The sequence below is a fragment of the Sorex fumeus genome, unplaced genomic scaffold, assembly GCF_029834395.1.
Source record: "Sorex fumeus unplaced genomic scaffold, SorFum_2.1 ptg000055l, whole genome shotgun sequence".
Classification (NCBI taxonomy): domain Eukaryota; kingdom Metazoa; phylum Chordata; class Mammalia; order Eulipotyphla; family Soricidae; genus Sorex; species Sorex fumeus.
The window spans coordinates 2974089-3262446 of record NW_026606112.1 but is presented as its reverse complement, the minus strand read 5'-3'; the positions used below and the strand labels follow the sequence as shown (position 1 = coordinate 3262446).

General features: G+C 46.9%; 2 protein-coding genes, 1 non-coding gene and 1 pseudogene across 4 annotated transcripts; 2 read left to right on the top strand and 2 right to left on the bottom strand.

The window, feature by feature from the left end:
* The first annotated feature begins 30733 nt into the window (after positions 1-30733).
* On the top strand, positions 30734-40035 carry CHRNA9 (cholinergic receptor nicotinic alpha 9 subunit). Its single transcript, XM_056125613.1, has 5 exons — positions 30734-30797; positions 31280-31425; positions 32991-33145; positions 34084-34616; positions 39494-40035. Exons 1-5 carry the CDS (start codon positions 30734-30736, stop codon positions 40033-40035), a joined length of 1440 nt encoding a protein of 479 aa, XP_055981588.1.
* Positions 40036-50067: 10032 nt separating this feature from the next.
* Positions 50068-50174, top strand: LOC130034046 (U6 spliceosomal RNA). Its single transcript, XR_008794047.1, has one exon. It is a non-coding gene; the product is annotated as a U6 spliceosomal RNA (small nuclear RNA).
* A 47466-nt stretch (positions 50175-97640) lies between these two features.
* On the bottom strand, positions 97641-270593 carry RBM47 (RNA binding motif protein 47). Of its 2 annotated transcripts, none has more exons than XM_056125528.1 (8): positions 270558-270593; positions 270208-270359; positions 192705-192796; positions 131858-131976; positions 108893-110082; positions 107415-107621; positions 104178-104386; positions 97641-100476 (listed from the first exon to the last, which is right to left on the bottom strand). In XM_056125528.1, the coding sequence occupies exons 5-8, from the start codon at positions 110049-110051 to the stop codon at positions 100240-100242; spliced, it is 1812 nt and encodes a 603-aa protein (XP_055981503.1). In that variant the 5' UTR covers positions 110052-110082; positions 131858-131976; positions 192705-192796; positions 270208-270359; positions 270558-270593; the 3' UTR covers positions 97641-100239. The 2 variants fall into 2 exon arrangements, with proteins under 2 accessions (XP_055981503.1, XP_055981504.1); XM_056125529.1 differs by having other exon boundaries at positions 107415-107618.
* LOC130034061 (uncharacterized) lies at positions 170934-171087 on the bottom strand (annotated as a pseudogene).
* Positions 270594-288358: the final 17765 nt, after the last annotated feature.

Genomic DNA, 288358 nt, shown 5'->3' with positions numbered 1-288358 from the left:
TCTCTCTCTCCCAACTCTCTAAAAAGTGAATTTTCTGAACCCCATCCCCAAATGGAGAAGAGCTGAACAGATGCTTCTCCAAAGAAGACTTACCGACAGCCAGCAGGCACAAGGAAACAGGCTCAGCATCACTGATGAGGAGGGAAATGCCATCAAAATGCCAATGAGATGGCATCTCCCACTGTGAGTATGAACTGCATCCAAAGGCCCAGAGAGAAGTGCTGGTGAGAGTGTGGATGGGAAAAGAACCTCATTCACTATTGGTGGGATGTGCATCAGTCTCGATGGAAAACTGTGTAAACACACAAAAAAGGACCGGCTAAGCGGCCTATCTCGCCCGCTGCCCGCATTCAGTAGTCTCAGGCCGTTTCCCCACTCCACGGAGGTCGATGGCAATGCTCAGGCGAAGGAAGGAAACGAGGGCTAAGCTGGTTGGTTTTAGCAGCAGTTTATTACATGCAAGAAATGTATATCATGGAGGCCTCAGGAGTCCTCAAGCACATGCACCCTGAGAGAGCACCCCAGAGAGCCCCGAAAATCCCCTTATATACATCATGGTACCTCTAAGGGTCAATATAGTGATGTCATCAAAAGGAGTTACAGAAAGAACATTGAGGTAGCAAAATATACATAGTTTCTCTACATCCACATTGTTTCTTTACATCCACATTGTTTCTTTACATCCGCAGGCCAGTAATCTTGGCCTCACCTTTTACAAACTACTTGGATTAACACATCAAAGACCAGTCTGCTAGAGCTTGGAGCCTACATCTCAAAGATCAGCCTGCCTGGAGCCAGGTATCTACATCCCCAAGATCAGGCCTGGCTTAGCATCTGAGATCTGCTTACCTAAGACCAGCTAGGTTCCTGTGAGATAAGGGAAACTGCCTCAATATACTGAAATCATTTACTGAAGGCAGTTTGAAGGGGAGAAAGGTTCTGTCTCATCCAAGTTAGTCAGGACACATAGGAAAACTGCTTCTAGGACACATCAACCCACCCTAGAACAGATTTCCCTGGATGTGTTTCTCCTCTCCTTGTCCGACCAACATATAAGCATACATAAAATAAATCATTTTTTATGTACACAGTAAGAAATACTTTGAGCTTATAGAATTGCTCTCCTAGGGCCATCTCGATCTCAGACTACAGTGCTCAGGCCAGATAGCTTTCCTATTCTTAGCAGCAGGGTCCTAGTCTCGTCGTTACTTTTGGATCATGACAGCATTTGCCTATGATCAAACTCTTAACTTATAGTTAAGGATCGTGGCACCTTGGCCTGGCCCATCGCGATGCCAGGGTAGCACATAACTTACCGGCTTGCCCTGGTTCCATCCAGTCCCACGTCGGGACCCTGCTTTTGGGGTGCTAGGAAGTGAGGGCAACTGCGGCTTAAGTTGAGAAAGCAGATGCCCGGGAGTGAATAATATTCAAAGCCAATTAAATCCTAAGTTATAAAGCATAATACTAATTGTCTTCCTGTATCTATACAAAAAGGCCATTGTATTAGAGTAAGGTAAAGGTAAAGGCCCTCCCGTTGATCGTCGATTTGCTCGAGCGGGCCCAGTAACATCTCCATTGGAGACTTTGTTGTTACTGTATCTGGCATATCGAATACTCTCAGTAGCTTGCCGGGCTCTCCGAGAGGGGTGGAGGAATCAAACTCGGGTCGATCATGTTGGCCGCTTGTAAGACGAACGCCCTACCGCTGTGCTATCACTCCAGCCATTGTATTAGAGTAAACTATTCAAAAGAAATAAGGAGAGGAGAAAGGCAATATTAACTTAGAGTACAGCTTCAGTGTCTAAGAAGGATGAGACCTTACAAATTGGTTGGGGAAGAGAGCACAAAGAAGTAGTTACAGACAAAGAAATAGAAATGACTCGGGAGCACTGTGATGGGTGCAACCTGATAAACCTAAGCTCCGTGTACTCCAACAGAAAACAAGAGGAGCCTTCTCAAATAATTCAGACCCTCCTGTGAATCTATCCGAAGAACACAAAAACACTACTTCTAAATTATGTGGCTTATCTATATTCATGATTTGTTGTGATACTATTTATGAAGGGCTGGAACGATAGCACAGCGGGTAGGGCATTTGCCTTGCATGCAGCTGATCGGGATTCGATTCCTCTGCCTCTCTCTCGGAGAGCCCAGCAACCTACCGAGAGTATCTTGCCTGCACAGCAAACCCTGGCAAGCTACCCGTGAGGTATTGATATGCCAAAACAGTAACAAGTCTCACAATGGAGACATTACTGGTGCCCGCTCAAGTGAATCGATGAACAATGGGAGGACAGTACTACAGTGCTGCTATTTATGACAGATGAGATTAGGAAATAACCCAAGTGCTCAAAGATGGATGAGTGAGAAAGATGTGTTGTGTACACATGGTGAAATGCTGCTCAGCTGTGGGGAAGATAAAATTTCGGTCTTTGCTACACCATGTATGGAATTAGAGGGGCCACATGAAGCAAAATAAATCAAAAGGAGAAAAACAACACTCATGATCTCACTATACATGATAGAAAAAAAAAAGCCAAGCAAGAGATAAAAAGTGTCCCACGAAAATAAACTTTTAGATTCTTACAACAGCAAGGTGCCAAGAGTGGGGAGAAGATTAGGAGAGGTTCCGAAGACAGCACTCGGAGGGCCATTGGCATTTTAATAGTGAGTGTGGGGAAGTCACCATTGTACCTGTAAAAACATAAAGATGATATCCCTGTAAAATATTGTAATCTCAATAACAGATATTTTTATTAAGAAATTAAGTTTCTAGTGGAGTTCATGCCCAATTCAATCAGCTAATCAGTGGCTGAATAAATAGCAGTACTCCTACAGTAAAAAAAAAAAAAAGAAAGAAATTAAGTTTCCAGGGGCTGGAGTGATAGTACAGCAGGTAGGGTGTTTGCCTTGTACGCAGCTGACCTGGGTTTGATTCCCAGCATCCCTTATGGTCCCCCGAGCACCACCAGGAGTAATTCCTGAGTGCATGATCCAGGAGTAACCCCTGTGCAACACCGGGTGTGACCCAAAAAGCAAAAAGAGAAAAAAAGAAAAGAAAAGAAATTAAGTTTCTGGGTCAGAGAGAAAGCACAAAGGGCTAAGTGCGGGCATGATGTGCATGGAGGAACCCAGGTTTAACCCCTCACACCACATGGTCCCCTGAGCATGGTTCAGGTGTGACCCTAGCACAGTGACAGGAGTGGTATAAAAATTGTTTTAAAAATAGTAGCAGTAGAGGGGCCTGAGAGATGGTATAGCAGGTGCACTTACGTTGCATACCTCTGACCTGGATTCAATTCCTCGCACCCTATAAAACCCCCTGGGCACTGCCAGGAGTGATCTCTTTCACTGGGTCTTTGAGGGACACAATGCAGTGTTCCCCCCAACCTCCACCTCACCCCATACCGGAGGCTAGGGGAGTGATCTCTTTCACTGGGTCTTTGAGGGACACAATGCAGTGTTCTCCCCAACCTCCACCTCACCCCATACCGGAGGCTAGGAGTAGGGTAGGGCAGGTAGCTAGATGATTCGTGGCACTGTAGATGTTCTTGTTATTTTTGGGGGGATCTTTGTGTCATACACATAAGTAGCACACCAAACCTGTCATTTAACAGATCTCATTCTTCAGGGCAAGGTTAAATTAAGATGCAATCCCATCTCAAATCTATGTTAGTAAAATGTTAAACATGTCAAAAAAAAAAAACTTGGTCAGAAGTGGGCTGGAGCGATAATACAGTGGGTAGGGTGTTTGCCTTGCATGTGGCGGACCCCGGGTTCAATTCCCAGCATCCCATATGGTTTCCTGAACACTACCAAGAGTAATTCCTGAGTACAGAGCCAGACGTAACCCCTGTGCATCACTGGGTGTGACCCAAAAAGCAAAAAGAAATAAACAAACAAACAAACAAATCCTTGTTCAAAAGTGAGAGGGAATGACTACCGTCAGAGGATCCCAAACGTGTCTGCTAGCTGCTGGCCCAGCACCCGAAGCCCAGGGTGCATAAGTTTGGAGGTTGGAGGGGGAGATGGGGCAGTGGGTTACACTGGGGACCTGTCGTTAGTCCCTGACCAGGAACTACTGGAATTTCTTCTGCTGCTGCCCAGTGTGGTCAGGGCTGTCCAGAGCCTTGAATAAGCCTTGCTGCTTAGCACCTTCCCCTCCTCAACTGGCCCCTCTTCTACCCTTTGGCTTACTGCCCTTTCACCCTACTGTCCCAGTGACCTAGGTCTGACCTCCCCCAAATATCACTTCCTCCTCCAGCCCTGCTACAACAAGGCCCCTTGCTCAAGCTTCTTACAAATCAGTAAGAGGATGTTTGATTCGCAGGACTGATCAACCAATGACCTTAGCTTTCCCAGGGGACATCTCCTTTAATGGTTTAAACACCACCTAAAGATCTGGAGAAATAGTACAGTGGGGAGGGCTGTTTGCCTTATACATGATCCACCTGGGTGAGATCTGAAGCATCCCATATGGTCCTCCTACCCCACCAGGAATGATTCCCGAATGAGGAGTAAGCCTTGAGCATTGCTGGATGTGGTCCCCAAACAAAACCAAACAAAATCCACCTGCAGTGCAATTAATTAGTAGGAAGCAGAGGGCCTATATATGGGGCCTGAGGTTCTTCCCCTGACCCCTGGTTTTCTCTTAGGAACCAAACATTCTCTTTGAAGTAGACATCTAGGTCCAGGGTTATGAACTCCTCATATTCTCTGGAAATTGTGCAAGAAACATTCAAAAAACTTTCACAGTTGGTGTTAGAGTTGGTGTCATTTTACTTGAGATTGAAAACCCAAGCTAACAGTAGTTAAGAAGAAAATTAACATGGATTCATCTCCTGTGTAAACAGAGGTGATCAATGCCTAGTGTGGTAGCTTTCTGATCACTGTCACTAAGTTCTTTCTATTTTGTTCAGCTCTTTTTTTTTTTCTTTTTGGGTCACACTCGGCAATGCACAGGGGTTACTCCTGGCTCTTCACTCAGGAATTACTCCTGGCGGTGCTCAGAGGACTATATGGGATGGTAGGAATCGAACCTGAGTTGACCTCATGCAAGGCAAACGCCCAACCCGCTGTGCTATCGCTCCAGCCCCTATTTTGTTCAGCTATTAACGCAGGACTTCTACCTCATGACCTGAATTGGCTGCTCTAGCTCCAGACCTTGTGTTAGCATTTCAGATGCTGGTCAGGAAGCCATGAACAGAGAAATGTACCTTCTAGCCATTTACATCACTGACATGTTTCTTTATCTCTAGCTGTCAAGATGTAAGTTGACTGGAAGATATACTAGGGAATATGATATTGTCTCCCCAAGTGGATGCATGCTCTCTGAATATTTCCTTTTTTATTACTGAAGGAAGGAGGAATTGATTTTTGAGATTAAATGCTTCTCCTCCATCAGTTATTGCTGGGGTTCTGAGAATGGTTCAGACCCAGGCAGGAGAGGAATCCAGAACTCAAAGTTCTCACATTACTGTTCTGTTGTGCCAACATCAGTAGTTCAATGCCTAATGATTTCCACCCTCAATCTGGGCCTTAAGGCTCCAAATTTGGACCTGCTGTCGCCAGTGTCTCTCCTTGAGAGAAAAAGTAAACATTGCAGTCTCTCTTTTTCTCTAAGCTGATGATAGTCTTCAGGGTTTCTTCCTGACCCGTTGTTATTACTTTATAGTAACAGGTACTGGGCGTTAGAGAAAAACAGTCTGAAGATGAATGTTTTCCTTATCCTCTGTAGTATCAGCATTAAGTGCTGCCAGTAATTAAAAGCAAGCAGCAAGTAACCCGTTACTGGCCCCCATTTATCCTTTGATTTATCCCTGTTCTCCTTTAGAGGAAGGACTTCTAGGAGGAACTGGCTAGAAATAAATTTGCTGCATAGCTGCCCGCTTCATTTGTGCACTGAACTCCGGAGGGCTGAAGCCAGCGCCCAGAAACCTCACGGTTGTCAAGTCTGTGCACATCCGCAAACTGTGGCTGCAATCATCAGTCCTTGCAAACCACTGTGACAAGAAGTGTCTGCAGCCAGCTGATGAAGAGGGCAAGTGTGTGCCTCCTCCTTTCTAATCTCAAGGAAACAAGGACCCACGATGCGCCTGGATTAGCCACAAACCAGTCAGGAGTGCTTTTAGAGTTTTCTGTGGCGAGGACTGAAAACTTTTTTACAACACCTGCTCACTCTGGCCAGAGTGGAGAAACCTAAGCTGCCATCACTCAGTGACCTCCAAAGAGCCCACAAGCGTGAACTCCTGGGCTTCCCCTGAGGCTCAGCTGCAGGCAAGGAGGTCAGGCCAGCTTGTGGACTGGGAAGCAGGGTGAGGACCAAGGATCTCTACAGGACACAGGGTTGAGCTGTGTGGTCACAGGAAGAGGACAAAATGGCAAAGATGGAAATGATCACCCTGGATAGGAACTGTGTGCTGAAAGTAGGTGAAGGAACAAGCATGATAACCTCTCAGTATCTCTGTTGCAGACCATAGAGCCCAGAAGAGGAGAGAGGGAGGGACGGAGAGAAGGAAAGTGCCTGCCATAGAGCCATAGAAGAGGCTGGGGCATGCGGGGGGAGGGGGGGGTGCAGTGGCAGGAGGGAAACTGGGGTCATTGGTGGTGGTAAATGGACACTGGTGGAGGGATGGGGGTTGGATCATTGTATGACTGAAACCTGATCACGGACAACTTTGTAAATGTGTATCTCATGGTGGGTGACTCAATTAAAAAATATAAGTAGTGATAGCACAGTGGGTAGGGTGTTTGCCGTGCACGTGGCCAACCCAGGTTCGATTCCCAGCATCCCATATGATCCCCTGAGCACCACCAGGAGTGGTTCCTGAGTGCAAAGCCAGGAGTAACCCCTGTGTATCGCCGGGTGTGACCCAAAAAGAAAATTAAATAAATAAAATAAATATTAGGATACACACACACACAAAAGGACACAAAATAGGACACACACACACACACACACACACACACACACACACTCAGTACCACCGTCAGGCAGCAGCAAAACACCACGTTGGCCTGTCCCAGGTGAGAAATGGCTCTTATTTCCAAGAAGCCTTGGCTGGAGTTTTGCATAGGGGCTTGGCCTTGGCTCTAGCACTTTCTAGAGCCTGGTCTTCCTGACGCTGAGGCGCCACCCCGGACCCAAGACAGACAGCACTGGCACTGCTGGTCTCCTACTCACATGGACCCCAAGTCTGGGGAGTTGCCCCAAATCTTGGGTGCTGCGGCTGACAGGCTGATGCCTCAGTTCTCTCAGTTCTGTGTGTGTGTGTGTGTGTGTGTGTGTGTGTGTGTGTGTGTGTGTGTGTGTGTGCGCTCTCACAGCGGTCCGCTCAAGCGCAAGTCCCTCTGTACTGCCTCGCTCAGACCTGCAGGGACCAGAGCTCTTTGTTATCGACCGTTTGGTAGCTCCTGTGCTTCGCCCTCTCTGTGCCAAGGCCTGACTAGAATGTTCTAATCGCACACAGTTGCTATCAGGCCAGTTTGCAGGGGGGAAGGTAATGAACAGTGTTGGGGTCTCATGTCCAGTTCACGGCACAGGCATGACCTTTGTCCGGTACCATCTGGCTCCAGAGCCCATGCTTGTCGGGCTAGAGAGATAGAACAGTGGGTAGGGCGCTTGCCTTGCATATGACCAACCTGGGTTCAACCCCCAGCATCATATATGGTTTCCTGAGCTCCACCAGGAGTGATTCCTGAGCATTGAGCCAAGAGTAAGCCCTGAGCACAGCTGGGTGTGGGTCCCTTTCTTTGCCCACTCCAAGTCTTTCTATGGGCTGGACTGAGAGATAATACATTGGTTTAAGTGCTCGCCTGACACATAGTTGACCTGAGTTCAATCTCTGAGCTCAGAGCTAGGAGTAAGCCCTGAGCACTGCTGGATGTGGCCCCCAAACCTAACTAAATCAAAACAACTTAAAAAAAAAAAGAACAAACAGAAAGTAAAAAGCAATTGGTAAAACAGTACATAGTGGCAAATAAATGAAGATGGTGCATGTGGTTCTGTAGTCTCTAAAGTTTTGGTTCTAAAGTTTTGTTGGCAGTGGTTACCTCTAGGAAGTGGTACTAGATGAAAGAGAGGGGGATGGGACCTGAGAGAGGACAGATTCTGTCCCCAGAGCCTCAGGGTCCCCAAGAACACAGAGCATCCAGCTAGGAGGGAGCCCTGAGTACCACAGGGGGTGGCACAAAAACAAACAACAAAAACAAAAAGAGAGCGAGACACGGAAATTTTAAAACGAACATGTCTTAGTTTGGTTTTTTGTTTTTGTTTTGCTTTTTGGGTCATACCTGGCAATGCTCGGGGGTTACTCCTGGCTCTTCACTCAGAAATTACTCCTGGGGGTGCTTGGGGGACCATATGGGATGCTGGGGATTGAACCCGGGTCAACCATGTGCAAGGCAAACGCCCTACCGGCTGGACTATCACTCCAAGCCTTGGTTATTTTTTAATGGCTTAAAATGTTTAGTAATTGAATTGCCTTTTGTGATTTAATCCATAGAATGTAAAGATATCATAAATATTTTATATAAGATAATTGTGACAGCTTTTATTATAATGGTGTAAAACTGGAAATAACCTAAATGTCATTAAGAGAAAACCTAGTGAATGAAGGAAAATAGACAGTAATAGAATGCAGTCCACACACAAATATACAAACCAAATTTCTGAAAAGTTTAACCAGATGTAGACAAAATGATAAGAAGAAAAATTCAGATTTAGAGAAAATGAATCTTTCACAGCAAAGATGTGAAAATTGCTAGAAAATGAAAGAAAGAAAACATCTTTAATGGCAACTGGATTGCTCCTGGCAGTGAAATTTGGGGAGGTTTTCCTGTTCCCTTTTCTTTTTTTTTCTTTTATCTTATTTTGTTTTGTTTTTGTTTTTGGGCCACACCCGGCAATGTTCAAGGATTACTCCTAGCTCTGCAATCAGGGGCATGAGATGCAAGGCAACTGCCCTACCCACTGTACTATCTCTCCGGCCCCTGGGCCCTTCCATTTTTTTATATTCTTTCCCATTTTTTTCTGCAATTAACATTGCATTATCTTGCAAGGTGAAAGAAAAAGAAAGTAAAATACTGAGAAACCCATGACATACATTCCTGACATGAGTCAGGAGCTGAATTTTCATGTGTAAATTAGTTTCGGAAACACACAAGTGGTTTCCAGGCAACCTGCTTGGGAAATCATGTTCATTTCCATTGTTGAGGGAGAGTGCATTGAGCACCTCTGAGAAAATGTGAGAGATGTTTCCTTGTCAAAGCAGCCTCCTGCGTAGGAAAATCAAATGCCACCCAGTTCTGGGCACTAGGCTACTGCAACCTCAGGGACCCCAACTCTTCTTTCTTTTTTTATTTGAAAAGGAGTGAATGGTTTTAACAAAGACCACAGTAGGTAGGTAGGCAGGCAGGCAGGTAGATATTCTAGTATTTGCACAGGGTGAGGGAATGAGGGCTGTGTGTAAGGAATAGGCAAAGGGTTCAAGAACCCAAATCCAGAACTCCTGCTTGATGGCTAGAGATTCTGTGCTGTTCATCCAGACTTTCAGCTCTGCAAAATGGATTGCCACACAAGATGAGAAAAGATTGTCCCCTCATCCTGGGAGTCATTCATTCCCATTATGGACCATTATGGACAACCCTGGGGGAGCAAAGGACTTTTAATCAGGAGGAAACAGCAAGGGGGCGGAGGCAGTAGCTAAGACGCCCTAGGTAGAGAGGGTAGAGAAGGGGCTAGGTGAAGAATGCTTTTTTTTTTTTTTAAAGGTGGTAAAGTGTTATGCATGAAACCCCATCAGTGACAGCACTGCAAGCCACGGTGCCAAAATTTTCTTAAAAATTGCCTGTCGTCGAGGCAGGCTGGTGGGTGGGAGGGGAACACGGCATTGGTGGAGGAAAGTGGGCACTGGTGTTGGAACGTTCCATGCCCGAAACCCAGTCGTGAGTAACTTTGCAATCCACAGCGATTGCACAAAAAAAGAAAAAGAAAAAAGAAGCATGCTTTTCATCCCCAAGGGAGCCGTGTTCTTCCCTCAGACTTGGCAGCAGGCGCAGAAGGCACTGTTCTCCGACCACGATGCGGGGCTGGATGCCCTTGACTCCCTCGTATTGGAGAGAGAACAAGACGCACTTCCTGAGACGTGGAGTCCCGCTCATCTCGGGCTGCTGGGCCCCCTAGTGGCTGTCTTGTGCAACGGGAGACAATAAGTCACCAGGTAAGCACTGGGCCTCTGGGGTCAGGGCAGTCCTGGTCTGGGGGACCCCCAGATCTCACCAAGCTCAATGGAGAGACTGACAACCAGCATCCTGACCTCGAGAGCGCCCAGAACCATCTCCTAAGTCGCAGGACAAGGAAGGAAAGAATCCTCCACCGCCTACATTCTCTGTCTCCACATTTCTGAACCCACATCTCGCACTGCCCTCTTCCTGCTGACATGACCGACCCCTGGCCGTAAAGGAAAAGCGGGATTCCTAGTTTCTGACCCCTCCTCATGTGGTGTTGACGCAGGAGTGATGATGGCAGATCTCCGTTCATCCAGGACTCCCAGGTACTTCAATAGTTTTAAGAATGAAAATACTGAGTAATAAAGATGCTCAGACTCAGAATTGGAAAGTAGAAAAGTTTATTGAAAAGTAGAAGAGAAAGGAAAATGAGCTCCCCAAGTGGGGAATAACTTAGTATAGGACTAAGTTAACTATGTCTGTGTGTGTGTGTGTGTGTGTGTGTGTGTGTGTTAATTGAATCACCGTGAGCATTATAAAGCTGTTCATGATTGTGTCTCAGTCATACAATGTTCTAACACCGCTTGGTGGGGGGTTTTTATAGGAAAACTGGGTCTCCTGTGTTGCAGAGGATACAGAGAAGTTAAAGATAAGGGGCTTCCCCATCAACCTTTAAAATGAAAATTAAGCTATTTGCATTTTACAGAAGGATGCAACCGTCTGGATCTCACAAGTCCTTGTCTGGCCTTAGGTATTTCCCATTATCTTAGCCTCCTAAGCTGGGGAAGTTTTATGTTGAACAATCATTAGCTCCTTGTTTATCAGAAAAAGACCATAAGTTTGGAGGAAGTTAAATTTTGGTAGGTGTGGGTGTAGCCAAAAACAGGCCTACTAGCAGCAGCTGGCAGGGGAAACTGAGGCTTCCTCTTTCATTAGCTGTTTGAAAGGGGGCCTCCCAAGCAGCGTGGGGGAGCCCGTGAATACCCCAGTCATGCTCAGTCAACTGGGCCAGATGGGTTGACGCTCAGGCCACCAGAAGGCGGTTAGTTGTTCAGGCTGGGTGGTGCTGGGGGTCTCCCCCTCCACTTCTCCAACTGCCTGAGATTTTCGAATAAATGCCACTATAAGAAATTTATAGTCCAGCTTTTATTTAAAGGGCAGCTCAGATAGAGAAGGGAGCACCAAATAAAGGGTGTTGGGAGGATCCTCCTAGGATGGGAGAAGCATGCTGAAAGTAGACTATGGACCGAACATGACTGCCACTCAACGCCTCTTTTGCAAACCACAACAGTCAAAAGGAGAGAGAGAACAAAAGGGAATGCCCTGCCACGAAGGCAGGGTGGGATGGGGGGGATTGGGGGTGGGAGGGATACTGGGATCCGTGGTGATAGAAAATGGGCACTGGTGGAGGGATGGGTATTTGATCATTGTATAATTGAAACCCAAGCGCAAAAATTTGTAAGTCTACAACTGTACCTCATGGTGTTTCACTAATAAAAACTGAAAAAAAAAAAGAAAGAAATTTAAATTCCAAACTCTGAAAGCTCTGCTGGCTTCTCTCTGCCGGGACCCCTCTCACCTGTCCTGATCCTTGCTGGCTCAGACATGGAGCGGGGGGCGGGGAAGGCCAGTCTGGCCTGTGTTCTGTGAGCCAAGTTCACTATGGTCTACTCATCACCTGTAACACATCTCTTTGTGCTGCTTAAGGCTTGGGTCACTTCTTCAAGTTTTCCTAAGAAGTTTGGGCATTTTCCTCCAAAGGATGCAGAAGAGCCTCCAAGGAAGAAGCAATTCCTGAGCTCTGACTCTGGGCTGCGTAGGGGGTTAATATATGTGGTATGTGGTTGCAGTGAATTTAGTAGGGTAGGGAGGGGGGTGCTGGAATTTATCACCTGCAGCCTCTTTATCCTAGGAAACTAGCAAATGTTTGCTTTTTTAAGATCTGAAAACATTTATTTTTGTAGAAAACATCTAAGGCGGTTGTGTTTTCCCTGAGGGGAAGGGGCTGGACACCCAATGTAACCCTGGCTCTCTTTGTCTCAGCACTTAGACCCTAGAGCCCATCTTTGTTTGGCGGTTACACCCTGGATTTGGGTTCAAGGTGGGATCTAAATTCATTTAACTCCTTTGGTTCTGACTGGAATCTGTAGGCCTTTAGGTACAATCCAGCATCTCCCCCTTTCAAGGGCATCTTCGTGGGGCAGAGAGGAAGTTGAGCGATTAAGGTGTTTATTGGTCTTGCACATAGCCATCCTGGGCTCAATCCAAGGCACCACATGTGGTCCCCTCTACCCCACCAGGACCAATCCCTGAGCACAGAGTCAGGAGTAAGCCCTGAGCCCTGCCAGGTGTGGCCCCAAATCCTCCAAATATATATAGAGTTAGATAGATAGATATTATTGAAATGGTACTGCATTATTATGTAAGTTTCAAGTATGCACCACAGATATGAATCAGCATCTATATATACCAACCAAAAAGAATAAGTGTATAATTTTTTAGTTTTAGAATGTAAATTCTAGAAGTAGAATCTTTTTTCTCCTTTTTAATTGCAATAACATTTATGACAATTTCCATATTATTATAACTTATCATAGTTTAAGTTCACGGGGTTACAATCATGTTCAAATTTATAGTATTGATATACAAAGTTACTTCCCACACCTGCCACCAAAGTACCATCAAATGAATATTCATTTTTGGTTTGGGGGCCACACCCGGAGCTGCTCAGGGGTTATTCCAAGCTCTATGCTCAAGGATCACTCCTGGCAGTGCTCAGGAAATTGAACCTGGGTCAGCCAATGCAAGGTAAATGCCCTACCGTCTGTACTGATGTAGGCAGGATAGGGAAGGACCCCTCCCAAGGCAATGACAACAGCCATCCTTGCAGAAAACAGGAAAAAACAGGAACTAAGACCCTTACGTATCTACAGCAACAGACCCAGAGAATCTCCTGCAGAAACAAAAGATCAGGAAAGGAATTTCAAAGAAGACCATCACCAACCCAACCCCCTTGGTAACCTGCTTAGCAAGGGACTTTTACCTAGGTAGAAGCCCCACATGGGGGCAGGTTGGAGAAACCCTATAAAGGTCACCTGGAACAAAGGAAGCACGTGCATATGCTGCCTGAGCCCATGTGCTGCTTCTGCCTACGTGGCTGAGCACATGCGATGCCTGAGCACATGTGGCACCTGCATCTCCCCTCTTGAGATGTGTACTTTCATGCTTTCAAGTCTAATGCTGGGATGTGCATAGGGGCTCTCCCTACCCTTGGAGAAGCCTGGTTCTCTCTTGAGCACGTTACTTTCCACTCTCCCACTTTCTCTCCCTCCTTCCCTTCAAAACCTCCAAATAAAAACTGGAATTTCACTGCCTGTCTACTCCTGAAATTCCTTTTTGCTAGGCAAGACAAAAACCCAGTAACCTTGGGTCCTGGGTGGCAGAGGCACTTAACATGAGCCACCCATGGGGCCCACTGACATCAGTACTATCACTCCGGCTGCAAAATGAGTCTTCAAGGAGGAGTTCAGTTCATGGTTGGAAAAGGTGGGATGAGAATTTGGCACGGAGGGAGGGGGGCGATGTCTGTGGAGCAACAGAGAGGCATGAGTGGGGAAGCAAATCGATCACTTCATGAGAAGTGGGGTGGGGGTGGGATGATGGAAATGCAGCTGACAATGCAGAGGGTCTGTGTGCATGGGCAAGTGTGGCCCCATGCTGGGTGTGGCAGGCAGAAGGGGCAGAAGCTGGGAGATGTTAAATGTGAAGAGTGAAAACTATGTGAAGGCTGGCCTAGAGCAGGGAGAGACGGAGCTGCAGACCACAACCATGCAATAATGCCGGCTGCATGTCCGTGTTGGTGTCAGGGCATATGGGGTGTGGGGAGGCCACTGAGGAAATCTGGTGCCATGGGGGTTTTGAGGGAATCCAGTTCAACCACCAGGGTGCCCATGCGAGATGCCAAGGGCAGCTTCATTCACCCAAATCAGGGTTGCCTAGGGGAGAGAGTGGGGGGCAGTGAGGGAACGTTTGTTCCTGTGTTAACCAGTGGGGCACCCACGCAGAACTGCGTCTGAGCTCAGGATGACACTGTGTTTTCTGGGGGAGTTCTGGGTCAGACTTCTTCTGTAGACATCTCATACCATTGTCTGAGTAGCTAATTAATGACTGCCAGAGCCCTGGGAAAACAAAGCCAGGTGGCAATGTAAATGTGGATGCTCTTACAGTAATGGACTGATAACTACACAAAAGCTCCAGTTGCAAGACACTTAGACACTCACCCCCCACCCGCAGCTATAAACAGTCAGTGGAGGTTTTTCAATTGCCTGGTGAAGAGAAATGTAGCTGTGGAAATGAGGAAGAGGGGCAGAGAGAATGCAGATGGTGCCTGCTGGCTAAGTGGGGAAAGGGGGTTATGGGCTGGTGGGAGAGACTCGAGTGTTCTGGTTTTCAACACTAACTCTCCTGCTGATTCCTTCATCATCTATCCCAGGTTAATGTTTGCTGCTGCTTTTAGAGCTATAATCTCAGTTGTTATTTTGGGGAGCATGGGGTCCATATGGTGGTGCTCAGAGTTGACTCCAGATGGTGCTCAGGGGACCAAGAGATGCTGCGGAACAAACTCCAGCTTCCCGCATGCAAAGCACAAGCTGCAGCCCTCTGAGACGTCTCTCCAGCCCAAAGCCCCGGTATCAAAGCTCTGTATGTGTATCAACTCACCCAATCCTCAGAACAACTGCATGGTACGTACTTTGTCATCTCCTTTGGTGCTGAGTAGACTCAGAGAGGTTAAGCGACTTTACTCGAAGCCACTCAGCTTAACTGTGGCAGTTCTAAGATTTGAATTCATTCTGGGCCTCAACCCCTTTTAGATGCAGTCAGCATCTATGCTATGCTTCCTCTTCATGTTGAAAATTGGAAATACCACTCTGCGAAGCCATTATATTCTTGTTCATGCTTGATTTTTTAAAGGGTAATGGTCATTGTTGATATTAAGGTCTAAATTACAGGTGATGCTGGGCTGGAGCGACAGGAGAGCAGGTAGTGTTCACTTTCATGCAGCCGCCTGGGTTTGGATCCCTAGCATCCCATATGGTTCTCCAAGCATGATAGGAGTAATTCTGGAGTTCAGAGCCGTAAGTAACCCCTAAGCATTGCCAGTGTGACTCCTTTCCCCCTGCCCCCCACCCCCACCCCACCAATAAGTATATGTGTATCTCATCCTCTCATGATTGATCTTAAGAAAGCAGTGCTTGGGGCTGGAGTGATAGCACAGTGGGTAGGGCGTTTGTCTCACACGCAGCCGACCCAAATTCGATTCCCAGTATCCCATATAGTCCCCTGAGTACAGTCAGGTGTAATTCCTGAGTGCAGAGCCAGGAGTAACCCCTGTGCATTGCCAGGTGGACTCCAAAAGAAAAAATAAAAGAAAGAAAAAAGCAAAAAAAGAAAGCAGTGCTTGGGGGCTGGAGCAATAGCACAGCAGGTAGGGTGTTTACCTTGCATGCTGCCGACCCAGGTTCGATTCTCAGCATCTCATATGGTCCCCGGAGCATCGCCAGGAGTAATTCCTGAGTGCAGAGCCAGGAATAAAACCTGTGCATCACCTGGTATGACCCAAAAAGCAAAAAGAAAGCAAGTAGTGCTTGAAAGATTTGTCCCCAATCTTCTCTTGGGGCAAACTCGGTGGTGAGGGTGATGTCTATTATATTTGTCAATGTGTTAGTTTGTTGTATTGTTTCAGCTTCTGTTTGCAGACTGGAGCAGACTACCTGAGCCATGTTAGAGGTCACTGTTTAAGAAATTCAGCATTATATTCATTCATTAATTATAGGTAAAAGGTAAAGGTAAAGGCCCTCCCGTTGATCGTCGATTTGCTCGAGCGGGCCCAGTAACGTCTCCATTGGACTTTGTTGTTACTGTGTCTGGCATATCGAATACTCTCGGTAGCTTGCCGGGCTCTCCGAGAGGGGCGGAGGAATCGAACTCGGGTCGGCCATATTGGCCGCTTGTAAGGAGAACACCCTACCGCTGTGCTATCGCTCCAGTCCTCATTAATTATATTAATTATAATTCAGCATTATATTAATAATGGCCTCAGACCCACAAGTTCCTCATCCCAGCTCCACCACTTGGACTCGTTACATCAAAAAATCATCAACTCTGCCTTCTCATTGAGAATAATACCATAAAATTTTCTTGGCTGAAAGGGTGACAGTAACAGGCCTTCAGCATCCAGGGTAAGAGCACCTTGGAGCACACAAGCACATCAGTCGACATGCAGAGACTGGGAGAAGTACATGGTAGGTAAAGGGATCATAAAGTCTCGCAGAAAATGTGCAGATTTGGTCCACTGAAAGACAGCCAGCGAGACTGCCTCAGAGTCATTAAGCAATTAGCACCATTTCAATGTGCGACAGTCAGCCCTGCTCTCGAATACAGTATGTACATAACTCATAAAGCAATACTTAGGGCCTGAAGAAAACATTTCCCCCAAACATTTAAGCGTTGCTCACAAGCCGAAATTAAGCTCCTCTATCCATTTAACTATAATCATAACACGAACATATTCATTTTTCCTTAAATATATCAAGCTGGTAAATCACATGCATAATCCAAGGAATACAGAAATCATTATGTAAAGTTGATTTTAAAGCTGCCAATCATAGACTTAAGGCTCTTTGTCCGTCATCTCCATTGTTATCCATATTTTAACTTATACCTTCCTGGGATTCCTATTTTCATATCCATGTAAGGTTATAATAATCACACAGATCCCTCTAAAATTTATAAGAAGAGTGGCAGAGCCTAACATCCTGCGACTGACTGTCCATGGGGATATGGAGTTCTCAATTTGGACACAAAATTAGTCTTCATATCGGCCCGTTTTAAGCATCATCAAGTTTCCGGGCAGGATGTAGTTCTGTGAGAGAGCACTCTCCTTGCCTGTGTGAGGTCCAGTTTTGAACTCCCAGTGCTACTTGGTCCCTGAGTATTTATTACTGGGAGTGACTGCTGAGCACCAAGTGGGGACTTGTTTCTGAGGACGACCAGGTGTGGGGGCCTCCAAATTAGAATTAAAACTAGAATTAAACCACTTTTTTTCTTTTTTGGGTCACACCCGATGATGGTCAGGGGTTACTCCTGGCTCATGCACTCAGGAATTACTCCTGGTGGTGCTTGGAGGACCATATGGGATGCTGAGAATCGAACCAGGATCAACTGTGTGCAAGGCAAACACCCTACCCACTGTGCTATCACTCCAGGCCCCTAGAATTAAACAAAATTTAATACCAAAATAATAAAGTCTCATTTGTGACATCACAGAATTTTTAAGTGGGTGGGGTGTTTGCCTTGCACGTGGCCGACCTGGGTTTGGTTCCTCCGCCCCTCTCAGAGATCCTGGCAAGCTATGGAGAGTATTCTGTCCGCATGGTAAAGCCTGGCAAGGTCCCCGTGGAGTATCCGATATGCCAAAAACAGTAACAAGTCTCACAATGAAGACGTTATTGGTGCTCACTCAAGCAAACTGATGAACAAAGGAAGGACCATGCTACTGTGCTACAGTGCTTTCGTATTCAAACTTTAAGTTTGGACACCAGAGCATGTATTTAAAATCTTTTTTTCATCGCCATTTTCTACTTTTTCTCCTCAAAAGAAGCCTGTGTGCATTTCAAACACATTTCTCTGTCTCTGTCTTTCTCTTTTTCTTTCTTCCCACACAACTCTCGAAATTTCTCTCAATAGAAAGAGTTTTGCTTCACTATTCAGGGTGAGAGAGACAATACCGGGGTTAAGGTGCTTGCCTTGCATGCAGTTCAAATTTCCAACCCCATCCCTGAGTCCCTGAGCATTACAAGGAGTGACCCCTGAGCACAGAGCCAGGCACAAGTCTTAAGCACTGCTGGGTATGGCCCCAATATGACTCCCTTCCACCCAACCCCCAATCTGTATTCCCCAGCTCAATTTCCAATCTTTCTAATACAGTCACGTGTTCTGTTGGTGTAACAGGCAACTCAGGTATGCTTTATGAAAACCACATTCTAATTACAGAGTCCTTTAGGACCTTGCTGCTCAAAGTGTGGTGGGTACTAGTAGCCCCCAGATCGCATGGGTCACCAAATCTAAGTCTCACTTCAGGCATGTCGACTCAAACTTGATTTGAAACAAGACTTCTCTCCATCCCATGATTTTCTTTCCTTTCAGAGTTTGAGAAGCACTAATGGAAATAAGAAATTCACCTACTTAGGCATGAGGGACCCAGCGTGCCAATGTTCAGGACCCACAATTAGTTTGCAATCTTGGAATCTACTCTTTCCTAACATTTGCGTTTTTATTTTAACTAAGATTTTTAAAAGGTAAAAGGTAAAGGTAAAGGCCCTTCCGTTGTTCATCGATTTGCTCGAGTGGGCCCAGTAACATCTCCATTGGAGATTTTGTTGTTACTGTGTTTGGCATATCGAATATATCACGGGTGGCTTTCCAGGCTCTGCCGTGCGGGCGAGATACTCTCGGTAGCTTGCCGGGCTCTCCGAGAGGGGCGGAGGAATCGAACTCGGGTCGGCCATGTTGGCTGCGTGCAAGGCAAACGCCCTACCACTTTTGCTTTTTTGGGTCACACCAGGCGATGCTCAGGGGTTACTCCTGGCTGTGCACTCAGTATTACTCCTGGTGGTGCTTGGGGGACCATATGGGATGCTGGGAATTGAACCCAGGTGGGCTGCTTGCAAGGCAAACGCCCTACCTGCTATGCTATCTATCACTTCAGCCCCTTAACTAAGATTGTTGACTACATTGGCCAAGAGAAGAGTACCTGGGGTAGAATGTGCAAATATGGAAGGAAAAGTTGAAGGAGGAAGAATAGCCCCAAAGGTGAAAAGAATTCAAGAGCTGGATCTCCATGGAGCAATGACCGCTCAAGGGCGTCCAGGCTGTCAGGTTCTCTCCACTGAGGGACCAAGAAATGAGCACTTCACACTGTTTCTGTGGTGAGAACTTGGGGGAATTTGAAAAAGAAGCAAGAAAGAATAGCTTCGAGAAGCACCGTCACCGAGGTTTCTCACAAGCACCATTTCCCCAGAGCTTGGAGGAAGGACCTCCGGTCTCTGCGGATGTTGAATGAAGGACTGATTTGGAGAACATACCCAGAAAAAAATGAAGGTTGGAGAAGATAGTTTATTTCCGAATGTTTTCCTTCTGAGGGGCTGGAGCGATAGCACAGCGGTAGGGCGTTTGCCTTGCATGCAGCCACCATGGCCGACCCGAGTTCGATTCCTCCGCCCCTCTGGAGAGCCCGGCAAGCTACCGAGTATTCCATATGCCAGACACAGTAACAACAAAGTCTCCAATGGAGACGTTACTGGGCCCGCTCGAGCAAATCGACGAACAACGGGAGGGCCTTTTACCTTTTACCTTTCCTTCTGAGGGCAGGAGGGGGCAGTGGCATGAAAGAAAAGGTTGACGACAACGCTAAGTAAACTCACCTATAAAGAATGGTGTGGTTTTCCTACCCTTTGTTTTCTGGACCATTCATTGTTTTTTATGCATTTCTTAAAAAAAAAAAAGGGACTTCTGGTCTAAATTTTTCTGCCTTAAAGGATTGAGGAAGTAAGTTTGCTTCTCTGAGAACTTCCTGGAATTCTCTGGGTCTTGCAGGATAATTTTTCTGTTGGAGGTTCGTCTGAGTAAGAGGTGAGGAGAGAATAAGAAGGGACAGGCAATGACGCATACTGCATCGGACAAAAGGGCACCGGTAATCTCTTCCAATACTTAGAATTGTTAATGTTGGCCGATCCCACTCATTTCGCTACTGGCCAGAAATTCTAGATGAATGGACAATCTCTGTAGGTTGGATCTCTGAGGCTGTTCCAGTTCAGGCTGCTTTTTGTGCCGTCTTTTGAGAGCTGTTTATAAGCGCTGGATTTCACTTGTGACGTCATCGCCAGCTTCCTGTGCAGAGACCGAAAGGGAGTTACAGAGACACCTGGTGGCTAGTCAAGCAAAGTGCCTGACTTTGGGAGAAGAGGAAGGTTAAAGCGCCTCGAAAACTTGGTGTTTTGTTCAGGTTGGAAACATTGTTCTTTCTTTTCAGAGGCGGGAGCAACATCCTTTTAAAAGCAGGGTTTGGGTTTTATGATATTGTTCTTATTGTCTCAATATGACAAGCAGTGACAGCAGAGCCAGGACACCTTGAAAAAGGTGCCAAAATTCTTCGTGACAGATATAGATCGATTTGCTCAAGCGGGCCCAGTAACGTCTCCATTGTGAGACTTCTTGTTACTGTGTTTGGCATATTGAATATAGTATTTAAATTTTTTATTGACTTTTCCAAGGGACCAAACCCAAGTCCTCACACATTTTGAGGCATGCAGTCACCCACTGAACCACGTCCCTGGCCTCAATACATTTGGGGAAGGAGAGGAGGGGGAAGTTTAAGCCACATCCTGGGTGCTCAAGAGTTATTGCTGTCTTGGAGCTTGGGAGTGACTCCTGGTAGTCTCAGGGGACCATATATATATATATATATAATGCCAGGAGTTTGAACTGGGGTCTGGGGGATGCAAGGCAAATGCCTCTGTCCCTATATAGCTCTCTGACTCCCATTAAAAAAATTTTTAACACAAAATGAATGCAAAAAATCATTAGATTGGCCCTTACTGATTTTTTCCTGATCACTCTATTTGCCAGTTCTTAAACTTTTGTTGGAAGAAATAATATAAAGTAAATTTGTTATGTGCCGCCAAGGGGGCAGGTTGGGATTGGAAGGGAAATGGGATTTTGATGGAGGGAAGGTCACACTGATAGAGCTAGAACATTAAATGCTTGAAACAACTGTATAATGAACAACTTTTTCAATCATGAGATAGGGGCCAGAGAGATAGTCCAGTGTTAGGGGCCCAGATAACAAAAACAACATCGTTAGAAACAAAATTACCAAAACCCTAAATATAGAATCTGTAGAGGTGATTCTTTTTTTTTCCTTTTCTTTTCAGGTCACCTGGCGATGTTCAGGGGTTACTCCTGGTTTTATACTCATAAATTATCCCCAGCAGTGCTTGAGGGGCCATATGGGATCCCAGGGATTGAACCTGGGTCAGCCCCATGCAAGGCAAGCTCCCTCCCCACTGTACTACAGCTCCGGTCCCCTATAGGGTTGCTTCTTAGCTCAGGCTTTAGAGATCCTGAAGAACGATGGTGTGCTTGGCCCTGGTCAGGCGCCCACGGCCTCATTGCCTGCTTAGTCTTTCAGTGACTTTCTCCTTCATTTCTGGATCAATGGGCACGTAGAGAGGAAGAAGCAGAGAAAAGCACATGTAACTGGGACCTGGAGAAAGCATTGGAAATTAAATCTTCTCACGGGCCTGAGATGTGTCACAGAGAGCAGTGGGAGGAGGCTTTGCTTTGCCTCTTTTTCATGGGTGCCTGGGTTTGAACCCAGGGCTTCCCCCATCAGAAGGAGATAATTTACTATTTTCTGCTCTGACCTGTTGATTGAGTTCTCTCCTGGGCTGGGGCCACAGATGGGGATAGTATAAAGAGGATGCAGGACCACAGTATATCCCTGGCCCGCATCTGTGTGAGATGGGAGTCACCAGGCACCCCCAGATCATCTGGGAAGGGCATGAGTTTGCTTTGTTCCCCGCCATCTCCCCATTTCCTCATTCCCCTTCCTAAGAATGCACCTGGAACCAGTGGGCAACTGTGGATGAGAAAAGGGGTGAGGGGCTTTCTTCTTGGCTGTCTGGCATGTCATCAAGCTGTAATGGAAAGAGGAAGTAGTTAGGGTGGGGGGGTAGAAGGGACTAAGAACTCAAAGGAAAATTTCTGAAAAACCCCAAGAAGTCAGTAGACTACAAGCCTACAAAAGACGTGCAGGAAGGGGGTACAAGGTGGGAGTGGGTAGGAGCGGGGAGTAAGGAGCCTCACAGCTGGTGAAGAAAGACCCGAAAGACCCCAGCAATAGGGGGACTTGAGATGCATTTGCCCCCTGGGTCAGGCTGCCTTGCTTTCAGGTGTGCCCTCAAAGGGTTCACGGAGGAGAAAGCAAAACAAAGCAAAGTACAGACACCAGAACTAGCTGCAGACCCCACCCCACCCTCCCCACCCCGCCTGCCTAATTGGATCCCCTGGGTCAGGAGAACCTGACCTAGAAAATAGCCTCACACAAGGCACCTGCTCAACTTACTGCCGGCACTCGGCCCCTCTTTAAAAAAAAAAAAATTATTAGTGAAACACCATGAGATACAGTTGTGGACATTACAAGTTTTTGTGCTTGGGTTTCAGTTATACAATGATCGAGTACCCATCCCTCCACCAATGCCCATTTTCCACCCCCAATGATCCCAGTATCCCTCCCACCCCTCCCGCCTCTGTGGCAGGGCATTCCGTTTTGTTCTCTCTCTCCTATTGGTTGCTGAGGTTTGCAAAAGAGGCATTGAGTGGCAATCATGTTTGGTCTATAGTCAACTTTCAGCATTCGGCCCCTCTCTTGTGACAGAATTGGGTATCTTATTTTCTTTCTTTTTGTTTCCTCCATGCCAGGGTTACAGCCCAGAGCCTCACACAGGCAAAGTAAGAAGACCAGCTCTGCCGTGGGCTTCCCTCCTAGGCCCCTGTTCTGAGTCTCTTTTGATGATGGACCATTTTGTTTATTTGGGGGCCACACCCGGTGACTCTCAGAAATTAGTCCTGGCAATGCTCAGGGGACCTAAGTGGTAGGGATTGAACCCAGGTAGGCTGGCAAATGTCCTACCAGCTGTTCTATTGCTGGCTGGAGCTTTGACCGGCTACTGGAACCTGCATGGGCCAGCAAAAGGCATCACACCCATTGTGACGGAGAGCCCTCATTGAGCTTAATGTTTCTGAGTCCATCCTCCTGTAATCAATCCCTGCAATCACCTTCTCATGTTTCACAGGTGAGGAAACTTGCAATCCAGAGAAATGATTGCCTGAGCTCTCTTAATGACTATGGGGAAGTCCTCAGACCTGAATCCGGGTCATAGAACCCCTCTTAGGTCCTTCAGTTCCTTTGGTTGCATTAGGTTGTTAGGTGGGCAGAGACCCCAGAGAGAAAGGAAAGACAGGAGTGTGCAAAAAGTGAGGGAGGAGAGTTCACGATGGCAAGACGGGGTGAGCTTAGGTGAGTCCGGGTAGCCTCCATCACTGAGCTGAGACTGTACGAGAGCTGAGCAGGGAACTTGGGAACACTCCTAGCCCCTACCTGGGCTCATGAGCTACATGGAGCAAGGCCAGAGAGACAGCACAGCAGGAAAGGCACTTGCCTTACATGTGGCTGACCCACCTTTGATCACTGGCACCTCATATGGTTCCCTGAGCCCTACCAGGAGTGACCCTTGAGTGCAAACAGGAATTAAGCCCCAAGCACCAAACAGTTATGGCTTCCAAACCCGACATCATCATCATAAAAAATAATCAAGAGCTGCATGGAGCAAGACAGATCACTGGCCTCATCAGGACCCATTGGATGCAGCCTCCTAGCGACATGAGCCCTGAAGGAGGTGGCTGCTTCCCCAACCAGCAATGCTGCCTGCCTCTTCTGGGGAAACTTCTACTTCTTTCCTTGTGCACTTGGTCTGTACTTTTGAATTTTTCTACAATAGACATATATTGCTTATGTAATAAAATTAGCTTTTAAAATATGAAGATTGTTCAGAATGTCTCTCTCTAACACCTTCATAAACTGTGGCAATAGACCAGGGCCTCAAGATTGGTCTCTCGGTTAGGATTTGGTTCCAGGCAGCCCTGAAAAGGCTGGAATTCTTTATGGGGATGAGGACTGACTTCCTCTCAAAGGGCAGATGTTGGAAAAGTTGAATTCTCTAGACATTCTTTCAATTGTACCACACCCCTACACTGTGTTGTGGTTTAGATCAGTTCTGATGGTGCTCAGGGATTACTCCCTGCACAGTGCTTTGTGGGTTGTTCTTGATGCTTAATGTTTGGGGGAGAATGTTGTGCTTAACTAAAGAGGTGAGAGACATGGACAAAGAAAACTACAAGACACAACTTCAAGGAATAGAAGAGGACATGTGGAAATAGAGATGCATCCCTGCTCATATATTGGAAGAATAAACATCGTCAAAATGGCAGTACTACGGGCCTGGAGTGATAGCACAGTGGGTAGGGCATTTGCCTTGCACATGGCCGACTCGGGTTCAATTCCCAGCATCCCATATGGTCCCCCAAGCACTGCCAGGAGTAATTCCTGAATGCAGAGCCAGGAGTAGTAACCCCCTGTGCATAACTGGGTGTGACCCAAAAATTTTAAAAAAAAGGCAGTACTCTGTAGGATAATATTGGTTTGTCCTTTTTCCCTGACTGCAGGGACCTTAGGTTTATTGGGTTACACCCATCACAGTGCTCCCAAGGCACTCTCATTCCTCTATGTTTATTTTTAACCTTTTCTCTTGCTCTGCTTGCCTAACCGGTTAATCACATATTCCCAAATCAGACCCGTGACTTGTAAGGTCAAATCCTTCTAAGGATTCTGGATTTTGTATTTGTAAGTGAAATACTGCTTTTCTCTTTCCCTTATGTCCTTTGTATAGTTTACTTTAGCGCAATGTCCTTTTTGTATAGACACAGGAAGACAGTTATGCTATGGTTTTGACTCCGAATAATATTTACTCTAGGGCATCTGTCATATTTATTCAACTTAAGCCTCAGTTGCCCTTAGTTCCTAGCACCCCAAAAGCAGGTTTCCTCCTTCATTTGTCTGTTGGCAGCAGCTGTAGGCCAGAAGTGGCTTCTGGCCACTGAATGCATGTGGCAGGGGAGAGCCCACACCGTTCATTCATATTTTAAACACACAGTACTCCCCAAAGCATTGTACAAATTCAATGCAGTCCCTACAAGGATACCCATGACATTTTTCCAAAGAGGTAGACAAGACGCTCCTGAAATGAAGGGACTGGATGGACCCAGGACAAGCTGTGAGCTACCCTGACATCAAAACGGGACAGGTCAAGCACAATAATACTTAGCTATAAGTTAAGAGCATGCTCATGGATAAATTCTGTCATGATCTAAAGAGAAACAACTGGATAAGAACCCTGCTAGGGTTAGGAAGGACTATGTGGCTTGAGCACTGTAGTCTGGGGTCTATAGCAAGATGTCTCCAGGAGAGCCACCCTATCTGATAAATATATCTCTTACTGTGTCCATACAAAATGACTAGGAAAATTATTAAGAAGTAAATAAATCTAAGATGATTGTTTATGGACTAAGGGAAGAAGTATGTCCTTAGATAAAAGCATCTGCTTGAGAGGATCTCCTCACAGGAGGAGATCTTTGTCCTAGAAGAGCTTCCCTGGAAGGAAGGGCTTTCATATGTTGATTGTGCTACCTCAGCTAGATGTAGTTGCTACCCCAATGCTTGGAAGTTTGGGTTCTAGAAGATGGCTATGAGATGGATTTTGGAGAGAAGAGCATGGGGGACAGGAGGAATACGGGAGTGGGTGAGACCGGAAGGAGACAGAGGGAGACAAGATTGGAATAAACTGCAACTGATCACCAACCAGCCTGGTGGCCCTGTTCCTTTCTTCATCTGTTGGTGGCAGCTACAGGCCAGAAGTGGCTCATGGCCACCGAACGCATGTGGTGGGAAAGTGCCCATACCACTCATTCATTTTTTAAACACACAGTACTCCCCAAAGCATTGTACAAATTCAGTGCAGTCCCTATAAGGACACCCATGACATTTTCCCAAAGAAATAGACAAGATGCTCCTGAAATTCACAGGGAACAATAAACCCCCACACATAGCTAAAGCAGCCCTTGGGGAAAGAAAGATGGGAGGCATCACTTTTCCCAACTTCAAATTACAAAGCTATAGGCCCTCCCTCCCCCATTTTTAACTTTTTTTATTGAATCACTGTGAGATAGACCCTTACAAAGTTGTTCATGATTAGACTTCAGTCCAACAGTATTCAAACACCCAACCCTTCATCAGTGTGTATTTCCCAGGACCAGTGTCCCCAGGTTCCCTCCTATCACTCCCCCCACCATACACATACACCTGCCTCTATGGCAGGTGTTTTTCTTTTCTTCTTCTCTCCCTCCTTCCCTCTCCCTCTCTCCCTCTCTCCACCCCCCCCCCCCCCGCTCCTTTTGGGCATTGTAGTTTGCAACACTGATACTGAAAGATTATCAAGAATATCCCTTTACCAACTTTATTATTATTTTTGTTTGTTTGTTTTTGGATCACACCCGCATTGCACAGGGGTTATTCTTGGCTCATGCACTCAGGAATTACTCCTGGTGGTGCTCAGGGGACCATATGGGATGCTGGGAATTGAACCTGGGTCAGCCGCATGCAAGGCAAATGCCCTACCCTCTGTCCTATTGCTCTAGCCCTTCCCTTTACCTACTTTCAACATTCAGATTTTGTCCAGCATGATCATTCCCTGCTATTATTGTCATACTGGTTTCTTCTCTATCTTACCTACCTTCAGTCCCATACACACTTGTGGTTAGTTCCAACCACTGACCCGTCTCCTAGCCCCTGTTTTTCCTGGCAATGGATATTAGTCTTCTACTAAATATATCTTTTATATACCACAAATGAGTGCAATCATTCTATATCTGTTCCTCTCCTTCTGACTCATTTCACTCAGCATGATACTCTCCAGGTCCAACTATTTATAGGCAAATTTCATGACTTTATTTTCCCAAACAGCTGCATTATATTCCATTGTGTAGATGTTATCGGCTCTTTTTAATTTGGTCTGAGTGTATGAGTAAACTCTTCCTGGTGATGTGATCACACAGACCATGGTGAGCCACTGTTTAGAATTTTTACTCATGAGCTGGGGAGAGACAGTGACTGGTATGAAGACCATAAACTCTGAAACATCAACAGCTTAGTCCTCTGTTAACCTGAATTAATATGCTCACAGATATGAGCAATCCTGATTTCTTGGGACCTTCTGGAAATGGGGCATCCAAATTAGCAACTGGTTAAGGACCACATTGAGGCTCACAGTTTAGATAATCCATCTCAGGCACATTGCCAGTGCATCAGCCATACTGAACCACATTCAATGACGAATTCCATCTCTCTCTCTCTCTCTCTCTCTCTCTCTCTCTCTCTCTCTCTCTCTCTCTCTCTCCCTCATATGAAACATTTTCATTCTTAATTAGGATTTGCGAGATTTCACAATTACAATGCATAGCTACTTCTAGCTGCAATTTTTTTATATTATAAATCAGTCCCTAAGTTAGTAACTGCCTAAAAAAAAAAATCTGCATTGTTCCTATAAAGGCCGTTAGGATAAGTACTTTTTTTGTTGCCGATTTGGATCCACTCAGAGCAGTGCTTAGGGGTGCAGTGTTTATGTAAGAAGTCCCAGCATTGCTGGGGAACCCTCTGGTGCGGGGGATCAGGTTGAGGTTGGCTATATGGATAAACTAGCCTCTGTACCACCTCTCTGTCCTTAGGATAATTTAAAAAAACCTTTATTGAATATCTGTGCGACATTCAATACAAAGCTGTTCATGGTTAGGTTTCAGCCATACAATGATCCAACACCCATTCCTCCACCAGTGTACGTTTCCCAGCACCAATGTCCCTCCCTTGTTTCCCTCCCACAATCCCCTCTTCCCCTCACCCCCACTTCCAGAGTGCTTCTATGGCAGGCCGTTTTCTTCTTTCTCTCTCTCCTTTTGTGCATTATGGTTTTCAATATAGATACTAAGAGGTCATCATGTTTGTTGAGGTCATTCAATATTTTACCTAGGATAAATTCTTAAGCACACAAAAGTTGCTTTGTACAGACCACAGTTTCCAGGCACATTATTATCTATAACAATGTTGCTCTGTGGGAAAAAAAAAAACACTTGGTAGTTAGTTGTTTTTAGAATAAATCTGAGAGGAATTTGCATCTTGTTCATTAGCATCTTGCCCTAAAAGATGCTAAAGACAAAATTCTCTCCAAAAATGTTGGTTTAATTTATTCAGTGTTCACCTTGATAAGTTAGCCTCTTCTGTAACCCACCCCCCAAATTGTGGCCAAATGAATGAGCTAAGAGTGTCCCAACCAAGCACAGAGATCAGCACATTTCTCTGGAGACTGGAGAGATGGCCCAATGCACTGAGCATGTGCTCTGCATGGGGGGGACTGGGTTTCAAGCCTGAGTACTGCAGGCAGTGACCCTGGTGCACTTTGCTGGATTGGATTGGAGCAGGTGCGGGTTCTGCCTCCAGTGGTGTTTTTCTTGTGGGGGTGGGGGGAGAGAAGGAGAGAAGAGAGAGACAGAGACAGAGACAAAGACAGAGAGAGAGAGACAAAGAGAGAGAAACAGAGAGAGAGAGAGACAGAGACAGAGACAGTGAGAGACAGAGACAGAGACAGTGAGAGACAGAGAAAGAGACAGAGAAAGAGAAAGAGAGAGAGAGAGAGAAAGAGAGAGAGAGATTTCCTTTTTTTTTGAGAGAGAGAGATTTTCAATTGAATTTTAAAATTACCTTGAGTTCCGCAGAGCCCTGAGTGCTTGGTTCATTAAGAAGGCCCAAGCGTGGGCTGCAGGAACTGTGTCATTGGATGGGTGAGTCAGCCCAGGAGCGCCAGGAAAATAATGTCTCCATAATCAACACCGAGGCAGAGTGATTAGCAAGCACACGGAGCTGTGCTGGGGTGTCTGTTCCACTTGAAGGCTTTATTCCAGACAAGGGACTGATGACTCATCAGCGGGCTGTAACCTGATGCAATCCAGCTCTCTATTTCCTTGATCTGGTCCCAGGCAATGGAAAGCTCTCGGTTTGCTTTTCCAAGGTGTTTTCCTCCAGCGAGAGGAGGCACAGAAGATGCTCCTTGAAAATTGACATTCTTTTGTGGAATAAAATTTGATTCCCAAGGAGAAATGACTGTGAGATTCTGTATACTGTACGCCATTCTCCAAGGGCAAAGAGACATTAACCATAATGAATGTTCTTTTTCTGATTGGAACAGCCAGCCCCTCGGCCTTTTCTAAAAGCCATGAAAATCTGGTAAATACAAAAATCTTGGATCTGCAAAGCAGTGCAGAGACAAACAAACAAAAAACACCAAACAATAACAAAAAAAAAAAAACCCAACAACCAACATAACCTTTACGTAGGAATGCACTGTATACGCGGGGCTGCTGCATACAGTGTTCCAGTAACACCTGGGGAGAGGGATTTGGAGTTCCAGAAGCATCCAGTGGTAGAGAAAGAAGAGTGGTAGAAAAGTGGTAGGTAGCTGGGGTTTGGGTGACCAGTCAAACTCAGGTTTTCAATTCCTAATCCAGTTCAGTGTAATTGTTTCTGAGGGGAGCAAATCAATGTCTTCCCCATCCAGCATGTCTCCCCCCTCCCCACCCCAATACCCACGGCTAGCTTATACAGGCCACTTGACTTCCAATGGAGCAATGGGCAGGTGTGATGGGAAGCAGAAGACAGGGCTGGGGCTCAGACTGAGCCAAATCACAGAACACTTCATTTTTCCCTCTTCAAACATTCCTCCAAGGGCCCTTCCAGAATAGTTTTCTCTTTTGCGTCTCTTAATTCTTGAACTCAGGCTGAAATAACTGGCCTAGAAAGGTGTGGAAAGCGCCCATTCTGCAGGCCGGAGACACAGGACAGCAGGTAAGGTGTTTGCCCCGCACACAGCTGACCTCAGTTGGAATCCCTAACATCATATATGGTCCCCTGAGCAATGTCAGGAGAGCACTCATGAGCACAGAGCCAGGAATAGCCCTTGAGCACTGCCAGGTATGGCCTCCAAACCAAAGCAAATAATTTTTTTTGCTCTTTGGGTCACATCCAGCTGTGCACAGGGGTTACTACTCCTGGCTCTGCATTCAGGAATTACTCCTGGCGGTGCTCGGGGGACCATATGGGATGCTGGGAATTGAACCCGGGTTGGCCACGTGCAAGGTAAATGCCCTACCAGTTATGTTATCACTCTAGTTCCTAGCATAGCATTTTTTTTTAAGATAAGGAGTCACACAGGAGAGCCTGGTGAACTACCGTGGTGTATTCAATATGCCAAAAACAGTAACAATAAGTCTCACAATGGAGATGTTACTGGTGCCTGCTCAAGCAAATCAATGAACAACAGGAGGGCAGTACTACAAGGAGTCACCCATTCTGTCTGGAAAAATCTTGGGGGATACTGAACTCCTGTTTCTTTTTCCCTGCAAATTTCATCTGGATCCTCCCATTAAGGGTGGGGGGGGACCCTCACTTGGGACAGCTCCTGCAGACCCACAATGCTGGCCTGACCCTCTGGGTTCCAGTCATCTCAGTGGCTGGAGCTGTCCCAATAGCTCCAATTACCACAGGGAGGGAGGGCTGGCCTGATCTTGGGACCTTGGGCCCACAGGTCCCTGCAAGCCTCAGCTTACCATCTGCTGAGGCGGGAGCCTGGACAGAGCGATTGCTGCAGCCAGGTCCTCCCTGTTCGGAGAGGGACGTGGATGATCCTGCTTTTCAGCCTGGAGTTTATAAAAGCTCACATCAAACATGCACCGGCCCCAGTCCCACATCTCCTTCTACTGGATTTTCTTTGCTGCATGCAGGCTGAGAGGTGAGAGATAGGTGGTTGGGGGATCATTTCAGCTCATTGGTCAGGTGGGAGGTGGCGTGGGCCAGGAAAACAAACACCAAGTTGTCTAAATGCAAGGAAGACCTCTGTGCTTTAAAGCTACTTGTTCTAGCCTGGGTAGAAAGCATTTAAAAACTACTCTTGCGCTGGAGAGACAGTACCGTGGGCAAGGTGCTTGCTTTGTATGTGGCTAACCCTACTTCAATCTCCCTTATCGCGTATGGTCCCCTGAGCACCACTAGGAATGATTCCTGAGCACAAAGCCAGTAGTAAACCCTGAGCTCTGCTAGGTGTGACCCAGAAAACTAAACTATACCAAAATTAACTAAAGTTCAGCCAAACGGAACGAAACTAGGCATAGCTAAGCAGAGTTAAGTTCAACTAAGCTAAACCTTCCTCCATGCTGGGACTGTCTAGTATATACATGGCACTGAATGCTGATCCCTGCTTCTCTTTTTGAGCAGCCGTAGAGACAGCAGATGGAAAATATGCTCAGAAGTTGTTTAATGACCTTTTTGAAGATTACTCCAATGCCCTCCGTCCTGTAGAAGATACAGATAAAGTCTTGAATGTCACCCTACAGATCACTCTTTCTCAGATTAAGGATATGGTGAGTAATACACAGTTGCCACTGGGGGTCGCTTAGAATGAAAACAGCAGTGATTTCTAAGGAAATAGCTCTTATTTTTTTCCTTTTTAAAATAAGTTTACACCTCAACATGGACATACTATTCATCAGACCAGCCCCCAAAGGCCTCTCTGCTCATTTCTCCCACCCCACTTTGTCTCAAGTAGTCGTCAGCATCTTCACCAAGTCTACGGTTGGGCTTTCTTCTTTCTTGCCAGTTTGCTCACTTCAGTAATTCATAGCCCAGAGACGAGTGAAACCGTCTAGCAATTGTCTTTCACTTCTAAAGGAAGTATCTGTAGGGGAATTTGAGAGTGAGTGAGAACAGAGAGCTCTGACTGCGAGCTGGAAGGAGAAAGAACACTGGTGAAGGCTACTGCAAAATTAATTTCATGAGCTGTTACCCAACCCTGCCCATCACCTATCACCACAGATCAGCTGAGCCAAGGTGGTGTTACCTGTTGCTTGATTCCATTGCTAGGGAAAGTTCTGAATAGAGCAAACACCAGAGACAGAGAGCAGAGAGTTGAGTCAGGGGCCCGGAGAGGGGCTGATGAGGGACTATAGATCGACTCTAGGGAGCTGACATGAGTGATCTGATATGAGAAGAGGAAGGATCCACAACAGTGAGGCTGCGGGGCTGGGAAGACAGCCCTCGGGGTGGAGCACCTACCTGGCGTGGGGACACCCAGGGTATGATCCTGGGCATGGCAGGAGCCCCCCGAGCACTGCCAAGGTGGTCCTAGCAGCTCCCAGCACAGCCGGGCCTGAGAAGCACCAGTTTGAGCATACCCAAGTAGAGAGGCCCCAGAAGCTCTCTGAGCACTGTTTGGGGACCCCTAGAAATAAAGACCTTGTGAACACATTGTCATTTACTGACTTGTACATTTAATTTTAAATTTGGTGAGTTTTGAAAGCCAGGAAGGTTGTCAGGTCGCATCTTAGTGTTTAAATGTATTAGGAAATGACATTCTCATTGTAAATATTTTCTGACTTTCTCAGTCAAGTGTAAGGTTAGTCGATGAATTTTCAGAGAAATGTGGGCAACTGTTCTGTGTGAAGAGCATATTTAAATATTTACCTACTTTATATTCTGAAGACTAAATCTAGCAGAAAAATATGGGATCTTGGTGGCAAGTCAAAGGAACTCATCCCTAGACAAGCACTCACTTATCAGAAATAGATGAATTCAGGGGCTGGAATGATAGTGCAGTGGGTAAAGCTCTTGTCTTACCTGCGACCAACGTGGGTTCAATCTCCAGCATCCTTTGTGGTCCCCAAGCCTGCCAGGAGTGATTCCTGAGCACAAAGCCAGGAGTCGGCCCGGACACTGCTGGGTGTTGACCCAATACAAAAAACAAAACAAAACAAAAAACTCAGAAAAAAATAAAAAGAAAGAAAGAAAGAAAGAAAGAAAGAAAGAAAGAAAGAAAGAAAGAAAGATGAATCAGTTCAAATACCTGTTGGGCGGGAACACATCCTAGGGGTGGAGGCCACTCAGTCAGAGTCTGTGGGACTGTCACCTCCCATCTGGGCTCATTGTACAGGATGAGAGAAACCAAATTCTGACCGCCTACTTGTGGATCCGCCAAATCTGGCATGATGCCTACCTCACGTGGGATCGAGAGCAGTATGATGGACTGGACTCCATCAGGATCCCCAGCGACCTGGTGTGGAGGCCGGACATCGTCCTGTACAACAAGTAAGTGCCTGGGCACTGACGGCTCTTGAGAAAAAACTCCTGACTGAGCAGAATTTAAACATAATGAAGAACCAGGGTCATAGAACAGGGTTTACGGCCTGACTTGGCTTCTATCCCTGCCACGACATGGTCTCCTGATCATCACTGGTTGTGGCAGAGAGGCCTGGCTATCCTTCACACCATAGGGCCTCATAAGCCCCCAGCTTCAGGCCCCTCAGTTGAGCTGCAAGCCCAGCTGATGAGGAGTCCTGGGGAGGGGCCCCTGGGCCTCCTAAGCATCTTGTGGATGGTCCCATCTTGGACACAAACACACAAAAAAAGCCCATAGTGAAGGGGAATGTGTGAGATGAGGAGCCTGAAGGAGAGGAACTGCCCTTGTTTGTCAGCTCTGCAATACTCTCTCGAACAGTCACAGGCCTCCAAAGGGCCGTGCTGCCTTGCCCCTCAGAAAGCTGTGTCTTAGTGGGTTTCCTCAGGCTATGGGGACCAAGACCCCCGACTGAAGGGCTGAACTGAGAGACACGGGCTGTCCCACAACACTGGGGCTGGGAGTGCAGGTGGGAGGTGGGCTGTGGCCAGGCTGGGGCCTCTGAGGCCTGTGAGTGAGGGCCTGGGCCTCAGCCTGATCTCACTGTGGTCTGTTTGTGTCCACATTTGCCCTTTACTGAGATGCCAGTCCAGTTGGATTCAGGTGCAACCTGCTCCAATGTGACCTCTCGTCATAGGGATGTCACCAGTGTTCTGGGTGGATGATGAGATGCCTCAGTTTCCAGGTATAATCCGCCAAGAGCGGAGAATCTCACTCACCTATGAGCGAGGGCACAGTGGGGGTGGGTGACTGCCCAGGGCGAGGATGCCAATGAAGCTGCTGTCATCTTCCTCCCATGCCCCCTACCACACACACACACACACACACACACACACACACACACACACAGGGCCGACGACGAGTCATCAGAGCCCATGAACACCAATGTGGTCCTGCGGTACGATGGGCTGATCACCTGGGACGCCCCGGCCATCACCAAGAGTTCCTGTGTGGTGGATGTCACCTACTTCCCCTTCGACAACCAGCGGTGCAACCTGACCTTCGGCTCCTGGACCTACAATGGCAACCAGGTGGACATCTTCAACGGGCTGGACAGCGGGGACTTGTCGGACTTTGTGGAAGATGTGGAGTGGGAGGTGCACGGCATGCCTGCCGTGAAGAACGTCATCTCCTACGGCTGCTGTTCCGAGCCCTACCCCGACGTGACCTTCACCCTCCTGCTGAAGAGGAGGTCCGCCTTCTACATTGTCAACCTGCTCATCCCCTGCGTTCTCATCTCGTTCCTGGCTCCCTTGAGCTTCTACCTCCCGGCAGCCTCTGGGGAGAAGGTGTCCCTGGGAGTGACGATACTCTTGGCCATGACTGTGTTTCAGCTGATGGTAGCAGAGATCATGCCAGCCTCGGAAAATGTCCCCCTCATAGGTGAGTGCCCATGTCTCCCACACATAAGCCTTGCTTGGCGGTCACTGGAGAGGCTGGAGGGTCTGTGCCTTCAAATGCACAGATAGGGTCTGTTTCGAATGCACACTGGTGGGGTTGAAAGTCCTTAATAACACCATGAGCACAATTTTTAATAGCACCATTTTAAACCCTTAATAGGAAGATTCTCACCCTTCACTGGGTATAACAGGTGTAGTGTAGATTGTAAACAGGGTTTAGCAGAGGTTGAAGCCTGCACTCTCTCCCCCCCCCTCCCCTGCTCTCTTGCTCTCTCCGGTACTCTCTCCCACACCTGGTCCTGCTCAGGGTTTAATCTTGGGTCTCCTCCATGCAGAGCATGTGCCCCAGTCCCTGGAGCCATCTCTCCCAGCCCAGTCTTAGGGATTTGGGTAGTGTGTCTTTTTTTTCCATGATGATGTTGAAATGTCTCTTTTTTTATGAAACAAGCATACATCCAAAGAAAACTTTGAGACTGTCACATTTTGCTCTTTATGGTACTTTTGAATGTGCTTCCTACCTTTCAGAACTGTATTTATGTATTTGGCCTTAAATATTTGGTAGAGTCTTCTGGTCCAGAGATTTTGGTACTTAAAGAAAAATTCCTCAGATAGAGAAGGGAGCACCAAATAAAGGGTGTTGGGAGGATCCTCCCAGTATGGGAGAAGCATGCTGAAAGTAGACTATAGACCGAACATGATTGCTACTCAATGCCTCTTTTGCAAAGCACAGCACCCAAAAGGAGAGAGAGAACAAAAGGGAATGCCCTGCCACAGAGGTGGGGTGGGATGGGGAGGATGGAGGGGTGGAAGGGATACTGGGACCAGTGGTGTTGGAGAATGGGCACTGGTGGAGGGTTGGGTACTTGATCATTGTATAACTGAAACCCAAGCACAAAAATTTGTAAGTCTACAACTATACCTCATGGTGTTTCACTAATAAAAATGAAAAAAAAAAAAAAGAAAAATCCTTTGGGACTGAAGAGATGGTAAAGTCTAAAATGGGATTAAGATACTTGCCTTGCCTGTGGGTTAGTCTTGATTTGATCCCTACCATCCCATGGCTCCCTAACATGGCTGGGTATGGCCCAAACCATCATGCCACACCCCCAATGAAAAGGGGGAAAAAATCCTTCCCTTTAAAAAAATAGAGGTTTATTGGAAAGAAAGACAAGAGAAAGAAGAGAAAGAAACTCCTCAGTCAGGGAGAAACGGTATAGGATTAAGCTCCTTTTTTTTCTCCCCCGTTACCCAGAACTTTTTGTTTTCTTTTTGGGTTGCACACGGCAACCCAAAAGGGGTTCCTCCTAGCTCTGCACTCTGGAATTACTCCTGGTGGTGCTCAGGGGACCATATGGGATGCCAAGGATCGAACTAAGGTCAGCTGCATGCAAGGGAAATACCCTAGCCACTGCACTATTGCTCTGGCTCCTACCCAGAATATTTAACAAATAACAAATGGATCATGAACATCATCAAGTAGATCATCTTCATCTGATAATTATGGAAATGTTCTCTGTTACTCCATTAATATAGTAAATTAGGTTTTCTGATGTTGAACCTCTTTATATTCTTGGACCAAATTTATCTTTATTATTTCAAATTATCATTTAAGGTACCATTGGTACAGTTAGTAAATAATTATTATAGGAATCACGGTATCACGGTCCTCCTGTTGTTCATCGATTTGCTCGAGCGGGCCCAGTAACGTCTCCATCATGGGACATGTTGTTACTGTGTTTGGCATATCGAATACGTCACAGGTAGCTTGCCAGGCTCTGCTGTGCGGGCGAGACACTCTCGGTAGCTTGCCAAGTCTCCAAGAGGGGCGGAGGAATCGAACTCGGGCCGGCCATGTTGGCCGCTTGTAAGGCAAACACCCTACCGCTGTGCTATCGCTCCAGCCCAGAATTATTATAGGACATTCTAAAACATATCTATAAAATAATTGGCTTTAATATTTTCTTTCTTGTTATTTTTGGAATCAAGATTACATATTGTTTCATCAAATAAAGTGGGACATTGTTCTTATTTTTCTTTTTGCAACAACTTGCATTTAGATCTATTCCTTAAAAATTTTGGTAAACTCACCTATAAAATCTTTCCCTTAGAGGGGCTGGAGCAATAGCACAGTGGGTAGAGCATTTGCCTTGCACACGGCCAACACGGGTTCGATTCCCAGCATCCCATATGGTCTCCCGAGCACTGCCAGGAGTAATGCCTGAGTCCATGAGCCAGGAGTAACCCCTGTGCATAGCTGGGTGTGACCCAAAAAGGAAAAAAATATCTTTTCCTTAGAGCTTTAGGTGGGGGTAGGTTGGAAAAGGAATTTGATTGGTTCTCATTTCTTTTGAAATATTTTTTCTTCTTATACAAATTCTGATATCTTACATGTGCCTAGAAATTTTATTTGTCAAATGAATTATTAGAGGTTACTTATAATAGTATTTTGCTGTCTTCTGAGTTTGTGTTCTATTGTTTCTTCCATTGTACCCCTCTCTCTCTCTCTCTCTCTCTCTCCATTCCATTAGTGATTGCATCAAAGGGCTCTATTGAATTTCTTACCCTTTTATTTTTCTATTTTTTAAAAATTTTTATTTTATTTTATTATTGTAAAATCTTATCACACCGAAGGTTGTGTGTTCACAGGCTCACTGGATGGCACTGTCTCACCGCGTGCATTCGGTGCTCTTGAGCCGCTGTGTGTGGCTTGGATCGGAACAGCTGTTGGCCAAGGGCAGACAGAAGAAGAAACGAGGGCCAGGCCGGTCTATATCAATAGTAGTTTATTCCAGTCCTCTTCACTTCTGTCGTTCTCTGCCTCCTTCTCTCCTGGGCCCCAATCTTGGAACCTCTCTCCTTCTGGCTCTGACTCTGGATCTCTGGAGCCCGAGCTCTCTCGCTTCTGACTCCCCTCTCCGAGCTTACGTCTTAGTTTATATAGCAGTCACATAAGGCGGTGACATAAAGGTGGGTTGAATACTGACGAATCAACAAAGAGAGGTAAGACCACTCCTCCAGGAGATTAACTCAAGGATAAAATCTCATCACCAGAGATTACTTCAGATTACTAGGAGATCCGCTCAAGGGTGGGATCCCAACAAGGGTGTGTTCTTCCCTCAGTTAGTAATCTACTTAAATAGTTGTAATAAATCTACTTCTAATATTTCTAGCAATGTCATTCTGTATGAGCACAGTAAGAGATATAAATTTAGTTTGGTTCTTCCTGAGAACATCTCACTATACATTCCACAGTCCTCAGGCCAGGTTAATCTTCCTAGCTCCAGCAGGGTCCTAGTCTCTTCGTTACTTACTTTTGGATCATGACAGCATTTGTCCATGATCATGCCCTCAACTTATAGTTGAGTATCATGGCTCTTTGGCCTGGTCCATTTCAATGCCAGGGTAGCTCACTGCTTGCCCTGGGTCCATTCAGTCCCTCGTCGGGACCCTGCTTTTGGGGTGCTAGGAACTAAGGGCAACTGAGTCAAGAAATCAGATGCCCAGGAGTAAATATTATTCAGAGTCAATCAACTCCCAAGTTACAAAGCATAATATTAACTGTCTTCCTGTGTCCACACAGAAAGGACATTGCTTACAATACAAGTTCAGTGTCCTTAGATGGGTGTGACTTGACAAACTTAAGCTACCTGAGGAAGGACAAAAGAGTGTTATCCTACTTATTATTATTATTATTATTATTGCTCTTTGGATCACACCCGGGTTATTCCTGGATCTGCACTCAGGAATCACTCCTGGTGGTGCTCAGGGAACCATATGGGATGCTGGGAATTGAACCCGGGTTGGCTGCATACAAGGTAAATGCCCTCCCTGCTGTGCTATCGCTCCAGCCTCTTCTTACCCTTTTAAAAGCAGCTGGTTTGGCTTTTTCCATTCGCTTGTTTATGTTTTTGTTTTTTACACCCTATCATTTCTTAAATTTCTACCCTTATCATCATTGTTTCCTTTCTTAATCATCCTTCTCAGAGATTTGCATGAGAGATCATTCTTTTATGCCCATTTTACACAGAAGGGGAGGAGTTTTAGCTAGATTCAAAAACTTTTTTTTTTTTGCCACATTTGTCAGTGCTCAGGACTTACTTCTGGCTCTTCACACAGGGATCACTTCTAGCGTGCTTGATGAACTATATGGGGTGCTATGGATCAAACCGAGGTCAGCTGCATGCAAGACACATGCCATACCTGCTGTACTATAACTCTGGCCGTGGACTATAAAACTTGTCCCCTAATGCTATAATACAATGTTAGTTCCATTTTAAATGATTTAGTCTAAAGGAAAAGACAAAAAAAATTAAGATAAATAAAGTCACAAGCTATAATACAATGTTACTTCCATTTTAAATGATTTAGTCTAAAGGAAAAAACAAAAAAAATTAAGATAAATAAAGTCACAAGCTATAATACAATGTTACTTCCATTTTAAATGATTTAGTCTAAAGGAAAAAACAAAAAAAAATTAAGATAAATAAAGTCACAAGACTACTGAGTGACAGAGCTGAAGTAAAAAATTTGGAAGTGTGATTCAAAAGTCTACCTATATTAGGTCAGTAAGGCAATTTGTTTTCATGCAGCTGACCTCAGTTTGATTCCTGGTACTGCATATACCCTGATCAGTGCCAGGAGAGATTCCTGAGCACAGAGCCAGGAGTCATTCTTGAGCACTGTCGGGGGTAGCCCTCAAACAATCAAAGGTCTATACTGGCCACCATCAGTGTAGACAGCTTCCTTAGCAGCATATGGTTTCTTTGAGTTGTTAATTTGTTTTGGTGTCAAACCTAAGAATAGGTTTTTCTGTTTGTTTGTATTTTGCTAACTTGTTTGTTGTTCATACTTTCGTTCCAGGCAAATACTACATAGCTACAATGGCCTTAATCACAGCATCCACTGCCTTGACCATTATGGTGATGAATATCCACTTCTGTGGGGCTGAGGCCCGACCAGTGCCCCCCTGGGCTCGGGTGGTCATCCTAAAGTACATGGCCAGGATCCTCTTTGTCTACGACGTGGGGGAGAGCTGCCTTAGCACCTGGCACAGTCCGAAACAGCATCGTCCCCGGAGGCTGGAGGGCCACTTCCCAGAGTCTCATCTGAAAGTCCCCAGGAACCAAGACCTTTCGAGAAAGAAGGAAATGAATAGACTCTTCAAGAAAGACTTGAGGTGCCCACAGGAGAAGTCTCAGGACACGGAGAGTCACTGTGCACGCTACCGAGTATTGACAAGGAACATCGGCTACATTGCCAAGTGTCTCAAAGACCATCGGGCCACTAATTCCAAGGGGAGTGAGTGGAAGAAGGTTGCAAAAGTTATAGATCGATTCTTCATGTGGATTTTTTTCATTATGGTGTTTGTGATGACTCTTTTGATCATAGCAAGAGCAGATTAGGGCCAGAGTACAGGCATGGCTCTTACCTTGCGTGTACAGACCCTGGTTTCATCCTTGGCACCTCATATATCTGAGCACATCAGGAGTGATACCTAAGCACAGAGTCAGGAAAAAACCCTGAGTATCAACAGGTGTGGCCCAAACCTCCTCCCTCTCTCAAAAGCAGCAGATTAATGGGTATTCAGTATTTGGGGATAAATCAATAAAAATTCCCTGTGATTTATTTTAATGCTTTTTCAAGTGATATTTGTTTACATGCACACATATGTGAATACATACACGTACACACGTTATATATATTAAATATAATATGATCATGCCCTTGACTTTTTGTTTTTTAAAAAATTTATTTTCCCCTTACACCTTACATAAACACTATGGTTTACAAAGTTGTTCATGACGATTTGTTACAGACCCACCACCATTGCACCTTCCCACCACCATTATCTTCGATTTTTCCAACCACCCCTTAAGCCTGCCCCCAAAGCAGGTCCTCAGTAATTTATTTTATATTGCTCGATATGCCAAACACAGTAACAACAAGTCTCACAATGAGACATTACTGGGCCCGCTCGAGCAACTGGATGAACAATGGGAGGACAGTGCTACAGTGCAGTGCTTGTTATAATTTACTAAAAGAATGATAAAAAAAAAAACGTTTCCTCAAAAGAAAGCCATTCATTCAGAAGATCATCAGAGATTACCTTGAGAAGCTGTATGCCATGAAGCAAGACAACCTAGAAGAAATGGATTAATTCCTGGATTCCTAGAACCTCCCAAGAAGATTTGGAATACCTGACTAGACCTATCACTGTCAAAGAAATTGAAATGGCAATCAGAAGTTTTCCCAGAAACAAAAGTCCAGGTCCAGATAGATGGATTCACTAGTGAATTCTTCCAAACCTCTAAAGAGGACCTATTGTCAGTTCTTTTCAAGCTTTTTCAGGAAATCGAAGAAGCAGAAACACTTCCAAATAGTTTCAGATATATGAGGTATATATCACCCTGATACTAAAAGCAGAGAGAGATACCGCAAAAAAAAAAAAAGAAAATTAAAAGGCAATATCCTAGATGAACATAGATGCAAAGATCTTCAACAAAATATTAGCAAATAGAATCCAACTTCTCATCAAAAGGATCATACATCATGGCCAAGTGGGATTCATCCCGGGGATGAAAGATGGTTTAACATTCGCAACTCAATCAACAGGCCCTTTCGTTGAACCGCTGCCCAGGTTGGCCAAGAATCACTGCGAGAGCTTCTGAACTTCCTGAGTATTGCTCACCAGGCATCACCGCCACCACCACCACCACCATAAAAACAAAAACAAAATACAAACAAGCAACAGAAGTAGAGAGAATGTAAGATTGATGTAAGAAAGCGAAGATAGGATTTGGTTTGAATAGATAGCTTTTTGTTCTTTACTCCTGTATTTACATAATAACAACGAAACATTTATAGCGCACCAACTCTATGTCAAATGCTGTCAGTCCTAAAGGAAATAATATGATTTTGACCCTCCAATTGTTCACATGTTTCTTACTACTCAGTGGATGAGATAGCCAAGAAAATATAGAAATATAACTTAGGGTAAAAAGTGCTGTCATAGAGACATGGGTGACATGTCCTGGGAATAATGATGATGGCTCAGAGGGAAAGCTTTGCAGGGGTGTTTTAGCTGTGCCAGGTAGGATGTGTAGGACTATGCTAGAAAATATGTAGGGTGAGAATTAGAAGAAAATCAGGAAATAATAGGAAAACAGAAGTTCTCCTTGGTCTACTCATGAAAGGGATTGATAAGAATTTGAGAAAATGTACCCTGGAAACTATTTTATCTTCTTCATTTTACTTCTACATGTTATAGCTGCATTTGGCTACAAATAACAGAAACCTCAATGGACCATGACTTAAGCAGCTAGGGGTTGTTCATCGCCCATAAAAGTAAATCCAGAGCTACAAAGTCCAGGGTACCTGCACCCCCTGACTCTCATCGATTCTTCAACATTAACCTAACAACCTCAGATTTCATACCTCCAGGCCACAGAAAGGCTGGTATGACTGTAGGCTTCTCACTCACATTTCAAGTGAAGAAGAAGGAAAGGACAAATGGCCCAAAGGATACACTAGCCCATTCTTTCTCTTTAATAAATGGGTGTCAGAGAGAGAGAGAGAGAGAGAGAGAGAGAGAGAGAGAGAGAGAGAGAGAGGAAAAAGAGAGAAAGAGAAAGAGAAAGAGAAAGAGAAAGAGAGAAAAAAAAAGCTCCTGCCATAGAGGCAGGCTTGGGGGTAGGGTTGATGGGAGGGAAACTGGGACACAGGTGCTGGGAAATAAACACTAGTGGAGGGGTGGGTGTTGGAACACTGTATGACTGAAACCTGATCATGAACAGCTTTGTAAGGGTCTATATCACAGTGATTCAATAATAAAATCTTAAAAAAATTAAAAATTAAAAAAATAGGTCTCTTGGAGACTGAAGACTTAATATAAGTAAGGATTTTGCTGTGCATGAGGCTGGCCCCAGTTCAATCTATGATACTATATATGGTCTCCTGAGTACTATCAGGAGTGATCTCTGAGCACAGAGCCAGGAGAAAGCCTTGAATAAGCCAGGTGAGACCCTAAAGCAACAAGAATTGTCACTGTCACTGTCCTCCCGTTGTTTATCAGTTTTCTCGAGCGGGCCCAGTAACGTCTCCATCGTGAAACTTTGTTGTTACTGTGTTTGGCATATCGAATACGTTGCGGGGAGCTTGCCAGGCTCTGCCCTGCGGGCGAGATACTCTCGGTAGCTTGCCAGGCTCTCCGAGAGGGGTGGAGGAATCGAACTTGGGTCGGCCATGTTGGCTGCGTGCAAGGCAAACACCTTACCTGCTAAAGCAACAAGAATTAATGAATTAAATTAAAAAGTGGTGTCTAGAAGCATTCTGATGATTTCTTACAGCTCTATGACTAGAAATAAATTGCTTGGTTTGTTCTCTTGCAGGAATATTGGAAGGTGAATATTTTCACCTTCCCAAAGAAAATCAGTGTTATCTCTCTCAGGAAGGGACAGAAGTTATTGCATATGGAGCTCTGCTCAGTGATACAACCATACATTGGAAAAAGTAGAACAGAAAGGATGACCATCATCAGATCAAACTATAAGTTCATCGTGATTCCCTTCCATTCTTACTGTTTCATTTCTTTTATGTAAATATCATTATACATTTACTATTTTAAAATGATTTTTCTCTCTATCTTGGAGCACAGGGGCCTCCCAAGTAGTTCTTAGGAGGTCCTTGGGAGCCCCACCTAAGATTCTCTGCTGACCAAGCCACAGTTCAGCACAAAGGCCCAAGGATGAGGTGCTGCTCAAGCCCTATGTGCTGGTGAGAGCCAGGGCCCCTATTGGTGCTGGGGCCCTCTAGGGCTGGACCTAGTGGTGGTCAGGGGACCATGTTTACCTGACACGCCCTGCCATGGGGGCTGAACTACCACATGGCGTTGCTCTCTCTATATATTTTTTATTTTTATTTTTTTACTTTTTGGGTCATACCCAGTGATGCACAGGGGTTATTCCTGGCTCATGCACTCAGAAATTACTCCTGGTGGTGCTCGGGGGACCATATGGGATGCTGGGAATCGAACACGGGTTGCCTGTGTGCAAGGCAAATGCTGTACCCACTGTGCTATTGCTCCAGCCCCTGCTCTATATTATTAAATGGCTATATAGACTTGAAATAGATCTCCTATGACTCACTCAATTGTTCCCTTCACCTCCTCTGTCTCTTCCATCTCCTTCTTCTCATTCATCTCCTCCTTCTCCTTCTCCACTTCCTTCTCTTCCTCCTCCACTTCCTTCTCATGTTCCTCCTCCTTTTTTCCTCTTTTTTCTCCATCTCCTTTTTTCCTATGGGGAACCATATTAATATTAATATTATTAATATGGTTAATATTAATAATATTAATATTATTTGGCTGGGATAGGCTTATCTATGGTCAGATTGAGAAATTCCTATTTAGCCATGCTAAAGAGACTCAACTTTGTCCCAACTACTTTGGGGAACCAACTCAGTAGTTGCTCAGGGCTTGTTCCTGGCTCTGCTCTCAGACATCACTCCTGGCAGGACTTAGGAAAGTTGTTCCCTTCTTACTGGATGCAGTTATGTCCATTCTTAAGTACCTGTGGTGGGAGGAAAATGCTTCCCTTAGGAGGTTCACACCCTAATTCCCTGATCTAAGATTGTTTTAGGCAGGAGTTAAAGTGATTAATCCACAGATCTTGAGATGGGGAGTTTATTTTGGATAACAAGAATTGTTCAGGTGTCATCTTAATGAGCCCTTTAAGAGAAAGAGGCGGGTCGAAGGAAGAACAAAGAGAGGAGAGAGCAGCAGGAGGACTCAGGCTAACCTGAAGATGACAGAAGCTTCCCTGAGTCACCAAGATGGGCAAAACAGACTCTCCAGAGCTTCCAAAAGCAACACAACCCAATTGCAGCCTTGATTCCAGGTCTCAGAGACCCAGTTTTGACATCTGACTTCCAGAGGTCAAAGAAAATTATTCTGCATTGTTTCAAGGCTCTGAATTTACTGTAATTTGTAACAGTAATTAAAAAAATATATAAGACCCCATGAGCTACTCTGTTTTTTTTTTTTAACTTTTTCTGTATTTAATATTATTTGGCTGGGATAAGCTTATCTATGGTCAGATTGAGAAATTCCTATTTAGCCATGCTAAAGAGACTCAACTTTGTTCCAACCACTTTGGGGAACCACAAAATTATTTTAAGCCAGGGAGTGTTCATGCCTGATTTGTGTTCTGGAATCAGACCGTGGTTCCAGTGAGACGTTTGAAAAGAAAACTGAGAAGAGGTTGAGGAGGTCCCCTTGGAATGGGTTTCGATTAGTTTTTTTCAGGGAAGTGATAACAAGGGATGACCCAAGATGGCAGGAAAAAGAAAACGAAAAATACATCTAAGTACTTAGGATCTATGTTGCCCATGAGAGATATGATTGCCTTGAAGAAGGAATAAGGAGGCTTATGTGAAGTGGGAAGGAGAGAGTCAGGAGCTTCAAAAAGGGGCATCTACTTCCTGTTCCATCAATCTCAGTCAACTGAGGAATATGGGGCAGGTGAAAGTCTGAGATGAGTCCCTGCACAATACAGGCCTCACGTCTCACTAACCCCACAAGGCTGTCAGCAAATTACACCTGGATTCCACTTGCTCTTCCAAACGTGGGAAATGATCCCTGCCACCCTATTTCCTGGGAGCTGTGGGACCCAGGCTGGAGGGAGGAATTGTTCTTTGAGGGAAAGGAAAGTCAATGCCGAACCTTATCTGTAGCTTTCCCTCACAGAAAAAAAGTTCAGGAGACAATTAGTGGAGTAAAATAAGTCTATTAGGGAAAAAGGAGAAGGAGAGAGAGGGAGAATGAGAGCAAGAGAGAGACAGAGTAACAGAGAGAGAGAGAGAAAGAGAGAGAGATCTGAGTTTTATAATCAGACAATTGAGGTAAAGTTAAGGATCAGGCTTTGGAGGAAACAATTTGGGATGTCTTGACTTGGACATGCTTATAGAATATCCTAGTAGAATAATCTACTAAGAAGCTGAACAGGCATCTGGAATATTGGGGAAAGTGAAAGCTAAAAAAAAAAAAGATTCTATATTGCAAGTCATTGTTAACATCTTTTAATCAAGAGATTTCAGGTGCTAAGACATGGTGGTACTAACCCTGAGAGATTCAAATGAAGAAAAAGTACCTTCCCTGGCTTTTTCCACTCTGGAGAAGCCTGTGTTCTCTCTTGAACACACACACACACACACACACACACACACACACACACACACACACACACACACACAGAGGCACACACATTGTACACACACCTTTCTAACACATCTCTCAGAAAATTTCTTTCAAGAAAACCAGAAAAAAAAAACATAAAACAAACCCACATTTTTTGCCAGAATTCTCAAAGCTTATTATCAACATGCATCATTAAGGCACTAGCCCTTTTCTTACCCATCTGTCATTTCTCCATTCACATGCTGGCTTCCCTGCACACTGAAATCCTCTCCAGGCCCTGGGCCCAGAAGCTCTGCTATTATTCTCCTTTTATCCTTGTGATAAGGATATTCTCTTTCTGACCTTTGTGCATAATACAGAGCCTCAGAAGGAGTCATGAGCCATTAAATAATTGTTGAATGGATGAGTGCATGAAAGAAAGGCTGAAAGAGCCTCTGACAAAGTGCTGTAGAAACAGACTAAGAAGGAAACCCTGATCCTGCACAAAAATCATTTCAGAAGGACTAAAGACTGAGATGTAAAAATAAGCACCAACAAAAGCTTTATAGGAAAATTCTAGAATAAAATGCTTCTCCTTAATAAAATGTTTGTGGGCAATATTTTGTTGCACTCCCCACACCACCACTCCCTTGCCCCTTGAGCAAGCAGTGCTCAGGGCCAGAGGATGGGAGTGCTTCTCTTGGACCACCCAGGCTGGCGGTTCAATGTAATGACGCTAGGACGTGGTGCTATTTGGGCTTTGTGGCATTGGGGAGCACCTGGGCCACCACAGGAGTGCTTGGGGACCTCCAGGGCTGCACCTGGCAGTGCTCAGGGGACAAAATAGTATCAGGGATAGAACCAAAGTTGGCTACATGAAAGGCATGTGCCTTACCTCTTGTGCTATCTCTCCAGCCACTTTCAAACATTCTAAAATTGCTGAAAGAGATCAAGACTGCTATGAAGAAGTACAGGCTCTGTGGAGAAGTACGAGGGGATTAGATCAAGTGTCCAGCCTGCTGAGAAGTGGCTTTTATGCCGAGATCTGAAGGTGAAAAGGAGTCAGCAGCCGTTAAGAGTTGGGGAACGTGCCTTGGTCACAGGCAGAAAGAAGGTGAGAATTCAGGCTCAAGAATAGAAAGGGACGTATGGGTCTTTGACAAAGAGAAAGGAGGCCACAAGGCTGGTGATCAAATCAGTGACCTGCAAGAGAGGAGGCCGGTGAGGGTGGCAGGGCTGAGGCTGAGCTGAAATGAGAGTTTAATGAGACACAGAGTTCAGAGGAGAGCCTCGGTGCGTGCTGAGGTACGCCTGGATTTGCTGAGGCACTGACCTTTGCTCTTTCCCCCACCTTAGCCTCTGTGTCTCCTTATTCACCAGCTCCTTACGCAGATCAGATCGACATTTTCCAACACAGCCCTGGGCCAACCTGGCAAGTAGATCATTTTGGTGAAACTGGAAGCACAGGTTCTGAATGTCTTGAGCAATCATGTGGAGGCCACTTGTAATGTCATCGCAAAGGGCTCCCTGCTTATCCTTCCTTCCTCACACCTCAGCATGGAGCTTGTCCATACTGCCAAGCCTCTCTAGCCCTTCACAAACAAACCCCACCACAAACCCTCCTTTGTCTTGTCTGGTTCTGCTCTCTGCTCTTTTCTCGGGTGAGTTTCCTCCTCACATCATGCTGAGTTCCAGGAGGATGTGCTTAAATTTGGAGAACTAAGGAAGGTTCATAAAGAGCCATTGACAAAGGCCTAGGCAGGGTGCAGAAAAGCAAAAGACATGCCAGAGAGTCCCAGAATTAACAAAACAGAGTTTTCACCATTCTGGCCTGACAGGAGGCAGGAGGATATGGTTACTTGTACCCAGCTAGTGCAAGTTCAAAGCTGCAGCCCCCAGAAGAGAGAATTGATTAAATATATCCCCTTATTTACCCTGACTCTTCACTCCAGGGCTCACCATTGACCAAACTCAGTGGAATCACAGAGTGGCAAGGGGAAGCTGAAGATCTGGAGATTTCTAGAAAGGGAGCCATCTGACATATTCCGTTCCTCTATGTTCATAACTAATTTGGTGCACAGGGCCTACTATGTTCAATCCCGGACATCACATATAGTCTCCTGAGCCCCCACTAGGAGTGCTCCCTGAGTACCACTAGATATGGCACAAAACCAAAAAAGCAAAGCAAAACCAACACCCCCTTCCTTCCCTGCCAACTCGACTTGTCACCCAATTCAACTGACACAACCTGAGTTCAGTCGCCCTGTGGTGATTGGTAGACCCACTGGCTGTGTTGAGCTCTCTCTGCTGCCTTCTGCCTAACCAATTACTTCCTTCCTGGGGAACCTCTTCTCTTTTAGCTTCTATTTCTGGTTATTTCCACTTTCTGGGTCTTGAATAGCCTTTTTCAGCACCCCTGTTTGGCTTCAACTCCTCTTCTGGTAAAGATCTTCCAAAATTCCTCTTCTCCCAGTGATTTTTAAAATTATTTTTATGCCTGCAAATATCCCAATGATTCTTTTTTTGTTTTGTTTTGTTTTAGAGTTCACAGGTGGCCGTGCTCAGGGGTTACTCCTGGCACTGTGCTCAGGGATCACTCCTGGTAGGCTATGAGGACAATATGAGGTGCTGGGGATCAACTTTTGCACAGGTCAGACCTATGCAAAGCAAGTGCTCTACCCCACTGTATACTGCACCCTGCCCCACCCCCACACAATGATTTTAGAACCACTAAGTTCCAAACCCAGGATAATGATCTTCAGGTCAACTAAGTATTGCCACTTGAATTTCTCACAGACCTCCAAATTCAACATCTTCTGAGAACCGAGATGTAGCTCAGTGGAGAAACACTTTCCTTGCATGTGTTAGGCCCTAGGTTCAATTCCAGAACTGCAAAATTACCCTCTAAACAATAAAAAGCATGATTTAAGGTAGCAACCTAATATGTCCAAATTAAGCTCATTTTATCAACATTATCATTCAAGTCAACTTCTCCTGTGTTGTTTAGGGGTACCTCCACCAAGTCTACATCACAGTCTAGAAATTGTGGCCTCATTCTGGATTCTTAACTATCCTAACATGAAATTGATCATTGATTTTGTCAATTCTGTCTGCTAATGGTTCTCAAATCTCTCTTTATGCTCTGGCAGTTGCCTGATTTTAGGTCCTGATCATCTTTGCCAGGACAACTGCAGTACTAAGAAGTACCTCCTTAAGCCTCCTGGCCCCGATTTCTTCCCCTTCAATTCCACTTTCTTCGTTACTGCCCAAGTAATCTTGTGACTCCTTCACCTACAACTTTTAAATGGCCAGCGACATACCTGCAAATTGGATCAAGTCCAGCTTCCTTAATGCGATACAGCTGAGATGAAAAAACCTGGGTATTTGCGTTTTCTTCTGCTGTGCTACTAAGAGGTGTTCTTTTGTTCAGCCTGGGACTGAAACTTATCTTCTTGGCACAGAAAGTAATTGCTTGACTCTCTCTTGTCAGAGAAGAAATGAGACTTTTTCTGCTGTGAGTTTGATACTCCTGGAAGCAATCAAAGACTTCATCGTGCCCCGTGAGCTTTGGTGTTTGATGCCTTACAAAGGAGCATAGCTGATTCCTTTCCTTCCCTGACCCTGAAGGTGAGGCTGAAATGCACCTGGATCTCATCTAAGACCAGGAATCTTATTTATTTATTTTGTTGGCCATACCAGGCAGTACTCAAAGTCTACTCTTTGCTCTGTGATCAGAGTTGCTCCAGGTGGTGTCATGGACTTTCCGCATGCAAAACACTTGCTTTATAAAGCCCATCGAGTTCACTCTCTGGTTCCAACACCATGAATCTTAACACTAATATGGAAGAAATAACGCCAGTCAAGAAAATTACAGAAGCCTGAGGGAAACTTGTCTGAGAGGCACTGCATTGATGGTAGAATATAAGTGTAACAGGGTGTGACTGCCAAAACAAAAACAAAATAAAAAACATGATAAATGATTGATCTAGAACGGCATCAGTTAAAATGGGGGATTTCTCTAAAGTTTGGTGGAGAAAAGAAAATATCGGCGTTATGATCACTATTTTGTACAATGAACAATGGTAGCGTATATCCACATATCAATTTGATTCCTTCTTGAGCTCGGACAAAAAGAAATATCAGAATATTAATAAGGGTTATTGGAGATGTTTATGCTGATTTGTGCAGTTGAAAGGGGAGGAGAAAGAGGTGCCAAAGACAAAAAGGGAAGGGAACAAGGCCAGTTCAGTTGCATGGAAAGAAAATATTTTATGCTCACAGTCCCTATGCTAAAATTGGAACGATACAGAGAAGATTAGCATAGCCCCTGCAGAAGATGAGACACAAATTTGTGAAGCATTCCATATTTTAAAAAATAGAAAAGAAAAAAAATGATTTAAAGAATTTTTAAAACTCACACTTTTTTTCTAAGTTTCTCCTACACTCCCAGTTGGGTAATTACTCCCTTCTTTATATCACCTCTATCATGAGTTCAGATTAAGTGTTTATTCTTGTGTCTGTGACTCAGTGGTAGCATAGCCTTTTACACATGTAAGGTCCTGGGTTTCATGCGTGGTGACACACGCACACACAGATGCATGCACCCACACACTCCCACACAACACACACCCACAGCTTTGTCCTCTCTTACACTGTGGGTACCTGATGATAGTGTAGTGATGAATTGTTCATCATTACAACTCATTACCAAGCTGACTGCTGTGTTTGTGCCCAGAGCTGCCATAAATAGGCTCCACATACCAACTGATGTTAGGCTACTGAAATGTGCTGCCTCCTAGTTCTAGAGGTATAAGAGCAAACCAGTGTCAGTTTGTCCATGTTTTCTTCTTCCAGCTTCTGGGGGCATTCACCATCCTTGCATTCCTGGACTTGCAGCTGCAGGCATCCATGTTCAGTCCTATCTGCATGTGGCCTGGTCTGCTTCCCCTACTTCCTGTTTCTGTGTCTCTAAATTTCTCTCTTCTCATAAGGTTGTCAGTCACTGGTTTGGGGTACAGCCTAATCCTCTATGATCTCATCTTAATGCTTTTACATCAGAAAAGACCCAACTTCAAGCACAGAGGCTAGGATTTTCATGTATCTTTTGGAGGAACACAAATTGACCTCCATAACAGGCAAGGAGTGATATTTAAAAAAAATTTTTTTTTCAGGCTTCGGGGAGATTTTGCAGGGATTAGGTTTCATACCGCCTTTCCTGGGACTCACCCCAGTTTGATGCCCCCTGAGTATGTCTGGGTATAGCTCCAGAGTCTGCCACTGCCAGGGTTGCTGGCACTGTAAGGCTGAGTAGCACAGCCTCCTTAGGCCTAGCACTGAACCACTGGCCTGGTTGGCTGGAGAGGGTGGGTATTTCTCTGGGAATGGTCCTTGGGATCCCCTGAGTACAGACTGGAGATTTCTCCCCCAATTAAAAAATGTAATTGAAGTCATAGAACCTTCCTATTAAGGGGGGAAATTCATAAACCAGGCAATAAAGTTTTAGTAATCTAAGGGGAAAAGTAATAAAAGTAAATGGACACTGATTTGTAGCTAATAACTCAGGTTAATTGTTGGGAATGAAGTAATAGTGATAAAATAATAAATATAGGTGAAGTAGGGAAAGGTATAGGATTATCAGAGATGTAATAAATATCTTTCCTTGTATATGTTTCCTTATCCAGTTCCCAGAGCTCTATATAGTAAAATTTTTACTTTATTTTGTAAATTAGAAATAAAGTACTTGGACTTGCTCTTCAAGTCCATGAACACATATCTCACTTGTTTATCTCGATGCTTCTTGACTGGCTTGCCTATTTCCACTCTAGAGAAGACTCTATTCTTTCTCGAACATGTACTTCTCTCTCTCTCTCTCTCTCTCTCTCTCTCTCTCTCTCTCTCTCTCTCTCTCTCTCTGTCCCTTCATATATTTCTAAGTAAGTTTCAACAAAGCCTCCTTTGCTTTACAAAATAAATAAAAGATTTGACATGTATTGAACATACAAAGAAGGGTCCTGGGAGATGGCCCAAAGGATGGAATGTGTGAGGGAGCTTCAAAATTGTGCAAGGAATAGGATTATCTGAGACTGGAATGCATACCCTCAAATCAGGGGTAAGAAACTACAAGGTATCCAGTAGAATACAGATGCATCATTGGCTCATCATGGCCTTCGCTTGCATTCATTGAGCTATGAGAGACAGCACTAGTTAACTCTTGGCTGCTGGCTAGGCATTAAGAGCTCATTGTGAAAAAGCTTTGTAGGAGGCTTTAAAGAAATAATACCGAGAGACGCTAGTCAAGATGCAGGGACAAGAAACAATTCAGAAACCTAAACTGTATGGCAATCTGGTTGGTTACTTTGGGAGGAACTGCACCGTGTGTGGCAACGCTATGTGGCAATGTTGTGTGGCAATGCTGTGTGTGGCAAGCTAGATGTGAGCTCCCCATTTTGCCTATAGGTTTCCTTTGCCCTATTTCTGGCCTGAAGTCTGTGGCTTGATCCTGCTGATTTCTATCACAAACAGTCTAATAACTACACAAGCAGATTCCCAGGTTATAGAGTCCATCTATAAATCCAAAGGCAGTGAATTATTTGTTTCAATATCTTAAAGATATAAAGTGGGGCTCTCCCCCAAATCCTAAAAATGCTAAGCAATATCCAATCAAAACTGATGCTATGGTCCCTGTCTCTTTTTCTTTTTTTCTTTTTCTCTTTCTTTCTTTCTTTCTTTTTCTCTTTCTTTCTTTCTTTCTTTCTTTTTCTCTTTCTTTCTTTCTTTCTTTCCTTCTTTCTTTCCCTCTTTCTCTTTCTCCCTCACTCACTCCTTCTTCCCTTCCTTCCTTCCTTCCTTCCTTCCTTCCTTCCTTCCTTCTCTTTCTCTGTCTCTTTCTCTCTGTCTCTTTCTCTCTGTCTCTTTTTCTTTCTTTCTTTCTTTCTTTCTTTCTTTCTTTCTTTCTTTCTTTCTTTCTTTCTTTCTTTCTTTCTTTCTTTCCGTGGTGGGGAGGCACACTCAGTAATACTTAGGGATTACTCCTGGCGGTGTCAGGATCATTCCTGGCGATGCTCAGAGGACCATATGAGATATTAGGGATCAAACCTGGGTCAGCTATGTGCAGGGCAAGTGCCTTTTCATTGTACTGTCTCTCTGGTCCCAGGTCCCTGTTTCTTAACAAACTCAGTAATACACAATAGTATTAGCAATTACATGATGGCAAGAGGTTCGATGTAGCCCACAGATGCACCTATAACCCAGAAAGTCTACCTGTTAGGTAGGGATTTGTCTATTGAGACACATCAGATACTTTGAATCTTAATGACCAGGTAATGGTGGGAAGTTAATTTATAAGGTTATCTGAGACTTCATGTGTCACTTCATTATAGAACATATAGTAATTGAGAGTGTCACATCAGATAACTAGGTCAAGGTCCAGAGCCAGCAGAGATATGGATGACAGCCAGATGTCCTTTGTCCCTAGGAGTGGACTCTGCACATTCTGATTCCTGCCCCATCTTGGGCGAGTATTAGAGGGCTAACACTAAAGAACTCTGGGTTTTCTACCATTCTCAAACACATATTTGAGCAACAAAGACAGGAGTAAGCATGAGTGGAGGCATGGAATTGATTCCTGGTGGGCTCTACAACCAGAATGTCCCTGATCATTGCAGCTAGGGGAATGGAACTTTGTGGGCAAACACAACAGAAATGGAGCAGCTGTCTGTGAGCACCACAACCAGGTATGTGTTCCACCCCAATCACTGCAAGAACAAAGGGATGGGAAGGCAGGAAAATAAAATTAGAAGAAAACTCTATCTACTTCTGTCATGGATCAAAATCAAGATGACTCAGCAGTTTTTCATCTCCATCTTATTGGCCAGTACTTGGTCACATTCTTCTCTCTGGACCAGTTGTTGACAGCACTGAGTTCCCAGGAGGGAAGCTGGCTTGGGTCCACTCAAACCTCACTATACCACTGTATCTGAACCACAGCAGGACTGTGGGGAAAGGTCGACTTTGGTTGGGTGACCAATGGTGTGGAAAGCCACAGCAGTATTGGCAAACAGTTAGGAAAAAGGACCACCAGTTAATCCAGATAACTATATTCCACTCTTTATGGGATAGAGAAATATAAATTTGTTCCTAATATGTTGCCAGATTAGACATAAACCTTGAATAAGCAGCAAAATAACGTTGCGAGTAGCCCAGTTACAGACCCCACTGTCTCTGTAGCTTCATGGTAATAACAAGTTAATTCTCACAGTAAGAAGAAGCCTGAAATTGGAACCTTTACTGTTTTTCACGGTACGGGTCTGCTTTGATAAATTGTAAAAGGACTTAGAAAGAAAAGAGGAACGTAGTAAAAGAAGGAAAGAGGGAGCAGAGAGATAAAACAGCGGATAAGGCAAGGTACTGGCCTTACACGCGGCCAGCCGGCTTCAATCCCAACATTGCCTATAGATAGAAACCATCCTGTCCTTGGATTTACCCAGCCTTTTGTCTTGTTGTCTTGTTGACTCAAATCCCTGGCTTGAAGAGGGGAAACCCTTTTCAGGGATGTTTTTCTTTTCTCTTTTATTTTCTTCTCCTGTCTTGGTTTTTGGACCACACATACTTGTACTTAGGGCTTAACACTAGATCTGCATTCAGGAATCACCCCTGGCAGTGCTCAGGGGGTCATATGTGGTGCCTGGGATGGAACCTGGGTCAACTGTGTGCAAGGTAGGCACTTTACCTGCTGTACCATCTCTCCACCCTGAGTATTGCTGTTGTTGCACAAAAGATGCTGGTGACATGGTGCTTTCTGTCCTGGTTAGCAGCAGTGGCTTTCAGTCCGTCTTCCCTAATCCTCAGCATAGCATACTTAGGAGTGTATTAGAAATGTCACTGGGTAGAGGTCTGGGGGTGTAGCTCAGTGATAGCATTCTTGCCCTGCATGTCCTGAGTTCAATCCCCAGCACTACAAAAACAAACAAAAATACTTATTCTAGGATTGGAGAGATAGTACAACAAGCTGAGCACATACTTTCCACACAGGAACTCTAGGTTTGATCCCCAATGCCACATGGTCCCCTGAGGTACCCTGAAAACATCCCCAAGCACAGAGCCAGGAACAGTTCCCTGAGCACTACCAGGATTTTTGTGGCCCCCAAACAACACAACCAGGGTTTGTGTGGTCCAATCTCTTGCATCCCCCCAAAAAAATAGTTACTGAATCTGAACTTAGGGTTAGCACTCCCCTCTAAGTATGGAGCAATTCTGGGATTCTGCTCTAGACTTGTATTTGAGAAGCACTGTGAAGGCCACACAGACAGCACAGTCTGTCCAGGTTAGAAACCAACTTAACTTCTTACAGTCAATGTGATCTCAAATTACACAAGGTTCTCTGTGCCTCAGTTTCTTGTGCTGCAAAATGAACAAAATACTTAAGCAAGCTCATCAAGCAGCTGTAAGGATGGAATGAGTTGGCACACATAAAGGGCTTAAAATAGACCCAACCCACAGGAAGTGTTTAAGAAACAACAGTTGCTATAATTAATTATTAATAGTTCTTCTGTGAGCATTTCCAGGTTAACAATCATGGCAGGGAGCAGGGAAGGTGGTGGAATGAGCTTTGGCATCCCTAAACCTTCCCACTGTTCCATAACTTCTGCTGCACTCACTCTCACCCAAAAAAGTGTGAGGAAACTTCAGTATGGTAGGAACACACACACACACACACACATACACACACACACACACACACACAAATTATATCTTTGCCAAGAAATCACTGTCTTATGTTGAGGCATTCTATGAGAAGATGGAATCCTGTGAACTCACGGGGTTTAAACTAAGTTGAACTGGTTCTTGTGAATTCAATTTTATTTTTCACATTTATTATTTTTTTAATTTAAGAAGAATCTGAGTGTATGATGGTATGAGATGTAGGCCAGTGCTGGAATAGATCATCAGCAACCACAAGGCCTGTGCAGGGGACGTGGCCTGGGATGGCACTATAAAAAATAATGAAATAAAATAAACCCACTTGATCATTTGCTGACCTTTCTGATATTACAAGGGCAAATCCTCTTATGGGTATTGATCAGAAAATTCCTTACAATCACTCCTGCAGGAAAACGGATGTGTTTTCCATCACCAGTGAGTCTGCTTTGGATGAACGAGCATTTTAGGGTTTGCTGGATGCAGTGCAGGAGCGAGTACCTGGGAAACAGGCTTACAGAAACACCCGCTCTGAGGCTAAGCTTGCATCAGACTTAGTGTTGAGCCTTTGAGATTAACTTTATTTTAGAAAATCAGACAAAGGCTTCTCACAATCTAAAAAATATGTATTGGCAGGGATGGAGCGATAGCACAGAGGATAGGGCATTTGCCTTGCACGTGACTGACCCGGTTTTGATTCCCAGCATCCCATGTGGTCCCCCAAGCACCGCCAGGAGTAATTTCTGAGTGAAGAGCCGGGAGTAACCCTTGTGCATTGCTGGGTGTGACCCCAAAAGCAAAAATAATAATAATAATAATAATAAAATAAAAATTTAAATTAAAAAATTAAAAATATGTATTGGCGCCGGAGCAGTAGTACACTGGGCAGGGCACTTTCCTTGCATGTGCGAGACCCAGGTTCAGTCCCTGATACCCCATATGATCTCTAAGGCACCATCAGGAGTGATTCCTGAGCACAGCACCAGGAGAAAGCCCCAAGCACTGCTGGGCATGGTCCTCAAACAATCAAACTACTATTTGGGTCAAAGAATAAAAAATTTTGCTCAAAAGCAGTCATGATATTGTTTTATGTGTAGGCATAAAGGACCTTCCTTTTAAGAGCCAGAAGACCCAGAGGACCCTTCTGGGGACTCTCCACCAATTAGGCCAGCAATTCCATGGAGATTCCTGTGATAATGGGGATCACCAGGGCTACCCTAGCACTGCTCAGGGGCCTCCAAGGGTACCTGGTGACCCCACACAGTGCCAGGGATCAAACCTGGGTCAGCTGTATACACACAAAGCATATGCCTTAACCCCTTTACTCTGGCCCCTTTGTAAATTTTGTTTCTCCTCATTAGTTCCAAGTTTTATCTATTATTTTTTAAAATGTTTTAAAGACCACATTGGGTGGTGCTTAGGGACTATTTCCAGTGAGTTGCTCTGGGGGTCACTAAAGTTTCTCAAGTCTTGCTCCTGGCAGTGCTCAGGGACCACACTGGGGATTGAACCCAGGGCTTCAATGTGCGAAGCATGTGCCCAGCCCTTTGAGCCTTCTGTCATACCCATTTATTTTCATTGTTTTTGAGAGTTTAGGTACATTCACATTATTATACAGTCATTATCACCATCTATCTCTAGAGCTTTTGTCCCCAACCAGAATGGAAACTCTAAACATTTTAAGTACAAATCTCGAGTCCTTATCTCACCCTGCCCTACCCCCCAAACTCCCATCCTACTTTTCATCTCTGTGAATCTGATTCCTCTAGATACCTCATCTAAGTGGATTAATTCAGTATTTGTTCTGCAACATTCCCATTGCAGTTGGCTGGTCTTGGAGAAAGAGGCTTCTCTACACCAATTCCAAAGGAATTGGTGACTTCTGACAAAAGGATGATGAAACTGAAACTCAAAAATGTTTAATGAAAGTAATAAAATGTATACACTGAGTAAGAAAAAAGATAGTATTCAAAGAATTTAGGACAAGAATGTCACTGAACTGTAATGCCCTGGTCTTTCATATGTGAGGCTCCATTCTGGGAAGGAAGGAAGGAAGGAAGGAAGGAAGGAAGGAAGGAAGGAAGGAAGGAAGGAAGGAAGGAAGGGAGGGAGGGAGGGAGGGAGGGAGGGAGGGAGGGAGGGAGGGAGGAAGAGAAGAAAGAGAGGAAAGAGAGGAAGGGAGGGAGGGAGGAGAACACTTAACTGGCCTGACACCAACAATCAATAGCTAACACTCAGAACTGATGTTGGGAGAAAGTGGCCAATTAGGACAGATGGGAAAAGGGTGAGAGTAGAGTTGGTGATGGTGTATACATTTTAACCAATCAGAAGGGACAACCAACTGTAAACTCCCAGAGCAGCCCCACCACTAAGAGCATACTGTTCGGCAAGAGGAGGATACAAGGGGACTATTGTTTGTTTGGAGGCCACACCAACATCTACTCCTGGCATGGTGCTGGGGATGGGGGCGTCACTCGTGTTGGTGCTCAGGGATATCTCCCCTATCGCCTCAGCTATCTCCTCTGAACTATTGCTTTCATGACAGGGAAAGGTCTGGCCCCAGGCCTCCACTCATGAATACACACCCTACAGAGCAGTCTGGAAGCCAACACCCAGTCCTCTTCTTCAGCTCAGCAAACGTCACTTTTCCCAAGCCATCGTCCAATCTAGCTCTGACTCTGGGTATGGCAGGCGCTGAAAGGAGAGGGCAGATGGTGCGTGCACAGGGGCATAGAGGTCATGTTTGGGGTTCACTCCTGCCTGAAAAGAAGTTAGGGAAGGCAAGAGTAGCCCCTGAGGCAGCCTGGAGATGCTGTTCACAGTGAGGGCTGGACATGTCCTGTCCCCAAGACTTGAAAAATCTTTGGAAGGGAGACTGGTTTCCTACCAATATTAAAAATATGATTTCAAAATATTACTGATATCTATTGTTGAGTTTTAAAGGAGTAGGTGGGTGGTCTTGTTGGGAACTCTGGACATGGGTACATGAAAAGTCCATGAGAGAGTGCAAGCAGGCAGGCAGGCAGGCAGGAGGGAAGGAAGGAAGGAAGGAAGGGAGGGAGGGAGGAAGGGAGGGAGGGAGGAAGGGATGATGATGTTGTTGATGATGTTGCCTAGAGCTCCAGGCTCATCATTTTCAGGTTAAGTGACCTAAATCAAACTTTTTTCCGTAAGTATCCTAAATCTATAAAATGAACATTAATAATTGAATACACAGTTGCTAAGGTCAGGGACTGCAGTGTTGAAACAATGCCAAACACTGCTGAGGACAAAGCGTTCCTTCCCCCAAGATCTCACATGCACAAGTGCGCACACACACACACACACACACACTGTACACACTCACATACACACCACACATAATACAAGCAACACACATACACACTCACACACACAATGCTGCACAGAAAAGTCCAACGTGGGAACACTTGGGTATTTCCTTCTAATCTTCCATATGTGGAAGCAAAAACAGGACTAAGTCTTAGGACTGGGAACGGTCCAGTTTGAGGACTCTGAGACATATCCAGAGCCACAGCAGCTGGGGCACTTCCTTTGCTATGAAGCTGACCTGGGTTCAATTCCCAAAATCCTGAGTATTGCCAGGAGTGATTCCTGAGTGCAGAGCCAGCAGTTTAAACCCTAAACATCACCAGGTGTGGCCCCAAAACAAACAAATAAACAAACAAAACACCCCAATCCCCCCTAAAAAAAAAGCCCTCATCCTTGAGGACTCAGAGATAATACAGTTAGACCACTAACCCCACCTAGGTTCCCTCTTCAGCACCCCATGCCATCCCCAATAACACAGGGTATAACCCAGAGGCCATCAGCTCCACTGGTGACCTGAGTTGTTGAACTGCTGACCCAATGTACCAGGCCTCTGTGCACTGCTGGGAGCCCCACACCCCCCAATATACCTCTTGCTTGGTATCCTTAGTGGATTATGTCTTGGCTGAAAATAACCTCTTTAGACTCATAGACCAAGAAGAAGCCAATATAGTTGAACCAACATTTTGTGAAGGAGAGTCCTCCCTCCCTCCTTTCCTCCCTCCCTCCCTTCCTCCCTTCCTTCCTTTCTTCCTTCCTTCCTTGCTTCCTTCCTTCTTCCCTCCCTTCCTCCCTTCCTTCCTTCCTTCCTTCTTCCCTCCACTCCTCCCTTTCTTCCTCCCTTCTTCCCTCCCCTCCTCCCTCCCTCCCTCCCTCCCTCCCTCCCTCCCTCCCTCCCTTCCTTCCTCCCTTCCTTCCTCCCTTCCTTCCTTGCTTCCTCCCCTCCTCCCTCCCTCCCTCCCTTCCTTCCTTCCTTCCTTCCTTCCTTCCTTCCTTCCTTCCTTCCTTCTCCCTTCCTTCCTTCCCTTCCTCCCCCCTCCCTCCCTCCCTCCCTCCCTTCCTTCCTTCCTTCCTTCCTTCCTTCCTTCCTTCCTTCCTCCCTTCCTTCCTTCCCTTCCTCCCCCTCCCTCCCTCCCTTCCTTCCTTCCTTCCTTCCTTCCTTCCTTCCTTCCTTTCTTCCTTCCTTCCTTCCTTCTTCCCACCCTCCCTCCCTTCCTCCCCCTCCCTCCCTCCCTTCCTTCCTTCCTTCCTTCCTTCCTTCCTTCCTTCCTTCCTTCCTTCTTCCCTCCCTCCCTCCCTCCCTTCCTTCCTTCCTTCCTTCCTTCCTTCCTTCCTTCCTTCCTTCCTTCCTTCTTCCCTCCCTCCCTCCCTCCCTCCCTTCCTTCCTTCCTTCCTTCCTTCCTTCTTCCCTCCCTCCCTTCCTCCTCCCTCCCTCCCTCCCTCCCTCTCTTCCTTCCTTCCTTCCTTCCTTCCTTCCTTCCTTCCTTCCTTCCTCCCTCCCTCCCTCCCTCCCTCCCTCCCTTCCTTCCTTCCTTCTTCCCTCCCTCCCTTCCTTCCTTCCTTCCTTCCTTCCTTCCTTCCTTCCTTCCTTCCTTCCTCCCTCCCTCCCTTCCTTCCTTCCTTCCTTCCTTCCTTCCTTCCTTCCTTCCTTCCTTCCTTCCTTCCTTCTTCCCTCCCTCCCTTCCTCCTCCCTCCCTCCCTCCCTCCCTCCCTCCCTCCCTTCCTTCCTTCCTTCCTTCCTCCCTCCCTCCCTCCCTCCCTCCCTCCCTCTTCCTCTAGTCATGACTATTTATTAAGTGTCTCCCCAACCTGCCATGCTGAGCTCTCTTATAGGCACTAAGAATATAATTGTGAACAAAACAGAAAAGAAGTCTGCCTTGATGAAGCTTCTGGTGGGGACAAGGAGCTTCTGTCTGGTGGGGCTTTGTAAGGAAGAGCAATGAACAGGGTGGGGGAGATAAAGCAGATGTGTGGGCACCTCTGGGGTCACTAGGAAAAGTGTCTGAATAATGAGCTGCTGGGACAGTGTCCGGGGAGTCCTGGGGAGCAGAGAGAGGCCCAGGCAGAGGGACCCAGGAGCATGGAAACCCCAAAGAGCAGTGTGCTTGGCTGCATGAGGAGCTGGTCATGGTGGCCCCACAGGCCCTGTGGAGAGGGAGAGGCATCGCCTTGTTACCGAGAGAAGTGGGAAGTCCCAGCAGGTGGGACCCCGAGTAGAGTAAACAGTGACATTCTGACAGGAGTGGTTTGCAACTTCAGCTACATGGTGACTCTCAGAAGAAACTTCATAAAAATCCAATGCCCGAGTCCCACACCCTCTAGATATGCTGAATTAATGGCATCAGGATTTTTCAAACTTCCCCAGGTGATTTTAGTGTGAAGCCAAGATGGAGAGCCACTGATTTGGAATGTTTACTTTGGCTGTTGTTTAGAAAGCAGAGAAGCGTGGGCATTCAAGCACACTGCAGTGCCAGCATTATCGGGGACAGGACGGCCTCACTCTGGGGCCAAAGTGAGCTGAGTAAGATGGCGAGGGATGGATGAATGAGGGAAGGAACTGGAGGGTGTGCCCTCAGCTGAGGTTCTGCCTCAGTCACTGGAGTTTTATTTTAATCACCAGAGACCAAGATCCTTTCCCTAATCAGCAATAAAGGAGACTTAAAAAGATAAAATACTGGGACTGGAGTGATAGCACAGTGGGTGGGGCATTTGCCTTGCATGCGACCGACCCAGGTTCGATCTCCAGCATCCCATATGATCCCCCGAGCACTGGCAGGAGTAATTCCTGAGTGCAGAGCCAGGAGTGATCCCTGTGCATCACCAGGTGTGACCCAAAAAGAAAAAAAAAACACTATTCTAGGGCAGGAGACATAGCCCAGTGGGTAAGGCACTTACCTTCATGGGTAACCCTTGGGGCCTGTCCTGTTGAGACTTTCCAGTTCTGCTGTGGTAAATAGTAAATAATTTTAGAGATGTTGGATGACTTTACTTCCTTTCACAGGTAAAAGGAGCAGGTGGAGAAGAAAAAAACTTTTCTTTCTTTTTTTTTTTTTTTTTTTTTTGTACTACACCCAGCAGTGCTCAGGGGTTACCTTAGACTCTGTGCTTAGAGATTTAGCATTTTTAGCACAGTGATAATGCTCAACTTTATTTATTTATTTATTTATTTTGCTTTTTGGGTCACACCCAGCGATGCACAGGAGTTACTCCTGGATCATGCACTCAGGAATTACTCCTGGCGGTGCTCGGGGGACCATATGGGATGCTGGGAATCGAACCTAGGTCAGCTGCGTGCAAGGCAAATGCCCTACCAGCTGTGCTATTGCTCCAGCCCCAATAATGCTCAACTTTTAACAACATGTTAGTGATATCTTAAAGAAGGCCTTAATGGCCCCTGCCAAAATAGAACAATCTTCACACTGATTCCTCTGTGGATACCTTTTTTGTAGCATTTTCAGTGGTTTTTCATAACAAAACAATACAAAATAAATTATTTCTGTTCCACTTTGGGACAGGGCTTGGGGCTTAGGGTGAAAACATCCCAAATATGGTGGTGGGGAGGTGTAATGGTGGTGGGATTGGTGTTTGAATATTAAATATAATCAAATATTATGAACTACCTTATAAAATAAAAAAATAATTTAAAAAAACACAGTAATAGAAACCGACTTGGAGGAATGTTGCAGAAGCTTAGAACACCTGAAGGTAAGCATATTGTCACAAATTCAAATCACAGGTGTCCCACCTGTGCCGAGCATGGCCCTGTAGCTGTGTTGCCAGTGCTCGCTAGCTCTGAAAGTGATTTCCAGTGGCACTATAGCTAGTTGTGTGTGAGCACCATAAAAAGCAGAGCAGCTGTTGGTGAGCCCTGCTGCTAAGTAGTTGTGTCAGTGCTGTGCATGACTGGGAAACCCACGGGAACCCCAGCAAGCACCACCATTACTGAGCACCTCAGCTCCAACGGTGTGATATGCAGCGAAGCAAGTGTGTGAGCACCACCAGGAGAGGGGACAGAGGGGGTGAGCACCACAACCTGATATGTGACACCCAGCAAACACCACCGCTAAAAGTGTGTGTGGATCACAGCTTTGTCCTAAGCACCGGGTTTTTCTGCCATGAAATCCCTGGGAATGCTTGAGCAAGCGGAGTCTGGAGAAATGCAGTGTGTTTGCCCCTTTCTGGGCCGTACCCATCTTCCAGGCACCAGTCACTCCATACTCCTTACCTGCAGCTGGCCGCCGTGCAGACTGGCCGGAGCCTGTGCATTTGGTCAATGTCTCACCTCTCAATCCAAGTCCACCCTTCATGACACAGCTTTGTGAATCGAGAGCCAGATAGTTCCTGTAATCACCACCTTCCTGGCCAGCTGGCAGTCAGTTAGGTAAGGGCAAGTACTCTATCTCACTCAGTCCAAGAGCACAGCAGCCCCAGTGGGCAAGTTGCAGCCACCTCCTCACGACTTACTGTCTCTACTGTGCTACTGTGACTTGTTTAGTTTTCCTTTTCTTTCTTTTTTTTTTTTTTTTGGAGGGGGAGGTTATATAGCTGGTGGTGCTTGGGGGCTATTTCCACTAATATGAGAGACCAAATCTAGGGCTCCTGTATGCTAAGCATGGGCTTTAGCTCTATGAGAGCCTCTTCCAGCCCCCCAAATCGTGAATTTTCTTTTTTATTCTTTTTTCTTTTTTTTTCTTTCTTTTTTTTTTTTTAGTCACACTTTGCGATGCTCAGGGTTTACTCCTGGCTCTGCACTCAGGAATCACTCCTAGCAGTGCTTGGGGGACCATATGGGATGTTGGGGATCAAACCTGTGTCATCTGTATGTAAGGCCTTACCCAGTATACTATCGCTATGGTACTGTGACTTTTTTTTTAAATGAGTCTAATACATTGATTTTTTCTGACATGAGATGGTAAGCATTGACTAGAACAGAAGTTTTTTAATGAATGAATTCTTTTTATAATTTCTGAAAGAAAAATCAGCATTGTTATTTGTGTTGTGAGTAGTGGACTTTTTTTTTTAAGGGTTTGGAGATCGTAGAAGAGAACTCGCATGGCTCTGAGGGTTGGGGAGATAGGACAGTGGGTAGGGCACGTAACTTGCCTTGCACATGGTCAACCCAGGTTTGATACCTGGTACCCCATTTGGCCCCTGAGCCCTGCCAGGAGTGATGCTTGAATGCAGGGCCAGGAGTAAGTCCTCAGCACAGAAGATGTGGCCAGAAAACAAACCAAAAATTTAAAAATTAAGGAGGAGAGAAAAAGAAATATCTTCCTAGTAAAATTAGGGAGAAATTTAAAAAGGACTCTCAAGCATCACGGAATTTCAATGACTCTTTTATACCCTTTTGTTTGGTTTTGTTTGGTTTCAAATGAGTTGGTTTCATTCCAGATGGTTCAGAATACCAGGTAGATCAAACACTTGAGAATTTGGCAGGACTCTGGACTAGATTTACTGACCTCACAGCTATAGTCAAAATGGCGGAGTGAGAACTAAAAGAGGATGAGCAACCTTAAGAATTTTGTTCTCTAATAAAAGCTTATTTTTAAATGTACAACATGTTCTAAAACACTTCATTCTCGCTACTGTTGGCAACAAAGGTTTTGTAGGAATCCAGATGTTCAACCAGGAACAGAATTAAAGATCGTCACTGCCTCAGGTACAAGGAACAGATTCTTTTTTTTTTTTTTTTTGGCCAGATTATTCTTTCCCTTCCCCAATTTTATTTTATTAAAGCACCATGAATTACAAAGCTGTTCATAGTTGGGATTTTAACATACACTGTTCCATCACTGACCCTGCCACCAGTGTCAACGTCCCTGCCCCCATGTCCCCAGGTTCCCTCTCCTTCCCCCCACCCCAGTCCCAGCCTGGCGTCTTAACAGTCACCCTTTTAATTGGATTACTAAAGTTTGGGTCTCATGATTTCAGTGTTGTTGACTTTGTGGTTTGGATATTGAGCTCTTTCATTCCTTAACATCACCGATGTACCTGAGTCTTGACCCATGTCCCTGCTCTCATCTGTCTCATCTATCTCTTCTCCCCCTTCCCTTCCCTCTGAGATTATTCTTAGTTCCACCAGTGGCCCTGGGACCATTCCGGCAGCATTGGCTTTTAGCTCCTCTCCTCCTCCTCCTGTTTCCTCCTGTTTCTGCCTCATCTTCCTCATCCATCTCCTAGGCCTGCTTCTTGGCCTGCTTCAGGGCTGTTATCTTGTCATTTCTGAGGCCTGGCATAGCACCTGCTGTTCCTTGCACAGGAAGCAGAGCCTATGCACATCCCTTTATTGGGGTGGGGGGGAGAGGTGACACAACCCTCCATGATACTCAGGGCTTACTTCTGGCTCTGTACTCAGGAATCACTCCTGGTGAGCTTGGCAGGGACCATGTGGGGTGCTGGGGATCGAACCCTAGTCAATTGTGTGCAAGGCAAAAGCCCTACCCCCTGTACTATCTCTGCAGCCTCATCTTGTCATGCTTTCTTTTCTTTTCTTTTCTTTTTTTTGTTTTAATTTTTATTAGTGAGACACCATGAGGTACAGTTGTAGACTTACAAATTTTTGTGCTTGGGTTTCAATTATACAATGATCAAATACCCATCCCTCCACCAGTGCCCATTTCCCACCACCAAGGATCCCAGTATCCCTCCCACCCCCCCATCCCCCATCCCACCCTGCCTCTGTGGCAGGGTATTCCCTTTTGTTCTCCCTCTCCTTTTGGGTGTTGTGGTTTGCAAAAGAGGCATTGAGTGGCAATCATTTGTGGTCTATAGTCTACTTTCAGCATGCTTATCCCATCCTGGTTGCCATGCTTTTGACATAGAATTTCTCACTTGTTGCGTTTGTATTGGGCCTGAGTGTCCTGCCATATCAGCAGTCTTCCCCCCCCCCCCTTTCTCTAGTTCCCCTGTCAGCCCCAATCTTTTAAGCTGCTGGGTGTGTTTGCAGCCTCCGACAATGGACAGCTGCTTTCAGAGGTAGTTTCTGAGAAACAGGTTTCCTACGTCCTTCACTGTGAGTTTCAGAGAAAAGGCGTGGGGCACGGGAGGGACTTGAGTGTTTGGTGGCCGAAAGTCATTCCCCTGGCAGGTCAATGACGACACACAGATGAAGGACCGAGAAACGAAGAAACAGGGACTGGGTCCCAAGCTGGTTGGTAGTCAGTTTATTTCTCTCTCCTCCCCAACATAGTCTGATCTCTCCCTTACAGCAAAATCGTAGTTGTAGTTTTGGTCACAGTCCCAGTCACCATAGTTCCATCATCCTCATGCTCATCCTCCTTACCTTCCTAGTCCTCGTCTAGTCCTCTTTCTAGTCTTCCTCTAGTCCTCAAAGTCCTCTACCTCTCTTTCCCCTTATAGCATAGTTATATAGAAATCATGAAGAGTGGGGGTATACCTAAGTGGGATTGAACATTGTCATAACAACAAGCAGATGTAAAGCCCCTCCTTCAGGGGAGGTTCTAGGGGATTAACTCAAGGACAGAATCTCATCTGATGGTTCAACACTCCATATTATTGGGAGATCCACTCAAGGGTGGGATTCCATTCAGGGTGTATTGCTGTCTCCTTTCCTCAGCTAGTAATCCATTTAAACAATCATAGTAAATTTACTTCTTATAATATTTCTAGTCATTTTGTATGAACACAATAAGAGACAGATTAATCTTACAGGTTGGCTCTTCTTGGGGACATCTCAGACTTTAATCCTCAGGCCAGGTTAGTCTTTCCTAAACCCAGCAGGGTCCTTATTCAGTTATTTCTTTTTGAGTCATGACAGAGTTTGTTCCATGACCATGCTCTTAACTTATTATACAACTTATTATACTTATGGTGCTTATCTTGTCCCCTTTCAATGCCAGGGGAGCTTGCCCTGGGTCCATCCAGTCCCTTCGTTGGGATCCTGCTTTTGGAGCGCTAGGAACTAAGGGCAACTGAGGCTTAAATCAAGTAAATATGAATGGATGCCCAGGAGTAAATATTATTTTGGAGTCAAGTAACTCCCATGTTACAAAGGCATAGCATCAACTGTCTTCCTAGGTCTATACAAAAAGGACATTGCTAAATAAACCATGCAAATGACATAAAGGAAAGAGAAAAGCAATATAAGATTATTGGTGCTTGATAGAATTGGGTGTGCCTCAGGGACACTGTTGTGGGGGTAACTCAACAAACCTAAGCTCCCTGCAGGAGGAGCAAGGACAACCCAATGTTATCCAACACTTCACTCCATCTCTGTCCAGGCTCCTTCAGACTAGAAGCAAATGCTACTTTTTATTGCACTGGCCACTTCTGATTATTTTAGGGTCTCTTTCTTCTCCCTCTTTGAGGTGAATTGTCTTCCTAGTTAACAACAGTTTACATGAAAGTTTTTCTTTTCAGATAACTGGTGGAACTTTGTTCTTATTACTGGAGACACATCTGAGATATTTCTCCACTGACTGTCAACAATTACCAATGATGGGTTACTGGGTGGCATAATAGGAATGCCTTTCTCATGAGTGCTGTCTCCTGACCACGACTGTAGACTCATTTCCAGATGAAGTTTCTAGAGGTAATGTGATCAGAAGACATAAAAGAGGTGGGTAGAAATAAGATGTTTCTATTTTATGAATATTTTTGGGCCTTTACCTGTCCCATGTTTCTAAGGCTAGAGACATAGTGCAGTGGGTAAGACACTTGTCATACATGCAGCCAACCTGGGCTTGATCCCTAGCACCCAGGTACTGCCAGAAGTGATATCTGAACACAGAGCCAGGAATAAACATTGACACCACTCGGTGTGCCCTCCTATCAAACAAACAAAAAATAGTGGTTAAATACTCAACTTGGGATGCTACAAAGAGCTCTACTTTAGTCTTTGTATATGCGCTGTGCTCATGTATATGCATACATCAGTCTAAAAAAATGATCATAAATATAACAGAAATTAAATCTGAAGTAATCTATAATAGGGAGAGGGCAAGAACAGAAGTATTATAAAAAATAAAATAAAAACTTGAAAGAACACCAGGGACTGAGTCCAAGATTTTGGTTCAAATTTCAAATCTACAGCTCACTACCAGTTGACCAGGGGGAAAATTCCTCTCTCTTGGCTTCAGTCTCATTAATAAGGTGCTGCTGAATATAAATCACAGCTGCTAGAACCCATTGCCCAGTTCCTGGCCAACAGTAAATGACCAGAAAGTGTGAGCTAGAAGAGCATTGCCATAGCTAATCCTACAAGGACCAGGACTTTGGGAAACTAATAAGGTTCCTAAACATTGTAACTCCCCACTTGCTTGGATATTTTTTCCTCTCTTCCTCTTTCTCTGTCCTGAGTTATTAGAGAGCAAATGTTTAAGGGAGTAAGGGCTTCCATTTGTCTTTGGAAAATTCCGAAAGAGGGGATAGAGCAGATGGGAGAAGTTGGAGAGAGGACATGGAAACAGGTAGAGTTCCCAGAGCTTGTGACAAAAAAAAATTCTCTAACCTGGATTTCACAAATGTAAATGGAACTGAGAAGAAGGCTGAGAGAGCTGGAGCACACAGCTTGTGTGGTTGAGGCCCAGAGTTCAATCCCTAGCATTCTCAGGCCACAGCAGCAGCTTATCACGCATCCACTCATCAAAACTCTTGGACAGGGTGGATCCCAAGCTTCCGTGCATTGATCAGAGACTCCAAAACTTGATATTTAAAATAAAATCAGAGAACATTGGGAAGGCATCCATGTGGTCCATGTTCACCACAAATGTATCACTTCTTCAAAGTACGGAGAGAGGGGGGCACCGGAACACTCCAGAGTGCTTCCAAGACCCAGAGCTGTCCTCTCTGTTCCCATAGGAAGCACTTCTCGCCCTCTCCCTTCATCAGTGCTTTCACTGTATGTAGGACTAAGGCCTGGTGCAGACTGTATAATCTACACCAGAACTTTATCCCGGATGTCTTTTTTCAAAGGAACCAAAGTCCTTTACCCATGACATTTCAATGCCCAACTGAACCCAACATCTTCCAAGCACTGTGTCCCTTGGCTACTGACCCTGGGCCGGTTCCTGAGCCTCCAACCTGAGCCATGCCTGGCTCAGTGCTTAGAGGCTGTGTGAAGCTGGAAAGCAAATCCAGGTGCCTGCAGGCAGAGCTGAGCTCCAGCCCTTTGGGCCGTCTCCCTGGGCCCTGGGCCTCCAAGTTGAACTTGGGTCTGATCCCTTTGAAAAGCAGCAGTGCTAGGACTGTCAGGCCCAATCTCCCCCACTGCGAATTATCAGTGATTTGAACAAATCTAACAGTTGATTTGCAAGTATTTCCCCAGTCCAGGTTCCACAGTGAATCTTTTTTATTGGACCATACCGGATTTTGTTCGAGGCTTACTCCTGGCGCTGAGGTCAGAGCTCGCTCCTGGCAGGGGTCAGGAGATCATTTAAGGTGCTGGGGATGGAATCCAAGTCAGCTGTGTGCAAGGTGAGTGCCCTCCCCACTGCATCATCATCTCCGCCCTTTATTCTCTTTATTTCTAATTTTTTAAAATTTATTTTCTAATTTGCTCTTACATCTTCTGCCTTGGTAAGAGTCAGACTAAGATGATCTTTAGTTTTCTAAGAAATGCCTTGATTTCTCAGGTAGCTGCGGAGGGAGGTACCTGCATCTGCCAGGTCCCTGCTATTGACTGCCAGCCAACCATGGTGAAGGCACCTCTGTTACCAATCACGGACACTATCTTTCATTGGTTTTGGTGTCCGCCTCCAGCATCACTCTTTCTCTGACTTTGTGGGGTTCAGATGGCTGGGTGGCGATGTCTGATTGACCACCTGGACAAGAAGGACAAAGATTTCTGCCTTTCCATGTGTGTACCTTGCACAAGGCTGACTAGCGATCAGAAAAGATAGTACTATTCTGCTCACTTTGCAGGTTAAGTCTTGAGACACCAGTGACAGGAAGAATGCCCTGACTCTCGAGGCCAAAGAGGTAGTACAGGGTGTAAGGCATTTGCTTCACACGCAACCAGTCGTGGTTCAAAACCTGACACTTCCTATGGTCCCCCACCCCTGGCACCACCACCAGGGGTCACTCTGAGCATGGAGCCACAAATAACCCCTGAGCACCTCTGGGTGTGACCCCAAGCTTCCCCGCCCCCCCCACCCCCGCCCTCCAAGAAAAAAGAACGCTCTTTAACTCGAATGAGGGGAGTCCTCTAAATTGGTTGCAATAAAACCTCAGCACCCGAAAGGAGAGAGAGAGAACAAAAGGGAATGCCCTGCCACATAGGCAGGATGGGATGGGGAGATGGGGGTGGGTGGGAAGGATCATTGGTGGTGGAGAATGGGCACTGATGGAGGGATGGGTACTGGATCATTGTATAACTGAAACCCAAGCACAAAAACTTGTAAGTCCACAATTGTACCTCATGGTGTTTCACTAATGACAATTAAAATAAATAAATAAATAAATAAATAAAGCATTAACTTCTATGGAGAAGTTAAAAAAAATAAAGATTCAGGTCAGTCTTGAAAAAAAAATAAATTGGTTGCAATAGGGGCCAATGAGGATGTAGATAGGAGGCAACAGAGATAGAGGCTGGAAAGGAGACTGTCCAGCAGCATGCAGGAAGTGGGGACCCTGTTGCCCAGGGCATGCTTTGGAGCCAGCCCTCTGGCTGTCCCTCCCGCAGCCTGTGTCCTGTCCTGCTTCAGCACCTTAGCAGGTGCATTTGCTCTCTTTTGGACCTGGAGTCCTGCCATCCACTGCTCAGCTCCAGCCTCTTGTTGTTCTAACTTGGGGCCTGCGTCCCCAGGGCCTTTCCTGGCAGCACTTTCTGGACTCAAGTTTCCTCTCCCGGAGCTGCAGGTTGCCCGAGAGCCAATCGTATGTCTTGGCACTTGGAAGGAAATGCGCCTACCCCACCCTCCCCCACCCCCACGCCATAGCTTGTCCCTGGGAGGGCCTTCTCTTTAATATGGTCTATGCTAGGCTAAACCCAGGGGACCTGGATTTGTTAACCAGGGCCCTGGGGGAAGTCATCTGCCAAATCTGAGGAGTGCCTCGGTTTCCTGATCTGGAGAACCAGGGGGTACTGAATCCAAATATTTCTTGAACCTCTGAACTGTACAGACAGTGTTCTAATTTGAGTATTTCTTTCTCAATTCTTCTACTTTTTTTGGTTTTGGGGCCACACCGTGTGGTGCTCTAGGCTTACTCTTGGCTCTGCGCTCAGAGGTCACTCTTGGCAGGGTCTAGGGGACCATATGTGGTGCCAGGAATCATGGCCTAGCTCAGCTGCAGCCTGGCAAGTGCCCTACCCACAGTACTATCACTCCAGCCTTCTCAACTCTTCCTGAGTTTGTTCATTCTCTTCTGCTTCCTTTTTCTTTCCCCCCCTTTTTTTTTGCATCACACCCTGCAATGCACAGGGGTTACTCCTGACTCATGCACCCAGAAATTACTCCTGGCGGTGCTAAGGGGAGACCATATGGGATGCTGGAAATTGAACCCGGGTCGGCCACGTGCAAGGCGAACGCCCTACCCACCACGGTGCTATTGCTCCAGGTCCTCTCTTTCCCTTTTCTTACTTTTGTTTATTTGTGCCACACACAACAGTGCTAGGGACCAAACCTTCCCAGGATCAAATCTCAGGCCTCTTGAGTGCAGTGCAAGATGTAGCCCCTTGGACTCTTTCTCTTCTCTGTCTTTCTGCCCCCACTCACATTTGTTCATTTTTAACACACCCAATTTGAAGTCATGATTAAAAAAAAAAAAAAGACAAAGTTCTGTTCTTTGTTCCAGTTGGATTCTTCCCACTCAGAGCAAGGAGGTTTCCTCTGATCACTCAGCCTGAGCATTCGGATTTTTGGGAAGTCAAGTGAGAATCACCAAGGGGTCGAGCTGAGTATCTGAACCTCTCCCTCCGGTGTGGGATCAAATATCCTTATTTTCTCGGGGAAAACCCTGTGTTTGCTCTGTCCCTTTTTTGGAACCCAATTTGATATTTTTGACTACAGGGTTGTACCCAGGGTTTTGTGAGTTGCCCCTGGCCTGGCCTGAGTCTTAAGTATATCCTTACCCTGGCCTTATACAGAAACGTGTGAAAGGGAAACTACACAAAAACAGTTGTCCTTCCTGGACCAGTTCAGAGCTTCCTTTAAGTAAAGGCATTATCTAATTTTGGCTGCCATTTCTGATCGCTCGCTCCGGATAGAACACTTACTCAGATCTGTTAGCTCACATCACGCTCTCCATAAAGGCAGGATGTAGGCACCAGTACCCACTTTCTGCAGACAAGGAAGAATTGGAGAAGTTCAGGGACCACTTAACTGTCTGTAGCCCCCTCTGAGGTCACAAAACAGACCTGTCAGTGGCTTTAGGGGATTCCTTCCCCCAAACTGCCCTCAGAACCCCAGTCTCCAGAGTTAGTCCTGTGTGCATTAGACCTGTTTTACTCCCAGGAGACTGAGTCTTCCAAGATTGCAGAACTTCTGTCGCCTTGCTTGAAGAGAAATCAGGTGTCTCAGGAGGAACCAGACCTCCTTGGCCCTGGATGTTACCACTGCCAAAGGTGGAATCATGCTGGGTCTGGTGCTACTGACCAGAGAAAAGATGGTTCACAGGAACTCTGGGTCTTCTAGGTATAGAGGCACCAGTGTGGAGACCCAGAGTGACAGCCAAGGCCAGGCAGTTAGTTTTCAGGACAGTGACGCTTTCTTTTTCTTTTTCTTTTTTTTTTAAGTTTTTATTAGTGAACTCAGGTCAGCCAACTGGGCTGGAGCGATAGCACAGCGGTAGGGCGTTTGCCTTGCACACAGCCAACATGGCTGACCGGAGTTCGATTCCTCCGCCCTCTCGGAGAGCCCGGCAAGCTACCGAGAGTATCTCGCCCGCACAGCAGAGCCTGGCAAGCTCCCCGTGACGTACTCGATATGCCAAACACAGTAACAATAAAGTCTCCAATGGAGACGTTACTGGGCCCGCTCGAGCAAATCGATGATCAACGGGAGGGCCTTTACCTTTACCTTTATTAGTGAAACAGTAAAAGGTACAGTTGTAGACTTACAAGCTTTTGTGCTTGGGTTTCAGTTATACAATGATCTAGTACCCATCCCTCCACCAGTGCCCATTCTCCAACACCAATGATCCTAGTAGCCCTCCCATCCCCACACCCCATCCCCCACCCACCCTGCATCTGTGGCAGGGCATTCCCTTTTGCTCACTCTTTCCTTCAGGGTCTTGTAGTTTGCAAGAGAGGTATTGAGTGGCCATTGTGTTCGAACTATAGTCTACTTTCATCATGCATCTCCCATCCCGAGCGGATCCTCCAAACACCCTTTACTTGGTGTTCCTTTCTCTGTCTGAGCTGCTTTTCCCCCAGCATGTGCTGCCAGCTTCCAAGCTGTGGAGCAAACCTCCTGGTACTTATCTCAACTGTTTTTGGGTGTTAGTCCCCCATTCTGTTACTTTATATTCCACAGATGAGTGCAATCTTTCTATGTCGAACAGTGACCCTTTCTGACTGCAGCTTCTGCTCGTGGCCACGTACTCAGGCTCTCTTGAATGGCACAGAATGGTTTATTTCTCTCTCTTTTTTTTAAATTAATTTTTTTATTGTAGTTTAGATTCACCTGGTTACAGAAATGTTAGCATTCATGGTTTTGATGTATGTAATTAGCGCACCTTTCCCACACCACAGTGCCCAAGACCCTCCTCCCTCCATCACCTCTAGTCCCTTCTTCTTCCCCACACCTCGCATCCACGGCCTCAGTTTTATGATCCAAGGCTGAGGGTTTGTCATGTTTGATTCTGGCTGTTCCCTTGTTCTGTCTCTCTCTTTAGCACGAATGAATGAGGTCATCCGTATTTATTCTTTTCCCTCTGACTTATTCACTTAACATGATGGCTTCTAGTTCCATCCAGGTTGCAGAAAACGGCAGGATTTCATCTATTCTGTGGTTGTGCAATAGCCCATTGTGTATGTACACAGCTGTTTCTTTGTTCATTCTTCTGTTGCTGGCCCTTTGAGTTGTTTCCATATCCTGGCCACTATACTGAACACTGTGATGAATATAGGTGTGCTTGTATCTTTCTGAGTTTAATGTTATTGTAGAACAGTTTCCATTTTGATTCTAAACCAATTTCTCTTGTTCTGTATCACTGTCATCCTGTTGATCTTTGATTTACTCGAGCGGGGCACCAGTAACATCTCTATTCTTCCCAGCCCAGAGATTTTGCAGCCTCTTCTTACTCATCTTCTCCCAATGATTGGAGGCTCTCTAAGGGTCAGGGGAATGAGAGCTATTCTCGTTACCATACTTGGCATAACGAATACGCCACAGGGAGCTTGTCAGGCTCTGCTCGTGTAGGCGGGATACTCTCGGTAGCTTGCCGGGCTGTCTGAGAGGCATAAATGGGTCAGAAGTGTCTTATAATGTGTTGGTGGCCGGTCAGGAAAGTGGGCTGGAGCGTGGCAGTGGTTGGGCAGTGGAGATCGGCTGCCAGGGCTGGGTCCCTTGGGGTGGGAGGGCTCTCACCCACCCCACAGCCTGGCGTGGAGTCCAGTGGCATGGTTCTGGGGGCCTCCTTAAAAACTCCCATCTGGGAGGAGCATTCGTGAGTTCTGGAGGGTGGCCGATGAGGAGATTATCTGGTGCCGGCAGGATGTGGCTTTTGGGTGTGATCCTTGAGTCACCAGAGACAGGGTGAAGCAGGCAGAGGATCTCTGTTCCGGGTCCTGTGAGTCCAGAGTCCAAGGTCACAAAGTTCCACATCATCTGGGTTCCGGGGGACTTCATTCATGAGTGAAGCTCAGCATGAGCATCCAGAAAGTGGCCTGGAGTGTGGCGGTGGTTGGACAGTGGGGGTCAGCTGCCGGGGCTGGGTCCCTTGGAGTGGGGAGGGCTCTCACCCGCCCCATAGCCTGGTGTGGAGTCCGGTGTTCTACCCCATCAAAATAAGTGATAATTAGTAGTTTTCTTTAAAATATTAATTTCCTTCCTTCCTTTTCTCTTCTTTTTTCTTCCCTCCTTATCCCCAGAATTGCTTCCTCCCTCATCCCCCGCAATAAGTTTAACAGATGTGATAACAGAATCACCCACCAAAAAATACACAAAGGGACCATGATGTGGCTCAGCAGTAGAGCATTTGCCTGTATATATATGAGGACCTTGTTCATTCCTGGCATGGGGAAAAACAAACAAAAACAACCTATGCACGAAGGATGACTCAGTGGCTACATGTGCCTGCTGGACCAGAGAGACTGGACAGGCCTTGCATGAAGTTTTATCTTATATACTGTATATGGATTCCCCAAGTATATCACTAGGTGTGATCCCTGAGTGAAGAGCCAGGAGGAAACCTTGGACACTGCCTGGGGTGGCATTCCCTCCCCCAAAGATGCCTGCCTGCCTTGTGAGTTTGAGACTATTAGTTCTATCCCCAGACCCACCCACGTGAGCCTTTGGCTCTGCTGCCTGGGACCCTGCCCACCATAGTGTGTCTCTTCCCTCTGCTGCCAGGGGTGTGTGAGCCCCAAAACTTAGGCTGTGCCAGCACGGTGAGTGGGAAGGAGACACCAGAGGGCATGTTGACCAGGTGTGTAAGCACTGCAGTCAAATGTGTGTGTGTGTGTGTGTGTGTGTGTGTGTGTGTGTGTGGTGGGGTGGGGGAGCGACATACACACATTCATTGCAACAAGAAGAACAGGGAAGAGAAGGGGGTGGAGAAGTACTGAAATAATTGCCATTGTAAAGGGAGTCTTAACAGGAAGTAATTGCCATTGTAAAGGGAGTCTTAACAAGGACAATGGATGGGCTTTTCTTTTTTGGCTTGCTCCCTACTGGCTCAATAAACCCTTTCCTCTGGAGAAAGGGGAAGGAGGGTTTAGAAATGGCTCCTAACAAATTCAGAGAGAGTGTTAGTATTCAGTTTCTGACACTTAAAATAGATTTTCACAGCAAGACAATATAACTTGAATGCCAGGTCTGGGATGAAAGAAAGGATTTTTCTAAGTAACTGGCACTCCCAGTTGGCACTCTCTCACGGGACATGGAAGGCAGCTGTACTTATGATTAAGTTTAGCAAGAGTGTGTGGGCTCAAGGAAGGAACAGTAAACTGGAGAAAGTGTTGGAGGGTGCTGCTCTTCTTGTCCCAGCTTCTGTGGAATGAGAAGGCCAAAAAACACGTGGGGAACTGTGTTGTTTGCTTGATTTATTTTTGGATTTGGGACCACACCTGGTAGTGTTTAGGGCTTACTCCAGGCTCTGTGCTCAGGGATTATTCCTAATGGTGCTCTGGGAACCAAATATGGTGCCAGGGATCAAACCATTGTCAGCCATGTGTAAAGCAAGTGCCTAAACCCCTGTTCTGTCGGCCCAGAGTGTGGCTATATTTGGAAATAGACCCTGAATGATTGGTTTGAGGCTCTTAGTGTTCCTAGAACGAACAGACGTCATTGGGCTACACTAGCACACAACAGGGACGAATGAAGACGTTACTGGCACCTGCTTGAGCAAATTGATGATTAACAGGAAGTCAAGTGATCAAGTGATCAAGGGCCTTTAAAGGAACAATCATGATAAGTGAGTTATCAGAGAGGGCCCTAATCCTCCTGACAAATGTTCTTACAGAAATAGAAATTTGGACTCACCCAGGCACTTGGGGGACATAGGGAGGCAGTGCAAAGAGAAATAGGGAGGACTTAGTGGGAAGGTGGCCGACCGCTCCCAAAGGAAGAAGAGGGGCTGGAAAGATAGTACAGCAGGTGGGGTGCTTGCCTTGCACGTGATTGACCCAGGTTTGATTCCCAGCCTCCCATAGGGTCCCACGTGCACCACCAAGTGTAATTCCTAGGTGCAAAGCCAGGGTTACCGCTGGGTGTAGCCTCCAAAAACAAAACAAAACAAAACAAAACCAACTAGAGGAAGAAGAGGTCTAGGGAGGAACCAAACTGGGCAGTACTTTGACCTAGAACAGGGGCATAAACCCTGTTGATTCAACTACCCTATCTGGGAATTTCGTGGCAGTGAACTTGGCAAAGGAATATAGTTTTCATTCTCCTAGTTTTCATTCTCGTAGCAGTTATAGGGTGGAGTAGCCACTGGTTAGAGAGATCCTGCCTGGAGGTGTCAAGGGTCGTCTAGGCAGCTGACAGTCCTGCACTGAAGACCTGTGGCTTAGATTGCCATTATTAGCATGAAAGGATGGCCATGGTGCCAGGGGGGTGAGCAGGTGACATTCAATGGGAATACCCAATGTCCACGGCTCCTGAGGCAGCCCCCTCCTGAGTCCCAGGTAAGAGGGAAAACAAGATGGGCCTGGAGTGATAGTGCAGCAGGTAGGGCACTTGCCTTGCACATAGCAGACCCAGGTTCAATCCCAGTCATCCCGCACTGTCCCTGGAACCCTCCAGAATTGACTCCTGAGCACAGAGCCTGGAGTAATCCCTGAGCACTGCTAGGTGTGGCCCCAACCCTCACCCCCACCCCCCAGAAAAGAAGAGCAAGCGACAAGCAGAGGCAAGTCAAGGTTCTGGCAGGGAGGGAGACTCCTATCCACTTTGGACTCTCTTTGTTGGGGGCACACCTGGGGTTGTTCAAGGGCCACTCTCAAGGTGATGGGGCACCCTTTGGAGGTGCCAGGGATGGACCCCAGGCCCCCAGAGATGGCAGCCCACCTCCAGCCAGGCTTCTGCAGCAGAAGGTTCTTCCATCCTCAACAGGGAGCTATGGAATTGGTCCCACAAAAAAGAAACTGGTTTTGTTTTGTTTTTGGTGGTGCTTGGGGGTCACTCCCGGTCCTGTGTTTGGGGTTACTCCCAGTGGTGCTGAGGGGACTATGCAGTGCTGGGGATAACGTCCAGGCCTCCCGCCTGCAAAGCAGGAGCTCAGCCTGTGGAGTTCTCTCTCCTCCCCGATACTTTCAAAAACACTGAAATGTCATCTTGAATGGCAATCCCATTCAGGGTGTGTGTGGGGGAAACCTCAGGAAGTTTGTCTTTCAGCAGAAAACTTCCAGCTGGGGGTGGTGACAAACCCTGTGACTTGTCATTCCAAGGCCTGGAGTCTCCCGGGCACGCTCAGCGAGCAATACTTCCTACCAGCTGGAAACCAGCTCCTCAGCTGACAGTGGGAAACTTTTCATGGAAATTAGGGGTGCCCAGGTCAGGCGTGCAGAACATGGATGGTAGACAATGTGCCATAATCATAGATTTTTCTTTTTCTTTCTTAAATTTTTTTCTAGTTCTTATTTGGCATGGGGGGTGGGGGTGCACACCAAGTAGTATTGAGAGGCCATTCCTGGCTCCGGCTCGGGGGTCATTAAACCTGGCAGCAGGCGAGGCAAGTGCCCTACCTACTGTACTAGCTCTCTGACCCATCTCTTTCATTTCTCTCCCTCCGTCCCTCCCTCCACCTCTCCCCCTCCCTCCCTTTTTTCCTTTCTCTTTTTCCTTTCTTTGTCCCTCCTTCCCCTCCTCTCCCTCCCTCCCTTCCATCCTCCCGCCCTCTTTCTTTCTTTGTTTCTTTGTTTCTTTCTTTCTTTGTATCTCTCTCTCTCTATATTTTTTTTTTTTGTTTTTTGGATCACACCTGGCGATGCACAGGGGTTACTCCTGACTCATGCACTCAGGAATTACCCCTGGCAGTGCTCAGGGGACCATATGGGATGCTGGGAATTAAATCCGGGTCAGCCACATGCAAGGCAAATGACCTAACGCTGTGCTATCGCTCTAGCCCTCTACTTTATTTTTTCTTTCTTTTTTTCTTTCTTTCTTTCTTTCTTTCTTTCTTTCTTTTTCTTTCTTTGCTTTCTTTCTTTCTTTGATTTCTTTCTCTCTCTCATTCTCTCTTTCTTTCATTTTCTGTCTCTTTCTTTCCTCCTTTCCTTCTTTCTTTCTTCCCTTCTTTACTTTCTTTCTGTGACTACGATATTCTGGGACTAAGGCAGCTCAAAGCCCTTAGCCTGGTGCCCTGGGTGGGATCCAGGTCTGAGAGAAAGCATCCCTTTCCTCTGCTCTGTGTCCGAGGCCCTGGTGGAATAAAACTGCTTTTCAGGTTCCAAGAGAGCACGACGAGGCAGCTTCCTGAGATGGGGTGTCACACCCACCAAATCACCAGCCTCAGGCCAGCCTGTTTTAGCTTTTTCTGACCCTAGAGAGTTTTTCTGATGGGAACTTTCTGAAGTTCTTTTCCAGGGAAGAAGAGCAGGAGCAGTGCTGCAAAATGGTGGGCAACTGAACTTTATGAGCAGTCTGTTGGGAGTATACGGGGAGTCAGGGAAACTTGGTCAGGGAACCCGCGGGCAGCACAGACTGAGTTCTTGATTTTAAACCAGACTTTGCCTTCCTGCCTGCCAAACTCTCTCGGAGGCTCAGCTCATGCAAAGTGCAGAGAATAAGAGAAGCTTATTTGTATCCACGTCCCCATGCAAATGCTCCCTCCGACTGGCTCTTGGGAGTTCCCACTTGCACCCTGCAGACTTTGGAGAGCACGAATGCAAACGAACGCTCTGCTTCACGCCTGGCAGATTCATGGGAGGCTAGGATGCTTCTCCACACCTCTGACACATCAAATTCTGCCCTGATCTCTTAATTTTCACAACAACCTAGATACTATTGTCTCATTTAGTGGATAAAGACATTCAGATTCAGTGACTCACTCAAGTCCTCCTAGGAGGTAAGTCTGCGAGGGGTGCCGACATAATCCCCCATATGCTTCCACTCCAGCCAGGATGGGTAGGTCTCCCCATTTTCTCCCCCTCTTTCATTTGGGGTTTGAGGACCACACTCAGGGGTGCTCAGGGGGCTATGCCTGGCTCTGTGCTCAGGAAGACCATATGCAGTGCTGAGGACAGAGCAGGCTTGGCACAAAGCTGTTGTTGCCTGACCTCCTGCAAGAACAATCCAGTACTCAGTCTAAGTGCCCATACCCGGGACTTCACATATTCGAAGAAAGTGCCCTTCCATGGAGTCGAGTCCTGGCAGCCTGAGGTCAGGTGTCTCTGACCCAGCCTGCCACTGGCTTCTGCTAACTCAGGAGAGCACATTTTTTGATTTTCAGGACTTTCCTTTAGGGGCAGGCACAGCTAGTGATACCCACAAGCTGTTTTCGGTGCCATGCCCGAGGGAGCTTCTGATACACTCAGGAGTTTTTCACAAACCCAATTTTTAGGGAGTTTTGAGCTAATTGCTAAACAAACCATTATTAAAAATGGAATTCTATTGAGGTCATTGCACTGGACTCTCAGGCGTTGAATGTGGGAGGCCCAGATTCAATCCCTGGTCCTGTAGGACATCCTGAGCACTGCCAGGGGCAAACCCTGAGCACTGAAATGGGGGTAGCCCTAAAACCAAATTTAAAAAAAATTAAGCATATAAACTTATAATGAAATAAATGATCTAATGACAAAGATTCAGGACCAGGATGTAGCACGGTGGTATCTGCCTTGCACACGAGAGGCCCTAGTTTTGATCCCTGGCATATCAAAATAAAAGAACGATATGGTAAAAACATTCAAAACTTCCCACTCTTCTCTAAGAGGATCTTTACACCTCTTCTCTCTGGAGTCCAGAACACCACCACGAGATTCCCGACTCTGCCTTGAGTGAGAACAACTGGTTTTCCTCTTTGTTTTCTTTCACAGGGGCTATGCCCTCTCTAAGGTGCTCAGGCCTGATGCCAGTTATCGAGGGTCACTCGGCTCACACCTGGTGGTGCTGTGGTCCATGAGGTACTAGGGATCAAACTTTGGGTCTTGCACATGCAAGGCATGTGTTCTGCTCTGCTGCTTGGGCTATCTCCCTGGTTCTGAGTAGACAAAACCCTCCCTCTTCCTATCTTATTTTTTTTGGGGGGGGGGCTTTTGGCTTTTGGTTTGGATCCACGCCTGGAGGGTTCTGCACTTCTAGCTGCTGTGCACGCACATATGTGTTCATCCTTCAGTTGTGATGCTGAAACACAAATGTCTATGTGCCCTGGAGATCACAGCAGCTACACAACTTGGTCTGTACACCAGATCTGACTGGGTGCCTGTGGGCTGGCGAAGCGAGAATTCAAGACCTCATCCCTGTCAGGCATTTAGACTTTTAGCCTCTGAGCCAGCACTCCAGACCCTGCACCTTGGATTCTTTATTGTTGTTTGTTCATTTGGGGGCCACACCTAGCAGTGCTCAGGAGTTACTCCTGGATCTGCATTCAGGAATTACTTCTGGTGGTGCATGGGGGACTATATGGGATGGTGGGGATCTAACCTGGGTTGGCTGTAGGCCAGGCAAATACCGTCCCTGCTGTACTATGACGCCAACCTTAAAGGACATGTCAGAATGAAGACAAAATAGATGGTGGACCTAAATGTAAGCACACAACCAGAAAACACTTAGGAAAAAAAATCAGGAAAAGTCCTCATGACCTTGGATTTAGGAATGGTTTCTTAGATCAAACAGCCAAAGCACAAGTGGTAAAAAGGGAAAAAAAATCAATTAGACTTCATCAACATTTAAAACTTTTGTCATCTAAGGAAATATCAAGGTGAAGAAGAGAATATTTTCAAATTATGTGTCTGATATGGGTATATATCCAGAATTCATATATATATATATATGAATACCGAGAGTATCATGACAGCACATATGCCTGAATAAGAATACCTGTGAAGTTTATGTTTTCAGGCTACCTTGAATATCCCACCCACACGGCAGAGCCTGGCAAGCTATCTGTGGTATATTTGATATGCCAAATCCAGTAAAAAAAAATGGATTTCATTCCTCTGACCCTGAATATGGCAGAGATGAGAAGGATGTGGAAGGAGAGGCTGATAAATCTCAAAGCTGAACTAGGCTGCCAAAACGAAGAAAGACAAAAATGATTGTCTGTACTTTCAATGCATGTACGCTGGCATCTGATGCATCCAACAAGGACCTGATGGTACAAGTGCGAAAGATCAAGTACGACATCATTGGTCTGACTGAAACGAGAAGGCATCAATCACATCACGCCGTTTTTGACACAGGAGAAGAACTGTTCCTTGGAACATGTGACAAAAGAGGCATCGGTGGTGTTGGTGTCGGTATCCTTGTCAACACGAACTTAGCCATGAGCATTGATACATTCAAATGCTTAACAACTCGAATCGGACGATTACACTTGAATAGTGTGGCTCACTGCCGGCAGTTTCTATCTTTGTTGTCTATGCACCAACATCCAATTATGGTGAAGGAGAAATTGAGAAGTTCTACATGGAACTGGAGAAGTTCTATGAAGAAGACCACACCTTCTACAAGATCATTGTCAGTGATTTTTAATGCCAAGATAGGACGAAGAAGATCAGCCGATGAACTCCACATCGGGACCCATGGCCTAGAATGGAATGAACAGGGTAACAGACTGTCTGAGTTCATCATGTCAACCAAGATCATCCATGGTAACTCACAGTTCCAAAAGGCCGAATCTAAATGTTGAACATGGGAGTCTCCCGGTGGACGGTTCCACAATGAAATAGACCACATCATATTCAACTGGCGGTTTTGCCTGACCGATGTTGCTGTTGTCCCAAAATTCCAAATGGGATCGGACCACCGTCTCCTTCGTGCAAAATTCTACTTCACAGAGCGGGGAGAAAAGAATGCAAAGTTTAAGAAGAGAACTCCCAGAACGACCACCAACTGGGAGCTCTTTGGCTCTATTGTGGCAACATGGGAAGATGCCCTCACTGACAACATTGACGAGGAACATGATCAAAAATGATTCAGCACCTCCATGATTGTGCGAGGAATGCCAAGAGAGAGATAACCGGAAAAAAAAAAGAACCAAAAAAAAAAAAAACGCCTTTGAACACTCTTGAACTTATTCGCCAATGTGGCTTGGTGCATGCCTCAGGCAATCACAAGCAAATGTCCGAGCTGGCAAAACAGTGCAGAGAAGCGATCAAGGATGACCTCAAAGACAGAAGAGCAGCAGTGCTGGTAGATGCGGCAGAAACCGGGAAAAGCATTCGTAATGCCCGCCTGTCCTTCACCAACTACAAGACCAAGATGACTGCCCTCCGACATCCTGATGGATCTATCACATCTTCCAGAAAGGCAATGGAGAAGATTATTCATGACTTCTATTCAGATCTCTTTAATAGCCACGTCCACTTGCCCACATACTAAATTCCGCAGGATGGGTATGTCGTTCCCAATGTTCTCCCTTCTGAAATCCAATACGCCATATCATCGGTAAAGAAACAAAGAACACCTGGCCCAGACAAGGTTAGACCTGAACACCTGAAGAACTTACCGTCAGTACTCATCAATACACTGGCTCGGCTCTTCACATGCTACCTGTCTGAATGCAAGGTTCCATCCCAATGGAAAACCAGCAGGACTGTACTACTATGCAAGAAGGGAGACATCCACGACATTGGCATGGCAACTATCGCCCAATCTGCCTATTGTCTGTCATCTATAAGCTGTTCACTCGAGTCATCCTGAATAGGATTGGCAGAACACTAGATGAAGGACAACCATGCGAGCAAGCCAGGTTCTGAAAAGGATTCAGCACCATCGAACATATCCACATGATAACCAAGGTCATTGAGGTTTCTCAGGAGTTCAAGATGCCACTTTGTCTAACGTTTATTGATTTAAAGAAGGCCTTTGATTCTGTTAAGATGGAAGCGGTCATCGAAGCCCTAGCCAATCAGGGCGTTCAAACTCAATACATCAGGATCCTCTGTGAGCTGTTTTACGGATTCACTACCAGGATCTCACCATTCTACAGGGAGGTGATCATTGACGTCAAGAGAGGGATGTGGCAGGGTGATACCATTTCACCAAAACTCTTCAGTGCCACCCTCGAGAATGTCATGTGGCGACTGGAATGAGAAGGAATGGGAGTGAAGGTAGATGGTCGGCAACTACACCACCTCCACTTTGCTGATGACATTGTTCTAATAACACCAAACATCAGCCAAGCGGCACAAATGCTAACCGACTTCGACCGTGAGTGTGGAAAGGTTGGATTACAACTGAATCTCACAAAGACAATGTTCATGAGAAACAGTCTTGTTCGTGATGTTCCATTCACTCTCAACGGAACGACCATCTCCGAATGCAACAGTTATATATACCTAGGTCGAGAAATCAACATGATGAATGACCTGGCACCTGAGTTACGCAGGAGGAAGAGAGTGGCTTGGAATGCCTTCAAGAGCATTGAAGAAATAACTAAGAGGACAAAGAACCTCCAGCTCCGAGCACATCTCTTTGACTCCACTGTTCTTCCTGCATTAACATATGCCTCAGAGACCTGGGCCCTACGAAAACAGGATGAGAACGTTATTTGGGTCTCTCAAAGAGGAATCGAAAGAGCTATGCTTGGAGTATCATGCTTCACTCAAATGAGAGCTAGAATCCGGAGTTCCAATCTCTATCAATGCTCAAGAATCAGGGACGCTGTCTCATTTGCCAAGGCATCAAAAATCAGATGGGCTGGACACGTAATGAGGTTTAGAGACGACCGCTGGACTAGAGCCATTACTGACTGGATTCCACGGGGCATAAAAAGATCACGTGGACGCCCACCTACCAGGTGGTCAGACTTCTTCATCAAGACCCTGAATGATCAGTTTGAGGCTCTTCATGTTCCTAGAACGAGCAGATGCTATTGGGCTATGCTAGCACGCAAAGGGATAAATGGAGACGTTACTGGCACCGGCTCGAGCAAATCGATGAGTAACGGGGTATCAAGTGATCAAGTGATATATTCTGGACACACACACACACACACACACACACACACATTCCCAACGGGGGTGTGGGGGGGGAAGGACAGCCCAATTGAATGGGTAAAGTGCTTTGTTATTTGTTCGTTTGGATTTTTTTTGGGGGGGTCACACCTAGTGGTGTGACCCCCAGGCTTAACCTTGGTTCTGTGCTCAGGTATCACTACTGGTGCTTCTCAGAGTATCACCAGGGGTCGATCTCAGCTGCATGCTTTAGTCCTATGCAGTCTCTCCAGCCTCCTGGGCAAGTACTTTGAACAGATATTTCCATAAAGGTACAGAAGGGACTAACAACAATAACAACAAAAATACAAGACTCTCAGGGGGCCCAAGAGATAGCTTAATGGACAAGAGTGCATGCTTTGCATGTGGGAAACTGGAGTTTAGTCCCCACAACACACCATTTGCCAAGCACTGCCATGAGTAACCCCTGAGCACAAGCACAGCCAGGTGTGATCTCAAAAAAACAAAAGTAAACCAAAATCAAAACCAAAAACAACCCAAACAAACAACCCAAAGTTTCTTTCTTCTTTACTTGTTATGGAAGAGAAAACCAAAGTGAAAACTGAGACACATTCTATACTTACTAGGATGGCTGTGGGCGTTTGAAAGACAAAAACGAGAAACAAGTCGTGGCAAGGATGTGGGGACTTGGAAGCTCACACGGCGCTGGAGCAATGTGAAGGAATGCAGCTGCCGGGCAGAGCAGCCTGCTGGGTTCTCAGCATTCAACGGCGACTCCCCATAGTACCCAGCTACTGCACTTCTAGGTAGCTGTGTACTCATAAGAGGAGAAAATAGGTGTTCAAACAAAAGCTTGTATATAAGAATATTCATAGTAGCATTATTAGTGATTGCTCAAAAGTCAACACAACTATCAAAAGCTGAACAGATAAAAATAATATGTCACATGCTTAATTAAGGTGGAGAGTATTTAATATAGAAAGAAATAAAGTTCTCATACATAAAGCAAAACACTAAACTATTCTAAATGAAAGAATCCACTCATAAACCACTATGATATATGACTTCACTTATATGAAATGTCTAGAATAAATTCTAGACAAAAAAAAATCCATACAAAAATCAGATTCATACTGTACGATCACTCCAGCCCCCAAGTTAGGCTGAGTTACCCCATCCAGACACAGCCAAGGCCAGCCGGGGAGAGTTCAGGAGAGGGAAAGTCATCTTTTCTTATAGTCCTCTCCAGAGGGAGAAGGAAGTGATCATCCAAGAATCCCCTGGAGTGTGGAAGGAGGTTTAGGGCGAGTGTGCATGCTTGGCCCTCAGGAGTCCTGGATTCTGTGTCCGGTGTACCAGGGGCCATTTCTAAGCACTGGGAAGACTCCTGAGCACTGCTGGGAACACCCCCACCACCCAGCAACACAGGTGGGGCCCAAGAAAGAAACAAATACCATGATCAATCTTGGGGCCGGAGTGATGTCACAGTGGGGAGGGCATTTACCTTGCACATGGCCATCCTGGGTTCATTCCTGGCACCCCATATGGTCCCCTGAGCACTACCAGGAGTAATTCCCGAGTGTAGAGCCAGGAGTAATTCCCGGGTGTGGCATATATATATATATATATATATATATATAGTGCTGCCAGCAGGTCAATCTGTACCTGTGAGGCAAGTGCATCAGCAGCCTGATGGCATCGTCAGACTTTCAGATACCGCTAAATTGCTGCTGTGCCTTTGGCCAGACCCCAAAAACTTGGGGCAAAGTTTACTAAGAAAGTAAACAGCCAAAAGTTAGGTATGTGGGAGACACACCCACAAACCACCTCTGGCTCAGCTATATAATTGGAGGCATGGCCTCTCTGGTTCCTAATCAAACTGCTTAACGGCCATCACCCCGGAGACTCAGAAACAAATCTCAGAACCCAGCGGCTTTTGGCAGAAATGTGCCTGGTCTCTGCAGTAGGTTACTGGCGCTGGGCCACTCCAAGTGGGAATAGGTTTCGTGCCTTGGCCTGTTCCTCCTCATGGCCCGGTGACCGCCATCCTCCAGAGGCCACCGGACAGTCAGGTTTGGGCCTGCAGTGATGAGACACGTGGGGCCTCACCAGATGGGGGTGGAACCAGCCCTTTCCTCCCCATCCCAACGAGACCCTGAGTCGCTGCTTACAAATGACCTCTCCGGCTCCTGATCAAGCTGATTAACGGCCATGATTCCAGAGACTCAGAAACAAATCTCGAAACCCAGCGGCTTTTGGCAGAAATGCACCTGGACCGCATACAAGGTGGCCGCCGTGCCAGAGCTTATTGGAAAGCCAGGTATGAGCCAGCAATGACGGGGCAACTGCAGTCTCATGGGAAGGGGGGCAGTACCGGCTCGTCCTTCACGCCCTATTGAGGTCACGAGTTGCCCCCACGAGTGGCTCTCCAGCACAGCCATAACACCAGATGCACAGAAACCAATCTCGTAATTATCTGGCTCTTTGCAGAAATCCAAAATTGCGTGGCTGCGATAGCGAACAGCTCGACATTATGCTTCTCCTAACCAGCTATAGAAAACAAAGTATTTCACAATGCCTTGGAATTCTAAACAATAATGGTGCATCTTTTGTCGAAATAATGAATGTAATCAATGTAGAGAAGAATTAAGGAGAAATCATCTGTCTCACAGGCATTGGGAAGTTGGTAGGGGGCGTATATTGGGGTTCTTGGTGGTGAAAAATGAGTACTGGTGAAGGGAGAGGTGTTTGACCATTGTACGAACGAGACTTAAACCTGAAGGCTTTGTAACCTTTCCCATAGTCATTCAATAAATAAATATAAGAAGATAAATAAATAAATAAATTAAAATTATGGAAAAAATATATATATACCAAAAAAAACCCCAACCCTAACACATTTATCAATGTGAAATTATCATTCCAGGAGTGAAAAGCAGCAAAGGGCAGAGGGCCTGGAGTGCTGTCCAGAGAGCTCCCTACAGGCAAGAAAGAACACCAGGAGCCGGGATGACGCTTTCCTCCATCACAGTACAGCCAGGGCTATGCGGTTACTTTGTTGGATGTAAATCTGTGCCTTTCTATTCCTGGAGAGCCGGAATAAGAGCCATGCTGGGCTGCAGCTAAAGGCACAGCAAGGTCTCCTGGCATGCACTCGTTTGAGTTAAACATTTTCTTTCCAGTAAATGTTTAATCATTTAAAGTTCACGTCCCTCACAGAGCTCTCTCTCCCTCCACCTCCTCCAACATACCTCTGTGTGCAGAGAGCCCACGTGACTTCGCGGCAGTAGTGGGGAATTTTCTGCAGTGTCATGGTTGCTGTTGGTGTCTCTGCTCATTATTGGGGGTCTGCTGTTGTGAAATGAGTTATTTATTGTGTTTTTCAATTTTTTCTAGGGGGATGGGTGGGTGTTAGATCACATATGGCAGTGTTCAGGACTTACTTCTGATTCTGTGCTCAAGGATCATTCCTGGTGGTCCTGAGGGACCATATGTGGTGCTGGGAATTGAACTGTGGTCTGCTACATACAAGGCAAGAGCCTGACCCCTGTGCTATCGCTCTGGCCCCCATGAACAGGTCTGCTCTGGTGTCTGGGTGTTTGGTTCTGGTGCTAATCAATGTGACAGATGTAGCTGAGCTGGATTCCCTTTTTAAATTATTTTGGCTTTTTGGGTCACACCAAGCAATACTCAGGGGTTCCTCTTGGTTTTGCACTGAGGGATAATTCCTGGCAGTGCTCAGGGGATTATATGGGATGCCAGGGATCCAACCCAGGTCAGCCACTTGTGAGGAAAATGTTCTACCTGCTGGACTATTGCTCCAGTCCTTGGATTTCTTTGATCTTAGACATGGAGTTGAGAGTCATCCGGTAGTGGCAGACCTACTGACCCTGGAAGTCTCGGGTCCCTGACTGGTGTCTGTGGTGACCTTGATGTGCCTGTTTCTTTCCCTGCTGGGGGTGGAGCACAGCATTGAGGGGGAGGGGGGCAGGCAGTAGATATGTGGTGAGCTTGTGCAAAAAACCTTGGGGCTGGACCCACAGTACAGTTTGTTGAACCAGAGTTCAATCTCTGGCATCCCAATATAGTCCCCTGAGCCTGCCAGGAGTGATTCATGAATGCAGAGCCAGGAGAAACCCTGAACACTCTAAGTGTGGATCCAAACCAAAAGATTCTGAAGGAACCCAAGCCAGAAGCACTACCCTGGGCATTCCCATCCAGTCTCCCGCTTTTAGTATCAGACATCTCTGCAGCATGTTGAGGAGAGCCGAGTCCTGCCGCCATGGTCCAGGATGCTCCACTGACACATCTAGAATTCCCAGTGGATTCAGCTGGGACACAGCCAGGTCACCCCAAACACCCATCAGGGACCCAAGACTACCAAGGTCAGTAGCTCTGCCACCACCGGTTGTCCAGTGGGGAGGGCATTTGCCTTGCACATGACTGACCTGGGTTTGATCCCCGGTCATCTCATATAGTCCCCCTGAGCACCACCAGGAATAATTCCTGAGTCCAGAGCCAGGAGTAACTCCTGAGCATCGCTCGGTGAGACCCAAAAAGCCAATATTCCCAGTGGATTTGAGATGATCTATTTCCTCTGCACTCAACCATTATTGTATTTTGTTTGGGCGCCATACCAGGTGGTGTTCTGGGACTATTCCTGACTGTGCTTAGCAGTGGCCCCTGGAAGAGCTCAGGGGACCATCTGAAGGGCCATCTATGGTGCCAGGGATCCAACCTGGGTCAGTATGCAGGATTAACTGGGTAAGCATCTTACCTCCTGTGCTACCTCTCCAGTCCCCTATTTTATTTTACTGATTCTGGGGCTCACACTACACCAGGGCCACTTCTGGCAGGCTCAGGCAGTTGTATGTGGTGCTGGAGATTCAGCCTGGGTTGGCTTCATGCAAGGTAAGGGTCTCACCTGCTGTCCTCTCTCTCTAGCTCCTGATTCTCTGTTTGAAAAACCTGTGCTCACCCTCATCTTTGTGACGCTGAATCTGGACTTTTGAAACTGACATCCCGTTCTTTCTCTTCTTATGTTTTGTCTCTTCTCCCTCCCTGTGGGGTAGGTATATTGTTTTACTTGTATCCCAACTTTGCAGTGCGTGTGTGTGTGTGTATGTGTGTGTGTGTGTGCGCGCGCGTGTGTGTGCGCATGCGCGCGCGTTTGGGTGCATATGATATTTCAGCTACCTAACACTTTGGTGAGACAAAGTGAGGCTCATCACTTGGACTTAATAGTAGCTGATGCCCGTGTGCTCTCGGCCAAACAGTCATAACAGTGCTCCAGGGTGGAAACTGATAATATTAGGGGCCTTGGGCTTGTCTGTGTGTAGAGTTACTTGTGTATATCTAAGCCACTGGACCCAACACGGCTCTGAGCAGAGGACCTAAACTATAAAACTTACACGTAAAGGGGTTAGAGCTACAATACAATGGACAAGGCACTTGTATTGATCCCTTGTGCATAGCCAGGAGTACCCCCTGATCATCATCGGCTATAGCCCACATAAAAAACAAGAAAAAATTACACTTAAAAATGTGTCAAGTTCCTAAGGACAGTTAAAATAAGGGTCAGGAGGACTGCCCCATGGCTTAATAGTCAATATCATGCGTTGGGGGAAAAGGTAGCTGGGATGGAGAGAGGAACACTAAATAAATGATGGTTGTAGGGATCTCTTGGGATAGTAGATGCATGTTGAAAGTAGACTATGGAACAAACATGATGGCTTGTTACCTGTATTGCAAACCATAACACCCAAAAGGACAGAGAGAGTAAAAGGGAAAGAGGGATTGTGCCTGTCGCTGAGGCAGGGTATGAGAAGGGGTGGGAGTTGGGGGAGGGATACTGGGAACACTGGGGGTGGAGAATGGGTACTGGTGGAGGGATGGGTCCTGAAGATTGTTTGACTGAAACACAATCATGAAAGTCTGTCTGTAAATGTATCTCATGATGATTAATTTAAATATATATGTGTGTATATATATATATACATATACATATATATGTATGTATGTATACAATTGGGAACATTGCCTGAAATCCTATTGTCAACAACTTTGTAAATCATGAGTCTAATTTTATTTTTTTTTTAGTTTTGTGTACTCAGGGATCACTCCTGGTGGCTTGGGGGTCTGTATGCAGTGCCGGGAACTGAACCTAGGTTGGCTGTGTGTAAGGCAAGTGCTACATTTCTTTTTAAGAAAAAGTTTTTCAAAATCGATGTGAATCACTTGACCTATATATAGTAAGTAGTCCCTAGGCACTGACTTCAGTTCCTGACAGTCATTATTCCCGCTTCCTGCTGGGGCGTCCCCTCCATGACGTTCACATTATTCCTAAGCAGAAGAAAAGAAACGCTCACTGCAGGAGCTTGTGCTGGACGCTCAGGAGTGAGATATTTGTACCTAAAGTCAAGAAGGGGTGCTAAATTCGGTATTCTAATTGTCCCTTAGGCTCACAATGCTCCTTTTATAAATGCCAGAGCACATTTAATTCAGGGCCTGCCATATTTCTAGAATTTCTCTTCCTAGGGGAGCATTTCCTTAGGAAAGTAGAGCTCAATTTGCACAGCATTGCAATTCAAGATTGAGAAAGGGCCAACTGGCTGTATTTAAAAACTAGGGGAACAAGGGAAGCTGGTGAAGTTGTTAGAAACAGTATCCTGGGGGGCAGGAGTGATGGTACAGCAGGTAAGATGCTTGACTTCCGTGTGACCAACCCAGGTTTGATCCCTGAGCACAGCCAGGAGAAAGTCCTGAGCACAGCTGTGTATGGCCCAAACCTCCCCCACCCCCCAAAAGAAAGACGATGAACAACATTTGGGGCAAAAGAGATAGTACAATGTAAGGTGCTTGCCTTGCATGTGGCTGACCCCAGTTTGATTTCCCCCACACCATATGTCTAAACCCCCAGCATTGCAGGGAGAAATCTCTGAGCACTAAACCAGGAGTTGCCCCCAAGCACTGTGGGTATGACTCCAAACCACCCCCATCCAAAGGAAAAGAAAGGGAAGGAAGGAAGGGAGAGAGAAAGCGAGAGAGAAAGGACAGAAGGAAGGAAGGCGGGACAGGAAGGCAGGCAGGCAGGCAGGCAGGCAGGCAGGCAGGCTAGCTAACTCATTTTCTGGTAATAGTACTGTGTGGAGTCAAGGTCCTGAAAAACAAATCCTTGGAAAAAGAGGCTGAATGTTATCCCAGCACCAAAGACTCACATCTTCACCTATCTGAGGTGACCCCTAGCAAGGTCATCCCAGATCAGACTGGGCTTCAGGACGCAGCTCACCTACCTTAGAATGACTAAGGCCTATTGAAACCTCGTGGTCGGTTAATCATTCATGCAGGTTTTTGACAAACAAACTAGTGCAAGCCAAGAAAGAAGGGTAGCTAAAAATTAGCCCAGAAAAGGTCATATTTCTTGCAAATGCAGAGTTCTGTACTGCTCTGCATGGTGGAGCTGCGGGAGCTGCAAGGAGACAAAGCTTCACGGAGCAAGTCAGAGAGTCCTGGCACATCCTCCTGAGGGTCTCCCTCAATGCTCACAGGTACTGGGAAACCCAGAGGCCCGGCACCTTTGCTGAGAAGACAACCAGTAGGGATGACTCCTTTGGAAAGAAGGGACACCTCTGCATGACTCCAGAGACAAAGGCAGAAGACCTGAGTCTGGAAGCCAGGTTCAAGAAGCATGGAGGGGCAGAGTGATTAGACAGCGGGCAGGGCTTTTATTCCGCAGGTGACTGACCCAGGTTCGATTGCCAGCACCCCATATGGTCCCCCGAGTACTATCAGGAGTAATTCCTGAGTGCAGAACCAGGAGTAGGACCTGAGCACCACTGGGTGTGACCCAAAAACAAAACAGGAAAAGAAAAAATAAGAGGTCTAAAGGACCATTCGGTGCTGGGGATCAAACCTGAGCTACCCACATGAAAGCATGAGTTTCAGCCCTTCGATCCACCTGTCCCCTCTGAGACTTGGAGGTGATTACTGAACCTGCTAAGATATATTGATTAGATAAATGTAGGTTTCTATTTTTAGGTAGAAACTTCAAATGATTTAGGATTATTATTTGGTTCCAAATCTTCTGTCTGACCAAGGTGAACACAGAGCCGTGAACCAGGTTTAGTGTTGAATAAAATAAAAGTGATTTCTCACTTCTCCGTATTTTGGTTCAGGCAGGCCCTATTTTAGGTGTGTGCACAAAATAGATTTTCTTCTGGGCCAGGGATTTTTTGGGTTCCTCCTCTGCTCATTCTGACTTCGCTGTGTATGTGACAGTGAGGGTGCATGTGCATATGAACTTACATTACGAATATATATATGTATATATATATGTATATATATATATGGTTTTGTTTTGTTTCTGAACCACACCCATTGTGCTCAGGGATACTCCTGGCTTTGTGCTCAGAGATTACTCCTGGTGTTGTTTGGAGGACCTTATGAAGTAGAGATCAAACCAGGTTCTGCCTTGTGTGAGGCAAGTGGCCCACCCATTGTACTCTATCCAGCCTTCCCCCAGTTGGGGTTGCTTTCATCAGGCTTTCAGGAGATCATTCGGTGCTGGGGATCAAACCTGAGCTACCCACATGAAAGCAAGAGTTTCAGCCCTTCGATCCACTTCTCCCCGCTAGTAGAACTTGGTTCATGGATGGGAATTTCTGGACGGCAAAGGGATGGATGAGGATGATATCCTCTCTCCAAGGTCTTCTTGCTTGCTATGCTGCCATCCCAACACTCACTGAAGGAGTGAGTGAACAAAGGGATGGAAAGGAATGTGATAGGAAGGCTCAATGGAGCTAAATTAGTAGAATGCAGTCACATGTTTGTTTGTAAGTGAGAAGGGAGATGTTTTATTATTCCTTCTTCTTTTTGCTTTTTGGGTCACACCAAGCGATACTCAGGGGTTACTCCTGGCTCTGCACTTTGTACTCCTGGCGGTGCTTGGGGGACCATATGGGATGCCAGGGATCAAACCCGGGTTGGCAGTGTGCAAGGCAAACGCCCTACCCGCTGTACTATTGCTCTGGCCCTCTCTTATTCCTCTTCTTTTCCGATTGTTCCTTCTCTTCCTTTTTTGCTTTTGGGGCACTCCCAGCAGTGCTCAGGACTTATTACTGGCTTTGTGCTTAGGTATCACTCCTGGCAGTGCTCACGGAGCCATATGGGGATGCCAGGGATCTGTCATGTTGGCCTAGTGCAAGGCCTACCTGCTTATCATTCTGGTCACCAGAAACGTTCCTCGAATGCCTACCATGTACCAGGTTTTAAATTCATAGACTCAATGGAGTCAGTTTTGTGATTTTGATAATAATCTGATAAACTCATGATTATGGCTATTCACCAATTCAGAAACCAGTTCTTTTCTAAGAATGCACAAGGCTGTAATCAGCAGGGGTGAATTTTATACTCCCCACCCCAACCAAGACATCTTTGGACTGTCTTGATCCTTGTTAGCCAACGTGTCTGGGAAATAATTTTTTTTTTTGTTTTTGGTTCACACGTAGCAGGGCTCAAGGGTTGCGACAGCAAGATGTATTACTTGGGTGTGCTACTAAGAACTTTCTTAGTACCAAGAGTTTCTGAGCCAAGGGTTTCTGCATGCAGAGCAGCTGTCCCATGGCCAATGGTGATTTTCCCAGTTTATTGGCATGAGGAGTTAGGAAATAGGATTCCTTAGAAAGGGAGGAGTAAAGAGAGAGAGACAAAAACAAAAAAACAAAAAACAAAACAAAACTGAACCTAGTCCTATAGTTTAGAATTTGGAATCAAAGTCAATCATTGTCTTTGTGAAGGTCATTGTCAAAGTCATTGTGAAGATCTCTGAATTTCACTTCAAACTCGTCTGCTTTGCATCTTCAGAGACCAGCGAAGGGGAATATTTCAGAGAACTCAGGCATCTCTGTCACCTACCCAGCCTTATTTTTGGTTTTGGGCCACATCTGGCGGCACTCAGGGGCTACGCCTGACTAGGTGCTTGCTCCTGGTGGTGCTGGGTATTGAACCCAGGGCCTCATAAGCACTCTACCATGGAGCCACATCCCTGGCCCATCTGCCCAGCAATTTACCTATTTGGTGTTGGGGACACACTGGGAAGTGCTCAAGGGCTATTCTTGGCTCAGGGCTGAGGGTCACTTCCAGTGGTGCTTGGAAGACCATGAAGTGCCAGAAATAAAACCTAGGCCTCTTGCATGCAAAACCTGCACTCCAGCCTGTTGAGAAATCCATCTCTCTGATCCCTAGTAATTTTTTTTAATCGAATCACCATGAGATATAGTTAAAGGCAGTTCATAATCAGGTTGCAGTCATACAATGTTCCAACACCCATCCCTCCACCAGTGCACATTTCCTACCACCAGTGTTTTCAAATTCCCTCCTGCCACCCCTGGCCCCAGCCTGTCTCTATGGCAGGCAATTCTCCCCTCCCCTCCCCTCCCCTCCCCTCCCCTCCCCTTCCCTTCCCTTCCCCTCCCCCTCTCTCCTCTCCTCTCCATCCTCCCTCCCCCTGACACCCCTGGGCATTGTGGTGTGCAATACAGATACCTACTTTCAGCACCCAGTTCTTATCCAGAGTGATCATTTCCAACTATCATTGCCATAGTGGTTCCTTCTCTATCCCAGCTGCCTTCTCCCCTAGCACCTGGGGCAGGCTTCTAACCATGTAATTTTTTCCCCCTTTAAACATGAATATATGATTTTTTGAGATCAGGGTGTCAAAATGTCTTTTTATCAAGTTATGCCAAAATGTCACAACTGACACTAAGGCCCAAAGACTTTATACTAAAAATGATATCACACAGTAACTCAGATAAGACACTTCAGATATTTTTCTAAGTACATCAGGGTCCCTTTCCCCTTAAAATAGGGTCTGGAATGCCAATAAGTTTGATTTCAGCTCACAGATTTACACAGAACAGTGAGCAATAAATGCTGGAGTGCATGATAACGAACCTTGATGAGGGCAGGAAAAACCAGCATTTTGTCCTTGAATTGATCTGATTCAATTAAAAAACTGTTTCCATGGGTTGTCATATTTTGGGAAGAAAACAACAGGGCGTGTGGGCAGAGAGATGATGGTTCAAGGCCTTTAGCACGTGTTTTACATGCAGAAGACTGGTCTGATCTCTGGCACCACGTGACCCCCAAGCCTCAGCAGGAGTGAGCCCTGAGCACTGAGCTAGGATTAGCCCCAGAGCACCACAGACTGTGGCTGCAAAACAGAATGATGGGGCTGGGTGCGGTACACACTTATCCTACTGAAGCATCAAACAAGAGATACTCCACCCAACAGACTGGAGAGGTACTATAGGGTTTAGGGGCTTGCCCTGCACTGGCTGATCCTGACTATCTCAGGCACTGCAGAGTCCTGAGTCCTGGTGTGGACAAAAAGGCAACCAAACAAAAAATCAATCCCTCCCACCAAAAAATAAAAAAAAATCCAATTTCCAATTACCCCCAAACCAGGTGGAGTAGATTCCCTTTGACAGTGCTTCTGCCTCCTCCTCTACTTTGGGGACATTCTGGCAGATAGAATTTCTTCACTTCCTGGTGGAGATGAGTGACAGTCCACTCTGAAGCTGCGCTACCCTTCAGGCTGAGCGCAGGCATTCTGGATCTTTCTAGCTTGAGTGCCCTCTAAGCAGACAGGCTGTACCTAAAAGCACACCATGAGCCAACAGAGAGGGACCAGGGCAGGCCATTGGTAGGACTTTTTCTAGCCACGTTCAAGGAAAGGCCATGAGAACCTGGGTCTTATAAGTCTTCTACGACCACTGTCCCACTCTCCCTGCAGAGTGAACTGGGCCAGTCACCTATCGGCCCCGCCTCCTCCTATGGAGCTCAGGAGAGGTCCATCAAGCCTCAGAAAGCAGGACACACTGAATCACATAATCATAGCATTTACCCCTACCGACTTGCTCTTTATCTGCTCCGCCTTTGTTCTCCCTCTGGAATGTGCAAGATTAATGTTGGTTTTGCAAAGGCCAGTGACCAGCAGGAGTCTAATACGCATTTCTTTATGATCCAGTTTCGAACAAAATCAATCAACCGCAGATTCCGAGAGACTTGAAGGGTGTCTAAGCCATTCTCCCAGAACAAGAAGAAATCAGCAGATCTTATGCTGGTAAACACTGTCATCTTGGAAAGTTTCCTGGCTTCTCCTGCCTGGGAGGACGTGGGGGGGGGGGGGGTGGGGGGGGTGGGGGGGAAGTTGGGGTCTTGAGGGAGGGCGTGATGGGTATAGTGTTGAAATTATGTGCGTGAGAAACCATTATTGATGCTATTATAAACCATGGGATCGCAATAAAAAATTGGAAAAATGAGAAGGTCTCTCTCTTTTTAAGAGGAAGCAGGAAGTGAAAATTCTAAGAAATATGGGTTGGGAGGCCACGACCCTGGTTGCTCAAAAACCAGAAAACAAAATTCTTAAAATTTAGAAGTAATGACAGTGACAGCCTAGTACTTTCCCTTTACCCCTCTGATGGACTTGGCTGATGGGTCCTGTCTGCAGTGAGCGAGAGTCGCTAAAATGGAAGGAAGCATTTGGTGATACTTGTGCGTCCTGAAAAAGAGAAACCAAACGACTTTGGTCTTGGGTGACCTTTGGTGCATGTCCAAGTAGGAAGTCTCACAGCAACCCAGGTGCCTACCTACGGTTCCCTGGCCTCACGCTGCTGGGTTCCTGCGTGACACAGTGCTGGGAGCATGACACAGGCCCTGTACATCCTAATCTCTATGAGATTCGAGGGGACTGAGGTCTCCAACCTCCGAAGCTTGTATGTTTAGTTACATTGGTAGTTCCCAATCATTACTTAAGCACCACCCCTGCCCCATGGTGCTTCCAAAATATGATAATAATTTGCAGGTTTCCCAGTTGAAAATACAGGGAAATCACATAAAGGGCAGAATTTATCTTGTAGGCGGCCTACCCGAGTTTGATTTCCAGCACTGCAAAATGGTCCTGTATGCGCTGCCAGGAGTGATCCCTGAGCACAGAGCTAAGAGTAAGCTCTGAGCACTGCTGGGTATAACCCACCAAAGCATCGCCCCCCCCCCCCCCCCACACACACACACAGGAAAAAAAGAGAAAGGAAGAAAACCAGCATACAAAAACACAATTTAAAATAAGGCCTTGCAACTGCTTTTTAAAGAAAGCTTTATTCACCACATACATCCCAAGAATGTACTGTAAGTGGAGCAAGAGCTAAATAAATTTAAAAGCTTTTCAATACCAGCCACTAAAGATAACTAAACTACCAGCATGTTTGAAAACAGAGAATTCTAAAACTTTTTTTTAAAACATTTATATCGTTTGTTCTTAACCCTAAAAAAAAAAAAAAAAAAGGAAAGACAAGTTCACATTTCAAGTTATAAACTTACCTCACTCAGTAGTGTATGTGAAATGGTTTTGAAACAATAAGAAAAGAAAGGCTGTGGAAAGGAGACTTACTTAACCTGGTCATGCCACCAACATTTGTTTTTAAGGTAGTTTGGTGGTTGCCAGGCTAAGGTATCATTTCCCCCTCCCCATTTGCTTTATTTTTTCTCTTTTGGCAAATAATTTATAGGCACATGTAAAATACAGTAAGACCCCTGGCCCAGTCTCCTTCAGAGAACCTCTGCGCCAACCCTATGTGGGAGAGAGGGCGCTGCACTGCTTTCACATAAGGCCAAGGCACATGGACAGCTCCAAACTGCGTATGGTGGGCCGACTAGTTCCCAAGGACTCGAGAAGGACTGTGGCCGCAGGGGACATCACCAGAGACACTGCACAATCACTTGATGTCACATAAGAATGATGAAAAGGAATGTTAGGAATGTTTAAAGGCCTTGGCGGGCACTCAATAATTTTATAGAATAGTTAAATAAATATTGCTTATATATAAAACATCATCTCACCCAAAAAGGGCAGGGGGGTGGGGGGAGAGAAGAAAGGCCCTTCGGAAAAAAATCTCTTAATTTAAAATTTAAAATAAAACTGAAATATTTGTGAATGGCATGGTCCTATTATTTACCGACAGAAGAATTCCACCATTAACCCATTAACCCAAAACCCGGTAGGTGGAATAATTTTGATAGATCTCTCTTATGATATAATAACACAACCTTTGCACACCTTACAGGACCTTAAAAACAAAAAAATTCCAAGTTGATGTTTCATGATGTTTCGTAAAGTAGATGACAACACTTAACATTTTGCTGTATTTTACATTCACTCTGCTAAACAAAAGCCTTTAAAATAGGCACAAAACACTGCAAAAAAAAACCCCAAAAACAATCCCCCCAAAACATCTGCTCCCCCAATACAACCAGCCTTAACATTGAAATAAAATGCTTTCATTTTGCACTACACTATGGAGTACGAACTGCAACAACAACAACAAAACAACTAAAAAGGAGAATTAGGAGATATTTACAAACTCTTCCTGGATGTACAGGACCCAGTGGTTCACCTGAGCACAGGGCCACCTACAGCCAAGTAGTCAAGCCCTATTCAATCCTATTTCCAACACCCTTGATGGCCAGACAAGATAAGGCAACCAGAAGTATAACTTTCTGCCACAAAGAGAGTCCTTGGGAGGTGGGGGGTAGGGGTCCTCTAAAATAACATTCTCTGTCTCTACAAACTCAGACTTTCAAAAAAAAAAGTGAATAAAATAAAAGCATTAGAAAAGGACTGAAAGGGACTTTTACATTTTGAACAATTAAACAGCTATGTAAGGATGTCTTCTGCAAACTATTAAAATCTTGTGCTTATACATACTCCACTATTACCAAGACCTCCCCGACCCGAACAAACAACAGAAAAAAAATGAACGCGACAAGGATGACAGCAACAACAATAAAACCCAAGAAGTATAAAAGTTACCCATGTTTTTCTCTATCAGGGGAAGTCCTACAAATGCCAAACTAAACTGGGAGGCGGGGCTGGGGGCCAGGGCTGAGAGGGAAGGTGCTGATGAGCAAAGGCACAGGATGCTAAAGCTTGAGGGGCCCAGGATCACGGTGACAGGAGGGAGAACGTTCCAGTGGACTCAGAAGCGTGACAAGTCTCTTCGACGCTGGCTTAAGGACAGAGACGGAGTGTTTGATTGCTCTTGGAAAATAGAACCATCGCAGATAACACCTGGTTAACACCGTCAACCCTTAGTGCCAGCAGGAATAGAGGTCTGACTCATTTCAAAATTGCACTTTCCAGTATAACTTTTAAAATAATTGTTTCTTGTAGTATTTTAAAGCACTATTGTTTTGTATCTTTAAATAGTGAATATATTTCTCAAAATAAGACCCTTAGCGGCTTGAGGGTGCATATTTTTAAAACCTAGAGTTGATATATTATTGCAGGTACTACAAAATAGAAATCTCTGGAGTGCAGACATTAAGAAAATAACCTTCATACTGAAAATATATCCTTAAAAATACAAAAACAAAAAACCTCTATACAAATGTACGACAGCATACAAATCTTTTGAGAGATGGTATTAAGGCACGAGCCTGCTGCCAGTCTCTTAGAAATGGACACACGCAGGCCTGCTAAGTTGAAAATAAGTCTTAAAAAAAAAAAACCCAAACTAGTGAAAACTTCATGTATATAAAAGATTTCAGTATGATATAGAATAACATTCTTCACTTTCAGGCTTCGTCTGGGTGCTAATCCAATATGTGCTTTCTTCATAAATAGTAAAGGGGTTCCTTCAAGGGGAGCCCTGGGCGTGGGCTCCACGTTCGTGGGCAGGCTCAGTATGTCTGGTAGACATCGTGGATGGGCACCTGAATAGCAGCAGCAGGGAAGGCCTGAGGTATGTAGCCTGGGTAGCCGCCATACACAGCCGCAGCGGCTGCGTTCTTCTGTAGTGTGGCGATCGTGGCTGTGGCCGGAGCAGCAAAGGGAACATAACTGGCTCCATAGATCCCAGCAGCGGGAATTCTCTGAACGTTTGGAGCCACTGTGTACACCGGAGTTATTGGGCGACCCTGAGGAGAGAGAAGAAAAGGTCCTTACTAAAGAAGTGTCTGCCCCATCCATCACTGACCCATCCACCATCCATCCATCCATCCGTCCGTCCGTCCGTCCGTCCGTCCATCCGTCCACCCACCCACCCATCCATCCATCCATCCATCCATCCACTCATCCGTCCACCCACCATAGGCCCATCCATCTATCAATCATCTATCTACCATTCATGCATGCACCTACCATCCATCCACACACCTGCCCACTCAACCACCTGCTTGTTCATCCATCCATCTGCCTACCCACTCATCTATCCATTCACCTCTCCTTCCATCTACCCATCCATCATGCATGTATGCATGTATGCATCCATTCATCTACCTGACTTCCAAAGGGTGGAGTTGGGAGAGGTAAAAAAATAAGCTTTCAGAACAGGAAGGCAATATGATAAACCAGTAACTGTCACTCTAGCCAGGTGTGATTCCAGTCTAGATGGTGTGGAAAGGTGGAGTTGGATCCTCAAGGCACATTCAGATTCTAATGGTACAAGGGAGAAGAGCAGATGATTGAATGCTCTGAGATTGCATTCTTCAACCTTTCTCCACCTGTGGACCAACACCTAATGTCCCGCATACTGGTCCTATGACAAGACTAAAGACACAAGTTGTTCTAGGAGGTTCGCTGACTTAGGCAGCAGGAGAAAGTATCTCCAAAGTGGTGACAATTGGGCTGGGATTTGGAGGCTGAGGAGGGGTTTTTACAGGAGGTAGTGGGGAAAAACACTCTCATGACAGTTGCCTCACTGTGGATGCCTGCTCTACACTCCCTTCTACCTGAAAGTGAAACATCTATCATGTTTCTAGAACAAGAAAGAGCCTCAACTTCATTAGTTCCCAAAGTGGTTTTTTAAGTTCCTTAGAACGCCCTGCAGGAAATATTGTTTTGGTCTCTATGTCCCTGTGCATCTTTAAAATAAACAACTCAAGTAACAAGAAATTAAATTTAATCAAGCACTTCTGAATTTATGATAAGGAAATTCATTATCATTCCTTCCTAATACCTGCAAATCAGAGTTTTTACCTTGGGATCTCAAAGGGCAACGATTACTCTATGAACCTCCAACCTCACAGATTTATTAGAGAGAACACCAAGAAACCAATCTGAGCAAGAGACTCATAAGTCAACACCAACAAGAACATTTTATTTACTTGGGGAGTGGGGTGGAGTAGCACCTAAGCAATGCTCAGGAAGCCAGGAGCTACTTCCGTGATACTCTGACAACCAGGTCAAATGCTCAGCTCCAGAGGTGCTGGGGGCCACAGGGCCTCAGCAGCCGTTCTGTGAGAGCAGCAGCCTGGGGGATGAAACTTGGGACCTTGTGCATATAAGGCTTGTGCCTTGACCCCATACCATCCCCTGGCTTTTGTAGAAAATATTTTACATAAAAAACACAGAAGAGGGGCTGGAGCAATAGCACAGCGGGTAGGGCATTTGCCTTCTACGCAGCCAACCCGGGTTCGATTCCCAGCATCCCATATGGTCCCCTGAGCACCGCCAGGGGCAATTCCTGAGTGCAGAGCCAGGAGTAACCCCTGAGCACCGCCGGGTATGACCCCAAAAGCCAAAAAAAAAAAACAACCAAACACTGAAGGGCCAGATAGGTAGTACAGTGGGTAGGGCACTTGTCTTGCATGCAGTTGAAAGTGGTTTGATCCCTGACACCCTATATGGTTCCCCTGTGCAATGCTGGGTCTGTGACTCCAAAACCCAAAACACGCCTCCCCTTCCCCTTACTAGCATCAAATTAAAAAAAGTCCCACAGGTGAGGAAGAGCCAAGGTGTCCTACTGGAAAATTCTGGAAGCTGTGTGGGAGGTCTGTTCCCAGCAGCTCCACGGAGAACGGTGTTCTCCACCCATCAGGGGTGCTTAAAGTGCTGCTTCTTCCTCTGCTGTCACTCGACAGAGAATAGATCAGGAGGAAGAGACCAAAATACAACAAAGAACATAGGCAGGGCATAGTCCTAGATCTGGGGGGAAAGCACCAAAGCCATGAGCAGTGCAGAGATAGCAAAGGAACAAAACCTCTACAGAGAAATCAATTGTTTGCTGAGCAAATTCCTATGGAAAGACTGAGTGAGGACCCTGAGGCCAACAGACCGTGCCCACTGATTGACGGCAGAAGTGTCTATGATTCAGAACTCAGCTCCGAGGCCCAGAATTGGGGCCGGGCCGGATGTGACCCTATGTACCAGAAACAGAAGTCCATGAGTGTCTTTTATGGGGGGTGCAAGCCCTCACCTTGGTGTGTTCAGGGCTTACTCCTGGCTCTGTGCTCAGGGGTCACTCCTGTTAGGGCCTGGGGGACCATGTGGAGTGCCATGAATCAAACTAGAGTCAGCTGCATGCAAGGCGAGTGCCCTGCCTGCTAGACAACCTCCGTGCCCCCAGAGGTCCAGGAGGTTTTTTTTCCGGAATTCTGCTAGTGTGGCAGATGACCTTCAGGCCTTCCTAGTCAGTCCAAAGCAACAACGATCCTGACCTGTTAGGATATGACTCCTCAGCCGAGAGTCACAAATGACCTCCTCCTTTCTTGGTTTTAGAAAATCCTGAACTAAAGAACACTTGGTGACCTATTAACGAAGAAACAAACTTTTACTTGTAAGTACCTTTCTGAATAACAAAGAAAGAGAGAGAGTACAGTGGGTAGCGAGTCGTCCTAGGTATGTGGCAAGCTGGTTTGATCCCTGGCACTAAATCCAATCCCTGGTCACCTGAACACCACCAGGAATGACTCATGAGCACAGAGCCAGGAGTAAGCCCTGGTTCACAGTTGGTGTGCACTTATCCGAACAACAACAACAACAACAAAGAAAAAGAGAAAAGAGCTTCAAAAAACCCCAGAGAAAGGCGCACTATAAGCAAAGGAGGGAGGCTGCACTGGGAGATCTTGCAGCCCCCAGCAAGAACAGGCGTTCTCAAGTTCCCGTTTCCCATCTCTATCGATGCATATTCCGAGAGCGGGTGTGGGAACTCGAGCAAAATCTCCAATACTGGATTTGGAATGTGGACATATGAATGGTCTCACTGGACTTTGGGTTCAGCTCCTTAACTGTAAGAGCCAGAGTTAAAAATGCTCCAGTGCCGTAAATAAATCCCACCCATGCCCCCCACCCTCGGAAAAAAGAAAAAAAAGAAAGGAAAAGAAAATCATGTCCCAGTTCCTGATACTGTGAGAAAGGGCATGGACTGTTTGGTCTCCTGTTGTCGGTCTTGAATAGTGATTAATAGGAGTAATTAATAGGGTAGACGAATTATTACTTAAAATCCTCTTTCCCATCATAAATTATATTTTAAAAATTTCCATCATTTGTCATGAGGTTCCATGGCTCTACTGGAGAGTGAGCGAGCACACAGGAAGCTCTTCTGATTTGAATGAACCTGCCAGAGGCACTGCACACACCACACACACACACACACTCAGAACAAACACACACGGACACACACATGCACTGAACACACACACATACACTCACACATGCGTGGACAGAGACACATATATATATGCTTGCATGGACCCAGGCACACATATGCACACTCACATGACTCACACTGCACATATACATATACAGACGTAATATGCACATTGACACATATGCATGGTCACAAACAGGCACGGACGCACACACCCGACAATGGCCGCAGCACAAACCCTCCTCCCACCTGGAATGGTGGTGGTGTGGACACGGCCGGGATGATGGCCGCTGTGGCGGCAGCAGCGGCGGCAGCAGCAGCCGCACTGGCCGGGTCGGGCTGCACCGCGATGGGGCTGATCATGTGTTCCATGGTATGGATCTTGCCGTCTTCGAGCATTTTAGGAGCGGGCGCAGCCTGGAACATGGAATACTGAGCCCCGATGGCAGGGATGGCCACTGCAAGAGACGAGAGAACTGGTCACGCCTATCTTTGGTTTCAAAAGAAAAACAAGCCACAGGCCTGGCCCTGCCAAAAGAGCCAGGGGGTGAGTCGGCAATCTCCACACAGGTCACTGGGGCCTCCTGGCAGACGCCAAGTTAAGGCCCCCACATCCATGTTTCCTACTCCCTCCTCTGAGAAACCCTCTGCGGACGTCCTCCAGAAGGAATGGGTGTGCTGGTACCGGGAGGCAGGCTCAGAAAGAGGGAGGCACCCAAAGGCCCCCTAGGGTGGGAGTCAGCCCGCCCTTCCCTCCACACCCCCAACCCTGCTCATGCAGATGGGCACCCCATTTTTGAAGCAGGAATGGCTGCTGAAGGCTTCGTTCAGAGAACTCAGTTCTGAGCACATCTCCTCCCCCACACCCTATCTGTACTTTGGGGGATCATCCTTGCTGACTCCAGGAAAAACAGACTGGAATTGGAAGATGCCCTGATCTCTGCTCCTAGGAAGGAAGCGAGATTCGCACGCAGTGATAGAAGGTCCGTGTGTGACCAGGATGGGGAAACACAGCAGCTTTGATGACAGAGTGGGTGCAGACGTGTGTGCTAAAGAGTAAATAGAAATAAGTACAGACACAAAAATACTCTCATTTAAGGCCTTTCTCTCACTTGGGGCTACTTGAGTGAAAGCTGGCTGGCTGGAAGGTCCAAAGAGAAATCACTGTTGGCTAATTCAGGATTTCTCAACCTTTTTTTCCCTGTAAGCCCCCTTCCACCCTGGTTTCCTTCCTGTGGCCCCCTTGTCTCGTGCCAGTCAGCCCCCTCCACACTGATACGATTTTTTACCTGGGGCCCCCACGTTGGATCCTGGACCTGCCAATCACTAAAATGCACTGAAGATCAACCCACTGTTTGCTCCCCTTTCGCACCACACACACTCATGCCTGGAAGTTTCACCTGGATGTTTCACCCGTTGTTCTAAAGCAAAAGTTTTCAACTTGGAGATGAATCAGAAAAGAAGCAGGGAACAGGGGCTCAAAGAAAGCTGTGCAAGGGACCTACGTGGGACGGACACTCTGCTCAGAGGACTTTCTACCACAGGCTTCATTTCTCCAGTCCAACTATGTGTGTGTGTGTGTGGTTTTTGAACCACATATGACAATGATGGGGGGGGGGGGCGGCGGGGAGTTATTCCTGGCTCTCTGCTCAGGAATTACTCCTGGGGGTGCTCAGTGGATCATATGGGATGCTGGAAATCAAACCTGGGTCGGCTGCGTATAAGGCAAATACCCAACCTGAGTTACTAAGTCTCTGGCTCTTCTAGTTCAATCTTAAGTTACTGAAGCTTGTCAGCAGGGACTTTTCTCCACCCAAAGTCGAGAAGGACAAGCCCTACATTCTGGCTCCGTTTGATGCAATCACACAGAAACACTCTGTTTAATACTGCTGAGTGCATCAAGGGTACTCATAAGAAGACCCAGTTGAAGAAATGACTTAACTAAACAAATGGCATAACATTCTTCAGGACCAACTTTTGTTCTGTTTTGGGGCGATATCTGGCAGTGCTCAGGGCTGACTCCTGGCTCTGCACTCAGGGCTGACTCCTGGCAGGCTCAAGGAACCATATGGAGAGCCTGGGATTGAACCCTCATTAAAAGGAAAAAAAAATCAGAAAATTGCATCAAAAGGAGTTTATTCTCTTTGCTTTGTGTTGCCAGGAATTAAAACCAGGGTCTCGCACAATGCAAAGCAAGTGCTTTACCACTGAGCCACATCCTTAGCCAAAAGAAAATAGCTTTTTAAATGGAATGGCCCGGGGACAGGGAACAGTCCAGTGGCGAAGGTGAATGCTAGCAGCGCAGGGTTTCTGATTGATGTTGATTGCTGAGCGTCCCCAGCTGCAGCCCTGAAGGCCCCCAGCACCATCAGTAATCTATGGCACTGCAGGCCCCAAACAGCAGCCTTGGGCCTCTTGCATTCAACCACCAGCTCTGCTGGCCAAGAATGAGGGTCTCCAGGGCCTCCCAAGTCTCTCTTGGGAGCGCCCCCCAAAAAAAATTCAGAACAAAAATAAAATGCAGTTAACCCTAAGTGATCGACACCAATGAGATCCACACACAGATTTCTTGCCAGGGTTTGGGCAACAGGGTAAGGAGTACACTGTTTTCAACTAGAAGAAAGCTGGGCACAGCAGGGCAGGGCAGTGTCACTGAGACCTGCGATTCCCCCCCCCCCCCCCTCTGTGAACCAGGAAGCCTGGGGAGACTGTCCTCCTCTTCCCCTCCTTTCCACAGGTTTCTGCCTGGTGTGTGCTAATGGGGGACTTTGTGCTCTACAATGGAGTGAAACAAAGAGTTTCAGCAAGTTCCTTCCAGATTAGGATCAGAAAGCCCTACCTCACTTTAGGTGGCCAATGGCACTAATAATCGTTGGCAAACTGGTTTGTGGGGCCTAGAGGTGAAAGCAAAGTTCAAGGTTCCTGGCTTGAATTACTGGAGAGTCCCCACCCCCATCCCCATCCCCTCCCAGTTCTCAAAGCCAGCAACAGGAGGAAATGTGAGTACTGGAAATTAGAATGGGGGGGGGGGGGGGGAAGGGGAACAGCTGTAAAAACTTTCCCTGTGGGCTGGTTCCTGGGTGCTGTTGCCTGGTGAAGATGAGGATGAGGGATGAACAGTGCTATCTGCAACCTGAGAGGGAATTTTCAGGCCCCCTGCCCACCCTCCGTGACACGCATTCAGTGCCATACCCAGGGCCCACCTAAGCCCCAGAAAGGGAAAGACATTTCAGAGCTGGTAGAAGATACAGAAGAGCCCAATGTACTCCACACGCTCCAATGCAGAGTTCCGAGTGGAGCACAGGAGACACGTATGAAGAAAACAATCAGCACGGGAATGTGGTGCTGAGCGCAGGAAGGCCCCAGGGTTTGTGTGTGAGGAGCCCAGAGCAGACCAAAGAACCCCCAAGAAAGGAAGCAGAGTGACTGCAAAGGCAGGACCGGGCAGAGGCTGAATGGACGCGCCTCATCCCGGTTCATACTGACCTGTCCCCGGCTGGATGGCCACGGGGTTGACTGCAGAGATCTCCAGATTTGGGACGAGTTCATATCCTTTCTCCTGCTGCTTTCCTTTCCCTTCGTGATACCGGCTGTATATGCCTCGGCCAGCAGAATATCCCCCCAGGTAGGAACCCCTGGGCCCCGGGGCTCTGTTGCCAGCTGCACCTCGACCCCGGCCTCGTATGCTGCCTGCTTATAATAACAACACAAAACAGAGTGAGCCACCGAGCCCCTGCGACGGTCCCTGGGGTGACCTCGACTTATGACACTGGGCCTTTAGGGGCCTGTGCTCACTCCCTCTCTTGCTGAGACTAAGTGGCTCTTCCGCCCACCAGCTGCTAACGTGCTTCCAACATCCTGTCCCTGACTGGATGCCCATCCCAGGGCGTCTGCTTCAAGTAAGAGATGAAGATGCAGGGTAAGAGTCTAGCATTACAACTCCCAGTCTATCGAGAATGCAGGCCTGGAAAGGGACCCCACCGGATTCACCTTCCTCTTCTCACGTGTGAGAAAACGGCCTTAGTGAGTTTCAGGGGCCCCATGAAAGTTAAGTCACTCCACGGAAAGGCGGCTCCTGGCCATTATTTCCCAGTGCAGCACTGGCTAACTTTGTACCCAGACCCTATTTTATTTGAGATTCTTTCTCCCCTCCCCCAACATAAGCAGACTTAAAATTTGTTGTTTTTGTTTTGGCTACACTTGATGTTCTGGCTCTGCATTCAGGTACCAATCATTCCCAAGCGAGGCTGGGATGAGGCAGGCCCCATATGCAGGGCTGGGGATCAAACCCAGGTGCAAGTCACTTGGCTGTACTCTCTCCTGGCCCTCCTGTGTAAGTCCCTTTCGTTTCTGCTCTGCGGCCACACCCAGCGGGGAATCAGTGCTTACTCCCGGCTAGGTACTCCGGGGTCACTTGGGGCAGGCTCTAAGTACCACGTGGGACGCTGGGAATGGAACCTCAGAGGGCCACGTGCAAGGCAAATGCCCTCCTTGGGTCCTCATCACAGACATTCACCTAAGATCCCAGCGAGTGGGAAACTGGCCCTGAAGTCGTGCACGCCTACGAAGGACCTAGAAGCGACTACCAGTGTCCTTCGTTGGGGTGGGCTTGGGGGGGTGGGGGGGGAACCCTGCTCCAAGGTCCAGCAAAGATTGCAGCGAGCAGGGGCCGGAGTGATAGCACAGCGGGTAAGGGTGTTTGCCTTGCACGCAGCCGACCCAGGTTGATTCCCAGCATCCCATATGGTCCCGTGAGCACCACCAGGAGTAGTTCCTGAGTGCATGAGCCAGGAATAACCCCTGTGCATTGCCGGGTGTGACCCAAAAAGCAAAAAAAAAGATTGCAGCGTGCAGAGCCGGGCAAGCCCAAAGCGAGGGTCCTCCCGCCCCCAGCTTGCTCCAGTCCCTCGGGTCCGTCCGCCACGCCCCCACCCCCGGACGGGGACAGAACGGCCCCCACTAACCTTTCACGAAGTAGTCCCGGTTGGGCCCGATGAGCGCGTTGTAGGGGTAGCCGTAGTAGGCCAGCGTGTAGGGGTCGCAGGAGTAGACGTAGCCCGGGTGGGGCACGGCCGCCGCCGCCGCCTCGGCCACGGCGCCGCCGCCCTTGGCTGCCTTCTGGTAGCGCGAGTACTGCTCCTTGTCCACGGGCTTGGCCAGCGTGACCTCGAGGCACGAGCCCTCGAGCTCGGTGCCGTTGAGGTGGGTCATGGCGTGCACGGCGTCCTCGCGGCTGGCGAAGTGCACGAAGGCGTAGTCGCGGATCTTCTTGACGCGCTCCACGCAGCCCGGGTTGAACTGGCCGAAGCTCTTCTTGATGGTGTCCTCGGTGGTCTCGATCATGAGGTTGCGCACGTAGAGGATCTTGACGGTCTCCATGACGTGCTCGTCCACGTCGATCTCGGGCTCGGCCCAGTCCACGGCGATCTGGTGGCCCCAGAGCTGGATGCGGCCCGGCATGAGCTTGCGGCGCGCCATGGCCGCGGCGCGGTGGCTCTCGTACTCGACGAAGGCGAAGCCGCGGTTCTTCATCTTGTCGGCCGCGCTGGCGTACACGATCACGTCCAGCACGCCCTCGGTGACCTTGGCGATCTCCTCCAGGATCTCCTCGCGCTTCTTCATCTTGGGGATGCCGCCGATGAAGAGGCGGCAGTTGTCCACGCTGCAGCACACGCCCAGCAGGCGGCCCGGGCGGATCTCGTAGTTGTTGAGCTCGCGCACGGCGCGCTTGGCCTCGTGCTTGTGGCAGTACATGACGAAGGCGTAGCCGCGGTTCTTGCCGTCGAAGTCCATCATGAGGCGCAGCTCGTAGATGCGGCCCACCGCCTCGAACACGGGCACCAGCTCGTCCTCGTACACGTCGCGCGGGATCTTGCCCACGAAGACCTCGCAGCCGCGCTGCGGGTGCGGGCCCTCCCAGCCGGGCGGCGGCCCGCCGTACTTGCGCTGCCCGTTCTCCTGCACCAGGCTGTAGCCCGTGCGCTCCATCAGCGCCAGCAGCGCCGCCTCGTTGGGCGCCCCGGCCACGCCCTCGGGCACCTTGGCCGCCGCCGATGCCGCCCCGGCGGCCGCTGCCGCGGGCGAGTCGCTGCTCATGGCTGCGGTGGAATCCTCTGCGGTCATAATGTCACAGGCATCCACGGGCGGTGCAGACCTGGGTCGGGTCGGGGTTGGGGGGGGGAGAGAAGTCAGGGGGGTTGGTGAGGGCCACGGCCGGGTGGGAGTCGCGACGAACGGGGTCCCTGCACCCCCTAGCCTCTCCCTGCAGCTGACCCCCTCTGGATGGATGGATGGATGGATGGATGGATGCATGCATGCATGCATAAATCCATGGATGGATGGATGGATGCATGCATGCATCATGCATGGGAATAGGGGTGGGGGTGGGGGAGCGTTTTAAGTGGAAAAGAGAGACAAGGCAGCCCGCCCCCGACCTGCAGCGGCTCTGAAACGGAATTCCCGCACAAAGATGCCCAAGAGCTAGCTGCTTTGCAAAGGGACTTGGGACAGGGAGGGGGAGAGAGGGAGAGAAGGAGTGGGAGAGAGGCAGACACACACACACACACACACGACAGACAGATCAGAGAGAGCAAGTACTTCCCATTATTCAGTACCCTACACTACATACAGAACCCGCTTGCCTTAGTGACAACCCCACTCTTTTGCTTTTTTAAAATTTTTTGATTACTTTGCGGGGCAGCAAATGGCAGCGTCTTTTGCTTAATCCCTGCACTAGCAACTCAAATTGATTTTTTTTTTTAAGCACGTAGCTGTATAATCCCGTTCATTTTGTGGTGGTGGTTTTGGCAAGCCCAAGTCCGTTTCTCTGCTGTCTTTATTTTACAGTCCAGTTCACTGGGGAATGAAAGTAGAGCAATGCGTGGCTGCTATCGAGGGACAATCTGCGGGTTTTGTACGAGAGAAACAAGCTGTGCTGAAAAGCATTTTGCAGGGCAGAAATAGAAAACCCACAATACCAACCATTTTGCCGAGAAGAACTGGTGGGTCTGATTCGTGTGGTGCCATTCAGGCAAAATTCCTAGTAGGAGCCGTTTCTATATTTTGAATCAGCCCACAAAGAGTTGTTGAATCTGGGAGTCTTATAATGCAGCAACCACCTGGCCAGGCACACTATCATTTCCAGATAACTGTCACATGTGCTTTATCTTAATTAATCATAATCGTCTTAGGTGGTAGATGGTATTATTATTAGGACTAATTTTTCTGTGGGGAAGTGGGTTCAGAGAGGTTTCACGAATTGTCCAATTCCCCTAGCAAGGATCTGCTCCTATCAGGACTCCATTCCGAATCCTCTGCGATGCTCATACCCCCATTCTCTTCCAAGAATGGTGCTGTACAATCAGATTCTTAGTGAATGAGGGGGTAAAGGTGGCACCCCTGACATGTGGCTACTAAGACAGGAACTGGGGCTGGTGCAACTGATGAGCTGAGTTTTGCACTGTATTTCATTTTAATTTAAAATTAAATAGCTACTCATGCCCATGCACATCTAAGCTGCCACTCACACAGCACAGGCCGGCAGAAGTGACTTGGAAGTTGTAATGACACAATCATTCATAGGCACTCTAGTGCTGTGCTTTTGTCATGTAGGGCTTGAATGGTTTTTTTACTAAATGCTTATTAAATGTTTTAGACCACGAATGTATGCTGTATAAAGATTTTATGCATGTTATGAGAAGGAAATTTTATGGACAATCAAGTCAATAAACCTAGAAATTATTATACTCCTCCACAATGGTAGCCATAAGACAACGTTTTCTATCTTTTAGAAAATAAACTTGGGAGAGAAGAGAGGCTGATAGCTTGGCTTCTAATAAAGTCACATCCGGTTGCTTTAGTTTGTTTTACAAGTCCTCCTCCTTCTCCCTAGTTAATTAAGTTTTTTGGCCTTTTGGGTCACATCCCAGTAATACTCAGGAGTTGGTCCTGGAGATGCTCAGGGGACCATGTGAGATGCTGGGGATCGAACCCAGCTGGGCCGTGTGGAAGGCAAACGTCCTACCACTGTGCTATCGCTCTGGCTCTCCATGTCCTTTTAAACTTTGTAAAAAAAAAAAAATTGGGGGCTAAAGCAATAGTACAGTGGGTAGGGCGTTTGCCTTGAACGCGGCCGACCCAGTTTCGATCCCCAGCATCCCATATGGGCCCCTGAGCATCACCAGGAGTAATTCCTGAGTGCAGAACCAGGAGTAACCACTGAGCATCGCTGGGTGCTGACCCAAAAATAAGGAAAAAAAAAAAAACACTTTGTAAAAAAAAATTTGTTATGATGAGCCAGAATTCAGCGGGTAGGGTACTTGCTCTGTACAATGCTCACTTGCGTTTAATCCCTGACACCCCACACGGTCCCCTGAGTCCCATGAGGAGTGATCTCCAAGCACTGAGCCAGGAATAAGCCCTAAGCACAAATGGGAGAGACCCCCAAACAAACAAACAAAAAGATTGTAAGTTGAATGAGGTTTCACCCTTTAACAAAACATGTATCATTTTTTTAAAAAAAATGTACTGCTGAGAATTGCATACAACAATAATTCCAAGAATAATTATGGTGAGATTTAAAAAAAAAAAAGCAACAAACCCAAACCAAAATTACACAGCAGATATCTGAGATGTTTATTTGCTAGTAGCCAAACCAATGCTTCTCCAGTTCATTTGCTGTAACCTCAAAAGGCAATATATACTTTAGTGAGCAAGGTTGAGGCAGACCTTATGTCTGTGTGAATCCTCGCTCCAACACGTCTATGGCCTAGAGCAAGACTTAGCTGGTCCACATCTCACTTTCCCTGTCTGTAAAATTAAAATAATAAAATCTTATTAAATAAAAAAAAAAACCCTTTATTCAATGTAGAGGAGTTAATACAAACAAGGCACTTCGAATTATTCTAGAGTAAGCATTGTGCATGTTCAAAAAATGACTTCCGTTCTTCTTATTATTCATCCAAACTGGGTAAAAAAATCAAGACTATTTCCCTTTTTAAAATAATTTTGACATTTTCTTTTGCTATGGTTTTTCTTCTTCTTCTTTTTTTTTGAGTCATATACAGCTTCACTCAGGACTTATTCCTAGCTCTCAGCTCAGGGATCACTCCTGGCGAGCCCCTGGGGACCAAATGGGGTGCCAGGGATTGAACTCAGGTCAATCACATGCAAGGCAAGAGCCTTACCTCCTGCACTATCTCTCTGGCCTCTATTTTAATTTTTTTTAATGATCTTTACTCTTCCAGCATCTGAAGGCTGGTTGAGGACATATTCATTTATGAAGGTTTTATCCTAGATGAATTTGAAAATGATGCATTAGATCAGAATTAATTATGAGATCTTTTCTTCCTCCCAGAATGGAAGATTAAGAATGCAGGGCTAGAAGGTTATTTGTCCAAGCACCAAAGTATTTATAATCTTTGAACTGGGAAGGACAAGACATTTCATGGATGAGGCAATCTGACGTGTTGTACTGCACAAAACAGTGACTAAAGTCTAAAGGGATAGGCCTTATCACTCTTATGAGATGGGTGACATTGATTTTGTTTTCTTTTTCCTTTTTTTTTTTTGACGTTTTCTTAAGTCTTAAAGTGTCCTTTGAAACTACCATTTTACAATGCTAAAAATTTCATAATCGTCAGGCAACAGGAGTCATTCCCACCCTATTCACTTAAACAAAAATGTTTTGTTTTTCTGAAATTTGCAATGACAGCAACAAATAATCTGTTTTGAAAAAGTTATCATTAATTTCTTACATCTTGGATTCAAGAAAAGCCTCCCCCCACCTCCCTGCAGCTTTCATCATCTAGAATTAAGTGAACCATGTTATGATCCTCTTTCCTTTTGCTTTTGGCAACCAGCAAATTCAGGGGTAAACTTTTCACTTCTATTTTAGTTACTGTATAGACGCTGCAGCACACTTCGTGTTCTTATTGGTATAGTTTCTAAAGTTCTATATTCCTAATGACATGCATGTAGCTATTTATATCATTCATCTTGTTATTTGTATGTTCTTGGCAGCCATTTCTTAATTTAGGGGCTAGAAAAGAGAAACGTACATATACACTCATGTCTGAATTGGTTTAACAGGGACAAGAAAATCTAAGGTCTACAAATTCCATTCTCCCTAGCTCTATGTCTAATGTAACGCACCAAGTCAAAGACTTAATATAAAAGATAATTTGTGAATACCTTAAAAAAATAAAAAAAATGGAGTGATACTTCTAAATATGACCCCGTCAGAATACTGGAACACATAACATTATTTTGTAGGTAGAGTTTGAGTAACACTGACGTGAGCAAAGAGCCTCTTCCTGGTTCTGTGCTTAAAAGGGACCCCAGATCATGAGCATGCAGGGAACAATAAGCAGTACCAAGGACTTGAATCAAAGTCATGGCAGAAGGGCTGCATGCAAAGGAAGGGCTTTTGCCTCATTACAGGTAGACATGCTATAGAGACCAGAGCGTGGCAAACTACATGCCTGGAAGAGCTAGCTGATTGTTTTTGTAAATGGTTTTTGTGCAAGTCAAATGCCTTAACCCCTGGACTACTACTCTCTGTCCCTCCAGTCCTCACAGAGAAGGAAACTAAGGTAGGTGAAGTAGATTCTCAGCTCATCAGCACCAGAGCTGGTACTCGAACCCCAACAGTCTGGCTCAATGTTTCTACCGCGCATGTGTGGCCCCTGCAAGAAAGAAAAATTATTCTTATAATTGCCCCCTGGTGAGGACCAAATGAAAGGCGAAGACTTAGATCTCATAGAAGAATCTAGTTCTCAGTGCTGCTCAGGGAATGTGAGTTGGGAGGTTAAACTACCACAGAGAGATGCTGGAATTTGGGTTTGAATCTTGTCCCTCTGGAGGCTGATTCTTGTATTAACAGGGAAACAGGCAAGAGGTCATCCCAGAAAACTCTACTCTGTTTTTCACAGGGCTAGGGAGCGAGCCAAGCTCTCACCAAATACTGCAAATGAGCTGCACCTAGCCATGATGAAAACAATGGGTCTGGGAAGCCTCCTCTCCGGATTCCACTCAGAGCAGGGGGCTGTGGGCAGTGTGTGTCTCCGCTGCCAGGAGGGGGTTGGGGGGGTGGGGGTGCAGCAGCCAAGGGTAAGCTGGTTCCTCATCAAACCCTTGGCTACAGTAGTTGGCCAAAGTGCTTCCAGAAAGAACCTGAAAAAGACTTGCTGCCTTCGTACAAAAGGTCCAATCACCTACATGGATGCTAACTCCCCTGTTAGCCCTCCCAACCCAGGAAAACACACACACACTCACTCACACAGACTCTTTTCCATCTCCTCAATAAATAATGCATAAATGTGCATACACATCTCTACAGATGCACACCCTCTCCTCCATAAGGTAAAGGTAAAGGTAAAGGCCCTCCCGTTGATCGTCGATTTGCTCGAGCGGGCCCAGTAACGTCTCCATTGGAGACTTTGTTGTTACTGTGTCTGGCATATCGAATACTCTCGGTAGCTTGCCGGGCTCTCCGAGAGGGGCGGAGGAATCGAACTCGGGTCGGCCATGTTGGCCGCTTGTAAGGCGAATGCCCTACCCGCTGTGCTATCGCTCCAGCCCATATTGCACAAATACACGTGTATACATATCTCTACATGAGCAATTCAGCTGGCTCAGGTCTATTTTTTCCCTTCGTTAGGAGGTTATGTTAACTGAGTTACCTGCCGCCATATTGTTTAACCCACTGCAGTGCTTCCTTGGCTCATCCACTCCCCAGGGATACTTACAATTCCCCGTGCCTGTGTTAAACTCCTCTGTGCTGTGCTTGCCCTGCACTGTTTCCCAGTCCGTGACTGTCTCCTCACTCTCTGATGGTTCTGCTTACCTATATAAAGTCTGTTTAAGTTGGAATAAAAGTTGTTGATTATTGTCTGGTGATCTGTCTGCAACCTATTTCTCATCTAGCGGGGGACTACCAACCTGTCACTGTAGAAAGATCACACTCACTCACTCACACACACACACACACACACACACACACACACACACACACACAGTCACACACACAGTCACAGACTCTCTCCCTTCTCCTCTCTATAAATAATGCATATATGTGTATTCCCAACCTTACAGATCACACTGTCCCTAAGCATTGCATAAATACATGTGTATACACATCTCTACAGGTACACAAACACTCCTCTGTAAATACTGCATAAATACGTGTGTATACACATCTCTGCACAGATACCCCTCCCCATTGGAGGCTGCCAGCCTGACATAGATGACTGCGGATTTATCCATGAAAACAAACAGAAAAACATACTTCCAAACCAAGACATTCTTATTCTGAACCCTAAATTTACTAGGAAGAATTCTTTTTTTTTTGGTTTTGGTCTTTAGTGAAGTATGAGCTTGTTGTGGTCAAATAAAATTTCAGGGCTATAAAACAGAAAACATCAGGACTTTAAAAATTTCCTTCTCTGTACTGGTTCAGTGCACCTTTCACGAGGTTTCTAATTGTGAATTTGGACACCCTTGAGGGGAATCACAGTGCTGAGAAATATTTTCAGTGTTTACCAACCAGTCTCTACATAGAACCAGAAACAGGCATGCTTTTTCTTCCCCAGAATTATCCAAACACATCAGTTAACTTTGTGTCAGCGTTTTGGGAGTGTGTGTGTGTGTGTGTGTGTGTGTGTGTGTGTGTGTGTGTGTGTGTTTGAGAGAGAGAGAGAGAGAGAGAGAGAGAGAGAGAGAGAGACAGGGACAGAGAGAATATTCTGGAAATCTTGCCAGTTATAATTAATCTGGATGGACATGCTGTAATTGAAGATCTATTCATGGAAAGAAGTCTTCCCCCAAGTTGGAATGCAATTCAGTGGTAGGTTTAAGAATGGAGGGAAAAATGCATGTGGTGTTGGGTCTTGAACTTGGAGATTCACTCATGCCTGACATGTAATATACCACAAGAGAATCAACCATCTCCCCTAGCCCAATTCCATACATTTGTCTTCACTGGCACTTCTTAAGTACGACTGGGTACGTCCAGTGTACAGATATAACTGCACTGTCTCTGTACTTAGAAGCAAAGATTTCAGAGCTAGAGAGAGCACAGAGGATAAGGCACTCTTGCATGCAGCTGACCGAGGTTCAGTTCCTGGCACCTGCCGGATGATGCCTCAGTGCAGAGTGAGGAGTAAGCCCTGAGCACAGCCGGTGTGGCCACAAACCAAAAACAAAACAAAAAGAACTCATAGTCAAAGAAGGATAGATCTGTAAGTATAAATCAAGATTTACTCACTTGCTCCTCTAGGCAGAGGAGCTAAGCCAGGCTCCCACCCAGTTCTTGTAACAGCACCCTTTCAGATGCCTGAGGCCAGGATCAAATCAACCCAAAAGCCACAATCAGCAAGGGGAGGTGACTCAGAGACCTGCTCCTGCAAAAAAAGTCCCCAAGATTTGGTCTACCCTGAGTGGTTAGCTCACCGTGCCAAGCACTGGCTGGAACCCTCAGCAGAGCCCTCACGTACTCCCCCCGCCCCTCATCCCCCTCACCCCCCCCCCCCGCCCCCAAGAGGGCAGGGCGCTGGCCCAAGGGACCTCCATGCAGCTCTGAGGTGAAGGAGTCATAGAAGTTCGCTCAAAGCAGAGGCAGAGGGACTGGAGAGAGAGGTTAAGGCACTTGTCCTTCATGTGGCTGCCCCTGGTTTGATTCTAGGCACTCAAATACAGTCCCCTGAGCACTGCCAGGTGTGGCCCAACTCTGCACCCCCCACCCGCCACGGCCCCCTATTTACAACAACAGCAACAACAAAAACCAAAACCAGAAAAGGAGACAGAATCCTTAATCCACCTGGGGTCCGAATCACAGGCAGAAGACTAAAACTCAGGGTCCAGTTTTCTCCCTCAGCCCCTTGAAGGCTGGCCTAAGGGTGCATCCAGGACCCTCCTAGGGCGCAGATTTAGGGGAAATCCTGCCAGGACCCAGAGGCAGGGACACAGCGGCCTCCTGGCCCCATGCCCTGCTGACCCCTTAGCCAGTCCATGAAGGGTTAATGCAAAATGGGTCTCACGCTGTGTTGCTGCTTGTGCAGATATTTGTTATGGTGAACCCGAACCCCTGTCATTCAGCCAACAGTACTGTTGGGTAAACACCCACAAAGTCAAGGGGCTTTCTCTTCCCAGCCGGTTCTCTCCACATGGCCCTGAATCTGGCAGTGGCTCCCAGAGCACCTTGGGCTGCAGGAGAGGTGAAGCCTTGGGTTCCCCAGGGGGATGGGATGACTGGGGGGTAGTATTCTCTGGCTATGTGGCAGCATAACAGTACACATTAAGAATCTCTAATGGAGTTGGAGCAATAGCACAGCGGAAAGGGCATTTGCCTTGCAAGCGGCTGACCAGGGTTCGATTCCCAGCATCCCATACGGTCCCTCGAGCACCGCCAGGATTAATTCCTGAGTGCAGAGCCAGGAGGAGCCCCTGAGCATCGCTGGGTGTGACCCCCCCCAAAAAAAGCAAGAATTTCTCATCTGGTTTCTTTCAAATAAGCATGATATGCTTATACTTTTTTTTTCTTCCCTTAACAGGTGGGTGGAGGAGATTCTGGAAACCCAAAACCCAAAACCAAGAAGCAAAGCCTTGCAACCTGCACATTCAGCACATTCATCTGTCTCTGGGGTGTCCACCAACCCCCCGCCGCCCCCAGACAAAGGACGGGCAGCTCAAGGCCCCAGTACTGCCAATCTGGCCTCCTCTGACCCAACTCTTGGAGGGATTTGGCAAAAACTGGCTGGTAGATGGGAGGAAAGTGAAGAGAAGCAGCTCCACCAGGAGCCTGGGTTTCGGCGTGTTTGGCAGTGTACATGGTGCTTTCACGTCCATTCTCTAGTTTCAGAAAATCCCCGGGATTGGCGCTGCAAGGGACCCTGGGTATGGTTTCACCCAGGGTTTCGCCACCTCATCCTCTGTGGGCATTTGGGCGTGATGGCTCAGTGCTGTCCGGGTACATTATTGGTTCTCTCATAGGATTTCTGTCCCTCTCCCCATTAGATGCTGCGACTCCCCACCACACCACATTATGACCACCAAAATGTGTTTCTTAGCAGGAAACAATGTTTCCTGGCAGGCAAACTTGCTCCCCAGAACCACCAAGGGGGCCTGGCTTGGCATTAGAAACAGATTACAGATTTGCTCCCCCCAGCATTTCCACTTAACAGAGGGGCAAGAGGCTCCTTTCACACTCCCCACTCCCAGTCAGGCACTGCATCCTGATCTGACTCTTCCCCCTCTCCACTCCCAGCAGGCACTGCATCCTGCACTGCATCCTGATCCAACTCTTCCCCCTCCCCACTCCCAGCCTGGCACTGCATCTTGATCTGACTCTTCCCCCTCCCCACACCCAGTTGGACACTGCATCCTGATCTGACTCTTCCCCCTTCCCACACCCAGTGGGCACTGCATCCCGATCTGACTCTTTCCCCTCCCCACACCCAGCAGGCACTGCATCCTGATCTGACTCTTCCCCCTCAGAAGATGAACACCCCAGAGTTCAAAGTGGCACTCCTTTGATTCCACTGCTGGCTGAAATTGGCTGGAAACCTACAGGTTATCTTTCAACCAAACTACCACCACCAAGTCCTGTTGGGCTCCTTCGGTGTTCAGTTGGGGCTAGTTGGTCGGTTGCCCACCAACCAGCAGTCTGGGTTTGCGCACAGGTGCGCACACACACACCACTTCTGCAGCCATCTGCGGATCTGCCCAGCTAAGCAGGTGTCTTGTTTAAACCCAGCCCCTCCACTTGACTAACATGGGAATTTAGATTCGATTTTCTTTTTTTTTTTATGCTTTTTGGGTCACATCCGGTGATGCACAGGAGTTACTCCTGGCTTTGCACTCAGGAATCACTCCTAGCGGTGCTCAGGGGGCCATATGAAATGCTGGGAATCAAATCCGGGTTGGCCACGTGCAAGGCAAACACCCTACCCACTGTGCTAGTGCTCCAGCCCTAAATTTGTTTTTTCCTGACTCAAAATATTCCCCCAGGCTTTCCACAATAACGTGAAAGCCACCACACCACAGAGTTAGACTTTTAGAAAATTTGTTTTTAAAACACATAGCAATCACCAAACAATGTGATTCTGGATCCTAGTTTATTCACTGGTACTAAAAACAACTTTCATAGCAAAAAAAAAAAAAAAAAAAAAAGGAAAAAAGAGGCATAAGCAGGCATCAGATATGGGTGCATTTCTTCATTCACTCATTCACTGAATGCTGCATAAAGCAAGTCCGACTGGGCTGGGGGCTTGGGAACACAGCAGAAACAGCGCCACAATCCTGGGGGTGCCTGGTCTCTCAAGGGTGGATATGACCGTCTGGGGTGGGGGGTGCAGAGGGGAGCTCTAAGCGAAAGGGGGCAAGCACACAGAGGCCCACGGAGGCTGCACAGGTTCTTAGAACATGTGTGAGGACTGAAGTAAGAAAGAGGCTTCATAAAGTGTCCGGGTGTCAGTGACCCAGGCATCAAAACTGAGCCAAGGCAGTGACCCAGCTCCAAAAGGTGGGCAAGGGTGGGAACAGGCCAGAAGCACTCTGTGAGATGCTCATATCGTGGGCATATAGTGCGGAAGCTCCCGCCAGCCGGATCCTGAGCAGAGCTACCCAGCACCCACCCTGTCCCGCCTTCCTATAAAGGCTGATGAAATCTCCCCACACCAGCTTTCCGGGAGGCTAGACCAACCTTAAAAGAGACTCCATTTAAAGTCACTGGCACGTTCAGGTCATACTTTCAGCTTTAAAAACGGAGAGAATTAAAGCCTTAAATGGAAATATTTAAAGACCAGAATTCACAGAATCCAAATGTTTTAAGTGTAAGGATAAAGAGCCAGCCTCCCTGGATGCACAGGGTGCCCCCCACCCCATCTCACCCCACTAAAAAGCCAACTGCTGCCCTCTAGTCAAAGAGTCTCCTGGAACCTCAGTCTGATCATCTATGAAATGGTGACAGGTGGCTCGCTTTGCGATGCGGTGAAGATGATAAGCCTGATAGTGTCTGGCCACAGTCAATGCTTAGATCTCATTATCTGTGTTGTCAAGGTCATTTCGGCTGATCCAAACTAGCAGATGCTTTTCACTAATTTTTTTTCTTTTTCTTTCTTTTTGGGTCACACCCGGCAATGCACAGGGGTTACTCCTGGCTCTGCACTCAGGAATTACTCCTGGCAGTGCTCATATGGGATGCTGGGAATCGAACTGGGTCGGCCATGTGCAAGGCAAACACCCTACCTGCTGTGCTATCACTCCAGCCCGCCCACTGATTTTCTCTTGATAGAGCTCTAGAGCCAGAGCCGAGAAGTATAGCTTTTCTGCCGGAATGTATAGGTGAAAGAACTGAGGGGGTTTACTTCGAGGCTTTTGTGGGATGAACTAAGAGGCAATCTCTATAGTTCTTATTGTCAACATGTATATGGGGTAGTGCTTTAACATACTATACATGTGATGTTGGTATAGTTTTAGGACTTACTCATTAAATGTAGGGGGTCTAAAAAACTGTTTAACTATGTGCATTAAAATGAAAACTTTGAATTGAAGGGGGAAAATCCCGGGCACAATATTCTCAGAAAAACTCTGTACCAGCATTTGATAATATGAATTGGTATTTAGATGGAATATTAATTTTGGCATAACGATATCCCTTACTTTGAAAAAGAATTCACAACAGAACTTCTTTAGGTAGGAAGTGGCCCCTGTCATTTAGAATGATTCAAGATTTCGGAAAAAAATTCTTATGCATCTCTTCCTTGTATAAGTTTACTCTGTGTGTGTGTATGTGTGTGTGTGTGTGTGTGTGTGTGTGTGTGTGTGTGTGTGTCTGTCTGTCTGTTTGTCAAAAGTTCTGTTGAAGGAAACTGAGCACAGGCAGGCTTAGGGCATAATCATAAGTAGAGAGCGGTAAAGATAAAAGTTTTTATTGAGATGATGATCTGAGTTTAAACCTCCATTTGATGGCTCACAGTTTTACGTTCAAACAAAGCAAAATAAAACCCAACCCAGGGTGGGAGCAATGGTACAGTGGCAAAGGCACTGGCCTAGCATGCAGCTGACCTGGGTTGGATCCCTGAGCAGAGCCAGGAGTATACCGTGAGCACCGCCAGGTGTGACCCCAATATAAAACAAACAAAACCCACAATCTTCACCCCACAGTATCCCATCCCCACCCCCAGTCACCATGGGGTGGCCAGGATAATCCCTCACAGTGTGGGGCCAAAACAGCACCCCCTCCTGGGGCCGGCACTGAACCTCCAGCCGGTTATCACTGGGAAGGGTTGCCAGTGTCCTAAGCACAGCTTGGGAGACCCCCAAAATAAATAAGTATGAAATACAAACATTTGGAGGGAGGCCAAAGTGATAGTTTAACTGACTCGAACCCCGCCTGGTTTGACCAGAGTCGCAGCCCAGAGCTGGGAACAGGCCCCAAGGTCCACTGGGTGTGGCTCAACAGGCAAATGAACAGATTGAATAAATATGTACAGGGTGCATTTTCATCTATTTTGTGTCTGGGCACCACCCGGTGGTGCTCTGGGCTTGCTCTTGGCTCAGAGCTCAGGTCACCCCTGGTGGGCTCGAGGGACCATACGGGATGCTGGGATCGAACCCAGGTTGGTGGCGTGCAAGGCAAATGCCCTCCCTGCTGTACTATTGCTCCTGCTCCTGTATTTTCATTTTAGTTTCTCTCTCTCTCTCTCTCTCTCTCTCTCTCTCTCTCTCTCTCTCAAGCAAGATCATTTAAGTGGGGTCTGCTACTGATACTCTATGTCAACCATGGTCTGCTATGAGCATGTCATACACAGCATGAGGACATGATATGCAGTTGTGTGCGTCAACCTTTTTCCAACTCTGGCCCCTTTGTTTTCTAACTTAGGGCGCCATCCTACTGGTTGGCCCCCGAATCTTATGCTGTGCCTCTCATTACGTGACTTTTCGCTTGAGGTCCCCTTAGAGTATCCTGGGGGCTCCTAGGGGCCTCCAGTCAGAAATGCTGGACTCGGGGATCTCTATTACCTGCTGGTAGGATGTTCAATCACCAGTACATAAGAATGCCTGTCTCACAGCCATGGAGTATAGCATGTTCGGTGCTTGCTTACATGCGACCAACCCTGGTTCAATGCCTGCAACTATATCCGGTCCCCCCAGCACTTTCAGCAGTGATCCCTGAGCACAGGGTCCAGAGAAAGACTGGAGCACGGCCAGGTGTGGCTCAACAACCTCACTCACCTCCGCCACAAAACAAAACAAAACAGAATGTCAGTTTCTGTGTAAGAAAAAATGACAAGCTGCCTCTGAGAACAAAGGCTCTGAAATAGGGTGACACGGCCAAACATTAGTTTCAGTTTTAGGTGTGACCTTCTGATTCTCTTTGGTCAACATTAGTCATTTCAGTTGTGACTCTGAAACAGTATCTGTTGCCACAGGAAAAACCCAGATCCTGTTTGGCGTCCTTGCCCTTGCAGAGGGGGCAACAGTCACGGGGAAACAGCAAAGGCCAAGGAAGCCCCACGACATTTGGGGTATTTGGGAAATGAAAATATTTCTAGATACCACACTACTTCATGATAGCATCAGTATAATAGGCTCTTTGTGAGAAAAATACATAAAAGGAAATAAACTTCCCAGTGGGAGACAAAGACAGTATGTGTGAAAACGCAACTCAAGGGGCTGGAGAGAGAGTGGCTGGATAGTGGGCAGGGTACTTCCTTCGCACAGTGGACCTAAGTTTGATTCCCAGCACCCTAATATATCCCTGGGCCCCACCAGGAATACACTCAGACATACAGAGCCAGGAGTAAGCCCTGAGCACTGCCAGGTGTGGTCCCAAAGCCAAATAAAATTTAACTTAAGGGTTTAAATGCACTGAGTACGTGCTGTGTATGTAGTAGGTATAATTTGGGTTCGGCACAGCTGTGAGCAACCCCTACTGAGACCTAAGCTAGGAGGAGCCCCCAAGCACCAAGGGGGATGGTCTCAACCCACCCACCCCCTAAAAATAAATAAAATCCGGACTCCATTTTCCTTTTTTTTTTTTTTAAAGCTTTGCAACTTTATTTCACGGTGATTCAATAAAAAATAAAGTCATAACTTAAAAAAAAGAGGGGAGATGTGAGCGGCACATGTGTGGCACTGTGTACATGGGCAACACATGCATGTGGGCAGCACAGGCACGTGCTTAAGAGTTCTTTGATAGTTACTCATTGACTGTTTAAATACTAGCTTTTGGGACTGGAGAGACAGCACAGCGGGTAGAGCATTTGCCTTGCACGCGCCCCACCTGGGTTCGATTCCCAGCATCCTATATGGTCCCCTGAGCACTGCAGGAGTAACTCTTGAGTGTAGAGCCAGGAGTAACCCCTGTGCATAGCCAGGTGTGACCCAAAAAGCAAAAAAATAAAACAAAAAACAAAAAACTAGCTTTCTGGCTTATCTAAGTGAATTTTGGAGGCTTATATGATTCAGTGAATAGAATCTTACTGCAAAGTTGACTAAGCTTAAATCTAATGCACAGCAGCTCAATCCACAGTCATAAAAGTTTGGAAGAGAAAGGAAAAAGCACCCAGTGTTCCTTGGTGTATGCAGGAAACACTTGTTGCTGTGTTTGTGTGCGTGTGTGTGTGTGTGGAGGGGGGGGAGTGTATTTGTGAACACTGTATTTGTGCCCGCCTCGATCAACTTCATTGGCTATACCTTTGGTTTCCCAAGACTTTTAGAAATAAGGATATTTCAGAAATCTCTTTATAGGAGGAAAAAAAATTAAATTCACCATTATAAACTGATTTTTGCTATTTTTGACTACATCCACGATCTTTTCCGCTGAAGTGTTAGAAAATTCACAACATTAAGATTGATTTCACTGGCTTATACTCAAGTCTAACTCAGAAAGTACAGCTCTCTATTCAGCATCCCTAGTGTTTGGCTCTGAATGAATCCTCTAGTAAAGCACTGAATGAATACAAGAACCAATAAATGGCCAGCATTTTTTCCAAGAAAACAAGCTAGAAGGCAATGCTACAAAGAGAATTCTAATGGATTAATTTTTCTGTGCTGCAGTGTTCAAGGCTTTTTCTCGGCTCTATGAAGAAGAGCCAAGGTCCTGGTGACTGCTGAGTGGTGGTATCCGGTATTGAAACCTGGTCAGCTGTCTGCTAGGTATTATCTCTCTGGCCTGAGAATGTTATTTTTATATATCATCATTAGATAAATGGGTCTGCACACATTTTACACTATTCAACTGTTGTGATTCACCTGCATCTAAAACTATATATTAAAAAGAGTCATACCAAATAGGTCTGGTGCTTTTTTTTTTTTTTGGCTTTTTGGGTCACACCTCGTGATGCACAAGGATTACTCCTGGCTCTGCACTCAGGAATTACTCCTGGCAGTGCTTGGGGGACCATATGGGATGCTGGGAATCGAACCCAGGTCGGCCGCGTGCAAGGCAAACGCCCCACTTGCTGTGCTATTGCTCCAGCTCCAGTCTCACAAATGGAGTAAAAAAAACCTAAATATTCACTGTTTGCAAGAGGCCTCAAGTTTGGCTCCAGCACTAAAATAAAGTATGGAAGGACCACATTGATTACAAATATTAACCTCATTATAGGCTTAATGCTAATGGCAGGCACTGCCAGGGTGCTATGGAACTACATGACTTCCCTGCCCGCACCCCATCCTCCCACTTAGTCTATCAGCATAGCTTTTACTATACTGTTGCAGAGAATGTATGTCACCAGGAAATAGGTGGGAAGGGAGTGTCAGGCAAACGGCAGCTGCCAGATGCTCTTTTAGGCCTTAAGAGCAGCTGACTGTGAAAGTGATAGTGCTCATACTCCGATTAGCATCGGGTGAGAGCCCTTTCCTCCCTGGCATTTCCATGCTCTTTGGTGATTTAGTGCAAGACAGAGGATGGGTCTGGACAGGACAGAACGTGGGTTCTAAGTTCCTCTGATATCAACACTAGACTACAAAAGTTCACTAATGTAGACATTTGAAATCCAAGATTTTTTTCCTATATATTTAAAATGTTTTTTGGTCTTTCAGGGTCACACCCTGGCTCTGCACTTAGGAATTACTCCTGGCGGTGCTCAGGGGGCCATATAGGATGTCAGGGATAGAACCCAGGGCAGTCATGTGCAAGGAAAACACCCTACCCACTGTACTATCACTTCGGTCCATGAAATCCAAGATTCTTGATCCATCAATGTCCTTCCATCTGGCACAGAGTGGGCCACACAGGAAGCAAGAAGAAGGCAGAGAAACAGTCCCTGCTCAGCTTTTAGTGAAGCAAGAAACAGTCCCTGCTCAGCTTTTAGTGAAGCAAGAATCTCTACTCCTGTCTTTTGTCTTTTTTCCTTCTCGTGTGCTTTTTCTTTTTTTTCTTTTTTAGCTTGATTCCTCCCGCTCCCACAACTCAAACTCACATATAATATCCCCGGGCTTTTAAATGCGATTACCTTGGTTAATAAATACCCCAGAGTGACATATAGGAACAGAGCAATGCTACTATGATTACATGTTCACTTTAATCCTTGTTTAAACACACACACACACGTGTGTGCATGCACGCACACACACACACACACACACCACTTTTTAATGGGTGGTATTGACCATTTGAACAAAATGTAGTTAAGGTTTAAAACTGGGGTGGTGGTAGAGAGATAATAGAGTGAGTAAAGCACTTGCCTTGCATGCAGTTAACCTGGGCTTGATTCCTGGTACCACATATGGCCCCTGAGCCCAACCAGGAGTAAGTCTTGAATACTGTCAGTTCTGGTCTCCTTAAAGACCACCATGCTCCCCTACTCCCCAATCAACTGAGGTTGGGATGAGTGTATATATATATATAATTATATATAATATATATAAAATTATATATAATTATATATATAATTATCACAAATTATTTAAATGCTAAATTAATTTTTAAAATGAATAAATCTGTGGTATTTGGGAAAATAAACAAGTTGCTCTGTTTTGAGAAAATATATTAAAAGGAGGAGAAGAGAGGGTGGCGAGGAGAACCAGTGGTCCCTTTAACTAGGCAGTTAAGTTAGTGGGAAATTTACATGAAAGTTACCCAGAAAGTAGGACTATGTTGATGAAACTAATGAACTATGGACTTAAATTAAGAGGAAAAATAGACAGAAAAATACATCCATATCTGAAGTTTTAGTGCCCTCAGAGCACTGAAATAAAAGAGGAAGTGGCAGGAAGCTTACGGCTGTTTTGTTCTATTTTGTTTTAGGGATACATCCTGGGAGCTCAGGGGTCACTCCTGGCTCTGCACTCAGGAATTACTCCTGTCAGTGCTTGGGGAATCTTATGGGATACCAGGGATTGAACCTAGGTCAGCTGTGTACAAGGCAAGCACCCAACCTGCTATATTAGCACTCCGGCTCTAGGAAGCTTATGATTTTCCATGCTTATCAAAGTCCTGGCCTTACTGTGGACACATTAATTGCCATTTAAATCTTGCAAGTTCTGTATTGTACCTGGAATTCGTATTTCAATCAAAAAAGCAAAGATAGTAAAACCATCCCTATTTGAGGTGGTCATTTATTTATTCCCAGTCTTACAAGGAAATAACTGGATATTCTTAGAATGAATAAAGTGTGAAGTGGGCTGGAGTGATAGCACAGCGGGTAGGGTGTTTGCCTTGCATGCAGCCAACCCGGGTTCAATTCCCAGCATCCCATATGGTCGCCTGAGCACCGCCAGGAGTAATTCCTGAGTGCAGATCCAGGGGTAACTCCTGTGCATCGCCGGGTGTGATCCAAAAAGCAAAAAAAAAGTGTGAAGTGACTTTAATGCTGTTGGGGAAATGCTGCAAACTGCGTATGAGAGCCTTGCAAATCACTTTTAGAAAAACATGCGCCACATGTATTTTCTAATCTTCCCGCATCAGAAATTATCCCCACACCCTTACTTTCAAATCCCCCTTCAGGAAAAAGGAAAAACAAAGAGTGAGCCTTTATACGAATCTTTAATTTCTCTCTTATCAACTGTCCTTTTGAACACCCAAGAGGGAGTGTAGAGGATCAGAGCGTTTATATCTATAGGTATGAAAGTGAGGCTCTTAGGAGACTGAACACCAACCTACAAAGGAACTGGACACCTATGACAACACAGTGTTCGCATGCTAAGAATCTGACTCCCATGGCGCAGCCTCCAACTCTGCATCCCACCAATGGGGCTGTGATCACTGCTCAGAGAACAGCCCCTGGATCCTGATAGCAACAGGTGAGGCAACCTGCTTCTCCAAGTTCCCATGATGCAGGGAAACTTACCTTCACATGATATGTTGCAGGCACATATAAGTTGTTCTTTTTTTAAATTTAAGCCTTGCTTCATTCTATTATTTATTTATTTATTGTAATCAATCCCCGTGAGGTGCAGTTACAGACTTACTAACTTTCGTGGTTATGTTTCAGTCATAAAATGCTCAGTACCCATCCCACCACCAGTGCCCATTCTCCACAACCAATGATCCCAGTGTGCCTTCCCCCACCCTCCACCCCACCCCGCATCTGTGGCAGGACATACCCTTTTGCGCTCTCTCTCCTTTTGGCTGTTGTGGTTTGCAATAGAGTACTGAGTGGCCATCGAGTTCGGTCTATAGTCTATTTTCAGAACGAATTCCCCATTCCGAGCGGGCCCTCCATGCACCCTTTACTTGGTGGTCCCTTCTCTATCTGAACTGCCCTTTTCCCCAGTGTGTGAGGCCAGTGTAAGCTCATATAAGTTCTGTTCGTAACAAAAGAGAACTAGGAAAATGGTTGGGGAAACACTGTATATAGATTAGCTACATAACTATGGTTAATCAAGTTGTGTTTCTCTACAGCAGCAGGAGAAGACTTTATTTTTGTGTCAAAGAGGTCTTAAGTTACAGTTGTCCACAGTCATATTTGGTGTGGGATGTTCTTCTCCCTGTGGCTATGTGTGCAGACATGGAGAACGCACGGACACACAACTGGGCCTTGCCTTTCCCTTCTACATGTGCTGTTCTTTTGTTGGGGGTTTTGTCAAGCATATCTCCATGGAGACCAGGGCAATGGCAGACCTGCTCACTGCTGGCTGAGCCATGGGTTCTCTGGATTTTCAGCTTCCCTATCCTGTCTTCTGGGAAGCCACCCTGGCCTACACCAAGAGGAAAATTAGAGAGGAGCATTGGGCATAAATATATATGTCAATGGCTTCCCTGGCAGACGTACATCTTCAGGGAGACTTGGTAGGATTACAAAGCATCGCATTAAAAAAAAATCCTAGTAGGGGACTGGGGAGACAGAATAGGAGCTAAGGCTTCTGCCTAGTGTGTGGCTAACAGCATCACAAGATGTCAGTCTCCTGAACCCCATCAGGAGTGACTCCTAAAGACAGAGTCAAGAATGAGCCCTGGCATGGCCAGGTGTGACCCCCCAAACCAATTAACCAACTGAACAAAAATCCCATCCTTACCTCACACCATATACTGAAAAATGAACTTGACTTAAAAAAAAAATCAAAGACTTAAATGTAAAAGCTATCACTGTATCACTGTCATCCCGTCATTCATCGATTTCCTCGAGTGGGCACCAGTAACGTCTCCATTCATCCCAGCCCTGAGATTTTAGCAGCCTCTCCTTACTCGTCCTTCCCAGTGCTGCCGTATTGGAGGCTCTTTCAGGGTCAAGCAAATGAGACTCGTCATTGTTACTGTTTTTGGCATATCAAATACGCTACAGGGAGCTTGCCAGGCTCTGCTGTGGGGGCGGGATATTCTTGGTAACTTGCCAAGCTCTCCGAGAGGGACAGAGAGTGTATATAAGAGAATATAAGCAAGTATGTTAAAACCAAACACACGTGTGCCGCTTTAGGTACATCAGTGAGCTAGACTGTAGGAGGTCATGCGTCCACGAATGCACCGTAAATGCGAATGTGAATGTAAAAAAGCTAAGGCTATAAAATAGAAGGAAACACAGAAAAACTTCATGACATTGGAAGTTGCTTGGATTTCTGAACTAGGAACAAGAGCTCAAGCACAGGCAACAAAAATATATGTAAACTGGAGTACACCAAAATGAGAAAGTTCTGCTAATTAAAGGACTCTATCAACAGAGAAAAGATACCATGGAATGGGAAAAAGGAATGTCTAAAAGATGTTAAATGAATAGCCAGAGTGTATGAAGAGCTAATACAACAAGAAAACAAACCACCAATAAAAAAATGAGGAGACATTTCTCCAGTAATGATTCACAAATAGTCAATGAGCATATGGAGAGGACATGAGAGGACAGGAGAGAGGAGAGAAAAGGAGGGGAGGAGAGGAGAGGAGAGGTCTAACTCTGAGATATAACTTGAATAAACCATGAAAACATCATGACAAATTAAATAAGTCACACATAAAAGGACAAATGTGTGCATTCCATGGAATATGTGAAATAATAAAATGTACAAAAAGAAAGGTAGAATGAGGTTACCAGGGGTGAGAAGGGAAAGGAAAATCTAAAAGTTGCTTTCTTTTTTGCTTTTTGGCTCACACCCAGTGATGCACATGGGATTACTCCTTGCTCATGCACTCAGGAATTACTCCTTGCGGTGCTCAGGGGACCATATGGGATGCTGAGAATCGAATCCGGGTCTACCATGTGCAAGGCAAATGCCCTCCCCACTGTGCTACCATGCCAGCCCCCCCGTCAAATTTGCTTTTTATGGGGTTCATAGCTTCACTCTGATGAAAAAAGTTGCAGAGACAAATGGGGTTGTTATGATTTAGTGTGTGTGTGTGTGTGTGTGTGTGTGTGTGTGTATTTGGTGTAATCAAAATGGTAAATCTTATGTTGTGCATATTTTACTACAATATAAAATAAAGTCTAGGAAAACCGTTAAGTGTTAGTATTAAGTTAGTATTAAGAGTTAGAGAGGAGGCTGGAACTATAGCCAAGAGAGTAGGGGCTTGCCTTGCATGTGAGATCCTCTACTGCATTGCATGCAACTGACCTGGCTTTGATACCTGACACCACATATGGTTCCCTGAGCTCTACAGGGAGTGATACCTGAGCAGAGAGCCAGGAGAAAGCCCTGAGCACCACCACTGGGTATGATCCCACCACTACCCACCCCAACTCCTTCAAAAAAGTTTACTTTCATCAGTCCATGATCTCACTGAAAGAAATGTTTTAAGATTGTACAAGAATCTGGCTCACTCCTCAAGCCCATGTTCTCTCTCCCTTGAACAACTATCTCACTTGCCTGTCTGGATATTTCTTTGCCTGCCTATTTCCATTCTAGAGAAGCCTGTGATCTCTCTCAAACATACTTCTCCCTCTCTCTCCTCTTACATCTTTCTAAATAAATTTCAATAAAAACTTTCTTGCTTCACACACACACACACGAAAGAACATACAAGAATCTTACCTAGATTATGTAAAGGACCCTTCCTTGATTTCCACACATTCCAAAGATAATTCTGATGGAAATTCTTTTGGCCCCTATTCTTTAAACTCACACATGCCCAGGATGGAAACATGCTCAATAGGATGAATGTATGTTTTCCATGCAAGAAGCCCAAGCTTGATCCCCGATACTGCATGATCTCCCAGCATCACTGGGAGTGACCCCTGAAGATGACCTCTGAACACTAACAGATGTGGTTCCCAAACCAATTAAATACATACATACAAAGCTCTACATGCTCATGGAAGTAGTAGTTTTTCCTCATGGGCTACAAAGATAGAAGTATCACCAAAAAAAGATGAGAGAGAAAGAAAAAGATTTATACTGTGGATTAAAAATGATTTAGTATGACCTATGCCACTAATGCTACAGTATAAGCATAAATCGTATTGATTTAAGTTTAAGTAGTATATACTTTGACTGATGGGAATCAAAAACTTATGGTCTTCGTTAAATGCAGAAGAAAAAGTCACCAGGGGCATACTCACCAAACACCCAATTTGATTTGCTGGTTCTTTATAGGATGCTGGACAAGAATATACAGGAAAATTCAGGTGCTTGCTTGGGATTTTCAAATCAATTTGTGGAGTCCCCTTTGAGGAAAGTCCTAAGAGGGAAAAGAAAAAAATATTAGATTTTTTTAAATCTAAAATATATCGGATCTTATTTTCAATAAAATCTTCCTCTGTGTGATTGAAATATGGAGTGATTTTCTTCACAAGATGAACTATTGCTATTCTAATCATATACTCTACAAACCAAGATGCACAACCCTTTCTTTCAGCTATCTTTCAGAAAACGAGTTCTTTCTTCCATTTGTGGCATTCGCCTTCTGTCCTCCTTAGAGGACCCAGGACTTCATGATGCACAATACAATGCTTAGGAAGGAAGACACAGTCTATGTTCACAGATGCAAGAGGAGGTGATCATGTTGGGCTAAGGGCTAAAGCTCCCCACCCAAGGGCCACATGTCACCCATGATGAGCCTGTTGTCTTTTGCTTGACACAGAGAGGTTCTCAAAGGCTACTTGGGCAAGCACTCCAGTGATTCCCTACAAACTCATAGCTATTGCTATGACAGTGACTTGCTGGTGTAGGTAACAGCCAGAGAAATAGTATAGCAGTTAAGGTGCCTGCCTTGCAGGTTCAGTCCCAGGCAGGCATCACATATGGTCTCCCAAGCACCACCAGAAGTGGCCCTCAAATAAACAAAAGGACTGTTTAAGTTCAACCTAGGGGGTATTTTTGGATAAAACATAGATAACATTTGGAAACACAATCTGTCTGACTTCAGGACTAGTTTCTTCTCCCAACTCAGAGAGTCCTCATCAAGCCTTCAGAAGCCCCTAACATCTAAATCTGTAAGGTTCAATATGACACAGCAGTTGTGATCCCAGATGGAGCTCCCAGAAGCCTAGAGCTTTGCCTCGAGTTCTCCCATGTCTTAATCTGTGTTCTTAGGCAAATCATGTCACCAATCTGAGCCAGCTCACCACATATTCTGCCCATGATCCACAGGGGCTGCGCGGGGCCGCCAGGACATCTCTAGGGCTACAGAGAATTCAGTTTAAAACCCAGTGAGCAAATGGCCTCTCTAGTTGCTTATAGCACACCCAAATGATTCTACAGCAGCTACTTTTATATCACTATGCCTAGCAAAGCACTAAATGGGAACCACAACCTTGGAGTCGCATACACAGTAAGAAGACTAAATCATGAGCTAGTTTTAATCCTTACTATATCATTGGTCTATTTCTATAATTGCACCTTAAAATAAACCATAAAGAGCTGTGAATCTCTGTATTTCTCAAAGCACAGCATCTATACCCAAATCTGTAACCAATCCCTAAACAATGAATATCAGTATTTGATAAATAACAACTGGTAAGGTCCAGAAACACAAATTTATTGCCAGAAATATGATCTTCCCAAATGATTAGAAATAAAATTAACATAATATTTATTATTCAGCTATTCCTAAGATGAGGGCTGGAGCAATAGCACAGCAGGAAGGGCATTTGCCTTGCACGTGGCTGACAAGACTGACCAGAGTTTGATTCCTCTGCCCCTCTCAGAGAGCCTGGCAAGCTTCCGAGAATATCTCACTCGCACCGCAAAGTCTGGTAAACTACCCGTGACGTATTGGATATGCCAAACACAGTAACAAGTTTCATAATGTTACTGGGCCCGCTAGAGCAAATTGATGAATAATGGGAGGACAGTGACAGTGACTTTTTTTTTAAATCATAAAGCAAAATGCCATATTTGTCTTGTGGCTTCCCATCCCTCTTGACACTATAGTAGGAACCCCCAAGGGTAGTCAACTGGAGAGGTTAAACTTTAGCTCAAATCTTTGGTTTTACTGTGGAGGAAATTTGTCACTGAAACTCACATGCCTAGGTCTATGACACTCTTTGTGGAGGCAGGGTCTGGAGCAAAGAGGCGGTTTCTAGACATTAACTGGGCTAATAAACTCACTCCAACATTTCTGGGAAAGATAAATTCTAGAAAATAGGATTCCTATTAGCAGGGAAGGCACTTAATCCACTAGTGGTATCTTTTATAGATTTTAGTTTGTTGGGGAGGTGGGGGGCGAGCTGGACCACGGCTAGAGGTGCGCAGGACCCTGACCAGGAGACCACATCAGGGTCAGAAATCCATCAGGGTTGGAGAGCGCAAGGCAAACGTTTCATCCCAGGTAGTAGCTCTCTGACCCTTTGTTACTTGTTCCTTGTTTGATTGGAACTTATCTCTGTTTTACAACTTTTGCGAGGTGACAGTCAAATAAGTCTTGAGAGGCATTTTTAAAAAATAGGGGCCGCTTTCAGTGGTGTTCTAGGAGCCAGAGGCCAAGTTACAGCCTTGGCCTAGTGGTGCAGTGCTGGGGATCAAATTAAGGACCTCATGCACCCTGGGCATGTACTCTACCCCTTGGGATATCTCTGGTCATAAAACAGAGAGACATATGGAGAGTTGGGGGATGGGTGTTGGGTCATATCTGGCAGTGACCAGAGGTTAATTCTGCAATGCACAGGGGGACTACATGTGATGCCGGGGATCAAGTTACTGTTGACTGCATACAAGGCAGGGGCCTAAGTTTCTGTACTATTGCTGGGGCATTTTAAAGCCTCCCCTGCCCCCCCCCCACCCGCCCACCTCATCCTTTTCAAAAGGAATGCTTCCAGGCCCGAAAAGAGTACATCGAGTAAGACACTTTCCTTTCAAGAGGTCTACCTGGGTTCGCTCTCTGGCTCCCTTATGTTCCCTCAAGTCCTGCCAGGAATAATCCCTGAGCACAGAGGCAACAGTAAGCCCTGAGCACCACTGGGTGTGATACCCCTCCCCAAAAAAACCAACCAACCAAACAAACAAAAACCACCAAAAGGAATGCTTCCTAAAACATCCCCAGCTTAACTTAATAGCTTAATCTAACTCTTCCCTACTTATGTCACTCATGAGTTTTTAAAGGCAAAGAGCTAGTCTAAACTGAGGTGGAGAATCTACCTGGAAGGCTTGGTCCACAAGTCATGTAACTGCAGCACCAAAGGAAAACTCTAAATAACAAGTAACACTCATGGAGTGGTTCACTCTGCACCAGGCAGGATGCCAAGCATACATTACCTTATTTTCTTATTTCTACAACCCCTGCTCCCACTCCAAGCAAATCCTACGGCTACTCTCATTGTGGAGCTGGGACTGTCTTTCTGTGCCATTTGAGAAGGTCCCTTGGCTGGAAGTGATGAAGCTATGGATCAAGTACTGAAGTGACGTGGAGTCAGAATGTATGCCCTGAACCATTCTGCTCACATGGGGAATCCCAGTTACTTCCGCGGCCGGCCTTAAGCATAGAAAATTCAAATTTGTGCTATGAGGAAATGTGCTAAGTTACACGCTTGCATAGGGTAGTCCAGGCTCCTCCTCAACGTGGCAAAACTGTGAACGGCAACAGGCTGTGAATGGCAACAGTGACTGTCCAGGGCTGCCATGGAAGAATTGTTTCAAGAGTCTCAACAATCTGCTTCAAAGGCATTCAACACATGCTCACCCTGCCTTAGAAATGGTGTTTAATATTTCCGAGGAAAAGTTGAGAATGTCAGCTACCCTTAAACATCAAAAAACAGGGCTGGAGCGATAATACAGTGGGTAGGGCGATAATACAGTGGGTAGGGCGTTTGCCTTGCATGCGACCGACGAGCTGGGTTCAATCCTCAATCCTCAGAATCCCACATGGTCCCCCAAGCACTGCCAGGAGTTAATTCCTGAGTGCAGAGCCAGGAATAACCCCTGGGCATCGCTGGGTGTGAGCCAAAAAGCAAAATAAATAAACAACCCCACCAGGTTACCAATTTGTCCCCTTCATTCTTGAAAAGTCGTGACATCTTAGCTAGTTTTTGAGAAATCAGAGACCTCAACCTAGGGGTAACTACAACCTGCAATTACACTTTCTATGACTCACTCCAAGATATCTAAGCAGTGCATGCCTTCTTTTGCACACTTACCAAACTTACCGACCCTTCTCAGCAGCAAAATTTAAAAGAATGATAAAACCACAGAACTACACTTTTGAAAATATGCACAAATAACTAATTTTCCATGTGCGTTTCGTAGGTGCTGGATCTGGAGATCACTTTCCACCCTCCATCTCTGTGCATTGACATTTGCCTCTTCCCCCACTTCCTTTTTTTTTTTTTTTTTATAATATGCACCTTGTGCTGGTGAAGCCTAAAGCACGAGCTAGTTACTCATTAAACTCAGGTGCCAAGGGCTGACTTGTACAAATTATGTTGTTAACTGCCCAGCCTGGTCCGTGTGCAGAAGTGGAAAAAAGCAATCATCAGAGCTGTGAAATTCTGTCATATCGGCAGAATTGAACTACAAATTGCAGCAATTCCTGTCTGACCTCTGATCTGTGGTTGGCCAAAACCTTTGAACCAGGGCTTGGAGTTGAGAAACAGCATTTACTAGTTCTGCAGAAGATGGCTAGCAGCAGGATTCTCTGCTGTGAATAGTTAACTTTGACTGTTGGCGACCCATATCCACCACCCCTGAGTGAATCCAGGGAAGAAACTTATTAGGGCGAGGTTGAGTCTTCATTAAAAAAAACCAACACTTTGAACAAAGTTAAGAAAAGCAGAAAAGTTTCCGGATGCAAATCTTCCAAATGATTTTGTGAGATCAGGAGGAAGGTCTTGGAGATCCTTGGAACTATTGGGCATTTGTACTTAGTGGTGAGTGCTGGAAAAATGCACCTGATGAGTAGTCTCAGTTAAATACTTTAGAGCAACAACTCTTCTGTGTTGTAGTCTTGAATGAATATATTATCTACATTTTCTGTTATAAAATACAAATCCTTGAGGTCGGAATTATAGTACAGCAGGCAGCAGGCACGGATTTGATCATGGCACTCCTTATGGTATTCCAAGCCCACCAGGAATGATTCCTGAATACAGAGTCAGGAGTAAGCTTTGAGCACAGCCAGGTGTGGCCTCAAAACAAAGAAAACACCCAAGAAGCACACTGTAGCACTGTCCTCCCGTTGTTCATGTATTTGCTCGAGCGGGCCAAGTAACGTCTCCATTGTGAGACTTGTTGTCACTGTGTTTGGCACATGGAATACATCACGGGGAGCTTGCCAGGCTTTACTCTCGGTAGCTTGCCGGGCTCTCTGAGAGGGGCAGAGGAATCGAATCCGGGTCGGCCGGGTCGGCCAGGCCGGCCGCGTGCAAGGCAAATGCCCTACCACTGTGCTATTGCTCCACAAATCCATATTAAACCGATACGGGAAAAAATCATGGGAAACCAATTATAACTTTCTTTGAACTCAAACTTACTTTTTGATACTAAATATTAACTAGGCTGATGAATCCATGTAACAGAAGAAACTCACATATAAGTTTCTTATGAATACATGCAGTTGCAACTTGGTCTAGCATATTTTGTTAATCGTGGAATTCCTGAGGATTAACCTTGAGTGCTATGCAAAGTGATCTATTTTCAGGTTGAAAGAAGCAAATGGAAATTCAGTAGAATCTCCTTTTTCTTTCAGTTTAAACGAAACCCAATCTCAGCAAGCATATAACATAAAGACAATTTTATAGTGAAAGTGAAACAAATTTTTATCTATTCTTTAAAGTACAGAACCGATGCTCAACAAATTCTACTTCATAAAGTTTACTATTCTTTAAAAAAAAAAATATGAAAGCTCTCTACCAGAACTTCTCTTTGCAGAAGTCACTATTAATCTCGATGTGTAACTATAATAATGTTCTTTCCATAAACACGTCTTATTTCTTCAGTATCACATATTTCATTGTCACAAATTTTTCTCCTAAAGACTCAGTTTGACTTGACTTTGGAAAACAAGTATGGGCTCCACTGATACATTCCTGCTACTTATCTCACAGATTAATAAGCAACTGTCCATGAAGAAAAAGCCCTTTCCTTCTGCATATCTATCAAACTTTTTAAAGTGTGTAAGGCCAACTGACGAACTGATTTTTAAGTGTTCATCATTTAAAAAATTTGTTATTATTACCAGTAAAGCAAAATGCACAACATTTCCAAATTTTTATATCCCCCCACTTACTTTTTTGCTTTTAATTAAGAACAGATAAAATAGATCGTTCGTTTATTCAACTTGATCTACATTACCTTAACCAAACACAGCCTCCTCTCCTCCATATTTAAAACAAATAATGTAACCCCCTACCTTTCCCGTCTTGAAATCTGGATTCGACAGGCTGATGCTAACAAAAGCTTGACTTAAGCAACCTTTGCCCTGAGCCCAGGAACTGCGTAACTGTTAGACATGGCACGAGGCTCCTCATTGGTGAGTGAGCTTGGGCCACTCGAAGGACTTGAGAGTCATTTGCTGAGGGCATCTGGAATGAGCTTTGAGTGGCTCGAAAGGAAAGAGGGAGGTGTTTCCATGGCCCGACACAGAAAGCTCAACAGCAGGTGGAAACCTTTATGGAAAACTCACTACAACAAATGGGTTTTGGGAAGACAAAAGCTCTGGCATGTCCCAGAGAAGGAAATTTAGCCGAAATCTTAGCTATGCACCAATACTGACTAAAAGTATTAATTAAAAAAAAAAAGTACTAATTAAAAAAAAATCGACCATTCTAGAAAAACGCTGGTGTCTACTACCTTGTACTGATTGATAAACCAGAAAAACAATCACTCCTACATAACTGCTTTGCTGAGAGGACTGAATGAACACACACCAGGAGTTTGGAAAAGTTCCCAGTCTATAGCACACGGTGGGAAAATGTTCCCTGGGTTTCTTCTAAATCTTTTTATTTTAAGCAAATATTGCCTCCTCAACCCCTTCTGATGATATTTTCATAACAATTTATAGGATACAAGTAACCTGATCTTCTCTTCTAATCACTGCCAACAGTCATATCTTATGGTAGAAAAAGAGATGTGCAAAAATTTTACATGAACTACACCCTCATTTTATTTTACCTATCAGTTTGGAGGCAGAAACGGATTTACCAGGAAGAGAATAGGAGGGAAATAAGGGAGCAAGAATAGGGGAGAGAGCACTGAATTATGATCACGAAAAGAGGAGAAATTTGAAGCACTTAAGAGTTAATACACTCGGTTTGTCCATTTTAAGCACCGACGAGGATCACCCTCAGGAGAATCATGGGAGGAGGACAGGGAAGAGGAGTGCTTTTAGTGCTTTGAGAGACATGACTTTTGGGGACAGAAACCAGGGGAACTTGATGAAAAACGACCACCCAAGAGACCCTCCTATGTCTAACACTTCCTAAAACAAAATTTCCCAAGCTATGATTTTCAGCTTCCCCTTCACAGCATTTCTCTAACTGTTAACTGAATTAAATTCTCTAGCTTACATGGCTGACAGACAGGAGTCGGGGAGGAAAGGAACAAGTCCCAAGTGACACGTCAGTTGAAAATCTATCTTCCTATCCAGAGTTTAAGAGCGAGTTTTATTACTCCCAAATAAAATAATCTAAAGCTATCAATATGTGCCAGAAAACATCAGCGAGTTAGGAAAGGGTCAAAATCCAGAACAAGTCTAAGACTGTAATCATGTGAAATAGTATATAAAACTCAATTGCTGGGTTCTGACGGAGGGACAACTGAAGCAATCCTTCAAAAAGGCAAAGGCTGTATTTCTTTTTAAAATGTGCTGATTTTAGACAAAAGCTCTAGACTACAAATGGGAACCAGAAAAACCTGTTTTGGGGGTGAGTGCTTGAGTATGCTATATAATGAATTTTTATAAATTCTTGTGGGGCCGGAGAGATGGCTCGATGGGCTGGAGTGAAGGCGTTAGCCCCTGGTTTGATCCTGGCACCAGAGAGCCCTGGGCACTGCCAAGAACAAGCCCCGGAGCACTGAACCAGTGAGAGGCTCCAGGCACTACTCAGTGTGCACCCCATCTGCTCCCCCCCACACCCACACCATCAAATCAATCCAAAAACTGGGTAAATAAATAAATTCTGGTATGTGTCACACTTTAAGAATTTGAGTAGTTTTAGTTTGGAAGTTTAGGGTCAGGGTAGGCATGAATTATGATACTAAGTAAATATTATCAAGACTGCAAAACCAGAGGAAACAAAGTGACAGAGTGGATAATTCTTTGCTTGTTAGGGGGTCACAACTGGTTGTCCTCACAAGCAGTGCCCAGGGAACCATATGGAGCTGGGGATCAAATTGGGTTTGACTACAAACAAGGCAAGAGCCTAAATCCCTAAGCTACTAATTTTTAAGTTTTTTGGGGGTGGGGTGAGGGGGTACACCTGGTCATTCTCAGAGCTTACTATTGGAGAGTAAGGTCCTGTACTCAGGGATCAACTCCTGGCAGCACTCAGGAGACCATGTAAGACGCTGGGGATGGAACCCCGGTTGACCATATGCAAGTCAAGTGTCCTATCTGCTGAAAATCTCTCCAGTTGCAGCTGCTAATTTTTAAAAATAAGGTAATAAAAACAGAACAGCTTCTCACTGAATACATGAAAGCAATAACTACAATATAATAAACCAAAAAAAAAAATAAGCCATTTTCAGTTCACTTAAAATTGTGTAAGAACAAGTACATATAGCCATCTATCTATGGTCTTTATGGAAACAAGGCTTCCTGGATAGAACTAATTCAGACAATACAGACACACCCATGGAAAAAGCAGCAATTACCTCTTCACCTACCTCATGGACAAAGATACCCTGGTGTAGCAAATGCATAAAACTGCATATTTGTGGCATTGTGGGGACATAAATGTGTGACATTAGCTGAGTTTACTGGTAACGGATCTGGCTTGTAACAAGCCCACCATGGAGGAGAGGGCTCACTTTTCTTGCCTGACATGACAAATTATTTTTAAATGTAAAGTAATAAAGACAGGGCAGCTCTTCACTGAATACAGAAAAACAATATTAATAAAAATCTAAATCCTTATTAGAAATCTTTAAGGTCTGAGATTACAGAGAAAAGGAGGAGTGGGTAAAAAACCCCAAAACCAAAAACCCAAAAATCCCAGATGTAGGGCTGGAACAATAACAGAGGGTAGGGCATTTGCCTTGCACACGGCCAAATCGGGTTTGCTTCCCAGCATCTCATAAGGTCCCCCAAGCACCGCCAGGAGTAATTCCTGAGTGCATGAGCCAGGAGTAAGCCCTGTGCATCGCCAGGTGTGACCCAAAAAAGCAGAAACAAACAAACAAACAAACAAAAAACCATCCAGATGTAGGAAGAAAAGATTGAGCACAAACTGGGATTTGGAAGAAGAAATGAGAACCACAGTCCACAGTTCATACGGTTCCGAATAGCAAAGGCATGGTTCAAGCCAGGACATTGTTTTAGGTCAATTCTAAGCCAGAATGACAGCTGCTAGGCTGACCTCTATATACTATGAAAGGAACAGTATTTATGTAACCTAAAGGTGAAGACAGAGCTGTTATAAAGAGCAAGCGTGCATTCACTATATGCTCCATAGAATGGAATTTCCCAGATCTACTATAGATTACTGGTGCCTGCTTGAGCAAATCGATGAACAACAGGAGGACAGTGCTACTATAGATTTTACACAATTTGAATTTCAAAATTGAACTGGTGTGATCAAAGGATAGGGAATGTGCCTCGCATGAGGCTGACCTGGATTCGATATGCAATATCACTATACAGTCCACTGCGCCCACCAAGAATGATCCCTGAGCACCGCCAGGTCTGGCAAAAAACCAAATCAAACCAAACCAAAAAAAAAAAAAAAAAACCAGTGAACGCCAGAGAATTTCTAAGTCTTTACTGAAAATGTTTGTGATAGTAATCCAGGACTAAAGCCTGAGAGGAAAAAAATTGCACACGTCCCTGTCTTTCTGAAAAGGTCTTGACTGCTGGCACTGAGGCCAATGTACGAGCCTGATGGCGCTGGGGCTAATAATTAGCCACTGGAGAGTAGAGCTAAAGCGGTTGTGAGCATGCGTGCTCGCCTATGCAAGTCCTTCTCGGGAAGGCATGAGGTACAGGGTGACAGGTAACATTATAACACGCACAAAGACTCCCAACACAAGCTTTTGGTGAACACACATGCACAGGGATGTGGCCTCAGCTACCCAGGAGCCAGGCAGTGGCTGAGAGAGAGAAATTCAGGAGAGAGCGCTCGCAGAGGATTGCTGTGAAATAAGTTTCTTTTTCAGGTTAATAGAAACTTCCGAGGACTTAAGAGGTCAGGTCAGGCTGCTCCCGGACTCCGCCTCCCCCTCAGCCCTGGCTCCACCCCACAGGGCATGCGCCTGACCAGTCCTCAGCCGTGCCAGGGAACACTGAAGTGAGGAAAAGGGATGTGGGCAGTGGAGGGGGACAAGTGACTGCTCTGCAGAAGTCACTAGTACTACTAACACTAATGTTGTTTGGTTTGGGGGTCACACCAGGCTGTGCTCAGGGATTGCTCCTTTCAGGAATCGAACGCGGATCGGCCTAGGTGCAAAGCAAGTACCTTCCCTGCTGTGCTCCCCGTCTAGCTGGCCATTACGAACTACTAATGAAGCCAGACTACTAGGGCACTGCAGAGTCCCATGCTCAGTATCCAGTGTTGGCTGAGTTCATGGGAAGCTGCCTCACATATCCGGCCTATTTGAGCCTGTCTGGAACTTCTGAAGATAATGGAATCAAGAAATGAGATCAAGGGACTGGAGTAAGAGTACAACGGGTAGAGTTTTTGCCTTGCATGCAGCTGGTTGCCGTTTGATCCTTGACACCCTCTACGGTATCCCGAACCCATCAGGAGTAATTTGTGAGCACGACTGGGTGTGACTCAAAAACCAAAAGAAAGAAATGAGATCAGTAACCCCACTCAGCACTTAGCCAACACCCCCTTCCTCCCACAATTCACTGAAGCAAGGGACAATTTTCTTTCTTTCTTTCTTTCTTTTTTAAATGTCAATATCCTTTTTCTTGGTAATGGCATGGGTGGGGTGCAAAGAGTGCTGGAGATTGAGCCCAGGGCCTCACACCCACATTCAAGGCAAATGCTCTACCTCTGGGCCATATCCCCAGCCCTAAACCTACATGTCATCGAAATAATCATTCATGTTTTTGCTTTTATCTTTCTTTTTTTGGGCCACACTTAACTGTGCTCACTGCCTACTCCTGGTTTTGTGCTCAGGAATCCTTGGGGACCATATTTAATGCTGTGGGGAGAACCTCCTGTACTATCTCTCTGGTTCCTCATTGATGTTTAGCTTCCCGGTGAACAATGGGTTTTGAAGAGCCTCTGGGCTCTAAATTCTTTTTTGTTTGGTTGATTTTGGTTTTCAGCTTTTCGGACACATTCTGCAGAGCTCAGGAACCATATGGGATGCCAGAGATCATACTTAGGTCTGCAGTATGGAAGGCAAATACCCTACGCACTGTACTATGGCGTCCCACCAGCAGTACAGTGCTTCTTAGCAGACGAGAACCAGTACATTTAGTAAGGGAGTCAGCAGAGAGGTGTAATGAGGTGGACTCTCAAACACTTTCTATCTTTCATCTCAATTCACTTCCTATCTGTAGTGAAACAACCATAGCTAGTTCCCTCCAACAGCACGCCTTATGCCACCAGTGTTCTAAGTGCTTCCCAGTTAGCAATACATGCAGTCCCTATAAGTATACTTTGATGTAGATACTCACATTGTCCCTATTTTACAGATGAGAAAAACTAAGGCATGGGACAAAGTAACTTCCTTGAGACAAGTCAGCAGATACTGGCATGAGGAGTAGAATCTGGTAAGATGACTTGTCAAGATGACCCTTCACCACTGTAACATGACTGCCTTCCGTCTTTCTCTCTTCCTTTCCCCCACTTCCCACTGCAATTCATGTATCTCGCTTTACCTTCCCACCTTTCACCTTGCTATGCTGCCACAAATCACCTTTATCACCACCATCATCATTTTGGCAGAGTTGGGGATCAAACCCAGGTCTCATGCATTCAAGCCAAGAGCTTTACTGAGGACGTTTTCAAACCTACAGATATCTTTGGGAAAAGGGAGGGAAACCCGGGACACTTGGTGAGTCAAACTCTATCTTACAAACGCCTCCAAATCACTGGGTTGGAGAGTGAGTACTTGCCTCGCACATGGCCAACCCTAGCTTGATCCCTGGTACCCCATAGGGTTATGTGAGTCCTGCCAGGAGCAGTCCCTGAGCACAGAGTCAGGAGTAAGCACTTAGCACTGCTGAACGTGGCCCCGAAACCTAAATAAATAAAAGCCTCCAATCTAACTTAAATCTAGAGAAAATTCTGTCTGCATCAACCCACCCTGTTCTTTCTAAATCCTTGACTATTATTCACTCATTTTCGAAAGCCCAACAAACCTCCAGCAAGTGGCCCTGAGCTGTTCCTCTAAGAAGAGAAAACCGTAAAGTTCTAAATGCTAAGCAATTATCAGTTTGATTCCTATATGTTTCTTTATTTAAGACTTTCATTTCTGAAAGATAAAGTCCAGAATAAACGCTGAATGCAAGTGGAGAAGAGACACCAATTAGAAAGTCAAAAATAAGTCACGAGTAGAACCCAAACCTGGAGTTCCATTCACTTGAGTAAAGCTAGCTACAGTCACAAGGTAATACACACGATCTGGCCCCTAACCCCACGGACAAGCAGGGTCGCCAGAGCATAAGAAGCATGTGGCTTTGCCAAGCATTGTGTGTTTTGCCATCTCGTAATTAAAGGGTACTTAAATAATCCCCTCAAGTTACCACAGAAATCCCTTCCCATTCTGAATTTACCAAATGGTGTGCTTTGCACATGCCTAGGAATTTGCTGAATCCTTCCAGTGATCACACTAGAGACGGGCCCAAACATAAAGGGAAACAAAGTCACAATGCACCATAGTATGAAACTGTGGCTAAGAATCGAGTAGTTCTTCAAGAGTCCTTTTGAGGGGCTGGAACGATAGTGGATTTGGCGCTTGCCTTGTGTGTGGCCAACCCAGCAATGGCATTCCCTATGGTCCTCCGAGCACTGCCAAAAGTAATTCCTGAGTACAGAGCAGGAGTAACTCCTAAGCACGGTCACTTGGGTCCCCAAAATTTGTGGTAAAGCTGATCAGCATAGACAGGATGCTGAAATTAACAAGAAGTCTGTGTTAAAGAAAAAGAACAACCTAGTACAGCAGGTAGGGCCTTTGCCCGTATGTGGCCCAGCTGGGTCTGGCATCCCATATGGTACCCTGAGCACCATCAGGTAATTCCTGAGTGCAGAGCCAGGAGTAACCCCCAGGCATTGCCTGGTATGCTCCCCATCCCTGGGGTGGAGTGGGGGTGGGTGGGTGGGGTGGGGGAGAACAACCTTAAATAGAATGAAAGTATTTTAGACAGATTGAGCCTCATTTACCACGAATAAAGGGCACTTTTGCAAGACACTTGGCTATGAATTCCTTATACAAGTTATTCAATCACTGTGTCTGATTATCTGCCATGTGGAGCTTCATTCTGAACCTTGACATTAGAGGGGTAACTGAGACAATATCCTAGCATCATGCTGGAAAAAACATTACAAAAAAGAAAATTTATGTCTTGGGGGAAGAATCACAGTGATAAATACTAAGTGAAAGAATAAGGCAGGGTTAGCAGAGAGAAATGGAACTGCTTTGGCCATTATCTCTAGGGCAGAGACTTAATGAAGTAAAGAGTAAGTGATCTGAACCACCTAAAAAAAAAAAAGCATTCCAGGGGCCAGAGAAATAGTTATGGGATCAAAGTGCTTGCCTGGCATACAGCCCACCCCAGCTTGATCCCCAGCTCCACATATGCTCCAGGAGTGATCACAGAGTCAGAAGTAAGGCCACCACAGTTTCTGTACTACAAATCATAATGCCCAGAAGTAGAGACAGGGTATGGGGAATACTGTCTGCTATGGAGGCAGGAGGAGGGTGGGAAAGGGGGTGTTTACCGGGGATACTGGTGGTGGGAAATGTGCACCGGTGGAGGGATGGGTGTTTGATCATTGTCTGATTGTAACCCAAACATGAAAGATTGTAACTATCTCACGGTGATTCAATAAAATTAAAAAAAAAAAAAAAAGAAGTAAGGTCGCAATAACTGCCAAGTGTGGCCCCCAAACAAAAGCAAATATATCAACAAATGCAAAGCTAAGGATGGGCCTGTTTGATTGCAGTATCCAAGATGACTAGCATTTCTAGTCATCTAAGTTATCTCCCCGAACCCCTAGGAGACTGGGGCCATTAACATCATGTTAGCTGTAATTTTATTAGTGGCCTGGCCTTTAGTCATTAGCAGTAAAAACACGGTGTCAGGGCTGTTCATCTGGCAGTTTACGGAAATGCTGTTTCTAAAACCCCAGGCTTCAGTCAGAGAGTGTCCTCTGCCTTGAGCTTCGTTGCTAAATATTTGACAGCGGCACGGCAGTCCTCTCCATTTCAAGTTTTCTCTGGTACTCCGATGGGCCCTGAATTGCAAAGAATGTATACGCCACTGAAACCTAACTTCAGGCCCCAGAGACCAAGAAAATACCAAGTATAGTCTCAGTGAGTCCATATTAAAAAAGGAGAGCCATACATTTAAGACACACTGGGTGTGAGGGCACAGCCAAAGGGACCCTATTCAAGAAAAGTCATGAGCTAGAGTGAGACAAACTGAAGCTTAGCTGGAAAAGTTTGGGAAGACTTTTCTCAACAGCCCTTGAAAGGGCTCCCTTGGCACATGGCCTACCCCAGTGGGGGATTCTTACAAGTGGGCACGCCTCATTCTCTAGTCTAGAGAATTTTTTTAAGTGACTTGATAAAACAAGTCTAAGTCTAGAGAGTTTTAAGTGACTTGATAAAACAAATTCTTCCACCCTAGCCCCTATCTTCTCCCTTTCAGCCCACATCCTGCCAACACTTTTCCTGTCCATTCTTGGAGATTTAGCTAAGCCTAACCATGCACAACATCCCGCCTCCTCCTTCGGCTTCCCACCCTGATAAGCCCCTTCCCTGATCCCTAACAAAAAAAGCGCGGACCCCAGTGGGGTGCATCAAGTTACTTCTACAAAGGGATCAACCACATTACAAGCTTTTGATCACGAACCTCAACCCTTCGACTAACTCTGAGTACCATATAATTTCCCTCCATTCCTCTCCAACTCATTCAGAGACACACTCCCACATGCAAAATCCCAAACACAACCTTTTCTTGTTTTCCTCATGAGAATCACCAATCTCAGAAAGCTTCTTATCCAAGTAAATATTTTTTTTCCAATCTGTCTTTCTCACAATACATTTGGCAACTGTGTGTATGTCATATGCAAGCGGACTTGCAAAATGGCTGGAAACTCCTATTTCATCACCACATTGCACAAACAGTAAATACTTTCAGTGTACATAAACTTGAATTCCTCATTTAAAAATTAAAATGCATACACTAAGTTTAAGGCCATCCCTGTGAAAAATGAACTATGCCAGTAGTTGTCTATTTACATGGCAGTGTTGAGTTCCTTGCAGATGTATATGTCCAAGGAATTTGCTCTTATTATTTATTTAATTTATTGGGATTTTTTAGGTTACCCCCAGAGATGCTCAGGGGGTAATCCTGGCTCTACAATCAGGAATTACTCAGGAACCATAGGGGATGCTTGGGATCGAACTGGGGTTGGCTGAAAGCAAGGCAGATGCCCTCCCCTCTGTACTATCACTCTAGCCCCTGGCATTTTTTTTAACCTCTTTCCCCTGCCCAGAATAAATATACTAATTTGGATGCTCAGTAATTCCTAACTATTGATAAAATATTCCTTATTTACAATATGGAGTATTTACAAATTAAGAGAAAAATTCAAATTTACTAAGACTCATTGTGAGGGTCAGAGATATTATACAGGAGGCAAAGGTCTTGCCTTGCATGAGACCAACTCTAGTTCAAATTCTTGGCCATTAATATGGGTCCCCGATGATACTCAGGCGTGATCCCTGTACAAAGCCAGGTATGATCCCCACCCCTATCATTACCAGAAGAAAACATTGGCTTCAGGGCCGGAGAGAAATACAAAAGGCACTTGCCTTGCATGTGTTTGACCCCAGTTTGAGTCTCCAGCATGGTCCCCTGAGCACCACCAGAATACACTCCTGAGCACAGGGCCAGGAATAGCCCCTGAGCACCGTGGAGTGCAGTACAACACCCTCCCCCAAAAGAATCATTGTAAAATAAGGACTTCACAACTCAATCCATCGGCTAATGAAATGCCAAAGGAACAAGAAGAAGCAAAGCTATAATAAGGATTGCTGTCTGAGCTTAATAAGACGCATGTGTGTGCCTCAATTCTCCCTCCAAATCTGTTTCTGGTTCCTGATTTAAACTTCATGCACTCCTGACACCCTGGTGTTTGGACAAGCACCACTTTTTCCCACTTTGTTTTACAGATAAGGAAACAATAATATGACAGTGGAATGATGTGATACTGTCTGATTTCAGAAATCAAGGTTGAAATTCCATGTCTCCCAGTTCCAAGTGAGACTCTGAAAAGGTTTATGAAAAAAAAAATCTTGATATAAGATGTCAATGAAAATGAAAATGTCCACAATTACACCAATGGCCTATTCTTCAACTGGGGAAAACACTTCCCTGTGAATACACTTTTATGAAGATGAAGCAGATAATAGCCCTCAAACTTGTAAGCTTCTGATACACAGTACCCGCATATTGTATTTCTTTTGTAGGGTTTTCACTATGGTGTTTTCTAGAAATAAAACTACAAAAAGGATTAAATAAAAACATAAAATGCCACTTGCTCTCCTTCAGTGATAGCACAGCAGGTAGGGCGTTCGCCTTACAAGCGGCCAACATGGCCGACCCGAGTTCGATTCCTCTGCCCCTCTCGGAGAGCCCGGCAAGCTACCGAGAGTATTTGATATGCCAGACACAGTAACAACAAAGTCTCCAATGGAGACGTTACTGGGCCCGCTCGAGCAAATCGACGATCAACGGGAGGGCTCTCCTTCAGAAATGAGAGAAAATGAGACATATCTTACATCATAGAGATATGATGGAGAGATATTTCTTTTGGAACAGCCCCTAAGCCCTGAGTCAGGAATAACCCTTGAGTACCTCCAGATGTGACTCTGAACAAAAAGAAATTTCCTGAAGTCAGGGAGGAGCTCAACAGTGGTGTGTGTGTGTGTGTGAGAGAGACAGAGAGAGAGAGAGCGAGAGAAAGAGAGAAAGGCAGTGAGAGAGACTAGCACTGCAAACGACATTCCATTCTAGACTATATGTATTCACTATGTATGAAAAGACACATTAGTTAATAACTGAACTTAAGCCAAAGAGTGAAGGATGAAGCTAGAGAACTTATCTAAATTTCAAAATGAGCTAAAAAAAAAAAATTGCCAACCAGGGGCCAGAGTGATAGTACAGCAAGTAGAGCATTTGCCTTGCACACAGCTGATTTGGGTTCAATTCCTGACATCCCATATGGGCTTCCAAGCACTGCCAGGAGTAATTCCTGAGTGTAGAGCCAGGAGTAACCCCTGAGCATCACTGGATGTGACCCCAAAATAAAACAAAATAAATTGCCAACCATTTATTTCTACCAACAACTAAGCATTAAGGAAAATTTATAAATATAAATAATAATTGTAAGATGCCTGGCTAGAGTAAGTTCATGCCCTCTCGGTGTAGCTCAAGCAGCTGATGTAATTGCAAAGTTGCGGCATGGTGCTCACTCCAGTGGGGCACAGGGGACCATGGCAGTGCCAGGATATTTTTTTTTATTATTATTGATACTGTGGTCTGGAGTGGTAGCACAATGGTAGGTAGGGCATTTGCCTTGCTCGCAGTCGGCCTGGCCAACTCGAGTTAGATTCCTCTGCCCCTCTCAGAGAGCTCGGCAAGCTACCAAGAGTATCTCGCCTGCATGGCAAAGCCTGGCAAGCTACCCATGACGTATTCAATATGCCAAACACACTAACAATAAGTCTCACAATGGAGACGTTACTGGGCCCACTCGAACAAATCGATGAACAATGGGAGAACAGTGCAATAGTGCTATTATTGATACCATTTTCATAATTTATGGTAACCCTCCCATTCTGAGCTTGTTTCACATTTGTTGAGGAAAACAGACTCCCTGCCCTTCTTTATATATCATCTTCAAAATATGGACAACTGAGCAGATAAAATCCGGGCTCTTTCTGAGAAAAGGTTTGCGATAGGGAGGAAGTGCCCAAGGCGCCCACAAGCCCAGCGGGCTGTGTGTGTCGCCCCGGCCACAAACAGCACCAGCATGGGTGAGGTGCATCCTGGGAGGATATGCAGGGAAGTCAGGCCTAGGGGGTGGGCGGTGCCCTACAAGATGCTGGGCACCCAGCTGCAACCTTGGGACCATCTTCAGCTGGAGTTGGCTTCTCAAACACAGGCGCCAGCCTCAGTGCCTGATCCATGAGTTCCAGAAACCTCACAGCTTTATGTGCGCACGACGGTGGAACTTGACCTCCAAAAACGTGGTGCGAAGTCTTCTAGGTCCTTTTCTGTTGGGGGAGGGATGGGGAGGATGGGCCATATAAGGGGGTTCTCAGGGGCTGTTCCTGGCTCTGTGCTCAGGAGTGACCCCTGGCAGTGCTGCTTGGGGGACCCTATGTGGTGTCTGGAATTGAACCGACTGGTCTCATGCACGTCAAGTGCCTTAACCTTTTTTTTTTTTCTTTTTGGGTCACACTTGGTGATGCACAGGGGTTAGTCCTGGCTCTGCACTCAGGAATTACTCCTCACGGTGCTTGGGGGACCCTAAGGGATACTGGGAATCAAACTCAGGTTGGCCGTGTGTAAGGCAAACACCCTATCGGCTGTGCTATCGCTCCGGCCCCAAATGCCTTAACCTTACCTGGACAATTGCTTCAGCCCAAAGTCTCACATCTCTCTCTCTCTCTCTCTTTAGGTTCTGGGCCACACCCAGAGATGCTCAGGGGTTACTCCTGGCTCTGCACTCAGGAATGACTTCTGGCTGTGCATAAGAGCCCATATAGGAAGCGGGGGATGGAACTCCGGTTGGCCACGTGCAAGTGCAAGGCAAATCCCCTCCCCGCTGTACAACTGTTCCGGCTTCCTCAAAGTCTCACACTTAAGGGAAGAAACACTGAACTGACTCCCAACCGCCAGCCAGGAGCACAGAATCACAGATGTCACCATGCTGAGGGGCCAGGGCGGTGCCCTCCGTTTTCCTGGCTCTGGCCCTAAAGGAGAAGGTCTGAGGGCAGTGACTGTTTTTAGCAATGACCACACAAAATGTGTTATGAGATACTGTTTGGGGAATAATGGAGATAATTTGTTTAAATTTTAAAAAAATTCTGTTTCTGTTCCACACCCAGCAGTGCCAGGGGTGAACCTGGCCTCCTGCATGCAAAGTCTGTGCTCAGTCTCTTGAATTGGTTCTTTGGCCATGGAGAAAATTTAAATTCAGTAAACAACACAACTTACACTAGACTACAGAAAGAAAAGTAAACCAAATCTGAAACAGCACAAAACATGGAACTAAATAAGGGAAAATTTCAAAAATAGAAAAAGTGTCAAGAAGAAAATAAATTTATTCTAAAGTTGGTTCGTTCAACCAGTGCTGGCACAGATGCAGGGAGAAAGGGACTCTCATTCATTGTTGGTGGGAATGCCGACTAGTCCAGCCTTTTTGGAAAACAGTATGGACAATCATCCAAAAACTAGAAATTGAGCCCCCATATGGCCCAGCCTTACCACTTCTGGGACTACATCCCGGAGATGCAAAGAAGTACAGGAGAAATGACATCTGCACGTGTATGTTTATTGCAGCACTGTTTACAATAGCCAGAATCTGGAAAAATCCCTAGTGCCCAAGAACAGATGACTGGTTAAAGAAACTTTGGTACACCTACACCATGGAATACTAGGCAGCTGTTAGAAGAGATGAAATCATGAAATTTGGACATAAGTGGATGGACATGGAAAGTATCATGCTAAGTGATTATCAGTCAGAGAGGGGCAGACAAAGAATGACTACACTCATTTGTGGAATATAAAGTTACATAATAGAAAACTAAACCTAAGGACAGCAGAGATAAGGGCCAGGAGGATAGCACCACAGCTTGGAAGACTGGCCTTAAATGCTGGAGGAAAAGGCAGCTGGGATAGAAAAGGGACCACCAAGTAAATGACAGTTGGAGGGATTGCTTGGGATGGGAGATATGTGCTGAAAGTAAACTATGGACCAAACATGACGGCCACTTAGTACCTGCATTGCAAACCATTAACACCCAAAAGGAGAGAAAGAGTAAGAGGGAATGTGCCTGCCACAGAGGTAGGGGGTGGGAAGGGATGGGGGTGGCAGGAGGGATACTGGGAACAGTGGTGGTAGAGAATGGGCAATGGTGGAAGTATGGGTGTGCGATCATTATATGAACAAAAGTTCCTAAGTCTGTAACTGTATCTCACAGTGATTCAATAAAAAAGAAAAAAAAAAGTCGGTTCTTTGAAAAGACTGACAACATTGGCAAACCTTCGGGCTAGAATGACTAGGTAAATAAGAGCAATTTCAACTTAATTTGCATTTTCAGTGTGACACCAATAATGATCATAATGAAAAAAATTAAAAATAGACTCTTACTTATATAGGTCAAAAATCACATAGTAATCACGAATTGGCTCTTACTGATTTATTTCCTGATCATTCTACTTGCCAGTTCTTAAAGTTTTATTGGAATAAGCAACATTAAATAAATTTGTTATGTGCCCAAGGGGACAGGTTGGGATTGGGGGTAAACTGAGGATATTGATGGAGGGAAGGTCACACTGGTGGTGTTGGAAAACTAAGTGATTGAAACAACTGTTATAATGAACAACTTTGTAAACCACAATGTTTTTAGTAAAAATTAATTTAAAAATAAATAAATTTAAAAGTAATAAAAACATCTGGGCTGGAGTGATAGCACAGAGGGTAGGGCGTTTGCCTTGCAAGCTGCTAACATGGCTGACCTGAGTTCGATTCCTCCGCCCCTCTCGGAGAGCCCGGCAAGCTACCGAGAGTATTTTGCCTGCACAGCAAAGCCTGGCAAGCTACCCGTGACATATTTGATATGCCAAACACAGTAACAATTGTCACAACAGTGACCTTACTGGGCCCACTCGAGCAAATCGATGAACAACAAGAGGACAGTGACAGTGACAGTGAAAAACATCTGGACACAGGGATCAGAGATATGTACATCGGGAAAGATGCTTGCCTGGCATGCAGCTGACCGGGGTTCAATCCCCCAAGCACCATGAGGACTGATACCTGAAAGAGAGAGCCAAAGCACTGAGACCTGAGCACTGTTGGGAATGGCCTCAAACCTCAGGAAAAAAAAAATGCAATGAGATACCATTTCATACCCACTAGAATGACTATAACCAAAAAAGTTATTGTAATAACAATCAGCAAGGATGTGTAGAAATCAGAATGCTCCCAATACTGCTTGTGAGAATGTAAAAGGGTACAGCCACTTAGGAAAACTGAGAATTCTCAAAAAATTGATTCTATGACCCAGCAATTTCACTCCTAAGCATATGGCCAAGAGAAACAAAGGCTTATGACATTAAAAACAAAAAAGTTTGTACACGCATAGTCTTACACGCAGTGTAAGAATAGTAAAAAATTAAATACCCGAACTATCAACTGATGAATAAACACAAAGATATACTTTTTTGACAAAACAAAACATGTATGTAGTGTGTGTGTGTGTGTGTGTGTGTGTAAGGGAGAGTTACGAAGTACATCCTGACATAGATGAAGTTACAATGTGGCTGAACCTTGAACACATTCTGCTAAGTGAAAGAAACCAGTCACAAAAGACAGCACATTGTACTGATTTCATTGACACAAAATGTTCTGAGCAGACAAATCAATAAAGGAGTAGATTGGAGATCAACTGCCATGACCAGAGACTCAGAAAAAAAGCTCGTGGAAGAGAGCAACATAGAACAAGCGCAGAGATGCCTTCAGACCTTGCACGGGGCTGTCATGGGGCAACTGGGAGACGAGCGGTGAGTTTCCCTCCTACCCCAACAGAATCTGCTGTCTAACTCTATTCTAAATTTTAGAATTCCTGGAGCAAACGCAGCTGCATGACCTCTCATACTCTACACCACTGTGTACCAAGAGTAGCACACAACATTTGATGGAATTTAAAGTAGAAAGCAGGGGCTGGAGCGATAGCACAGCGGGTAGGGTGTTTGCCTTGCACGCAGCCAACCCAGGTTCGAATCCCAGCATCCCATATGGTCCCCTGAGCACCCCCAGGGGGTAATTCCTGAGTGTAGAGCCAGGAGTAACCCCTGAGCATCGCCGGGTGTGACCCAAAAAGCAATAATAATAATAATAATAATAATAATAAAGTAGAAAGCAACCATCTCATGGGGGCGCGGGGGGAGATATATGTATAAGCACACAAGGCTCAACCTTTAACAAACAAGTTCGTATTCCTTTATAGAAGGGCTTAATGGCTCCAGGATGAAATACAACAATCTTCACAACTATCCTCTAGGATACCACGTTGGGATCAGCCCTTAAGGACTGCCAGGTATGGTCTAACACAAGCAAAAACAAAACAAAACCAAAACCCTCTGTATTTTAACTTTTTTGGTTTTGTTTTTCCACTAAAACCAGCGATGCTCAGGGGATACTCCTGGCTCTAGACTCAGAATTACTCCTGACAGTGCTTGAGGGGATCATAAAGGATGAGGGGAATTGAATCAGGGTCGGCCACGTGCAAATGCCCAGCCGACTGTACTATCTCTCTGGCTCCAAAACCCTCTGTTATTTTAACACATTCCACAAAACCTATTGGAATGGGGCTGGAGGGTAATCTCTGTCTTAAAGCCAGATGCTGGTGTTAGAAACTATGATCACTTTTTGGTCTGGGAGGATTTCTCCCCCCCTGTTGCCAATGTTGGAGATCAAACCTAGGCCCTCACACATGCCAGGCAGGGGCTACCACTGAGTCACATCCCCAGATCCATATTGGCCTCTTCTTAATCAGATGTTTTGTGGTTTGTTTTTGGTTTTGCTTTTGTATTTGGGCCATATGTGGTAGTGCTGGGGTCTACTCCCAGCTCCATGCTTGGGGGGTTGGGGTGTCCCTCCCAGCCATGCTCAGGGAACCACGCAGTGCCAGAGATGAAACCTTCCTGCAAAGTCTGTGTTCCAGCCTGTTGAGCATCTCTCCAGTCCTTTATCGGGCTCTCATGCTAATTCCTAAAACTTGATGTTTATAAATGGGCTTCCTTTTCGTGGGGGAATGGGAAAAGAAAAAGAAATGACAAAGTTTCTCAGTAAAGTTAAGTACTCTATGTTCTCAGAACAAAATCTGAAGTGATAAAACCTTCCACCAGTTATCACAAGGCTTAGCTACACACACAGATAAATAATCCTGAGAGCCCATAAAACTGTAGGTTGTGCAAGGAACATGATCTGGAGACGTGAGAACATCTAAGCTACGAGCAGTATTTGCAAGGAGGAGAGAAGCTTGGGGTGCAGGTGATACTCACATGCCCAACCACTTCCTCAAGTCTCGCAAGCCTTCAAGAGATGTCTGGCTGGGAGTACCAAGTGGGGAAACTCTGTGGATGAGAGTTCTGGGGCAATTTGTGTGGGATTTCTGAAGGAAGATGGAATATATTCTGTGGGAATAATATAAACCTGAAGTGGCTGAGAGAAAACCAGTAGCTGAGACAAGTAACAATCCTGGGTACTCTCTGTGCACCCTGGAATCCAAATATCCTTGAGGCAAGCATACATAAATAAATGCGATTTGATGTATGTAGTCTCATTTGATATGTTCGCTGACTCATTTCCTTAGCCATTTGGGTCTTTGTCAGTGGTAAAATTGAATCCCAATTAATGAGGAGGCTCACAGCACCTGTCTTCCACAGTCGCAGTAATCACAGGATTATTATGGGGAAACCAGGAAGGCCCCTTAGAAATCTCACTAGATTCCAAATCACTTTTGTGACTTATCTTTCCCATTCAACAAATGCAGTCCTCAGGGCTCAGAAAGATCGTTTATGTTCTCAAGTTGGTGCTATATTTTACTCTTCGCCTTACTGAAAGACATTTCATCTTTTTTAAAAAAGGTATTTCTGGGTGTTTGTCATTGTTGTTTATTTGTTTGAGGGCAACACTGGGCAAAATGCAGAGCTTATTCCTGGATCTGCATTCAGGGTCACGCCTGACGGTGTTTGGTGGACCATATTGGGAACCTGGATAAGCTGTGTGCAAGGCCAGCACCCTCATTACTATTCTATTGTTCCAGCCCCTAAAAGGATATTTTTGACAAGGGAGTATAGAGGTTAAAGCTATTTGCCCTGCACACAGCTGATAACCGCAGGCTGCCAGGAGTGACCCTGAGCACAGAGCCAGGAGCAAGCCCTGAGCACAGAGCCAGCAATAAGCACTGAACACTGCTGGGTGTGACCCAGAACTGAAAAAGAAAAAATGATGTTTCTATAGAGCTTTCGGTACAATGGAGGAGCAAGGCACATCTTAAGGTAGTGGTAAAACAAAAGACAAAAGACAAAGCATAGTGCAAGGAAAGGGATGGTCCCTATGGCTCATGCTGGAAAGTAGCCAGATCTCTTTCTCTTTCAATATTAGAAACCTACAAGATGCACTCATGAGCACAGACCATGGCGTTGTCACAGCTGAGAGCCACGGAACTAATGGACAGGGTCCACTGTCTGAGATCCACCTCTGTGTGTCTACCCTGCACAGAGTTCAAAGGACCTGGAAGAAACTTTGAGTTTCGTTTTTCTCTTCCCACTTTGAAAAAGATAGGGTGAGTAAGAAACCAAGAACAAAACTTATCAGAAGGCAACCTTTACAGGAAGTCGTGGATTATCAGTTCAGAGACTTTTTTACCAGGATTAAAAAGGTCATGAGCTAAGCGATGGCTCACCCATAAATCCCTGAGCACAGAGCTGGGAGTTAAGCCCTGAGTACCACCAGGTGTGGCCCCAAACCAAATAAACGAATATTTTAAAAATGAATAAATAAAAGGAAGTGGTAAGTGAAATAAAACTGAGCTGATCTAAATTATTATATGTCGACCTTTAACCTTAAACAATCTTGCTGAAGAATTTGGAAAACAAAACTCAGAAAACACAAAGACTAGTATTTCTGTAAGCTTTCAACAGTTGAGAGAATGGATCCTATTACTAACATAGAATAAAGGTGTCTGTGATCTGCTTTGCAAACTGGAGAAGATGCAACAGTTACCTTTGGGTAAGTTGTTTGATGAGCTTATACTTCCCAATGATCCAATCACCTCTTTAGCCTGTGTCAACAGTAGGCATTCAACAAATACTGGTTGAATGCAAACAACCAAGAGGGGTGGATGGCCTACAATGCAAAAACACTACAGGACATCTACCTCAGACAACAAATTCAACTAGATTAAAATAGAAATCAGGTGTTAAAATTTAACCAGAGGGTGAAATTTAAAACCCTCCACATATAGAGGGTTTTAGCAAGAAGGTTGTTTGATGCCCAAATGTCATTTATTGTCATCTGTCAACACTTGTTTTCAGGAACATGGAAATAGCATGGAGGAGTGTTTCTGTATCAGAAATACGACTTCACCGTGGGTCTAAATCTTCATTCTGTAAGGAAGGAGCTACCCTTTAGAATCAGATTTATCCAAGCAGTATCCTCCATCCTTCCCCAGCACACTGAATTCCTTAGAGCTGACTGCAGACAGCATTTACATTACAGCTGCCTGCGGACATGTTGGCAATCATTTTCTTTCTTTTTTTTCTTTTTTTTGTTTTTGTGCCATACCCAGAGGTGCTCAGAGACTACTTCTTATTTCTAATGGTGCTTGGGGGACAATACTATAGGTCCTGTCCTTCCCTCCCTCTCTCCCCTCCCGCCCTTCCATTTGTTACTGTGTTTTGCCAAACAGGAAGGACATGATCAATCCTCAGTGTAACACTTTTAAGATGGAGACCACCATCTAGCCCTTCCACATTGCTAACTCACTGAAAACCACAAAGATTGGTGGTTTTGGATTACCCCATCCAGGTCCTGGAAACTTAACATGAACTACTTAAGAAATGTTTGATGAATTGAACCCACACCTTAGAGATTCATTCAATTCAACCCCTCCCTTCCTGGACACGAGTGGGTATTTCTCTAAGTGGAAACTAGAACAGAGACTGAAGTTCAACTTTCCTTTCTCCTCATCCAAAGGTCAGATAAAATTCATTTTATGATTGACTCCAAATCAATTCATAAATTAATGGCACTGGGATCATTCTTTTCTTTCAGTGCAAATGCCTACTCACCAATGTCCTTAGACCAAGTCTCTTGAAAACTCCAATATAGGGACAGAGAGAGTGCATGCAAGAGGCCCAGGATCAAGCCCCAGCACTGCAAGGTCCCTAAACACTGCCACGTGTGGTACAAAATGCACGGTACCATGGTCCTCCCGTTGTTCATCGATTTGCTCAAGCGGGCCCAGTAACATCTCCATCGTGAGATTTGTTGTTACTGTGTTTGGCATATTGAATATGTCACGGGTAGCTTGCCAGGCTTTGCCAGGTGGGTAAGACACTCTCAGTAGCTTGCTGGGCTCTCTGACAGGGGCGGAAGAATCGAACCCAGCTCAGCTAGGCCGGCCGCATGCAAGGCAAATGCCCTACTGCTGTGCTGTACAAAATAACAATAATAAAAAAAATTATGTCTTCACTCTATGTATTTACCAAAGAAAAATAAAGGTATGTCCAGAGTCTTGGAAAAGAATGTTTATCACTAGGGCCAGAGAGAGAGAGAGAGAGAGAGAGAGAGAGAGAGAGAGAGAGAGAGAGAGAGAGAGAGAAGAGAGAGGGAGAGAGAGAGAGAGAGAGAGAAAGAGAGAGAGAACAGGGCTTAAGGTGCTTGTCTTGCATATGGCCAAGCCAGTACTATCTCTGACACTGCACAGTCCCTCCACACCACCAGGGCTGACCCCGAGCAATAAAGAATGAATAATTCTGGGGTTGGAGCAATAGCACAGCAGGTAGGGCATTTGCATTGCACACGGCCAACCTTGGTTCGATTCCCAGCATCCCATATGGTCCCCTGAGCACCGCCAGGGGTGATTCCTGAGTGCAGAGCCAGGAAGGAGTAACTCCTGTGCATTGCCGGGTGTGACCCAAAAAGCAAAAAGAAAAAAAAAAAAGAATAATTCTAGCAACTTTATTCCTAGTCGTCTGAAACCATGATATGGTCAGCCAAAGAAATTCTATTCAGTATAGAAAGGAGTAACTGATACATATGACACCATGGATCACTAGCTCATTGGCATAAAAAAATCCTTCTTACATGAAAGACTGAATCCCATGGATACCAAATTCTAAATCAAGGGCTGGAATGATAGTACTTGCCTTGCATGTAGCTGACCTGGGTTTGATCTCTGGTACTAAATGTGGTGCTGCTAGGAGTGATCCCTGAGCACAGTCATCTCTGGCACTTCCATGTATCCCCTACACTATTGCTGAGGTCTTCAAGGCCACAGGGGCATGAGGGCAGCAGAGTCCAGTGTACATCCTCTAGCAGCTTTGCCACGAAGTGTGCAAGTACTACAGCTAAGCGTGGGACCCCAACACTGACTGCAACCAAGCACTGTACATTAAAGAGGGGATCAAAGAGTTAAACAATGGGGGAGAGACAGTCGGTTTTTATTTAACTTGTTTCTGCTAAACTCTAGTGGATATTTGAATTTCTTTTAAGCCAAATCAGGAGCTGGAGAGGCAGTCCAGTGGGGAGGCTGTTTACTCTGCATCTGGTCAACCCGTATTCAATTCCCCCACAACCCATATGGTCCCCTGAGCACCCCCAGGAGTGATTCCAGAGTCAGGAGTGGCCGCTGAGCATCTCTGGGCATGCTCCCCCCACAAACATACATACAAACAAAAGGAGATGAATTAGAAGGTGCTCTGGATCATAAAATAAAGTAATCTTCTTTACAAAATGATCTATCATGTTTATGCCTTTTCAGTGCATGTAAAGAATCACGACCTTACCAGATTTTCCTTTAACCATAATTCTTCAGGGACAAATTATCACAGAAACTACACTGAAAGGTTCGTGACATTCCTTGTTCCTGTATCCTGTTCCTTATTCAGGTTTCACTTGTTTCTGAATTTCAGGCTTGAAGCTCTGAAGAAACATCTGCAAGGTCAATATTTATACTGGCCTCTGACAGCAATTATCTTCCTCAATGAATTCTTCAATGTCAAAAACCCCAGCAATAGAAAACAAGAGAACCCAGGTGACAAATGTTTTAAACTAAAGTTTCAATGTACCTGAAAGATTAGCTGATGGCTTCATTGATCATAACGAGTGAAATAAACTCAAGTTAACACTCCTGGTCTATTTTGGGGAGAGGGGCTCCATCCACAGTGTCGCCAAGGGATCCAAAGTGAGTCAGCTGAGTGTAAAACAAACGCCTAAAACCCTTGTACTAGAGTATATCTCTGGCCCTCCTGTTCTTAATTGAAGCAATCTGAACTTGAATTTGATCACTGCAACATGAAGTCATATCTTCTGGGAAAATATGTACAAGACGGTTATGACATAACCTGACTGAAGTGTGGAAAGTAGAGAGAAAGGTGGCTTGGGAAGGAGATCTAAGTTCTGCTGCTCAGTTTCACTCCAAAGGTAGAGAAATACATAACCTGTGAGATCTGTAAAACAAACATCCAATCATAGCTGTCCATTATCAGCTCTGGGCAAGTCCAAGGACTTTTCTATGGCAAAGGAAACATTTTTTTTTCTTTTTAAAACTGTACTGTACTATATAATTGTTAAGCAAGTGTTACTACTGGGCATTGGAAAAGTACTTAGTGCAAAGGAGGAACAAGATTGTTTTTAGGATTTTAATGATTTATTTATTTATTTTGGTTTACTGACCAACTGTGCTCAGGGTTTACTCCTGCCTTTGCAATTCAGGGATCATTCCTGACAAGCTCAGTAAGCCATATGGGATGCTGAGGAATCTATGCTGGGTTGGCCAGGTGCAAGGCATGCGCTGTAATTGCTGTACTAGCATTCTGGCCCCCAAGTGAATAAATTTAAATAGCTGCATTGCATGTGATACTGGCTGCATGTCACAGGTCCAAATTCACCAAGTAAAACCCAGACAGAAGAGTAAGAGAATTGGGGCCAGACCGATAGTACAACGGGTAGGGAGTTTGCCTTGCAAGTAGCTGCATCCCATATGGTCCCCTTGCACTGCCAGGAGTAATTCCGGAGGGCAGAGCCAGGAATAACCCTGAGCATCGCTGGGCATCTGGTAACTACTCTTGATGAGCAGGTCTGGCAGCCCAGCTTCGTGGGTGGACGGGTGACCTGGACAAGCCACCGGCTGTCCTTTGAGCATGCTGACATGCTTTCAGAGTATACTGGTCTGCTATGTCAATGGCAGGCCAGAACTCTGTTGGGTGCACTGAGCCTGCTCTACAGTGAGAGGAAGTGGAGCATGAAGGAGGAAGTGGACGAGGGTGCTTGAATAACACTTTCCAGGCCAAAATGGCGGCTTTCCCAGCTCCTCAGCCGGGGCCACCACTGCGGTTGAAATCTGTCAGTGTTCCTGACATAGAGCCTGAAAAACAGGTAACTTGGTGCAGCCCGAACAGACCTGGGCCCGTGCCACGTGACAGGCTCAGAACCAGGAACTAAAATCTGCCATTTCTATCTCCGTCTCTTTCCACTCCCTTGTCTTTGGAACAAGAACTCGCAAGCATATCCTCCAGCTGAAGGAGCAGACCGAGTCCCACAGAAGTCAGATCCGCTGGCAGGATGAGGAACGCTTCCCCTCGAGGTGGTCTCAGTGCAGGGGGAGGTGGAGGGATCTGCAGTGGCAGAGACTGGGAGTTCCCATACAGCACGGCCCACAGAAACTAGGGAAAAGAGGATGCGAGATCCAGGGGCCTGAAGATTATTTAGGGAAGGTGACATACTTGCAGGGTTGCTTGGAGAGAGGAAGAAATAGGAACCAGTAATGCCACACCACAGAGCCAAATTCACCAAGTTCAGGCATGAACGTTAGGAAAGGATCTGGAGGGGATGGAGCGATAGCACAGCGGGTAGGGCATTCGCCTTGCACCCAGTTGACCTGGGTTGATTCCCAAGAAAAGATCTGGAGGGTTCAAAAGCTTCAAGGTTCTACTGTCCACTTACAGGTAAAACATCCCAAACTACTCATGGCCTGTTTTATGCTGCACCTCATCTTGGGCAGTACTCACTGTCGTCATCTTGAATTTTTGTTTGTTTGGGGGCATGCATGCCAGCGATGGAACCTGGGGCTCCTCATGCAAAGCACAGGCTTCTGCCCTCCTCCTCAGCCTCAGGGAAGCAATTACTAAAGACCACAGTGGGGGGGGGGGGGGGGGGTCCAGGAATTCAAAACGCTGGAGTGTGTGCTCAGAATGTGAGAAGGCTGGATTCCCAGCAGCCCACGGTCCACTGAGGACCCCAGGGAACCCTTAAGCCCCAAGCACAACACTGGCAGTCAGAACCGGAGCAATAGCACAGCGGGTAGGGCATTGCCTTGGATGGGGCTGACACAGCTTGATTCCCAGTATTCCATATGGTCCTCCAAGCACCACCAGGAGTACCTCCTGAGTGCATGAGCCAGGAGTAACCCATGTGCATTGCTGGGTCTGACCCAAAAACAAAAACAAAAACAAAAAACAACACTGGAAGTCGCCAGGCAGAGTCCAAGAACAAAAACCTCAAAAACAAAAGACGTGGGTGGGGGGGAATTGAGTTTGGGTGTTGGATTCTTCCGAGATGTGCCTCTCCTTTGCATGAGCGGGATTACTGTGGGGTTCCTACTAAGGAGTTTCCCACTAGGGTGAACCCATTTGTGCGACCTGCAGACATAAGATAGATTTTTTTCTGATAAGGAAGTGGCACCTCACCATGGACTGACTATGCAGTTATTTGCCATGTGGATTTCCTTACGTTACACACCCGTGTTTTGCCTTCCATGAGCTGAACTGCAGTTTTCTACTTCTGTTCTCTCATTTTGCCCTCTCAGATTCTATAATGAGATTTCATTAAGGTGATACAGAAGAGACAGTAGGGTAAGGTGAATGCCTTGCATGTGGCAAACCCAGGTTTGATCCCCAGCACCCCATATGGTCCCTTGAGCCCACCAGAGTAATCTCTGAGCACAGAACCAGGAGCAAGTCTTAGCACCACGGAGTGAGGCCCCAAACAAAATAAATGAAAACAAGATTTTATTAGGGCCAGAGTTGAAACTGAGTGCTAGAGTACTGGCCTTGCATGTGGGAGATTCTGTGCTTAACCTCCAACACTGCTATTAATAATAATAAATCTTACTAATAGAATATTGGGTTGCTTTTGTGTATAGAAAACCCTTCCCCCCCCCCAAAAAAAAATGATCACACTAACCTAATTTCTTGACATTCCACATAGATTCCTTAATTTAGGTTACAATTTTCATGTTACCCAGAAATAGGACATTTTTTTAAAAATCTGCAAATATTTTCTAGATTTCTAGTAGGATCTTTGCAGAGTGTGTAGGAAGGATAAAAGCCCCTGTGAACTCCAAAAAACAGAGTTAAGCATTTTTTCTCTGTAACTATTTTTTTCCTCTGTAACTTTTTTTTCTCAGTAACTTTTTTTTTCTGTAATACCATTTTTTTTCTCTGTAACTTTTTTTTTTCTGTAATACCATTACAACATCCAACTCTAGCTCATTTCCAGGAAAAAAAAAAAACTGAACTTCCTAGTGTGCAAATAAGACAATGCTTCCGGGAAACACAGCCCAAAGCACAGAAAAGTTTCTCCTAGTCACAGAACAAATTCGTGGAAGCAGAGAAAGGGTCAGTTCCTTGAAGTCTGGTCTAGTATTTTTTCCAAACAGCCCTCCTCCCCCTGTAAAAGTTTTTCTTTAAATGAGACTGGAGAGAAAGTAAGCAAATAAGGCCTTGCACACACCAACTCTGGTTCTACACCGACATCACCACATAGGGTCTCCCAAACACTTCCAGGAATGATTCCTGAGTGCAGAGCCAAGAGTGGACCCTGTGCACTGCTGAGTACGGCCCAAAAGCTGGGGGAGTATGCGGTGGGGGGAGAGGGAAAGAGGACATTCTCTAAATTATTTTACCTCAAAAAAGAAAAGTAATATTGGGTGGAGAGAGAGGTACAGAGGTCCAGACCTTGCCTTGTATGCAGATTGATTCCAGGCACCTAAGCACAGGCCTGTCGCCAGTAACCCTAACAGGAGGCCTCGTTTTTTGTTTTGTTTTTGTTTTGATTTTTGGTTTTTGGGTTACACCCGGCATTGCACAGGGGTTATTATTACTCCTGGCTCATGCACTCAGGAATTACTCCTGACGGTGGTCGGGGGAGCATATGGGATGCTGGGAATCAAACCCGGGTCGACCGCATGCAAGGCAAATGCTCTACCTGCTGTGCTGTTGCTCCAGCCCCAGGAGTCCTCGTCTTGCTAATGGACAGGACCTGCTCACATCCAAAAACCCTAATCCAGCTCAACCAAGGTTTCATGAGATTTTTCTTTTTTCAAAAAGAAGATGAAGAGAAGAAGAGGAGGAAGAAGAGGAGGAAGACAAAGAGGAGAAGGAGGAAGAAGGAGAAGAAGAAGCAGGAGTGTTGGATAACATTGGGTTCTCCTTGCTCCTTTCGCAGGGAGTTTAGATTTATTGAGCTACTCCCACAACCGTGCCTCCGAGGCACACCCAATTCCATCAAGCACTGATAATCCTATGTTGCTTTTGTCTTTTCCTTATGCCATTTACATGGTTTATTTAGCAATGTCCCTTTGGTATAGACACAGGAAGACAGTTGATGCTATGCCTCTGTAACATGGGAGTTAATTGACTCCAAACAATATTTACTCCTGGGCATCCATCCATATTTACTTGACTTAAGCCTCAATTGCCTTTAGTTCCTAGCACTCCAAAAGCAGGGTCCCGGCGAAGGGACTGGACGGACCCAGGGCAAGTGGTAAGCACCTCTGGCATCAAAAGGGGACAAGCTAAGCACTGTAAGTGTAATAAGTTATGAGCATGGTCATGGAACAAACTCTGTCATGACCCAAAAAGAAGACACTGAATAAGGACCCTGCTGGGTTTAGGAAAGACTAACCTGGTCTGAAGACTGAAGTCTGGGATGTCCCCAGGAAAAGCCAACCTTTAAGCTTAATATATCTCTTACTGTGTCATACAAAATGACTAGAAACATTATAAGAAATAATTTTACTAAGATTGTTTAAATGTATTGCTAGCTGAGGAAAGGAGAAGGCAATACACCCTGGATGGAATCCCACCCTCGAGCGGATCTCCTAGTAATCCTAGTGCTGCACCCTCAGATGAGATTCTGTCCTTGAGTTAATCCCCTAGAACTTCCCCTGAGGAGGGGCTTTACCTCTGTTTGTTGTTATGACAATGTTCAGCCCCACTTTTGCGTATCCCCACCCGTCACGATTTCTATATAACTATGCTGTAAGGGGTATGAGGGGACTAGGAAGTGGGGACTAGAGAGGACTTTGAGGTCTACGAGGAGACTAGGATGAGGGAACTATGACTGGGACTATGACCAAAACTACGACCACGATTTTGCTGTAAGGGGAGAGATCAGACTGTGCTGGGGAGGAGAAATACACTGACTACTGGCCAGCCCGGGGCTCTGTTTCTCTGTTCCCCAAGTCCTTTGGTCATCCATTGCTGTGGGCCAGCCAGGGGAACAGTTCTTGGCCACCAAACACATGAGTCCCTGGCGCATCTCCATGCCTTTTACTTGGAAACTAACAGAGGAGGAAGAGGATGACCACGGCAGCAATCGGGCCAGAGAGATAGCTCAGCAGCTGAGAGCACAGGCTTTGCATGTTGGAAGTTTGAGCCCATCCCCAGCAGAGCTTCTTGAGCTCCAGCAGAAGCAACCAACCCCTGAGCAACAAGCCGGGTGTGGCCCCAAATCAAAACCAAACAAAATTCAATGAAATCCAAGCCGGTGAGTGTCTGTTTCATTCCACAGAAAATGTCAGTTGTCAGAAGGTGTGCTGAGGTCATCAAGACTTGCCATCAGGTTTGGGGATGGAGTTCCGTGGTACGTTTCTTGTCTATGTAAGGCCCTGGTTTGATCTCTGGGACCCCCCCCCCCAACCAGGTTTCCCCTAGGAACTGTAGCCCCACCCCCGCACATAAATACACACACATACTAATTTGTTTCAGAGTTCCTACATTTATTGAGAGGTAATTCAAATGGCTTTGCTCAATGCCCCAGAATTCCCAATACCTCAGTTTCCCTGTGTGTAAAGGGAGGTCACTGATTCCTAGTTAGTAGAATTGCAGATGGTGGGTGGGGGTGTGCTGATAAACAGCTGGAGGGATTTTGCTCTCCAGCACCAGAGAAACTGCAAGTAGCCAGAACTACTGACAGGTGTGGCCAAACAGAAAACAGAACAGAGGCTAGAGTACAGGGGGTGGGGCACTTGACTTGCATGGGACCAATCCATGCTCAGTACCTGGCACTCCATATGGTCTCCCAAGCCTGCCAGGACTGATACCCGTGCAGAGTTAGGAGCAAATCTGAGCCCCACCAGGAGAGAGGGAGAGGGGGAGAGAGAGAGAGAGAGAGAGAGAGAGAGAGAGAGAGAGAGAGAGAGAGAGAGAGACAGAGACAGAGAGAGACAGAGACAGAGACAGACAGAGACAGAGACAGAGACAGACAGACAGAGACAGAGAAGGAGACAGAGTGGGAGCGACAGAGAGAGAAGAGAAGAGAAGAGAAGAGAAGAGAAGAGAAGAGAAGAGAAGAGAAGAGAAGAGAAGAGAAGAGAAGAGAAGAGAAGAGAAGAGATAGTATACATAAACTACCTGCTGCAAGGCCTGACACATGGTAAATGCATGATGAAACAGTATGATCTGAGAGCCCAGACACTGAGATTTAAACGAAGCGGAGTGCTGTATTTCACGGCCAATTCACCAAATCCTGTGTGAGGGGCAGCACCGCGAGTAGACAAGCAGGGCTTGGTAGGCTGGAAAACCTTGGAGTCAGCTCTGACACTCCGCAGCTCTGCGACCTTAGCCTCTCTGTTATGCAGATGGTACAAAATGGGGAGATGCTACCTCTCGGAATTTATTCCTATTGTTTGGGGGCCATACCTGCTAGTGCTCGAGAGAGAGAGTCCATGTGGTACTGGGTATCAGACCAGGGTGTCACACATGCAAGATACATGTTCTACTCTGGCCCTCTGAATCATTTTGTAAAAGGTAACCGCAGAGGGATCAGAGTATAGATGTTAAAATGTGTGTAGGCCTTGCATATAGTCAACCAGGGTTCAATCCCCAGTACCACCCAGTCCACCAAGCATCATCATGGCAGCGCTGGAGGCCCCCCAAGCCCTGCCTGGGTTACTGCCCCTGTACCCTCCTGGCTGGCACTGACCCTCAGTGCCAGGTGTGAGGTACACAGGTGTCCTGAGCAGAGACGGCCCAAGGAGCTGGAGCACAGGTCTTGCACTGGGGTGCCTCAGGTTCGATACTGTAGCCCCACCCCCCAAAATAAAGATAAGCATAAAAATGATTTGAAAGTATTTCTTGAGATGGACAGATACAAAATAGTGCTCCTGTGTTCGTTCATAAAAAAGAATCAACTCTGGGGCTGGAGCAATAGCACAGCGGGTAGGGCGTTTGCCTTGCACGCAGCCAACCCGGGTTCAATTCCCAGCATCCCATATGGTTCCCTGAGCACCGCCAGGAGTAATTCCTGAGTGCAGAGCCAGGAGTAATCCCTGTGCATCGCCAGGTGTGACCCAAAAAGAAAAAAGAAAGAATCAATTCGGGGTCAGAGAGATAGTACAGTGGGTAGGGTGTTTGCCTTGCATACTGTTGACCTGGGTTTGCTCCCTGGCACCCCATAAGGTCCCCCAAGCTCGACAGGGGTGACCCTTGAGCACATAGTCAGGAATATGGACTGAGCACTGACCATACATGAGTGTGGTCCCTAAAAAAATAAAATAATAATAATAATTTTTAAATTAAAAAAAAAGGTTCAAAAGTATCTGAAGAGACAATTTTCCAACAACCCCTGAGGGGTCATGAATTGGGACAATGATACAGCCTCTGAAGAGGCAAACTGGACAAAGCCTCACTTGCTTCCAGAGAGGACTTAAAATGTCTGACCGAGACACTGCCAGGATATTTTCTTGTCATCTAGGGGGCAAAAAGGTAGGACTGATTTGTGGCCCTGCCAAAAAACAAACCAACAAACAAACAAAACACCAAAAACCCAATTGATAGTCTATGCAGATAAACTCCTTAAGGATAATGCAAAGCGAAAAGAGTCTCCTTCATTCACAACTAGAAAAAAAAAAAAATCTAAAGTGTATATGGTCTCCCTTGTCATTGTAAGATGAGGATATTCTTTCTTGCTTGCTTGCTTTCTTGCTTTTTGGGTCACACCAAGCGTGCACAGGGGTTACTCCTGGCTCATACACTCAGGAATCACTCCTGGCGGTGCGCGGGGGACGACGATATGGGATGCTGGGAATCGAACCCGGGTCAGCAGCGTGCAAGGCAAAGGCCCTCCTGCTATGCTATATCACTCCAGCCCCAAGACAAGGACATTCTGAATCAGGTCTCTGCAAAACCTCTCGGAAGTCATAATGAACTATTGGCAACTGTGGGCTTTTTTGGAGGAGGGCTCCATGAGGGAGACAGGAAAATTCATTTCCAAACTTCAGGCTGCACCCCACACCCCATCCCCACTTCAGACTGTTCCGAGATATTCAGTTGAATCAGAAACTTTGACACCCACTGAGTTAGCAGGCAAAGCCTTCTGCTGAATTGGAACTTGAAGGACTTTAAAATCTTTCTGGGAAGTTGTGTTCTTTGCCCTGCTAGAAAATTCTGCGTTGAAATGTACCAGTCTTCCTTATGGTGATTAAACATATATTTAAACCATAGATTTAAGTGCACAGACACTAAAGTCTGGTCTTTTCCCCCAAAAAGGCTTAACACAGGGCAGAGGGAGTTGATGCAAAGAGCTTTAGCACAGGCTTTGCATTCAGGAAATGCAAAGAGACAGGGTTTAAGCTCTGGCACAAAACGGCCTCCCTACAAGCACCACCAGGAGCTACCCCTAAGCACCAACAGCAAGGACCAGTCCCTGAGTACCACCAGGTCCCCAAAACAAAAAATGGCTCAATAGTTTTTAAATATACCAGTGCACCTAGATAGATTTTCTTTTAACAAGCGAAGAAATATTCACACATAAAGCAGAGTTTGAAAAAAATACTCAAGACTTCGACTTTTTTCAAAACACAACCAAGTTTAAAGGCGAAGATGGAGGAAATGATCCAAATCAGTTCAGCTGTCAGCTATGGGGGCTTACGCACAGTCTACTCTGTCAAATTTAACACCGAGTCTCGGAAGAGAAGATGGGACAACCCCTAGGGTCAGGGCAGACCCTGCCCCCTGCTGCAATGAACAATCTGGCTCCTTGGGACAGGGACACCAGCTGATATAAAGTCAGTACCTTTTTCTCAGGTTCACTTTTCAGGTCTGTAAAACAGGGGCAGTTGGTGTGTAGGGTGACTTGTATAAAATAAATAGATCTAGCAGGGAGCTTAGCAAATACACTCCCTGAAACAGACTTCTCTCTTCCGCCCTTCCTGGAGATAATATTCTCGCCCCACCCTTCATTCGATCACATAACTTCACACAGTTGGTCCACACCCATGATTTTCAGTTCATACAGGCATGTCTGCCATTTCCCCCTAAATGCATGAAGTCATGGTCCAGTCTTAGAGGGAATACTAGGCAGCAAAGAAAGAATAAAGGACAGCTATGTCAAACAGCATCAATGAAAGTCACAGGTTGAGTACAAAGTGCTCTTCCTCCCTCCCTCCCTCCCTCCCTCTCTCCCTCCCTCCCTCCCCTCCCTCTCTCCCTCCCTTCCATTTCAAGAAAAGCCAAAACTAAGCGGTGGAATAGTTCACAAAAGTGTCTTCTAGAACACTGCAAATATTCTAGGTGGTTGATCTGGGTGGTGATTACACAGGTGCACAGATATAAAAATTCATCAAGCTCTATACTTTTGGGAAGGAGGGTTTGGGTCATAGCCGGCTGTGCCCAAGGCTTATTCCTGGCTCTAAGCTCAGGGATCTCTCCTAAAATGGTTTGGGAGAATCATATGTGGGACCTGAGATCAAACGGATTGACTGCATGCAAGGCAAGCACCTTAACTCCTCCGGCCCAAGGGAATGGATAATTTAATTATATTTATATAAATACATCACAATCATGTTTATAATTATATAAACATGTAATCATATTTACAATTATATTTATAAGCTACCCGTGACGTATTCGATATGCCAAACACAGTAACAATTGTCACAATGGAGATATTACTGGGCCCGCTTGAGCAAATCGATGAACAGGAGGACAGTGATAATTATATTTAATTAATTGAATTATAACTTAATTATCTCTGCAAGCTGGAGCCCTGGGCTCAGTCCTGGCCTTGCATGGTTCCCTGAGTGCAAGCACTGCCAGGGACTGCACCCAAACCAAAGCAGATGAACGAAAAGAGGGATGCCTTTATGATATACTTAAATAAACCATTTCTAAGGGCCAACCCAGTGACAGAGCATTTTGCCTTGCATTTGGTATGAGGCCCTGGGTTCTATCCCCAGCACAGAGCCCCTGCCCACAGAAAAAAGTTTAGCATGAATCAAACATTGTCTAAGGAACGGAGAGAGAGGACCATGAATAAGGCACTTGCCTTGCACACAGTGAACCCTGGTTTGATTTCCTGTACTGAGTGGCGTCCCCACAGGCCTCACTAGGAGTGATCCCTGAGCACAGAGCCAGGAGTTAAGCCCTGAGCACCACCTGGTATGGCCCAGAAACAACAATTTCTAAAAATATTTTTTCAAAGCATTTTTCTTAATCTTATAAGGAAGCTTTTGTCTCCAGCCCTTTTACAGATTCTTTTTTGTTTTTTACATTGTGTAGGTACTATACGCATTTCATAGTGCTGCTGCTGCTTCTTCTCACCCCACCCTCCCAAGACAGAAGGAACCAGTTCCCTATTAGCACAAATTATGCAGGTGAGTTTTCCACATTTGGTGCAATTGCAGGAGTCAGCATAGCCCAAGTGTAATGAATAAGCCTTGCCCTGGGAAAACCACCTCTATGACCATGGCTTGTCTCCTGCCAGGTAAATACTTTCAATACTTCTTAACTGTAGAAACAGGGAATTCTTCATATGTAAATATTTCCAAATAATTGAATTCACACATTCAAATAAGAAAATTTCCTTAGGAGCTAGAGAGATAGGACAGTAGGTATGGTTTTGCTCTGCATGCAGTCAATCTGGGTTCAATACCCAACATCCCATATGGTTCCCTGAGTCTGTCAGGAGTGATCCCTGAGCACAAAACTAGGAGTAAGCCCTGAGCAGCTCTGGGCATGGCACAAAAAAAAAGTATGTGCATATATATATATATATACATATATATACATACACACATATTCTTATAAGAAAAAATATATTCTTGTATATTCTTGGGGCTGGAGCAATAGCACAGCGGGTAGGGCATTTACCTTGCACGCGGCCGACCCGGGTTCAATTCCCAGCATTCCATATGGTCCCCTGAGCACCACCAGGAGTACCAGGAGTAATTCCTGAGTGCATGAGCCAGGAGTAACCTCTGCGTATTGCTGGGTGTGACCCCCCAAAATATATATATATATACATATATATTCTTATAAGGGAGTTTTTCCTCATATATATATATACAGATATATATATATATGTGTGTGTGTGTGTGTATATGTATATATATATTTCCCCTCCTTAGAAGGAAATCTTTATAGAATGAGCTGTGGTCCTCTCTATCATTTCAAATAGGGCCTGAATCCATTCCCCTTTCTTGATAACTAAGTATCCTTAGAAAGTACATGGCCTAGCTGAGCTAAGATGATGTCACAGCCATTGTTGTGCCTTCCCTATTGCCCAGATACATTATTTTTCACTGTTGTGTGCCTGCCTCTAACCATCTCCCATCTTCTCATTTGCTTTCTTCCATTCATCTCTTTAAATATTTGGTGCAAAGCTATTGGATAGCTTTTATGTGCTAAGCACTACAAATAAAGTAGTGAATAAGACACTCATAATCATGACCTAGATGAGCTTCTATTATAGTAGAGAAGGAAAGAATAAAACAAGTATGATGGGGGGGAAAGCATTAAAGGAGGGAAACTTGGGATCAATTTAAGAGGTTCTGGAAAGTGACTTCATTTTGAAGTCACTTTTAAGAACCTGTAAGACTTTATAAATCCAATGTTTAAATAAAGCTTCAAACATAAAGGTAAAAAAAAAAAAAGAAAAAACCACAACTGACAGAAGTGGACCAGAGAGATAGCACACTGGGTAGGGCACTTGCCTGGCACAGAGCCAAACTGGGGTAGATCCCTGGTACCCCATATGGTCCCTGTAACTAGGATGCCAGGAATGGTCCTTAAGTGCAAAGCCTTAAGTGTAAGCTCTGAGCACAGCTGGGTGTGGCCCCCAAACCCAAAACCTGATAGGCGAAAACCTCACCCTTAGGGAAGTCTTTACACTAAGTGACTGAATGCATAAATGAATAATTATTAGTCAAGGATGAATTGGGGTGAGGGGAAGAACAACTTAAAGACCTAGAGTGCATGTGTATGTGGGAGGCCCAAGTTCCATCCTTGGCATTGCATAATCCCCTGGCACCACAAAGAATGACCCTGGAGCACCAAGGTAGGCATAGTCCCTTAGGTGTGTCTCCTCCACCCAAAAGAGTTAGGTCAAAAAGATCTCTGATTTATTCTTTATACAGCCAGCCTGACATAGAAGCATCATTATTACATCACATGCAAAGTGATACAATAGCAACAAAATTTAAAATACCAGTGACATGGGCCACACTTTTCAGGGCTTGGTTTGCTATATGACTTGATCTACCAATAGAATATCCTGTAAAAGGAAGATTTTTTTTTTTTAAAGAGCAAATGTGGTCTTCGGTGATCCTAGATTCAGACAATTCTGTCTAGATCTTTGGGGACGTAAACATTTCAAAAGTTAAATTTAGGATTTTCCCCCAAGGAGACAAAAGGGATCAGAAAAGACAAGCATTTGTAAATGGTTTAGTTCGAGAGGCTAAATTTTCCTAAATGTACCTCTGAAAACATTTCAAACTTTAAAGCCCATCAATCAATGTTAATATATGATTGACATTAATTCCAAAAGAAATCAATGCATGCCCTCCTTCGTGGCTCAGGTCTCTCTACCTTGGAGTTTCCTGCAATCACAAAAGGGCAAAAGCCTGTCTGTCTCCTAAGCTATCAAACTGCATCTAGTGGGGCAGACAGCAGCGAGCAAGTATTCTTACCTGGGTTTAGAAATCTTGAGAGATGGTATGATGGTAAGGCTAATCCACTTACCTAAACGTTTGCAGTCAGGGTAGAGAAAGCACTCTTGCTAAACTCTACTTTGTCATGCATAAGAAAAGAATTGGATCAGTCATCCCAGAGTGAACTAAATGGCTCCTCCTCCCCAATCAGATTTGCTTAAATACACAAGGCCGTCACAGAGTACTTTTTCCCATGAAGGAAGTTTCCTGTAATTTTCAAATGCTCTTGCTTCTAGCCATTTTGCAAGGAATTGTCTAGGCAGTTTTCCTCAGAGATGAACTCCAAACACACAATCTTTCATAATCAATGGGTTCTTGAAACTTTAATACCACCCTCATACTTAGATCTCCAACTCAGAGAGAATAACCAGACCAAAGATTCCATATGTCCTTCTACTGCCTGCATTACACTGAAATTCCTTTTCCTGAAGAACTGGCCAAGCGTGTGTTCGGAGCTATTTTGTAAATGCTGCTATTTTCTGTTTGGGGTTTAACCCCTAAGAACACAGCTGAATTGACCCAGTGTCCAGGAAGCCAAAATTACCACTGAGAAATGTAAACATTTGATTAAGGCTCTAACTTTATCATATAAGCTCAAATCTCCTACAAAAACTATGTCAGAAATCCTTAGTATTCCTAAGGAGCCGAAAGCCCTTTGCTTCTCCAAAACTCCACAACCAGCCAAGCGAAATTCTTAGCAGATGCATTCTAAAACCAGATCTGAAGATAAGAAGCAGTCTTTCAAGCTGACCTTTGATTTGCTATCTCGCTGGAACAGCCAGGGTGAGGGGTGGGGGAGGGAAGGAGGTTTAAAAACTATTTTCACAAACCAGAACTAGCATTTAGCAGGAGCTCCGGGTGGAATGAGTCACGAGGCACCGCCAAGTGCGAATCACAGGGTTCCACGTTCACCTCCTAGAAACCCGGCACACACCTGGTTCCAGGTTCTTCGCTAAAGCCAAGGCTAACGACGGCTCCCATCCGCTGTACGCCCTCCCTCAGCCCGGGAGGTTTCACCATCCAGGTGACACACAGGTCCCTCAAGCAAAACCGAAACAACCTTTGGCCGAAAGAGGAAGATTACAGCTCTCCGGGGCTCCAAGCCACTAACAAATGAAGAATTCTGCAAAGCAAGGAACTGCGCCCCTTCCCTCCTCATTTCTCCAGCCACAGAGTCGGAGACCATGAGCACCCAAACGGTAAATGCGAATAAATCCTAAAGAATGAAACCAGTACCTGCCCAATACCTGGAGCGCTCCTGCCCGGCTCGCTCTCTCCTCCCACACTCTGGCAACGGAATGCCCTTCAAAACCATGGCCCAGTGCTCCTGGTAAATGTTTTACAGACACTAAACAACCTTGTGTCCCACCCTCAGAGCAAACACCAGGGACAGAACACAGTCTAATGGTGGAAAAGATAGAGCGAGATGCACGATCATGCACGCGAACAGGCAGGCTCTATTTGCACACTTAACTGGGGGGCGGGGACCCCCCCCAGACTTATGAGGGCACTGGCAGGAAGGGCTCACAGAAATAAACTTTTTTAACACTGGGACTGTTAGCAAGGTGTATGTGTATGCGTGTGTGTGTGTGTGTGTGTGTGTGTAATAGCACTTTGATAAACTCATTGTTCTAATCCTCCAGCAAGTCGTGGCTTGCTAAACTGAAAAAGTGTCAGAGGCCAGACAGCGCTAAGTATGGGGGTCAGAGAAAAAAAAAAAAAAACAACTCAAGCCACTGGGTGCAAGCTTTGCATGTGGAAAGCGGAGTTCCATCTCAATCACCACATGATCCCCGGAGCACCATGAGAAGCGAACCCCCCAGCACAGAGGCGGGAGTAGCCCCTGCGTACCATGAGCATGACCCCCAAACAGACAAAACTTGAGTTCGCCAGTAAACTGATAAAACACAGGAGCAGCTTATCCACTTCTCTAGCCAGTGAGAGGTCCATCAACCAAGTTCCTCACCATCGGGCCCCCCATCCCCACAGCTACTCCCCATTTTCCATGTCCCTCGAATCGCTCACAGTTAAACACCAACTCTGTTCCAAACCAGAATTTTTGCATTCCATTCAGGTTAACAATTACAATGGCAGGATAACAGAAACTTGCTGGCCCCGGAATTATTACTCCGCAGTGTCAGGTACCACCAGGGGTTAACAAGCTCTGAGCCAGGAATCCCCCTTCCCCCCCCCACCCCCTGGTTTCACGGGTAGACTCCAGTCTGGAACTGGGGTGGGGGGGAGGTGGGGGCAGTAATGCACTGAGGGGTAGACCAGAAGAGAACGGATTTTGACTTTGGACTCAATTACACCCAACTTCAGCGAAACAGCCGACCTTCTCTTGTCCCCAGCCGCGACGCTAGTCCCCGGTAATCCCACAATAATGCAGTCTATACCTTTGAGATGTCCAAGGAAGTGGAACACGACAAATCTGAACTGCGCTTGAGACGATTTTTCTACGCATAAGCTGTGTGACTTCGAGCAAACGGTCTCACCTCTCTGTTTCCTCCTCTATCGATTCTTTTTTAAAGGTCCCGAGAACCCCAGCGCTCCCCTGCTCTCCACATCTGAGGGCCACGAAAATGGCACAGAACTGTCTCTTTACATTCTCAAACCTCTCAAGAGTAAGATCTTTTACTCACCCCCCACTCCGCACCTACCTTCAACATATAGGTACCACCGAGTTTCAGTTTCCGCCTACAGCAGAAGCCCCAGGCCAGGGTGGTGGTGAAGGGCTACGTCTTGTCTTCAGGGTCTGAGAGCCTAATCTGGTCGGGGAGGTGTCCTAACTGACCTGCTATCCAACTCCAGGGCGTGGCGAGGCCCACCCCGGAGGCCAGCAAGGCCCTTTCACACCCAGAAACTCCCTTTCACAGTGAGTTTCTTCTTCTTCGGGCCCCCTCTGACGCACCTGGACCCTGCCAGCTCGGGTCTGTCACCCACACCCTCTGTCTCCTCTCCTCTCCCTCTGCCCTTCTCTTCCTTCCCTGCCTCTCAGCCTCCTCCTCCCCAGCCCCTCCTCACCACCTGGAGGGCCACACCCGGGGGTTCCAAGAGACTCTGAGGTCCCTCTTGCGGAGGGCCAGCTGCAATGGGGAGGCAGTTTGGCGATGCCGAGTAGCCTGGTCGGTCCCACCGCGGCCCACCCTCTCCTCAGCACCGCAGGGCCTGCTCCCCTGGGCTCTCCTGCCTCTGGGGTCTGCCTTCCTCTGCTTCGCACAGCCCCACTATCAACCCTGAGAATTTTGTTGTTGTTCTGGGGTCACTCCTGGCTCTGTGCACAGGGATCACTCCTGGTGGTGCTGGGGGGTCATATGGGATGCCGGGGACTGACTGGAGCCCAGCTGGCCACGTGCAAGGCAAGCACCCTCCTGACTGTACTATGCTTGGGCCCCTCAGCCTCAAACCCGAGCCCCACCGACTGGCTCCCCCAGACCCTGCATCCCTCTCTGGGCAGATTCCCACAGGGACACACATCCCTGACCATGGGGAAGCTCAGTCCTCTCTTGAGAAGGAATCGCCCTGACGGGTGCCACAGCCCAGGTGCCCTGCGAGAGGTCTGGGGTGGGGGGCAGGGCTCCTTGCTAAGGGACACAGGTGCTGGGATGACAACAGGGATCTGATCCAAAGAGTGCTCGGGGTGAATGCCCGGGGTCGCCTGGGATGGGAGCCCAGTGCTGTGCATCCTGGCTGAGATCCTGGACAGCAGCCTGGAGAGTGAGCCTGAGGGCTGGTGTGTCTCGCTGCTGCTCAGCGGCTCCCTCAGCAGGGCCCCAGGCCTCTCTGGGCTGTGCTCAGGGACGCTGAGCTGTTCCTGTGACGGACATTCCAACCTGCCCTCTTGCTCTCTCAAGACGAAGCTCCTCTCCGGGTGCCTTTGGAAAGCCCCAGTGCCTGGTGGCCAGGTCCACTCTGGCCAAGTTCTCGTGTCCATCCACACCCAGCAGCGGACCAAGGAGTGGGGTGGGAGCTCTGCAGAGCCAAGCACAACAGCACCATCAAGAAGTAGGGCTTGGGCTGGACGGATTGCACAGCAGGTAGGGCCTTTGCCTTGCATGTGGCCAACCCGGGTTTGATTCCCAGCATCCTATATGGTCCCCTGAGCACCACCAGGAGTAATTCCTGAGTGCATGAGTCAGGAGTAACCCCTGTGCATCACCGGGTGTGACCCAAAAAGGGGAAAAAAAAAAGCGGGGCTTGACCATGCCTCATGTGGATGAGTTTGATGACCAGAGACTACAAGGAGACTCCATGAGCACGTGTGTGTTGGGGGGCGGGCTAGTCCTCAGCCACATGCTGGCCACTGAACTCCTGAGAGGTTCGGAGCTGCCCCCACTGCACTCACTCCACTCATCCCCAATAAATCCTGCTTCCAATCCCACCCTTTCCCACTGCAAAGAAAAAAGTGTGGTCACCAAATCACACTGTGAAGCATACCTCCTCTCTGTTAAATCACAAGGGAGCAGATTCTGCAGGCATGGATCTCACTGAATTCAGAGATGAAGCTGCCTTTCTCTGCCTCTGCTGTGGGCAGATGCATTTTCAGGCACTTCCCTAGGTTTCTGCAGTTGCTGCTCAGAAACAGGCCCTTGGGAGTAGCTCGGGAAGGAAGGAAAGAAGGAAGAGAGGGAAAGAAAGGGCATATAAGGCACTTGCTTTGCAAGCAGCCAACCTGAGTTCAATCACCAGCACCACATATATTTGCCCAAATATCACCAAAAGTGATCCCTGCGCACAGAGCCAGAAGTAGCCCTCAGGAACCACTGAGTGTGGTCCAAATGCCAACCTCCCCTCCTCCCCCCATTAAACAATGAAACCCTTACACTATTTGGAAGCTCCTCATAACTCAGCAACGTGCTATTTCCCAAAGGACCAAGACATATCATCATAGGACTGTGGTGTAGCACTGTTGTCTCGTTCATCAATTTGCTCAAGCGGGCCCAGTAACGTCTCCATTGGAGACTTTTGTTGTTACTGTGTTTGGCATATCGAATACGTCACGGGGAGCTTGCCAGGCTCTGCCGTGTGGGCGAGATCCTCTCGGTAGCTTGCCGGGCTCTCCGAGAGGGGCGGAGGAATCGAACTCGGGTCGGCCATGTTGGCTGCGTGCAAGGCAAACGCCCTACCGCTGTGCTATCGCTCCAGTCCCTATCCAAAGTATAAGGGAAACTAATGCATCATTTTGCTTTGTCTTCTCATTTGGACCACTCCTGGCTATGCATGCAAGACAAGGGCTTGACTGCTGAGCCACATCCACAGCCTCTCTTCAATAAATTTTCAGAACATAAAAATAAGGTTGTCAGATTCGGTACCCCTAAACACAGGCCAGAGTCCAGGGAAACAGTTCAAGGGGATGAGTGTATGCTTGGCATACAGGAACCCAGACACCCTGGCACCCTCTGACCCCATAACACTGCTGGGAATCACCCCTGAGCACTGCATCAGCAGCAGCCCCCAAGTACCACCAGGCGAGCTCACAAACAAACTCAGGGCCTGCGGTTAATTTTAATTTCAAAAAAATCAGTACAGTGGGTAGGCCATTTATCTTGCATGTGGCCAACCGGGTTTGATCCATGGCATCCCATACGGTCCTCCAAGCACCGCCAAGAGTGATCCCTGAGTGCAGAGCCAGGAGTAACTCCTGAGCATCACTGAATGTAACCCAATATGCACCCCCCCCACACACACACACACCAAACAAACACAAAAACTGTCCTGTTGTTTATCGATTTGCTCAAGTGGGCCCAGTAACGTCTCCATTTTTTTGAGACTTGTTACTGTGTTTGGCATATTGAATACATCATGGGTAGCTTGCCAGGCTTTGCCGTGTGGGTGAGATACTCTCGGTAGCTTGCCGGGCTCTCCGAGAGGGGCGGAAGAATCGAACCCGGCTGGGCTGGGCTGGCTGCGTGCAAGGTAAACAATATATTTATTCTATTTTAGAAAAAAACATCTATCTATGCAATACTTGAGATGAAGTTAACACTTTTTTTTTTTTTTTTTGCTTTTTGGGTCACACCTAGCGATGCACAGGGGTTACTCCTGGCTCTGTACTCAGGAGTTACTCCTGGCGGTGCTCAGGGGACCATATGGGATGCTGGGAATCGAACCCGGGTCGGCCGCGTGCAAGGCAAACGCCCTCCCCGCTGTGCTATCTCTCCAGCCCCGAAGTTAACACTTTTTAAAAAAATTATTTATTGGGGCTAAAGCGATCCCTCCAAGGGTTCTGAAGTGCATACTTTGTATCAGAAGACCCTAGTTCAATCTCAAGCACTAGATGGTCTCAAGCAATGCCTGGAGCAACCTTTAAGCACAGAGCCAGGATCAGGCCCTGAGGAACTGATGGGTGTGGCCCCCAACCCAAAACATTTATTGCTTAGCTAAAGTCTATCTCCTGAGATTCCTTCATTTGATGGTTAAGAATTGAGCCTCTAAAAGTTGTAGAGGGGCTGGAGCAATAGCAACAGCGGGTAGGGCGCTTGCCTTGCACACGGCCGACCCAGGTTCGATTCCCAGCATCCCATATGGTCCCCTGAGCACCGCCAGGAGTAATTCCTGAGCGCAGAGTCAGGAGTAATCCCTGAGGATCGCTGAGTGTAACCCAAAAAGAAAAAAAAAAAAGTTGTAGAAACACTCCACTATTTCACAGCTCCCACGTATGTGCTGAGACAGAGCACCAATTAATTAAGCACCCACTGCATACCAGACCCAACACTAAATTCTTGACATTTCTTGCCTTATCTCTGAAATTCTACATGCAAATACTGCAAAGATCCCTACGACAAATGTGGAACGAGAAACCTAAAGTCAAGTGAAGCTAATGATCTGCTGGAAGCAAAGTTGGAACCCACTAGAGCAGAGGACAAAATTGCAACTTGTATTAGGCTCCCCCTGATCTGTGAATAAAGGCAATTCCCAAGCCAGGGAGCCAGCTCAAAAGAAGGAGAGCCTGCTTTGCACAAGGCAGGCCCAGTTCCATCCCCAGTACCTCAAGGTCCTGGCAGCACCACATCGGGGAGACCCAAAACCAAGAGTAAAGGGTTGCACCAGATCAACCCTGGGTATGGCTCACAAAACCCAGTTTTCTTGGTGTGGCAGTGGGTGGGAGTGGTAGGAGTAGAAGAGAAATGGGATGTCACACAGAGTGGTGCTCAGGGGCTGTTCCTGGCTCTGTGCTCATGAGTGACTCCTGGTGGTGCTCAGGGAACCATAGGCAGTGTCAGGGATTCAAACTAGGGTCACCATCAACACAGCCAAATGCCTTACCACTGTCCCCACTCCTATAAGATCACTCCAACCCAAGACTTTTTTCCTACATATCTGCAACTCAAGTGAGAGCAAATCAGCACCCTAAGCTATAACTTCTGTCCTACTGTGATACGATGCTAAAAGAAGGAAGGTGAAAAAAATGCAGGTGGTATAGTGGACAGTCCCGGTCAGAGTTGACCCCAACACCTTTGATGGGAGCTGCCCCTTACCTCAGGGGAGTTTCTTGGGGCAAAGCAAAGACTCGTTCTAGCCCAGGAACATTTGAATGGAACAACAACGAAAAAGTTAAAAAAAAAAAAAAAACAACGGCACTTGATCAAAGATTCATCGAAGGTCGCTGGCAGCCTGATGCAGCATGAAAAATCATCTTTGGGGCCAAATTGGGAATTTCTCCAAATGCATCTGGATGCACTGAAGCACAGGCAAGCTTTGTTGTCAGGGAGCCAAGGTCCCGTTGTGAGTATGCACATGACCCAGGTCAGTGGAGAAATTTAATGAGCTCTGAGCCGACCATAAACACACACAGGGAATGGAAACTGGTTTGGATCCCCCTGTGTGGGGGCAGGGCGTGTGTAGCAAGGCCTGCAGATACAAGCACATCTGCGGGCAGCCGAGCAGGGCCCCACACCCAGTGACCACGGGCTAGAACACAGCCTGGGGAGGGGCCAGCGTCCCAGGGAGATAGGGGTGCTTCCTAGTCTCCACAGGGAAAGTAGCTCTCACCCAGGGCAGGTTTACCTTTCAACTCCTTGTTTTGTCAATCTGGATTTCTAGAAGATGCTGGAGGCACAGGGGATTTATACAGAAACCTGCCTAAACACAGCCAGCGCAGTGGAACTTGGAAAATCGGCCCGGGAGAGAAAGAGACCAGGAAGGTGGGGGCTGGGAGGGGTGGGGGTGGAGTTAGATCAGGAAAGAAAAGATGCCCAGGCTGGAGTGGCAGATCTTGGAGGAGAGGGGCAGACTGGATCAGCAGTACAGGAGAGAAGGGGCTGCTTGCATGGGGCACATCCGGGTTTGCATCTGCACCACCGTACAGGGTGGCCCCAGCACAGCTAGGAGTGATCTCCGAGTGCAGAGCCAGGAGTAAAGCCTGAGTACAGCTGGGTGTGGCCCCCAAACAACAACAACAACAAATTTGTAATTAATAAGAGATGACTAGGGCCCAAGATATAGCTCAATGGTAAAGCACTTGCCTTGTTCATGTAACTCCCTGGGTTTCATCCCCAGAACTGAAAAAAAAAAAAAAGGAAAAGAAGAAAAAGGGAGGAGTGGAGAGAAAAAAGAAATTTAGAAAACATTCAACTGGCCTCAGGGGAATCAAAAGGAAAAGCAAAGGAATCATTTTTTACATTTTCTACGTGCGTGTGTGCCCGTGCTCAAGTGTGTTCCGAGGAGTCAAGCGGCTTCCAGTTTTCTCCCTGCAGCCCGATCCTCTGGACAGTTTGCAGAGCTGCCCTCAGGCCACCCCTCAGCATTGTCCTCCCAGTGTAGATAGAGGTCCCCACCCCAGCCCTGCAGGGGCTCCGCCCAGTACACCCCCTTTATCTGCCCATTCAGCCCAGACCCCACAGCTGTAGAGAAAAGACCAGGGCCCTGGGCAGGGAGGGGGTGGGGGTGCCTCTTTCGGCAGGCTGGTTCCGTCCCCATTCCCAAGACACAAGCCTGGACTCCCTCCTTCGGTAAACTCAGATAACGATTCTTACGACTCTCCAAGTCATTCTGGTGAAGGCCGAATGTCAAGGAGGTCCCAGCCAGAAACTGTGACTCACGAAATTTCCTCTGTCAAGACCAGAAGAGACAGATTCTGCGCCCAAGGACGCCCTCCAGCTGCAGCGTGCACGAAGGCCTGTCAGCTCCTGGGCCTCCAGAGCCAATGAGCCGGCTGCCTTTCCGGCTCTCCAGAGTTCTCCCAGCAGAGGGCTGGGAGTGGGTGATTCACTGTATCAAAGCCATAGGCTTTAAGGGTGGGCTGGCTGGTTGTTAGCTTACTTGGGTTTTGGTGGTGACAGAGATGAACCCAGGATTACACACACAAGGCAAGTGCTTTACCACTGAGCCACATCTCTGGCCTCAAGCCTGAGACTTAAAACATGACATTTCAGATTTGCCTTGGAAAGTGATTGGCTGCGTCACAAAGCCCAGAGAGTTATTTCAGACTTGATTTCTACACAGACCAAATCCACAGCTTTTTATGTCCTTCCTTCCTTCCTTCCTTCCTTCCTTCCTTCCTTCCTTCTCCCTTCCCTTCCCTTCCTTCTTTTATCTTTATCTTAAATTTCTTTGACTTCTTGTGTTTTGGAGCCACACCTAGCTGTGCTCAGGGCTTACTTCTGGCTCTGTGCTCAGGGGACCCCATGGGATGCTAGGGATAGAACTGGGGCCGGCCACATGCAAGGCAAGTGCTCGACCTCCAGTCCTACCTCTCTGGCTCACTTTTTTTTTTCTTTATGAATCTCTTCAAAACATAAAAACCAGGAATACTGGATGCTTGTAACAAATCATGAACAACTCTGTACACAGTGTTTATATAAAGTATAAGGGGGAAATTTAAATAAATGAATATTTTTTTTTAAAAGAGAACAAATTTGGGGTTCCTCGTATGGAGAAAAGTATGAGAAAGGCACCAGTGGGAGTTCTGATGGTAGGAAAGAAGGAAGACTGCACTGGGAGTGGTAGGAGATAAGGGCAGGAAGAAGGTGGGGCATCTGCAGGAGACCTTTGGATTCTAGGAGTTTGCACTCTTCTCCAAAGCCAGGAGCCCCAGACTGTGAGCAGGGGAAGGGCAAGAGAACAGACGGTTCCGGTAGTCAGGTCATACGAGACCACATGAATCACACAGTGAACACTGGGGTTTAAAGATGGGCAAGAGGTTGCTCCATCAATGGTTTTTGGTTTCCCCCAGGAAAAGAATAGTTCACACACACACACACACACACACACACACACACACACACACTTTGTTTCTTTTGGGGGCGGTGCCATTTCCGGCAGTACCCAGGGCATACCCCTGGCTCTGTGTTCAGGGATCACCTCTGGCAGGGCTTGGGAGACCATATGCGGTGCCTTGTAATTGAACCCAGGTCATTCAAGGCAAGCACCAAAATCCCTGCACTATCTCTCAGATCCCCAAGGGATTACTTCTTTATAAGGTCCTGTGTAAACTGGCTGAGAGAAAATAGCACAAAGGGCTGAGTGTTCGCTTTGCATGTGAGAGAGGCCTGGGTATGATCTCCAGCAACATGGGAATCCCCACCTCCATCAATACCACTGGGAGTGACCCCCAAGCATAGAGCTGGTAGCAGCCCCTGAGACACCCATCTCCTTGCAAAAAAAAAAAATTGTAAAGGAGGCAGGGGGTGAAGAGTAATGATCTTGAGCACTGGGGGTCCTAAGGCACGCACTCTCCTCCCTCACCCCCAGGATCCTGAGTCCTGTCCCATCTCTCTCACCCCCAGGTTCCTGAGTCAAGCGCTCTCCCTTCTCTCACCCCCAGGCTTTGCTCCTCCTTTTAGTTTCAAGCACAGGTCAAGAGCAATCTCCAATGTCTTTTATTGGTCTCTCTGAGTCAGATGAGATGTCTGAGACCTCACCCCCAGGCCTGAGCTACAAGGAAACTGAACTGTGTGACTTTGTGGTGACATCTAGCACGAAGGGGACACCCCTCTTCCTTCCAAGAAAACATCCTTCCCTTTGGAGCCACACAGCTGCTCACTCTTCTGCCATGATTCAGTTGGTTGAGTGACAGCCTAATCTTGTTTTTGCAAATAAAAAAGACACGAAGAGCAGCAGGTTGCCAAAGAATCCTTGGTCTAGGGAACTCGTGCTTAGTAAATGAAATTGTTTAAAAAGGGAAATCAAGGCTTCCCTAGAGAGCTAGAACAAGTAAGGCACTTGCTGACCCGTTTGATCCCAGCACCCCAATCATCCTCTGAGCTCCACCAGAAGTGACCCCTAAGTACAGCACCAGGAATAAGCCCTGGGCAATGCCCGGTGTGGCACAACCTCCAACCCCTGGCAAAGTGGAAAACCATCCACTTTTTTAGAGGATTATCCTCACACACCTGCAAAACCAGCTATCTACCTGGAAGATGGGTTTTTCCAAAAATAGGTTCATTGGAGTCCAGAAAACAGACGTCAGCAAACTCATAAGAGTGCCTTGTTCTGGAGTCACTGGTTGACAGTACCCACAAGAAGTTAAGAGTGGATTTACCCAGTGACTCAGGCACCAAATGCTACAAAGTTCTTCAGTTGCTATTATCCCTATAATTACACAATAGTTATACACTGCAAAGGACTTGGCGGTTACCTGCACATGTGTCCTCATACCTGTGGCCTTTATACCTGACTGAGCACTGATGCAGGAGTAGATTTGAGAGAGATCAGTAAAAGGTCTGATAAGAGGGGTCTCAGCAAAGAAAGGGTCAGCTTACTCCCTGGATAGTCAGGAGAGACGACAAAAAACACCCATCAGCTTCTACAGCATGTTCAAAATTACTGTTCAACATCTGAGTTCATGGCCTTACCTGTTCTAATTATCTCCTGTTTTATTGTTAATATTTCTTCCTAACTAAATGGGTAAACCTGGAACCTTAAAACTGCTGGAGGAAAATCCTGAGTCACATTGGACAGCTCTGTGGGCGGGCCCCAGAACCTGTCTTCAGTGAGGTTCCTTGGTAAGGTTACTCATTTGATCAAATCGTACAAAATACATAATGAGTAAGAGGCGATCCAGTTTTCCACATCTTTCCTTTCCAGGCGAAGAAGCAGAAAAGTCATGTTCAGAATCTGTCTCCAAGAGGATAGTACAGCGGCTAGGTCTCATGTCTCACACACAGTCGATTCAGGGTCCATCTCTGGCACAGAGGATGGTCTGCTGAGCACCACCAGGGGTCGCTCCTGAGCACAGAGCCAGGAGGGCCACTGGGTGTGGCCCCAAACCCCAAATGAAAAATAGTCTGCCTTCAGGGATGGCAGCCAGGGGAGAGGGCCTGGAAGTCCTGACCAAACAGCAGGGCAGGTACTCACTCTTCCAACCGGATTGCTTGACTTTTGTGTACATTTGCCCTTCAGCAAGTTTCCTTGATATAGGCTACAGGAATGGAGCAAATGAACACAAGAAACCACCCTGAAGCCCTAGGAGTGACTCTAGGTCTCTGAAATGAGCTCACAGCAAGGTCACTTTCCATAAGGGGGTACCATCGGGAGAGTCTGAGGGATGCTGGGAAAATGTGCATTTTCAACTTGGAAGTTAAACAATAGCCACTTCTTCATTCATTAACTGACTTGGAATGGAAATCAAGACTATGACCACGACAAGAAAGGGTCAGTGCTCTAAAGTCATTGTTTTATTTCAAGTTTCTATCAGAAACTCTGACTTCACCACCACGAACTCTTTTCCTAGGAATCTCTACTTGACTTCTAGCGAAGACCTTCTGTGGCCTGAGAAAAGTTAAGCACTGTTCAAAACAATAACTTTTATTTTCGTGTGGTATTCAGGGCTTACTCCTGGCTCAGTGCTCGCTATCATTTCTGGCAGTGCTCCAGGGACCATATGTAGTTCTGGGGATCAAACTGGGGCTGGCAGTGTGTAAGGCAAGTGCATCAAATCCTGTACTATCTCTTCTTCTCAACTTTTCTTCTTTTATCTTTTTGCAGGGTATCTGGTTTTGAACCCAAGGCAATAAAACATTAACTATCTTTTTCTTATAGTGAAGTAAAATACCTTTACTTTTAAAAAATTGTTTTTTTAAACAAAATAAATTGACTTGAAAACTGTTAGGGGAGAGAAAAATAGAATTACATGTTCAATAGAGAACATTTGCTTTTCCAGAGGGGGGAAAAAAACCAGGTACACGTCTCAGGTTGAGATGAGGCCAATCTCCAGAGAATGAGCCTAAACATTAACCTTTTATGATGACTGGCCAAAGAAGCTACCAGAAGCTCCTGATTAAAACTTAAATCTCTTCATGTCAATCATGAGCAGATACTCTCCTTCTGTGTGTGGGAAGCAGAGCAACCTTGACTCCTGTGGAGGTAAACATGAATAGTCTCCCCATAGAGAGAAGAGGTTACCGATGTATTAGAAGAAGATCTGTCTACCTCTGCTCAGCTTAACTCCAGAGGAAACAACCACATCAAATTCATTCATGATTAATCTTGAAGGGCCAATTCAGAAAAACTGGGGCTCCACGGGAGTGAGTAACAGTGTGTGTTTTTGTGTATATAGGTGTTAATGTCTGTTGGGTATTTTGCTTGTTTGGAGACCACATTCAATGGTGTCCAGAGCCTACTCCTGGATCTGTACTCAGGGATCACGGTCTTTTGGGACGAGGGAGACCATCTGGGATTCTGGGGTTCGAGCCCAGATGGAATGTGTATAAGCCCTACCTGCTGTGCTATCCCTTTAGTCCCTACAGGTTTGAATTTCTGAGTCTTTCCATTTAGCTACTGCTCTCTATTTAGCAGTAATCTTAATAGAAAACGTCAGCACAGGGGCTGGAGAGATAAGATAGTACAGCATATAGGGTATTTGCCTTGCACGCGGTCAACTCGAGTTTGATTACAGGCATCCCACATGATCCCCTGAGCACTATCAGGAATAATTTCTAAGTAGAGAGCTGGAGTAACCCCTGAGTATTGCCAGGTGGGCCCCGCCGCACCCCCTTGCAAAAAAGTTAGAAAGAAAATGTTAACATAGAGCCTTACTTGATTATATATAATGTTATATATGTATATTTGTAGTGCCAGGATTAAACCCAGGGCCTCACAGCTCCAAGACACAGCTCTACCTCTGAGCTACATCCTGGCTCTTACAGATCTTTATTCGAAACTGAGAATCTCTGGGCTGGAGTGATAGCACAGCAGATAGGGCGTTTGCCTTGCACACAGCCGACCTGAGTTTGATTCCCAGCATCCCATATGGTCCCCTGAGCACTGTCAGGGGTAATTTCTGCGTGCAGAGCCAAGAGTAACCCCTGTGCATCGCCAGGTGTGACCCAAAAAGGCAAAAAAAAAAAAAAAGAAACCGAGAATCTCATGATAGTTTAAGTGTTAGGAGCAGGATTAAGAAGCTGATTTCCATTCTAATTAAACCACATTATTATTATTATTATCATTATTATTATTATTATCATTATTCTTCTTATTATTATTATTACTCTGGGAGGTGGGTTTATTTGCGGGGACAGGGGCCTCCTCAGCACTGCTAGGGGCCATCAGGACTATGCAGTGCCCAGGACACCACACAGTTGCTGGGGGCTGGTCCAGGGCCCTCTGAATGCCAGGCATGAGCTCGCTCCAGCCTCTTTGAACCATCTGATTTGAAAAATTTCTCCCCGTGCGAGCCAGAGAGATAGTACAGAAATAAGGTGTTTGCCTTGCAGCGCAGCTAAGGTCAGTCTGAACCCCAGCACCCACATTTGGTCCCCATTTTTCCAGTGATCCTGGAAAACAGTCAAGTCCTGAGCTCTGCTGGGTGCAGCTCAACCCTCCATCCCCACCAAAGCAAACAAATCAGAAGGCTCCTCCCATTGACTGGGCCAGAAATCAGGAAACCACCACTCTTCCCTGATGCCCCGAAGGAAGTAAGAGAAAGTCATCTCTGCCAGGAAGCTGCCAGCCTTCCTGAGGGAGTCCGGAGGGAAACTGAGTCCATGGCTATGGGGAGAAACCCAAGGACTGGCACAAATTTGGAGAGATAGAAGAGCAGCTAGGGTGTTTATCTTCCACTTGGCCAACCCAGGTTCAATCCTCAGCATCCCATATGGTACCTGAGTCCCACCAGGAGTAAGAGCTGAGTAAGTCCTGAGCACAGCTGGGTGTGCCCCAAAAATAACAAATCAAAAAAGACTGGCACAAAAACGCAACCCAGGTCCCAGGCTGTAGGAAAGAATGCCAACAGAGAGAAGGATGAATATCTGTCTGAACTGCCCAAAAAGAACATCCGATCACCAAACTGACAAAGCTAAGGGGTTTTCGAGCTTGGTTCTTCCTAAAATTTGCCTAAGTCCTCTTGTCATGGACATACTTGAAACAACACTCAGAACAGCCTCATCTGCTCACTTGAGGCTGCTGCCTTGAATCTGGGGCTCATCGGTGGGGGGTGGGGGTGGGGGCCGCCTCTGTAAAGCATCTTCATTGGTGCCTGCTTCTGTCACCCGCTCTGATTTCCCTCTGCCTAGTGAGGGAGCTCTTCCGCCTCACCCAGCCTCAGTGACATTCCAAGAAAGCTTCCCTGAGGGTTCCCCTCCCATGAATGACCCACCCCAGGGCTCCGACAGTTAGAAGCTCCTTAGGATTCTTGAGTCTTTTACTGCTTTTAGGGTTGCATGGCAGCCTTGATCTACTAGACCAGCTTCTCTAGGGCAAAAATCCAATCATATCTGACTTTATACTTAATGGTGCAGGATTTAGTACAGAGCCTGGAACATGGTAGGTGTTCAGCAAATGTGGCTTAATGGCTATTTTCAATATCCCTGCTGATTTGAGGCAAGAGTAGGGTCTCTTATCCCTTTAATGTGGAAGTCCTGGTGTCTTTTTTTTTTTTTTAACTACTCTCGGAAGTTCTCAGAGGGTCTCTGATCAAGGATTAATTCTGGTGTTCAGGGTACCATCGGGGATGCTGGAGACAGAACCACCATCAAACACACATAAGGCTAGAACTTTATGGTCGGAAGTATATCTCTGGCCTCTCTTCTGCACATCTTCAAATCTATGTAGGGCCTTGAGACAGCAGGTAGGGTGCTGGCCTTGCAAACAGCTGACCTGAATTTGCTGCCTTCACCCCATTTGATGCCCCGAGTCTACCAGGACTGATCCCTGAGTGTAGAGTGGGAGTAAGCCCAACAGGTGTAGCCCCAAAGCAAACAAAACAACAAACCTATATATATCAAGGCCTCTGGGCTGGGGCAATGTCCATCCTAAAGCAGAAACTCTTTAAGATGCTTTTTCTCATGTATGTTTTCATTTGGGGGTCATCATAGGGGATAAAGGACATCTCTGGGCAAGATCTGTGTGTGGCTTGCTCCCAGCAGTGCTCAGGGACCATGTGGTGTTGAAGATCAAACCCAGACCTCCCACAGCAAAGCAATCCCCTGTTCCCTTCCCCATACATTAAACAAAAGAGTGGGTTTGGACTCACTCACAGATAAGTAGGTATGATCAATCATTCTGGGTTCACAGCATGCAGTACTGAATGTGTGTGCGGTTTTTGGGGGGGGTCACACCCAGTGATGCTCAGGGGTTACTCCAGGCTTTTGCACTCAGAAATCACTCCTGGTGGTGCTCGGGGGACCATATGGGACGCTGGGAATCGAACCCGGGTTGGCCGCATGCAAGGCAAACCCCCTACCCGCTATGCCATCACTCCAGCCCCATGAATGTGTTTTTGAAGGTGCACATCTCATCTTACTCCTTTGCTCTGTGCTCCGGAATCACTTCCAGTGGTGATCAGGGTTGCTGAATATCAAACTGGTCTTGGCTGCATGCAAGCCAAGCACCCTATCTCTATTTTGTCTCTCCACTTCAGCATGGAGTACTATAGTTGCAAACTCCGATGACACTGCCTACCGGATGGGAGTCTGGCCAGGACAGCCTTTCTGAGACACAGCTGCATTTGTGACCTTACACAGGCTCTTTTGGGAGCCAGAACCACTACTGAGGCCCTCACAACCTCACAAGGCTACCGATCTTGAAACCATCATATGCAGTCACCAAAAAAAAAAAAAAAAGTTTTTCTCCAGCAGCAGAGTCTTAAATTCTTTTTTAAATTTCATTTTCCTAAGTTTATTCACATTGATACATCCAATATTTCAACACTTCAACACCAATCCCACTACCATTACACCTTCTCACCTCCATTATTTCAAATTTCCCCCCACCATTCAAAGCCTGCCTGCCAGGGTTGGATGCTAGATCGTTTATTTACTATTGCTTATTTTAAATATTGTGAGAGTCGCGTGGCCGCAAAAGTGGCTATGCACTACTGGAGAATCCTAAATTCTTATTTTAAGGAGGAAGACAATTTTTTTTGTTGTTATTTTAAAATATTTTGTATATGGTTCTTTATTTTTACAATGAAAAAATAAATATATTCATTTTTTTAAAAATTGTAGTTTACGGGCTGGAGCGACAGCACAGCGGGTAGGGTGTTTGCCTTTCATGTGGTAAACCTGGGTTCGATTCCCAGCATCCCATCTGGTCCCCTGAGCACCGCCAGGAGTGACTCCTGAGTGCAGAGCCAGGAGTAACCCCTGTGCATCGCCGGGTGTGACCCAAAAAGCAAAAAAAAAAAAAAAAAGTAATAATAATAATCATAGTTTAGGAAATTACAATAGTGTTATAATTTATAGTATGGATAGATAAGCACCCCACAATCACCACAGTGATTACAATGGATCCTAAATGCTTTCTTTGATAAACACAAAGTTCTTATTGACGTGTTCTTTATCACAAAGCAATTGATTTCTTGCCCTTAAATAAAAAGCATGGGGTCAGAGAGAGCTCAATGAGCTGGAGCACATGCTTTGTATGTGAGAGGCTCAGGTTTGATCCCTGGCACCACCTCAAGCCAAGAGCAGCCCCTGAGTAATAATCGGATACTTCAACCAAATCTAGGTTTCCATTAGAAGCATCCCATGGGGCCAGAGAGATAGGGCAACAGACATGGCATTTGCCTTGCATGCTGCTAACCCTGATTCAATTCCTGGCACCCCACAAGGTCCTGAAACCTCACCAGGAGAGATCCCTGAATGCAGAGCCAGGAGTAAAGTTCTGAGTATCACCTGGTGTGGCTTGAAACCAAACACACACACACACACACACACACACACACACACACACACACTGCAAAACAAAAACCAAAAAAAACCAAAAGAAGTACCCCAACTTCAGACATGTTACATTTGGGGTATATGTGCAGGGAGCAGAAGAGTGCATTATAGAGTTAAGAAAATACAGTAAGCACTATAGAGAAAGCGTGGACTGTCTTAATACCAAGAAAAGTCATTACATATAGTTTCTGGGTCCAGAAGATAGCATAGTGGTAGGATGCTTGTCTTGACTGTGGCCAACCTGGCTTTGATCCCCAGTACCACATATGCTCCCCTGAACACCACGAGCACCAGGACTGATCCCTGAGCAGAGAACCAATTAAAAATTTTTAAAAATATATATTAGGGAGTTTCTGTCATTCTCTTCCCAATTCCCAGTTTGACTGAAATATTACTGACATAAAGCACTGAGGAAGTGTGTTTTGAATTTGGTTTTTGGGCCACACCTGCAGTGCTCAGGACCTGCTCAGGGATCAGTCCTGGCGGGGCTCAGGGCATCATGCATGGTACCAGGATAGCCCCAAGTAAAGCCAGGGCCTTGCCTGCTCTACTCTGTCTCCAGCACCAAGGAAGTTTAAGGTGTGCTGTCTGTTCAGCTTTGTGGCTAGAGGAGTCCTCAGGGGACATTTGTGCTAATAAGCACGCCAAGTCTCTGGCTGAGTCAATGAAGCAAACACCCTGAAGCAAAATCAATATAACTTGGGTTTGTTTATCTTTTGTTTTAATTTAATTTGGGGGTTGGGGGAGGTCCTCCCCAGCAGGGCTATGCTCGTCAGCAGGAGGCCATGGGGTACCAGGCATCAAGCCCCCAGCGGAAGCAGGCATGAACTCTAGCCCTCTTAGCCATACCCCAGCACCAGGCTGTTTTGGGGTTTTTCTGTTTTGATTGGCAGGGGGAAAGCTGGTACGCGACACACCCAGGGTTGCTCAGGTGCCCTGGAGGGCTCGGCGGGAACCATACGGGCTACTGGAGGGCTGGCCAGGCTGGCCACATGCAAGGCAAACACCCTGTGCTGTTTGATGTTTGGTTTGGGAGCTGCACATGGCAGTACTGGAGCCCACAACCAGATCTGTGCTTGCGGGTCACTCCTGGAGGTGCCCTGGCCACCCCCAGCTCAGTGCTAAGGGCCAAGTTGGCGGTGCCACTCGGAAGCCATCCCTCCAGCGCTCAGCCCCGTCTCCCAAGAGCCCTTTCCTTAAGCATTTGGATATGACCAAGTCATGTTTCGCTCGCTTCCCCCACCCCAAATAAATTCCTGCCAAATTGAGACCCAGAGAAAATGAAGGCGTCTGCACTTACCGCACCTCGTCCTTGAGCCCGGGAACGGGGGTGGTGGTGGTGGGGCGAGCCGGTGCCAGGGGTTCTCTCTAACGCCGCGTGTGACCCAGACTCTGAAAAGGGAAAGAGGACATGCTGACCCCAGGCAGTGGAGAAGGAGATAGAGGAGGGTGGCGATGGGCAGCAGGGACTAGGGCGGAGGGATCAGAGGAGGGACGAGACAGGCTGAGTCACTCACTCCGCGGTGCGCCTTCGAGGACCAGGGAAGCCTCGGAGCCAGGCAGCAGAGGGAAACCCCCCTGGCCCGTATCACGGGAAAATGGGGCACTGTCAACTCTACAAAGCTCTCTGGGTTCATAGGGGCTGAATGTTCAAGGACGAAAATCTTCGGGTGACAGGGAGAGACAGGGAAGCATAAGAAGAGAGGCCTAAGAGGCAAGGGAAGAGCAGATCTGCCCAGTGTTCGGGACTCAGCTTCCCTGCTTGTTGGTGGGGGCCTCTCCATCTTTTCCTTAACCTCTCTGATTGGCTGGATTAGATATGTGGGCCTAATATCACCTTCCATTAAGGACACTCTGACAAGCATGGTAGAGCCTAGAGTACAACCCCTGGCTTCTCGAATTCCCTAGAGCACCGCTGAAAGCAATACCTGAGCACTGGGCTGGGAACAGTCCAGCTCCGCCAGGCATAATCCAAAACCGACCAAACAACAAAGTGACATGACAATAAATGACAAGACTGTCCACTACCTAGGAAAGAACACTGAGAAAAGAAAAGACGCGTTTGATGGTGATACACCTTGAATTGTGGTTTCATAAGGGTGAACTGCCAAACACTTAAAATGGTTCAAAGCATTTGTGGGCCACTCCGGTTAGAAATATTCATTTACCCTTAAAAGCCCTTTAAGGCTGTTTTTCGTGAGTTCAGGATATGACACAAGAGACCCTCAACTTGGTTCCGGGTGGCACATGTTCACTCCAGACCCGGTCACCCCCGCCCCAGTACTGTTGGGTGTGTCCCTTTTAAAAAATATTAATATTTCACAACAATTAAGCTTCATTTCATCTTTAAGTAAATACACTCTAGGGGAGGAAATCCAGCAGATTTTATTATCCCACTATTGTGTGACTCCCACTCCCTGGGGAAGGATCAGTTTTCCCCCACCTAACTGGGGGGAGGGAGGGAGGGAGGTGGGAGAGGGATACTGAGCTCTGGACAGGCAGCAGCCCAGCTTCCTCCTACTCATCTATCCAAAGTCCTTCCCAGCTTGAAGGCCTCATTAACTAAGGCTGAGCTTCTGATTAACATACAGCACTTCAAGGAACTTTAACCTGCAGAAACCTGGCGTCTGACTTGCTCCCCCAAGTCCAACCTGGGTCACGAGTGCCAGTTTCAAGGGCAATAAAGGACCAAGCTGTTTGCTTACAGCAAATGGAGGCGGTGCCATGGAATTAAAGCTTCTCCCTCGACTGTGCTCCGAAGCCTGGACAAGGAATGCCCGCAGCCCGCCTGCCGGTGCTGGGGGAACAAGAACAATAAACGAGGACAAATTTCCAGAGGGACAGGATTAATTCCTAACAGGCATTTTAACCATACGTTCCTGGGTGGCAAGCCATGAATTGGATTCAAGAGCACAGAAACAGGCAACAAGAGAGAGGGACTGTGCACAGGTGCTGTGAGGCTGGTGCCAGCACTAAGGCGAGCCCACGGAAGCTGCAAGCTCTGACCTGGCTGTGACGGGGGGGGGGGGGGGGGGGGGGGCAGCAAATTCACAGGTTTAAGTGCTGAGGCCTGGAATGTCAGAGTGGGCTATGGGCTAGGGAGGTGGCACAGTGGAGGAGCATTTACCTTGTATGCCTGAGGCCCCAGGTTTGAGCCAGGGAAACACACACACACACACACACACACACACACACACACACACACACACACACACCCCAATGTATGACTGTATTTGGAGAAAAGACCACTCACATGATTTTTGCTTTTTTTAGTGAGGTTTTTATGGGGGGTGGGTGTGGGTAGATGGTTTGGGGGCCACACCCAGCAGTGCTCAGGGCTCTTGGCTTTGCATTTAGATATCACACCTGGCAAGGCTCAGGAGATCATATATGATGCCAGGGATTGAACTCAGGTCAACTGTGAGGAAGACAAGCATCCTTCTCCCTGGGCACTACCGCTCGAGCCACCTCACATGGTCTTTGAACTCAATCAGGTCATATGGGCGAGCTCGGATCTAGCAGGGCAGATGCCCTTGTGAGAGGAAGTTAGGATTCAGATGCACGTACAGCCGAGGCTGGCCACATGCAGATGCTGTGAGAAGAAGGCCTCAGAGGAAAACGCCCTGGCTGACATCTTGACTTCCAGCCTTCTGAACCAGGATGTGGTTTAAACTCGTGGTTTAAACCATTTGACCTGTGCATTTCATCCTGGCAGCCCTGGCAAATGAATACTCTGCCCCAGTCCAAGCACTATCCTATCTCACACTGCAGGACCAGGCAGAACAAGGTCCAACAGAAATCTGACAGTATGAGGAGAAAGGGAACCATGCTCTAGCTACTGGCACCTAATTTAAACCCCATGAGAAACCGGAAAGCCATACAGTATGTCCCTGGCTCACAATGATCCTTCAGTTTGTCATCACTGGCTACATCAATTGCCATTTTAAAATAACCACTTATGGGGCCAGAGAGAGACAGTATAGCAGGTAAGTACTCCCTAAGCACCACCACGTGTGGCCCAAAAGCCAGAAATGTAAATGAATAAATAAAAACACCTACTTCCCAAAGAGATGGATCGACCCGGTAGAGTACACATTTGCATGAAGGAGCCCCAAGTATGGTCCCCAGACACCAAGCCAGGAGTAGCCCCTGAGCACACCAAGTATGACCTTAAAACCAGAAGATCATCCACATATATCAGACACAAGCTAGACTCTGGGTAGAACAACAAAGAAGAGTGTGACTTCTCAGTGTATCACTTCTCGGTGTATCACTTCTTGGTGTGTCTTGCCTGAGCAAGGCTAGAAAAGAGGAAAACCAAGTAGAAAAGACCAAGTGGCTGCCCTCCAAGGGATGCCAACAAGCAGGGCTCCGCAGTGGAATAAGACCTTCTTCCAGAAGATGCGTGCTGAAAGTAGACTATAGACTGAACATAATGGCCACTTAATACCTGTGTTGCAAACCACAACACCCAAAAGGAAAGAGAGAGAGTAAAAGGGAATGAACCTGCCACAGAGGCGGGAGGGGAGGGCTGGGCGACTTTGGATAGATGAGTAGATGACATTACAAAATGTCCTGGGCTGGGCCAATGAGATATTTGAGGGGGTAGGGGAGGGATACTGGGAACTTTGGTGGTGGAGAATGAGCACTGGTTGGAGGGATGGGTACTCAACCATTGTATGACTGAAATGTGAGCATGAAAGTTTATAAGTCTGTATCTGTACCTCACAATGATTCATTAAAAAAAAATTTTTTTTTAAATTTTTGGGCTGAGCAGGGCACACAGCCAAACAAAGCAAGGAACTAGCTCACATTTTGTCACATGGGGAAACCACTGGAGAACCGCAGTCTGGGGGTGGGGGGGAGTTAGGCGAGCACTCCTGGCAGTGCTCAGGGTAGCACATCCAAGTGTCTGGGGTAGAACCAGGGTGGGAAGCATGCAAGGAAAGTGCCTTAGCCCCTGTACTTTCTCTTCGGCCCCCAACCGAAGCTGAAGCAGCACCTCGTTTAGGAAAGGCCCCTCTGACAACAACGCAGAAGGGGCTGACGGAAGGATGATCCATCAGGGGAAGAGGAAACAGGGGCGCAGACTGAGGGGAGCTGGTGGAGGTCGGGGTGCAGCACAGGCTCTGGGAGGGCTTGGGGGACACAGCCCAAGGGCACAGGTGTTGCCTGTGCAAGAAGCAGTGCTGGTTTGACTGGCGGGCACCAGGTGACTGGTGAGATCAGGGGGATTCTGGAGATACATTTAATTTTGTATCCCTCACATGTCTGGAGCGATAGCACAGCAGGTAGGGCGGCTGCCTTGCACGCAACCAACATGGCCAACCCGAGTTCGATTCCTCCGCCCCTCTTGGAGAGCCCGGCAAGCTACCGAGAGTATCTCGCCCACACGGCAAAGCCTGGCAAGCTACCCGTGACGTATTCAATATGCCAAACACAGTAACAACAAAGTCTCACAATGGAGACGTTACTGGGCCCACTTGAGCAAATCGATGAACAACGGGAGGACAGTGACAGTGACAGTGACACATGTCACAATGGGAGCAAACCCCTTCCTTGCAGAAGTTACTCTTAGCTCTGTGCTCAGGGGGCCACTCCCAGCAATGCCCACATGCTAAGTGTGGGCGACTAGTCCTGGGAGCATCTCTCAGGCCCCTGCCACTCATTCTTTTATCAGGGTGACGTGTGGCCTGCCCTCAGTTTCCTCCTCCACAGAGAGTGGTGGGCATTTCTCTCATTGCATCGGGAGGATTCCTTGGGCTCATTAACACTCAAGCGCAATAAATGTTAGCTGGGATTAAAGAAGAAATAAACTTTGAAGAATAAGTGGATAACAAATGACTGTAATTAATTGCCAGCCTCCCCTGCAGTGAATGGGAGCAAATTAAAACCTCCACAACCACAGAGTAACAGCTGATATACATAAAATTATCCGGGAAAAGAGATGCTTCCAAGTTCCTTGATGTCTTCAGAGCAATCACACAGTAGCACTTGTAGCACTGTTGTCCCGTTGTTCATCGATTCGTTCATTGAGCGGGCACCAATAATGTCTCCATTGTGATACTTGTTACTGTTTTTGGCATATTGAATATGCCACGGGTAGCTCGCCAGGCTCTGTCTTGCGGGCGGGATACTCTCGGTAGCTTGCCAGGCTCTCAGAGAGGGATGGAGGAATTGAACCCAGGTCGGCCACATGCAAGGCCCTACCCGCTGTGCTATCACTCCAGCCCCTCACAAAATATCCTGGGCTGGGCCAATGAGATAGTAGAGGGGGTAAGGAGCGTGCCTTGCACACAGCTGACCTGGGTTTGAGCCCTAGTGTCCCATAGAGTCCTCCAAGCACCACCAGGAGTAATTCCTGAGTGCAGAGCCAGGAGTGACCCCTAAGCATTGACTAGGTGTGCCCCTACCCCCCCCAAAAAAGTCCTGGGGTGAAGAGATAGTATAGGGGTAAGGTACTTGTTTTTGCTTGTGGCTGACCAAAATTCTATCTACAGCACCACACATGGTTCCCTGAGCACCACCAGGAGTCATTCCTGAGCACAGAGCCAGGAGCAACCCCTGAGTTTTAGCAGATATGGGCCAATCACCCCTGCTCCCCAGGGTCCGAATGGGCTAGGGATACAGCATTTGTTTGCATGCGCAAGGCCCTGGCCTGGGTTTGACCCCTGGCAAAGCACGGTGCCCTGAACAGCAGGAGCAGGCCCTGAACATGACCGGGGGAGCCCCCAAACCAAAACTAAGACCAAAAGAATAAGAGGGCCCCCATATTTATGCATGACACCATATTCTGACGGGAGCAGGTGGATCTGAAGTTGTACAAGATCCAATTACATAAAAACATGAATTTTATTTAATGTAATTGTACTTTAATAAGTATGGGGAGAGTTCAAGAGGAAAGCACTTTTTTAAAAAAAATGTAGGAGTACTGCTATTTACTTAGCCATTGATTAAACTGATTGAATTGGGCATGAACTCCACATGACTTTAAAAAAATTTTTTTAATTAAATATCCATGACCATTACAAAGCTGTTCATAATTGGGTTTCAGTCATACAATGATCCAGGACCCATCCCGCCACCAGTGTACATGTCCCATCACCAATGTCCCATTTCCCTACCACCATCCCCTCAATGCCCCAACGCCCCACCTCCTACTCCCACTCCCAGACTCCCTCGATGGGTGGCACTTTCCTTCTTGCTCTCTCTCTCTCTCTCCCTAGGAAAGTACATTTCTATCTCAAGAAGAGAAAAACAGATTTTAAATTTTAATCTGCCTTCAACGCTTAAAGATTTCCCCAAAACATCATCTTCTGGAAACAGGTGAAGCTGGCTAAGAGTGTAAAAGTGCTCCCTTCCATAAGAAACTTTTATTATTATTATTATTATTTAGTGAAGCAAGACAGTTTTCATTTAATAAAATTTTCTTAGAAAGACATGACGAGAGAGAGGAAGTGTTCAAGAGAGAACACAGGTTTCTCCAGGGTACAAAAAAGCAAGCAAGCAAAGAGGCATATTCAAAGGAGAACATGGGCTTGAAGAGGAAGCCTACAAAGAAACAATTGGTTTTAAATTTTTTTTTTGCTTTGGGGCCACACCTGGAGGTGCTCCTGGTTCTGCACTCAATGGATCACTCCTCGCAGTGCTCAGAGGACCATCTGGGATGCCAGGGATCAAACCCAGGTCGGCCACATACAACCTTCCTACCCGCTGTACTATTGTTCCGGTCCCACAAAAAACATTTTACAAAGACCAGAATTCATCTCTCTCATTGTCAGATGGCTAAGGAACAGCATGTCTGGCCCTGAGGTTCCCTGGACAAGCTGCCCTCTTGTGGCTTTCCTACAAATTTTCCAGACACAGAAAAAGGACTGTTAGCAAGCTCTTGGGGCCAGCGACCCCCAGTCGGCTCACAAATCTCTCTCAAGGCCTGCGAGAGGGTGTGCACACTGCTCCGGGCATGAAGGAGCCCCAAGTTACAGCCAAGCATTAGGGAATCTAGAAAGCAGAGCAGCCACACAAGACAGACAGTCTGGGATGAGACGGACGCACTTCCTAAAGACACTCGGATCACCTTTCAGGCTGTGGCTGAACTTTCGGGGACACGAGCACATGCTTTCACTCCTGCAACAAGGAGTCAGAAAGCACCTGTTTGCATGGGGGTAAGTTGGGAAGCACACACAGCCAAGAGCCTCTGACGAGCGCTGTGCTGTTAAGTGTCCCTGGCGGAGGCACTGTGCCCGAGACAGCCTCACTGCAAAGCTAGAAATTAACCCACCACCATCGAGATGCTTCCTGATCGCGGATGCTCATGAATGCAGTTCCTGCACCCTGGTCTGTGGGAAACCCAAAGGTCTCATCAAACATTAAGCAGTTGTAAAGTAAAGTAAAAGCAGTTGTGAAAAAAAAAAAAAAGGAAGAGAGGCAAGGAGAGGGAAGTATACAAGAGGATGAAAGGAGGGTAGAAGCAGTGACAATTTTTTTTCAAAAGGTGAACTGAAAATAGAGATAAAAGTTGGCTGCGGCATTAACTTAAAAGTCGGCAACACTTTAGAAAGAGCAGTTCACAGAAGACATTTTTTTCTTTTCTTTCTTTTTTCCTTTTTTGGTGTTTGGGTCACACCCAGCAACACACAGGGGTTACCCTGGCTCTGCACTCAAGAATTACTCCTGGCAGTGCTTGGAGGATCACATGGGATGGTGGGAATTGAACTCGGGTCGGTTGCATGCAAGACAAACACCCTAACCGCTACACTATAGTTCCTGTACTATCGCTCTGGCCCCACTTTTTTTTTTTAGCAGGAGAAAGAAGCTGAGACTATACAGATGGGACAAGCCGGTGGGTTTCCACTGCTAAGACTCCTCCATGACTCCAGATCCAGTCCCCTGGGGAAACTCACAGCAGCCAACTCACTCTCACTCCTACTCAGCAAATCCAAGTGCTTCAGAGTCTCAATCTTTTCCAATCAAATTCTGCCACTTCCCAGGGCTGGGGTGATAGTACAGCAGGGAAGGCGCTTGCCTTTCACATGGCCGAGCCTGGTTCCATCCTCAGCATCCCATTTGGTCCCCACAGGAGAGATTTCTGAGTGCTGAGCCAGGAGTTACCCCGAGCATCACCAGGTGTGGTCCCCAAAGAGAATCACCACCAAAAAATCATGTCACTTTTCTTCTCAAATTCCTCTAGAAGCCTCTCCTCAAACTTGGAATAAAATGCCAGTTTTATTGAGAAAAAAAGTACTTCCTCCCAAGCTCCACCCTGCAGGCTGCCTCTCTACTACACTTCCCCTCTCCCCTCCCCCCACCTCCTCCCCGACCTGGCTGTTCCTCCAACTAGCCAGCTTTCTCACTTCTAAGTCTTGGCTCTCAGGTTCGCCCTCTCCTGAACTTCCTTTCCCTGCCTTTCCTGCCGACATCTATTTCTAGCTATATTCAATCCATCACCTCCTTCATGAAGTCTTCCCTGACGGCTTTATTATTATCTTTTTTTTTTTGACACACCCAGTAGTGTTCAGGAGAGGTGCTCAGCTCTGTGTTTGGAGGTCACTCTCAGCAGTGCTCAGGGACCATGGAGTGCCAGGACAAAACCTGGGCCTCTAGCATGCAAACTCTTCAAAATTATCCATAATCATTAACCTTGCACTTTTTGTTTTGTTTTTTGTTTTTTGTGTCACACCTGGTGATGCACAGGGGTTACTCCTGGCTCTGCACTCAGGAATCACCCCTGGCAGTGCTCAGGGGACCATGTGGGATGCTGGGAATCGAACCTGGGTTGGCCTCGTGCAAGGCAAACGCCCTACCCGCTGTGCTATTGCTCCAGCCCCTAACCTTGCACTCTTTGTCATCTTTATTTTTGTTTGAACTTGTCACTTTTTGCTAAGATCTGGTGATGCTCCAGGATCACTCCTGCTGGGAACAAGTGTGGTGCTGAGGACTGAACCCAGGCCATGCAAGGCAAACGCACCCTACCTCTGTACTATCCCCCTGACCCCGTATCACTTTTTTTGTGTTTTTAGGTTACATGGGATGGTGCTGGGAAATAACCCTGGCTCACCGGCTCAGTGCTCATTCCTGGCTATGCTCAAGGAACTATGTGGTGCCAGAGATTAAGCCTGGGCTTTTCACATGCAAATCACTTTCTCTAGCCTGTTAAACAGCCAATCTCTCTGGCCCTGCACTTATTATCTTAATCTACTCGATGTGGCCACTTTTATCACTTGTTATTATTTCTCTGAACTACTGAAATGTGAGCTCCATGACAGAAAGGACTTAATTCAAAAACAGGACCTGATGTTCACCAGTACTCATTATTTGAGAACTGAAACATTCCTCTTAGGGAGATTATAAACCCTAATCAAATCTGTTCCAACTCTCTCTCATTATCAGTAAGTCCTTCCTTCAGACGACCTTGGCTTACAATTATTACAACAGAAGTCCATGTCTCTCACTTCCGGCCCTGAGACTGACAGAGGTTGGCCAACCTCCCCCAAGTTATGTCTTAGGATCCTAATTAAACGGGGCCTCAATTACAAATTACAATGGGGCCTCAATTATAGCCTACTGTAACCCTTTGAAAGATATGCAAACAGGCTCAAGAGGTTATCTGGTTACTCCAGACTCACAGCAACGGTGAGATCAGCCACTCAAGACCATTTAAAGGGTGTGTAGTGCCTGCCTTAATCAACTCTAGAACCCAGGATCCAGGCTCAGTGTCTGGCACAAAGAATGCGCTCCTGCAGATGTGCATAGATGTATGCCAGTGAAAACCTTTAGCCCAGCTCAGTGCCCATTCAATGCAGCAGTTCTTTCTCTCATTTTGGTCCTAACCAAAACTTGTGTCCGTGTACCATTTCCAACTACTATTCTGGTCTTTGCTCCATTCATTCATTCATTCATTCATACAATCCTTCATTTATCAGTGCCAGGGATCAAACCCAGGACTGCACATGGGCAAAACACATGCTCTATTACTGAGTTATATTCCTGGTATCTTCTCTTCCATGGTAGAACACTTGCTTGAAGGCATGAGACCAAGAGTTCGATCCTCAGCACTGCCCCAAATGCCATTCTGGGGCCAAAACAAAGTGCTTGATCCTCAGTGCACCATAGTTAGGAGTCTGTGATCACTGTGACCCCCGTAATCACAACAACCACCTCAGACAGGAGGGAAGGAGACAGAAGAATAAAATGAAAAGTCTGTCCAGCTTGACTACTACATACCAGACACAAAAGTATGCCTGGGGGCTGACTGGAATTGAATGTAAGTCAGAGGCCAGCGTGGAGTGTATATAGAGAAAACGTGCAGTTTGAGAGGCAAATACACAAGTGGAACACAGCTGACAGTGAGTCGGCCCACAGCTATGCCACGGGACAGGGCCGGGCAGGCTGTCATTCACTGCCCACAGCACCCAGGCTGCAACTGGGCACCAGTCAGGGCCACTTGTTAGGAGGAAGAGAAGAAAACAACATAGTCGATTAAGCTCTGATTCCATCTCCATAGCTTTAAAATAAACACGAGTTTATGCTGTAGTAACAGTTCACATTGCCTGGCACTTTCTGTTCTCTGTACCTCTATATTATTTCACTCATTCATCCCAAGACATACACCAGGAAGGGCAATACAACAACTTCAAAGAACCAAGCACTGTGATTATTGTGATGGTGGTGGTTTGCGGGCCACCCCCAGCAGTGCTCAGAACCTACTCCTGGTTCTGTGCTCCTGGCAGGCCACAGGAGACCATATAGGGTGCAGGGGATCACACCTAGGTCAGCTGCGTGCGAGGCAATTGCTTCTACTCCTGTACTATCTCTCCAGCCCTCATGTCTTTTTTTTTTCTTTTTGGGTCACACCCAGTGATGCACAGGGGTTACTCCTGGCTCTGCACTCAGGAATTACTCCTGGTGGTGCTCGGGGGGACCATGTGGGATGCGGGAAATCAAACCCGGGTCGGCCGCGAGCAAGGCAAATGCCCTACTCACTGTGCTAGCGCTCCAGCCCCCAGCCCCTATGTCTTTAAATTTTTTTTTTTCACTTGACGGCCCATGACTCATAATTAGTCAATGGCAGAGGGGGGAACCCAAATATTTCTTGAACACTTTTTGTGCTGTGCAAAGGACAAGAGAGTGGGTTCCTGATGAAAGGCAAGCGCTGAGCCACAGAATCACAGGCCCAGCCCTGGGCCAAGCTGTTTTCAGAAGTCACTTAGCTGCCACCCCCACAGCCCCAGGGGTCCATACTGACTCTGCAGGAATCCTGCCGTGTTTCACGGTGGAATCTTGCCTCCGCTCCTGCCAATGCAGCAATGGGGCACAGCCACGACCAGTGTTGCCACCACCGGCAATATCCTGGGCCCCAAAATCTCATCCGGCCAGGATTTCCACCAGACCCGGTGGCCCTGGTGGCCCCATCCCCAGTGGCACTGTTGCCATACTCCCCAGGTCGCCTCTCTCATCTGGGAGGCTGGGCCCACCTCAAAAGCAAGTACTGCCTCCAATGACTTTTCTGATGTGGCTGAAGGAAACAGGCAAATATGGTGGCACCTTTACCCTGTCACCCATGAAGAGAGAGTTGGATGGGCCGAGACCCCAACTACATCCACTGGGCTTGGGGACAATGACCTGAGCACAGGGCTTCCCTGGCCGTGTATTAGTTTGTTTTGTTTTGTAGTAATAGAGCCTTCACCCAGGGTTTTGGCATCAAAGCACGAGCTTTATTTGTAAGCCACCTTCCCAGTCCCCAGAATTTTTTTTTTGGTGGGGGGGGCGGGGAGTTTGGCTAGGGAGGAAGATGTTTGAGCACACCAGGTAGTACTCAGGCTCTACTTCCCACTTTGTTTGGGGCCTCACCAAGAAATGCTCAGGGGTTATTCCTGGCTTTAAAGAATCACTCCTGGTAGTGCTCAGGGACCATATGAGATGCTGTGGACTGAACCCAGGTTGGCTATGTGCAAGGCAAGCACATGACCCACTGTACTATTACTCCAGTCCCCACCACTTTTTTCCCTCTTGGTTTGATTTTTTTTTCTTTTCGGGTCACACCCGGTGATGCACAGGGGTTACTCTGCACTCAGGAATTACTCATGGCAGTACTCAGGGGATCATATGAGATGCTGGGAATTGAACCCTGGTGGGCCGCATGCAAGGCAAACGCCTTAATCGCTGTGCTATCGCTTCAGCCCCTTGGTTTGATTTTTGAGCCACATAATCTGCAGGGCTCAGCTGTGTGCTCAGGGGTCACTCTTAAGTGTTCTCAGGGGACAATATGCAATGCCAGAGATCAAGCCACGGTCTCCTCCAAACCTGCACCCAGCCCGGTGGGCTCACTTCCCACTTTGCACTCAGGTCACTCCAGGCGGTGCTCAGAGGACCAGGTCAATGAGGGCTGGAACCCAGGCCCAGCACATGAAGCATTTCCTCCACACCTTGAGCAAGCTCTCACGCTCCAGACCTCAAAGCTTCTAATTGGCTGTCACTTTCACCTCCCTGAAAGCCTTCCCAGGAGTCGCTGGGAAATGCAGTGTTAGGTAGGTAGAACACTCTTGTCACCTTCTCAAATAAAAATACTCTGTGCAGGGCTGATGCAATAAGACAGACAGGAGAATGCTGGCCTTGCATACGGCAGATCAGGTTCAATCCCTGGCAACCCTGAATTCTGCAAGGAGTGATTCCTGAATGCAGAGCCAGGAGTAAGCACTGAGAACCACCGGATGTGGCCCCCAAACAAAGCAAAATATACTCTCTGAAGCTGGAGGGTGCGTGCGAGAGGGGTCTCGGGAAGGAAGTGGGTGTCTGAACAGAAGCCCATTACTTACACTTTTCCCCTAATGTCCAGAGTGCAGCACAATTCCTAAACTGTGTTTCCACTTTTATTTCTAGCCTCAACACACAGCCTTTGTGGAAAGGGAAGATGCACCCCTCTGTGCCCACCGGGTTCTCACTTAACCAAGCACTGAGGGTAAACATGAACCTCGAACTCAGGGGCGGGAAGACGCTCAAAGGGTCTGAGCACATGTTAGGCATTGAGGAGCCCCAGGTTCTGCCCCCAGCCCTGTATGCCCCCACCCCCCACCCCCGGCCCAGCACCTCCAGGTCCTTCCAGAACTACCACCCCTCCCTTCCCCCCACTCGCTGCCAAACCTCAAAACAAAGGTCAGTTCAAAGGCTACTCCCTAGGAAAACCTTCCCCAACACCCCCTTAGATAATTTCCCCCACCCCTTCATTCCCTCCCATGTCTGGAGGAAGTTTGCTTGCTCACTCATCTGGCCTGTAATTAAATCGCTGCAGGTTGATCTGTCTGCTCACAGGCTGGACCCGCCAGATTGAAGCAGCGAAGACAGGACCCACTCAGGTCCATGAGGTCAGCCCCTGGGTCCCACCCACGCAGCACAGGGCCTGACGCCTCCTGGGAGCTCTCAAAGACTGAATTGAGTTTCCCAGCCAAGGCGAGCCCTGGGCTCTGCCAGCACCTCTCCAGGACACACACAGGGTTGGTTCCGCCTTGGGCTGCTGAAAGCCTGATCCTGGGCCACTGTGGCTGGCAGCCCACGAGTGTGGCCCACTGGCTGTTACTGCTTGTTACTGTACTTTAAATGGTTCCTTTCATTTTTCACCTGTTTAGATCTTGTCTTCCCACCTAGACTGCAAGCACACAGCGTGCAAAGGTCAATGTCTTCTCAAAGTTCCCTTAACAGCTGCCACTGCCTGTCTCATTATCCATGTATGTACACACACAAACACACACATACTAAGGTAAAGGTAAAGGCCCTCCCGTTGATCGTCGATTTGCTCGAGCGGGCCCAGTAATGTCTCCATTGGAGACTTTGTTGTTACTGTGTCTGGCATATCAAATACTCTCGGTAGCTTGCCGGGCTCTCCGAGAGGGGCGGAGGAATCGAACTCGGGTCGGCCATGTTGGCCGCTTGTAAGGCAAACGCCACACACATATATACATACATATACATATATATAAAACAGGCATATGTATAAGTTTGGTGATCTATCATTTTATATATGAAATAAAACAAGACATCTATATGCATTATATATCATAAAATAGGTACATATATATATGACAGATAGATGAGCTTGGTGATCTACCTTTCTTTTATGGTGCTCAAGGGATCATGCTATCATGCTTTGAGCTGGCTTCATGGACCTTTTTCCTTTCAATATCTTTTAAAATTTTTTTTATTTCACCTTCTTTTTTGCACCTTCCCCAAGTAGGTGGGGTAAATGAAATTCCAAAATGTAGATAGTGTCCAATGAGAAAAATCAGGAGAATACTTGAGAGTTTATCCACCTTTTTTTTTTTCTTTTTGGGTCACACCCAGAGATACTCAGGGGTTATTCCTGGCCCTGCACTAAGGAATTACCCTTGATTGTGTTCAGGGGACCATGTGGGATGCCGGGGAGAAAACCTAAGTTGTCCAAGTGCAAGGCACACTTCCCACCTGCTATTCTATCACTCTGGTGCCCACCTTTTAAATTTATTTATTTTTATTTTATTTTATTTTTGCTTTTTGGGTCACATCCAGCAATGCTCAGGGGTTACTCTTGGCTCTCCACTCAGGAATTGCTCCTGATAGTACAGGGGGGACCATATGGAATTCTGGGGATTGAATGCAGGTTGGCCACATGTCAGGCTATACTATCACTCCAGCCTCAACATTTTTTAACACTGGAGGAGGAGGTGGTTGTTGGGCCATATTCTATAGTGCTCAGACTTACTCCTAGCTTTGTGCTCAGGGATCACTCCAGATAAGTCCTGGGGGGAATCATATACAGTGCTGGGATTAAACTTGGGTTAGTCATATGTAAGTTAGTACATATATAGTTAGTCATATGTTAATCTCTGTATTATCTCTTCAATTTTAAAAAATTGTTTTTTTAGGGGCTGGAGCAATAGCACAGCAGGTAGGGCGTTTGCCTTGCACGCGGCCGACCCAAGTTTGATTCCCAGCATCCCATATGGTCCCCTGAGCACTGCCAGTAGTAATTCCTGAGTGCAGAGCCAGGAGTAACCCCTGTGCATTGCCAGGTATGACCCAAAAAGAAAAAAAAATTGTTTTTTTATTAAGACACTGATATACAAAGTTATGCACAGTTGAGTTTTAGACAGGCTATGTTGTGGCACCAATCCCAAGAACAGTGTCAATTTCCTTCCATCAATGTCCCAGGTTCCCACCTACCCACTTTGCCCCCACCCCAAGCCCCAATTTTATCTACTAAAAAGTGAGTTAAGGGAGCCATAGTAGAGCAAGATAAGGTGTTTGCTTTGCATGCAGCAAACTTTGGCTTGATCCCGAGCACCACACCGGGTCCCTGGAACACTGCCAGGAGTGATCCTGATTGCAAAACCAGAAGTAAGCCCTGAGAACCACCAGGTGTGGCCCCAAAATACAAAAATTAAGTATACATTTAAAAAAAGGGGGGTTAAGTGCCCAGGAAGAAAGACAGTGTGGATGAAAATCCAGGCCAGGGGCTGGAGAGATAGCACAGCGGGTAGGGTGTTTGCCTTGCACACAGCGAACCTGGGTTCAATTCCCAGCATCCCATATGGTCCCCTGAGCACCGCCAGGAGTAATTCCTGAGTGCAGAGACGGGAGTAACCCCTGTGCATCGCCGGGTATGACCCAAAAAGCAAAAAAAAAAAGAAAAAAAATTCAGGCCAGCGAACAGGTCAGGGACATAGGCAGAGGGCGGGAACATGTGCTTTACATGTGGGAGGCCCTGGGTTTGATCCCCAGCACCTCATGGTCCCCTGAGCTGGTGAGCCCCGAAGCTTCACCAGGAGTAGCTCCTGAGCAACACAACTTATGGTTTCAAAAATCAACAATCAATCAATCAGTAAAATGCGGGTTAGGGATAGAGCTCAAAGTGCATGCTTTGCTGGGTCATACACACACACACACACACACACACACACACACACACACACACACTAATGGAAACATACAGCTGGTTCTAATTTTGCTCATGTGAGCCCACAAGGGCAGAGAAAATGTTAGTTCAGCAAAGTTCCTTTTCCCTGTTCCCTCTGCCACTCTGCAGGTTTCACCCAAATCGGGAAGACTTGCGGGTGCAAAAAGTGGGATCTTCGCTGTTTTGCTAAGTCAGGCCCTTTTGGAGAGAGTAGAAAGAACACTGCTTCTCAGTTTCTCAATTCCCCTCTGTGCGGGCACCAGGTACCGAGCCCCAGCCCTGAACCCCACGAACCCCACTTGAAACAGAGGAGCACAGCCTTCTTCCTGCTAGCCCCTATCATTGCCAGCCATTTGTAACATTTGCTTGACAGGGAGGTCCAATCCCTGTGCAGCAGGGTAGCTTGAGGGAGCAAGCCGATCAGGGACTCATTCGCCCACAACCAGACTCAACTTGGGGGCATTAACCTGTTCTCAGGCTCTGCCCCAACCCTCAGAGAAATAAATACGAGTCAAAGAGGAGAGCAGTCAGACAAAAAAAAAAATGCTGTTTTCAAAGCACAGCCTAATCACTCAGAACTTTCACAATTGTCAGGAATTTCCCACTGTGGCGAGGTCCTGACAACTAACCAATGTTGATGACGTTGGTCTTCACCAACATCATCTGCAGTCTGGATGGGACCCGTGGAAAGTACAGAGACCCCCTGAAGCTGCCTGCTAAGACAGCCTTGAAATGCAAGTTGGAGTCAGAGCATGCGCTTTGTGTCTACAAGGCCCTGGGTTCAATTCCCCTGCACTGCAAAGTCCCCAGGCACCCCTGAGAGTGTCCTGGTGGCTTCCAGGAAACACTGCACACGGCCCTCACACAAACTAAAAACAAGAGCCAAGGACATGGCTCAGTGGTGAAACATATGATCCCAGGTATCCCTCTCAATTTTTTTTTTCTTTTTGGGTCACAGCTGGCAATGCTCAGGGGTTACTCCTGGCTTTGCACTCAAGAATTACTCTTGGTGGTCCTCAGGGGACCATTTGGGATGTTGGGGATTGAACCCAGGTCGGCCGCGTGCCAAGTAGACACTCTATCCGCTATGCTATCGCTCGACCCCTCTCAAATTAAAAGTTTTAAAAATACAGTTGAAGGGCAGGGAAATTCTGATGGAGACAATGAGCTTCAAGTGGCAGCTGCTGTAGCCAAGGAATGATTTTTCCTGGACTCGGCTCTTTCTTCTTCATGAAGCGGACAAGAGAAGCTTGCCAGCTGCAGTTTTCTAAGACTCTATCCAGAGCTCATAGTATGACCAAGACCTCAGGGGAAAGAGCAGACCCCCAGTTTCTCCCCATGCTCTAGCCTTACCCGTCAGTACTGGCCCGGCACTCACCTGTCCTCCCAGCCTTTTCTCCTCAATTTTATATACTCTGTGCCTTGAATGAATACACACCCTCTCTACCCGCTGACCACCAAAAACAAATGCAAGTTTATGACAGCATAAAGGTAAAAGGTAAAGGCCCTCCCGTTAATCATCGATTTGCTCGAGCGGGCCCAGTAACGTCTCCATTGGAGACTTTTGTTGTTACTGTGTCTGGCATATCGAATACTCTCGGTAGCTTGCCGGGCTCTCTGAGAGGGGCGGAGGAATCGAACTCGGGTCGGCCATGTTGGCCGCTTGTAAGGCAAACGCCCTACCGCTGTGCTAAATTTTCTTTAATTATCTGCCATGAATTTAGCACTGAACACTGAACTAGAAATAGACCATGTGTCAGGGCCAGAGAGATAGTACAGTGGATAGGGCACTTGCCTTGCACATGGCTAACCCAGGTTCAATTCCCAGCATCTCATATGGTATTCTGAGCACCACCAAGAGTGATTCCTGAGTGCAGAGCCAGGAGTAACTCCTGAGCATTGATGGGTATGGCCCCCAAACAAAAACAAAACAAAAAACAACAACAACAACAACAAAAAATGTGTCTTGTTTCAATTCTCCCACAAACCAAACTAGGAACTCCCTTATAGTAAAGGAAACCAAAGCCACAATAGATTATCTTCTTAAAAGACCTCTAAAAGGGTTCAGATTTAAACCTCAGACTCTGGCATTATTTCACTATCATATCTTATAACAAGGGATCTTAAAAAGTTTTTTTTAAATCTTTCCATAGGATATCTGTATCAGTCATCCATCTATTCACCCTCCCATTCTCCAGTCAGCCAGGTAACTACCCACCCACCATCTACCCACCACCATCCATTTATCCATTCACCCACCCAGCATGCATGCATGCATCCATCCATCCATCCATCCATCCATCTACACTTAAGAGATTCACAATGCACGCACTGATCAATAACTTGACAACTTTTTATCCAACTCTACAGCATACCAGATTTTACTTTTTACACCTCTATAAAAACTACTGTGGATACTAAGTCAATCATTTTTAAAATGATTATTAAACCAAACACTTGGTCATTGGGTTACAATCCAGAGGACAAACTCTCCTAAGAGATAACCCACAAGATTCACTAAATCCTGAGTCAGCCAGGTGCAAGGCAACAACCCTACCCGCTGTACTGTCTCTCCGGCCCCTCAGAATTCTGAAATGCAAACAAAAACCTTAGCCCGGTGTTTTTCTCAAATGAACGTTCAATGCTTCCTTCAGCAACCCGCCTGGCTCGCTTCACATGAAATCTTAGAAGTGTTAAGGTGCACAATGCACTATCACTAACACAGAAACACACACACATGGACACACCACTGCCCTTTAATAGAAAGGAAAAGAAATACTTCCTTTCTGTTACTGACCCCTCCCTAGAACCTAAAATTTACTTCAATAAAAATACATTTCTTCCATATGGGGCTGTATATAAGTTCCATGTATAAGGGGCCTCAGAAGCAACTTAAGTCTCTGAAGAGTTATCAGTGAAGGGTCAGGACAAGAGAACAGCAGGCTGGGTACATACCTTGCACATGGCCAATCTGGGTTCGATCCCCATTACCACATCCAAGCCCCGTCAGGAGTAATCCCTGAACATCACCAGATGTGGCCAACCTCCCCACTAACCCCCTCCCGCCCCCCCCCCCCCCCAAAAAAAGGAGTATCAGTGAAATATTCACTTCACAAGGTTAGAGTTATTCTTGGAGTGTGTGAAGCTTCAGATACCACATTATAAAAGGGTCAAGTCCAAAGACAGAGCTGCATGGAGAGTTTCCAATGATCGCCATGAAGGTATCTACAAGCTGGGGCAGGAAGCCATTCTTCAGCTTTTGCCGCCAACAGAAGCATGTTTCTCCATGGCTTCTGACCTCTGGGCTATCCATTCCTCTATGAAGCTGGATCCAAATAAATCTCTTTTGCCTCAGAAGCAGTAATTTAACGGTAACACCCTGATGCTTTGGATTGTCTTTCTCTTATTCACTCTTAAAAAAAAATAAAAGTGTAAATGACTACCAAAGTTTTCAGCCCTTTCCCAAATTCTGTGACTGTGTAATCATAATCCTGCAGGACCTACAGAGGCCCAATTCTCAGATGACTGAAAGGCCTTATATATCTACCCAGTGATGCAGATAAGAAAACTGAGATTGGGGCTGGTGAGATGGAACAGTACTCAAGGAGCTTGCCTTGCAGCTGGTCGACCTGGATTCTAATTCCCGCATCACACAGGTTCCTCAAGGACTCCTGAGCACAGAGTCAAGAATAGCCCCTGAGCCTATAGCAACAAGTGTGGCCCCAAACCACGCTCTTTGCCCAAAATAGAAAAAAACTGAGATCAAAGGACCAAGTGTGGGGGCCAGAGTGATAGTACAGCAGGTAGGGCATTTCCCTTGGATGCAGCCGACCTCGGTTTGATCCCCAGCACCCCATATGGTCCCAAGCCCACAAGGAGTGATCACTAAGCACAGAGCCAGGAATAACCCTTGAGCACTACTGGGTGTGCCCCCCCCCCAATAAAATTAATTTTATTGGGGGGGCACACACACACACCCATATATTAAACAAAGTGCCAGGGGTAATTGGGGATGTGGTTCAGTGTCAAAGTGCACGTCTGAGATCTGAATGTGATTCTCAAAACCACAAAAAAAAAAAAGGAAGGAAGGGAGGGAGGGATGGAGGGAGGGAGAGAGAGAGGGAGAGAGGGAAAAAAAAGAAAGGGAGGAAGAAAAAAGGAAGGAAGAAAAAAGAAAGGAAGGAAAAAGGAAAAAAGGAAGGAAGGAAAAAAGGAAGAAAAAAGGAAGGAAGGAAAAAGAAAGGAAAAAAAGAAGGAAGGAAGGGAAAAAGGAAGGAAGGAAAAGAGGAAGGAAGGAAAAGAGGAAGGAAGGAAGGAAGGAAGGAAGGAAGGAAGGAAGGAAGGAAGGAAGGCGGGCAGGCAAGCAAAGGGGCAGGTGACTTAGGGTCACACGGCCCGCGTGTGTTCAGAAAGGACTTCGCCATGGCCTACGGAGACCTCAGCAGGACCTGCGGAAAGTCCCCCAGGAACTTTCCACCTAGTCTCTATTTGAACTGTCCTCTCCAGAGAGGGAGCAAGCCCCGCTTCCAGAGCACCTGTGTTCCCCAGGTTCCTTCTTGAAATTAAAGCAATGCCAGGGCAGAAGGATAAACTTCCCCCTGCAGGAGAACATCTGCAGGTACTTAGGTGACAGTGACAAGTGCCCAGCACAAGGGATAGCTATGAAGCACACGTGGCATAGCAGTGCTCTTGTCTCTGGACCACAGCTGTACTCAGCTAGCAGACAGCACGTGGGACCAAGCACGGGCCAGGGGTGTACAGGAGAAGATGGACACCATCTTCTGTGGGTCTGCTGTGGGTCTGCTCCTCCAAATCCATCACACATCCCTGGTTTGGGCTCATCCCTCCCTGGTGGGCAGGGATGACAAAGCCCAGACCACTTAGATACCAGGTTTGGGGAAAGACTAAAGCCCCCTGCAGTTTGGATTGCCAGAGGAGCTCAGACCTGGGCAGTGAGTTACCAGCCCAGCACACCAGGAGCACAAGAAGCCCTTCAAGACACAAGTGATTGCTACTGAGTCTGTCCTCATGACCCCATGAGGCGGCTCAGAGGCTGGGCAAGCAGGGGCAAGAGAAGGTCTCAGAGGCAGAGAAGGAACCACTTAACAACAGGCAAGAACCAAAACGATGTGGGAGACAGGAGCATCTTCCATCAACTCACGGGGAAAAGCCCTTTCTTGCTTTTAGCAAGGCCTTTCATTCAGTTGTTGCTCTTTGCAACACAGAATGCCCTTGCCAGAGGAAAAAACAAACAAAACATCAGAAATGATGTGCAAAACCCTAGCCTCTGCCAACGTATCTTTGAGGCTCACGTGCTCTAGATGCGACGGTTATGGCAAGTTCAGACTATTTTTTGGTTTTGTTTTGGGACCACACCTGGTGATGCTCAGTGGTTACTCCTGCAGGGTTCAGGGGGTCATATGGGGTGCCAGGGACAGAACCCGGTTTGGCTAAGCCCTACCTGCTCTACTACCGCTCCAGCCCCATCAAGTTCCGTCATAAGGGTCTCTGGGAACTGAGGAATGACCAGCGCCTGTTGACCACTCTGGGGACGAGGGTCAGCTCTGTGACTCCCACCTTCACTTTGTCACAATCCACTGTGTGGACAGAGTGACTTATCGTGAACGTGCTCTGCGCCTTGGTTTTCTCAACTGCAACACGAAGATGAGTGTGAGGATAAGAGGCGCCTGATGCAACGTGTGGAGTGCACTCAAGTTTAGTGAAGAAAGGCCAGTGTCCCTCAGTGAGGAAAGGCCACCACCCGCACAGCAAGCCCGGGGCACGCCCAGGGATGGAAAAAGGAGGCATAAAGGGCATGTGAGAGGGACACAGAATGGGAAGGAAAGAACACTGTGGGTGGGCGTGGGTGGGCTGGGGGCAGGAGGAGAGAAGCATCCAGGCGAACGCTGAAGGAGGTGATCACACAGCACCGAGAACTGCTTCTCAAAATCACCAGGAGCAACTTGACTGAATCTGGGCTTGCTGAGCACCCGACCCACGGTATTATCTATCCAGCTTCATTACAATATTTTTATAAAGATCCATGATTATGGGGGCTGGAGAGATAGCCACGTACAGAGCAGGGAATAACCCCGAGAACCACCATGCACGGTCGCACTCACCCACTTCCATAAAGATTTCTTATAATAGGGCTGGAGCGACAGCACAGCAGTAGGGCATTTGCCTTGCAAGTGGCTGACCCGGTCGACCGGGTTCGATTCCTCTAGGAGAGCCCAGCAAGCTACCGAGAGTATCTCACCTGCACGGCAAAGCCTGGCAAGCTACCCGTGACTTATTCAATATGCCAAACACAGCAACAACAAGTCTCACGATGGAGATGTTACTGGGCCCGCTGGAGCAAATCGATGAACAACGGAAGGACAGACAGACAGACAGCCATTTCTCCAAGATAGGAGAAGAGAGTACCTTCAAATGGTTAAACAGTGAGTCCACAGTGAAAGGTTGGGGAAAGGCCCTATTCCACAGCTTAAAGAGCATTCAGTAAGATCTCAGATCTCCTCGACTGCATCCCTGGCCAGGTCTCTGCCTGGAACTCTGTGCCAGCACTGAGAGATGCATGTTGTATGCTGGGCATCACACCCAGCAGGGCACCACAGAGGACACGCACCTGGTGAAGGATGCTCCCCTCCTCTGGGCCCTGGGCCATAAAGCAGAGAAATGTGGGGGGGGGGGGGGGTGGGGACTAAAAAGTGAGGAGGGTAGTCGGAGCACAGCAGGGCAGCTGAGACATCCACCATCACAGGCTTGTGCTGGAGGACCCGTGGTGACACAGGCCTAACGAAGTAGGTTCCTGAATGGGACAACCAAGAGGGCTGACTGACACACTTAAATAGCTCTTCCTGCTGGCTTAGCATCCCTGAGAATGAGCCCCGTGAGCTCAGAAAAATGAAATATGCACCTAAAAACCCCAGGGGCATTCTCCTCTGCCACAAATTAGGCAGGAGTTCTCCAGGACCTGAGTAAGTGCTCAGAGCTTACTCCTGGCTCTGTGCTCAGAAGCTGCTCCCAGCAGTGCTTGGGGGACCATGTGATGCCAGGGATTGACAAGGCTTTCCCCAGGAGAGTGTGCACTCAGTCCAATGAACTATCTCTCCCAGCCCCAATGTGGGAATTCAATGATTATGAGAGAGATATGTCATACTAGCAGAGACTGGAACTCAGAGTTAGGACATCGAGATCATATTTCAAATGGATCCCGTATCTATTTTTAGCTTTGGGCCACACTCAAGGGTGCATGGGGGCTGCTCCTAAGTGCTCAGCGTCCTGGGTGATGACAGGGATCGACCCAGGCCTCTGACATACAAAGCCTGTGCTCTAGTCTTGGAGCGCTCTCTCTCTCTCTCTCTCTCTCTCTCTCTCTCTCTCTCTCTCTCTCTCTCTCTCTCTCTCTCTCTCCCCTGTATCCCCCTCCCTCTCCTCTCTCTCTCTTTTGCCCTAGTCTAAAATTTTGAACATAAAAATTAAGCTACAAAAGCTCAAGAAAACTTGGAAAAATTATATTGTAACCTTAAAATGAAAAAGACGTTTCTCCTATGACTGGTAAACCAAAAGTCATAACCAAAGACCAACAGGGTTGGGATGTAGTTCAGTAGTAGTGTGTACTTAGTATACCTACTAAGTCCTCGGTTCGATCCTTACCATAGCCAAATAAGAAAAAAAAAAAAAGATGGACAAATCTAATTACATGTAAGATTTTTAAAATCACAACAAATCAAAAGATAACCAGATGTACACAATTCATATCACACTGTTAGATATGAAATGCATGTATACATCTGTAATAAAACTATCAATAAACCAATTTTGTAGTGGGCAGAGAATAAGAACAGACTGCTAACAAAGAAAATTCAAATGACCTTTAACTGTGAAGACAAACAAATTGAAAATATGCTGAAATATCCTTTCTTACCTATCTGATGGGACAAAATCCAAAAGCCTGAGAGAAATATATTGTGTTGGCAAGGCTGGGGGAAACTGGTACACTCTCATCCATTTCCATGGGACTATAGATCATTAACCCCCATGGAGGGCACTCATTATAATTACTGTATCTACCATATACCCAATATATCTATCATACTTACGATTGCTAACTTAGGGGAATTTTGTAAAATGTCACATGTACAAGATAATTTATGACAGCATTGTTTTCAATAAGCTTAAGATTGGAAACAAACCAAACATCCATCAACAAGGACTAGTTAAATATACTAGGAAAAATCCATACAATGGAATCCTATGTCACTGTTTAAAAAAAAAAAAAAACAGCCAATGTGGAAATTCTCAATGTCCTAAGATTGAGAGATCTCCGAAATGTATTGCGAAGTGAAGAAAAGCAAAATGCAAAAAGATTTATCAAGTATTCTCCTTTTGTGGGAAGCAGGCAGTGGGAAGGGGAGTAGATGCCCAAGTATACTTGCTTACACAGCAAAAAGAAATCCGCAGGTAGATTAGAAACTACGAACAGCTGATGCCACATCGACACTCGTCCATCTGAATCATACAATGATTTAATAGTCAAAAGGAGCTGTGCATTCATCCTTGTCCATTTAATTCTATGAAAAGCTTTGCTGATTTATCTGAAAGGGTGGGCCAGGGATGTTTCTCAAACATCAGAGTGCATACCTTGCATACATGAGATTACACATTCCATCTTCAGCGCCATGAAAATCATGACCATTATTAATAATTAATAAATTTAAAGTACCAGTACTGAGCCAGGGAGATGTTCAAAAGGCTCCAAGCACATCTTTTGCATTTAGGAGCCCAAGTTCAATCCCTGGCACTGACTGGTCCCCTGATGGTCCCCTTCAAAAGTAATCCCTGAGCACTGCTAGGTGTGACCCAGAAATGTAAAGTAAAAGTAAAGTAAAGGCCCTCCCGTTGATCATCGATTTGCTCGAGCGGGCCCAGTAACGAGCCATTGGAGACTTCGTTGTTACTGTGTCTGGCATACCGAATACGTCACGGGGAGCTTGCCAGGCTCTGCCGTGCGGGCGAGATACTCTCGGTAGCTTGCTGGGCTCTCCGAGAGGGGCGGAGGAATCGAACTCGGGTTGGCCATGTTGGCTTCGTGCAAGGCAAACGCCCTCCCGCTGTGGAGCGATAGCACAGCGGTAGGGCGTTTGCCTTGCACGCAGCCAACATGGCCGACCCAGAAATAAACAACCAAAAAATTGGAAGGGTTTGATATCCCTAGTAAAAGCGGGAGGAAAGGCCAGCGGCCACAGTTCCACTCTACGCACTTGTGATCGCAACACTTTCTGCACTATCACTGGATTGTGTGACGATAGATGACTTGGATTTTCTCCTTTCTGTTCTGTTTTTCTAGTGACCTGTGCTATTTTTATAATTATGTTAAATATGTTCCAATTGGGGGGAGTATTATAAGGAGAAAATCATCTTCAGTAGATGATTTTGAGGATAATTAAACGCTGGAACAATTTACCAAAAAGGAAGATCACTGTAATTTCCATTTGTGCAAAATATTAAAAACCCAGGTCAGCCCGGAGAGCGGGCCGAGTGCTGGAGCAGTTGCCTTGTGTGCTGAAGCCTGGGCCCATCCCAGCATCACAGGGTGCGGCCCCCAAAGTAACGAACCAAATAGCAGTCAACACCATGTGCTGAAATACGCCTTTGTTCAGATGGAAGAGGTGGGCCAGAGCACCTTTTGCCCTAGAGCTGCCATAGGAACTAAACAGCAATATTCAGAATTCTTTTTTTCTTCATTAAGATAATTACAAAGAAGGGGCGGGGGAACTAACTGGAGAGAAGCATCGAACTGTACAAACGGTCTTTGTGTTGGAGGCTCTCCCTGGTTGTTAGGGGCTATTAGACTCTAAAATTAAATCTTCTCCCAGAAAATCTAAAGTTTTTATACAGACTGTACTGTCATTATTTCAGGAACAGCCTGGGAGGGAGGGAGCAGCTGCAGAGGAGCAAATGCACTTGCTCTGCATACCGACAACCCCTGATCCATCCCCAGCAGGGATCCCCATATGGTCCCTGAGCAGCCTCAGGACTGACCCCACAGCAAGCCCTGAGCCCTGAGTACCACCAGTTGTGAAGGGAGGGAGGGGGGGAGGGAGGGGGGGAAGGAGGGAGGGAGGGAGGGAGGGAGGAAGGAAGGAAGGAAGGAAGGAAGGAAGGAAGGAAGGAAGGAAGGAAGGGGAAAAAAGAAAAAAGGAAAGAAAAAAAGGAAGGGAAGGAAGGAAGGAAGGAAGGAAGGAAGGAAGGAAGGAAGGAAGGAAGGAAGGGAGGAAGGAGAAAAGAAAGAAAGAGCGAGCAAACAAGAAAAAGCCTGGGTGAAAGAGCTGGTACTATGAGAAGTAGCAAGTTTTCTGGTAAGATCCACTTTGATCATGGGTTTTCTAAGAAAGCATGAGGACCTTCACTTGTTTGATTCTATGGACCTTCAGGGACGCCTTACAGAGACAAAAAGAGAAGTGAAGGCAAGAAAGATTTTCACAGAGTCTAAAACACTCCATGAAACTGCTCTTTCCAGATGGAGAAACAAACCTGTGTTCTACTGGTCATGTTTCAGGATCTCTCTCCTCTCCTCCCCCTCCCTCCCTGTCCCCCCACCCCCCCGCCCCATCACATGGGATGGTGCCAGCAGCCCGTTATTGAGCAATCTCCTGGGCCCATTTCAGGATTTCTAAGTACTCATCAAACTGTAGCTGAGAGGAGGGGAGAAGAAAGAGCAAGGCAGGTATCAAAGCACTGGAAGGCGATTGGAGACAACAGCTCAATGAGCTGAAGGCATGTTTGTATGCAGGAGGCCTGGTTCCATGCCTGGAACCACATGACCCTCTGAGCACTACTGGAAGTGAGCCCCTGAACCCCAAGCTATGAGTAGCCCTGAGCACTGCCAGGTGTGGCCCTAAAACAAAAATAGGGGGCCAGAGCAATAGTACAGCAGGTAGGGCATTTGCCTTGCACACAGCTGACCTGAGTCCTATCCCTGGCACCCCATATGGTCCCTCAAACCCTGCTAGGAGAGATCCCTGTGGGCAGTAAGGAGCAACTCCTGAGTATCAGCAGGTGTATACACACACACACACACACACATATGTGTGTGTATACACATACAGACACACCAGCATATATACACATATATACAGAGTACAAAGCTTGAAGAGATAATTCACAATTCAGGATCCAAGATCAAAGTCCTAAGATTGGTTTTGGGTTTTGTGTAGTTTTTTATTTATTTATTTATTTTTGATTTGGCGCAACATCTGGGGGTGCTTGGAAGTTACTGATCCCAGCACTGCATGAAAGGTCATGCGATGTCAGGGATCAAACAATGCTTCCATGCACTTAGCTTGCTGGATTCTCTCTCTTGCCGCAAGGTTTGATTCCCAGCATCACACAGCACAGGCAGCGTCTCAGGAGCTAAGCACTTAACCGTCTGCCCCAGTAAGTCTGTCCATATGGCTGGGATGTGGGAGTTACCTGGGACCTCAGAGCAATGGTTTGCAACTGGGGCCGTCTTTTTTCCAGTCCCACCTCAGAAATTATTTGACAACGTCTTAAGACATGCTGGGAGTTGAGTGGGTGCTACTAAATTCTGTTGGGTCAAGAGCAGGGGAACTGTCTGACACTAGAGTTGGCAAAGGAAACAGAATCATCACACCAATGAGACAGAAATAGCCAGAGGGCCCACCAAGTCACACTGGCTTGAGTAGTGGCCTGGTCCTGAAGTCGAGTCTGTGGGGTGCCCGGGGCTGTCCTGGCCTTAGCTCAGACGGGGCCTTGCTGTGCCAGTTGGTCACTTGACATTTTTCTCTTTGGAAGAGAAACATCTGGTTCCTTCCTGGTTCTCTCTCTGCCTTTTCACAGAAACCAGCTCCCAAGGTCTGGCTGGAGCAGAAAAAGAAAATTTAATCTCTGATGTGCTTGGTGCCTGGTGGTTGCCTTGGCATACGGCCACCAGCAAGCAGTAGGGAGATGCCTCCAGGGCCTGGGGCTGGTCTACAGCCCCCCACCCCCACACCCCTATCCTCCTCCCCTGGCTCTCGTGGAGACTGGCTTTTGGAGAGAAGCCCCAGGGGGAACAGTCCAGCAATCCCGCGCTGGGTTGCCTGCTATTCTTCCTAAACCTTCGGGCCCACCCCCGGGCACTGGAATGCATTCCTCTTGCTCTCTGCGTTCGTTGGGCTCTCTGTGTTCGTTGGGCCCTTATCTTTCCTGATTAAACTCTCACCAGTTTATTTCTTGTGACTGTGAAACTTCTAAATCCTAATCTAGCCTCTGATCAAACAGATGATATTTATGAAAACATTTCACAAACTGGAAAGTGGCAAAAGAGGCGCCTGAACGTCACCAGGAGAAATCATTTCTGAGCCAGGGCTGGCCTTTGGCAGTCCTTTCTTTTTCTTGCCAAACATAAGGAACACACACGGGGCACTTTTCTGTAAGCACAGTGCCTCTGGCAATGGCCACAAAAGTTCTCTGAAATAGCAAGAGGAGGTGTCCCATTTTACAGATACAGAAACTTAGGTGAGATGTTACTAAATAACCTGCCCGTGGGTATAACTGCTAAGGGCTGGGATGATGGACAGAGGTAGTGTGGGTCTAGATTGCCAGCTCAAGGTTACCTGTTACCCAATTGTTTCAAGAGAAAGAAGGGAGGTTCCCAGATACAAGTCCTAGTGAATTCCTAACTTTCTGGGTATTTTTTTCTGGGGGGGGGGGGTGTCAGAGCGGGAGTTGGGCCATGCTTTCTGATCAGGGGTATCACTATATCACTGTCTTCCTGTTGTTCATCGATTGCCTCAAGCAGGCCCCAGTTAACGTCTCCTTCGTCCTAGCCCTGAGATTTAAAGAGTGCCACATCTTTCAGGGTCAGGAGAATGAGACCCATAATTGTTACTGTTTTTTGGCATACTGAATACACCACGGGGAGTTTGCCAGACTCTGCCGTGTGGGCAGGATACTTTTGGTAGCTTGCCAGGTTCTCCAGAGTAAGAATTTGATGATAAGATGTTGCACAGCCGCAAATGTGGCCGTGTGCTTCTGGGAGCAAAGTTTTATAGTCTCTGGGTCTTGGCTATTGATGGGATTATGCAGTGCAGGGGGGGGGGAGTGAGGGGGAATGGGGGGGGGCGGTTGGTGGGTATAACACCTACATACTGGAAGATGGGGGATCTGGGTGGAGGAGGCCCCAATCCCAATCCGAGCAGACTTGGAGATCTACGCCCCGGGTCCCGCACACCTGGGTTCCTCTTGGTAATGAACAGGGGCCACTCTTGGTAATGCTAAGGGACCATCTGTGGTACCAGGGATCAAACAGTGGCCAGGATTAGAGCTATTATACAGGAATATAGTGCATGCCATGCATTCAGCTGACCTGTTTGAATCCCCCAGCACTGCCCGGGGTCCCCTGAGCACTGCCAGGAGTCATCCCTGAGCACAGAGCCCGAAGCAAGTCCTGACCCCCAAACCAACAACAATCCAACAGTGGCTGACTGTCTAAACCCTAGTTTCTCTCCGACCCTGATCCTCCACAATGGGAAATCCAAGAGCCACGTGCTGGCGCAGAATCCTGAGTCAATGTCACGACCACATGACAGTGGCCCTTAGTTCCCTCTGGGTTTGCTTCCTGAAACTGCCTCCCCCAGCACTGTACCCACGAATGGATCTGGTGCAGTTTCAGTTCTGGGAACGCGGTCACAGTGACGCTCGGCAAGCCGCTGACCCCGGTCTCATTCCTGCCACGGTGACTTCCTCAGAGCAGGACAGGCCTGCTCAAGAGGGCCCTTGCCCAAAGCCAGTTGCAGACTAAACACTTTACAGGCAGCCTGGGGCCTCAGCAGGAGCCGAGGGAAGAGCTCCGTGAAGCCCATTCTCAGAAGCAGTTCACAGGCCGCCCAAAGTTCCCCAGAGCCCCAAGCTCCCTCGCTTCCCACTCTTTCTCCCCTTGTACCTACTACTAAAATAAGCAAACAAACAAATCCTGCGATCCCTCCCCAGCCCACCCTTGGGGTGTTTTATGTTAAAAAAAAAAAAAAGTCTGGAATAATGTCATAGCTGCAAAGAGACAGGAATGCAGCCTGACCAGAAACCAAAGCCCCAAATCTTTGCCTTATCATAAACACCTTCAAACTCTGAGCTCTTTTTCTACTTCAGCACAAATATTAAGATTAGATAGGTGAAGTGCCATTTTGCTATTCCTCAGTAAAGAACCTGGTTCACATACTGATCCGCCACCTCAGCACACCAGATACTGACTGAATAAAAGGTCTTCTCTGAATCTAATTTTTGTTCTTAAGTTTTTTTTCCTATTGTTTTTCTCTTTGAAAAAAAATTATGTTGGGGCCAGAGCAACAGTATAGCAGGTAATGCGTTTGCCTTGTACACAGTCAACCCAAGTTCGATCCCCAGCATTCCGTAGTGCCCCTGAGACCACCAGGAGTGATCCCTGAGTACAGAGCCAGGAATAATCCCTGAGCATCGCCAGGTGTGGCCCTCACCAAAAAAAAAAATTGTTTTGTTTTGTTTGAACCACACCTGCAATACTCTGGGGCAGCATTCTACCCTAGTTTGGGGGTCATTCCTAATGGTGCTCAGGGGACCATGCAGAGCTGGGCATCAAACACAGGGTCCTTTTCCCTTTGACCCATCTCCTTGACCCAAATTTGTATGTTTTTTGGTTGGTTTGGTTTGTCGTTGGCTTTTTCCCTTTACGTAATCCACCCCCCCACACACACACACACACATACACAGACACACACACACACAGTGTATACACCCACTCTTCTTTCCTTCTCTGAGCTTTTTCTTGATAGATCCTTATCTCGCATCCCTGTCTGCCCATTGTCACTGTCCTCCCATTCATCGATTTACTCAAGTGGGCACCAATAACGTCTCCATTGTGAGACTTGTTACTGTTTTTGGCATATTGAATACGCCACGGGGAGCTTTGCCAGGCTCTGCCATGCAGGCGGGATACTCTCGGTAGCTTGACAGGCTCTCTGAGAGGGGCGAAGGAATCGAACCCAGGTCGGCCGCGTGCAAAGCAAATGCCCTACCCGCTGTGCTATCACTCCAGCCCATGCATCCCTATTTGCTTAAATTTCATGGTTCATAAACTCAGTTTATTGGGGGGTGGGGGGGCGCTGGTTTCTATACATTCACCTTTCACCTTCAGTTCTAACACTGGCACATAATTCAGACATGAAGAAAATGAAAAAAAACTTCTTGCTATCTCAGTGTCTCCTCTAAATGGCATTGAAGCAGCTCGCTGTGTGGACCGACCATAGTGATGTTCAGAAAACGCACAGGAACCGTTCCTACAATCCACTGCAGGTCTTAAAAACCAAAGGAAAGCAACAGCTATGAGTTCGACAAGTTAATTATTAGAACTAGGATCTGGTTCAGGGAAACCAAGATTGCTCATTGGGCCTAGATCAGGGGACCGTATCACAAGTATGGACAAATCCACATCAACAAGGAATGCTCTGGGGAAAGCTTAGGAGGATTTTTCCCTGGCGGGTCTTCCCCAGAGATCCTGGAATTACTCTACTGGGAAAACAGCTTCAGGGTAATTACTGGCCTGCAGAAAGCAGGCACTCTCTCCTCAACTGATGATTACTGCAACACAAAATCTTAGGCAAAATCTAATCATGTGTTGAGCCTAGAAATACACGTACAAGTACTCCCCAATTCTAATTCCCTTCCAGCTACAAAATGCCAACTGGGGCTTTCTTCACTGGGGAAATCTTTCTCCAAGAAAATTTTATTCAGACCAGGATTGTAGTTCAGTAGTAAATAATAGGGGTCGCGTGCATGAGGACTTGAATTTTATTCTGAGACTACCCCCACCCACCCCACATATTAACACTAACACACACTCGCTCATTTGCATACGCACACTCTCGCTCACACCCACACTCAACACACTCACACTTGCACACACACACAAGCTAAAATGACAAAACCAATTTTGCTTAGTTCAGAAAGTCAAATGATTTCACCTCATGGGTATTTTACTTTACACTCTCTCTCTCTCTCTCTCTCTCTCTCTCCCCCCCCCCCCCCTCCTGGTTCTGTGCTCAGGCATCACTCCTGGTGGTGCTCAGGGAACCATATGCAGTGCTGGGGATCAAACTGAACTTGCCTATAGCCTTGAATCCTTCCTCTTCCTCACTCTCCCTCAGCTTTTGTAGACATCATCATGGTAATGAAGGATGACCAAATTGTACAACAGAGGAAATCCAGTTTCCGCAGTTAGTACCCAAATGCTAAGCTGCTTCCCAGCGTCAGGACAAGGACTACTCCAACACTCCCTGCTAAACTCGGGGACACTTAGTGAGGATCATCATCACAGTCATACCTGACCTATTGAAGGAAGTTACTGGGAGTAGCCGGTGTCCCCAGTCATCAGTCCACCCACAGGAGTCTGCCACGGCTGGGCTACCTACCACACTTCTCTCTTCCTCCGGTACTTATTACATGGCCTTGAGACCAAGCAAAAGAGGAATTCATGGCCTGCGTCAGTCTTATCCCTCTGTTTCGTTTGTTTGTTTGTTTGTTTTAGGGACCTTACAGGTATTGCTAGTGAGCTACTCTCAGCTGTGCTCAGAGAGTCATGTGGTACCAAGGATCACACTAGAGTTCCCCCTCTGCACAGAACGTGCTCCAGCCCATTGAGCCATCTCCCTCACTCTGTCCCCACACTTTATTATCATCACGGCACTATCTTGATTCTGTTTATGGTTTCAAATTAGGATGTCAGCTTGATATCTGGGGGCACCACGACCTGCAGCTAAAACCTTGGCTTCAGAGCAAAGAAAATTTGAGTCCTAAGCCTACTTTTTGTTTTTTTTTTTTTTTTTTTGCTTTTTGGGTTACACCCAGTGATGCACAGGGGTTACTCCTGGCTCATGCCCTCAGGAATTAATCCTGGCAGTGCTCGGGGGCCATATGGGATGCTGGGAATCGAACCTGGGTTGGATGCGTGCAAGGCAAACACCCTACCCGCTGTGTTATCACTCCAGCCCCCTAAGTCCACTTCTTTTTAGGCTGAGACAAAGACCCTCTCTCAACTGTCAACATGGAATACTACTATCAAATCCACTAAGCTGCTGAATGTCATGGCAAGGGAATCCGAAATTTAGGACATGCCATGACAGAGGGTGGAACTGTTGCTTGTCATTCGAAACATTTACCCCAGATACTCTAGCAGTTTCAAGCATATTCGCTTAGCAAGTCTTCCACCCTCTCCAATTTTCCCCAATCCACATAGAGCACCTCCTTAAGCAGTGCTCTGAATGTCACCCTCGAAGACTGCCAGGGGTCAATGACCCCAACGCAAAAAAAAAAAAAAAATGTTGTTAGCATGTTCCCTGATTTCAAATGCCATTCTCTGGTGGGTAATCTAATCGTGAAATAACTGAAACCCACATAAGACCATGTCTGATGAGAAGAGAAATGGCAAGAATGGTAGGATTTTCACCTCTTGGCCCCTCTGACACAGTCTTCACCCTTTGCCACCACTCTCGTGTTGCTGGTGCACCAGTGTAGACTAGTATCTCTCGGTCCCTGGCCCCCACTGAATCAAGCCAGCAGAGGCACTGGCAGAAGATGGGAAACTGGGTATAAAAAGGAAGGTTGAGGATTGAGTTCCTCAGCTCCTGCCTTCTGGGGGGCAACAGGGTGACCATGATCCTTTACCAAGTCTTCTGTCAGGGCCTCTTCCTCTGTCCAACTATTTTCTCTGGGTTTTTGGCAGAACTTCCAAATCCCTTTCTGAATCTCTCAATCATCCTGTTGAAGTTACATCTGTTTCCTACTGGGAATCTACCACCCCCTCCCTCATCACACACCAGAAACTAGACCTGGTTCCCAGTCAGCTTAGCTGGAAGGGAAAAACACGACGTCAGCGGCATTTCTTCAAGATCTCCAGAGCAAATACCGCATCGAGCACCTGCTGTGTCTGCCCAGTGCCAGGGGCTCAGGTGATACCTGAGGGAAGGTGGCGTCAGACCACGAGAACTGCCGTGAGGCACACAGAACCGGGCAAGAGGATAGAGAGTGACGGGGTCAGTCAGAAAAGGCAGAGTTGAGACAGCTGTGCCGAGACTTGGAAGAAAATAGGGGAACCTATAGAGCCTCTGAGAGAGGAACAAAGGCGACACACAAGTGCATATGCCCCGTGGCAGCAGCAAGTCGGCTGGCTTGTTTTCTCTTGGATTCGGGAACTGGAGTTTATAGCTGGAAGTGGGATGGCAGGGAGGAGAGCTGAGCCAGGCTGGGGAGGCAGTCAGGGCCCTGAGGTGAAGGGCCTCGGGAGGAGCCGCTGGTATAAGGCTTTTATTGTAAGCCTGGTCACGGCTTACTGAGCAACAGGGCTCCGTTCTGAGAAAAGCACCAGGAGGCGGTTTCCCATTGTGCGAACATCGTGCGGTGCAGTTACACAACCCTCGACAATCTGGTAGTCAGTCTGCTACACACCAAGGTCACATGGTGTCCTCTTGGGCCCACCATCATCTACACCAGCCATGGTTGACCTGAACCGCTTTCAGTGACAAGTGGTCATAAGGGACATAAGGGCCATAAGTGGCAACTAGAGAGGGCATATAGGGAGATGAAGAACCAGGAGACAGCCCACTGAGTGTCTTCAAGGAAGACTGGAAAGCTGGTACAATCTATTTGTGAAAGGATTAGAACGCAGGGGGTGTGAGGTGAGGGGCTGTGGGGGGAGGTCTGGAGAGTCTGTGAGACTAGCGGACTTTTCTTCAGAAGAAAGCTCATAAACCACTGATTTAAAAAAATGCTTTAAAAGACAACTCAGGGGGGCTGGAGTGATAGCACAGTGAGTAGGGAGTTTCGTTTCCCTTGCACACAGTCCACCCGGGTTCGATTCCCAGCATCCTATATGGTCCCCTGAGCAACACCAGGAGTAATTCCTGAGTGCAGAGCCAGGAATAACCCCTGAGCATCACCAGGTGTGACCCAAAAAGCAAAAAATAAATTAAAAAAAAAAAAGACAACTCGAGGAGCATCCTGAGCCTGTGCCTGAATGGAGGCTGGCAGGGCTAGCACGGCATCAGTTCTGCAAGTTCTTCCTTCTGCAAGAGGGAAGAAGGAGCAAGAGAAAACAAGAGCAGTGATGAAGGTTTCGGGTCTCTCTTCTCAGTACCAGCCCCACACTGCAACAGCTACCTGCTAAAGCTTCCTTCCCAAGGGGCTGGAGAGATAGTACAGCGGGTAGGGCGTTTGCCTTGCACGCAGCCAACCCGGGTTCCCAAAAAGCAAAAAATAAAAATAAAAAATAAAGCTTCCTTCCCAAGGCACCTCTGACTCACCATACCCAACACCTCATCCTCTTCCCCTCAAAACTGCCTCCCTTCCTCTGTGTCTATCTTAACAAGTACATCACTGTCTCCCAGATCTCCACACTGACAGGTGCTCCTGATCCTCACGGCCTTCCACCAACCCATCACAGGCTCCTCCCGTCTGGGATGCCATCTGGAATCCCAGGTGTCAAGCTCTTTCTCGCCTTGGTTGAGCCTCTTCCCTGGGACCCTCACGACAGTTCTCTTACAGGTTTCCATGACCTAACTCAAGTCCTGACTGTGAAGGTCGTTGGCTCTAATTGTGTCATTCATTACAAGTCATTAGCAAAGCAAACCCCTGCCATGGGTTCTCCACCCCTTTCTCTCATCTTGCCCAACTCTATCTTTTGGTGCTATGACCCAAACATTCCATGAAAACCACTGACATTTTCGAGCCCCAGGACATTTCATATGCCTACACTGAACCCTCTACCTATTTCTTCTCCAAGCCCTACTCTCAATACCTACTCATTATCCAAAAAATTCAAATTTGTTTCCTCTAAGAAGTGTCTAGTCAGCTCCCTGGTAGAACCCATCATTCCATTACTGCTCACATTGGACTCTTCTTCCAAATGTTAGGGGGAACCTGTGACACTTCATTGTCCTTATTTATATATTCTCTCTCTAGGGCTGGAGCGATAGCACAGCGGGTAGGGCGTGTTGCCTTGCACACAGCCAACATGGCCGACCCAAGTTTGATTCCTCTGTCCCTCTCGGAGAGCCCGGCAAGCTACCAAGAGTATCTCGCCCGCACGGTAAAGCCTGGCAAGCTACCCGTGGAGTATTAGATATGCCAAATACAGTAACAAGTCTCACAATGTTACTGGGCCCGCTGGAGCAAATCAATGAACAATGGGAGGACAGTGACAGTGATATATTCTCTCCCTTGGCTAGTTCCTTGAAGGCACTTTGTTAATCACTGCTGTTGTGTTCTAGCCTCTAATAGAAAGCTTGGCACAGAGAAAGTGGTAACATATTGGGCATAAATAGAACTCACAGAGGCATGTAGAGTACCAACTACGGAAGAAACGAGAGAAGAAGGGGGGAGGGGCCAGAGTAATAATGCAAACAATGGGCACTTGCTTGCACACGGCTGACCCGGACTGACCACAGCCAGTGTCAAATATCGTCCCCCAAGCCCACCAGCAGTGATCCCTGAGCACAGAGCCAGGAGAAAGCCCTAAGCATAACTAAGTGTGGCCCAAAACAAGAGAGAGAGAGAGAGAGAGAGACAGACAGACAGACAGACAGACAAAGAAGAGAAACTTGGGCATTAAATGCTGATCGAAGATTGGGAGCAAAAAACAAAGGAAGGTCCAGGATAAAGTGATTTTTAACTCTTAACTACAACTTGCAAAGGAATGGCTGCTCCAAACCTTCCAGAGTTAAGAGCAAGAAAGCAGAGAGGGTTTATGAGAACAATGTTGGATACTTTACAAGACCAGTAACGATACAGTAACTTCACCGCCAACCATGATGGATTCCCTGTACCAAACACTGTACACAATTAAAAGGGTAAAGGCCCTCCCATTGTTCGTCGATTTGCTTGAGCGGGCCCAGTAACGTCTCCATTGAAGACTTTGTTGTTACTGTGTTTGGCATATCGAATACGTCACGGGGAGCTTGCCAGGCTCTGCCGTGCAGGCGAGATACTCTCGGTAGCTTGCCGGGCTCTCCGAGAGGGGCGGAGGAATCGAACTCGGGTCGGCCATGTTGGCTGCGCGCAAGGCAAACGCCCTACCGCTGTGCTATCGCTCCAGCCCCTTCGATAGCTCAGCTGGTAGAGCGGAGGACTGTAGACTGTACACAATTATCGCATCTCATTGTTCGCTTGCTAGTTTTTGCAGGCTGAGTCTCATGCAAGGGCTGTACATTCCCAGCCTAAAGGTTATAGCGTTTTGCATAACAATATGATTATTGTCCTATTTTATAGATGAGGACACCAAGGCTTAGCAAATTTAAAATTCTATTTCAGGGGCTGGGGAGTTCATGCACATGCATATAGTAGATTCAGAGACTACCCTCGGCACTTCAGGGTCCTACACACACAAAGGGTGGGGGGTGGCAGGGGGAGGCTGTCACCTCAAGCAATGCATCCAGAGTGTGCCAGGTGCAACCTTCCCCCAAAATCAAAAGTGTAGATTTAGTGACTTCCCTAGGATAAATAGAATTAAATATGTGATAAAACTCTCCTAGCCAGAGCTGGAGCGACAGCACAGCAGGTAGGGCATTAGCCTTGCATATGGCCAACCCGGGTTCAATTCCCAGCATCCCATATGGTCCTCCGAGCACCACCAGGAGGGATTCCTGAGTGCATGAGCCAGGAGTAGCCCCTGTCTTTCCTAGCCAAAAAAACAAAAGTTGATTCCAAGTTGGTTCTTCATGCTTTCAACCGAGTTTACAATAATATTCTCACAGGATCTCAAGGTTGAGAGAACCTCATGGACCATGACATGGAACCTTCTATTCCAACCAAAAGGCCAGTGTTCACAGGATTTTCACCATGGGAAGTACTCAAAGAACTGAAATGCAAAAAGGTGAAACTCATGTTAATGTCTTCTTTATAACCAACACATCTAAAGCGTATCTCTTTCACATGTAGCTTAAGTAAAACTATTAATCACCAGTAAAACAGTTCACATTAACATTTAACTAAGTCTTCAAAATCCAATACATATTTCTTGCGACTTTGTTTTTGGCTTTTGGTTTGGGGGCCACATCAGGAAGTGCTCAGGGTCTAATCCTGTCTCAGTGCTCAGAGTTCACTCCAGACAGTGCTTGGGGGACCAGGAATTGAACCTGAGTCTCTTGTATACAAAGTATATATTCCAGTCCCTCAAGTTATTTCTCCAGTCAAAAATCTAGTGGGGTGGAGAGATAGTACAACAAGTAGGGCACTTGCCTTGCATGCAGCCAACAAGGGTTCAATCCCTGGTATCCCATATGGACTCCTGAACACTGTCAGGAGTGATCCCTGAGTGCAAAGCCAAGAGTAAGCCCTGAGCCCTGCCAGTTGTGGCCCAAAAAACAAAACAAATAACTAAATCGAGGTGCGGGGCCAGGTTTTACGCATGCAAGACAAACAACTTTACCATTGAGTTTTTACGTATGCACGACAAACAACTTTACCACTGAGTGTACTCAATACAATTTTTATTGTTTTTTTGTTTGTTTGTTCTTTTGGGGCGGTACAAAGGATAGTAGGATCACTAGTCCCATACCTAGCAGTGCTTTGGAGTTAGTCCTGGTTTTGTGCTCAGCAGTGACCTCTGGCAGTGCTCAGGGAACCATATGTAGTTGGCAGAGATTAAAAACTGGGGTCAGCTGCACACAAGACAAGTGCCTAATGCCCGTGTATTGTCACTCTGGCCCTGGATGTTCAATTCATCATTCAATTCAATGTTCAAAAATAACCGGCATTACATAAAATGTGCAGTTGACCGAGCGATCCACACAACCAAGTGACTCGAACTACTATTATACACTTCCCATTGAAGATGCATTTCAGAAACAGAAATGTATCTTTATGCTGCTTCCATTTTAAATTGTATATTAAACTGAAAATGTCCTCTCAGTCACACAGGCCCCACTTGAAGGAGCACATTTCACAAGAGGCTCCTGAACTGGACACGCAGAGACCTTGCTCAGTTTGCTCTTTTCATAGGCTCACAAAGGGGAGCTAATTGTGTGAAGCGACCGCTCCCTGCGTAGACCCTAGGCAGGTGAAGCCACTTGGCTTTTGCTTCTTCTAGAAGTTGCACAACCTTCAGGGAACAATAAGCCTGCGAACAGGCTCGGAGGAGCATGGTGAATTCACTGCTTTGCTTTTCGAACAGGTTGTGCTTGGGGTCATTACCTGAATACCGCGTCCATGTGACTAAACTACTTAAAGATTTTATCCCAACAAATCCTTGTTTGCAAAATCAAGAAACCTAAGAGGATTAGGTGTTTCCATGTTCGTTCACCCAGGAAAACAGAGTTGCTGCTGTTCATGTGAAAACTTCCCTCTGTGTGTGGTGGGGGACCGGTGTGGAATGAAATCTGTATGCCAAACGCAAAGGGAAAAATAGATCAGGTTTACCAGAGCCTATGACTTGTGCTTCCTTTTCATGTTGAAGCAGCAGAACAAGTTTGCAAGCCTCCACAACAGTGACTTTTATTGCAGAAGAACACAACTCATATGTATATGGATATATATATATGTGTGTGTGTATATATATATATATGCACATACCTATACCATTTTCCTCTGATAAATAAACCTTTCAAAGAGTGCATGAAGAAAAAAGTGCCTGCATCACACAACTAGCTCTGAGTTCCTTGCTTCATAGTGGTGGCCGTGGTTGACCAGATGAACCTTGCTGGTAATTCCCAATGCACTAAGACCCATCTTAGTCCAACAAAATCAAAGCAAAGCCCCACATCTGCAGAAGACAGAGGTATTTCTGCCCATGCTTGAGTCCTGTCCACTTACTCTGGCCCTGCTATTCTATTCATGAGATGACCATAGACCACCTGTCAGCACGGCACAGGGAACACAGATCCTTAAGATAGATGTGGTCTATGTCTCCTTGTTGCCAATGCCAAGCACCAAACAATCCCTTGCAAGAAGAGGACTTGCAAGAAGTGCTCTAGAAATATTTGCCAATGAGTGAAGGACTGATTATATCTGGGGGGCAAAGTGGAGTGGGCGTTACTTAGTAGAGAGGAGAAAGGGTAAGCAAAAGGCACCCTTGACCTCTGCCCAAACCACACTAACACCTGCTCTTGGGTGTTCTTCCCTAAAGCATACTGAACAGGTCAAATAAAGTGGGTGAATTTGACTCACATCAACAAAATGCCTTATACTAGGTTAACTGCTTACGACAGAAGCCAGGAGAACAGCAGGGGGTGCTTAGAGAATCAGTGTGTTAAGGAGATGCCCATAACCTCCACCTTCCCTCCCACTACTCTGCAGAGCACTTGGAATGCAGAGACAATTACATTGTTACTTGACTGGTTCCTCTTGCTGAGATTTGGGGTGAAGAACCGTAGTTGAGAGGTGGAGAGATAGTACAGAATTAAGGCACTTGCCTTGCACAAAGCCAATCCTCGTTTGACCCCCGGCACCACACGTGGTCCCCTGAGCTCTCCCAGGAGTGGTTCCTGAGCACAGAGTCAGAAAGAGTAAGCCCTGAAAACAACCAGGTATAGCCCCAAACCCTATAATAAACAACCCTTGTTGAGTAGTGGTGGCAGAACCTTCTTCCCTGAAGAATAGGACCAGCCTTCAGGTTAACAGAGGCGAACCCTGAAACCAGCATGGAACGGGAAGATGAACCTTTGGACATGAGGCACAGAAACTTGAGCCATTTGAGGTGGAATCCAACTTTCAAAGGATGTCTCTGAACAAGAAAGGTATGAGAAGGAGGAGGCTAGGAGCAGAAGCACCACAAGAAGCAAAAATGAAAAAGTCTTATCTTGTTAACCAGAGCAACTAACAGCACTTATTCGACTCTCTTAAGCATTCCTTGGGCAAGGGGTGTGGGAGACATGGGGCAAGGGAGGTTCCCAAGGGGTGCTCAGGAGGCCCAAGGGCCCCACTGGTGACTCTTGGCCAACCGGGCCACTGCAAGGGCTGGAGGTTTTGGTGCTGCCTGGGTCCTACTATGCTGGGATTCCCCAGATATTCTGGAGGTGTTTGGAGGAACATGTGGTGCCAGGAATCAAATCCACATCAGGCACAAGCTTAGCACACACCCTACATGCCGTACCATCTCCCCACCCCTACCTCAGGCACTCTATGTCCTCCTTACCTCAAGTTTTAATGAGGGACTCCTGGTCCTGAGAACAGGAGTCAGGTGGCAGCAGTGATAAATGGAGTGTCAGATGAGGAGGAGGGGTTTAGAGGCAAAAGACGTGACTAGAGCACCAGAAACTGCCTCAACCACCACGCTGGAAGATCTGAGTTCCCACACAACAAGTAAATACAAGACAACAGCAAAGAGGGCCGGGAATCAGAAGACCTGTGCACAGGTAATAGACAAACGTATTGGGGGGTGGGGGCTCTTGGGTCACACCTAGTGCTTAGGGGTCAGTCCTAGCTCTGTGCTCAGGGGTCACTCCTGGCAGCTCTCTGACATGCAAGGGAAGTGCCTTCACCCCTTACTATCTCTCCAGTCCATGGACAATTATTTAATGTCTTTAGCTTTGCGGGCCACATCTAGTGGTGCTCAAGACCCACTCCTGGGGGGCCGGAGCGACAGCACAGTGGGTAGGGCATTTGCCTTGCACACGGCCGGTCTGGGTTCGATCCCCAGCATCCCAAATGGCCCCCTGAGCACCGCCAGGAGTAATTCCTGAGTGCAGAGCCAAAAGTAACCCAATTATCACTGGGTGTGACCCAAAAAAGCCAAAAAAAAAAAAAAGATCCACTCCTAGCTCTTCGCTCAGGGATCACTCCTGGCAGGGCGCAGGGGGACATATGCGTGCGGTGCCAGGATCGAACCAGAGTCGCGTATAAGGAAAGCATCTCACCCACTGCACTTTTGCTCCAGCCCCCTATGAACAAATATTTCAGACAGAGGTGTGACCTTGAATATGTCAATATTCCATGACTTTCTTGGGCTGGAGCTATAGCACAGCGGTCGGGCATTTGTCTTTCATGCAGCCGGCCCGGCCAAGCTGAGTTCAATTCCTCCGCCCCTCTCGGAGTGCCCAGCAAGCTACTGAGAGTATCTAGCCCGCTCAGCAGAGCCTGGCAAGCTACCCGCGACATATTCATATGCCAAACACAGTAACAACAAATCTCAAAATGGAGACGTTACTGGGCCCGCTCGAGCAAATCGATGAACAACGGGAGGACAGATTCTTCTCTAAACCATGACTTTCTTGGGCTTCAGAGCCTTTATCTGGAAAACAAGGGCTCCGGACTACGTATTAGAGGGGGAATGTCCTGTTCTGATTTATACCACTCATATAAGCTGTGAGACATGGCCTACACACGAGATGCCCCAGGAGTGGTCTGAGCAGGATTCTGCTGAGCACGGGGTGGGGGGGTGGCAGAGTGGGGTGGAGCGGGGAGGGAGAGGGAATGAGGCTTTGTCGGGGGACAGAGGACTCAGTGAGGATGAGGAGGGTTCTGGCAGCTAGAGAGACAAGCAGAGGGAAAGGGGCAGAGGGAGGGAAGAACAGCCTAAGCCAGGCCTCCAGTTAGGGGGTATTTACAGCAGCTGCAGAGGGGGTCCCCACTGAGCACTGGGTTCTATGGGCTCAGGCTGGACACAGGTACAAGAAGCAGGACTCCGGGAGAATATGGGGAGCACATTGGACACTGCAATGACCCAGAAATCCTGCTCCCCTGGGGTCCCACACAGTCATGCCAAGCGCAGGCTCTGGACACCCAGTGTGTAGGATACACATGCACACAAGGGCCAAGAGTTGGTTCCCAGGCTGGGGTACAGACTCTGCCAGCAGGAGACTCCGGCTCCAGCCCCAGCACTAGACCCCCTGAGCAGCACCAGGTCACACAGTCATGCCAAGCGCAGGCTCTGGACACCCAGTGTGTAGGATACACATGCACACAAGGGCCAAGAGTTGGTTCCCAGGCTGGGGTACAGACTCTGCCGGCAGGAGACTCCGGCTCCAGCCCCAGCACTAGACCCCCTGAGCAGCACCAGGTGTGGTCCCCAAACAAACAATCACCAAATACATGCAGACAAATCAAGGAGGAACACCCATCCTTCAAAAATTTCGTCCCCTTTGCAGGTACATCTTGGGGTTCATTTGAAAACAGGAGAGGGGGCTGGGCAGGAAACTCAATGAGCTGAGTTCAGGCTTCACAGGCTAGGGTCCTGGGTTTGATCCCCACCACCACACAGGCCTCCCAGTACTGCCAGGCATGCTCCAAACAAAACAAAATAAAGACCCAAGGTGGCCAGGTACAGCGCTCAGAAATCTCCCCCCCCCCCGCCGCCCCCCCCCCCCCCCCCCCCCCGTCACAGGGTCTTGGGTTCTCCATCTCTACAATGGGTATAATGGCACCTTCTAAAGTATTTGAGAAAACTGAACGAGCTGTCCAGGGCAGGGGGTGAGAGGTGACCCCGACTGATCAGGCTGCTAAGTAAATCGGACAAACGGTTGGAGGGTCCTAGACAAACACGCACGGCTGATACTTCCATGTTTTCAGGGCAGGGAAGTGAAAGGGATGAAGCTGTAATTCCGAGGAGACATTCCAGGGTCTTGCCCAGGACGAAGGGGGCGCGGCCTGCAGCGGCCACCTGCGGGACCAGGCGCCAGGCGTGACCAGCTCCGCTTTTGCCTTTTTGCTTTGTCAGCCACTTCCAGGAAGTCTCGCAGGCCTGGTCAGACCTGGTAAATATGCAGACAAAGTCAGCAGAACAGCCCGTGGGGCCCAGCTGTATCAACTGGGGAGGAGACCCCGGCACAGGGCCTGCTGCACTCGGTCCCCACGGGCGTGGGAGGTGCTGCACACCCCACCCCACCCCAACCCTCCCCCAACACGCAGGGCACTGCAAGCCAAAACAAAGCCAGGCGCTGGCTGGCAGGAGCTCAGAGGGCTGCAGCCAATCCACTCCAGCCACCAACACGGCCACAGGAGACAACAGGCAGCCTCAGCTGGCCTGGCCTGGCCTGCAGGCTTGGTGAGCAAATACTCCAGCTTACCAGAGGCTGGTGCTTGCGCTGAGTCTTCACCGGTACCGCAAGGTCCCTCACAGTGGGGAGGGGAAGCCCACTTTCTACCACAACACTATGCCTGCGGTACCTGGTGTCACCACTCCATGAGAAAAATAGACAGACCTGCAAAGTTCTCCATTTCTCTCATTCAAATTGAACCTGGGTGGGGGGGGGGGGGGGGAGGCGGGGGGCAGGATGTGGAAGTGGCACGGGGTAGAACATCCACCTTGCAGGCAGGAAGCCAAGAGTTCATGTCTCCGGCACCATATTCTCCATGTGATCTCCACGGCATGGCCACGGAGATTCCCCAAACCACTACAGAACCCCCACAACCAAGAGTACATGAGCCACACAAATAAGGATGGGATCCCCATCATCAAAACAATGGCAACAACACCACAAAGGGGTATAAATGACAATCAAGGGAAGCTTTCTTTCAAAGATGACCAACCCTATCGAAAACTGCTAGGGGAGGGAAGAAGCGCTGACACTATTGCCCAGAGAACACCAACCTCTCTGCAGTTCACAGAGAGGTTTCGCTGCCTGGGATGAGAGCCGAGCTGCTGCCCAGGTGTGGCTAGCCTGGGATCAAAGAGACAAATCTATTTTGGCTCCAACTCTGGGCCGGTGTCTTGGAGGCCCACAACAGCTGCCTGGGTTGGTCTTGGAATGTAGTGATGAGCTGCTTAGAACTATAAATCATTGCACAATCTGGAGAGTCCAGCTCCAAAGAGATCCTGTATTCCCTGCAAGGGAGGTATTTATAAGCGAGTGGGCAGGCAGAATGCAGGTGGGCAGGTGGCAAGGAGATGCTGTAAAACAGGGCACCAGTTCTCTGCCTCTCTCAAAGGGACTCATTCTCCAACACTTGACTTGCTTCCGGATGTAGCTGCTATGTTTGGAGTTGTGTTCTTTCTGTGGTATGCCATCAGAAATTCCAATATGGACGAGTGATGGCTTAAAGCTGAGGAGAAGGATGAGTGGATCACAGCTAAAAGGTTCCTTGTGTGCTGGAGCAGTAGGACTACAATGGATACTAACCCAGGTTCATCCCTGGCATCATATATGGTTCCCCGAGCCCCAACAGGAGTAGCCAAACCCCCACGCACTGCATGATGTGACCCCAGCACAAAGCCAAAGCAACAAAAATGTCTCGGTCCTTTCCAGAAAGCCACTATTTTCTGTACAGATTGCAAACAGAATCTTGTGGTCATGGGGCACAATTCTTAAGGTGGGGCATCTCCTTTGCACATGTGAAACCCTGAATGCGAGCTCTGGCTCTGCAGAGAAAAAAATAAAATAAAATAAAATAAATGCAGAATCTTTGATTAAAAATTTCAATTATTCCCCCAAATTTCATCTTATTTTTTCTTTTTAAATTTTTCTTGACTCTTCCTTTGGTCCAGCAGATTTCAACTTCAGCAAAAACAGGCACGGATATGAAATGTGAAGGAAGTGATATTTCACAATCATTAGTGACTTTCCTCTTACACCAACTGGCACTACACTTTTAAGTCACTCCAGTTGAAGCACAGCTGGAAAGTAATCCTTCCTGATGTTTGACTGTTCACTGGCTTTCTTGAGGGGGGTGGAATGGGGTGGGGAGCTTCTTGGGTCACACCCAGCGATGCTCAGGGGTTACTCTTGACTCTGCCCTCAGGAATTACTCCTGGCAGTGCTTGGGGGACCATATGGGATGCCAGGGATGGAACTCGGTTTGGCCGCAAATGCCAAATGCCAAATTCAAGGCAAATGACCTACCTGCTATCTCTCCCGTCCTCATTGGCATTTATGAGGCCATTTTTACATCTCTACAAGCTAACATTCTGCTGCCTAACTTGGCATAAAAAAGAATCATGCGCTGGAGATACTGCACAGGGGTTAAGACTCTTGTTTGCCTTGCATGCTCTGTCATCCTCAGTTTGGTTGCCGAGACCACATATGGTTCCCTGAACGCAGACCAGAAATAGCCCCCGAACACCACTGGATGTGACCCCAAAACAAAACAAAACAAAAATCCTCAGCAAAACCCTTGTGAACAGCCACTGTAATAACAACAACAACATACTAGAGAGTCGTAGTACTTCTGGTTTGTTTCAGTGTCAAAGATCAAACCCTGAGCAATGGCCAGGAGTGATCCCTGAGCACACAGTCGAGAGTAAGACCTGAGCAGCACTGAGTGTGGCCTCCAAAACAGAACAAAATGAACAAGCTTCCCTACCCACCCCCCAAAAAAATGGATGAAAAAAATACAAATTAAGTTGTCAATTCAAGAAACCATCTTCCACTTCGAGAACCAGCTGAACGACAGAGGGTCAAGGAAGTTCCCTTGGTGGGGGGGCACCTGAAACCCAGCCTGTCCCAACAGCCAAGGGTTCGAGAATCTCATCCTGCCTCTCTTCCTCCAGGCCCTCCAAGTAGAAGCACTTTCACACTGGCCTCTGCTTTTACGTTTCAGAGACAGGAACACAGCAGTGTCATCAGAGGCAGGAGTCCTGCTCTGGAGTTGAAAGTCCTCGTGCAGATGAGGCCCGTTGCGTAACGGCCCTCGGCTCAGTGTCTTGAGCGGTCTTGTGAAACAGCCGGTTGCAGCATCTTCCACGCCTTTGCACTGAGAGCAAATCATCACAGCGGGACAAGAGCCCATGATCCGAAGAGTCAAGGCCTTGTGCTGGGGCGGCTTTCTAGAACGAAGGCCACGGTTCTGATTCAAAGTCTGTCCCACGTGGTCTGGGTTACGGGCTGCGCCATAAACATGCCAAAGCCACCCAATCCTATGTCTGGCCTTCCCTAAGCAGACCCGGAGCCTCTGGTCCTTTCTCATCTCTCCCACTTCTTCCTTCCCACACAATCCAGTGGAACCATTTCCTACGCTCCATTCGCAGCCGGCGCACTCCAGCTGGTGCTCTAGGGACCTTGCGGTGTCAGAGAGGGAACCCAGGACCCCTGTACACACTCTAGCACTCTAGTCTTCGAACCATCATCTCTCCACCATAACCACAGCCTTGGCTGTTCTTCCCTGACGCCCTCCCCCCCCCTTCAGGCCTCTCCAGGGTGTTCCGGGAGGAGTCACCTCTTTGTCCTTCCCAATGTTTTCTTCTGCTTTTTGTTTGGTTGGTTTTAGGTTTTTGGTTTTAAGGCCACACCTGGCAGTGCTCAGGGATTAATCCTGCCTCTGTACTCAGGGATCACTCCTGGTGGTGCTCAGGGGGCTATATGGGATGCCGGAGACCAACCCCAGGTCAGCCACATGCCTACCAGCCGTGCTCTTGTTCTGGTCTCCAGGGGAGATAAAAGAACAATATTCCTGGATTAAAAAAAAAAAAGTGGCGGTGGGGGTGTGGTGGAGGCACCTATGAGTGAACTGAAAGGGCTGGAGCCCAGACTTCACATGCGGGGACCCCAGGTTCAGGTCCCTTCACAGCATGGTCCCTCAGCCACCGATCAAAATTATCCTCAGGATATCAAGCAATCAAGTACAAGGAACCTAGCCAGCAACAATAAATTCACATTTCTGCTCCAATACACCTTGATTTTACTTCTGCATTAAAAAAAAAAAAAGTTCTGCAACAGAAACTGAGAACTAACTGGTTTTCTCAGTTACAGGCAAGGAGAGGGGAGGGAGCAGGATGGGGAAGAATGGGGCAGTGGTGGAGGGAAGTGAATGTTCAGGTGGAGGGTGCATGCTGGAATGGTTTACCTATCATTAACAGTAAGTACTGTAAACCACAGTACCAAGTGTTTCTTTTTCTTTTCTGGGGTCGGAGATATAGCACAGGGGTAGGGCACCTGCCTTGCACATAGTCACCTGGGTACAATCCCCATTGGTTCCCCCCCCCCCCACCCCCGGCAGAAGTGAAACCTGAGTGCAGAGCCAGGAGTAAGCCAGGGGCACAGCTTATGGTTCCAACAGCCTCTCCCTCTATTTTTGTTTTATTTTATTTGGGAGCCACACCCAGTGATGCTCAGGGGTTACTCCTGGCTCTGCATTCAGAAACTGCTCCTGGTTGTGCTTGGTGCCGATCGAACCCAGGTCAGCCGTGTGCAAGACAGCACCCTACCACTGTATGACTGCTCCAGTTCCTTTGCTCTCTTAACATAGCACTTTAAAAATGTGCTTTAAATGTTGGTCAGCTCAGCATGCTGGCTGCTAGTGTAAGTACAACATGGCATTTTTTGGGATGCTGTTTTGTTTAGGGGTTATACCCAGCAGTTCTCAAGGAACCCAAATAGCAGAATTTTAAGGCAGGAGCTATACTAGACCCAATAGTTGCTTTCTAAACATTCTTTAGTGTATTACTGCTAGGTAGAGTAGTGTGACAAGGATCAAAAGATTATAAATAATTTCAATTAACTCCTTCAGCTAATACAGAGGAATAGCCATTGAAATTCTGCTTTAATTTCCAGTGGAAAAGAAAGTTATGGACACAAAAGTTAGAACATTAAAATGCTGTTTTAAAAGGAAGATCTCACTCATCTGGGGTATAGAGAGGAAACCAAAAGAAAAAGATGGTATGAACTGATGACAAGCCTTTGGCCTTTTTTTTTTTTCTGTTTGAAATTTGATTGTGATTGTGACTATATGAGGTAGCTGAAAAACTCCTGATTTTAAAAAGCACAGATAAAAAAGAACTTTAGTTTTTATTTTTTTTTAATACAGGAGTACTGATTTTTATTCAGCCATTGATTATGCTGATTGAACTAGTCATCAACTCCACATTACTTTTTAAAATTTTTTTAAAATTTTTTAATTGAATATCCGTAAGATAGACCATTGCAAAACTGTTCATAATTGGGTTTCAGTCATACAATGATCCAGCACCCATCCCTCCACCAGTATACATCTCCCACCACCAATGTCCCATGTTTCCTAACCATCATCCTCCAACTCCTTACCCCCTACTCACACCCCCATTATCCCTCTATGGGAGACACTTTCCTTCTTTCTTTCTTCCTCTCTCTCTCTCTCTCTCTCTCTCTCTCTCTCTCTCTCTCTCTCTCTCCTTTTCCTTTTGTGCACTGCACTGTAGCACTGTCCTCCCGTTGTTCATCGATTTGCTTGAGCAGGCACCAGTAACATCTCCATTGTGAGACTTGTTACTGTTTTTGGCATATAGAATACGTCACGGGTACCTTGCCAGGCTTTGCTGTGTGGGTGGGATACTCTCAGTAGCATCCAGGTTCGGAGGAATCAAACCCAGGTCGGCTGTGTGCAAGGCAAATGCCCTACCTGCTGTGCCATAGCTCCAGCCCTTTTGTGCATTATGGTTTGAAATACAGGTACCAAGAGGTCATGCTGTTTGTTCAGGGCACTCAGTATTTTTACAGGGACAGAAAGGCTGGAGTAGCTTTTTCAACTGGGTGGCAGCTTTGGGGTGTGGATGTGACTGTCAAGGCTTCCAGAAGTACAGTGGGGTGGGGGGGGCAGGTACCCATTCTGACCCCAAGAAAGCCTGGAGATTTCAGTCACAAAACCCGCATATCCAAGTTTTCAGCAGATTTTATCTTAGTGAGGTCCGTCTTGAGACAGTGGAGTCAGGTCAGGGGTAAGGCGGCAATTTTGGATTGTGGAAGCAAGCGGCTGCTGGGGGCTCTGCCTGGGCAGGCACCAGGCCAACCTGCCCCCTCTCCAATTTACTCCAGTCTGTTCAGCCATGCATGGGTCCAAACTTAACTGTGGCTTTTGATCTCTTAATTATGGGTCTCTGAAGCAAGGCCAACAGTAGAGCTTTCATGGTGGTACTAGAGTTGGTTTGTGGGGTGACTGCCAGTGCTTCCAGGAGTATTGGGAAGTGGGGGAAGATAGCCCATCCCAACTCCAAGAAAGCCTGGAGATTTCAGTCACAAAAACCCACATAATACAACTGTACCTCATGGTGTTTCACTAAAAATTAAAAAAAAATTAATAAAAAAATGACAATGGAAAAAAAAACCCCACATAAGTCCTGAGCACCTCTGGGTGTGGGGAAGGGAGGAGGGACAGAGGGAGGAAAACAGCTGCAAGGTCTAACACTGCCCTTCCATTGGAAGATAAGGTCATTGTCTTCCCTTGGAACTTGGGTGGGTTCTGGGTCTGCTCTGACCTGAAAGCGACCAGGCTCCATCTTCCAATGTTCAGTCTAAGAAAGACTGGCAGCTTGGACCTCCTATTTCATGGAACATCTTCTGGTGAAGTACAGAACTTACCTACCAGAAGTCCAAGCACCTGGGGGCTGGAGTGAAAGGACAGCGGGTATTTCCTGAGTGTCTGAGCCAGGAGTAACCCCTGTGCATTGCCAAGTATGACCCAAAAAGCAGAAGACCAAGCACCTTTAGAAAAGGCTTTCAAAAGAGGCTCTTGTCCTTGGCCAAGGAAGAAGGTAGCTGAGTTAAGCCACCCCGGGTCCTCGGGCCACTTATCAACTGATCCCTCATGTGGCATAAGAACCTCCCATCTGAGCCCTGCTCAAATCACTCTGATGTCATAAGATGGGAAGTACTCACCAGGGATGGCCTGACCTACTGAGATACAGTAGGGCACCAACACATCATGGGAACCTTGCCTCATTCTGGAAACTACAGTCCAAAGTAATCCCCTCGCATCTGAAGGCGTGCCTTTAACCGCAAAGGAAAGGATCTTTATAGTAGTATTACTCCTGAGGACCAAACTAGGCCCCCTGGACGACAGCTCCAAGATTCCAGCTAAATGTAAGAAAGAGCTTCTTAAGAGGAGAAGCTTCCATTCCCAGCCTGAACTATCTCAAAGGCTCTTATTTCTAAGGAATCCAAGGCCAAGATGGAACCAGCAATGCCACACAAAATTAAACCCCCCATATGGATGGTTGGAGATGGAGGGGGGTGGGGGGAGAAAGAGACAGACAGACAGACAGACAGACACAGAGAGAGATACAGATACATACATAGACCACTCCTGACACTGCTCAGGGCTTATTCCTAGCTGGGTTCCAGAGACCAAAGGGCATACCAGGGATAGAATCCGGATTGGCTGCATGCAAGACAAGTATGCAGCAACTCACTGATAGCACCTGATAGCACCTCACCAGCTGTGCTATCTCTCCACCCCCTTTCTATGTATTCTTTTGAAGTCACTGTCACTGTCATTGTCCTCCCGTTGTTCATCGATTTGCTCGAGCGGGCCCAGTAACGTCTCCATTGGAGACTGATTCTTTTGAAGTAAAATAATTTTCATTATAATCCGGAGTTCCGACCTCCGTCGACAGTCAAGAATCAAGGATGCTGTCTCGTTTGCCAAGGCATCAAAAATCAGATGGGCTGGACATGTAATGAGATTTAGAGACGACCCCTGGACTAGAGCTGTCACCGACTGGATTCCACGGGACATCAAAAGACCTCGTGGCTGCCCACCTACAAGATGGTCAGACTTCTTTGTCAAGACCCTGAATGATCGGTTTGAGGCTCTTCGTGTTCCTAGAATGAACAGACGCCATTGGGCTACACTAGCATGCTACAGGGACAAATGGAGACGTTACTGGTGCCTGCTCGAGCAAATCGATGATTAACGGAAGTCAAGTGATCAAGTGATCAATTTTCATTAGAAACATGGAAAGAGAGTCAGAGATAGACCACAAAAGAAACCATCTCAGGTTGTGGAGAGGGCAGCAAAGAATGCACCCCACCCTCTCCCAAACAGAGAGCCAGAGAAACCAGAGAAACCCATGGCATATCTGTTTTCATAATAAACTGTGTATTGGGGCAAACAGCTTAAGGACACTATGTCTACTTGCTCATGGGTAAAACAGGAAACAGCACCCTCATACAGCGGTGGTGTGTGCTAGATCCTTGAGTTTCAAAGCTGAGTGTGCACTGAATCACCAAACCTGGAAAAAATATTGAAGTCTGTGGGGCCAGAGAGACAGTATAATGGGTAGGTCCTTTGCCTTGCTCAGAGCCAACCCGTTTGATCCCCAACACCCCATAAAGTCCCCTACCAGGAGTGACCCCTGAGTGCAGAGCCAGGAGTAAGTCCTGAGCACCCCTGGGTGTGGCCCAAACACCCTCACCACTACCACCACCAAATATACTGAATCCTGGGTCGCTCCAACCATCCATACCTCCAACATGATTCTGATGCTGTTGGCAAGGCTGTGGTCTAACCCTCAAGCCTATTGTTAGGAATATTAGAAAGATACTGGGAATTTGAAAAGCCCTCCATAAGACTCCAATAAGAAAGCAAGCTCAGATGAGATGGAGAACCTCTGTGAGTATATATATTCATCAGCATCTACGGCCCAAGGCTGCAAAAGCATGTCTGCCTCAGGAAGAATGTCAAACCAGAAAGTCCCCACGGTCCCGTCCAGAGGAAAACCTGCCGCATGATCCCATGAACACTCAGGGAAAGTCTGCTTGCTGGAAGCCATCCCAAACAATTTTCATTACAACTCAATCAAGTCAACAGCATTCTCTTCTTCCTAACTTACGAAATATGTACTTGAGATTGTTAATCATTGAGGAAGGAACGCACGCACACACCCCCACCTCCCACCCCACGGCCAAAAAAACAAAAGGAATTGCTTGTCTGTCGGCCTGCCAGGAGCCTGTCTTCCATACGGCCAATCCAGATTCTAATCCCTGCACCACGGAATAAGCATGGCCAGGAGTGACGGTGCATCTATCATGGGGTGCTTAACCACCCCCTTTTTGAATGCCAACCTACATCCTTCAGCAGCGTTCCTGGAGCTCCCGAGAGTTGAGAAGATTTAGAGGAAATGGTTTCCCAGTACAGTCACTTACTAGCCCTGTGACTGAAAGTGCGTGTGTGTGTGTGGGGGGGGATATATATATACATATATATATATATGTATATATATATTCCCCCCCTCTGGGTCTCAGTGTGCTCTTCTGAAAAATGGGGTAACAACAGACCCTCCAAGAGCCAATGTAGAGATCAAACAGAAAAATGACTCTATATGGTCTGACTTCTGTAAAATAAAACAGATTTGTTAGTAGTTTTTACTTTACCACTGCACTGCACTGCACTGCACTGCACTGCACTGTAGCACTGTCCTCCTGTTGTTCATCAATTTGCTCAAGTGGGTCCAGTAACATCTCCATTGTGAGACTTGTTGTTACTGTGTTTGGCATATCGAATACGTGATGGGTAGCTTGCCAGGCTCTCCAAGAGGGAGCCTAATCTATCAAAGATTAGATGATCATATATTTGGGGGGGAGATGTCAGTATATTCAACACTGTTCCATTGGTCTGCGGCTCTGCCTTTGTTCCAGTACCATGCTGTTTTAATTATTACTGCTTTGTAGTAGAGTTTGAGGTTGGGGAGGTTGATTCCTCCCATTTTTTTTCCCAAGAATTGCTTTGGCTATTCGTGGGTGCTAATTGTTCCATATGAATTTCAAGAGTGTTTGCTCCATTTCTTTGAAGAATATCATGGGTATGTTATAGGAATTGCATTGAATTTGTACAATGCTTTGGGGAGTATTGCATTTTGACAATGTTAATTCTCCCAATCCATGAGCAGGGGGATGTCTTTCCATTTCCTCGTGTCCTCTTTTATATCCTGAAGTAGAGTTTTGTAGCTTTCTTTGTATAGGTCTTTTATGTCCTTAGTTAAGCTGCTTCCGACGTACTTGATTTTTCTGGGGCACAATTGTGAACAGGATTGTTTTTTCATGTCACTTTCTTCTCTCTCATTATTTGCATCTAGGAAAGCCATTAACTTTAGGGTATTGATTTTATAGCCTGCAACTTTACTATACAAATCTACTGTTTTTAGGAGTTTCTTGGTAGAGGTTTTAGGGTTCTCTAAGTATAGCATCATATCATCTGCAAATAGTGAGAATTGATTTCTTCCTTTCCTACCTGAATGCCCTTAACATCTTTTTCTTACCTAATGGCTATTGAAAGTACTTCCAGTACTATACTGAACAGCAGTGGAGAGAGTGGGCATCCTTGTCTCATCCCTGATCTTAGAGGGAAGGCTCTTAGTTTTCCCCATTGAGGATGATGCTTGCCATAGGCTTGTGGTAGATGGCTTTAACTATTTTGAGTAAAGTCCCTTCGATACCCATTTTGGTGAGGGATTTCATCATAAACAGGTGCTGGATCTTGTCAAATGCTCTCTCTGCATCTATTGATATGATCATATACTTTATCTTTTCTTTTGTTACCAACATAAGAGACTAACTCCCAAAACAATGGATCCAAATGAAAACTGAGAGAAACAGTCAAGAATTCACTGGTAGGTACAGCGGGGAATTTGCTTCCATGCAGCCAACCTGGGTTCAATCTCTGGTACTCCATTTGGTCCCCTGAACACCACCAGGAGTAATTCCTGAGCATAGAGCCAGGAGTAACCCGTGAGTATCACCAGGTGTGACCCAAAAAGAAAAAATTATATATTTTGTAATCAGTGTTTATTCACCCTCCCCTTTTTGTTGTTGTTGTTGTTGTTGTTTTTATTTTTGGGTCATACCCACTGATGCTCAAGAGTTACCCTGGCTCCGCACTCAAGAATTACTCCCAGCAGTGCTCAGGGGATCACATAGGGTGCCAGGGATTGAACGCCAGGTCAACTGTGTGCAAGGCAAGAGCCCTACTCACTGTACTATGTCTCCAGCCCCAAGTTTTATTTTCACTGTGTTCCTGCGTACAGAATCTTAGTCCTCTGTTTAATCTCTACACAACCTACCACCTGGATGGGCTGTTTCCAAACACTCCACACTTTGGGAATGCTGCAGCTCAGAATACGTTTAAGATCTACATCCTTTGGCCCTAATCTACCGTATAATCAATCATTCAACAACTGTCGCAACCTATCAGACAAGGATATGACAGGCAAGAAATAGCAATGCGAGACCAAGCAGAGCCGAGTCCCAGCAGCGCAGAGGATCTAGGAAGATGGAAGAAAGGAAGAATCATTTGAGCTGGGATGTGGGGTGTGGTCCGATAGCAGAGAGAATGCCATGCATCTGAAAGCTGGCTGCGCTGAGGGCTGACTCCTGGTTCTGTGCTCTGGGATCACTTCTGAAGATGTCTGGGGGGGAGGGGTGCAAATACAGTGCCAGGACTGAACTAGGATTGGTCACGTGCAAGGAAAGTGTCTTTTTTTTCTTTTTGGGTCACAACTGGCAATGCACAGGGGTTACTCCTGGCTCTGTACTCAGGAATTACTCCTGGCACTGCTCAGGGAACCATACGGGATGCTGGGAATTGAACCTGGGTCGACCGTGTGCAAGGTAAACACTCTACCTGCTGTGCTATTGTTCCAGCCCCAAGACAAGTCTCTTAACCCCTATACTATCTCTCCAGTGCCGAGGGCAACTGTGGAGTGAAGAACATAAGCCTCTTGCCTCCAGCACTCAATCTGGTGCCTCCTTTACCCGATGACCCACAGAGAAAATTTCCAGGCCATGCCTCTGTCGCAGAGCTGGGAGACTGAGTAGTGAACCCAGAGTCAGGCTGCCTCAACTTGGACCCTGGTTTTCCACATAGGGACAGGGAACCCAGGAGAATTGGTTTATCTCTTTCCTCTCATATACCACCTCATGAGTCACAATGAAGACTCATGAACGTTCTTATTAATCAGCGGACCAGAGAGAGTGCAGCAGGAGCTAAGATGCAACAGTCTTGACACTGGTTGAAAGGCCCCGTACCCCACACACTGCCACGGGTCACTCCTGAGCAGTCAGGAGTAGCCCCTGAGCACAGCCAACCTCCATGGTCCCAAATTCCATGCTTGTGCCTGGCATGCATTAAGTGTTGCACTATGAACACAGCACCCATCAAAAGGATGGGATTGTCCCCTGCTGCTCGCAAAACCGCTTTTCTTTGCCTTGCAAGAACTTTTCTATGTATTCAAAACCCAGCTGAAACCAAATGTCCACCAATCAAATGAGCTGGAGAAAATCCATGTTGCTCATCCCATTTAATGTACTTGGTCATGCCCCGGGATGACTGCTGACAAGTCACAGCACGGGTGACCACAGAACACGCATGTGCTACTGAAACAAATCTGGCGAAAGGTCACTCTTGGTATCACATGGTTTGAAATGTCCAGAACAGACAAATCAACAGAGACAGAAAACAGAAGCTTCAGGCTGGCGGAGATGCTCAAAAGTGAGGCCACATGCTTCAAATGCAGGAGGCTCGGGTTCGAGCCCCAACACTACATGATCCCCAGAGCATCACTGTATAACCCCAAAGCACTATGCTGGGAGTGGCCAGGGTGTGTGTGCAGCTCCCCCCCCACCCAAAAAAAGCAAGAACATGGGCTAGAGACATAGTACAGCGGATAGGGGGGTTGCCTTGCATCCTAGCATCCCATATGGTTCCCTGAGCACCACCGGGAGTAATTCCTGAGTGCAGAGCCAGGAGTAACCCCTATGCATCGCCAGGTGTGACCCAAAAAGCAAGAACACAGATTTGGTGATGACCAGGGGCTGGGGCTGAAGGAATGGGAAACAAATGTTTTCTTTCGGTGGGTAATGAAACTTTTCTAGAATTAGTGGTAACAGTTGCATAACATACTAAAAACCACTGAACTTGACACTTCAAAATCCTCCAGTATGTGAAATGGAACCCCAAAACCCAAGCCCCAAAACTCGGACAGAAAGAGTCTCTCCTGTGTCGGAGCTCTTTGGGGGCTCCCCACGGCATCAGCTCACACCCCGGACTGGGAAACAGCATGCTGGGGGCGGGTCAGCTGACCGCACGGCCGCTGCAAGGCGACCTGTCCTGTTCATCGTGGCCAGTTAAACTTGGATATCTTTCTCCTTCCTGCTGCGGGGCATGTTGGTGCTGGACAAACGTGCCAACCCCAACTCTACAGACTGTTAAAGGCATGACCCCCAAGATCCAAACATGAAAGCCACACTCCATAGAGTCGACGTAGCTGAAACCCCGCCAGCACAACTCCGCTGACTGAAGTGGGGGGATTTCTGTGCGTGGCACTAAGAGGCCCACAGCTGGTCTCTTCTCATTGCTGTGCTGTCTCTGCAGAGCCTCTGCTTTTTCCAGCCATCTTTGCTAGGGAGGCAGGCATATGGTGTCGTACTCAAACCACTGTTGAGGTCGCAGTCATCTGCCAAGTGCCTGAGACCCTGCTCTATCTCTCGGGTCCTACAAAAATCATTTTATTTACTTAATTTTGTGGTGCCAGGGATCAAACTTCCATATGCAAGGCAAGTGCACACCCACTGGGCCACATCCCCAGTCCCTCTCGGTTTACAGCTATGAGAGGGAGGTTGAGGACTCAGAGCGACACAGTGGGGCATGAGGGCTTCAAGAGCTGCAAATGGGGCCACAGGATGCGCTCATCTTGTGAGCATTTTATTTTAACCGTTGTGCGTTATCCATCTGTGGCACCCCCAGTACTTCTAGACAAGTCTCCCTGCTGTTCCCTGAGCACCATAGGGAAAAGTCTGGATTCCTGAAAAGGCCATCCAGAGGGGCCCCATAACAACAGAAAAAAAAAAAAAAAACCAAAAACAGAACTGCAGTATGGCTCAAGAACAGCGATGGGGGGAAATGCAAACACGTTACAAAACACTTTAAAGGAAAGTTATGACAAAGCAAAGGTGGTTCCGGAACTGAGCAGCGGGAAACTCACGTGATTTTTCCTTCTTAGTTTTCTTGCTGCTGCTACCGCTGGGAATGGAGCGGTAGCAGACCTCCATGCGCAGAGCATACGCTCCACCACGGAGCCGAACACTTGGCCTCAGGTTAGCTTCCACTATGTCACGTTTTTTTCCCCCCTTCAGTTTTTAGTTTTTGGACCACACCCAGTAGTGCTCAGGGCTTATTCCTCAGCTATCACTCCAGGCAGGATTGAGGGGTCATATGGGGTGACAGGTATTGAACCCAGGTCAGCTGCATGCAAGACCAAACGCCCTACCCGTAGTAGTATCACTTGGACCCTAGCTTTCATTTTTTTTTTGTTAGTTTTTTGTTTGGGGGCCACATCCAGCAGTGCTCAGAGCTTACTCCTGACTCTGTGCTCAGGACTACTCCCGATGGGCATGGGGAACCATATGGGATGCTGAGGATCAAATCTGGGTAAGCCATGTGCAAGGCAAATGCCCTATCTGCTATACTACCACCCCAGTTCAATTAGCCTCTTAAAAAAAAAATGGCTTTTAAGTCACACCCAAGAATGCTCAAGGATTACTCTTGGCTCTACAAAGAATCAGGAATCACTCAAGGTAGCACTCAAAGGACCATATGAGATGCCGGGGATTGAACCAGGTTGGTTGGCCTCATGCAAGGCAAGTGCCTTACCCTTTGTACTATTGTTCCATCCCCTGGCTTCTATTTTTTTTTTCTAATGTGTATTTGGAGGGCTGGAGTCATAGCACAGTGGGTAGGGCGTTTGCCTTGCACGCGGCCAACACGGGTTCAATTCCCAGCATCCCATATGGTCCCCTGAGTACTGCCGGAAGTGATTCCTGAGTACAGAGCCAGGAGTAACGCTGTGTATCGCTGGGTGTGATCCAAAAAGCAATAAATAAATAAATATGTGTATTTGGCCATGAGATAAGGTCCTTTAGATGGATGCAACTTTTTATTTATCTGGGGGTGGGCTGGGGAAGCTCAGTGATTCTTGAGGGACCATGCAGAGCTGGAGAAACCAGGGCAATGCAACACACTACCCAGCTCCATGGGGTTTTGGTTGGTTTGTTTTAATGGGTTTCTTGGGGTCACACCTGGTGATGCTCAAGGGTTACTTTTGGCTCTGCACTCAAGAACTACTCCTGGCGTTGCTCGGGGGACCATATGGGATGCCAGGACCCAAACCTGGGTCGGCAACAAACAAGGAAAACAACCTACCTGCTATACTATCGCCCCATCCCACTGCCTAGCCCTTTGAACCATCTCCCCAGCCCTGCTCTGGTTTCTTTGTGCCTCTTCAGTTTCATTCTCTCTGGACTGGGGGATTCGTATCTGAGTCTTTTCAAGGGTTGTTTGATAATCAAGAACCTTTATCCCTAGAGGCAAGGGTACCTGATACCTAGCTCTGGCCCTGTCCTTGCAAGCTGTGTTAACACCAGGGGAACTATCAGATTTCTCTGTGCCTCAGTCTTATGGTCTGTAAAATGGGGATAATAATTCTATGTATCTCATCATGTTTCACCTGCATTAAACCATGTTTAAATGAGGCACATCCACTGACTGGATTGCATGAGTTTTAACTCTGTAAAATCAGGTGTTGAGAAAAGGACCATCCATGCAACATGTGCTATTAAAAGAGGCTCAAGAAAGATGCTGACTTCCCCTGGAAAAGGAGAGAGCTCCTCGAAGTCAAAGGAAGGAAGGACAAACCCCAAGTTGGGATGTGGAGGACTGCAGAGAGTAAGGTCAGAGAGTGAGCTGTAGAGGAAAGAGAAGTATGGAAGTAAACCTCTAACAAGAGGCAACCATACACAGAACCCGCCTTCCTAAGTGTAGGAGGGCAGAAAGAGGAGGGGCTTCACCAACACTGGTTGAATTTACTGATCACAGACCTATGACTCGGGCCTGGATGGGAAAAGGCCTCTTGCGACTGAATCTATCAAAATATCGAAGAGGGGCCGGAGCGATAGCATAGCGGGTAGGGCGTTTGCCTTGCACGCAGCCGACCTGGGTTCGATCCCCAGCATCCCATATTGTCCCCCAAGCATGGCCAGCAGAAACTCCTGAGTGCAGAGTCAGGAATAACCCCTGAGCATCACTGGGTGTGACCCAAAAAGAAAAAAAATATTAAAGAATGGGTAGAAATTCCTTGAATTACCATATCTCAGATATATCCCAGGAAACCAGCTAAAGGCTGAAACAAAAGGCCTGATCTCAAGAGCATATGCAGAGTTTTTGTTACCCTAAGTGACCTGATATAGATAACAGGAAAGGATCTGTCTGTCTGCTCCTTTATTTGTCTGTCTCCCTATTTGTTTGGAGGGGGGAGTGGCATTAATTGTAGTAAATTTCTTTATTTTTTTCTATTTTGGTTTGGGGGTCACGCCCTACAGTACTCAGCCTTACTCCCGGCCCTGTACTCAAGAATCACTCCTGGCAAGGCTCAGGGGATTATATGTGGTGCCTGGGATCAAATCCATGCCAGCCAAGCACCCTACCTGCTATACTATCATTCCGGAACTTCCCTAACTTTAAACAAACAAACAAAAACCATTTATTTTGGTTTGGGGGCCACACCCAGAAATACTCAGGGGTGATTCCTGGCTCTGCACTCAGGAATTACTCCTGGCAGGACTCGGGAGACCATGTGGGATGCTGAGGATCCAACCCCGGTCAACCGCACACAAGGCAAAGCACCCTACCAGCTGTACTCTCTCCAGCCCCTCCATAACTTTTTTCAAGGTAAAATTGTTTTTTGAAACAGGAAGACGTCAGCCTAGTGCATGCAATTCATTCCTAGCCATCCTTTCAAGTTTAATGCTTTTCTAAACCTACTGCCCATGTGTCGTGTCCCAGCATGTAACTGTTTTATATAGATCTCCCTATGGAGATTAAAGTGTGATTTAAAGGTTTTCCATTTTAAAGGAATTTAAGACACAGACTTGGAAAAGCATAAGTCGACTCATTCTACTTATGAAAGGGAGGGGCTGGAGGCCACACCAGGCAGTGCTGGGGGCTACTCCTGGCTTTGTGCTCCAGGCTGCTCCAGGCCTCCCACAGGCAAAGCATATCCTCACAGCCTTCGGAGCTATCTCTCTGGCCTCTCTCTACTTAATCTAAACCCTTAAACCAATAGGATCTTTAGGTCTGTCTGAAACAGAACAATGAGCCTTTGTTTCTGCACTGTCAGGGATTTGGACCTAGGTGTCAGACACACAGGGTGAGTGCTCTGTCCCGAGCCACCACCTGGCCCAAAACATATTACTAAAAACAGAAACTTAGGAGCCAATCGAATGGCTCAAAGGAAGGCACAGATTTTACACACGGGGCTCCAGAACTGATCCCTGGCACCACATAGTCCCCTGAAAACTCATGGGTGTGCCCCCACCCCCTAGAAAAGAAATTTAAATAATTCAAGTTCTTTAGGAAACCGACGACGTGCATTCTACAAAACCAACCCCCGCCCCCAACATTTAGTACAATTATATAATAACAGATCTGATTCTATCTCAGGGTCTCCACTGGGTGTACGTGGCAGACTGGCCACTGTACATGGCCACTGACATTTCCTATAGTCAATGCCAGACTGAAGAGCTATGGCCACTGACATTTCCTATAGGATGACAAACGTGACTAATCCGTGTGACCTCGTCCCCAACCTTATGGTCTGTAATATTTGGGGGGAGAGGGAGGTTAGGGGAGAGTCACACCCAGGGGTGCTCAGGGCTTACTCCGTGACTCTGAGCTCAGGAATCACTCCTGGTGGGCTTAGGGATCATATGGAGTGCTAGGGACAGAGCCCGAGTCAGCCTCGTGCAAGGTGAATGCCCTTCCCGCTGAACTAAGGCTTGGGTACCCCGTGTCTGTGACTTTATTTAAAGCACTGCCTTTTAGACTAAAGTTTTCCTTTTAAAAAAAATTAATGAACCACTGTGAGAAAGTTACAAGCTTTCATGTTTGGGTTACAATCACACAATGATCAAACACCCATCCCTCCACCAGTGTACATTCCCCACCACCAATCTCCCCGTTATACCCCCTTCCCCACGCCCTGCCTCCATGGCAGACAATATTCCCCATACTCTCTCTCTACTTTGGGGCATTATGACTTCAGATGATACCATAACTCTGTGTGTGTGTGTGTGTGTGTGTGTGTGTGTGTGTGTGTAATAGTCATGAGTAGGGAAAAAGTGTTAAAAAATAAACAGATATGGGGGCTAGAGAGAGAGCACAGCAGATAGGGCATTTGCCTTGCACGCGGCTGACCCGGGTTCAATTCCCAGCATCCCATATGGTCACCTGAGCACCGCCAGGAGCAAGTCCTGAGTGCAAAGCCAGGAGTAACCCCTGTGCATCGCCGGGTGTGATCCAAAAAGCAAAATAAATAAATAAACAGATATGGGAGGGCATTTGCCTTGCACACAACTGACCTGGATTTGATCCCGATCCCCAAACCCACAGGAGTAATTTCTGAGTGCAGGGCCAGGAGTAAACCCTGAGCACCTGGTGTGGCCCAAAAAGCAAAAAAAAACAAGCAAACAAACAAAAACAATCAAACAGATAAACATCTCTGTCTCTGAGCTCCAGAGCTTAGGCTTTCGTTTGCCCCGGGGCAGCTCAAAACCCAGGTTTGCAAGAGCCACCAATCAGCTTTCCCAACCCACTTCAGAGTGTCCTTGCTGGCTGCATGCATACGCCATGCAGAAGAGCTCAGGTGTTCTGTAAAGTTGAATAAGGAAGAGAAAAGAAAACATTTGCATGTTTCAAGTGCACCCATTTCTTTGTGCCAAGATTTACAGCATAAATTTGCCCGCTCTGAGTAGTTGAAACTCATCCTGACCCAGGAAACACATCCTGACTCATCCATTAATATTTTACTTTTTGATATATGGAATAGATCTCTGCTTGGGCATGATTTACATTTAGCTTTCAATAGTATTCTGTTTTTTAAAAAAATGGTACAGTGTTATTCAGTGAAAGTAGAGCAGGTAGGGTGTTTGCCTTGCATGCAACTGACCTAGGTTCAATCCCTGATACCACATACAATGACCCTGAGCTCACCAAGAGTGCTCGCTAAGTGCAGAGCCAGGAGTAAGCCCTGACCACTGCCAAGTATGACCCAGAAACAAAGAAAAAAAGACAAAAAAAAAAAAAAGAAAACCAAAAGGTCAACAGTATTGTTATTTAATAGATATTAAATATTAATATGCTATTTCTACTTAGATACTATAAATTATATTTATATTTTACAATCAATTTATATACTATAAATGGAATATTAAAATGCTATTTGATATAGTACATAGGTATGTATTATAGCACAGTGGATAGGGCGTTTGCTTTGCATGCGGCCGACCCTGGTTTGATTCCTCTGTCCCTCTCGGAGAGCACGGCAAGCTACTGAGAGTATCCTGCCCGCACAGCAGAGACTAGCAAGCTCCCTGTGACGTATTTGATATGCCAAAAACAGTAACAAGTCTCACAATGGAGACGTTACTGGTGCCGGCTCAAGCAAATTGATGAACAACGGGACGACAGTGCTACATTTAATTATAACAAAATTATAATATACAATTATACTTGTATTCACAAATAAGTTAATACATAATGTGAATGCCAACTGTTAAAAAATGTGATTCCTTGGGGCTGGAGTGATAGCACAGAGGGTAGGGGATTTGCCTTGCACGCGGCTGACCCGGGTTCGATTTCCAGCATCCCATATGGTCCCCTGAGCACTGCCAGGAGTAATTCCTGAGTGCAGAGCCAGGAGTAAACCCTGTGCATTGCCAGGTGTGACACCCCCCCAAAAAAAAAAATGTCATTCCACCATCACAAAGTCCCATACACAGCAGATGCTTCATCAACTAGTGTTTGAATATTATTTTCTCTTTTGTGATATACACAAACCACACATCTTATCCAGATTTGCAAATCTGGACCCAGTGAGGAAGAAGATTGTGAACTATGAAGAGCTGCCCTGAGAGATGTTTCCTGCCCATTGCTGGACTAAAAGAAAAACCATCCAACATCAAATTTGGGCTGGAAACAAGTGCCAAACTGAAGCCCTGAGTCCCTCCCTCTGCCTCTCAAAGCTGTTCTTCCCCGTCCCCATAAACTCAAGCCTGAATCTCAATTCCTCGCCTCACCATCGCTAAGGCTTGCTAGTTCTGCCGGCCTTTAGTGGAAAGCCTAGCACTGAAGGCTGAAGAACTGAGAGAATGCAAAGGAAAATGCACCTTTGGGTGACGAGCCTCCTCCTGCCTCCACAGTTACCCTCCAAAGAGCAATGGAGGGGCTGAGGAGATAGCCCAGGAGTAGTGCCCGTTGATCACCAGTACCACGTGGCCTCTAGAGCATCACTGGGTGTGTCCCTGGAGGCAACTGAGCACCACCTGGGTGATCAGGTAATCCCTGGCACCCCAGGGCTCAGCAGCAGCACCGCATCCTTAGAGCCCCATGTTCAACCACCACCTGCATGAGATTTGCTGGGATTCCAGCACCACCGCCCCCCACCCACCACCCTCAAGTAACACCTGCACCAGATGCCTCTGTAGCCAAGATGCCTGCCTGCCCTGAAAGCTCAAGACCACAAGTACCATACCCAGTGCCAACCCATCATGATACTAACACCTATGCAGTCTGTGATCTCTGGCACTGCAAGGAATTTCTGGCTCCACAGCTACCAGGTTTGGTGGAGCACGGCAACAAAGAGCATGCAACCCAGAGTGAGCACAAGAACCAGGAGTACAAGCCCTGAGCACTGTCGGCTGTGATCCCCAAACTAAGCAAAAATGGGGCTGGAGTGATAGTACAGCGAATAGGTTGCTTGCCCTGCACGCAGTCAACGTGGGCTGGATCCCAGGTATATCCCATATGGTTCCCCAAGCCCTGCCAGGAGCGATTCCTGAGCATGCAGCCAAGAGTAAACCCTGACCACAGCTGGGTACGGCCCAAAACAATAAGAAGGGGGAAAAAAAAGACCTCATCACCTCATCTTGACAGTTACTTTCAGATCATTAGTTATAATTGAATGACAACAGAAAAGTGAGAAGCGATATAGTAACAGGAGTTAGTCAAGTGCAATTATCTGCAGGGCACGCAATTCTCAAGGCTGGCTCAAAACAGAGGGCTGTGAAAATTCTATGGAAATCTTGAAGATTGCCAAAGACCAGGCTCTGATTTGGAAACAGCGCAGGGCTCCAGTCATTGCGCCATCCCACACTCGGCCTGGCCTTACCCAGTACTTAGTCATCAGCCTCCACCCGGGGTTCATGGCAGCACAGGAAAGAGTCAAGCCTGAGAAACCAGAGAAAACCCAGCAGCTTAATAAGATACCTGGGAGAAAACTTGTGTGCAGTCAATAAAAGGTGTTCAAGGCTAGCTTCTGAGCAGAACATCCTCAGTCACCCTCAGAGAGTGTGAAAGGCCTGCGTGATTTTCACTCATTTGTTCAAAGAATATTTACCAAGCACCAACTCTGGGGCTGATTCTGCTTTGGGATGTTAATAAATAAAGTCGACCTTGTGGGAAGTGGGGGGAGGAGACAGCAAACTATATGTTCATAAAGCATGTTAAAAAGCAATAAACAGGGCTGGAGCAATAGCAGAGCGGGTAGGGTGTTTGCCTTGCACACGGCCGACCTGGGTTCGATTCCCAGCATTCCATATGGTCCCTGAACACCGCCAGGAGTTCAGAGTCCTGAGTGCAGAGCCAGGAGTAACCCCTGGGCATCGCCGGGTATGACCCAAAAAGCAAAAAATAAAAACAAAAACAAAAAAAAGCAATAACTACTGTGTTTTTTAAAAAAAATAGAGCAGAGTCCCACCAAAATTCTCTAGAAAAAGCTAATGCATAGAGCACATACTTTGCTTGCAGGAGGCCTGGGCTCGCTCCCTGGCACTGCATGGTGACCCCCACCCCACCTCCCCTCCAACACAGAACCATGAACAGCCGCTGATTATCACAGGACATGGCCTGGGCCCACCCCAAACAAGAGATAGAGCAAGTCACTCCAGATACTCAAGAACAGAGTTTGGGATAAGGGCAAAGCAGGAAGCAAGGAAGGCAATACGCAAAGTCCGACGTCCTCTGAGCTGTTCACTCCCCAGATTCTCCCGACTATGTCAGACCTCCCCTCAGTGATAGGTCGTGTGAGGACACATGTGTCACCAAGCAATTCCCAGGGCGAGGTGCCTTCTCCAGACCCCACCAGGGGGAATGAATTTCTGGTTCCATTCTGGAAAGGGGGTTCGTGAATAATCCGATCTATCCACCTGCCCAGATTTGGTCTCTGCCTTGGGCTGGACTGTCCTCCAATGCAGAACAGCTAAAGATGGATGGCATCAACGCCAGCGCTCACCAGTTCCATAGGAGCTGCCAGGCCCTGCTTACCTGCTGGCAAGACCATGTGTACCTGCAGGAGGACCGTGGAATCCACAACAGGGAGCAAAAGGCAAAGAAGGTCCTCGGGCCAAACTCTTGCCTGCAGCAGTGGGCAGGACTCATGAGCCCCACCCCACTGCGCTAGGCTGGAGGTGGTTTCCTCAACCCTCAGCCACTGGTCCTTCCTCAGTTCTTTCCCAGTCAAGGGGACACCATGAAGCAACCAGAAAGACCATGCCATCATGGCTCACAGATGCAGGGAGACGGTCACACACATCTATTCATTAGTTTTTGGTTTGGGACCACACCCAGCATTATTCGAGGTTATTCCTGGTTCACAGCTTGGGTGAACTGGGTCATTCCCAATGGTGTCTGGGGACCATGCAGTGCCAGGGATCAAACCTGGGGTCCCAACCAGGATGGGAATACAGCAGTGTTTGCCTTGCATGCAGCTGACCCGGGTTTGATCCCCAGCATCCAATATAGTCTCCCTACTCCACCAGAAGCAATTCCTGAGCACAGAGCCAGGAGTAAACCCTGAGCCTGTCAGGTATGTCCCTACCCCAATTTAAACATAAATAAATAAACAAAATAAAGAGGATCCCTTCTGCAAAGTTGAGTTCCAGCCCTTTGAGCTATGTGGTTCGGATCCACATACTTACACCTGCAATTATTATTCTTCCTCTCTGAGAAAATGTACCTTTTCCTAATTACTACCTAATACATTCCTCCTTCTCTCTCTCTCTCTCTCTCTCTCTCTCTCTCTCTCTCTCTCTCTCTCTCTCTCTCTCTCTCTCTCCCTCTCTTTCTCTCTCTCTCTCTCTGTGTGTGTGTGAGAGAGATGCTTTTCACACAAGAAAGACTGACATTCTGCCTCCAAGTCATATCCAAACCCAGTATGTCTTATACTATTTAACAAAAATGCATTTCCAGAGGCTGGAGTGATAGCACAGCAGGTAGGGCGTTGGCCTTGCACGCGACCGACTCGGGTTTGAATCCCAGCATCCCATATGGTCCCCCAAGCACTGCCAGAAGTAATTCCTGAGAGCATGAGCGCATTAGCCAGGAGTGACCCCTTGCATTGCCGGGTGTGATCCAAAAACAAACAAACAAACAAAAATAATGCATTTCCACTCTTATCATATACTATATGAGCCTTTGTCACTGTCACTGTCCTCCCGTTGTTCATCGATTTGCTTGAGCGGGCCCAGTAACGTCTCCATTGTGACACTTGTTACTGTGTTTGGCATACTGAATACGTCATGGGTAGCTTGCCAGGCTTTGCCATGCAGGCGAGATATTCTCAGTATCTTGCCGGGCTCTCCGAGAGGGGCAGAGGAATCGAACTGGGGTCGGCCATGTTGGCTGCATGCAAGGCAAATGCCCTACTGCTGTGCTATCACTCCAGCCCTGAGCCTTTAAGTGGATATTTTTTAAAGATAGAGTTAGAAAGAGGAAAAGGGCACGATGGAGAGAGTACAGTGGGCAGGATACTTGCCTTGTATGTGGCAGTCAACACGGGTTCAATCCCCAGTACCTTGCATGGACCCCCAAGCCCTGCAAAGAGTGATCCCTGAGTGCAGAGCCATGAGTAAGTACTAAGCACTGACAGGTGTGGCTCAAATTGGGAAAGAGACCAAGAGCTAGAGGGGTTAAGCACTTGCCTTACCTTGCCCAGCTAACCCTAGGAAGAAAACAAAAACTTTTCACAGGAGATGGGAGACTAAGTAATGCAACAATACACAGACACACTCACACACTCACACACACTACATCTACCACACACATACACACACAACACATACCACACACATCACACATATACACACAACATACACCCCCACACACATCACACATACACATACCACGCTCATATACATACAAAACACCACATATACACAACACACACACCATATACATCACACACGTATACCTCACACATCTCCCAGGGTTGCTCACCCCCATCTGCCACATTTTTTTCAGACTTGGCTCTGGCTAGGGCTTCTTTTTGTTTCTTTTTGGGGGGAGCTACATCCGGTGATGCTCAGGGGTTACTCCTTGCTCTGATTTAGGAATCACTCCTGGCAGTGCTCAGAGACCATATAGGATGCCAGGGATCGAACCCAGGTCAGCTACATGCAAAGCAAGAGCCCTCCCCTATCACTCTGGCCCAGAGTGTGCTTGTTTGCTGGCCCGTCCCTGCCTGAGCTCCCTCCAGCTTCATCAGATTCTTCTATCCAACAATTTTTGGTAAAATATTTGTGGGGAAAAGTAGGCATTGTACCAATAATTATGGTGTAGAATATATAACCTTGGAATGTTAGACAAGCTCTTATTTAGGGGCTGGAGCGATAGCACAATGGGTAGGGCGTTTGCCTTGCACACGGCTGACCCAGGTTCGATTCCCAGCATCCCATATGGTCCCCTGAGCTCTGCCAAGAGAAATTCCTAAGTGCATAGCCAGGAACAACCTTTTTAGGTGTGACCCCCTCCCTTCAAAAAAAAAAAAAAGCTCTTATTTAAAACTGCAATGTCTTTGAGTGAAAGAATTTTTACTCTATTTTTGAACACTCAACTATGAACAAGGAGTAGTAGAAGCAATAGTATTCAGACACAAATCCTGCACCCAAGGAACATCATTTCTGTCTGCAAAGGTCAGAGAGAGAGCTCAAAGGGTCAGGCATGTGCTCTGCATGTGGGAGGCCCAGATTCGATTCCTGGCACTGCATGGTCCCCCCTCGGCACCACCAGTGACCCCAAAGCACAGATACAGGTGTGGCCCAAAACAAACAAATCAAATTTCTCTCTGAATGGGAAAACATTATGTGACAGGCGTGGGCAGTGATAGAAAATAGCGCAAGAGGTACACAGACAAGGCACTGGGGCTGTTCTGAGAAAGCGGCACATTATATATGACAATGATTGTCCAGATGACTCAGAGTTGAACTAGAAGCAACTGAAGATGGCCAAGGTCTTCCGCACAGAGCATCTGTACATTGCCTTTGTCATCTCCAGAATCTTATATACCATTCTCAGCTGGGCCCTCCTTGGCCCTGTTTCCCAGGAAAAATGAAAGGCGTAGCTCCTTTATTTCTAACAAACACTTTCTTGTTTAATTTTTAAATTTTATTGAATGACCACGAGATAGAGCATTACAAAGCTGTTCATGATTGTGTTTCAGTCATACAATGTCCAAACACCTTCTAGTTGAACCCGGGCGCTGGGGAAGGCACCTCAATGATTCTAAGTAACCTCTTCTCTGTACAACTCAGATACAAACCAAAAGAAACTTTGGTATGCCTTCTCTGGAGATGGCGATTTGGTCCAAGTCAAAGAAAGATGTTAGGAGAGGAAAAAATTCGAAGGTGGCAGAGGGCAATAGGGTAAGAATTCAAACCCTTGTTGAGGCTGGAGAGATAGTACAGGCTTGCCTTGCACGCGGCCAATCTGAGTTCAACCACCAGCAACCCACTTAGCTCCCCCAAGCACCACTAAGAGGGACTCCTGAGCCAGGGGTAAGCCCTGAGCACCACCCAAAATTCAAATCCAGGCCAGAGATGTAGCTCAGGGATAAAGGATGGGCTTGTTCGTAGGAGGACCTAGATTCAATCACCAAAAACCATAATGAAACCAAAGGATTCAAACACAGAAAAATGGATCACAACATGAAATATATAATGTATACAAAATCATGATTACAAACCAAGCACTGCACTTAGCACAGATTTCAGTTCTTTAATCCAGCTGACATTTTGAGGTTGTTGTTTTTTTTTTACAGTTAGAGAGGATAGGAGGAATAGGGGCGGGCAGGGGGTGGGGGTGGGGTGGGGGCGCTCACTGGCAAAAGCACCAGCCTTGCAAGTGTGAGACCTCAAGGTCCCACCCCAGTGCCACCCACATGTGCCAAGTGCAGTTCCATCAGCTCTGCTGTCTGGGATCCTCTGAAGCACCACAGTTTAAAAGGCAAGTGAGGGGCTGGAGCAATAGCACAGCGGGTAGGGTGTTTGCCTTGCACGCGGCCGACCCAGGTTCGATTCCCGGCATCCCATATGGTCCCCCGAGCACTGCCAGGAGTGATTCCTGAGTACAGAGCCAGGAGTAACCCCTGTGCATCGCTGGGTGTGACCCAAAAAGCAGAAAAATAAATAAAAGGCAAGCGAGCCTGGCAGTCAAGAGTCTGACTGCTGGCACACGCCACCACCTGAATAGGAGAGAGGACTGTCATACATGAATGAGTTCACGGTGAGCACCTCCACTGTGTGTACAATGGGAAGAGCAGGGCAGGGGAGAGAAGGGAAGGGGTAGGAGAGGGAAAGGGGAAATTGTTCCTCTTCGAAAAACAAACAAATCTGCCTCAACTCCCACAACTCACACGCGGCAGAGCCTGGGCACTGGGTCACTAAGGCTAAGTGGATACTCTTAGCCTCTACCACAAGAGTCTGAATTCAGCACAAAGTCCTCCCTTTCGCCAACACTGTTAGTTCACTCTGAACGATCCCCCTTTCTTTTCCCTCTGCACGTGACCAAAGTGTGGCCATCACCCCCGAGAAAGCCTCACAGGGAGTGAGGCTCATCTCTGCCCTAGTTAGAACCCAGCTCCGCTCCAAGGTGCCTTTGCAAACTCCCACTTTCTTTCTGGGAAGAGTGGGAAGAGTAGGAGGAGCAGAGAGACGGATCCTACAGGAGCAGAACACAGGCCACAGAGCTGCGGTTTAAGTCGAATAAGTCGCAGCGCCCCGCGGAGCTCTCCGTGTCACCAAATCCTCCCCACAGGAGCTACACAAAGGCAACTTTGTCTGGAGAAGGAGACGACAAAGATGGGTCTAATCTTGGCCAAGGCTGAGTGTACCCATATTATTATTATTTTTTTAAGTAAATGACACCAAACAAAAGAAAGAAATATGATTGAAGCGGTCTGTGCAGAAGGCCCAGCGCTGTTACCAGTGTCAACGCAGAGCATGACAAAAACATTTCACCTGAGCAGCATAAAAAGGCCCAAGCATCCCTTTTCAGAATGGCAGCAAATTGCACCAAGAGGCTCAGCAGGCACAGGGGGGTCAGGGGGCGGGTGTTGTTCCTCCGGGTCCTCTTTCTCTGTCTCACTGAATACTTTTCCTTTTGGCATGATGAGAAATGCTTTACTAAATGACCCAGCCAGGCCTCTGCGCTCCAAACAGCAGCTCCTCTTTATTATCACTCTTACAGGCTGGCATTTCCTTGGTCAGGTGGAGGCCTCTGGTTCCTGTTCCAGGTGCACAATACCCTGCATTCATCACAGCCACCCACTGCCAACTGGCATTGCGCATTAACTCTTGCTCACCCAGGTGTGCATGTGCCAGAGCTCCTGGGTTCCAGTGGGGAGAAATCCACGAGTTTCCAAATCTATAAGTTAGCAACACCAAGCCCAGCTCGTTGCACACACACCTACCTACCAGGCAACCTTCTGCGTAGGGGCTGGGAACAGGCCTCCAGGCCCCTAAGAACCACAGGAGGACGGAGAGATCGTCCAGTGGGAAGGGCTTTTGCCTTGCACACAGCCGCCCCGGGTTTGATCCCCAGCATCCCATATAGTCCCTCGAGTACCACCAGGAGTGATCCCTGAGTGCAAAGCCCGGAATAACCCCTGAGAACTACCATGTGTGCCCAAAAAAGGAAAAAAATAAATAAAATAAAAAAAGAACCACATGAGGCTGACTCAGATTTGAACCCCAGGATCCCAGAGGATCCCCTGGAGACAGTCAAAGAGTGATTCCTGAGTGCAAAGCCACAAGTCAGGCCTAAGAAAAACCAGGTGTGGCCCATAAAGAAACCAAAAAAGTGGGATCATTTTAGAAATCAAAGTTACAGGAGGTTGAAGAGATAGTACAGCAGGCAGGGTGCTTGACTTGCATGCAGCAAATCTAGGTTTGATTCCTGGTCTCTCATATGATCCTCTGAGCACCACCAGGACTGATTCCTGAGTGCAGGGCCGGAAGTAACACCCAGAGCCAGGAGTAACTCCTAAGCTGGGTGTGGCCCAAAAACAATTTTAAAAAAAGGAAGAAATCAGTTACAATCTCTGTCCTTCTGGGAGGCCTTTGAAGTGAGATGGCATTGGAAGACAGTCCTAGGGTCATGCTGACGATTCTTTTTTTGTTTGTTCGCCTGGAGGCAGTGCTCAGCAAATGCTCTCAGCTCTGCATTCAGGGATCACCCCTGGCAGGGCTCAGGGACCATAGGTGGTGCCCAGGCTAACAATTCTTTCTGATTTGGTGACGATAGCAATCCTTGAAACCCTCAGCAACTTCTCCACTCTGGAATATACTTTCCTTTCTTTATAAATGACAGCCGAACTATTAGTCAAGAAAATAACATCTAGGGTGGAGAAACAGGACTGGGTAGGGCACCTGCCTTGCATACAGCCCACCTGGGTTCAATCCCCTGCACCACATATGGTCCTTGGAGCTACCAGGATTGATCCTTGAGCACAGAGCCAGGAGTAAGCCCTGAGCACAGCTGAGTGTGCCCAAAAACTGAAAAGGAAGGAAGGAAAGGAGAGAGGGAAGAAGGGAGGGAGAGGAGGAGAGAGGGAGGGAGGGAGAGAGACAGGGAATGAATAATATCCAGTCTCCTCATGTTTGTCTTTGGGAATACTATGTGATTTTTTTTTTTTGAGGGGGTGGATTCTGCAGATCCTGCATTTGAGAGACAAGTTCTGTTTAAAGGGCAAGCGCCCTCTGTAACAGTTTTCCTCCAGCTCCACCAAAAACCAATGAATTTCTTCATCTCCTAGGATGAATTTCTTCATGCTCCTAGGGTCTGCAGGGCCCTAGGAGCATGTGACTAGCACAATGCCGAAAAGGGCCATGAGACTCGATGTCCACAGTGGCCAGGCCACCAGCCATGAGAGCGCTACTAATCTCTGTGGCAGCTGGCTGGTAAGGTCCCTTGTACACATCGTGTCTGAATCCACCTATCTCCTGGCCTTCTCTGTCCACACTCTTCTTTGCCACTCTTCACTCCTCCACCAGGGCAAACAAGAAGATTCTAAAAGGTTGGGCATACGCTGCCTTGGGAAATGGGAGTGGACGTTCTGATGCAGGCAGCATGGAGAGAGAGACGCAGAGAACCGCAGAAATCAACCCTGGACCATCTCAAGAGGCTTTCCCGACAAGCCGTTGCAGGATCCTGCTCAAGAAATGGCAGGGTACCACCTCCCCATAAATTCCTCTGGCGGGTGATACCTCCAACAATGTGAGGTAGCCATGGAACAACAATCTCCACCTCTGGGGCTTCTAATGGGCTTTTTTTATTTGTTTGGGGGCCACACTCTGTGATGTTCAGGGTTACTCCGGGCTGTGCACTCAGAAATCACTGCTGGAGATGCTCAGGAGACTATATATATATGAGCTTCCAGGGATCAAACCCAAATTGTCTGAGTGCAAGGCAAGCATCCAAACCACTGTACTCCCTCTCCAGCCCCTCTGAAGACTTTCTAAGAACCCAAGCCACCTCCACAGGGTCATTCTTTTCTTTTTTTTTTTTTTTGCTTTTTTTTTTTTGCTTTTTGGGTCACACTCAACTATGCACAGGGGTTACTCTTGGCTCATACACTCAGGAATTACTCCTAGCAGTGCTCAGGGGATCATATGGGATGCTGGGAATCAAACCCTGGTCAGCTGCGTGCAGAGCAAATGCCCTACCCGTGTGCTATCGCTCCAGCCCCAACACAGGGTCATTCTTGACAATTTTTTTCTGGTCTTTCTTTGAAGAATTGTTCAGTGAGTGATTGATTGCTTTGATGAATACCTCCTCTTAAGGGTTATGAAATCAGAAAAACAATCAACATCACCCTAAGACAAAGATTACTCCCCAAGGGAAAAAAAAAACCCTCTCTTAATCAGACCAGGAGTTGAAAAGTTCCACTACGTCAGTCCTCAAACATGGAATCACTACAACAACCAAACAACCAACTTCAGCTGCATTGATGCTTTCACTGTCGTGGCGCATGTGTTTGGCACACAGATTCAGTCCGACTTTTTCTAAGTCATAGGAATCTCAAATTTAAGCCTTCTGAAGTAGGTTTCCCCTCGGGTCATGCATCGTCTGGAACAACCTGATTTCAACTGCACTGGAACCTTCTTTCAATTTTAAGGAAAATTTCCATCTCCACCAGCACCTGTGAACCCATTCCTCTACCAGTTCAGGAAAATTTTTTGAAAAATAAAAAGGGTCTGGGAGAACTTCAAGATATCTCCTCCTCTATGGTGGAGCATATGCTTCATAGCTATGAAGTCTGTGTTCAAGCATGGTGAACACCCCCCCACCCAGTCCCCCACCAAAAAAGGAGAGAATAAAAAAAAAAAAAGAAAAAAAAATATATCAGAAAGAGGGTCCAAGAATGGGGCTCAGCAGCAGAACACTTGTCTTGTCTGCATGTTGTGAGACTCAAGGTTCGATCCCCGGCATAGCAAGTCAGAGAAAAAAAAAAAACAGAAAGAACTTGGAATGTGCAGGTGGAAACCAGTCTGAAATGACAAATACTTTCCTACAGCGGTCAGAGTGCAATCATATGGACAGGATATATTCTTCAGATCAAGAGTCAAATTTGGAAAACAAATTCATTCTGTCAGAAAATTATTTTGTCAGGCCAGAGCAATCGTACAGCGGATAGGGCACTTGCCCTGCATGCGGCCGACCCTGGTTCTATCCCAGGTACTCCATATGGTCCCCCAACTCCATCAGGAGTGATTCATGAGTACAGAGCCAACAGTAAGCCCACGCAAACAAAAACAAAAGGGAAAATAACTGTCTACTTTTACCTTGTCTAGTACCACATAGTAAAGAATCAAAAAATAAATTGATAATAAAACTATAGAGATTAAGGGTCAAAGAGATAGCTCAACAGGTTAGAGCAAGCATGTTGGGAGCCCCTGATTTGAATCCCAACTCTGCATACCTCTCCTCCCCTTTCCCCCCCCTCTCTCTGAGCCCAATACCCCAGCACTGTCAAGAATGACATCTGTTCACTGAGCCAGGAGACTCTTAGCCACCAAACCAAAAACCACAACCAAATAAACCCCACTGCAAAACTACTGAGACCTGCTGAAGTGAAATGCTGCTAAATTCCCAAGCTTACGCTCTTGGAAAAATTAAGAAAATGATTACTAACAAAACGATAACAAACCTCAAGGCTGGGTTTATCTCCAGAATAGATCAATAGACTCTTGGTCAGATGAACTGAAGCGTTGACGTACGTAGACAGGGAAAGAAACAGCACAGAGTAAGGCCAGAAGCTTTCTTTCTATCGGCTTCTTTCTTCATGTAACATTCCACAAGTTAATAATGAAGCTCGAGTCTTGTGAAATGTCCAATGCTTTGAGCTCCCAGTACTCAGTGAGGCAGGCGGAAGGGACGGAAGGTACGTGTGGGGGAACAGGGAAACTGCCAAGGAGGCAGAGCCCAAATTTTTCTCGTCCTCCTCCCGAATCTCTCAGACTACAGGCTTTGTTTCCCAGGGATTTCGGATCACCGATCTGACCAAGATTACCCTTGACACTGATCGCCAGGCACTCAACTCACAAGTGTGATCTCACAGGGTTCGCTGGGTTCTCCTGCCAATTTCACCCCTTTTAGAACAAGCACCTGCATTCTCCAATGCTTTAATCGGGCTGCCGTCAAGCTAAAAATGACTTCAAGTCTGCCTTGTCAACCCTTCGCTTGCTCTCCTCTTAAAAAAAAAAATTTTTTTTTTTAATTAAAAATTTCATGTGACTGCGAGTTAAAACTTTGAAAGGAGGCCTGGGGATATGGCTCAGCAATAGAGCACGAACTTGCCAGTGCCAGGCCCAAGGTTCATACACCAACCAGCATGACAAAAACAACAAATCTTTACAGTACCCATTCCTCATCTACATTCCAGCCAACAAAAACCAAGCACCACTTAAGCAAGAAAAAAAATATATGCTTGGTTTTTGCCTTCCAGTCAGTAACAGCCTATCAGTGCATGCCTAGGAGATACTATCTTCCTATCACTTTGATAAACCTCAAGAAAGAAGCCACATCCTCAAATGCTCTGGGAAGGTCCCTGAGAGTACCTGAACTTTTTACCTAATGAAAGCATGCATCACTTATTGGAAAACACAACTTCCACTTATTGGAACTGATTTCTTCAATAGCCCAGCCGGGGAGACGGGTCAGCTGTCAGGATTCACCTCCTCCACTCTGATGCAGATTGAACACTGGACTCTGAACCACTAAACCCCCATTCGGCATGACCTTCAGCAGAAAACGAGGACAGGAAGACCCCCTCTGGCCAGGCCCAACACTTTAAGGAGGTGCCTGCCCCATTTCCTCCTTCTGCCTTAAATAATCCCAGCCTGAACATTCACATGCGTCTCTACACGGCCCAATCATGTGTTTACAGGGGTAAAAAAAAAAAAAAGAAAAGAAAATCTCATTCATGGAACCGATTTCATCAGCGGAGGAAGCAGCACCACGGGGCTGACTGTGCATGATTTTCGCCCACCCCTAAGCCTCCCCCAGAAAAAAAAAACTTTCACAAACGGTTCCTCCCCCGCACCCCCCCCCTCCCGCCAATACCCACGAAGACACCAGAAGTCGGGGAAAGTTACAAGGTAAGTTACAAGGAGGGAAATGACGAGCTAAAGCGAACAGAAAAACAAATGTCAACAGTGGGACCTCCCCAACGTGAAGACTCGGGGACAGGCGTGCGGATCCCCCCCCCCCCCCCAAAAAAAAAAACCACTTTACCTTGGGTTACGCGTTTTGGCTGTCGCCTACTTGAGAAATTAACACCATTCACCGCGCAGGAGCAACTTAACAGCTAGGAAGAGACCGACCGCATCAATGGGGCCTTCCCTCTTTTTTAATGTAAAACCAAAAAAAAAAAAAAAAAAAAGGAGTGTCCAGCGACTCCCCAGCGCGCCGCTTAAAGCCACAGAGCGTTTCGGAGGCAGAACCCACGTCCCCGAGCTTCGAAAGGTCCGAGCCTGGCCCACCTGCCGGCGCCTGGCTCTCCCCGCACCCCGGGACTGCAGCCCGGAGCCCCCCGGCTGCCCCGGGGCCCGGGAGCGCGGTGCGGGCGGGCGCGGGCGGGCGCGGGCGAGCGCACCCGGCGGGACTCGGCGCGGCCACGGGAGCAGCCGGGCTGCTGCGGCCACTGCGCTGCGCGGCGCCCCGGGAGCGCTCGCGGCTCTCGCCCGGGTCGCGCTTCCCGGTTCCCTCCTCCTCCCCCCCGCCCCGCGCCCGCGCCATCCGCCTCCCGGGAACCAGGTTGCCTCTCGTCGACTCCCTTCCCTTAGAACTCACCAAACCAGATTTTTACTCCCAACACCGGCAACTTCCCGTAAATCTGCCCTGAAATTTTATCCTGCTCGCTGAGCCTCCGGCTGGCCACGGGCCAACGCAACATTCCTGTTTGTTTTAGGAGCGCAGATACCTTTGCTGAAGGTTAAAGGGGAAAGAGGGGAGAAAGGTGGTCTGGGGAGGGGAAGAAAAAAGATCTGCCCTGGATGGGGCGAGAATGGGCACTTTCTCCAGGAGCATTTCCCTCCCGACTCAGATTTTTTTTTTTGTAAAAAAAAAAAAATAGTCCCATCCTTCTCTTTAGACATCCCGGCCGAGGGGGGGCCGAGAAGGGGGCACCTGCTCCACCGCGGCGCGGCCGGTGCGCGCGTCCAGCCCCGGCTGCGGGGCCGCTCGGAGCAGCCCAGCTGCGCCGGGTGCGAGGCAGAAGCCACCAGCTGTGGGCTCGCCCCGCCGATCCGAGCTCCCCCCGCCCCCACCCCGGACCCCCGGAGTCCCCATGCGGCGGGAGCAGGTAGGACCCCGCCAGCCCACTGGTACCCGAGACCCCCCTCCGGCGCGGGCTTACCTGCGGCGCGGCGCTCGCACGGGCCGGGGCGGGAACGTCACGCGGGCCGAGCGCTGACCTCTGCCGGGGCCTTGGCTGCGGGGCCGGGCGCCGCGCGCCTCCAGCACTGGCTCAGGCTTAATGCGCCGCGACCTGAAGTTACAGCTGGGTTTCTAGAAAGGGAACCAAAAAAAAAAAAAAAAACTGCCTAAAAAAAAAAAAACACAGCGGCCAAGTCCTCCCTTAACCTTGCCCCGCTCTCCAGGGGGGGGGTTGGCTCTCACGCCCCCACCCCCACCCACCCCCTGCGCCCACCCCCAGCCCCCAGCCCTGGGAAACCCGCAATCTGCGCCCCACCCCTTGGCCCTTACCTGTTTATACAGGAGCGCAGGAGCCTCCCGCACTCCACTAGCGCCCTGAGCCGGTTTGGAGGCGCAGAATCGGCCAACAGGAATCGAATTCTGTGACTAAACCCGCGAGAGGAGGAAGCAGGCAGCACCAGGAACCTACAGGGGAGTTGTGATTTCGGGCTGCAGTGTCACGCAACTGAGAACCGGGGAAGAGAGAGAGGGGGGAGGGAGAAAAAAATAAAACAAAAACCAGAAGGACGCTTTTCTGGTTTTCTGTCTGGCAGCTTTAGGAAAGGCCTCGACCCCAAACTTTTTAATTTTTTTTTTTAATGCTGTTTAAATGAAACACACGAACAGTTCACAACTGTGACTGGCTCCTAGTATCAGCGGCTCTCTCTGTTCTTGTTTGTCTTTGCGCTAAGCCTTTTAAGTTTCTCTCTGAAGAGGCGGGCGAGAGAGCCCGGTCGCAGACCCCTCACTCACAGGAAAACCCTGGGGCAGGTTTTGTTTTTTGGGGTGTGTGTGTGTTTAAAAAAAAAAAAAACCCTCTGTTTCTGGAAGATTCTAGTACTGGGTTGTTTGCAGCCGGTTTTCGTTGCCTGTGGACAGCCTTGACGACAGTGTCAAAATCAAGTTCCTGTACAAGGTGGGCTGATTTTTTTTTATCTCACTTAAAGGGACTAAGGTTGACCACGTGGAGATGAAGTCCACTGAAAAGGAGAAGAGAAGGTGATGGGAGCGAGATTCCACCCTGCATGTGCGTCTGAGTCCAAGTGGGATCAGCGTTGGCCTTGCTGTCCTGTGAGAAGCCACTTTTGTACAAACAGTGGCATTGCCACATGAAAGGTTCACGGTTGCAGTCTTCGGAGTGTGATCAAAGGGCTAGTGTCCAGGGGCTCAGCAGGCAATTACAAGGTCACTTGAGCACCACCAGGAGATCCACCCTGCACCCCACACCCACCAACATTTGGGGAGTAATAAGATTTCACATTCTACCCAACCTCCTGAACAGTGTGGCCCCCAAACAATTAATTTTCCAATTTTCAGACATTGTGAAGGGGGGGATAATTTTAATGCGCTGTACTGCCCTTCCATTGTTCATCGATTTGCTCGAATGTGCCCAGTAACGTCTCCATTGTGACACTTGTTGTTACTGTGTTTGGCATATTGAATATGTCATGGGTAGCTTGCCAGGCTTCGCCATGCGGGCGAGACACTCTCGGTAGCTTGCTGGGCTCTCCGAGAGGGGCAGAAGAATCGAACCGGCGGGCTTGGCCTTGTCCTTGCTGGCTGCGCGCCAGGCAAACACTCTACCACTGTGCTATCGCTCCAGCCCAATTTTAATACTTCTCATAAATATTTAAAAGTGATCAGTGAAGTCAGAAGTGCCATCAGGGCCACCACCCTTCATTAATTAAGGAAAGGAAATCCCTTTGAGGGGTGACAGAGAGAGAGAGAGAGGATAGTGGCTAAGAGGCTTGCCTTGCATGAGGCCCATCCAGTATGGGCTCCTTGAGCCCCACCATAAGCAATCCCTGAGCACAGCTGAGTGTGCCGCACACATGTCCAAAAAAGGGTCACGGTCACGGTCCTCCCGTTTTTCATCTATTTGCTCGAGCGGGCCCAGTAATGTCTCCATCATGAGACTTGTTGTTACTGTGTTTGGCATATTGAGTACGTCACGGGTAGCTTGCCAGGCTCTGCTGTGCAGGCGAGATACTCTCGGTAGCTTGCCAGGCTCTCCGAGAGGGGCGGAGGAATCGAAGTCGGGCCTACCACTGTGCTATTGCTCCAACCCCCGCCCCCCAAAAAAATCAGTTGTGTTCCATCCTGGCAACTGAGGGGGGGGAGGGTGGAAGAGAGACAGAGACAGAGACAGAGAGAGAGAGAGACTACCACTTCATCAGCCTCATCTTATCTGAGTCTTACCAGTTCCATGAGCTACTTTATTCCCATTTTAGAAATAAAGACACTACAATAAGTAAGTTCAAGATTTCACTTCGCAGTGAGACTAGGACTAGTTCTCAGTTCTAGGTAAATCCAAAGCAACCCTTGCCATCTTTGGGGGAAATGATTCCTTAAAACTAGCCAAGAAGGTAAGAGAGATAGTACTGTGGTTAAGGCACTTGCCTTGCACGCAGCCCACCCAGTTTGATCTCTGGCACATCTTATGGTCCCCCAAGCAATGCCAGGAGTTGTCTCTCATTGCAGAGCCAGAAGAAAGCCCTGAGCACCCCTGGATGTGGGAGGGGAAAAAAAAAAACACCTGCAAAGAATCCAAAAGATTTCACAGCCTTTGATTTTTTTTTTTTTTTCAATCTCTATGGGGCAAGGTTTAGCTAAACATTTCTAGGTTTGGGATTCTTGTATATATAAGCCAAGGTGAACTATGAACAGGAGGCAGAGAATACTCTATAAAGTTTTGCCTTTCTCTCTCTCTCTCTCTCTTTCTTTGTCCTTTTTGGGCAAAACCAGTTGTGTTAGGGATCAGTCACTCCTGGTGAGACTCAGGGGACCATATAGAGTACCAAGGATCAACCCTGGATTGGCATGTGCAAGACACAATTTTTTTTTAAGTTTTTGGGTCATACCAACAATGCTCAGGGTTTACTCGTGGCTTTGTGCTCGGGAATTACTCCTGGTAGTGCTCAAGGGATACTGGAGATTGAACCTAGGTTGGTGACATATAAGGCAAACTTCCTACCTGCTGGAGCGATAGCACAGCGGGTAGGGCGTTTGCCTTACAAGCGGCCAACATGGCCGACCCGAGTTCGATTCCTCCGCCCCTCTCGGAGAGCCCGGCAAGCTACCGAGAGTATTCTATATGCCAGACACAGTAACAACAAAGTCTCCTCCAATGGAGACGTTACTGGGCCCGCTCGAGCAAATCGACGATCAACGGGAGGGCCTTTACCTTTACCTTTATACTATCTCTCCGGCCTTTTTCCTTTTTTTCTTTTTATTGGGGTGGGGGGAGTGTCCACACCCGATGTTATTCAGAGCTTACTGCTGAACAGGGTTCTGTACTCAGGGATCACTCTTGGCAGAGCTCAGGAACTACATGGGATAACATGCAAGGCAAGTGCCTCACCTGCTGTTCTATCCCCTCCAACTCAAGGTCTATAAGCCCTGTAATATCTCTTCAGCACTGGCCCATTTAAAAAAAAAATTATTCTTGCTCTTGGGCCACATCTAGTGATACTCAAGGCTTACTCCTGGCTGGCAATGTTTAGGGATATGTAATTTCTGATATCTTCTATGTACCAGAAATTGTGCTGAGATTTCACATCCCAGCTCTTATTCAGAGAGACTGGAGTTATCATTTTATAAGAGAAGAAATTGAAGCTTAGAATTCATACTTAAATCTGAGGGACTGGGGGAGCTCAATCCAGAATCAGCTGTGGCAGGTATCAAAACGGAATGAGCTGTGTGTAAGGCCAGTGGCTTAACCCCTCTACTATCTCTCTGGCTTTCTAAACTTGATATTTATCTAGGTGCCATATCAAATAATACTTGGCCCGGTGGTGCTCAGGGAGGAGGGGGTGCTGGAGATGGAACTCGGGGTTCACAGGCGAGGCATGTGCTCTGTCATTTTCACTGTCTTCCCCAGTCCCTCAGATTTAAGTAGGAATTATGATTTTAGCCCTTGGCTATATGATACTGAGGAAATACTTATCCCCACCCTAAGCTTCAGTTTCTTCTCTTATAAAACGATAATATGGCCTCTCCAAATAAGAGCTGAGATAGGAAATCTCAGCACATTTTTTTGGTACATAGAAAATCCTCAAGAAATGGTATTTCTTGGGACTGGAGCAATAGCACAGCGGGTAAGGCGTTTGCCTTACATGCAGCCAACATGGCCTACCCGGGTTTGATTCCCCGCATCCCATATGGTTCCCCAAGCACCGCCAGGAGTAATTCCTGAGTACATGAGCCAGGAGTAACCCCTGGTATTTCTTTTTTTTTTTTCTTTTTTTTTTTTTTTTGGTTTTTGGGTCACACCCAGCGTTGCTCAGGGGTTACTCCTGGCTCATACACTCAGGAATTACTCCTGGCAGTGCTCAGGGGACCATATGGAATGCTGAGAGTAGAATCCGGGTCGGCCACGTGCAAGGCAAATGCTCTACCCACTGTGCTATTGCTCCAGCTCCAAGAAATGGTATTTCTTTTGGTCCCTGAGGAGGGGAGTAGTGGTGGGTGTAGGTGAATCTGGTCCAATATTCAAACGCTATTTTGAAATTTAGCAATATCTCCATTTTCAAGTACTGAACCTCTAGGAATAGGCCTCAGTCCCTTGTGAAGAAACAGGGGTCATCACTCTCATACCTCACCTTTCTCATGACAGGTTTTTCTTTGATCATCTCAACTGTGAAAGGAGGCACAGGAAAACCTCTATCCACACATCCCCGTGCCTGGAAGTAACCAACTGTGACTCAAAACCATGTCTATCTTTTCTTTTTTACTTTTTTAATTTTTTAAATTGAATTGCCATGAATTACAAAAGCACAAAGTTATTCATGATGAGTTTCAGGTGTACAATGTTCCAATACCAGTCCTTTCACCAGTGTCCACTTCCCTCCACCAACACCCCCAATTTCACTCCCACCCCCAGCCTGCCTCAGGAAGAGGCACTTTTTCCTTTATTCCTTTTTTTTTTCCTTTTTCTCCCTTTTAAGCACTGTGTTTTACCCTAGGACTGGAGCAATAGCACAGTGGGTAGGACACTTGCCTTGCACGTGGCCAACCCGGGTTTGATTCCTCCATCCCTCTCAGAGAGCCCGGCAAGCTACCAAGAGTATCCTGCTCGCACGGCAGAGCCTGGCAAGCTCCCCCGTGGCGTATTCGATATGCCAAACACAGTGACAAGTGTCACAATGGAGACGTTACTGGGCCTGCTTGAGCAAATCGATGAACAATGGGAGGACAGTGCTACAGTGGTTTACCCTCCTGCTGCTGACAGGGTATCATGCATATCACTTTCCCTGCTTTCAACACCTAGTCCTCATCAGAGAACTCTTCCCTCTATCTTTGTCATAGTGGTCCCTTCCCTGTCCTGATCCCTCTCCTCCCCCTTGGCATGTTTCCTAGGAAGGACCAATTCTGCTCTTCTATTGCCTGTGGGCCTTGGTTATTTCCCTACTGTGGTTCTTTTTATCCACGTATTTCTATAGACACAGGTACAGTAGCTGCATTTGCCCTGAACATGCACAAAGCTTTTTCCTTGATCTTCTTCTTTAAACAATACTGTATAGTAAAGGCCCTCCCGTTGATCATCGATTTGCTCGAGCGGGCCCAGTAACGTCTCCATTGGAGACTTTGTTGTTACTGTGTTTGGCATATCGAATACGTCACGGGGAGCTTGCCAGGCTCTGCCGTGCGGGCGAGATACTCTCAGTAGCTTGCCGGGCTCTCCGAGAGGGGCGGAGGAATCGAACTCGGCTCGCCATGTTGGCTGCGTGCAAGGCAAACGCCCTACCGCTGTGCTATCGCTCCAACCCTAACAATACTGTATAGAATTATTTTATATAGCATTCACATTGTATTCATTGTTGCAAGTAACTTAGAGTTGATTCAAGTATACAGGGAGATGTGCACTCGTTATATGCACTGATTATATACACCATTTAATACAAGATTTGGGCATCCATGAATTTTGGCTCCAAGGGAGACCTTGAACAAACCTTCCATACATACCAAGATAAATACCAAGGGACAACTCTCAGGGCACAAAATATGCATATCACTCCACTGCTTAGATTTGGAACCTGAGGTTTCCAAGAGTTGTTTTAAGGGCCAGCGCAGTAGTAGAGAGGGTAGGACATTTGCTGTGCATGCTGCCGACCTGGCTTTGATCCCTGTCATCTTATATCCCAAGCACCACCAGGAGTAATTTCTGAGTGCAGAGCCAGGAGTAACCCGAGATTCACTGGGTATTACCCAAAAAGCCAAAAAAGAAAAAAAGAATGTTCTAAGTTATGAATAAGTATAGAAGAACCAGGGTTTCTTGTTTGGTTTTTAGTAATGGGGGGGGGGGGGCACGGCAGGGGACACACCTGGTTATGCCCAGGACTTTCTCCTGCCTTTGCTCAGGGATCATTCCTGGCAGTGCTCAGGGGACCATATGGGTTGCCAAGTCTTGAACCCTGGTCAGTTAAGTGCTTTAACAACTGTATTATCTCTCTGGCCCTGGAGGGGTATTTGTTTTATTTTGGGGTCACACCTGGTGATGTTCAGGGGCTACTCTTGACTCTGCACTAAGGAATTACTTCTGGCAGTGCTCAGGGGAGGGGTGTCCATATAGAATGCCAGGGATTGAACCCAGGTAAGCCACGTGCAAGGCAAGCGCCTTATTCACTGTGTTACCTTTCCAGCCAAGCAGGCTCTAGGATTTTAAAATTAGAAAGTTGTTATTGTTATACTGGTTTTGGGGTCACACCCAGTGGTGCTCAGACGGATTATGCAGAGCTGAAGACTGGGACTCCTGCATGCAACTCATGAACCCCAGTCCTTGAAGCCTTCTTCCAGTTCTGTTTGGTTTTTCCCTGCTTTGAGCTACGCCCCACTCCTGGAATCGTGACCATTCTAGATTCTAGTTCAATACCCAGTTAGAGGGCAGAGCTAAGGAACTCTCTCTCTCTCTCTTTTTTTTTTTTTTGGCCTTTTGGGTCACACCCAGCACAGGGGTTACTCCTGGTTCATGCACTCAGGAATTACTCCTGGCGGTGCTCAGGGGACCATATGGGATGCTGGGAATCGAACCTGGGTCTGCCGCATGCAAGGCAAACGCCCTACCCGCTGTGCTATCACTCCAGCCCAGGAATTCTTAAAGATTGTTTGTGCTCGTTGTTGTATGGAGAGGATCAGGAGCTTCTGGCTAATGTCTGGACAATTCTCACTTTGGAGGCAGGGAAGCCCACAAAAGACCGCATCAAAAAGCTATCACCTCTGAAAGTAAGGTGTGCTGGCCCTTCCTGTTCCATGACTAACAAGTTGGCACCAAGCTACAGAGCCCCCCCCCACCCCACCACCACCACCGAAGTGGTCCCTGAGCACAGAGCCAGGAGTAAGCCCTGAGCACCACTGAGATGTGACACCCCAACCCCGCCCCCCTCCCCACGAAAAAAATCTCTTCATGGACCAAATGGGGAGATAATACAGGGGTTTAGGCACTTGCCTGGCACACAGCGAATCCCAGCTCAATCTGTGATACCACATATGGTCCCCCAAACTTGCCATCCCCGAGTGATCCCTGAGCACTGCCAGGTGTGGACCATATACACAGAATCCTTTTCAGGGCTGGGGAGGTCCACAGGGGTTAGCGGCGGTGCTCTTCTGCAGCCCGTCTCAGTCCACTGACCAATACCTGGGTCCCCACCCATCATCAGTGCCGCCAGGCGACAGGGATAATACAAAGCACCACATCCCTGGGCTCGAGCCTTGAACCTTCTTGAAGGGTTCCCCCCACCCCAAAATCAATGCTTTTATTTGGGGGCCTAGGCAACAGCACACTGGTTAGAGTATGATAACCCCAGTTCCATCACTTGCACCAAGTGGCCCCTAAAGATCACTGGCTGCAGCCCTGCGTGTCCTCAGCACCAAGGGAGTGATCCTATGGTCTGCAGGACTCTAGCAGTTTCCCATTATTATAATTTTTTCCTTTTTGGGTCACACTCGGCGATGCTCAGGGATTACTCCTGGCTCTGCACTCAAGAATTACTCCTGGCGGTGCTTCGGGGACCATATGGGATGCTGGGAATCAAACCCGGGTCGGCCGCGTGCAAGGCAAACGCCCTACCGTCTGTGCTGTTGCTCCAGCCCTGCAGCTCCCACGCTTGGGCCCTTGCTTTGAACTGTGGGCCCAGTTGACCAACTGCCACCACGAGTGGCCCCAGGGCTTTCTAAGTACTTCTTAGGAGCAGTTCCCCTCCCTGCCAAAAACCACTTTGACTTGAAATTGTTTGCAGAGTAGTTGATATTTCACAAATTTATATATATTTAATGTTTCTGTCCAGTCGTCTCGGATAGACTGAGTGCCAACTGAAGAGCTGTTTCTCATGAGCGCTCTTGACTCCTGAGGACTTAACCTCTGACCTAGCACACAGGTATGAGCAAAGGCTGAGGGCAGGAACCCAGAGACTCTGGAAGAATTTTGGCTCGGCGGTTTTCTTGCCGCCCTGTAGGAGGCCCCTCACTGAATCTTAAAAATGCACTGAGTTCACAGAAAAGGGAATTAAATATAGCAGGGGTTCACGCTGAACATTCATCTCGGAAGCCAAATCCTTCGTTCGGAGAATAGCCCTCCAGGCCAGGTGCCCCTTGACTTGCCTCCTTCTGCACAAACAGCTCCGCCCAGGCCCGCCTGCTTAGAGGGGAGGTCTCCTTGCTGCCCCCACCCCGCTGGGCTGCAAGGGGAACTAATGTAAATGATAGGCCCTTAAAGGCCCACTCCAGACCAAGAGATCTCTTTGTTATGGCAACACATGCCGTTAATTCCTTTATATCCCTTTAAGACTTACTCCCCACCAGAGAAGAACTTCCCCATTTCTGTGTATTTTATCATGGAAAACAGTCTCATCTAAGAGGCTCCATCAGTCAGCAATAACTTAGCAGAAAAGATGGTCTACATTGAGCTGCCCACTTCATGCAGAGCTGAGCACTGTGAGCAGGCACTGGGTGAGGGGTTTTTATTGGCATTAACTATAAACCCTCACGCTGAACCCATGGACCAGTCGGGAATGATCCAGATGGAGTGCAGTGAGTCTCTGCAGTCAGGCCCCCACTGACAAGGCACAGAGCTGGTTTGGGGATGGCAGCCCTAGCGACTCAGGGGCTTCTGGCTCCCCGCTTAGGGGCCATTTCCAGCGGTGCTCTGGGGATTATATGTATTGCCAGGAGTTGGGAGAAGGGGGTGGCATCAAATCCGGGTCTCTGGGTTGAATAACACGAGATACAATCAATGCTCTCCCTCTCCTGCAGGCTCTTAACATACTCTTGCATATACCGTTCACCCATCACCAGTACAAAAATAGTTCAGGAGACTAAAACTGTATGCCTAAATCAGAATCTGTCTCTACTACCAGCTATAGGTGAATACATATTGTTTAACTGTATCTGGTTAGAGTGTTTGGGGGTTTTGTTGTTGTTGTTGTTGTTGTTTTGGGTCCACCGATGATGCTCAGGGGTTACTCCTGCCTGATTCTGCACTCAGAAATTACTACTGGCAATGCTCAAAGGACCATATGGGGTGTTAGGGAATTAACCCAGGTAGGTCTCATGCAAGATAAGAGCCCTACCCACTGTATGATCCCTCTGGCCCCCTTGAGTGCTGTACTTTTTTTTTTATTTGCTTTTTGGCTCATACTCAGTGATGCACATACTCCTGGCGGTGCTCAGGAGACCATATGGGATGCTGGGAATCGAACTTGGGTCAGCCACATGCAAGGCAAACACCTTACCCACTGTGTTATCGCTCCCCCACCAGAGTGCTTTATTTTTATGTTTGCTTTGGGCAGTGCTCAGGAGCCTTTCTGGTGGTATTGGAGGGATCATATGGTGCCACTGATTGAGCCTGGGAGTCCTGCCTGCAAAGCTCCGGGTTTTCACCATCTCCCCAGTGCCTGTGATTAAGATGACATGATAGGGGCTGAGTAGTTTAGTTCTCCACCATTCCCCTCATTGCTGTTATGTTGTGATGATGGGGTGAGGGTGGGGTTCAGAGTCTCTTGTCCTTAAAACTAAGAAATAGGGCTGTTTAATGAATTCTCTTTGGTTATGCCAACAGCAGAAAGTTAGCCAGAATAACCTAAAGTGTCTCTCCTTTGTGGGGCCGGAGCAGTAACAGTACAGTGGGAAGGGCATTTGCCTTGCACACGGCCAACCCAGGTTCAATATCCAGGTGGTCCCCTGAGTACCACCAGGAGTAAGCCCTGAGCATTTCTGGGTGTGACCCAAAAAGAAAAAAAAAAGAGTTTCTTCTTTTTCAGGGAGTGTGGGGAGGGTTACACCTGGCAGTGTTCAGGATGTACTCCTGGCTCTGGGTTCAGGGATCATTCCTAGCAGGTCTCGGAGGACCATATGTGGTTGCAGTGATTGAACTGGGGTGAGCTGCATGCAAAGCAAGCACCTTGTCCACTGTCTTGTCTCCCCAGCCACTTCAAGAGCTCCTTTAGGGGGTCTGATGGTGAGGGTCCCTGGGCTACCCTCCACCTGGAGGGAACTCTGGGGCAGACTTCCTAGATGTGAAACCCCTTCCAGAAACAATTTTGTCTGTTGAATTGTTTCTGTTTTCCTCTTGTTTACTGCCTGATATTTCCCCTTTCCATGGGGATTTTCTGAAAGGTCGCAGAGCCGCTTCAGAAAACCCTTCACTGCTGAATGATGGTGACAAGAGCCTCCTTCTCTAGCTGGAGACCAGAACGAGGGGGACAGGACAGTGAGTTGGCCACAGCACGAGGGAAAGTCCAGTCTCCCGTAATGTCAATGGGTTTATGGCAGAACGTCTCCTATGTAAGTGACAGTCAGGCCTTGTCTGAAGAGGAGGCCCCGCTGAGGCGCCGGGGCGGGGAAGAAAGTGTCTTCTGTGGCTGGTTCTCAACTTACAGGAAAGAAGTTCCAGAATATGTCAGAGCACCCCATCAGGACCACCATGCCAGGCCACTTCCAAATGCACAAAGGAGAGAGCGGGATGCATGCTGGGAAGGCAGACAGTTCTGATGGAAGCACAAGGCAGAATCATGAGGACACACGAGCTCATCAGTTAAACGCTTCTGGGGCCAGCAGGTGACTAAAATCTTTGGAGCATGTGAGAGTCCTGGATCAGAACCATGGCACTACTCGATCCCCCATGCACTACTGGGTGTGGCCCTCCATCCCCCAAAAAGAAAAAAAGCAAAATATTGTCTGGGTTCCTTTTGATGCCACACCCATTGGTTCTCAGAACATCCTCCTACTCTGTGCTCAGGGATCACTCCTGGCTGTGCTTGGAGGGGCCAAATTGTGTGTAGGGCATCAAAACCAGTTCAGCTTTGTGCAGGGCAAGTGCCCTACCCACTGTATTATCCCTCCAGCCCCAGGGTTCCTGTTGTGTATTAGATTATACTAGGGGTTGCGCTCAGGGTGGCTCATGAAGTGGTAACCCCAAAATTGATGGGGTTGTTGGGTAAACACAGACAAGTAGATGGGTAATTATTCATAAAGAATGTAATTTGTTTTATGAGGGGGGAGGAGTGTGGTATACCTGGCAGTGCTCAGGGGTTCTCTTGGCAGGGCTTAGGGGACCATTGTGGTATAATGCCAGGGGTCAAACCCGGGCCTCCGGCATGTGAAACAACACGTGCTCCAGCCCACTGGGCATCTCCCAAGTCCCTGAGTAATTACTCTAATAGCACAAGGGCCTGGCTCTGCCCAGGAGTATAGTGAATAGTTTAGTTTATCCCCTTGTGTTTGGAGGCACCAGCATTCCTCCATCTGCGGTGTGGGCAGACTCGGCATCTCTCATGGTTCCACCATTCCCACAGCCCACTCTGTCTGCTCATGGAGCCTCAGCAATGCTTACCCAACACTGAGCTCTCCAGAGATCCCCGGACTTCCATCCTCCAGCCAATGGAGATCCGCCCCCTCAGGAAGGCATGCAGCTTGGCTCCTGCCTTCCTTGTCTGCAATTGAGTTTCCCCTTGTCAGTGGGGAGACAGTGAACTAGAGAGAGAGCATCCAGGGGCTTCCTCCATGCTCCAGGGCTGTGGCCTGCTGCAGTGAAGGCTGAGGGGGCCACAGTCATATGTGCACAGACAGATCACCTATATCACACCTTCTGCGACTTTTTTCTTTGGCTGTGGGAGCATCCAAGCTGGTAGAACTGGGTGGGTATCTGGAAACAACAACTCCACCCCAGCTTCTCTGCTGTTTGGTTGGAATAACTCTTGTTTTGTTCTGTGGGGAGGGTTTGGGCCTCACCTGTCAATGTTCAGGTGCTATTCCTGGCTCTGTACTCAGGAACGACTCCTGGCTGAGTTCAGGGGATGGGATATCTGACAGAGGTCAGCTGTGTGCAAAGCAAGTACTAGCTCTCTGGGGTGGGGATAACTGAGACATGCACTCCACAAGGGTTTCAGAATTGCCCAAAGCAACTAAGACCCCATTGCCCACAATAGACTGTCCAGGAAATCCATTTTTCTTTTCCTCACCTCAGCTGCTGTGATCAGCTCTCAGACACTACCCATCACACCCAATTCCCTGTCATCAGGCTGACTTCTGGGGGGGATTCAACTAGAGGGCTCTGTCCCACCAACCTGCCTCATGCACTTTTGTCTGGTAGTTTTTCTCCCTGGAGTGATAGCACAGCAGGTAGGGCATTTGCCTTGCACACAGCTGACCTGGGTTCGATTCCTCTGCCCCTCTCGGAGAGCCTGGCAAGCTACCGAGAGTATCTCGCCCGCACGGCAAAGCCTGGCAAGCTACCCATGATGTATTCGATATGCCAAACACAGTAACAACAAGTTTCACAATTTGTTGAGACGTTACTGGTGCCCACTAGAACAAATCGATGAACAACGGGAGGACAGTGCTACAGTGTAGTTTTTCTCCCTTTCTTGAAGACAGTCTTGGACTCTGGGGTGACATTCCCTGTGCACCACACTCTGCCACCCACAGTGTGAGGGCTTCCTTCCCTTGAGACACGTGGTTCTTGAGAGCGCTCTCTTTTAGAACATATGTCACATGGCACTGTAGCCACCACAAGTGGGTACATTTAACTTGGCCCCGAGGAGCTGTGACTTACTCCTCCTCATTGCTCCGGTGTCCTGGCAGAGTGCTTTGTACCACTGAATCAGACCAGTAAAGATTTGATGAGCGGCATTTAGGTTGTTTCCATACTTGGGCTATTCTACTTAGTGTGGTGCGGAACAAAAGTGTGCATGTAGCCTTTCAAATTAATGTCTTTGTGTAGGAGATATAGATGCTAAGAAGTGGTATCATGGGGTCCTACGGGGGTCCTATTCCTAAGGGTTAGATAGACCTCCATGTGGCTTTCAGTAGAGACTGAAACAGACGACGTTCCCACCAACAGTGGATGAGGGGTCCTTTCTCATCGCAATCCTGCCCAAACTCTTTGTTTCCAGACTTTTTCATACGTGCCATTATCACTGGCATGAGAAATCATTATTAATAGATACTGTAAACTATATAATTTCAGTTGATAGGAACATTTTTTTAATTGATGAAAGAGACCGATAGTCCAGTGGGTAACACACTTGCCTGGCACCCAGACAACCCCAGTTCAATCCCTGGCACCACACAGATTCTCCTAAGCACCACCAGGAGTGATCACTGAGCACAGAGCTGGGAGTAAACCTAGAGCACAGTCCAGTGTGGCCCCAAACAAACAAACAAAAACTTTAGATGAATGAAGAAATGACCCTTCACTGCAGTTTTCTGGTTCGTGTCTGTAGCAAAGTGTTGCAAACCATGTTCCTGATCTGGCCCTTCTGGGCCCAAGGGACTCTGATTATGCCTTAGGAAACCCTCCTCCAGGACCAGCGATTGTGATCTTAATACACAGACGCCCTTTCAGTACAGGGCATGTCTCCAGACTGACTTACCCAGACCTTTAGGAATCTGTGGAGTAAATTCCAAAGGTGTGAAAAAGGAACTACCTAGGGCCCCAGGGTTGGTGTGCTGGCCCAGGAGAGTTGCTGCAGAGAAGCCGAGGCCATTCACAGATGCCAACGATGCAGAGGAGAGCTGCTGTCTGGGTCGTTTGGGATCACAGGCTGAGAACCAGCTATGCAGTAAGCTATGGGCTGAATCCATAGTGCAAAGGGAGGGAGGTACTCAGAGAGGAATCCCCAAGAGGGAAGTTTTGAGGGGGCTGTGGTTTTTCAGCTGACTTTTTGGGCTTTGCCTGCAGTGTTCGTTTCAAATCTCTTTGCCAAGGATTTGATTCCTTTGGAGAACCAGGTCAAAAATGGAAGTGAATGAAGCTGTGTGTGTGTGTGTGTGTGTGTGTGTGCGCGCGCGCGCGTGTGCGTGTGCGTGTGCGTGTGCGTGTGTGTTGGGGGGAGGGGGAATCTGCTTAGAGCTGAGGCAGCATATTGTCAGTGGAAATCAGGGAAGCCTCAAGCAGGATTTGGAGAGAAGTGCTAGAAGCATCTTGGCGGTGAGAAAAGAAAGGAAGGAAAGGGCATCTGTTTTTCTTTCTCCCCCCAGAAAACAAATGTAGGCACTATGCCTTACAATACTGTTCAAAATAAAGTTTCCAGGGCCAGAGGGAAAATACAGGAACTAAGGTGCTTGCCTTGCATGTGGCAGATTATGGGTCCATCTCTGGCACCATGATCCCTTCCCCCCCGCCAGGCACTGAGTGGGAGTGACCTATAAGCTCCGAACCAAGAGTAGTCCCTAAGCACTGTGGATATGGTAAAAATACCCTAAGATGACCAAATGGTAAAGTAAATAATAATGATAACGTTTCAGGCATTTCAGCATTTCAAAGTCTCAAGGTCATCCTTCTCCCCACCGACCACTTCCTTCCTCGCAAATTCATTTCTATAGGTTGACTCCCAAGTCATTGTTGGCACCATCCGTTGGCCATTTGTTGCTCCCTTACTCTGTTTTTGGTCTGTTCCTCTTCTTTGTTTTTTCTTTTTTGGGTCACACCCGGCAATACACAGGGGATACTCCTGGTTCATGCACTCAGGAATCACTCCTGGTGGTGCTCAGGGGACCATATGGGATGCTGGGAATCGAACCTGGGTTGGCCGCGTGCAAGGCAAATGCCCTACCACTGTGCTATTGCTCCAGCCCCGGTCTGTCCCTCTTCTGGACTTCACTCAGCACCATACCCTCTAGTTCCTTCCATCCAAGCTGTGAATCTCGTGATTTCATCTCACATAATCAAGTGGTTTCCCTCTGTTTATATATACCATGGTTGTTTTTATTTATTTGGGCTTTTGTTGTTGTTGTTTATTTTCTTTTGGTTTGGAGGCCACACCTGGCTATTCTTGGGGGTTACTCCTGACTCTGTGCTTAAGGATCACTCCTGGCAGGGCTCAGGGGACCTTTGCAGAGCCAGGGATCAAACCTGAGTTGGCCACATGCAAGAACAGTGCATTAATCCTTGCACATTCTCTCTCTCTCTCTCTCTCTCTCTCTCTCTCTCTCTCTCTCTCTCTCTCTCTCTCTCTCCCAGAACCACAGTTCTTTTATCCACTCATCTCTTGCACTTGGGTTGTCTCCAGATCTTGGCTACTCTGAATAGTGCTGCAGTACAGAGAAGGCTGCTGTGGGCAGGAGGTGGTCCGTATTCTCTCTCCTAGCCATCCTGAAGCTCCTACCAGATGTGTGCACAGTAGTTCAGGGAGCTTAAGTGACTTGCCCAGGATCTCCCAACCAGAAAAGCACGAAACCCAGGTTTAAGTGTCAAGAGAGTCTGAAAAATACACGGTCCTTCAAAACACAGATAATCATGGCTGCTTGACTTAAGCCCCGTGCTCCAAAGGGACCATTTCAGAACTCAAACTCTGGGCACGGATCCCTTTTTCCTTTTCTGTATTTGTAAACCTTTGGGCCCAAAGGTAAGAAGCCATTAGCATGGTAGCATAAAAAGCTGAAAAGATATATTTTTGTATTTCTGTAGAGAATGCTATAGTGGTTTGTTTAGGGGGTCACTGCCAGAGGTTCTCAGGGCTTGCTCCTGGCTCTGTGCTCACAAATCACTCCTGGCAGGGCTTGGGGAAATATAGATGATGCCAGGGATTGAATTGGAATTGACAACATGCCACTGTAGCATTTTATGGATTAATTTGAATTTTCTATGTACAAGACCAGACACACACACATACACACACACACACACACACACACACACACACACACAGTCACACACACACACAGTCACACACAAATCTGGGGGAAGAGAGAGAGAGAGAGAGAGAGAGAGAGAGAGAGAGAGAGAGAGAACTATTGTGTGCATAGCTGACTTCGGTTCAATTCCTGGCACTGCACATGGTCCCCTGAGCAAACCCAGGAGTGATTCCTGAGCACAGAATGAGGAGTAATCTCTGGCACTGTCAGCTGTGGTCCCAAAACAAACAAACTTTTTGAGAGGCTCACGTTTAAAGAGGACTAACTTTAGGGGCTGGAGCAATAGCTCAGCGGGTAAGGCGTTTGCCTTGCACGTGGCCGACCCGGGTTCGATTCCCAGTATCCCATATGGTCCCCCAAGCACCGCCAGGAGTGATTCCTGAGTGCAGAGCCAGGAGGAACCCCTGAGCATCATCTGAGTGTGACCCAAAAGCAAAAAATAAAATACAAATAAAGAGGACTAACTTTAGGAAAATCTCCAAATTGGGATTTCGCTATGGGTTTGTCCAAATATGAGAAGAAAAGAAAGTTGATTTCAACTCCTTCAGTCTTCCTCCTTGATGCCTTTCTTTCTCTCTTTCTTTCAAGCCTGGGATCTAAACATGAACGCATAAGGGTGTCACTTCCAACCAGAAGTAGACTCTGAAGCACTGTGGGGTTCAAAGGACCTGCCCTAGTTTCATTTCAGCCCCATGCAGGAAGACTTCGCTATGTCACAGGAAAGCCTCTTGTTACTGCCCGAAGATCAGAACAACAGCAACAAAATAAGTTTGGGGGGGGAAGGAAGGGTTACGCCCATCTTGACTGTGATTTCCATAGACGCCTTGCTGGTCTTATGACTGTGATGTCTCAAGTGTCACAATTGTGTAACCGCTGATATTTAAAAGGATCCTCCACGCCACTGTGGAGGATTAGGAGATAATGTGTGGTGTTCTTGTTGGTGAAAGGGTAGAGGAGAGATAATCTGTTCAAGAACAAAGAGAAATGGAAAGATGCTTGGACAAGGAGTGGGACACCTGGGTTCTTCTGGCTCCTTCACGCCTCTGCGCTTTTCTCTGCCTTGGCCGAAGAGCAGAACTGGGAGGTGCAGGAGGAGCAGTCAGGGGCCCGTGGATGCTCTCAGGAGGCAAGCAACTGACGGCCATCGGCAGCTGTGTGGTTGCAAGATGCTGAGTCAGATGCCAAGCCAAGCAAGGGCTATTTCTTTTTCTTCTTTCCCAGTTCCTTGATCTGGGTTCCAAGAAATGAAAGTAGGGTCTGGAGAGAGAACCTATCAAATGGGAAAGAGGCAAGCAGTCCACAAAATTTTATTATTCTGTTTTTGGTGCCACCCACAGCAGTTCTCAAGACTCTACACTCAGGGATCACTCCTGGTAACTCTGGAGTCCATACGGGGCCCTGCGGATCAAACCTAGGTTGGCTGTGTACAAGGCAAGTGCCCTACTTGCTGTACTATCTCTTTGGCCCAAGTCCATGCAATTTTAAGTGATACAAATGGCTTTTGTGGAGAGCAGAAGCCTCACCCAGTACTACTCAGGGAGTATTCCTGGCTCTGTGCTGCTGAGTGACCCCTGGTGGTTGCTCAGGGGACCATGTGTGGTGCTGGGGATTTGAACCAGGGTCACTGTGACTAAAACCAGTTTCTCACTTCCTATGCTATCTCTTCAGTCTTCAAACAGCATTATTGGTGCTGGAGTGATAGCACAGCAGGTAGGGCATTTGCCTTGCACGCAGCCAGACCCGGGTTCGATTCCCAGCATCCCATATGGTCTCCTGAGCACAGTCAGGAGTAATTCCTGAGTGCATGAACCAGGAGTAACCCCTGTGCATCGCTGGGTGTTACCCAAAATGCAAAAAACAAAAACAAACAGCATTATTACTTACTTATTATTTTTTTTTTTTTAGGGGGAACTACACCTGGCTGTCTTCAGGGTTTACTCCTGGCTCTGCACTCAGGGAGCACT

What these genes read in the sequence shown, in the direction of transcription:
- CHRNA9 (XM_056125613.1), top strand. Translation starts at nt 30,734, where the DNA reads ATGCACCGGCCCCAGTCCCACATCTCCTTCTACTGGATTTTCTTTGCT. An exon ending in TGCTGCATGCAGGCTGAGAG is followed by an intron (nt 30,798 to 31,279) that starts GTGAGAGATAGG and finishes CTTTTTGAGCAG; the next exon opens with CCGTAGAGACAGCAGATGGA. An exon ending in GGAAAATGTCCCCCTCATAG is followed by an intron (nt 34,617 to 39,493) that starts GTGAGTGCCCAT and finishes CTTTCGTTCCAG; the next exon opens with GCAAATACTACATAGCTACA.
- RBM47 (XM_056125528.1), bottom strand. Translation starts at nt 110,051, where the DNA reads ATGACCGCAGAGGATTCCACCGCAGCCATGAGCAGCGACTCGCCCGCG. An exon ending in CCGGGACTACTTCGTGAAAG is followed by an intron (nt 107,622 to 108,892) that starts GTTAGTGGGGGC and finishes TGTTATTATAAG; the next exon opens with CAGGCAGCATACGAGGCCGG. An exon ending in GGCCATCCAGCCGGGGACAG is followed by an intron (nt 104,387 to 107,414) that starts GTCAGTATGAAC and finishes CGTCTCTTGCAG; the next exon opens with TGGCCATCCCTGCCATCGGG.